Genomic DNA, 286849 nt, shown 5'->3' with positions numbered 1-286849 from the left:
GGGTCAAAAGTCAACCATTAGGGAGATATCGCGGTACAAAGATGGCGGAAAAATAATGTTTTTATTTTTTATCTTGAAAACGAAAAGAGATAGACTAATGAAATTTTATGGAAGCATTACTGTTATGAAAACACACTTTCAGGTAATTTTTTACTTTTTAAAATGAGTGGAAGGGGTTGAAATAAACTACCCCTATCATTCTTGTTAACGAAATTTAAAGAAAAATCTTATCAAAAACATGCAAAAAAAATAATTTGGATAGTTTAGTTTGTTTAGAAACTTTTTTATCTCTTGTATATTTTTGACAAAACTCACCGATTTGAAATTAAAAATAAAATGTAAAGCATTACATGTCAGGACAAAAACATTTTTAGATTAAGAATCTAGTGATAATAACGATAATAATAATCATCTAGATAATAACGTATTGCAGTAGAGTAATGTCAAATAAAATAATATTAGGAACATCCTAAAAAGTAACAGCGGCCGACTAGATTTTTTCCTAAAAAAATTACAGCAGCCCACTAGATTCTTTATCAGAAAATGTTTTTTGTCCTGACATGTAATGCTTTACATTTTATTTTTTAATTTCAAATCGGTGAGTTTTATCAAAAAAATACAAGAGATAAAAAAGTTTCTAAACAATATTTCTAATAATATATAAATTTATTACTCTTTTCGTTTTCACGATAAAAAATAAAAACATTATTTTTCCGCCATCTTTGTACCGCGATATCTCCCTAATGGTTGACTTTTGACCCAACGTTTATCAAGCAAACTACCCTTTATTTTGAACAAGGAATCACCCCCTGAAGTTTTTCGCATTTGTTTTGAAACACCCTGTATATATTTTAAGTACACAATGAAAAAATACTTTGTATTATACTTAAGGTAAACGCTGATATATTTTATTATAAATTTTATCATATACCTACCATATTATACATCACAAATTGTATGTCGTTTTATACAGGGTGTTCCTTAATGACATGCTAATATTTAAGGGGGTGATTCTTGGACCTATTCTAAGAGAAAATCTTCATATGAATGTGTGTCCTAAACTTTCTAATTTCTAGATTCTCTCTACTTTCTAAATTTTTTTTTCATAATTCTTTTTTTTTATTGTCATCTTTGTGAAACTTGATACATGTCTTATATGGATCAAAATACCTTTTTTGGTGTACAAAGAATTTTATTTGTTTCAACCAGTGTCGTCCATACGGGTTTTACATTGAACATTTTTAGAGAAAAAGTTGTACACCACTGAGTTATTTTAAAATAGAAATTATTTTCAAAATCTCCATTTGTTTCTAAACATTTTTTATCTCCTGATTTTTTTCGTCCGATGCATAGTTTTTGCTTAAAAAAAATTAAAGTCAGTTTACTTCAGTTTCATCACCAAAATAAGCATTTTGATGCATGGAAGACGTGTATCAAATATAACATCAGAAATATTTTGAAAAAAAAATGAAAATTTTACCACCCTGTATCTGAAAAGTTAAGATGTTTAGGACATATATTCATATGATTTTTTTTTAGAATAAGTCCAATAACCTCCTTAAATATTAGCATGTCATTAAGGAACACCCTGTACATCCTATAATAATATATCCTACAAAAGATATCTCAAAAAAATATAAAAAAATGTGATATGACTTGCTCTGTATTACACAAGCCAGACCTAACCTACCTTTCTGTGATGTATTTTTATCATTTTTAAATAGATTAATTATGTTATAATATTTTAGAATGGCCTGAAAGGTTCCGTTATTTTAAACTTTTTTAAAGAAATTTTAAATGAAATTTAAGGTCAAACCTACCTAAATAATTTGTTGGTAGAAGAATTTATTGTTATAAATGTGGAAATATAAAAATATATTTTAAATGTCTTAAATTTAACTTCTTTAAATTCTTCGGAATTATTAGTAAAACTTATATTTTCTTGCGATGTTAGAGAAATTTCTAAATGTTGTTATTATCAGTGTGTCTACCGACTAGAATGAATTACTTAATAAAAAAATGGAAACTGAAGTTTTTGTTTCATTCGCCATTTTGTCCAGAACCCATACAGCACATCAAATCACATTTACGATGTGTTTACATTATTAGATGTAGACACAGGGTGACACAATTCCCCCGATGTAAATGTGCTACGTTTACACATTGTAGTTCAACAAGTATGCACAAGGGTTAAACGTCCGCCTCACAATGTAGCCACAGTATAGCATTTACGTATACACAAAGTAAGGGATACACAGTGTGCCGTAGGATAAACAGTGCTTGTGTATTACGTTTAAACTCTGTTTACACATTGCAGTTGTGACTACCGCGTGTATACGTATGTATTTTGCTTCGTATATACATCTTGTGCTAGATAAAACTACTTCTTATGAACGAATTTAGGAAATAATACAAGTTTTGATGCCTAACTTTTCGCTCTCTTTAAGAAATATTTATTCAATGATACCAATTATATCTTTTTAGAACGAAAATTAGGCAGGCAAAACTTTGTATTTTCCAAAAGTATCTCGATCGTAAGTTCAAGAGAAGTAGCCTTAAAATTGTTCCATTTTTGTTTTGTTGGCAGTGTTGTCATTTTTCTTCCATAAAATGGATTAAGTGATTAAACAATAAAATTCTTATATTTCTTTATATCATGGAACGCAATAGCGCAAATAACACAATAATAATAATTATTTACACTGCAGAAACCAGAAGTAAGAAAACACTGTAAAAGAACAGAATTTGTGTCAAAATGTATTAAAAATATAAGTACCTAGTATAACAACATACTAAAATGGTAAACACTGGTATATCGCCACGATTTGGTGGACCTCGTTTAGTTTGGTTTGTTTTGTTTTCTCCTCTTTTCCCTCCAAACAGTTGGTTTGTTAGCATGCTCATTCATCGAGCACTCTGTTGGACTTTGTTGTATTTTATTTCCAGATTAACAATCTCACCCTTAAATTTTATATGAAACTGAATATTGAATATTAAACATATCTGTATGTTGATCCATCCATAACTTACCGAATATCAATCAGTGTATTCTTTGAAGTGTTTAAATCTTTCTTTCTCTGGTCCATTTAAGATTTTTATTATTTCCAAATTAAAAAAAAATTATATTGCAGAGCTCACCTTTTTATCATTATACGCGAATATTTGGAGTTTTCATTCACTGGAGTCAAAATTTGGTAAATTGGGTATCGAGTAACGGAAGAGTCGCTGCTATAATATTAATAATACACTTAGAAAGGTGTAACAAGGTAATTAAAAACTTTTACTTACCTTAAAATCTCTTTTAAACTACACATAAACAGAACATTTATATAGAGCTTCCGAATGATAAAACAATAATGGCTGCTAAAACATACCACTCGTAGAAAGGAGAAAGGAGAGAGGACACATAAGATACACTTGGTCGGTGTATCTACGCTGAGGCTATCCGCGCGTGCGCACACCTTCATTTCATGCTAGAATGTAGACACAACAGTACACTATTACAAAGTGTCTATATAGATATTTATATTATGTGTATACGTCACATTTTTACAAGGTGTGTACTATAGGCACAACTATGATACGAAGTATCACACATACATATGATTTATACATTGTATGTCTCATATACCGACGTCAGATTTCATCATTTTAATAATTATTTGTTACGTTACAAAAAACTCTTTAGAATCTTGAGTGTATACGGTATACAACTAGTAAACACTGTATCACATAATTCTATCAATATAAACCTGCGTGTATCTCATATGTATATGTTAGATCTAGATGAACACTTAGGTTCACTTTAACGTGTTTTGTTTCTCATGTGTCTCCCTTGTAGAAACGTAATTTCATTTGGACGTGCTGTATGGGAAATTGAATTATTTTTTTTAATCACCCTTGTGCAATTTAGTATAGCAATCTAGTAAAATTACACTAATAAGCTATTAAAATACAAAACACTAATCCGATGATAGTAATTTTGGTTCTGTCAGTGCTGTTTATCACTATTTTAGAATGCACCGAGCTGTATAGTAACACTTTTCACTAAAGCCATCACTATCCAGGAGCTGGTGGGCGTCGATGTTGATGTGCTGATGGAGCCTCTCTTCATGTCTCAAGGCATATTTCCTGATGACGTTGTCGACATCATACCTCGTAGTTTAGTACCTTGTTTTGGAATATTTGGATAATATTTCGGTTGCTTTTGTTTGGTACAACTAGAGTTGAATACCCCAAAAGCTTATCATACATATATTGACAGAGTTGAATGTCGCCCAAATAACCAGTACATTTTCCTGTACTTTAATTTGTGTTCTTCACATTTTTTCTTCACATACGATTTCCACCTGAGTTTAGCATCAAGTGTCATGCCAAGATATTTAGATATTTTTTTTTCGTAAGAAACTACTTGTTGATTTATATACTATACTGGCTTGTACTCAATTCGTTTATTAGTGAAATCGATATGAACTGATTTTTTTTTAAATTAAACTTCTTTACGCGCGATAGCAGTACTCAAGGTCGCGACACAGAAGCTAGCATTACGCAAAGTGTCGCGCCAAGCGTCACAAAAATGGTAACGATCTTGGAGCATCGTAACTAGCTAGCTCGCGACCAAATTTGGTTTGTAGGTTATGTGAGCGACGCACAGTGGGTAAAATGAATAATCTAGCAATTAAAAATTAATAATCTACAAAAATTCTTGATTTACCATTAGTTTCTAACAACTTATATACGTTATTACCTAAGAAAGCATGTTTTTGATTAAATACCGTATGATCGAAAAAAAAACGGCGTCCAGTTGGCTTTGAAATGACAATCGATAACAGTTCATATAATTTTACATATAAAATGACAGCGATCTTCATTTTATAGCCATCGCTGATGCCGTTTTTATTCGATCAACGGTATTACGTTACGTACAGAGTGATTTAAAATATAATGCCAACATGGAGGGACTCGTATAAAATTAGTATGTATATATTTTTGTGCTGGATTTGTTAGATATCATAAATAAAAATGTCTAATTTATTTAACGAACATTTTTACAAGTGCAATTTAAAGCATATACCGGGTGCGTCTCAAAAGTGGCTCACCCCTATATCTTTTTTATTTTTTCAGAAAAAGAAACGAAATTTGGTGTGTTAGTATATGACATAAATTAGGATTGATTGACGTATTCAATTATTTTTGGTAACTTCCTGTTTCACCGGAAATGACTACAACTTTTGATTTTTAAATGGCACCCTCGGTATATTTCTACTTTATTCGATAGAAAATGACACTCTGAATAGAATGTCTAAGAATATCTATTTCCTCATCAAGACACTGATGAGAGCGCGCAACGAACACTTTTAAAGTGTGATGACAGTTATTTGAGTTATGCCACTTTTTATTTAATTTACCTGTAAAATTCTTATTTTTTTTTGATAATTTCAGTATATAATATGTGTGTTCATCAGGATCTTTTATATTTAGTTTTTTAACAACATACTGAATGACAGCCAAGTTTTTCGTTTTGGCGTCGTTTCGTGGCACCAGGCCAAAAAAAATGCTTTCTTTTGTAAAGACATGCCACCTCAAAAGTCCCGGTATATTAGCTACTGGCAGTTCTTGGCAGTTAAATTTTAATGGAAAACAATGCAGAGGAACTGTTTAATAAGAAAAAAATTAAGTCAATCCGAGTCCGGTCGAATCTCAGTTTTTAGCTACTACAGTGTTGAAAAGAAAATTAAAAGTCGCGCACCAGAATGTCAATAAAATACGAGTTATATTTGACTGGAAAAAATGTCAAAACTACAAATAATTTTATGCTAAAATACATCTTAGATCTTGTACTAAGATGTCCACATACTTGAAATATATATCATCAAACCTTAATATTACTACGGCACTTTTAATAATAACAATTAAAAATAACGGATACACCACAAATTCCATTACAGATTGATGATATGATTCTGTGACTTGTATTGACAAATTTCGGCGGTGACTATGAAACAATTCATACCAATTTTATGGTTATAGCCTTCCCAACAAAGATTCAGTTAAATTAAAGGGTTGATTTTTCTAATTATTATTTCGTAAATATGAAAAATACTCCACTGTGCGACGGTACACGGTCCCACCCTGCATTGTTGATTTGGTTTGACTACATGATGTTGGCTACAGTTGGTTTGATTTGGCTACATTAGGGACAGGCTACATGATGACGACCTCGACCTTTCGAATCGATGCCTCTGAATGGTGGAAATAATCAGAATTTTTTTTAATTTATGGGTCGATTGGAACCAAACTCGGCAAGTGGATAGAGGTACACGAATGGAGTCCTCAGACGGACAGACGGACAGGTAGAAGTAAGAAGAAGTTTCAGTTGGTTAGGTTACCTAACCTAACCAAAACAATTTTGTTCAATCAGCGTTGTAAGGGCAGTTTGTAACTTTTCGGTTAACTTAGTATTGTTCTCTGCGGTGGCTAGAATTCCAGTATAATCTGCAAATGTAGTAGTAACAGCATTTTCATTGACTGTAGGCAGATCGCTGGTGTATAATAGGCAAAGGACCGCACAGAGGGGTATCTGACACAGAGAGTTGATCGAATTTTTTTATGTAGACCTTATATAAATTATTGCTATTTTCAATTAAAGAGGAAATAATATGAACAAAATAAAGGATAATTTGTCGATTCTAAAAAAAGAAAGAAAAATCACTGTTCCAGTGTTTCCACGGTCAATGCCACTAATGCCAGTAGTAATATCGCAACTAATACTACTTATGCTACGACTGATCCGCGAGCAATGCTCATACCACTAAAGTCGCTACTAATGCCAAATTGTGCTATACTGCTAATGGCACTAATGCGATCGCTTTGTACACAACAATGCCATCGCGGTTTACACCTCGCATTAGTATATCACTGATTGGCAAATTAGAGGAAACCAAGAATGTTTTTCTCATTTTATCAGCAAAGTCGCAAAAAGTCGCAGTATTTTATTTTACTGTATGAAAGCCCAATGTTTACTTAGTAAAACGTATATAGACAATATGCTGAATTCTATGCGCAACTAAATCTCCGTATAATAAAAATGTCACAAATTTAATCAAATTTTCTGAACGCCTAACTTTTAGTTGCAAAAAAAAATCGTTAGTATAGGGAATATCAAAATAAATAATACGTTTTTGTAGAATACATACCTGCAGCTTGCTGAGCCATTTTCAATCAAAACAATAATATAAACGTAAAAAGAACACAAGAACAACAACAATTTATAATTTTAAACATAAAATTTAGCCATTTATCTCTTATCTGTGAGAAGTAACGACTTTGACGTTTCGTTGAAATAAATAAATGCAACTAAACACACCCATAGCAACCCCATTCATGGCAGACATGATTTAACTTATCATTTATCTTTTTTGGGGAAATCTTAAACACATTTGCTTTTTCGAATTTCGATCACCTTTTTCATGCTACTACTACCCACCGTGCTGCGATACAATTTTAATGGATTAAATCCTCTACAATATTCTGGTAGCGATCGCAACACTTTTTTCATTAATTGTGTACAAAACAACATAACTTCCAATGAAATAATTTATCACGTTTTTGCCAAATTATTTTCATTTAAAATATATGCCTTTTTCATGCTAATACCCCACCGTGGACCGGTCCCAATACACTTCCTTGCGGTACGTCTGCTTGAATTTTTCAGATATTTAATGAAACTATGAAAAAAATGTGAAAATGAGCTTAAAATACTATGAAAAGATTTTTATTATCTTTAGGTATAAAATTTATAAAAAAACAAAGATAAAAGTAAAGAATAAAAGTAAAAAGTCACTGGAAATAAGTTTGTTTTCGTGGCTTCTAAACCCTGTGACATTTTACGAAAAAGTAATAATAAACGTCTATTTTGATGGCCAAATACGCAAGTTTTCAACTAAAAAAATCTTGAAATGCATTATCAATACCTACCATATTATATGACTTCTGTTGTTTTCTCTTGTCTGACTATGTAAAAAATAATCAAAGAATTCTCGGTAAGCATTAAAAAATATGTTATTCCCACTAATGAAAAGCAAACACAATTAGGCTCACTTAATGTTAATATCAATGGTACCTGTTATTAATAACTAATTGAATAATAATATATTAATATCTATATTTGCTTTTCTTTTACAAGATGAGTAGGAATTTATATGCAATCTTGGATTGCCAGATTGTTCAGGTATTATCAAATTCAAAATCGTAAGAAATCTGATTATAAATAAATAATGCAAAATTAATTTTACTTACTTAAATAATCTTCATTATAATTTACAAATTTGATTACGTTGAATGGCTTCATATTAAAATTTAATATCTCTCGTCAAATTTTCAGGCAGCCGCTGCATCGATTGGCTCGGATCTGAATTTAGCAATAATTATTATACTTTATATTTAAATGTGTCAAAATCCAATATAAAACTTATATGAAAAAATGTTTAAAGTTGATATTGATGGTCAAAAGACGAAACGTCAGATGAAAACACTATTTTGTAGGCGGAAAAATGTGGCAATGAAAATGTGCTTTTAGTTTTTGGAGTACCTTGTATCAAATAACGTCAGAAAAAGATAAAATCCAAATCTCTTATTTTCGGTTCTTCTCGAATATCTCCGGAACTACTCGGAATTTAAATGTTCTTAACTAAGATTTTTTTTTCCTAGTTTCGATATTTGAGATCGTGAAAATTAAGAATTGTTCATTGAAATCAGTGTCATTTACATATATAATGTAAAATTATGTGGTGAATGTCAAAGGTTATTAAGATATTCCCACTTAAACACTGAATGTGTGTTCTGCGGTGGACATTTCATGAGAAAAAAAAATAAAGGAGCAAACGGGAGCCTAAAGCTGCAATGATGGCGAATTTCCTAGATTTCTAGATGGTGAATTCCTATGAATCACCTAGATCCAATATGGCGCCTTTAAGAAAATAAAGTTGATGTTGAAGGTCAGGATTATGTCAGTCGCCTAGGATTGTGGGCTTCGTCCAGAACAGCTGCGGAGGTAGCCAACAGCAACCCGCCACAATACTCTTAGCCGTGGAACACCCTAGGGCGACTCTGGCTCTAGGCCCCCGTTTGCTCTGTTGTTGCTTTTTACTTTTATTGCCTTGACGGATGATAATGTCAAAAATTACATGAGAAAATGGATGTATTACAAATTACAAAACAAAATCTAAAACTTGGTTACTACTATATGTATTTTCTAAGGATAATTGTAATAAATTAAGTATATAGGAAAGTAACCAAATATAAAATAATATCCCTAATATGAATGCTTGTAAAAGACCGTGCTTTTTAATAGCTTCCCATCATTGAATCCATTCATATTTTAACGCTATGAGAACAGTTTTTAAGGTACACAGAAAGTAAGTATTTCTATATTAGTATACAGAGAAGACCAGGCTACTAGTAACATAGCAAGTTGCCGGACGAATTTACGTTTACCCAATTTGCGTTCGTACTCGAGATTCATTGCCGGCTAGTCGGCTAGTCAGGCAGTACGCAGTTGCAGTTGTGCTTGGACGGGTCGGTCGTGACAGTCTAGGAATACGACGCGAGGAGTGCCGAGTATTTATTATTTTCATTTTAAGTGTTTACCTTCACTTAAGGTAACATTTAAAATAAAAATACTTAAATCTTTATTATTTGAGTGTGTTTACAAGCCAAAACTAAAAATAAATAAATTCTCTAAACCCCAAAAAAACTAAAGAGATAAAAAAAAGTTATAACAAGTGTTGAAAAAGACCACCTTCTTGTGCTAGACAGAAGCATAGGCGGTCATAAAATCCCCGTCTGACATTGGCTGACATATTAGGGCTAATAGTTTGGAAAGCCTCTCGTATTTTTACTTGAAGCTCATTCAGATTATTATCCCTATTATGACCATACACTTTGGGTTTTACATAACCCCACAAAAAGAAATCATTGGGCGAAAGATCTGGTGATCTAGCGGGCCACAAAATAGTTCCATATCCACTAATTAAACGGTTAAATACTTGCTTTAACTCCTGTTCTTCATTAATCAACACATCAGGCTTCTTGTGTTTTTGTGGGGACACGCACCCATGTGTTTCAAAATTAGCATACAGATATGTTTCAAAACAATGTAGGGGTCAGGGGTGATTCCTTGTTCAAAATAAAGGGTTTATGCTTATAAACGTTGTCAAAGTCAACCATTGAGATATCGCGGTAAAGATGGCGGAAAAACACGTTTTTATTTTTTTATCTTGAAAACGAAAGAGAGAGATAGACTTACGGAAAATATTACGACTTATTACAGTTGCAAACACACTTTTCTGGTAATTTTTTTTTCACTTTTTAAATGAGCGGAAGGGTTGAAATAAACTACCCCTATCATTCTTGTTAATGAAATTTAAAAAAATCTATCAAACACATGCAAAATAAAATTTTGATAGCTTAGTTTATTTAGAAATTTTTTATCTCTTGTGTTTTTTTTGATAAAACTCACCGATTTGAAATTAAATGTAAAAGCATTACATGTCAGGACAAAAACATTTTAGATAAAGAATCTAGTGGGCAGCTGTAATTTTTTAGGAAAAAATCTAGTCGGCCGCTGTCACTTTTTTTAGGATGTTTCTAATATTGTTTTATTTGACATTACCCTGGGTAATACGTTATTATCTGATTAGATTATTATTATTATTATTATCACTAGATTCTTAATCTAAAAATATTTTTAGTCCTGACATGTAATGCTTTACATTTTATTTTTTAATTTCAAATCGGTGAGTTTTATAAAAAAATACAAGAGATAAAAGTTTCTAAACAAACTAAACTATCCAAATTAATTTTTTGCATGTGTTTTATAAGATTTTTTCTTTAAATTTCGTTAACAATAAATGATAGGAGTAGTTTATTTCAACCCCTTCCACTGATTTTAAAAGTGAAAAAATTACCAGAAAGTGTGTGTTTTCATAACAGTAATGTTAAAATTTCATTAGTCTATCTCTTTCGGTTTTCATAACCCCACAAAAAAGAACATTATTTTTCCGCCATCTTTGTACCGCGATATTCCCAAAATGGTTGACATTTTGACCCAACGTTTACGAAGCAAACTTGCTTTAACCCTTTATTTTAAAACATGGAATCACCCCCTGTGTTTTTGTTTTCGCATTGTGTTTCAAAATTATTAATGTATAAAATTCGGGTCAGAACGTCCTACGACGTTGTCCGATGCCTAACTTCCACCCTGTGCGATTTTCCCATTGATCTTCGGTCAGATTTTTCTCGATCATCGACCTTCTTATTCATTCCATCCATGTTCTTGGGACGTCCTCTCTTTCGTTTACCAGGTGGTATCCAAGGAATGACTTGTTTTGGAATTCTTTCATTGTGCATTCTCTGAAGGTGGCCGTACCATATTAATTGTTTTTGTTCTATATCGTTTACTATTGTTCCCTCTATTCCCATCTGTTGTCTAATGTCTTCATTTCTGATCTGATCCCTCCGTGAAATTCTCATTGCTCTTCTAATCGCGCCCATTTCTGTTGTCTCTAATTTCCTTTTATTCCTTTCAGTGAGTCGCCATGTTTCACATCCATAGAGTAATATGCTTTTAACTAGTGTCTCGTATATATTATATTTCCTGTTTTTTGTAATTTCAGTGCTCCATAGAATGCCATTTATGCATCTGATAACTCTTCGTGCATGTATTACTTTGTTGTTTATTTCTCTATCGTCCGTTCCGTCTCCTGTAAATATCGATCCCAGGTACCTCTAATCTTCACATGCCCTAATTTCCATATTATTGTCCAAAATAAGATTTCCTGTATTAGCTCCAATTGGAAGGTATTTTGTTTTTTCTGTATTTACTGTGAGATCCCATTTAGCATATTCTTCAATTATTTTCTGCACCATATATTCCATGTCATCTTTGTCGTTTGCAATTATGGCCTGGTCGGTCTGCAAATTGCAAGGTGTATAGGCATATGTCATTTAGTTCTATACCCATTCCGTTACATTTTCTTTTCCATAGATATAAGGCCTTGGTAATATAAATTTTAAATAGTGTTGGGGATATACAGCAACACTGTCGGAGCCCTTTAGTGATAGAAATTTCCTCTGAGAGACCGTTGACCGTTTTTATTTGTGATTTTCCTCCATGGTAAAGATTTTGTACAGCTTTTATCAGAGCTGCGTTAATTCTTGGTTCGTGCAATACTTCCCATAATTTTATTATTGGTACTGTATCATATGCTTTTTGTAGATCGATGAATGTTATATGAACTTCCTGGTTCATTGCAGATTTCTTCTCGATGATCTGTTTCAATGCAAAGGTATTATCTGTACATGATCTTCCGCTTCTGAAACCATTCTGCTCTTCTTCTTCGTAGCTGGATTATTCCTCTTCAATTAAGTTCCTCAGTATCCTTCCATAGAGGCGACTCATAGTGCTGGTGACCGAAATTCCCCTGTAGTTATTGGGATCCTTCCTTGAGCCTTTTTTATATATAGAGGAGATATATGCTTTTTTTCCACTGTTCAGGTACTGGATGACCATTTAAGCACTGGTTAACTATGTTTGTTAACATTCTAAACAGTTTTTTGCTTCCAGATTTTATGAGTTCCGCATATACTCCCTCTGGGCCACATGCTCTTCCATTCTTTAAAGACATTATAGCGGTCTTTAAAGCGGTCTTTATAGCGGTCTTCAAAATTATTAATAACTCTTGATATAGTAGGTAAAGATAGAATTGCCCTGTTTACAAAAGTTTGTGGACAAATTGTTTGTATATCCCGATATGACCTATTTTGGAAATACCATTTTACAATTTGAATTTTCTCACGAACTTCGTAAACATCCATTATTTTACTTAAAAAATAAATTTTACATGAGAACTGTCGCGAGAATCTATGTATTCGTTTTGGCTATTAAAACACGAATAAATACAAATTATGAAACATTCTTATCACATATCTACCTATTTTTATTTTATCGTATTTTTTCGCCTACTTTTTATCCGGGCGACGGGTATACGCTAATTCGTCCGGTTCTGCCTATGTTACTACTACGGTGGTCCGGTCTGTATACGTGATAGCAAATAATATTGTATATTATATTATGACAATGCATTGATTACATGTTTGATTTGGTTTGGTGTTTAATAATATAATCTCATATATAATCTGACGTGTTGATTAGTTTGAAGTGTTTAATTTTATAGCGGTCCATATTTGGGCACCTCTTCCATATGAATGGTCCTTGGGAAAAACTTGATAAGTGCCAGTTTCTTAATTTTAGGATTTTAAAACATTATAGTAGGTCTTAACAGGTCCTTATAAAACGTATAAACTCTGCAGCGTAATAAGTTATTAAATCCTATGATATATGCCTAGTAAAAATATAGAATATACGGAAAGAACCTGATAACCACCAACCGTCCAGTGTTCTCCTGTAAAATTAGTAAAATGGCGTTTATCGTGTTTTCCCCTGGAAATATATCCTTTATGTTCAATTTGTTTTTGAGAAAAGTCTATACTTAATTTAATAATTTAGTAATTCTAATACTTAAATTAATATACGTAACAGAAAACAGTTATGTGCCACTGTATGACTGATAATAACTAAGAATTTTTTTTGATTTACAATACCATTTTTTATGTAGACAAAAACTAGTGTATTGGTATTCATTCATTACATATCATCTTCAATTCTATCATTCATCGTAAATTATGCCCATAAGCAAAAATATCTATTAACTCAATAATAAGTACTAAAAATATCACCAAAAATCGTTGTTATCACACTAATTAAAACATATATTAGCAAAGTCGGCAATATTTAAACTACTGGCAACATAGCATTTTCTATCAAAAAAATATATAAACATATAAAGCAAAAAAGAAATACTCAGTATTCAATCTTGGTTGATTTGCAAAACGTTGAAAATGAAATTCGCCATCATTTTTACCCTATTGCTAGCTCTCTTCGGTAAGTTTAAATTTAATCATATATCTAAAATAGAACAATTTACGTATCTGATATCTATACGGGGTGTCATTGAAATGGTGTAAGAGAAATCGGGGGGTGATAGTACTCCTAAAAATAGTAAAAAAAGTTCCTATAAGTATAGGGCGGAAAATGCATATTAAGGGAGTTAGGGGCACTGAAAGGGTGAATTTAAAGAACGGTTGTTTTTTAAATTGTAGGCTTAAAGAACGAGATAAAATTTCGAAAAAAAATCCCCTGCCATATATTTTGACCCTAAATCAAATGTTGAGATTATTTTGCAACGTGAGTTTACCTTACAAAGTGTTTCCAGCCAGACATCGCCAGCGATGAGAAATTGAAGAGTTTCAGCTTCGATGGGTTGCTAACTGGTTAATCAACATAAACTTATGAAAGTTATGGCGGTTCAAAAGTAACCAAGTAGTTATTAAATAATTAATTGAAAAATCAAAATTTCATGATTTTTAAAATATCTTATTGCTTTAAAAAACGAAATAATCCAGTTACCAAAATTCCTGATTAAAATAATGAATTCCTTAATTCATTCATAGTGAATGTTCAAAGTGACCGCCATTCATTTCAATGTAGACTTCTGATCTTCTTCTCCACGATCTGCGTACCCTGTGCAATATCCTTGTTGCTGTCCAAATTTGATTGGAACAGTCAATAATGCGTTGCCGTAGTTGCTCTTCAGTATTAATCGGCACTGAGAAAACCAATTTTTTTTAAAACCAAAAAAGATTATTTCGTTTTTAAATCAATAAGATGTTTTAAAAATCATGAAATTTTGATCTTTCAATTAATTATTTAATAACTACTTGGGTACTTTTGAACCGCCATAACATTCATAAGTTTATGTTGATTAAGCAGTTAGCAACCCGTCATAGCAAACCCTTTGCCTTCAATTTTCTCGAAAACCATCGCTCTGGGCGGTGTGCAACAAGAGTACCTTTTTTGTAGGAAAAAGTATGTAGTTTTCAAAAAATAAACCCACGTTGCAAAAAAAGTAACCTCAAAAAAGTTATTCACGAAACAACCCCCTACCCTTGCACAAACTACCCTTTCCGCTTTTCCAAATAATTTTTCAGTATCACCATTTGATTTAGGGTCAAAATATATGGCAGGGGATTTTTTTTCGAAATTTTATCTCGTTCTTATCGTACTTATAGGAACTTTTTTTACCCTTTTTAGGAGTACCACTCTCCGATTTTTTTTACACCATTTCAATGACACCCTGTATACAGAGTGAATAAGTGCAAATATTTTCAGGGCTGGTAGATCTGGATAAAAGAAACATATTTTCTTTGTGTCGTTTTTCGAATAAGTCCAAAATAACCGAGTTATTTTACTTTGAAAATTAAAAAAAAATGATTTTTTGCTTCATTTTGGGAACCACTGGATCTTTTCTGAAAATTTAATGTACTACTAAATTTAATATACTACCTATGTTGCTATATTATCAAGAAATTATGTATTCTTTAACTAGAAAAAATGCAAAAATAATTCAAAAAATTCCAAATTTTCAAAAAAAAAATTTTTTGAAAAAAAAAAAACAAATTTTTGTCTTCGCGAAAAAAGCCTCATATAATCGTGTTTCTGGGGTCGAAATATACTACCCCTCAAAATATTTTCTTATTAAAAAACTTATTTAAGACTCCCCTATAATATACAGAGTAGTACCGCACACAAAACAGCACATTCGTAAACGTAATGCCAGTAAGTAAGTCAGTAACTATGTATAATCTCTCTCTCTATACAGGGTGTGTCTTAAATAAGTGCAAATATTTTCAGGGCTAATAGATCTCGATAAAAGAAACATATTTTCTCTTTACCGTGTTTCAAATAAGTCCAAAATAACCGAGTTATTTCACTTTGAAAATTTAAAACAAATTTGGTTTTTTTCTTAAATTTTGAGAACTACTGGATATTTTCTGGGTTTACTTTCTTGTAAATTTAATCTACCACCTATGTAGCCATATTATCAAGAAATTATGTTTTTTACCTTAAAACTCTAAATATTTCCAATTTTTTTTTCGCGAAAAAACCTGATAGACGTGTTTCTGGGGAAATATACTACCCCTAAAAATATTTGCACTTATTTAAGACTCGCCCTGTATATGGAGTGATTTCTAAGCAGTCTAAAAAAAATTAAGGGATGATTCCTCGTATCTATGTTTTAAGAAAAAAAGTTTGTATGAACATGGGTCTAAAGTACTTTTTTGTTAAGCTACAGGGTGTTAAAATTAAAAAAAAATCTTGCAATATGTCGGAAACTATTTTAGATATTTTTTTCATTTTTGGAATGTGGTGTCCAGGTGTAAAAGCAGTTTTTCCATTAACTACTGGCGTCCGTACGCTACACCTTTACTATTTAATAAAAATGGATGGTACGCCATTGTTTTGTGAGATATTTATTTCTTGATTATCCATCCTTTTTAGACAAATTTGATCTCTTTAGTTTTTCTAGTACATCGAACGGTTTTCGAGAAAAAAATTAAATCAACTAAACTCCCTCCTTGATATTCCTGTGTGCTAGTACTCTGGCAATTTTGGGATATGCAATGTAGTTGATTTAATTTTTCTCGAAAACTATTCGACATACAAGAAAAACTTAAGACTTAAGTGATCTACATTGTTAAAAAAGTATCGGCAAATAAAACAAAATTCGAATATTTTCAAACAAGAAATTCGATATTGTGTAGATTGAACATCCTGTAGATCAGAAAGAAAGTACTTTAAACCCCATGTTCGTTCGTCTTAAAAACATATGAGAAATAACATCATAATTTTTTAGACCACTTGGGAAACACCCTGTATATTCAACTAAAATTAACCTAGTGTGTGTGGCTGCAACGACGTCCGGTCATCCTGCTGTTAAAACAAAACCATTGGTTTTTATATATAAAAAGCAGCTGTTATAGTACCTATTATTACGGGAGGTCGTTGCAGCCACCCTGTATCGATTACATTACACTTTTTATCTGGTAAACGTGTATTTGTCCAAAGCGAGATTGAGATACATATATACGTATACTGTGACTTTGGTTCACTCTGTATAAGCAAATAACTTGGTGCAATCTATATGTAAAATGAGTTTTATTTAAAAAAATTTCATGGTATTTGTTTTTAGATTTTTTTTAGTTATTTTTAAAAATAAATGATACGCTCCTGAGGATGGTACGCTATCTTATCGTACTCCTCTTTCTATGTTATTATTTCAAAAATGTATATAAATATTTATAACTTAAATCCAGGAAATTAAAATAAATAGAATAGTTTTATTTTTAGTTTTTGAAAATAATATTATTCCAGTCCAAGTAGCTTGAAAATAAAAAAATATTTATTCAACATTTCGCGGAATGTATTAATTTTATATAAACAATAGAGTTTCTCTTATGAATGTCCAATTAATTCAGATGTATATATTCAAAGTAAATAAACTGTTACAATTACATAGGGTAAATCCATAGAGGTTAAGGTAAATCCATTGCTTACTATTTTTTAATATTATAACGTGGTATATTTAGGTTGATATTTTCAATCTTCAATTGTCAATCTTCAATTCAATCTTCCATCTTCAATCTTCAAGATCATTCAATTTTCTTTATTCCAAACTTTATCAAGTTTTTGTTATACTCTTGTTAAGTTGAAGCCAAATTATATGACGCAAAAATAAAATACTTGATAATTAATTTAAACTTTATTCAGGTTTCTTCAGTTTGGCCATTTCACAAAAATACAAATTTCCAAATAATCCATTCACAAATCATTTAGCCTAGCATTACTGTAAATAACCCTGTATATAAGGTTATTATTTTGTTTAAAATAACATTTTTGACTTATTGGCCTAATTTTGGTAAATTATTAATGTAACGTAAAATAAACATCCTGACACTAAAATAAATGTCTAGGATAATTGCAAAATAAACATCTATTAGAGATGTTAAACATATTTTTCAAAATACAATGCAATGCAATCCTATTTAGAGTTTTCTGCATTACTTCAGAATAAAATGTCTAAATATAAGTAATCTCTAAATATAAGTAAAATCGTTTTACATGGGAATATTTTCACTGAAGAAAATATTTATACAGGGTGGCCCATCGAAAACGTTCCGCAAGACATAACGGCCAGGATATTTTTTTTTTGAAAAAATCCATAAACACATCAATTTTGTTTGTGAGGGGGACAACTTTTGCCCCAAAAATGATTGCAAAATCTTCAACCCTCTAAGCGGGGGTGTCATCCCCCAACTTTTTTCAAATGGAAAGGGGGGTCAAGTAGCGCCGCAATGAAAAGAGCTTTCTATTCTCTATATTTCCTCGCTTCGTTTTTGAAAATCGGTCTAGTCATTGAGAAAATATGAAGGATTGAAATTTGAAAAGTTTATTTAAACATTTATCAGAGTAAATGATAAGGATAAATTCCTTCGACCAATTTGCTGTTTTTTCTTATAATTTCTAGATGTTTACGCATTTTTTCACTTGCCACAAGGTTGAACGATCAGGTGCGGTCTCAATATCGTTAAACTGACCTAAAATAGAATTTCCAAAAATACCACCCCGCGACGATCAAAATCGTCTTCGTTGAGTTCTTGTACCAACTGAATTTTGTACTGGTGTTTTTTTCATATAGTTTGGACACTTGTACGATTCACGCCGGTCGCGCTCTCATTGGCTAATTTTCTTGTACTCAGCGTACTATCCATGGCAACCTGGCCCAATACGAATACCTCCATAGCTTCATTTACTACAGGATTTTCCCTCTACCTCTTTTTATTCATAACGGACCCAGTTTCGCGAAATTTTGCTACTAAATCGCGAACAATTTTGCCACAAAGGTGTTTGTCAGGAAGGCGTTCATTGAATATCTGCGCAAACCGATTGCCACATTCATTATTTTTCAAAATAAAGTTCGATTATATCCGCTTTTTCTGCAAGTGAGTACACCATAATTGTTAAAAAGTTTAACGATATTGAGAAGAACTTCAACGCACAAGTCACAGAACGGCAAGTGAAAAAATACGTAAACATCTAGAAATAATAAGAAAAAACAGTAAATTGGTCGAAGGAATTTATCCTTATCATTTACTCTGATAAATGTTTATATAAACTTTTCAAATTTCAATCCTTCATATTTTCTCAATGACTCGACCGATTTTCAAAAACGAAGCGGGGAAATATAGAGAATAGAAAGCTCTTTTGATTGCGGTGCCACTTGACCCCCCTTCCCATTTGAAAAAAGTTGGAGGATGACACCCCCGCTTAGAGGGTTAAAGATTTTGCAATCATTTCTGGGGCAAAAGTTGTCCGCCTCACAAACAAAATTGGCGTGTTTTTGGATTTTCCGAAAAAAAATACCCTGGCCGTTATGCCTTGCGGAACATTTTCGATGGGCTACCCTGTATATAAATATATACGATGCATCGTAATCTTTAAACGCAAATATCTTGAAAACCGTTCACTGTTTCGAACTAAACGAAGAGCATTTTTTTACATAAAAAAGTCCTACCTTTAATTTTCCTTTATTGAAATTACTGTATCTATAAGGATAAAAAAGTACCAACAGTAGTACTCTCTACCCTAATGGAAAATACCGCACCGTTTCAGGGCTGTTACGGAATTTTACACTATCGCAATTCGCTTTGGCATTAAAATGCGTGTACGAGTACCAAATGTCAAGAAAAACGGTTTACCAATGTTCTTAAAAATAAAGAAAATATATTATCTTTATTTAACCTTTCGAGGGCTGCAATTTTTTCGGGAAGCATTTTAGGGCATATGTTCATAGGAACTTTTTGTTTTATTTTTATCTGTAGAATCATCCACCGAAGTTAGATACACTGTTTTTTTGACACACTGTATATTATAAGTAAATGTGTTTTTTTTGGATTTAGAATTCTAAGAAAAAAATTACTAAGTTAGATTTTAAAAGATCTAAGTTAAATTTTAAATAAAACATCCAATAATTCACTATTTCTTTTAAAACAACAATCAATGAACCGACTACATTAAAAAAATTAAATAATTATGTGTGATTAAAATTTTAGCTACCGTTTTTGCTCAGCACCAGCCGCTAGGAGCCAACAAATGCACTAGAGGTCCAGCTTATTGGTGCCAAGACAGAGCAACTGCTACTTCTTGTAATGTAAGTAAAAAAAGAGCTATTGTTTTCAAATTAATATAACCAATGCGTATTTTATTTTCAGGCCCTTGAGCATTGCGAGTCTAAAGTTTGGAACAAACAAGGTTAAGGAAAAATTCAGTTGCTTTGTAATAGCCATGTGAAAATAAAGATGTTTACAAAATATACTGTCGTTTTAGATTTATGTAGATTAAGGTTATTATGGTGTTAGTTTATTATTTGTTACAATAATAAGATATGTCTATAAAATAATAGTCATAAACAGGGTGAGTCTTAAATAAGTGCAAATATTTTCAGGGCTGGTAGATATCGATAAAAGAAACATATTTTCTCTTTGCCGTTTTTCAAGTAAGTCCAAAATAAACGAGTTATTTTATTTTGAAAATTTCCATAAAAATGATTTTTTGTTTGAGTTTGTTCTTCCTTATAAATTTAATCTATTACCTATCTTGTCATATTATCAAGAAATTATGGTTTTTAATTAAAAACTAAAAAAAATTTAAAAAAAATTTCAAAAAATTCTAAATTTTCAATTTTTTTTCGAGAAAAAAACCCTCATAATCGAGATTCTGGGGTCGAAAAATACTACCCTAAAAATATTTGCACTTATTTAAGACTCACCCTGTATAGTAGCTTACGGAACATTTCTCTGTGCTGCAACAATAAGGAAAAAACCTGCTAAGTCATAATATATTTACAATCAGGATTATAAGCTATATAAGTATTTTTCCAAAACATATTAATACTTCATATTACGTTTTATGATTACCTTACTAAGAAGAAAAATCGAATTCAAATGGTCAAACGAAATTAAAAAGAAACATTGTTATTTTTCTTTAAAGAGCCAAAATATATATTTAACTCTAAAATATTTTATACCTCCACAGTCCTAATCAAAGGTTCTAATTTTGATCTCATTTGAAGATGAAATGCACCTGAACAGAAGTGAAACTAGTAGCTGAAGCTACAGAATATAAATATATAATATCTTCCTCTAGGAGATACGTGACCTTGTCGTTGGTGGAGAAGCTCTCAGTCAGTTGCTAAGAGGAATTCCTTCTGGTACTTTGGAGCATCTCATTGTCTTCGAAAAATTCTTCCAAGAATCGGCTGATTGGTTGGTAGAAACAGCACCTAAGGTCAAGAATTGGCAAAGGCCGGAACTGGTTGCAGTGAAGGGAGAAAACATCTCAAAAGGAGTGACCATCACGGTCTTTCTGCCGAGGAGAAAGGGAAAAGACATCACCTACCTCCTGAGCCTTGTCCAGGCTCAGAACTCCAATCAACTCGAGGGAGGAGGGTCGTGGTCAGATCCTCACAATATAGGAATTGACTTTATATCCAATGATAAAATTATAGATTGGGGACAACACCGGTATCAGATCTAAAGAGAGACCAAGTTAAAGAGGTGGAGAAAATGGAGACAGATCCTCCAGCCTCCACCTCATAGGTACCTCAGCCTGAGACAAGCTCCGCAACTATGAAGGCCACAGAGGGCCAAACCCCAACCGTAGAAAGGGTGTATACCATCGAAGGAGGAGCTTCTGTTGTCAGAGGAGGATGGAAAATACGGGAAATACCCTGTCTCCCCTACACCATATATGATGGGTTGACTGTATGGTGAGTTCCTCAAGGAAGGGGGACAAAATAGATCTTTATGGTCGCAGTGATTAACCCCACTTCCCACTCATTCTACATTCTTCTACAGAATAAGATATTATTCTGTTCTAGTAGCTAACGCTACAATTATAAAAGCAGTAACAAAGCATTTATACTAATTCTAATTCTTTAACTATTTCATTAAACTGGCATTACCTATTGCATTAAAAATAGCATGTATAGCTTTACTGCATCAATATAAATTCAATTTTGCATTTGCTAAAGTAACTATTTTTTTTATAGATTTCTTGTCAATCGATCTGAGAACTGCAAAACTTTTTAATAATTTATTTCTTTTTGAATTAATTACAAAGTGTATCATCGTCCAACTGCGTCTTAAAATGTATGACCATAAAAATATTTATAAAGCAATTAAATTAAATAAGCCTGAAGAAACGCTCATTGTTACAAAACATTTATGTACAGTCAATGTGTCATTAGAAACAAATAAATGAATAGTAACAACGCGTTTTATCCTCAGAGTAAAAAAAATATTGGAACAAACATAATAAAGGGCCCCACAGACTGCGTTTTTGCTGGGCGGTTTTGTTAGACGTCGAACTGGATTTTACGCATAAGCAGTTTTGTTAAAAGTCTTATTGAAACACATTGTATTATTTACATGAAGTCAATATATTTATGTGCAGCAGCGGCGGCATTAGCCACAAAATCTAAAAATATTAAAAAGGAACGAAGAAAGTGATCAAAGAAATAGCTTCTGGAAAGAAAAGAGTTTCTTGATATAGACACATTAAAGGAACTTGTGCTTGAACCTGAAGATTGGTTAAATTATTTGAGAATGGAATTCTTCTTCTCGTCCGTTAAGAATTGACTTCTTCTTCTATGTCACCGTATGGTGACATCAATGACTAAGGAATACAAGGAGGCGTAATGCCCATATACGGGCTGGAGCAGAATTTCTGCTGTTGAACCCCATCATTTTGGAGTCTACGAATGAGACACCAGCTCGTCAACAGCAATAATTTGGCGATTTTTAATAGTCTGTTGCGTGCATTGAACTTTGTATAACAAACACATACGTACAAACCCTACCAAGCCTTGAGCTCCATCTACAGTAACGTAGATGAAGCAAGCATTTAACTTTGTATAAACTTTTTTTTCAAATGGTGATGTATTTAGCTTTCAAGTGTAAAAGCCGCCACAATGATAAGAAAGAGCCAGGAGTTACGTTTTCATAGGTAAATAAATAGTCCACTCCACCTTTTTAGCGTTTTCTTGATTTGATAATTTTTTTCTTATATTATATGCACTTAATATGAGCTATACGTCGATACTAGTTTTGTACCTTTTGTTAATATTTTAATACGTTTTTTTCGTAATTAAGTAGTATAATACCACCGCCTACACCATAGGCGTAGTCAAAACATTTATCAAAAATATAAATATCTCTTCAAGCATCTAAGTTAAGAAAAATATGTGACCACTGCACTGTTTGGAGCCATGGTAACAATTTGGTCTCGGGTGTTATTTCGTCGGTGTATAACCAAAACACACTAAGTCCAAAAACGAATATATTTTTTATAATAATATCCCATACAGCACATCAAATCACATTTACGATGTGTTTACATTATTAGACGTAGACACAGGGTGACACAATTCCCCCGATGTAAATATGCTACCTTTACACATTGTAGTTCAACACGTATGCACAAAGGTTAAACGTCTGCCTCACAATGTAGCCACAGTATACCATTTACGTATACACAAAGTAAGGGATACACAGTGTGCCGTAGGATACACAGTGCTTGTGTATTACGTTTAAACTCTGTTTACACATTGCAGTTGTGACTACCGCGTGTATACGTATATATTTTGCTTCGTATATACATCTTGTGCTAGATAAAACTACTTCTTATGAACGAATTTAGGAAATAATACAAGTTTTGATGCCTAACGTTTCGTTCTTTTTAAGAAATATTTATTCAATGACACCAATTATATCTTTTTAGAACGAAAATTAGGAAGGCAAAACTTTGTATTTTCCAAAAGTATCTCGATCGTAAGTTCAAGAGAAGTAGCCTTAAAATTGTTCCATTTTTGTTTTGTATTAAATGTACCACTTTTCTTCCATAAAATGGATTAAGTGGTTAAAAAATAAAATTCTTATATTTCTTTATATCATGAAACGCAATATCGCAAATAACACAATAATAATAATTATTTACACTGCAGAAACCAGAAGTAAGAAAACACTGTAAAAGAACAGAATTTGTATAAAATGTATTAAAAATATAAGTACCTAGTATAACAACATAATAAAATAGTAAACACTAAAATAGCAAACAATTATATTGCAGAGCTAACCTCTTTATCATTATACGAGAATATTTGGAGTTTTCATTCATTGGAGTCAAAATTTGGTAAATTGGGTATCGAGTAAGGGAAGAGTCGCTGCTATAATATTAATAATAAGAGTATTATTAATATTATAGCAGCGACTCTTCCCTTACTAGGAAGGTATAACAAGGTAATTAAAAACTTGTGCTTACCTTAAAATCTCATTTAAACTACACACAAACAGAACATTTATATAGAGCTTCCGAATGATAAACAATAATGGCTGCTAACACATACCACTCCTAGAAAGGAGAAAGGAGAGAGGACACATAAGATACACTTGGTCGGTGTATCTACGCTGAGGCTATCCGCGCGTGCGCACACCTTTATTTCATGCTAGAATGTAGACACAACAGTAAACTATTACAAAGTGTCTATATATTATGTGTATACGTCACATTTTTACAAGGTGTGTACTATAGGCACAACTATGATACGAAGTATCACACATACATATGACTTATACATTGTATATCTTATATACCGACGTCAGATTTCATCATTTTAATAATTATTTGTTACGTTACAAAAAACTCTTTAGAATTTTGAGTGCATACGGTATACAACTAGTAAACACTGTATCACACAATTCTATCAATATAAACCTGCGTGTATCTCATATGTATATATTAGAACTAGATGAACACTTAGGTTCACTTTAACATATTTTGTTCCTCATGTGTCTCCTTTGTAAAAACGTAATTTTATTTGGACGTGCTGTATGGGATATAACTTATATAGAGCCATTATGGGACTTATGAATATGAAAGTAATTTAAAAATTAAACAAATAATTCTTATAAGGTATAGTAGATTTTTCCTGGATATAGATCTATATTCTGGAAGAAATCTAGTCAAATGATATAAATAAATCAAAATTAAAATAATTGCACTTAGTGTGTTTTGCTTGTAAACCGACGATTTGTATTCTATTTTTTTTATCTATATATTTCTATTTGTATTATTGATTATGTATTCTTTAGTTATTGTATCGTTGTTTTCCATCCCTCTTGAGCGGCTAGAGAAGACTCTTGCAAGTATAATAAAATTGATAGACACTATACAGAGTATTCCGTTTAAATTAAACAAGTTTAAGCCGTTTGAAGCTAGTAATTATTTAAAATAAAGTTTTAGACACTCTTATAAGGTGATATTATTTTTATTATTGCAATTCAAAATTTAGTAAATAGAAAAACTTCAGTGCAATATTTGGCTTTAAAAACGTAAATACCTCTAGTCTATAGAGAAATGAAGCATTAAAATTGTTACAGCATTTTCACAAAATCGCAAATATTATTGTTTTTTAAACAATTTTACCTTTATTTTAATCGTAGAAACTAAAAATATAATAATATACAAGGTGTTCCATTTAAAAAAAATGCAACTTTGATATTTTTTATTTATTTGGGACACTATGTACCTTTTAAAAATAATTTTAATTTGTGGCTTTAGTAGTCCTCGAACTATACACAGAACCATCTCTCAGAATTTTCAAAAATCTAATCATTTGGCTTATAGAAATAGAGTATCATAGAGTTAGCAACTGTTAAAACTTGCATTACTATTATTAGATTGGAAATTCTATTTTTTTGTGATTGTTAAACAAAATAATAGTGCGATATAAATGTTAAATATAATATAATAATAACAATATTATGCCAACCACGTATTTCTATACTAAATCATTCATCTGTATTTTTATATCTCCCAAGCCTACCCAAGGATTTCCCAAGAACATAACAGTTTTTGTTTAATGCAAGCCGTATCAATGATTTCATTTTTGTTATTTATTTTGTTTATACATAAAGAACAACAGAGTTCAAATAAGATATTCAGTAAACAATAGACATTGACGACTCGTAACATTTAAATATTGATTTCTGAACAAATTAAATACGTTTTTTAACAGAAAATGTGACTTAAACCACGCTACTGAGGTTGTTATCAATAAGTATTTTATAACCATTTTATAATTACGTTCTTGTAAATGAATTCACTGGACTTTTTGAAAAGAATATTAAGTATTTTTAACATTTGGACATTGGACTTAAAAGATTTTAATAAGAATGTGTGTCATTAAAATCAGACAAAACTAGTAAAAATGCCTTAATTAAGCTATTAATAGTAACGAAAAGTTAAAAAAAGATGATGTTATTATAATAATTATAATATAAACAGTGTTAATAAAATAGTACATAAAAAAGGTTAATGATATACAACAATGCCTGAAGCGAATGGGTGTTTTGATGTTCAAGTAAACATTTGGAGAAAATTTCTTAAAAAACAAATATCTACATTATTTGTTAATTTGGCCTCAAGTGATTTGGCAACACCTGTAATTTTTAATTTTTCTGTAAACAAAAAAACTAAAATAAAATACATAAGAATTTATTTTCGCAATAAAAGCTTCTTGGTGTTCCTAATGACGACAAATTTAAAAGACGTATAAGCAAGAATAAACTAAACCGTACCGCTTGGCACAAAAGTTAAAAAAATTACCAGATTTTTCAGACTGAGCAGCTGGTGGCTGGTGATTATTGCGAATATTTAGTTTCATCTCTTTCCCATGTAGTAGATGGGAGATGTAGAATGATGAAAGTATAAACGAGTTATACAGTCTCTTATACAGTTATACAGTTTGACAAAAGCCAGTATCTGAGACGGCTTCGCAGAGGTTAATTCTCCATCTCCGATATCGGTCGTACCAAAGTTTATAGCACGAAGGGTTGCCATCTCTGCGCACAGTGATGAGGTGTTCTGGTGTGATTTTTCTCAAAGAATCTGCATTTGCCGTTGCTTCTTAGCTTTCTAGCGTCCCCCCTGAGGTGTTCGTTGAGGAGACAGTGTTAAAAAACCCATAACAATCAGAGGATTCTTCTTACTAATAATTAAGAGAAAGTGAGCAAAGAAACTAACTCTAGAATAAAATTAACAGATTTAGAACTTAAAACCGTATATAAACTTTTGAGTATTAAATAAAATTGAGTTTTTCTGCACCTAGTAAAATCCCTTTTGCAATCCAAGGATGATGATGTTGGATCCATCCAGTAGAGCAAGTCTTAGCAGAGTAGAAGTATGGAGATACATCCGACTGCTCCACGAAGGACTTGCTGCAGAGGAAGCAAAAGCGAAAACACTCGTTGGAAAAGGGGAGAGTAAAGAAACCAAGAAACAGTGCATCTCCACCAAAGGGTAAAAGAGGGAGCGAGAACCTCTCACCTCTGCTCCGGCAAGGAGAGAAAAAGCCAGGATGGAAAGCCGTCCAATACCGAGAGGCAAGCAAGGACGTATCACCAGCTTTGCCGCTATCGCTGGACTAGTAAAAATGACGGCGCTGCCAAAGGATTACCCCGAGGTTGCACTGGCCACCAACCAGCAAACGGCTCCAGAAGATGTGATACTGGACGAAGTATAGTAGCGAACGGATTGCAACGCAATAGTCTAAAAATGTTGGTCAGCTTTTTAGTTGAGGTGAAATAATATCTTAAAAGGGGTGACCATCACGGTCTTTCTGCTGATAAGCAGATATCGAGTTGGCGGGTCATCAACTCGAGGGAAGAGGGTCATGGTCAGATCCTTACAATAGGACTTGACCTCAAATCCAAGGAGGCAATAGGGAAAGAAGGATATATCGTCTATTATAGATTCGGGACAAAACTGGTATCAGGTCTAAAGAGAGACCAAGTTAAAGAGGTGAAGAAAATGGAGACAGATCCTCCAGCCTCGCGGGTACCTCAGCCGGAAACAAGGTGCTTGACTGTGAAAGGCGCAGAGGGCCAAACCCCAACCGTGGAAGGGTGTAAATCCTCGGAGGAAGAACATCTGTTGTCAGAGAAGAATGGAAATCCTGTGATTTCTCCTCCTCCCACTCATTCTACATTCTACACTGCTGGATGTAGGCTTCCCTCGTTTGCTTCCATAATTCCCTATCTTGAGCAATTTGTATCCAGTTACTGTGGATACATCTTAAGTCGTCATGGCATGTGGTTGGACGCTTTCTGCTCCTGAATGCATCATGTCTTGGTCTCCATTCTAACATCTGTGGCTGTTGTTCTGTCTCGTACTTAGATATTCGGTATTTTGTCTCTGAGAGATAGCCCTAACGACGATCTTTTCCATTGTGTTATTCTAATTTTGTTTGCTGTGTTCTTGGTTAATTAACACATTGATTGAAGATTGAACAGGCTTTTTTTCAAATAAATCGGAAATGCCCCGTTGAAAATGTATTTCAAGGCGGTCCAAGTCAGTCCTATTCGACTGTTAAGCTCGCAAGTTTGGTTATCGCGGCTATACGAGTTTCATGACCCAAGTATTTGTAAGCAGTTGGTTCTTCAATTTGATATTGGTTAATATATATTTCACTGCCGAGGTCTGTCATTACTTGGCTTTTTAAGCCGTTGATTTTTACTTGCCCTGCTGACCACATATAATGATTTTCTCCATAAATGTCATTAAAACATTTAATTTTTAATTTAACTCAATTTATAAAAATACAGACGATGATCACGGTCTGTGATAGATTGTTGTACGTTTATGGAGAACATCGATAAGATCTTTCGGAAAATATGGATGCTGACATAAAAGCACGGACCAGTTTTATCATAAAATTATTATTCTTAGTAATTCTATTATATTGGTCCACCTAAATTATTTTTGCATTAGGGTATTGACACTTCATATGAAAATTACTAGAACCTTGGATATTTCAAATAAGACACCAGGGATATTATTATATTTTTAATCTACGACAATGTCATTATGACACATTTAACATTGTCATTTGGATGTCATTATGGCTTTCATAATAGCACTAATGCTATTATGAATTCATTATAACACGCAAATTTTAAAATAAGAAACAAGCAAAAAAAGATACCTAAATACGTTTATTTATTGTAAACATTAATTATAATATCAGTACCATTGGTTAAATTAATTCCAGACGATGACAGGTGAGTTGAATTTTTAGAAAGTAAATTTATTTCCTGAGTGCTTGAACTTGTTGAAGACTCATCATCTGCCACTGTGTTAGAGCGCCAACCACCATGTCTTTTAACAGTTAACAAATCCACTCCTGAATCTGCAAGCAACGACGCAGACGATCTACGGAAACAATGTCCAGTGTATTGTTGTGGATTTGGAAGACTTAGGAACAATGCTATTTTATACGGAATTTTTCCTAAAGTATTATGGTCCCACTTATCCCATATTTATTCCTTCAACATTCCCTTTCGTTATAAACAAATCTCGTGATATCTTTGTTTTCGTAAATGGAATAATGACATGAATGCATTGTCCTTCATCTTTAACATTTTGCAGCTGCAGATTTGTCAACTCGATACGCCAGCAGGCTCCCGCAAGTCCCACTATCAATGAAACTTTTGTCAAGAAATAAGTTTTATCATCGGCTTCCAATAAAAAACGAGCTATGTCTTCTTTTCTTAAAATTCTCGATTTTTTTGACCGAAATTCTTCCGATTTTCTTTTTAGAAATGCAATTAAATGGTCATAATATCTGTATTTTTCTTCACTGATATAACTGACCGTAGCATGGAATAATATACCCAAAGCGATGAAGCCTTCCTATGTTTTGAAAGATGTTCAAAATATGCCAGGAGAACCTTTTCGTTATTACTATTCTTGATTCCTTTCCCTTTACACCAATTTTCAAGTTTTACATAGGTTTGCTCGTACGTTTGTCTTGATTTTTCGGGAAGTAGGGAATCGACAACGTTTTGCGCAATGCCTTCAATATCAGAAGAGACACTTTCAGAATCAGAATCACCCATATTAATATTATTTTTTGCTTTTTGCTAAAACTGAACGTTTAACACAAAATTGAACATCAATAATTGAGTTGTCAAAGTCAAAATGGAAACAATCAACAAGCACGGTTACCAGGGCGTCAACTAAAATGGGCACCTGATAATTTTGAATTTTAATTTTTATGAGGATATCTCTGATATTTTAAATTAAATCAAATCTCTTTGGATCGTCCCTCGTGTCGCGTCGTAGGTTAAATTTTGAATGATACACGTTCGATACGAACTTTTTAATGAAACTTGTATAACTAAGCCACTCGGCTAATGCCTCGTGGCTTAACGTTACACCCGTTTCATTATGATGTTCGTATCGAACTTGTATCATTAATAACTATAAAATGTTTTTATTTCTGGAAATTGTTTATTATACTTTACTGTATGTATGCTTAAATTTAAATGACACTTTATATATACATACGATGTCTCATACTATATATGTATAAACACTACCGGGATCTTACAAACCAGACGAGATACAAATATGATTAAATTAGAATCAAAATACATATTGCTGTAACAATAATATGTTTCGAAATTATTATTTAGGCAGATATTTGGGGAAAACCGGTCAGTTTATTACTAACAAATAACAACGTTTTTAACGGAGCTTTGCTAATCTTTTTACGTAGTTTCTTTACAGTTTTCTTATGTTTTTTTCAAAACGTAAATAAAAATACACTGGTAAAATCTATTTTTTACATTATTGTACACGCCTATCCCTGTTTTGCACTAGTGGCGAACGTGCCCAACAAAAAAGGTGTAAAATCTGTGAACGAATATGATAAAAATTTAACATAAAAGTGCAAACCACAGTAATTATCAGCAGTATAAACTGGTAATGTTTTTCATCATAAAATGCCGAAAATAAATACGCATTACCACACAGATAGTCAATACAAGGTGATCTGATCCACTTTTTTAAAAAAATTTGGAACAAATCACAAAAATTAGCGAATAAAAAAATTCCTCGAGAAATTCATATAAACGTTTTATTCAAAAAATATGTTTTTTAAAATTATTTTTCATTTTTAAAAAAACAAAAGCCCTAGGCCCCCCTGGGCTTTTTAGATATAGAATGAGTATAATTAATGAGTTTAGATATAGAATGAGTAAGAGGGGGGGTTAATCACTGCGACCTTAAATATCTAGTGTGTCCCCCTTCTTTGCGTCATCATACAGTCTATAACCCATCATACCCCTATTGTAGAGGGAAAAGGGTATTTCCCATCCTCTTCTGACAACAGTTTTTCCTCCGAGGGTACACACCCTTCCAAGGCTGGAGTTTGGCCGTCCGTGCCAGTACAGTCGAGGAGCTTGCCTCCGGCTGAGGTACCCGTGAGGTGTAGGCTGGAGGATCTGTCTCCATTTTCTCCACCTCTTTAACTTGGTCTCTCCTGAGACCTGATACCGGTGTTGTCCCGTATCTATAATAGAGGATATGTCCCTCTTTGTCTATTGCCTCCCTGGATTTGAGGTCAATTCCTATTGTGAGGACCTGACCATGACCCTCCTCCCTCGAGTTGATGACTCGCCAACTTGATGTCCTTATATTGAAGTTCTGGCCCTGGATAAGGCTCAGCAGGTAGGTGGTGTCTTTCCCCTTGTTCCTCGGCAGAAAGACCGTGATGGCCGCCCCTTTAAGGATGTTTTCTCCCTTTACTGCAACCAGTTCCAGCCCTTGCCAATTTTTAAGCTTATGTAGGTGCGATTTCCACCAACCAATTCGCCGATTCTTGAGATACACAATATATGAGGATCATGCCCACCCGAAAGTGTATCCCCGCAAAACGCAGCTGACCCACATTTTGTAGATCATTGTGTTGCGATCCGATCGCCACTACTTCGTCCAGAATAACCTCTTCTAGAGACGTTTGCTCGTCGGTAGTCAGAGCAACCTCTGGGAAATCCTTTGGCAACACCACCATTTTCACTTGTCCAGCAATAGCTGCAAAGCTGGTGATACGTCCCTGCTTGCTTCCCGGTGTTAAACGGCTTTCCATCCTGGCTTTGGTCTCTCGCTGTCGGAGAAGAGGTGAGAGGTTCTCGCTCCTTCTCTTGCCCTTTAATGGAGATGAGTCAGGTTGTTTCTTGGTTTCTTTACTCTCCCCTTTTCGGAGGAGTGTTTTTGCTTTTGCTTCCTCTGGAGCAAGTCCTTCGTAGAGCAGTCGGAGGTATCTTCTGCTCCGCTAAGACCTACTCTCAGAGGTAATAGGAAATCGGTATATTGGTGGAACAATGCGATTGCCGAACTGAGAAGAAACTGCATTCGTTTGAGACGATTAATTAAGAGGCAAAATAAAAGACTGGGGACTCATGTGGCCGTCACTAACCTGGGTGAAGAGTATAAAGGGGCAAAAAAGAAACTCAAGGAGGAGATTGCAAGATCTAAAAAGCAAAAATGGAAAGAACTGTGCGACGAACTGAACGCGGATGTGTGGGGAAGGGCATACAGAATAGTCACCAGGAAGTTTATGAATAGGGCTAGAGTTCCTATCCCGGCAGATGAAGTCAGAGAACAAGTGAGGGCTCCTTTCCCATCGAGACCAGACATTGAATGGGGTAACTTGAATATACCTACTGAGGAAGTGCCGGTTTTTACTACGGATGAAATTTTAAGCGCCGCGCGTAACATAAAGAATGGTAAAGCGGTAGGTTTGGACGGAATACCTGGAGAAGTGTTGAAAGCAGCAGCTTTGAAGGATCCGGAGTCCATTACTAACGTTATGAATTGGTGCTTAGTCCGGGGCCATTTTTCGAGATTGTGGAAGGTTGGAAAGCTGGTTTTGAAAAGCCCAAAATGGAGAGTTCATCTGCGATAAACTACAGACCAATATGCCTACTTAATGCCAGCGGGAAACTCTTTGAATCCTTAATAAAAGCTAGACTGGAGACTGAACTGGAGGAAAACGATAGACTGTTCGATAGGCAATTTGGATTCAGAAAGGGCAAATCCACAATAAACGCTCTTAACATAATTGTGGACAAGGTCGACCTGATAAGGCCACGCAGCTGGAAGAGTAGGGGATACGTAGCCCTTCTCACGTTGGATGTGAAAAACGCATTTAACTCTGCTCCCTGGCGGGGTATTATAGACCAATTGAAGTCAATGGGCATCAGCAGGTACCTAATTAGGGTTATCCAGTCCTACTTATCATGCAGGAAAATAGAGGCGGAGGACGGCTAAACCTATAAAATGAGTTGCGGGGTTCCTCAGGGATCAGTACTTGGCCCGACGCTGTGGAACGTCTTCTATGACCAGGTGCTGAGGTTGGACATAGGAACTGGGTGCGAGATTCTTGCTTACGCAGATGATCTGGCAGTCTTGATCACAGTCTCAACGCCCAATATGTTGAAAATAAGAGTGGAGACTGCGGCGCTGATAATCGGCAACAGGCTGGATAGCATGGGTATCAGCTTAGCAAAACAGAAGACGGAGTTGCTTGCTTTGGTGGGACAGCGGAAATTAGAAGGCTGGAGCGCTGATATCGATGGGAGTGACTATTATGCCCTGCAAAGCTGTAAAGTACATGGGAGTGTGGCTGGACAGCGGTCTGCGTATGACCACCCACGTCCGCAGAATAGTGGAAAAGGCCACACGTGCAACTAACACCCTGTCGCGGGTAATGCCCAATGTTGGCGGACCTAGGGCTATGAAGAGGAGGACGATGGCATCGGCCGTGACTTCCATGATATTGTATGCCGCTCCAATTTGGCGAAGAGCTATACAATATCAACACTATCAAAATATGCTGCAATCTATGATTAGGAAATTGGCCTTACGTATTACGAGCGCCTACCGCACTGCGCCGACAACGGCAGTACTGACATTGGCTGGTGTCATGCCCATTGTACACCAGGTAGAGGAAAGATGCGACACCTACAGGCTGGGCAAGGAACATAGGTTGCAAGTAAGAGAAAACATCTTGATGAAATGGCAGGAGGATTGGCAGAGATATGATGGCTGGGCAAAGCAATTTATTGAAAATGTGGCGGAGTGGCACAAGAATGGATGGGTGGAGGTAGACCACTTTCTTACTCAAGCTATCACAGGTCATGGGTGTTTTGGCACATACCTGAAAAGGATGGGCAAAAGAGATAGCGATCGCTGTGTGTACTGCCAGGAGCAGGATACTCCTGCGTACACTCTATTCGAGTGTGGAAGATGGAGGAAATTTAGGGACGTGGCAGAGGCAAGGTGTGGCACCAAGGTCACGCTAGATAACGTCGGGGCACTTATGGGTGAAGACCAAGAGAAGAGCATAGCGGTTGCGGAAATGCTTAGGGTTATTATGAAAACCAAATTTCAGGAAGAGTTGGCGCAACGATTAATACATAGGATGCATACATAAGACAACCCTCTGTCTTGAAGTAATGCCCCGGGCGGTTCCGAGACTGAGACTGAGGTTTGACAAAGATGGGTTTTTAGTGGGTAGGCCCTCTGGATAGAGTAGAGAGGGAGATCCCCACACTCCGGCCCTAAAGGCGTTTCCCATCTATAAAAAAAAAAAAAAGACCTACTCTCAGAGGATCGTCTAGCCCGCCTGGTTGACCCAGGCCGGGTAGACAAAACGGTAGCTTGTGGCGCTTATTGGGTTTAGAGGTAGACTCCCGACCCTTGCTTGAGAAGGTGGTAGCTTGTGTGCCACTTGTGGAGTGATCTCAAGCAAGTGTCAGCCGCCCTTGTTGTTTACCTTTGGATTGGTCTCTTGGAACTTTCATTTGTAATGTTCCCAGTGTCGTTAGCGGGCTTCCCCACAGCTTCACCCGGTGGTGTTTTTATTGCTAAATCTCATAGTGTTCCCACGAGTCGCTAGGGATAGACGGTCCACTTCTACAGAGCCCCGCATGTAGAAGTAAGGGGTAAATACAATGGGGTGCCCCCTGATGCCCCAAGGTTGTGGTCGGTAATGGCTAGATCTTTATCTAACCACGCATCCCTTTGACCTGGTCCCGCCATCGTAGGATATAGGTTTTTGGTGAGGTTGTCTCCTCTTGATCCAGGCGGTTAAGCAAAGGCCCCCCATACCCTCTACCCGCGAGACATGACCACAGTCAGTAGAGGGTGCCTGGTATAACGGACAGGGCTAGCCCCGTCCGGCATCGTTATATGTCTTGGTGCAATTTCCTGGCCACGACACATCTTTAGATGTAATAACTACGTGAATTTGTCATCGATAACGCCTCCTCTTGTTTGTAAATAATTAAAAGTTTATTAAGTGTCCCACACGTTACCCGATTCTCCCCTATATTATCACTGCCATGATATTTTCTAAAGATATAGTTAAAATCTCACACAGCAGAACAGCACATAACATTATGTAGAACAATATATCACTGTGTATATTCCTGATTGGTGACTGGTTGTCACTTATTGCAAATAATCAAAACAAACAGTAATATTTACATAAAAATAAAATTCCCCCCAGTCTAGCGCTAAAACCACTCGACAACACTGCGCTGATATGTTCGCATACATACCTATAAAAGTGCGGCAGTGGATTCATTTGAAAACAAATTATTCAATCTGTTGTATAGTCACGATCGCCTGTGAACAGTGATTTATAAATTCCGGTAGACGAAACGGTAGCTTGTGGCGCTTAATGGGTTTAGAGGTAGACTCCTGACCCTTGCTGGAGAAGGTGGTAGCTTGCGTGCCACTTGTGGAGTGATCTCAAGCAAGTGTCAGCCGCCCTTGTAGTTTACCTTTGGATTGGTCCCTTGGAACTTTCATTTGTAATGTTCCCAGTGTCGCTAGCGGGCTTCCCCACAGCTGCACCGGTGGTGTTTTTAATGCTAAATCTCATAGTGTTCCCACGACTCGCTAGGGATAGACGGTCCACTTCTACAGAGCCCCGCATGTAGAAGTAAGGGGTAAATACAATGGGGTGCCCCCTGATGCCCCAAGGTTGAGGTCAGTAATGGCTAGTCCTCTATCTAGCCACGCATCCCTTTGACCAGGTCCCGCCATCGTAGGATTTAGGTTTTTGGTGAGGTTGTCTCCTCTTGGTCCAGGCGGTTAAGCCAAGGCCCCCCCACACCCTCTACCCGCGAGACATGACCACAGTCAGTAGAGGGTGCCTGGTATGACGGACAGGGTTAGCCCCGTCCGGCATCGTTATATGTCTTGGTACAATTTCCTGGCCACGACACATCTTTAGATATAATAACTATGTGAATTTGTCATCGATAACGCCTCCTCTTGTTTGTAAATAATTAAAAGCTTCTTAAGTGTCCCACGCGTTATCCGATTCTCCCCTATATTATCATTGCCATGATATTTTCTAAAGATATAGTTAAAATCTCAAACAGCAGAACAGCACATAACATTATGTAGAACAATATATCACTGTGTATATTCCTGATTGGTGACTGGTTGTCACTTATTTCAAATAATCAAAACAAACAGTAATATTTACAAAAAAATAAAATTCCCCCCAGTCTAGCGCTAAAACCACTCGACAACACTGCGCTGATATGTTCGCATACATATAAAAGTGCGGCAGTGGATTCAATTGAAAACAAATTATTCAATCTGTTGTATAGTCACGACCGCCTGTGAACAGTGATTTATAAATTCCGGTAGACGAAACGGTAGCTTGTGGCGCTTAATGGGTTTAGAGGTAGACTCCTGACCCTTGCTGGAGAAGGTGGTAGCTTGTGTGCCACTTGTGGAGTGATCTCAAGCAAGTGTCAGCCGCCCTTGTAGTTTACCTTTGGATTGGTCTCTTGGAACTTTTATTTGTAATGTTCCCAGTGTCGCTAGGGGGCTTCCCCACAGCTGCACCGGTGGTGTTTTTAATGCTAAATCTCATAGTGTTCCCACGAGTCGCTAGGGATAGACGGTCCACTTCTATAGAGCCCCGCATGTAGAAGTAAGGGGTAAATACAATGGGGTGCCCCCTGATGCCCCAAGGTTGAGGTCAGTAATGGCTAGTCCTCTATCTAGGCACGCATCCCTTTGACCTGGTCCCGCCATCGTAGAATTTAGGTTTTTGGTGAGGTTGTCTCCTCTTGGTCCAGGCGGTTAAGCCAAGGCCCCCTCACACCCTCTACCCGCGTGACATGACCACAGTCAGTAGAGGGTGCCTGGCAGTAGCGGCTCGTGACCATTAGAACTGATGAGGCGACGCAAACGCGGACGAAAACAAAAAGACGAGGGGGGTCTAAGCTGCAACAAGTTTATTTTTGTTTGTTCCTCAGATATACGTTTGAAGGTTGAACCTACTAAAAATGTCATAACAACTTTTTTTTTGTTTTTATGTGTTTATTTTCTTTTTGTTTTTTTAAGTAGCTAAGCAATAATAAGCTAGAGATTTTTTTGCTCCTCAGGTATAATAAGTTTGTAAGCATAACTTATTAAAAAAGTCATCATCGGAACTGTTTCTTTATTTTTTTTTTCTTCAGAGTATAAATAATATAACTTAAAACATATATTAGGTATTAGCTAATTAATCTAATGATCGTAATATAACAGCTCTAATTTAAGGTTTTCGTTCGGTTAGTAAGACGGAATTTGTCACATCAAGCTCTACGACGCGCGACGCGACGATATAAAACGACGATATAAAAAAAAACAAACAAGTAAAAAATAGTTAAAGAATGTAATTGTGTAAAAATTATTCCTTGTAGGTTAAGTTTATTCGTCTGTCTTTAAGAATAGCAAATTTATCAATTATGTCATCATAAAACTTCCCTTCGTTCTCACTAAGGGTAACCAACAGCTCCTTTTCAATTGAAAATAAAGACAAAGCAGAAATTCTATCTTGTAACATTTTATTTCTTAAGTAAGATTTTATCCGTTTTAGACAAGAAAAATCCAGCTCGGCTTGAACACTTGTAATCGGGATTGTTAATTTGTCTTTTTATCATTTGTTATAACACTTATCTGGGGAGTAGGTCTGTTTCCCTGTAAGACCTCTCGCTTTTCATCCTCCTGTCTTCTAGAAAACGGGGTTTCTAGAAGGGACATCACAATGTCATGTACATCATTCATTTTAAAGTCTGATTATTACAAAATAAGTTACTAAACTCTGAATTACGGCTAGATCACACTACTAGCAAGTAGTGTTTATCTAGCCGTAATTGTGAGTAGCACTCACAAAAGCATAAAACAAACCGACCGAACAGACGTGACGTTTAGTAATTCCCCGAAATATCTAAAGTTAATTATTTTGACCAGTATTGCGTGGATGCCAATTTATTCTATACTCTCTTCAATATACGATATTATTTCCATAATTATTGATGGGGTATTTCGTGAAGATCAATTAATAGATTAATTTTAATTGCAAAGAGCATTTAATATCGCAATATCCAGCCATATCAAGCACGAACTATTTTTGAACTTAACAATCAAGTTTGTAAAGAATGGATTTTTTTCATGAATCTGGCAACAGCGTTGCACTTAAGCGATTTGGCTGTCGCCTCTGCAGCAGCTAATTTCACGCTTTCCCTCCGCTTCCCCGACCCACTGATTTCAATGTGTGACATTTTAGTTCATTGAAAAAAAAAGGTCGGCAGAGGCGGCAAAAATTACGCCTCAGGAACGCAGTACGAAAAGATGCATTGTAGTCCAGTTAAAACAGAAAAGATATGGCGCGGGCGATTGGTTTAGACCGGTCGAAAAGTAAAAAACTTGGTATATTTTAATAAAATTATTCAATATTAATATTGCTATAATATAAATATACGATTAGCTGGAAATAAATTTGTGTACTACTAAAGGCTAGAATTTCGAGGTGAGGCGGCGCCTCAGTTGCCTCACCTGACGGGCCGCCACTGGTGCCTGGTATGACGGACAGGGCTAGCCCCGTCCGGCATCGTTATATGTCTTGGTCAAGTCTTGGTGCAATTTCCTGGCCACGACACATCTTTAGATGTAATAACTACGTGAATTTGTCATCGATAACGCCTCCTCTTGTTTGTAAATAATTAAAAGCTTCTTAAGTGTCCCACACGTTACCCGATTCTCCCCTATATTATCATTGGCATGATATTTTCTAAAGACATAGTTAAAATCTCAAACAGCAGAACAGCACATAACATTAAACTTTTTCAGAACAATGTATCACTGTGTATATTCCTGACTGGTGACTGGTTGTCACTTATTTCAAATAATCAAAATAAACAGTAATGTTTACATAAAAATAAAATTCCCCCCAGTCTAGCGCTAAAACCACTCGACAACACTGCGCTGATATGTTCGCATACATATAAAAGTGCGGCAGTGGATTCATTTGAAAACAAATTATTCTGTTGTATAGTCACGATCGCCTGTGAACAGTGATTTATAAATTCCACTATGAAATTCACCATTGTGTTTATGTTTATCTTCGCCATAATTGGTAAGCAGGAAACCTTTGATTCCTATAACCTTTTTATCTGAATTATTTATAAAATATTTAGGTTTGATGATACGAACAACGACTTTGAAAATATACTATATTTAAACTTAAATAAAGCAATGGCATATATTAATTTAAATTGGAATTATTTAGTTATAGCAAAGTTTTCGTTTGAAAAATGATTACCTACCTACGTGGTAATTTTTAATATTTTTTGTGAGTTAATTATTCTACATATAATAATACATTTTTATACAATTCCAGATGTTATATTAATACGAAAACAATGTGCTAGTAATCCTTATTTGAAATTATAATAATATTAATTGGTTTTTAATTTTTTACTTAATAACTACGTTATTATTAATTATACCATAACGATTAAGATGTTTTCAGAATGAAACCGTACATTTTGTTCTAGTATTAACATGGTTTTGTCTGTTATAAATCAATTTAAATAAACAATAAAGATTTAAAGCTTTTAGAATGTACAAGAATTAGATTTTTGAACCATTAAACTCTCAGCTGTAAAAAATATAATTTTATTTTATAGAAATAAGTATGGCAACAATACTAAAATGTAATGCCTACAATATATTGGTAACATTTTGTTTTGTTTTTGAAAATTTTACAAAAATGAAATAATAATGAATTAAAAATTTATAATTAATGAAAAAGAAAGAAATTGAATCAAAAATAATTAATGACAATTAGAGAATTGAAATTAAAACTCAGAGATAATAAAGTTAAAAAAAAATACAAAATATTCTTTTTATTAGTCCAATTTAAATTATCTACAATTAGCATACACTTTCAAATCTCTCTTAGAATTATCGTTGGCAGAAAATTAATATATTAAAAAAAATATTCACTGAACAATTGAATTTAAATTAGAATTTAATAAAAAGAACAATTGCAAAATAATCACTTATGCAATGACATCTAAAATTAACTAAAGCCTTTAGAACAATCAGAAAGTCTTAAATCATTAATAAAGAAAAATATTAGAGAAAATCCAAAAACCACAATTAAAATACTATAAGCATGAATAGTTTAGAATTTCCTAACTTGAGAATTTATTTGAGAAAATCTTTAGATAGAAAACTTACTAAAACAATTAAAAAGACCACTGGATAATATAAGATCTACACGGAGTAAATTCGACCGTCTAATTTAAAAGTCAGTACCGAACTAATTTTGAAGATGAAAATACTGATGCTGGTACTATCTCGGAAAGGCGTTACTACATCTTCGGCACGCCCCTGTTTGAGGAACCTTCGAACACCCATCCAAATGCATATTTCGCACCTTTTTAATTGGCCGAAGGGCTCCTTCCCCGAAAGATCCCTAGACTTCTTTCACCCTTGTTTCTGGTTCAGCATGTCCTATTTATTAATTAAATGTAATTTTTAAACCCTTCCGTGTAAATCTTACTCTTTTACCCATTTGCTGAATAACATTCATAATCTACCTTAACTAATACAAATGATACCGAATCATAAAATTACCTTAAAAAAACCGCCTAGAAATGAAATCTTTATTTCTTCATTCATTTGTCTATTTCTATTTAACTCTAGGAACGGAAAAAAAGATAATCCTATTTCTATCATTTTCAGACATTCATCTCGTGAACATTTGGATTCTGATTTTAAAACATATATTTAATACTTTTAATTTTCAATTTAAAACCTCTAGCGAGGGGATGATTTAATTTTACTTATCTCGTTAAGCATGCCTACGTGCTTTTTCTGCGTTTTTTATTTTGAGATATCCCTAGGGTACACAACTGGTACCACTCTGTCAAATAGAGTTTTGATAATAAGGGATGAATGTCTGTTCTACTTTACCCTCGTTTATGTGACTTTAAATTATTTAGAAGATTGTATTATTTGCTTAGTTAGTTTCTCAGGATATATGCGTACTTTTAGAGAGTTTATGTGTCTTGAATATCATTAGAATATTTGCTTAGGCCTTTTAAAATTCGTTTGCCTATGTCAACTGATAACTTCGTAAACTGAAATGGTTCCATCTTAGAATAACAAACCAAAAGATAAAATTTTACCAAGCTTGATATTATTCTATTACACTCCTATTTGTAGGGGGTACCACCCTTGTACCACCTACATGTGTTTTAACCTTAGATTAACAATAAATTTTAACTGTCTTGAAGGGTAATAACTTTTCGTCCATATCTGTATAAAACTGCTGAGTGAAAAAAATACATCTCCGTGACTTTTTAAGTAAAAAATGTCTCTTGGTAAAAATCGCGGCGAGGAACCGTTCTCAAGATATTTCGAATGGAAATAGTCAATACATGTCATTATTGACAAAAAATAAACACGCGTTGAGTAGATAAAACTGAAATAATAAATTTGGGAAATTTTTATTTTTTAAATTAATCATAAATTTTTCTGTGAAAAAATGATGATCAAATAGGTTCTGGCGAACTTTTGACACAAAAAGATTTCAAATTTATGATTTCAGTCTCAGTCTAACAACTATTTAGTCAACATTTAATGTACCTATTCTCTGGTCAACATGTTTAATTTATGTCAATGATGACAGGTATTGATAATTTTGATTCCAAATATCTCGGAACCATGACTCGTAACTCGTGAAATTACAATTATGAAATAATAATGAATTAAAAAATAGAACCCTATATGAACCACGGGCATTAGTAGAGTAGATATACGATAATGTTCGGCTTTCCAGGCACTCAGTAAAAAAAACATAAAAAGCTTAAAGCATCTACCAAAAAAAAGGCACATCTTATTCAAATCGGAATTACGGTTCTTAAAATATCTGATAAAATGTGTTTATTTTTTTAAAGTTTGATGCCCTCTGACGGACAAACGGGGCACTTTTGTATACAGGTAAATTGTGTCCAATGAACTTATTTTGATCCTAAAAATACGTAGCAGTTCTATGTCCACGGAATATTGGGACACTCTGTATATAAATTATTGTTATTAGAAATAACTAATAACGAAAAAGTTAATAAGGGTGATGTTATTACTTACTTATTTACTTACTGCCATTAAGATGATTACGGAAGGCGTTTTCTTTCATGAGCTTTTTTGTGACTGAAAAGCCCGATACGTGATGTTATCTCTCTTCCGCACTCCGGACATTCAAAAATCTCATTACTTTGTTGTCTCTTTACTTTTTGGTTGTCGTTGTTGACTGAGTTTACAATTCTTCTCCATTGCGTTCCATTGTGCACTGCTTCTTCCCACTGATTCTGCAGTTTATCCCCTTTAAGTTTTCATGGAAAATATCCTTGTATCTTTTGAGTTGTCCACCCGGTTTCCTCTTACCCTCTACAAGCTCACCGTAAAGAAGAGATTTCGGTAGGCGGTTTTCTTGCATCCTGCATACGTGGCCAGCCCTTTTTAAGCGGGATTTAGTAATAATGACTGAAAGGCACCCAGGTTTCACTTCCATATAACATGGTGGGGATTATTATTGCTCGGTACACTGCAAGTTTCGTTTTTGTGCTCAAGTCATGATTGTAGAAAACCCTGTCTTTTAATTTCCAGAATGCTCTTGAGGCGCTGCTAATTCTGTGCTGAATTTCAGAGTCGATATTGGCTTTTTCCGAAGTCAAACTGCCGAGGTAATTGAATTCCGCTATGATGATATTATTATAGTAACTATAACACGCACATTTAATGATATGATCTAGAAAAGTTATACAGGGTATTTCAAAACAAATGCGAAAAACTTTAGGGGGTGATTCCTTGTTCAAAATAAAGGGTAGTTTGCTTTATAAACGTTGGGTCAAAAGTCAACCATTAGGGAGATATCGCGGTACAAATATGGCGGAAAAATAATGTTTTTATTTTTTATCTTGAAAACGAAAAGAGATAGACTAATGAAATTTTATGGAAGCATTACTGTTATGAAAACACACTTTCAGGTAATTTTTTTACTTTTTTAAAATGAGTGGAAGGGGTTGAAATAAACTACCCCTATCATTCGTGTTAACGAAATTTAAAGAAAAATCTTGTCAAATACATGCAAAAAAATTAATTTGGATAGCTTAGTTTTTTTAGAAACTTTTTTATCTCTTGTGTTCTTTTGATAAAACTCACCGATTTGAAATTAAAAAATAAAATATGAAGCATTACATGTCAGGACAAAGAACATTTTTAGATTAAGAATCTAGTGATAATAACGATAATAATAATCATGTAGATAATATCGTATTGCAGTAGAGTAATGTCAAATAAAATAATATTAGGAACATCCTAAAAAGTAACAGCGGCCGACTAGATTTTTTCCTAAAAAAAATTACAGCAGCCCACTAGATTCTTTATCAGAAAATGTTTTTTGTCCTGACATGTAATGCTTTACATTTTATTTTTTAATTTCAAATCGGTGAGTTTTATCAAAAAAATACAAGAGATAAAAAAGTTTCTAAACAAACTAAGCTATCCAAATTAATTTTTTTGCGTGTATTTGATAAGATTTTTCTTTAAATTTCGTTAACACGAATGATAGGGGTAGTTTATTTCAACCCCTTCCACTCATTTTAAAAAAGTGAAAAAATTACCAGAAAGTGTGTTTTCATAACAGTAATGCTTCCATAAAATGTTATTAGTCTATCTCTTTTCGTTTTCAAGATAAAAAATAAAAACATTATTTTTCCGCCATCTTTATACCGCAATATCTCCCTAATGGTTGACTTTTGACCCAACGTTTATGAAGCAAACTACCCTTTATTTTGAACAAGGAATCACCCCCTGAAGTTTTTCGCATTTGTTTTGAAACACCCTGTATATGTATCAAAGACATTAATTAGTAAGACGACATATGCGCGGTGGCGTTTTTTTACAAGAGACAAAAAAATGAAGTAAATACTAGGAGTATCATTTTACGAAAAAAGAATCTGTCGGCGGTTGATTTGGAAAGTATAGCAAGTTAATACCAAAATTTATGTAAGGGTGGGGGTAGTTTTCACCCTTTCCGTACTTTTTCTTGATTTTTGTGAAAGTCAAATGTTAAAGCACTTAGCAAAGCATAGACACTCAGCATCTCATTCGAATCGGAATTGGGGTTCTTAAAAAATCTGAAAAAATGTGTTTATTTTTTAAAGTTTGATGCCCTCTGACGGACTAAGAAACACTTTTGTATAAAGGTAAATTGTGTCCAGTGAACTTATTTTCCAAAAATTTCAAAAATACGTAGTAGTTCTATGTCCATGGAATATTGGGACACCCTGTATAACTTTTTGTCTCTATTTTTGAATTCAAAATGTTTTTGAAATATGTAATTAAATTTTACTGTCACAAATTTACCATCAAAAATAAAGACAGCTTAATGTACTCACCGTATCAAAGTAGTTCCTCGTGAGGCTCTATATATCAAAGTTACTGAATATAATATAAATAATATTGATTAATTAAATAATAAATATGTAATTAATCATTTCAAAATTGACCTGAAAATGTGTCTCATCATTATCGACTTCAAGTAATTTTAATGAAAAAATTTGTATCTACTTAAGAAACCAGACAAAAATATTTATTATCAATTTTTTATTTACTTAAAAATAATGAATCACATAAATATTAAGATAATTGATAATACATACTTATATCTATTTACGAATAAGAAAAACCTTTTGAAAATATTTGGCGCCAATGTTATGACGCAGTAAAAGTATATCTTTAATTACATATAGGTATTATATAAAGACCCATCTACACCTAACATTTTACCTGTCAGTTTCAACTGTTCACTCAAAACGTATTGAGCAAAATACCATAAGATCGAAAAGAAACGACGTCAGCGATGGCTATGAAATGAAGATCGCTTTTTTCGTTATTTCATATGTAAAACTATATGGGGACTATCATCGATTGTCATTTCCACACCAACTAGACGCCGTTTTTTTTCGATCATACGGTATTATGAGTAGATGAAAAACGGACTGTTTTACTTAAACTACAGCTTGATCTTATTTTAGACGCAAGGCTGCCTAGAAAACTGACTGAACCACTCGGTTTTACAAGAAAACTGTCATTTTGCCTACGTTTTAGATAAAAAAAAATAGGCTGTAGTTAAACTGCCGTTAAACGGTAGCTTACTAAAATGCCGTTAATAGGTATGACGTCGTTGATGTGACGCACTTCACGGCTTTATGAAATATAGGAATTTTATAAGGACTAACCAACGCTATCCACTCCACCAAATAACCAACTTAACCAACGCAACTAACCTAGACACTGACAAAAAATATAAAAAACAAATATAAATTAGGAAAAATCAACCAACCCCACCAAATAACCAACTAACCAATGAATTAACACCCTCCAAATAACCACGATAACCAACCCGCTAAATAACTAAACCAATCCAACCAAAAAGAGTGAAACCAATGCAATAAGATCACGCTATATGCAAAAAAAAAATATAAAAAAGCTTTGGTCGGCGTGAGATTTGAACCACGGACCATTCTCTTACGAAGCGATAGCCTCAGCCACTGACCCACAGGTGCTCTTGCAAAATGCTTAAGGCTAGGCATTACTTTCCGCCGACATGAACGACGTCACAATATCTATTAACGGCATTTTAGTAGGCTACCGTTTAACGGCTGTTTAAGTACATCGAAAAAAATATACGACTAATATTTTTATACTTTTAAAATATATTCTATTACAAAAGTATAAAGTATTTTTAGTTATGTCAGAATATTATACGTTGGTGATGCTAGTTATTTATTTAAGGTTAAAATTTACATTACAATAAAGAAAAAATATTATACTTGTGGTTTTATTACTATTATATTTTCAAATATGTAATTCTATTTATTAAATTATACCGCGGTTTTCAGTTAAATAATATACAGGAACGAAGCTATTAACGCTTAATATTTCATACTAGTACTTTAAAATAACATTTATTATGTGTACATAATGCTTATTAAGTGTCAAATGATGTCATTATTTAATTTTAAAGTATTAGCACGAAATGTTTTTACATGGTATTTTTTTCAATAAACATATCTTGAAAATTGAAATTTTTTATTATGGAAATAATATGATTTTTTACAAATATAATTTGAATTAATTGTCAGATAATGTAACTTTACATTTAACAAAATTTACAGGTTGATAAAAGATCTAAATAAAACGTTAGGAATACCATTACATTCTACCTTTACTTATAGACAGAGAGCTCTGGCTACATAAAAAACCTTATCATCGTTACATGGCTAATTTTTCTTGTGAAGTATCCCTTTCTGTAGCCATTAAGAAAATAGTCATGTCTGCCAACGCGATCGCGGGGCTTAAAACGGAGACGGCCAATCGAAAGGGTGAAATTTGGACCCTAAAAATATTATAAGGTACACGAGTTATAATTGCCAAAAAAAAAAAAATATATATATATACATATACATTCGGGTCAGAACGTCCTGCGACGTTGTTCGATGCCTAACTTCCACCTTGTGCGATTTTCCCATTGATCTTCGGTTAGATTTTTCTCGCTCATTGATCTTCTGATTCCTTCCATCCATGTTTTATTGGGACGTCCTCTCTTTCGTTTACCAGGTGGTATCCAATGACATACTTGTTTTGGAATTCTCTCGTTTTGCATTCTCTGAACGTGGCCGTACCATATTAATTGTTTTTGTTCTATATCACCCATTATTGTTCCTTCTATTCCAATCTGTAGTCTAATGTCTTCATTTCTGATTCTATCCTTTCATGAAATTCTCATTGCTCTTCTAATGGCGTCCATTTCTGCTGTCTCTAATTTCCTTTTATTCCTTTCAGTGAGTCGCCATCTTTCACATCAATAGAGAAATATGCTTTTAACTAGTGTCTCGTATATATTAAATTTCCTGTCCTTTGTAATTTCAGTGCTCCATAGAATCCCATTTATGCATCTGATAACTCTTGTGCCTGTCTTACTCTGTTGTTTATTTCTCTATCGTCCGTTCCATCTCCTGTAAATATAGAACCCAGGTACCTGTATTCTCCACATACATTAATTTCCATATTATTGTTTAAAATAAGATTTTCTGTATTTGCTCCTATTGGAAGGTATTTCGTTTTTTCGGTATTTACTGTGAGACCCCATTTAGAATATTCTTCAATTATTTTTCGCACCATATATTCCATGTCATCTTTGTCATTTGCAATTATGGCCTGGTCGTCTGCAAATTGCAAGGTGTATAAGCATATGTCATTTAATTCTATACCCATTCCGTGACATTTTTTTTCCATAAATGTAAGGCCTTAGCAATGTAGATTTTAAATAATGTTGGGGATATACAGTAACCCTGTCGGAGTCCTTTAGTGATAGCAATTTCCTCTGAGAGACCGTTTGCCGTTTTTATTTGTGATTTTCCTCCATGGTAAAGATTTTGTACAGCTTTTATATTTCCAAATTGCCAAATAGCTTTTATTTATTATTAAGAAACCTGGAAAGATGTTGGCAGACATTTTCTCGTGGCTAAAATGCCTGCAGACAACCCGAAGGGGGCATAAAATTTTGACAAAAAAATCTTGGCCTACATGCATGCCGTTTGGTGGAATGTCATAATTTATTAATTTAAAAAGCCGTATGCCAAAGGGGCAGACAAAAAAATCTTTACTCAATCAGCGGCGGACAGTTATCAAAATCTCGATATTACTCTACAGGATGAGTCTTGAATTCAACATATTTTTTGCGAAAAAAAAACTTCATAGACGTGTTCCTGGGGTCGAAATATATGACCCCTAAAAGTATTTGCACTTATTTAAGACTCACTCTGTATATTATTTTTATTTAACTTCTGGGTGCTGTAACTTCTTCCGATAGCATTTAAGGACATATGTTCATAGGAACTTTTTGTTTTATTTTCATCTTTAGAATCACCCCACGCCGCGTTGTCAATTGAAACATAATACATGTAAATCTACAAAAATTTTACGGTGCAGATATCGACTCAGAGGAAGACTCGTTTGCGAAATCGGGGATCTGCAGTACGATACAAATAGTGAGACAGAATAATAAATGTATGATATCTGTTATTGAAATAATAAAAAAATATAATTATAGTAAATGGATAATATGTTTCTCAATAATACATAAAATCTATTTTCGCAAATATAACTCTCGTGTACCTTATAATATTTTTTGTTTCAAAATGTCACCCTTTCGATTGGCCGCCCCCGTTTTAATCCATTTTATCCCGGAATCGCGGTGGCAGACATGACTATTTCATAATGGCTACACAAAAGGATATTTCACAAGAAAAATTAGCCATGTAAATGTTTTTATGTAGCCCGCTCTTAAGGCGCATTCTCACGACACGCGTACTTGACAAACATTTGTAATAGGTATACAGGGTATACACGGTGCGTCGACTATTATAACCTACTCTGGGTAAATAACTAACTTCTGAACAGAAATTGTAGCAGCTAAAGGTGCGTTTACACGAGTCATGTCAACTGATCAAGTCGAAAGTAAGAAGTTTTACTTCAGACATGCACACATAGTGCATGCACACACAATTTTTTTACAGAACATAAATTATACAGCTGAGTTGGAGAGATTTCATATGAGCACATATACCTTAAGATCGAAAATAAAAATGGCCTCAGAGATGACTTGGAAATGAGAATTACTGTCATTTTATATTTAAAATTATAGGGAAATGTCATCTATCGTCATTTCAAAGCCAACTGGACGCCGTTTTTCGATCATACGGTAGTGTTAGCGTATAGTTATCATTATCACTATCAAGAACTTCAAGCGACTAATAACTAAAATGTTATCTACCTGTATGAAGTTTCAACTTTCAGTTAATCGCACAGTATTCAAATCACTTTTTATTTTAGGTCATAGTTAATTTTTGGGTTCATATATAATTTTGATTAAAACAATCTTTATTTTTCTTATAGCTGCAGTATTTGCCCTCCCAGAACAACGCCTAGTTGGAGCTGAAAAATGTACCTGGGGTCCATCATACTGGTGCCAGAGCAAAGAAATTGCCGAATCTTGTAAAGTAAGTACATAATCATAATATATTGCGGTTGAAAAAAAAATACAAATTGAAGATTTGGGGAGTTAACATTATCTCCTAGACAAAAAATACACCAAGAAGATCTAACATATAAGAAATAAATGTCGGTGGATTGAAGAGGAAACCAAGATGTAAATGTAAAAGAGGGAACCAAGATGTAAAAAAGTGCTGTAAAAAAAACTTTCTTTCCATTCACTTTTAGTAAATAGACCACATCTTGTGGTCTATAAACTAATAGATGCTTATAGATAGCTAGATACCCAAAGCTAAGCATTTTCGGACTTTAATTGGATAAAATGCTTTTTGTATAAAGTCTGTCTAACGAGAGAAATGATGATTTCGATAGACAAAACCATCTAAAACTTCAAAAAAATGTCCGAAAATACTATAGGACCTAATTTTCTCGTTGGACAGAGTATATTAAAAATCAAATAGTATTTAAGTACATATACAGGGTGTCCCAGAAATAAGTGCAAGTATTTTAAGAGGTGGTAGATATCGATAAAAGAAACATATTTTCTCTTTATCGTTTTTCAAATAAGTCCAAAATAAAGGAGTTATTTTATTTTGAAAATTTCCAAAAAAAAATATATTTTGCTAAAATTTTGAAAACCCCTGGATTTTTTTCTTGTAAATTTAATTTACTACCTATGTTACCATATTATCAAGAAATTATGTTTTTTAACTAAAAACTAAAAAAAATCCAAAAAACTTTTCAAAAAATTCTGAATTTTCGCGAAAAAAACCTCATAGGCGTGTTTATGAAGTTGAACTATACTACCAGACCTACCAGTTAAAATATTTGTATTTATTTCTGGGACACCCTGTATAAAATGTAATATTTTTTATTATTCTACTACAATTTTTTTTATTACAGGCAACGCAACACTGTGAAGAAAAAGTCTGGAGCAAAGGCAATTAGATTACCGATTATACTATTTTTTTATTAATATGTTAAACTTATAAATAAAAAAAAACTTTATAAATAAATAAAAAATATTATTACAGGAAACAAGGTATTTTATTTGTAGTAATGTGACAGCGATGTGGTAATTTCCAAGCCAACTCTGACGCTTTTAATTTTTCGATTGTAATTTGTATGTAATAAAAAGTTCACCATTTTTTTATTAAGCTATTGAAAAATGGAGAGAAAATAAATTCAGAATTCAATTTTATTTTCTATATTGCAATTTTGAAAAGAACTTTCAAAAAATACCATATCTTGGACACATAGATTGTAAAACTTGGAAAATAAGTTCGTCATAATAATGCTTTTATTTATTCACTATTCTAATAAACAATATGCATTCCTTCGGAAACTCTCTATTTAATTATTTGGTAATGCTAAAACACTCTATTTGAAAGTCGATTAGAGAAAACAGTATGATTCATTGGCAAGCGATGTAAATATTTGTGATCAGGTAAAATTGTGATGTAAGAGGAGGCTTAGCTCGGCAGGCGGCAGGTCAGGCAGTTGTTGATAGGCCGGCCGGCTGTGTGGTGTTGTGTTTTGTCACAGAGCTGACATTTGGAAGTAGCGAGTCTTTTGACTATGGAAGTAGAAAACCTCTTGTGACGTCGTTCCTTCGAGGATGGTCTTGAGCGTTTGAGGTCTCTCTTGCTTCTCGATTAACACCGCTGGGGCGTTGTGTGAGGACCCCAATTAGCCCCATCGATTGGGATGCGAATCTGTTTAGCGGCAGATTTGCGTCCGGGGGAAGCCCCTATACTATTTCAGGTGACACTAGCTAGTTGTTGAAGATTATTAACCAATAGATCCGAATAATATTTGAATTAGATGGAAGATATGGAATGGGATATATTGAATAGAATGTCAGTGATATCAGTGGCTAGGGGGCGGAGTACCCCCGGGTGAGTCTTACTATTTAACTATCAATTTTATCCAGATCAGTAAATGTTTGTTTTGTTATCTTCATGTACAATGAGAGAGTGCTTGCCAATGACCAACTAAATGGATATTGGAGGTGAATTTGCATTGTGAGACCCGGTTGAGTAAGCCCCAAAAATAACGATTTTACAAGATATAATTTAAAAGAACTATGAATTGCAGAAAAAAAAACAAATTTAATTAATATCATAATTCTTAATGCAGAATTCTTTTACTGACTGACAATGAATTGTAAAAACTATATTTTTTATATTTAGATAACAGTTACCAGTATGTGAAAGAAAAATTATTAATATTGAATTTATTCTTGTTAGTTATAATTTGTTATACAGGGTGTCCCAGAGATAAGCGCAAATATTTTAAGGGGTGGTAGATCTGGTCAAAAGAAACATTTTTTCTCTTTACCGTTTTTCAAATAAGTCCAAAATAACCGAGTTATTTTACTTTGAAAATTTTCAAAAAAAATGATTTTTTGTTAAAATTTTGAGAACCACTGGACCTTTTCTGGATTTTCTTTCATGTAAATTTAAGCTACTACCTATATTGCCATGTTATCAAGAAATTATGTTTTTTAACTCAAAACTAAAAAAAAATCCAAAATTTTTTTCAAAAAATTCCAAATTTTCAAAATTTTTTTTTCGAAAAAAATACCTTATGATGAGATACCAGTTAAAATACTTGCACTTATTTCTGGGACACCCTGTATAATTCCAGTAAGGATTTTTTCCAAAAAGTTACATTTTTTTCAAAATCCTAGTATATTTTTGAAAATTCTACACAAAGACTTAAAATCAAATTCAGAACAACATTTCTATTTGATATTTTGTTATTAGAAAACTTTGTTTTCAACATAATTAATTATATCTACCATACGATCGAAAAAAAAACGGCGTCAGAGATGACTTGGAAATTAAGAACATTTTCTGTGTTTATATGGGAAATGTCACTGGATACCCCCCGTTTTTTTCGATTGTTTGGTATTTTCCTCATACACTTTTTGGCTACTCTGTATCTAGAACGTAGATCCTTATGCACATTTAAAAATTGAATACAAACTATATGTTGAGTGGTTGAAAAATAAAATGTTTCAATTTTTTGGATAGACATTTAATTAAAAGTACCATACGATCGAAAAAAAACGGCGTCAAAAACGGCTGGGGAAAGACAATCAATAATTTTAGCAAGGTCAAGCCCTATAGGCACGTAAAATGTACTTGTACTTTACTATAATAATTTTTACTTACTAATAAGTAAAAATGATTATTTTAAATAGTGTAGTTTAAAATTAAAGAAATTTTCTTTCAAAATAGATGTTGTGTACCTGGAAAGGTTGTATCCTTTTTTAATCTGTCTTTAACTATAGTGTTAGTTTTTGACAACTTTTATGTCAATTTTTAGTAAAAAACGAGATTGACCTCCACAAAATTATCATCACATTATCATCGATTGTCATTCCCCAGAACAGTCTTTGACGCCGTTTTTTTTTCAGTCATACGGTATATTGTTCTTGATATAAAGTAAATTAGAAAAAGATTAAAACGAAAAAAGAAAGCGTGAAAGCGTAAGGCATGAAATTCTTTATAACTAACATTAACTGATGTTTTGTGGCTATGTATTTCTTTTGATAAAATTGTAACATGGAACATCGATTTTGTTCACAGAAATATTTTTCCAACTTGATAGAGAATATTTTCTTCCCCATGGAATATAAACGAAAATAGTGTCTTTAATACATATTGTTCATACTATAATACCAGATGTACCTATATGCAGTATACATATTAGAAGAATATTAGTATGCTTATACAGGGTGGCGCACTTCATTCGCGCCTCGGTTGATTATACGAAAACGAAAAGATGTAGAAACAAAATATTTTATGGGTTTATGCGGGGAGGCAATGTTCACAATTTAAAATTATTTTGAAATATACAGGGTGTTTTAAAATTAAGATCCATACCAAAGTTATATTTTTTCTTATGGAACACCTGGTATTTTATTTCATTTTTGGATTCTTGGGCCCCAAAAAAGGAATTTATTATAAGGGTTAAATATGTTTAAAATTCGGTTTTTGAGATATTTAAAGATATTTAAATTTGCATGCTACAATAGAATATAGATTATTAATACCCTGTACATTACTTTTCAGAATTAATTCTTGTGCTGAGATTAAAGGTAAAGAAATAAACTTGAAAATGGCCAGATAGGTATAATAATATAGTTAATAAAGTTTGAAAGTAATATAGTTTTAAAGAGCATTTGAATCTGCTTCGATTTATTATAAAAAATACAGGGTGTTGTATCTGAAATAACGAAGTTTTTATGTAAAATAAATCCTTAAATTAAATCAGCAATTTTTGATACCCCTGTATAAATTTAACGGATCAATAACTTCATCATATCTTTAAATATTTCAAAAACCAAAAATTTTAAACATATTGAAGCCTTATAATAAATGCCTTTTTCTGGGCCCACGAATCCAAAAATGAAATAAAATACCGGGTGTGTTCCATAAGAAAAAAATATAACTTTGGTATGGATCTTAGTCCTGAAACACCCTGTATATTTCAAAATAATTTTAAATTGTGCATATTGCCTCCCCACATATACCCATAAAATATTTTGTTTCTACATCTTAGAAGCACTGTTTGATCGTGTTGAAGTTATCGTGTAGAAGTACCGTTTGATCGAAATAAATGGGGTATATGAAATGAAGATCGCTGTCATTTTATAGGTAAAGTCATGGTACAGTTATATGGAAAATGTCATCGATCGTCATTTCCTAGCCAACTCGACGCCGTTTGTTTTTATCATACGGTATCACCACGGTATCACTATATTAAGGTGTTTTATTATAAACTGGTAAATCTGATTTGCATCGTTCTTTGCAAAAAACAATGATTTACAAAAATAGCCAGTTCAATGAACTTAATTCAACAACATAATTTAATGGTCCTGAAAATGTACCTATTTCAAAAAAACGACTATTTAGCCCATTCCTAATCGAAGTTAGTGTCTAATAGTGTATTTTGGGTTGCCAAACCTATATAAACATATGCAGAAGTTAAATATTTGATATAATTTCTGTTTGCTATATCTATACCTATACATATATTTGTTATCATCTGTGGTTATCATTTTCAAATAACTGTGAAGAACAATCTTTTTCATTTTTTTACTTGGTTCATGCCTATTTAAAAATTCAAAATTTATATGGCGCCATCTCTTAAGCGTATGTATAATCTCTGCCTCAATCATTACAAAAATGTACTTTTCTGAAATATTTTGTACTATTCTATTAAAGTTTTGTACTATATAATAATATGAATTTTAGATTAGCCTATTTAGCCTAGTAATAATAGCAGGTAATAGTGGTAATATACCGGGTGGTGCATCGTCGTTGGAAGCATAGGAAATCCCATACAAATTTTGAACTGTTCAACTATTATTAACCACCGTGTTATTTCTGAGATATCTTTTTTTAGATTTTTAAAACCCTGAAGATCAGACAGGAAGCACTTTAGACCCTATGCTCTTTTATATACCCTTGCCCTATATTTATATGAGCTTTTTTTTTCTTAAAAATGCATAAGCATCATACCCTGTATTTTTTTAGACTATATGTAGAAAACACCCTGTTTATACATAGTGCTCGAAGCTTTCATCGAACAAATTTTGTATCGAAGAGGTAATAAGTTCTTGTTTACTCTTGTGTTGTTTTGGGGGTTGGAAATTGTTAAAAATCTACAAAAACATAATTAGTAGGGCACAGAATTTTGTTAAATGTGTTTTTTATTGATTTCAAGGCAAAATTAGTGAAATAAAAGTAATCTTATAGAAGTTATACATTCTGGTTTTGGGGCTTGGAAATTGATAAAAAAAACTACAAATACATAATTTGTACAGCACAGAATCATGTTAAATAAGGTTTTTTATTGATTTCAAAGCAAAATTAGTGAAATAAAAGCAAAAAATCTTGGCCATTACCATTGGCCATTACATTGACTAAGAAAATGTCTTGTAGAAGTTATAAATAGGGATGTTACTGCCTTGTTTTATAATTTATAGATGTAATAAGTCTCTATTTACCTAATTATTACATTATTTCGGAAAATATCGAACCACAAAGTTGTATTAATTGAAGATTCTGAAGGCTACCGAACCTCCACCATATTTTTGAATTTTATTTTAATTTATATAGGTTTAATAGGTCTGAAACTGACTTGAATAACTATATTTAATGATAATCTATAATTTCTTAACTATTTTAAAGCTTCAAAATCTTTTTTAATGCAAAAATCTGTTTTTTATGATATTAACAATTAGGGACATTGGGATAATTAAAATGCGATGACTTTGTGAATTTTGCTTTATTCGTTTATTGGTTGGTGTCATTTTATTCGGAAAACACATAGCTACATTACCCTGGTACTAGTTTTGTCTCCAATATAGTGTTATATTGCCAAATTTTCATTTAAACTTGAATTTTAGATCATAAAATTACATAATTTTTCATCGGTAAACAGAAGAAAAGCGCCAGTTGGCGCTCCCTCTAGCGTCAGAAATCAGAGACCGAGCGTCAAAACTCAATTTTATTGGTCGTTTCGGTCGATTTTCGTCATTTCTAGACATTTTCTAGGCTGACCGTTGACGGCGTAGCATTTTTGTCGGTTGCTGCTCCAGAATTTTTAAGGAAAAGTGCCTTTTTCTTGTATATTGTGCTCGGGAATCATGTGTAGTGCATAGCTGAACTCCTGGAGAGGGTAAGATCGACCATTTTCCTACGAATTTCCCGATATTTTTCGAAAAATACCACCATCTAAAGATGGCCGGTTTTTGCGCAAGATCAACAAAAAAAGTTTCGTTTCTTTCTGTTTGCTTTTTTATACTTTCTGTTGCTAAAAATATAGTTCTTTTTGGTAATACCTTCTTTTTTATAGTTTTCTGTATTAAAATAAATCGTTTTCAGACTTAAATAGTTTGATGAATATAGTATTTTAGAAATAAAAACCTTATATAAGCGAATAAATTATAGTCAATCAATTTTCTCAAGTATATTCCTAATAGTAGTGCATTTGATATGGTTTTTTCTTAAAGATATTATATAATAGAAGAATACTTATGTAATAAATCTTTTATAAAATAATCTAAATAGAGTTTAGGAACCTGTAAAACACACACAAACAAAATTACATCTGCCTGTATTTATACTAAATAACATAGAAACTTAATATAAGGTAATAATTAGTACTTAATATTGTAGGTATAATTGATTGTTATTGATAGTTTTTCTGAAGCTAGCAAATTTTCTTTGCTATTTTTTTGCTTAGGTTTTTATGTTTCTAGATGTTCTTGTTTTGTACAGGGTCTGGCAATAATGCGTCGGGCATCTATAAGCTTCTAGAATAAAAAAAACTTGGGAATTTCAAAAAGAAGTCCATACCTAAAATATGTAGGAGGATGAATTTCAGGAAAATATTTTAATTTCTATAGAGTGGCTCAAAAAAATGTAAGTGGATCAGGATGCTTTTTTTAAATGGAACACCCTGTATATTATTGCATTTTTGGCTTCTTTCCAGATCACTTTATACATATATTATAATCCTAAGATATGAATAAATATATTTCGATAATTTCAGAGATAAATAAAAAATATATATTTTTCAAACTTTTTTAAAAAAAATTATTTCAAATACAAGAACTGTCCTGAAATCAAAACTATATTAGGTATTTACTTTGGATAGTCTATAGTACTTACTTTCCTATAAATATTGTCGTCTTAAATCATACTGGATATTCAAACTTTCTAAAATATAAAATAATTTTTGAATGTTTGGAACCCTGTATATTATTTTTTTATTAGACGGAGAATTAAAAAATGATTTTTTTTTGTATTTAAAGTATTTAATTTTTTTTAATTATTTCGCAGATACACGCAGTATTATTTCATATGGCTTTTCAACGGTAAAAGACGAGACAAAAATCACTGGGTGGCTTCGATACAAATTTACTAAATTTACTGTGGAAAATGCCATATTAAATATAAAACCGCGAATATCTGCAAAACCGTTTAGAAAGAGAAAAAAAAACTCTATAAGTAGGGAAAGCAAACATATTTTTTCCCATTAAAGAAAATTTTTTATTTTAACGCAATAATATCTGCTAACTCCTAGTGATCTGAAATAGCCACCGAAATGCTGCTATCTCCGTAATTTTCCTTACGATCACGCTAAAGCAAACACACAGATTCTTAGTCGTATGTTTTTTTAGTACAGTACGTCGATCCAGGGTCGCACTAGGACAAAGGGGCCTGGGTGGCAATGTTAGGAGGGGCTAGTATGTTTTTTTTGGCGTATTTTTTCGCCTTACGTTTTGGTCAATTTTTCCCTATTATATGCAGGATGAGTCTTAAATAAGTGCAAATATTTTTAGGGTAGTATATTTCGACCCAAGAAACACGATTATGAGTTTTTTTGCGCGATTTTTTTTTGAAAATTTGGAATTTAAAAAGAAACATTTGGGATTTTTTTTTTAATTTTTAGTTTAAAAACATACTTTGTTTGTAATATGGTAACATAGGTAGTAGATTAAATTTACAAGAAAAAAAATACAATGATTCTCAAAATTATAGCAAAAAATTGGAAATTTTAAAAGTGAAATAACTCGGTTGTTTTGGATTTATTTGAAAAAACGGTAAAGAGAAAATATTATGTTTCTTTTATCGAGATTTACCAGCCCTGCACATATTTGCACTTATTTAAGACTCACCCTGTATAGAAATCAGGGAAATACCCTAATGCAAGGTAAACCAATGCAATGCAAATCCCATAATGCAATGCAAAAGCAAATATTGTTAAGAGAATAATAATTATTCTTAATTCTCTTTAATTATTAATAAACTATAAGGGGCCCTCCCCCCTAATAGTTATCTATATAATATGGCCAGATCGACCCTGCGTCGATCCCTTCTGTAAATACGGGGTATCCGTAAAGGGTAACGGGAAAAACGAAATTCTCTATATACGAGCAATTCATCGGCGTGCTATAAATAGTTTAAATAACATTACTTACTTGTACAAGAATTTCCATAATACCTAATCAGTTTTATTTTTTTCAACGTATTTTCACGTAAATGATACATAATTTTTATAAAAATTAAAAAAATAAGGAGAAAAGTAATAAAAATTTAATAAAATCACGCACTGTCTTCAAAGCTCGGTCTACTACCGTTGTATAAAAATTAGGATAAGCATGGAAGGATTCTACCATATCTTCTAAGAATTATAAGTTTAATTTTTAAATTATTTTCATATTCATTAAGTCTAAAATTCTGCTACTTCAGTTCTTTAAAAATGCAAAAAATTTTAAAATTTTCAATAAAAATTTATTCGTTTTTGGACTTGAATGTTTTGCTTCTAGACCGACGATATTATAAATATATGGTTATGAATATCATATTTTTTAAATTTAATTGATTATTTATAAATCTGTTTGGGTAATATTCATTTCCACTTTTTCAAACAATAAAGGTTGCACAAAATTTCAAACAATAAAGGTTGCTATCTCCAGAAGTATATTTTTATTTCTTATTTCTGCAAGACGAATATCTGCTATCTCCCTATTGTGTCGGAAAAAAATGACGTAACACGAAATATTGAGTTTTATTGTTCCCCAGCCAATAAAATTCTTATCTCTTTATCATATTAACGCATCAAAATACTTCCCATATGTATAGATATTTTTTTGTACCGTTTTTTTGCTCTCCTGTAAAATTAGGAATAATGGAGTTAGCAGTTTATCACGTTTCACCGACGATATAGGGTTTTCCATTTAAAAAAAAATCATCCCGATCCATTCACACTTTTTTGGGCAACCGTATAGATGTTAAAATATTTTCCTGGAATACATCCTAGTACATACTTTAGGTCTGAATTTAAACAAATTTCCCAAGTTTTTTATTCTAGGAGCTACAAATGCCCGACGCACTATTGCCTGTATACGGACCCTGTATAGTATAGAATTAGATGATCTATTTGAAACTCTGTATATAGAAAATTATTAACATATGAACTATGTAACTAAAAGATATTTTGTCTTATTTCAGATTATGCCAGAAATTATCCACGGATATCCAAGGACCACGCTGCCAGTGCAGAAGGAGATGACGAATATCAACACAGCAACAGATCTTCAAGTAGCAAAGAAACCAGGCTGCCTTTGGATGGAATGAACCAAGGATCGGTATGGGTCTGGACACGTCATATAGCTCAGGTCGTACCTGAGCTCGGGCGCTGTATCCAGACGTGCTGCACTCCGGGAGTGAATGTGCGCCTTTACACATTTTGCCCGGTACAGTCGCGGGTAGAGCCCAGCTGGACTCGAGAGATGGTAAGTACGACCATTTTCCTCATTGGCGTAACTACAGGGGTGCCGCCCCCCCCCCTGCTACTGCTGGGCACCCCCCTGAGAAATCCTGAATTATGACTCTTGGCTACGTATTAATTTTTATTTGCTTGTGATGCAGTAAAAATTACGTTTTCTAGTTTTATTTAGTTAACATTATTTTGTTGTGTTTAAAAAATATGTTAATTTATATTTTTTAGAAAATTTGTAGGTATTTAAGTAATCTACGGGAACAGGGTTTGATAACCAAGATGAAATTTATTGATAGAGAAATTCATGTAAACGTTTTATTCAAAAAATGTGTTTTTTAAAATAATTTTTCATTTTTAACTGGGCTCAACACCAGGCCCCGCCCCCCAGGCCCACTCCAGGATAAATTTCTAGTTACGCTAATGATTTTCCTATGAATTTCCTGATATTTTTCGACAAATTGGAACCTCTTAAAGCGGTTGGCATGAAAGCAATTCTATTGGCTGAATGTAACGTCATTTCTTTTCCGATTGGTCGAAATATTATCGGGCAGTGTATAAAATTTTTGCTTTTTTTTTAATTTCTGCTTGCTATAAAAAGATTTAATTTGTTGTGGATTCACAGTTTTCTAAATTTGATGTTTTTATGGTTGTACAGGATATCTATGTATTAAAATAAATAATTTTTAGACTTAGATACTTAGATACCTTGATGTATATAGTATTTTAGAAATAAAAGCATTATATAAGTGAATATATAATAATCACTCAATTTTCTGAAGAATATTTCTAATAGTAGTGCATTTGATATGGTTTTTCTTAAATATCTACATATATAAAATGCTAATGTTTATCTGTGTGTCGTCTCTACTGAAGTAACGACTTGCTCTAGAAAGTTGCTTTTTTACTAAAAGATAGTTAATTGGTTCTTCTAAAAACTGTAGTCGCCGGATTTTTTGTTTTTCATTTAATTAAAAAAAAAATTAAAAATATTTTTTTTTCTTATGTCGTGGCGGATGCGCCAGGCTTCAACTAGTATTATATATAATAGGGGAATAACTTATGTATTACATCTTTTATAAAATAATCTAAATAAAGTTTACAAAGCTGTAAAACACAGAATTGCATCTGCCTGTAGCTGCTTTAATTAGTGAAATATTTAATGAAGAATAACTAGTGAAATTTATATTGATAATCAGCTGATTTTTTTCTTGAAACTAATCTGAACCTTAAAAATTAAAATACTGCGTGGTTTCTTGTTTTTTAAGATTGCGAAATTGTGAAATATTTCTCTATAGTCTATGTTATTAATTGTGCATTGATTATTTTTTTCTAAATATATTTGCATTCATTTTATAAAAGCACTTGTTAGATTAGATGTTTTTTTACAAAAGATGCATTTAACCAAATAACATTTAGAAAATTAATAAAAGTAGTTTATTGTTATTGATAGTTTTTTTGAAGCTATAGTAAATTTTGCTTTTCACCCACTACTAATCTGTATATATTTTTATTTTCTTTTTTTAATATTTGCGAAGAAATTTTTAAGAGACATTATCATCTGTTTTTTTTTTAATAATGATACTTTTATTGTAATATTTTATTTATACTCTGTTGCACTCTGTCTCTATGATTTTTATCTGTTTTATCTATCTATATTTATTTTTTAAATACTTTTTTTACTAATAAATAGCTATTGAAATTTCTTGGTAACAATTTTTTTTAATAACTATAGATATATAAGGTGAACCAAAATTACAATATTATTCACCCACTCTTTCAAAAACAACTAAGATTTTTAAATATTTAATGATATTTTACTATTTCTTCGTCCATTACTAATTTCTAATTTCTGCAGAAATATATATATTTTTTTGTTTTCTTTTTTGGACATTTGGTATAGAAATTTTTAAGAAAAACTATTAGCTGTTACTTTCCAGGTTACTTTATCGTAATTTTATTTTTATTATACTATTTTTCAATGATATCTACATAATATATTTTTTAAATAATTTTTTTATTAAATAGCATAGTTATTTAAATTTCTTGGTAACAATTTTTATTAGCATTAATAGGATCATAGGTATATAGGGTGAACCAAAATCACAATAGATATTATTCACTCCCTTTTTCAAAAACAGATCACACAAAGATTTTGAAATATTTTACGCGTGTTTTATTAATTTTTCGTATTCTCTACTAATCTCTACAGAAATATGTGTATATTTATTTTTTTTATAATATTTGTATCGAGATTTGTATACCTAATATACATTTTTAAGACAAAATATTAGCTGATTTCAATGATATATAATTTCATTGGATTTTTTTAAAATAGTGCTACTTTATTGTAATTAATTAAGTATTATTAATAATTTTTTATACTTTGTTCTTTTTGGCTTACTTATATCTATATTTATTTTTGAAATTATTTTTAATTAAATAATTTTTTTTAATTTCTTGGTTAAAAAACTCATAGGTGTATAGGGTCTCAACCAAAATTACAATATTATTTACCCACTTTTTCAAAAACAGCTCACACTATGAAAAGTTAATTTTTTTATAGTCAAATCACATTTTCATTACTTAGATAGATAATATAATATATATACACTATACACTCTTTAACGCTCTGTATAACTGAGGTGTTTTATTGAAGCGCGAATATTTATTTTACATTTTTATTTTTACATATATTTTTTTATTTTAACTTTCAAAAACTCCCATCGTTGATTATTATTCAAGATTATATATTATTAAAAGCCAGAGGGTTGTTTGGGGTCTTTTTGTATTTTTTTTTCTTTTTTCAGATCGCAATCGAATGGGGACACACAATTGTAATTACCAAACTACACTTACTTTACCCATGCAGACGGCTCATGGAATGCTATCACGTGAAAATCCATCAACGCTCCCAGCTAGTAAGCGTGCGGTTTAATGTCTCTACTATCAGGCTCTAAAGACATGACCGCTGAGTTCGTGTTAGATTAATCCGTCGTTTTACTTAGTCTGGGTTCAATATCATAAGTGTCACTCTTTTTCTCTATCGCTCTATAAGAAATGTTTATAGACTTTTATCCATGAAAACAGAGATTTTTATCTCTACATTTGAAAGTATAATTATTAAATTAAATAAATGTCACTTTAACAGAATGCCAGTACTTTTTAGTGCTAGTATTTCAATATATTAAACACGAGTACTTTTTAGTGCTCGTATTTTTCTAAAATCGATAGACACAAAAAAGCAGCGTTGCGGGGTGGTTGCGATGCAATCTGTAGGCTGTGGGGACTGTCGCGAGGGGCCAGTCTCGGAGGCCTGGGACTGTTTCGCCCTGGATTCGTTCTCATATTATTACAGCCCCGGTAACAGGCCGGGGTTCCCAGGTGCTCGTTGCGTTGTAGTTTGCCAGTGGGTATGTTATTCGACCGCTCCATTACCGGGCGTAAGCTTATATCATGCTATGCAGGCTATCCCATGGGGCCGGGTTGTTGTCCTAAACGTAAAGGGTGTTTGGGGAGTGGGGCTCAGCTCAATTAGAGGACTAGGAGGCGTGTAAAGGGGTGCAGTGGGTTGGGATCATCTGGCACTCTTGGACCGGAAAGGGCAGGTAAACGCTGGTCCTTGAGTGTGGGGAATGTGGCTGAAGACGTTACGTTAAATTGTCCGATCGGAACGTCATAAAGCTATGTGGTTATTCTCAGCCTCCGATGTCGTACTAGCGCCTTGCTAGTTAACCACCATAATATAAAGCTTTTACTAGTAAAAGTCTTTATATTTTTACTTCTCCTCTCGAAACTGAAAAACGCAGGCATATAAACTTGTTTTCCGGGTTGCCTCGTTACTCGAAAAATAAAAACCGTTGTCGAATGGTTTTTCTCGACGACACAGTCAAATTCTTAATCTGATTCTTTTTGAGCTGGGTCGCCCTGTAGCCCGGTGATTTTTGGTCTGGCCAGGGTTCCAAGGAACAAATGTCCTCAGGAATGGAGGACCAAGCTGGTATCGGAGGGTCGAGGCTTGGCCAAGATTCCGTAAAGGTTCGAATTGACTGGAACAACACCCGCCGTGCCTTTGGGTCTCTCCGGTGTTTTGGTCTGTCCATTTCAACGGTTTAAGAAGGTTCTATTTCTTGGAGTTATGACCGATTAAAACCTATTTTTTCTAACACTTTAACGGCATATGGGCCAGAAAATCGGATCTTCAATAAACCACTCATTTTGCTAAGTATTATTGTAACAAAAATTCGTGTTATTTATTTTTATCAAGTCTCGGTAGTGCTGAATGGGGAGTGCTAAGGTAATGGAGGTACACATCTTTTCTTATTTTACTGTTTAGTGCTAATCTGGTCTCTAACGTTGAATCGAGAGTGTTAAGGCAATGGAGATTCCAAGTCTCTCATTGTTCTAGTGTTTTCTTTTTAGCGATGTTTAGGATTAGATTGGCATAAAAAATTCTGAAGAATATAATTTTTACTTTCTGTAATATTAAACTAAATTTAATCACTCTATTCTAGTCTCTGTAATGTTGAATCGAGAGTGCTAAGGCAGTGGATATTCCAAGTCTTTCACTGTTCTAGTGTTTTCTTTTTAGCGTTCTTTGGGATTAGATTCTCTCTCATAAAAATTGAGTTCACAGCCTTTCTTATTTTAGCGTTTCCTGTTTACTGTTATTTGAGACAATATTCTTTCTAAAAATTTAAAATATGCTATCCTAATCTCTGTAATGTTGGATCGAGGGTGCTACGACAATAGAGGTTCACAGCCTTTCTTGTTTTAGGTCTTTTTTTTAGCGTTATTTGGGGTTAGGATATTTCTTAAAATTCGAACTAATATAATTTAAAACAATAATCACCCTAGTCTAGTCTCAGTGATGTCGGATTGAGGGCGCTACGACAATAGAGGTTTACAGCCTTTCTTGTTTTTGGTCTTCTTTCTGGCGTTAATGGAATTATAATTAAAAAACATAATTTTTGTTTAAAATAATCTTTTTTACATGGCCTCTTGTGAATGGATGATACTATTACGATTCGAAGAGTAACAGCCTTCTTGTTTTAGTATTCCCGTTCACGTATAAATTAAGTAAATTCACTCTGATTTAAACTGTTTTATTCTCTATATTTTTATATAATTTCAAATCAAACTTATAATAATTTTTATTAAATTTACTGGTCTTTGAGATGAATGAATTGATAATGCTAAAATAGTGCCTGTTCCAGTCTGGCGTTATTTTAGGGTTTTCTTTTCACTGTTGTAAGAGATTGGAATAAGGGACCATGTCTATTTTTAAATTTTGCTCTGCCCCATCAAATTTTTCTCTGCTCTATCACTGTATCTAAAGTATTTTGCATAACTCTCTATCTTATCTAAACTAATTTTCCTAATAATCTCATGTCAAAACGATAGAGCTCATTTCAAAATATAAAATTTACCCTGCGATGGACAGCCAGCACTGAGGGGGAGGGACATACTTCTTGACGTCTAATCGGAATGGTGGGATGGGCCGTAGTCCAGCATATTCAGCCTAGTGTCAGTGATAGTGAGGTAAGCCTGAACACACACCTGTCCAGTTCTTTTCCATAAATCTAATTCAGAAATATTTCTACCTTTTCAGAACTATGATCGTGTACGCAGCGCGTGTTATTTGTGAATTTAATCGGTCTGTGTTAGATGTCCTGCTACTATAAAGTATTTCCAGGTTCTGTGTCGATCCTGATGACGCGTTAAATGGGATTCTCCAGGGACCGTCCGTAGTCCCTGAGGGACCAGGAGCATCCTTCTGCTCCCGCGGTGTGACGACACTGCTTTTTACGCCGTGTGGCAGGAATCGCCAGTGAAAGAACATGGAATGGAGGTGAGTTGAATTTATTTGGACTTTCTGAACTTGGGTATCTTTACTGATCTTCTTTTTATCGTTGTTTCAGCATGCAGATGAAGAGGAAATGTAGAAGAACCATTTCTGAAGCATAATTACAACGGTCGCGTCGGTTCGTGGTTCTGGGGCTGTTCTAAGGCTTTTCACAGCATTTTAAGGTCACACTTTTTATTTGCGTTCATACTTTCTTTGATTCGAATCATATATAATCCTTTGTATTTCTTGTCGTTTGTAAAAATCACAAGAAATAATATCTTTAATTTTTTTCGAGGTGTCTATTTCTCAAAATAATTTAAACCCAATTTGATTTTTACTGTTATGTTTAATTTATTATTAAAAAACATTTAGTAATAACACAAGTTTAATGAAATGTGTGCCAGGAAATGGGATCTTCAATTAACCATTTTTTTTTCAAGTATTTTTATAATAAAAATTATTATTTTTATATTTTTATCTAGTCTCGGTAGTGTTGAATGCTAAGGTAATTGAGGTTCACAGCCTTTCTTATTTTGGTGTTTTCTGTTTAGTGTTATTTAGGATTATATTCTTTCTAAAAATCCTAAGGGATATAATTTTTATTTTCTGTAATTTTAAACTAAATGTAATCACTCTATTCTAGTCTCTGTAATGTTGAATCGAGAGTGCTAAGGCAATGGAGATTCCAAGTCTGCCATTGTTTTAGTGTTCTCTTTTTAGCGTTATTTGGGATTAGTTTTTTTTTCTAAAAATTCTAGAGGACATAATTTTTATTTTCTGTAATTTTAAACTAAATTTCAAACAATAACCACTCTATTCCAGTCTCTGTAATAGTTTTCTGTAAGGCATTATCATAGGATTAGATCTTATTTTTTCTATCATCATTTTACTATCTATACTAATATATCAAATCCTTAAGTGACTTACATACTGATTAATCACGATCCTGCTCAAATCACTCAACGTAAGAAGCTCAATTTTGGCATACAGGTTGATTCTAGGGTGTAGAGGTTCGATAAGAAGGGATTTTTCGAAATTCCAGTTCCAAGAGGGTGAAACCACCCCTCAAATATTACAATATTTTTTATTTAAAAAACGGTCAAGTTTCCGAAAAAACGCTTAAACACGTATATTTTATTTTGTTTTTCTACATATTTTAAGATTTTTTAAAAATGTATACAGAGTCTTTCGAAAAATCTGGTCATTGATTAATCACGATCCTGCTTAAAGCGCTTGACGTAAAAGGCTGATTTTTGAAAAACAGATTGACTTTAGGGTGTAGAGGTTCGATAAGAAGGGATTTTTCGAAACTCGAATTCTAAGGGGTGAAATATTAGAATATTTTTTATTTAAAAACCGGTGAGTTTTTCGGAAAAACTCTTAAACACGTATATTTTATTTTGTTGTTTTACATATTTTAAGATTTTTTATAAATTTATACAGGGTGTTTCATAAAATATGACCACTGAGTAATCACGATTCTGCTTAAACTGCTTGACGTTTAAAGCTGATTTTTGGCAAACGGATTGACTGTGGGGTGTAGAGGTTCGATAAGGAGGGGTTTCTCGAATCTCAAATTCCAAGAGGGTGAAAACGCCCCTCAAATATTACAATCGAATTTGTGTAATTAAAAAAATATTTGTTATTTAAAAAACGGTTAGTCTTTCGGGAAAACGCTTGGACAAGCATCATTTATTTGTTTTTTTACATATTTTGAAATTTTTTAAAAAATCATACAGGGTGTTCCAAAAAGTTAGGTAATTTCTTAACCATTAGCTTATTTTTGGCAAACGGATTTTTCGAAAGCCAAATTCCAACGAGATGAAACTACCCCTCAAATATTACCAAGTTATATAATAATATCGCCATATTGTTTTTTTCTCATTCTGACATAAATGTGAGAAAATTCTATCCAGTTTGTAGGTTAATGGAAATTCTTGCTTTGCTTTATCATTACCATTACAAATGATTAATTCGACGCGAACGAAGTCGCTGGTACACGCTAGTTAATTATATAATTTAAAAAAATGTATGAGGTATCATGTTTCTTAATAAACTTTTACGTTTATACTAAAACCATTCAAAATATTTTTAATTTTTTTCATGTTTAATATAATAAAACTTAAATTTGATAACTTTAAAATAATGCATTTTGTACATCATTAATTGTATTTTCGGGTAAACTAAATTCTCGTTGAAAATAAAATTAACTCATATTTTCCTCATTTATTATTAAATCTCTAGAGTTCTCTATACAGATTTATCTCGCTAAAGACACCTTAAATCTTTCTTGTCACCTATAGTAGTAAATCTATAATTTTTGTGGCCTTCAGATGAACGATGTGCAAGGTCTCAGTCGTAGTACCTTCTTCACTAACTGTTGTCTTAAGGTACTCTTGTCCTTAAGGCTGTTTCTGAGGAGGCACGACGATTGGTGCAGGTCTGGAACGAAGATTTTCTGAAAAAGGACAGTAGGATGGAGAGCATGGAACGAGATAAAATCAGGTATGTTATAAGATTTATTTCTTTTTTTATTATTTTCAACTAACGTATTTTTTCTGTTGTTTCAGGTTAGTAAGCGTATATTTTTTGTACAAGGGATGCACATCGTGGGGAGTGCTCTGCAAAAAATGTAAGTTTATAAAAAAAAAATCCTGGTTATTTTTCCTGGTTTATTTGGTTGTTCGTTTATTTTCCTTGAGATGGCGTGAGCGCGGTCCTGCAGGAGCTAAAGTCACCTGTGGGGCCCCTCACAGAAGCGAAGCAGTGTGTGGAGTCGACCTCTACCGGGGCTAAAGTCCCCTGTATGAGCGTCCTCACAGAAGCAAGTTGGGTTGACTTCCGCAGGGGCTAACGTCCTCTGTGGAGGCTCCTCACAGAAGCAAAGAACATGCTTTCCTCTCGAAAGCAGCCGAGGTCCATTGGGGTTGTTATGTCTATCGGTCTTTTTATTGGGTTGTTAAGTCTATCAGTCTTTTTATTGGGTTGTTATGTCTGTCGGTTATTCAAAAGAATGTATTTGATAACTTCTAAATTTTTTTAATTCGCTTTTATTTAATTATTACTATTTTAGAGTAAACGCATGTCAATATCAAGCACTTCGATAGCTAAATGTTTAATACAAATAGTCTAAATTTATTTTTATATTTTCAATTTAAGTTCAGATATAATTCTAGGCCCCAGAAAAAAGGAATCAAGTTTTATAAGTTGTGTAGTGAGATTTTTATGATGTCACTATTAGTATTAATATTTTCTGTAATTTTAAACTAAATTTAAATAATCATCCTATTCTAGTCTCTGTAATGTTGAATCGAGGGTGCTAAAATAATAAGGATTCCAAGTCTTTTATTGTTTTAGTGTTTTCTTTTTAACGTTATTTGGGATTAGATTCTTTGTGATTTATACTGTTTCAAAAAAAAACTTTTATTAACTATTATTAATATCATTCTTCATATTATCTTAGTCAAATTGAAATCTAGACAATGTCTAACAGATTTTTTTTATTTTCTTAAATTAAACGTGTAGGTTTAGGTAATTCATAACTTCCTAATTTTTTAACTCACTTTCTTTTATTTATTACTACTTTAGAGTAAACGCATGTCAATATCTAAGCATTTCCATACAAATAGTTTAAATGTTTTAAACTTAATTTTGTATTTTCAATTTAAGTTCAGGTATGATTCTAGGGCCTAGAAAAAAGGAATCGAGTTTTTTAGTAGCGCAGTAGAAATTTTTGGGACTTTTTGAGGTCATCATTAGTTCAAGTTTAAATTTTTGAGGTCCAAAACTTAACAGGGTCATATATAAGTCTGGTTTATTTTCTTACAAGAGTATAGGTCTTGGCGCTCTACAAAGACTGATAGAGCCTCATCTATGAGCTTCCAGTTTGAGTCGACATCTTCAGATGATTTTTGCAGGGTGTTTGTGTCTTATAGCCTTGTTTATATATTCTTACTTATAGGTTCGCGCTGGTTGAAGATATACTTTGTTTGAAGCTGTATACAACAGGTCAGAGTCATTTCGGAGCCAAATTGAGGTCTACACAATCAAGATTCTCTAGTACTATCAGTCTTTGTATGACTCTCCAAGCATCCACAGCAGGGTCATTTTGAGTAGATATCTTTAGTTATCTGAATGTCTTACAGGTTCACATTGGGTCATGTTCAGTGTTTCAATTTTTTCAGCTCCAAGCTCTTCAGGGACTAACGTTCTCTCTATGAGCTGCACTGTAGGTATTGTGGATTGGTTGTTGTATATCCTTTTTTTCAGGGCGCTATATGTAGAATTTTTGGGAGGGTAGTGTTGAGTGTTGTGAAGAAAATATATAGTGATATATACTATACAGGTAAGACAGGGAGACGCGATATCCCCAAAGCTGTTTACAGCAACACTAGAAGAAATCTTCCGTCAACTGGACTGGAGCAATAAAGGATTAAAAATAGATGGGGAATATCTTAACAATCTAAGATTCGCTGATGACATAGTCCTAATTGCCAATAGTCCTGAAGAGCTACAAGCCGAAATTAACGAACTAAATACAGCCAGCAGTAAAGTAGGTCTCAAAATTAATGTATCTTCTACAAGCAAAAACTAAAGTAATGTACAACGAACTAGTAGACAGAAAAGACATTCTAATGAATAGCACAACACTAGAAATAGTAGAAGAGTAATTATATTTGAGACAACTTATACAGAGTTCGGGATCTCTACCACCGGAAATCAATAGAAGATGTAGCATTTTCACGACTTGCGACCACATGTTTACTAAACACAACGTTGGATTAGTTACAAAAAATAGTTATCTCCCTACCTTGGGTATTAAAATAAATGTAAACGTTTTTATAACGTTGTGCCGACGTTGGACTAGTACTACAGCAAAGTAGAATCTTCTGCGACGTCGAATAAACGTTGTCTTGTAACCTTTTTTGCTTAAGTGATCTTTTTTTTAGATAAAATCAATTGCATCGAAACTGAAGTGTACAAATAAAATATATTGGATGTCTAAGTAAGAAATTATTTTATGAAAAAAAACGTATAAATATGTGGCAAATTTGTGAATTACTTTGGTAAACCATAATATTTATTATTATAAGACAAAATTCTAGTTTATAATTATACAGGGTGTTTCAAAAAACATGTACCATCTCTCGTGGGGAGATTCCTCACGTAAAAATAAGATTAATTTTTCATATTAACATAGATTCTGCTTTGTTTCGTAATTACAGGGTGTTAAAGTCTTAATATTTTTTCGATTTATTATAATTTTCTTCCAAGTATTTTTAGCGTTTCGAATGAAATTTCGATGGTAGTTACTATATATTATATACTTTAGATTAAGTTACTATAAACGTGACATATTTTGAAGCTCAAAAAGTGTCGACATTCACCAGGGACCTGCATACGGGTTATAACTAGAATATTTTTCTAAAAAAAGCATGTACGCCACTGACTTTTTTTTTCTCTTGTTAGCGAAATAGTGCAACCAATTTAATGCCGATTAAAAGTTGTCTCTTGATATTTTGTCGATTTCGGCTTCATTGATGAGATAAACACAATTTTATTAATTTGCCTGGATCCAAGTCTTATAGCAACCTTTAAAAAAAATAATACCATAAACTTGCGAGAGTTTTCAATAAATATTCATTGAGTCCTCATAAAAAATATGAAAAAAAGTTCCTATAAACATGGGTATGGAAATACCTATGTTTTGGGGGTCGCGGAAATACCCATGTTTGGGGTCGCACCACTTTGGCACTTTGTGCCATTGTATCGGTTTGTAATCGCGGTGCGATCCCTTTAGACACACATTTATTAATATTAATATCATTCTGTAAAACTTAATGGGGTCTAATAAAGAAATTTGAATTTCAATTTGAAATGCATAGTTGAGTTACAGGATGTTAAAACTTTTTAAAATTAGGTTTTTTGTAATCATCTTAAATACCATTATTTTTTTATTTGAAATTGCTCTGAGTTGGACTAATAGTAATAATATTTAAGAATAAATTAAGTAAAATATATAATTTATTAATTTTATTTTTATTTCAATTTTATTAATTGTGATTTATAAAATTGTCTTCATCTCATCAAAGAGGTCGAATTCGACAAAATATTGGGAGTTAACTTTTAATTGGCATTAAATACACAATTTTGATATCAAAAGAAAAAAAGTCAGCGGAGCACATGTTTTTTTTTAAATATTCCAGTGATAACCTATATAATGTCCCTGATGAATTTATCGACACTTTTTCACGACCTTAAAATATGTAGCACTTATAGTAACATTTACTCTCAAAATTTCATTCGAATCACTAAAAGTACCTATACTTGGAAGAAAATTATAATAAATTGAAAGATTATTAAGATATTAACACTCTGTAGCTACGAAACAAAGGACAATCGGACCTATAATCTATAATGATATGAAAAAATAAATCTTATTTTCACATGAGGAATCTCCCCACCAGAGATGGCACATGTTTTTTTGAAACACCCTGTATTTTTTATAGTCATTATATCAATATTAATACTTTTTTCTTTTTTGTATCAAACTTCTAGGGAATATTTATCGGAAATCTGAATCCAATTATATCATCCTTCACCATAAAGTCAAGAAAATTTTGGAAAATGGAAAAAAGAAATAAATATAGGAGTAGAAGATAAAATGTTAAGATATTAGTATCAGCTGCCAAATTATTTTGGTTTTTGAAATAGCTACTCGCTACGGTGAGAACAACAATTATTACTTTATATTATTTTTTAACCGCTATTTACACACTCCTTAAATTATTAATGAGTATTCTTACCTATATTTTTTTAAATAGTTGCTGCTTTCATGGTTTGAATCCCATCTTCATGTTAATAAGAGCTAAAAGCACTATAAACATGCTCAAATAATTATACAAAGATATTTATTTATAACATCCGTTTTAAATCATTTTACATTATTTTTATTTAAATATTGAGACGCAATCTTTAAGCTAATAAATAATAAAATAATCAATCCACCACCAATATTAAAAAATGTACGTGTCATAAATAGTACGTATATCTGATCTGATGAAATAATCCATTTAAAATTTAAACGGCGCGGCATCCCCCAGATTTTGTACATTTTTAAAAGTACAAAATTTTTTAGAACATCCCTAATACCACAGCACTTATCAATTGACGTCACTGATGTCAGTCAAGTGTCAACTCAAGTTCAAGGTCCTCATTCTGTGCTTGTCAGTGAAGTCGATCGGACTGTTCTGATCGAAATTTCGACTTCACAACAATTTTATACTAAATTTTATTAGTATTCTACTATGTACAATTAAACACAATGAATATATACGAATTTCAAGCCGAAAAGTGATTTAGTTTTTTAACGTCAACGTGTGGCAAAGTTCACATTCTCATTTTATAGGTTAACTCCGTTTACTTTTATTTTTTTTTAATTTTTGAAAGTGAAATGAGGTTTGAAGTGAATAAGGCCTTAGTGCCTATGAAGGCACATTACTTTTTATTTAATGCAGGTTAGTGACATATTTTATTTTTGTTAGCTTTAGATATTTACACAATTTTTGGTGACCTATATCGCATTTTGTAATCAATCCCCAATTTTAATGTTAAAATGAATTAACAGGTATGTTATACTTGCAAATATTAGTTAATTAGTCAACAATAACTTATTAGGGTCACAAGTATATGTGTATGACCTACAATGTGATGTAAAATATTTAGAAGATCACATAAGATCTTAGTAAACCTTTATCTTGCTAAATCTTACCTAATATTGTACAAAGATTCAGTTTTGGATAATCTAATTTTATAATTCTAGAAATTCTATATTTTATTGGGATCATTAGAGATAAATAAGCATTTAGGTAATTACTGGGCTTATTTTAAACATTCCTTTACCTTAAATTTATTTACCTATAACATTTTTAAAATAAAACAATAACCCAAGTAGATTTAGCATAACAATTAAAGACAATAACTTGAACAATTTTTGTGAATTAAGATTATATCTCAAAATGATTAAATTTTTCTCATTATTAATTTGGCCTTCTAAACAATTACTTAACAATTTCGCAATCTAGACATCCATTCTTGCACTGAGCTGAGATGAATTAAATTATATTTGTCTTTTTAGCGTTTATAGTAGCACGCGTTTCTTTATATCTACTTATTTGATGAATGAAAGAGGCTTTTGTATTTTTTTATTGATGACAGGCACATATTTATCAGTTAACTACTATAAAACGTGTATTTATCTAGAATAGGCTATCTAAAACAAGTGTTAAAATGTTAATTTACATTTCTCTACAAGTACAAGAGCCGGAAATTTAAAATAGTTTTATAAAAAATGCGTGTTCCAAATTATTACTCAAAAATGTATTATATTACTATCAACTTTATATGTTTTAGATTACAATTATTGCTAAATAAGCATGTGTATGCCTATAAGTCTGACTTTAAAATTGCTTCAATCAATAATTATTGAATTGCACAATAGTGACTTGTACCTATGTTGTTATTTTAAGTTACTGTCCAATTAACTTATCTAGGTGACAAGTAATTTAAAATCATTTGGATTTGAATCATTTAACAGAATTTAGTTTTCTAATAAAAAATGTACCATGTACACACAGATGCAATATTTATTTTTTATTTTTATTTTTTTCAATGTTATATTTTTTTACTTTTAGCCCTATTTTCATGATTTTTTTTTTAGCAAACTGTATACAGTGTGGTCCGAATTGTATTCCAGAAACTTCGGGAGCATATTATAAATGTATGTCCTAAAATGCTTAGTTTCGGAGATACAGGGTGTAGAAGTTTCATTTTTATTTCGATTTTTGCCAAATAATTTCTGAAGTAACGTCAATATTTGGATGAAAATTGGTGTCTGTTAGTTTTTTGACATGAGAAATTTGATTTTGATGTCATTATGACTCCTATTTGTAGAGGGCGCCACCTACATGTGTTTTAACTGTTTTGAAGATTAATAACTTTTTGTCCGTACCTGTATAGAACTGCTGAGTAAAAAAATATACATTTTCGTATTTTTTACGTAAAAAATGTCTCTTGGTAAAAATCGTCACGAGCAACCCTTCTCGAGATATTTAGAATGGGAATAGTCAATACATGTCATTATTGACAGAAAATAAACATGTTGAGTAGATAATTATTTGATTAAAAAGATAAATTTGGAAAATTTTAATTTTTTTAAATTAATCATAAAATGATGATTGATGATTTACTTAGTAGTTTTATACAGGTACTGACGAAAAGTTATTATTCTTCAAACCAGTTAAAAGTATGTAGGTAGCGCCCTCTACAAGTAGGAGTCATATTGACATCAAAATCGAATTTCTCATATCAAAAAACTCCCAGACACCAAATTTCATCCAAATATTGACGTTACTTCAGAAATTATTTGGGAAAAATCGAAATAAAAATGAAACTTCTACACCCTGTATCTCCCAAACTAAGCATTTTAGAACATACATTTATAGGAACTTTTTTACTTAATTTTATCTGCAGAATATGCTGCCGAAGTTTCCGGAATACAGTTCGGACCATACTGTATATAAATTTATCAACCTTACTTCATAAAATCAGTTTTTTACATATTTGGTTTATTATACAGGGTTAATTAAAGGGTTGTTTTTTTACCCTAACTTTAAAACATCCTTTGCAATAATTTCGTGAGTAACTTTTCCTAAAACATTATTTTTCGATCAGAACCATGTCTCCCGAGCATTTTGTTTTTTGACTCATGTCAACCCATGCCTTCGTTAATTTTTAAGAGCAAAATGAATTTGCCATCAACAATTTGCAATTTTTTCAACTATCATTATTTTCTGATGATATTTTTTAATATCACGAGTAGAGTTGTGCTTTGACCGAGATTTTGACAGATTTTGACCGGCAAGATTTTGACCAGGTCAGGTCAAAATCTTTTAATTGGCGGAAACCGAATAACAGGTACTGACTTGCCTAAAGCACTCGCGACGCGAAAGAATAATTGTTAGTTGCTGTTTTAATGTTGACTCAATGAGTTCAATGATGACTGTGATGAAGATGAGATTCTGTTGTCTAGATTAGCCTGTGCTACCACCACTCATTAGTATTTTTTTATTGCTATTATGCATTTTTTTTCGCTACCTCAGAATGGCTTTATATTTGTTTAAAAATTATTAGTCTTGTTCGGTTCCTGTCTTTTTTGTATCATTTAATGTAATGCAAATGCAAACAAATCGTACGATAAGTTACCGCGTGTGGACCACGCTTTACATTTAAATTAATATAAAATTTTATATAAAACTTTTAAATTTAATTATCATTTAATGTAATGTTTCGTTTTGTTGTATTCCTTAGTTTTTATTTACTGTTTTTTAATCACTAATATACGTATAAATGTAATTTCTCCTACTATTATTTTTTTAGAATCACGAAAGAATTTGACTGGTGCTTTGTCAATTGACCAGTCAATTGACTGGACAATTGACCACAAAAGATTTTGACGGTCAAAATCCCAACTCTAATCACGAGATGGCTTTGGTGACTACTGTCGTACTGTCATATCGACACTGATTAGTACTCTATTTTAAATTTTAAAAAATGTTAAAAAGTAACGATACAGGCTTGGTTTTAATAAATATTACTAACACTAACAGAACTAAGGATATTAAAAATATAACTGTAATAACTTAGAATACAAACAAACAAAAAACTTGTAAAAATACTCTAATACTTTGTATTGCCTCCCCTGGCTGCTATACACGTCGGTTCATATTGTTAATGAGGCTGTAAATATATTGTGTTATGTTTTCCCATTCTTCTTGGAAGACCAAGCGAATATGCATACTTTCGGTCATCTTCAACAAGATAAATTTAAAACTGTTGCACAATCTTCGACACTAAGAACAATGTTCAATCGTACACAATAAGCCACCTCATTATAAAGAATAACATCAAAAAGTAAAGATAATTGAAAAAATTGCAAAATGTTTGTGGCAAGTTCATAAAAATTGCTCTTAAAAATTAACCAAGGCATGTGTTGACGTAAGCCCAAAATCAAAATATTCAGGAGACATGGTTCTGACCGAAAAAATGTTGGGTGTTTTAAAAAAACAGGGTGTTTTAAAGATAGGGTAAAAAACAACTCTTATATTAACCCTGTATAAGTCAAATATTAAAGTTTGTATTAAACTGAGTTTACGAATTAAAGTTGAATATATGTATACCGGGTGTTGCATCGTCGGACGGGACATAGGAAATCCCATGTAAATTTTAATGGGGTCAATTATTGACTTCCCTAATTATTTTAGAGAATAATTCTATTTAGATTTATTGAAGAGCATAAAACCCACATTCAAAAGAATAACTTTAGATATTTTTGATTAGCCCGTTTACGAGTTATCGCCGATTTCTTTTTAAATATTTCTCCTTTCTTATGGCCCTGTATTTACTTATGAGTACCAGTCAAGGTAAAAGATAACTGTCAAATGAAGTTGTCATTTCAGAGGTTTACCTCGTTTACCTATTTAGTGCTTCATTATTATTGAAAACTCATTCCTACATCGGAAATCTTAAAGATGTATTTATAAATACAAATTAATATGAATTAAAGTAAAATAAAGTAATCAATTACAAGGTTAATTATAGTATTATTACAATATTCAATAAATTATTAATTTAGGTACTATTAAATTGTTAGAACTTTAGGACTTAAGAAGATGTTCAAATATTCCTCCATCGACTGCTAGACAATAACCCAGGCGATCATAAAATTCTCTTCTTACATTCGCTAGTTGGTCAACTGAAATTCTATTGCATTCGGCAGAAATAGCATTTTTTAACTCGTCTAGATTAGGGTATTTTTTATCCTTGTATACCCTGTTTTTTAAATGGCCCCAGAGAAAAAAATCATTTGGCGAAATATCACGAGACCTTGCTGGCCAATTTACTGTATGATTTAGGCCAATAACGTTTCCGTTAAAACTATTGTCTAAATATTCCCGAACAGCCAGGGTACTATGTGCCGGGCAGCCATCCATTTGGCACCAAACTTCCTAATTTTCCCTAGCGGCATCATGTAAAGCAGGTAAAATATGATTTTCGAGTAGTTTCAAGTAATATTCTGCATTTAAATTTCGCGTAAGAAATAATGGCCCGATAATGTTGTGTCCGAATATCCCTGCCCAAACATTTACTTTCTGTGGATATTGCATCCTTGTTTCGACAAACGTGTGTTGGTTTTCTTTGTTCCAATATCGATAATTTTGAACATTGGGTTCATTATTTAAGGTAAACGTGCATTCGTCAGTGAAACATATGTTTTTAAAAATTCCCTATCCGTGTTTGCTCTTTCCATCATATCAAAACAAAACGCCTGCCGCCGTATTTCGTCCCCATCTCGTAGCCCTTGGTGCTTTTCATATTTGAAGGAATAGTATTTATGTCGTTTCAAAATTCGAAACGCTGTAGTGTGATCTGTTCCTATTTCATCCTCAAGTTTCCTTGTGCTGATCTTTCCATCGTTCTCTTCCCCGCACAATAAAACTTCCAAGTCGGTATCATTCCTTGCATCTTCTCTTTGTTTCTGCCTTGCTTCACATCTGCAGTTATTTATTAGGGTCCTTTGGTCTCAAATCTCTGGATATTCCTTGCGATTGTAGATTTTCCAGGTATCGGTCTATTCGGATACAGAGCAGCAAACATGTCCGACACCTTTTGATAACTATTTCCTTGATAATACCATTTAATCATCAATACTTTTTCTTCGGTAGTGTAATTCATGGCTAATATTTTCGATGTAGGTATGAGTTTTTAATAATAATAATAATAAAGCACTACATAGATAAATTTCTGAAATGACAACTTCATTTGACAGTTATCTTTTACCTTGATTGGTGCTCATAAGTAAATACAGGGCCATAAGAAAGGAGAAATATTTAAAAAAAAATCGGCGATAACTCGTAAACGGGCTAATCAAAAATATCTAAAGTTATTCTTTTGAATGTGGGTTTTAGTGGTCTTCAATAAACCTAAATAGAATTATTCTCTAAAATAATTAGGGAAACCAATAATTGACCCCATTAAAATTTTCATGGGATTTTCTATGTCCCGCTCGACGATGCAACACCCGGTATAGAGTTTGCTAAAAAATCAAGGAAATAGGGCTAAAAATGCAACATTTTAAAAAACAGACCGAAAATTTTACGTTGCGTCTTTTTGCATCTGAGCGTAGAATAATAACATTTAATTCATACATTGTACCTTATACTTGTCTAAGTCATTTTAGGATGTATTTATTTCTAAATAGAATGCATCGGTATATTATAATGCAAATGAGAAAGTTTCGTAAACATTTAGCTTTAATTTTTTTAGTTTATAGATTTTGCTTTGAAAATTGAATAATTGAATATTTTGATATCTCTGTTGCATAATATGATAAAACAACAAACTTGAAAATACATTCCAACCAAATAGTTCCAATTGAAAATATGATAAACTTATTTCTGGAACGATACCAGGAGCGATCCAAATGTTTACCATCAATGTCCTGTTTGGTGGCAATTAGGGGTTTCCGGAACCTGGAATTTCACGGTTTTGTTTATACTTTCGGTACTGACAAATTTTTGTTCAATGATGGTGCAGTTCGTCAATCAGCAAGCAAAGGATGGTTTTCAAAAGTAAAATCCATAAAAAAATGAGTTTTAAACGAGTGGGACACCATATATCATTCATAACAGTGACGGTGATCTGTTATTTGAATTCAAAAGCAAATCGATCGTTTCTTCCAGCAGATTTTAGATATTGTCTGTCGAAATCGTCTCTTGCATCGTTAGACAGACTAGTCGTACGAGTATAAGTTTTTAGATGATCATTAGTTCTGCTCAACTCATTAATAAAATTTTCTTTCATTTCTTGAGACTTTTTTTGCTTACTTGTATATTTCAATATTTTTATAACTTTTACCATTGAATAGACATAAAAATTTTAGGATTTTTTGATTTTCCAATTTTTTCCATTTTTTTGAACCATATTTAACGGCATTACAATGTACGTAGTAAATAATATTGAAGATACCAAATGTGTAAAATACGCTTTTTTAATTTTACTTGATCAAAATTGGAAATTTTATGAAGGTACTAAAAAAATAAAACCCTTGCAACAGAATTCTTTCTTCCAAACGTCTTATTAAACCTGAATTTCTTATCTTAGAATTTATTAAAGTCTTATTTTTTATGGGATATGTAAATATCTACGTCATATATGTTTATGTTTAATAATTACTTAAATAATTGCAAAACTAGACTCTCCATTTCGTCATTTTTTTCTTCATTTAATTCATAGAATGATGCTGTAATTTCTTCTAAGATTGCAGCTACCTATCACACCAACTTTGTAAACTTTTCTACTGAGTGGTCGTTGGGACCAAGAAATCCAATGCAAATTTTGAACAGTTCAAATATTTACTCCCTTGTTGATTCTACAGCGTGTGTCGTAGACAGATTTTTTAAAGGTCTACCTGTGATAAATACACCTGTCACCTGTCAAATTTGAACAACTTTGAACAAGCCGATTTTAACTAATTTAAGTTTTTTTTAATTGCTTTTATTTTTAAACTAAAACTGATCAGTTAATAATGCAAAACTAGATAAATGTCAGCATACCCATAGACAAACAAATAAAAAGAGACTGACAAATCCCATGGTAAAGAGTGGGACCGCGTTCCCGTAGCGCAACTCAGAATAAGAATTTTGAAACCAATTAGCAGAACCATGGCAGCAGGGGCGTAGATAGGTGTATGCTATGGGGGTGGTACTATGATTAAGTCGCAAAAAAAATCACCGTCGGAATTTTTTTGTCCAATTAAAACGACGGCGATTTTTTTGTCTTCAAAAAGATATAAAAACATAACACAAAAATTAAAATATAGATTTGTAAATAACATACACAAAAATGAAACAACGACGTTTATTAGTTAATTTTCTATAAACTATAAATAAAAAAATCTAAACTATCAAAAAAACTCTAAAAACCCAGGCAGTACCCCCCCCCCTTATCTACGCCCTTGCATGGCAGGACGTACGTCTTTATTGCTTCTTTCTTTATTATGTGTGCTTTATATGAAAAAGAAAGAGATAGGTATAAAACGTATCGTAAGACATTATCGCACAGTCTGGCTAGCGGAAATTTTAAATTAGCCATTATTAGTAGTATTCTCTCATTCTGAAACTGAAAATTTTCACTTAAACTGATTATACATAGTCCCTATACCACGTAAAGGGAACGTGGTGTAGGGAATAAATCAGTTTAAGTGAAAATTTGCAGTTTCTTTCAGAACGAAAAAATACTACTATTATAAGGGAAATTATAAAAAAGCAAAAATTGTACTGTTTTATAAACATATTTATTTATACATAAAAATAAATAAACTTTTTATAATATAATAACAAAAAATAACAGTGTTTATTCCACCCACCTACCAATTTTAAATCCTGAGAACTGACTGTAGCAGGCAACAATCGGCCAATTTTTTTAAAGGGCATTAAAAATCTCATTTTCGATAAAACTGTCTAATTGCAATAACAAAGTGAATATCCAAGCAAAGAAGACTTTACGAGAATCATGATCCTGAACCATTTTCAAGTCCAGTTTTAGTCCTAAAAGAAAAATAAAATAGGTATATTAATAAAGTTTCTGGTTACTATAAACCAGCTATAAACTACCTACCCAAAAAATGGTGTAATTTGACTTTAACTAATTTGGTGTAACTATATAGTCTATCCATAGATAACAGAAACCAGTTTAGATTTGGTTTGGTTGTAATGCTCGGCTTGCCGCCAAAACTTATAATTGTTTTGGAGCGCATACGTTGTAGGGCGCTGCTATAGCGGTTGCGAAGAACAACCGCCAAGCAAGAACAGAAATGATTTTTTCTTGTCAAAGTCAGAATCTTCAAAAATTATAAAATGTTTTAAAATTTAAACCGCTCTCATTGAAAAAATACCTAAAAGTGTTTAAAGCGTCCATTTTCAAAGTAATTATTGCTATCTTGTTAGTTTAATTTAAATTTTATTTACTCAAACCCGCGATAACTGTGAAAAAATGGCATTAAAAACCTAAAAAGCTGTGTGAACTGTGAACTGCAAAAACCATCGTGGATCGTGGCATAACATCGGTTTCATAGGTATTTCATACATGTCCTTATATAAAATAGAGTTTCTTATATGCAACACACTGTATTCTATTTAAAAAATTTAAAAAAATAATAAATTTGAATAAACAATATTTGGCGACATAATTCCGGAAAAGCCGAACCGCTCCGAAATTATCAAAAGCTTTGGAGAGCCACCGTTGTAAGGATAGCTCCAAATAGTATTTACTTTGTACTGATGGGCACTTTCCAATCTAAATTTGTTTCTTTTATTTATGAGAAAATAACCTATAATAACACTTAATTGGAGATTAGTACACGTTCTTAAGAGTGACTGTTGGTACCAGCAAATTCATGTGATTTTCAATAAAATCGTCTGTTCCTTCACTTTTCCTCTGATTCGGACTCCAGAGACTCTAAAGCGTTGTTACCTTAGATCCCTACATTACATTTATACACGTTTAAAAAAAGTTAACATGTCGATAAATTAAATACTTGAAACTTATTTTTTTATAGGAACTGGTCCAATTGTTCCTTACCTCTCAGTCTATGCCAGACAATTGGGCTTCTCAAGTGTGATAGTAGGACTAATTTATACCATATTGCCAGTATTTGGCATGATTGCCAAACCAACGTTTGGAGCTATAGCCGATAGGTTCCACTGCCAAAAGAAGATATTCTTGATAGGCAAGTATTGTCCTTATTTATGTAATTTAAGAACAGATATAATTAAATTCTTATTAAAACACTCAAATGATGCAAATACAGGGTGTTTCAAATAACTGGTGCCGTCTCTCGTGGGAAGATTCCTCACGTATACCGTGCGTCTCAAAAGTGGCTCACCCCTATAACTTTTTTATTTTTTCAGATAAAAAACGAGATTTGGTATGTTAGTATATGACATAAATTGGGATTAATTGACGTATTCAATTGTTTTCGGTCACTTCCTGTTTTACCGGAAATGACTACAACTTTTGATTTTTAAATGGCACCCCTGGTATTTTTTTACTTTATTCGATAGAAAATAACACTCAGAATAGAATGACATATCATATATCAACTTTTGACATTTTTGTATATGGTTTATTTGAAATTACAACTTGCGGTTCGTAACGAAAATTTGACTTGAAATACCAAGTGTGTGGTATCAAATTATTCGTAAAAATTGCTTTTTCGAATAATGCTAATGAGCCACCCTCGTTCCATTTGAAAAAATTGAAATATGATTAAAAATACGATTTTGGCATTTTTAACCGGCCAGGATAAGACACTAAAAACATTTATCAAATCTATTTTTCCAAGGCTCCTTGGTTAATAATTAGTGTTTTAAACATAACCATGGCACTCTAGATTGACATTTAAAATACGATTTTTTATTAAGCGGGAATGTCAAAAGTTGACATATAATACGTCATTGTATTCAGAATATCATTTTCTATCGAATAAAGCAAAAATATACCGGGGGTGCCATTTAAAAATCAAAAGTAGTAGTCATTTCCGGTGAAACAGGAAGTGACCAAAAACAATTGAATACGTCAATAAATCCCAATGCATGTCATGTACTAACATACCAAATCTGTTTTTTTTATCTGAAAAAATAAAAAAGTTATAGGGGTGAGCCACTTTTGAGACGCACCCGGTATGAGATGTGTTTTTAATATCAACATAGGCCCGATTCTGCTTTGTTCTGTAGCTACAGGGGTGTAAAATCTTTTTTTCGATTTATTATAATCTGCTTCCAAGCACCTGTAGCGATTTGAATGAAATTTTGGGGGTGAAAGTTACTTTAATTATGAAATAAGTTAATGCTAAAAACATGCATATGGGCTATCACTGAAATAATTTTCTAAAAAATATGTACGCCACTGACTTATTTCTCTTGTTAGCAAAATTGTGAAAGCCGTTTAATGACGATTAAAAGTATTATGTTGATATTTTTAAAAGTATTATGATGATTTTTTTATTTTGATTGCCTTATGAGTTAAATGCAATTATTGTATTAATGCTAATTAATAAAATTAAAATAAAAAAGTATAAACTATTTATTTAATCTAATTTATTATTTACTTTTATACAGCAAATACCAAAAAAATGTATAATTATAAAAGACGAAGAATATTTAACATCCTGTATCTTTAAAATTATGCATTTCTGCACCCATGTTTCAATCAATAAGTACTTATTTAACTCTTTGGCCAGTTAATGGCATTAAAAAAAAATATTAAACGTTGCTATTAGACTTCGATTAAGGCAGATTAATAAAAGTTCGTTTATCTCATCAAGAAGATCGAAATCGACCAAATATAAAGAAACAACTTTTAATAGGCATTAAATGGCCTACACAGCTGTGCTTACCAGAGAAAAACGTCTTGAAAAACGTCGATGGCGTACAGGTTATTTTTTAGAAAATTATTCCAGTAATAGCCAATATACGGGGTGGTCCGAACTGTATTCCGGAAACTTCGGCAGCATATTCTTCAGCTAAAAATAAGCGAAAAAGTTCGTATAATAATTGTATGTTCGAAAATGCTTAGTTTCGGAGATACAGGGTGTAGAAGTTTTAGTTTTATTTCAATTTTTTCCAAATAATTTCTGGAATAACGTAAATTTTTATCCAATATTTGGATGAAAATTGGTGTATGGGTTTTTTTTGACATGAGAAATTTGATTTTGATATTAATATGACACCTATTTGTAGGGGGCGCCACTACATGTGTTTTAACTGTTTTGAAAAGTAATAACTTTCCGCCCATACCTGTATAAAACTACTGAGTGAAAAAATATACATTTCCGTGATTTTTTGCTTAAAAAATGTCTCCTGGTAAAAATGGCTACGAGCAACTGTTCTCGAGATATTTAGAATGGAAATAGTCAATACATGTCATTATTGACAAAAAATAAACATGTTGAGTAGATATAGTCTGTCCAACGAGAAGATCCTTGACAGTGATAGATGTGTCTGTCATTTTAATTTCAAAGTAGTTTATTTTATTTTTACAAAGAAATAAGTTGGTACAACGTTGGTACGCATAGCAGGAAATTAATATATGTATTTAAAATTTGACTGACAAGTAACTTCAAAATATTGCGAAAAAAACTGTATAAACCTGAAAAAATGTAATCGAATTATTTTATTTAATAAAAAACGGTATGTGTTAATACAAAACAAACAGAAACAAGACACCACATACCAAAAAATATAAAAAAGAACTATTTCTTACTTTCAAGGTTTATGAAATTTCCCGCATTTATGATTATATTTATCAATATAATTTATGTACAAATACAAATTTGTAATATTCCGCAGGAATAAATAAAACAACATAAATAAAACAAACTATTTTATTAATAATAAATAACACTTACCAAATTTTATACTTCACAGGTTGATTAATTAACTTTAATCTTAATTTTTTTAAACCAGTACCTTTTGACATTATTTTTCTGCAGTACTAAAATCCATTATTTACCTATCGTGTGATGTCGATATTTTACAGCTACTCCAGTTTTTAGTATGGGTTTTGTGTGTATGGTCCTTCTACCATATTCGAGATGCATTTATCTACGACGAGATGGTATACGAACTTTATTGATAGTAACTTTATTGGTGTATCTGTTTCAGACTTTCTGCCTGGGCAGCGAGTATTAACCATAAACTCAAATAAACTGTGCTCTGGGTTCTACAGTTAATTTTCACTCGATTTTTCTTCCACTTGACTTCAAAAGACACAAAACACACGTAATAACACGAATCAAAATGCATCATCTTCTAAAACGCAGGGTATTTGACACAAGTTGTCACAAAATTATAACCTATATTTGGCAAGACTTCGACAAACGTCAAAAATCTAAAGGCGAGTTCATACGCATCGGCGTCCGTTTGTCGTTCATCGTTCCGTCAAACCAATAAAATTGAAATACGATCTGTCATTTTTGAAATAAACCAATAAAACTGGTTAAAAACAACAAGTGACGACGCATGACGAATTTATATTTAAACCTATCCATAGTTAACTTAAAAATTATTAGAAACTTTTTTTAGTAAAATAAATAGATTAGTATGGGACGTCATCTGTCATTTCTTCTGTCATCATCTGTCGAAATCTTACCTGAGAAAAAAAACAGAGTATAGTTATTTGACTGAAATGATAAATTTGGAAACTTTTTATTATTTTTTTTGAATTAATTATAAATTTTTCTTGATGATGATAAAACAGTTTCTGTTGAACTTTTGGCACAAAAACATTTCAAATTTGTAATTTCAACCTATTAACTATTTAGTCAACATGTTTAATTTATGTCAATGATGACAGGTATTTATAATTTCGATTCCAAATATCTCGAGAACCATTACTTGTAGCGATTTTCACCAAGAGACCTTTTTTACGTAAAAAACGTCGTAAATGTATATTTTTTTATCCAGTAGTTTTATACATGTACGTACGAAAAGTTATTACTTTTCAAACCAGTTAAAAAATATGTAGGTGGCGCCCTCTACAAGTAGGAGTTATATGGACATCAAAATCAAATTTCTCACGTTAAAAACCTACCAGCCACTGATTTTCATCAAAATATTGACGTTACTTCAGAAATTATTTGGAAAAAATCGAAATAAAAATGCAATTTCTGCACCCTGTATCTCAGAAACTAAGCATTTTAGGACATACATTTATATGAACTTTTTTAATTATTTTTATCTGCAGAATATGCTGCTGAACTTTCCGGAATACAGTTCGGACCACCCTGTATAGAGTGGTGTAGTCCCTGGTGAATCTATCGACACTTTTTTAGCAAGCATATTAAAATTTACCACATTAAAGTAGCTTTCGGCCTCAAAATATCATTCGAATCGCTACAGGCGCTTTAAAGGAAATTATAATAAAAAGAAAATTGACCCCCTGTATCTACAAAACAATGTATGATCGGACCTATATGGATATCAAAAATAAATATTATTTTCCACGAAAGATGGCACATGTGGTTTGAAACACCCTGTATATTACTATTATTATTTTTCAGCACAGTTAGTGACTGCAGCAGCTTTTTTGTCGATTTTTCATTCACCTAAAGTGCCTCAAGATGTATTGGTGAACTTGTCATGCGACAATAATACTACTACCATTCAAAATGTAGCCGGCATTAATATTGATAGCACATTAGTGGCCAAAATTAGCGATAAAAACGTTTTAGCAACATGTGAGGTACATTGACATTAAATTTATCATTTAAACTTCTTTTTAATTTAGCCTTCCTTTTCTTTTAGTTGAATTGTCCACTAACAAGCACAGATAGAGCGACAGTATGCAAAGATTGGAACTTGTCAGAATACTGCAGCAGTTGGGACCAGAGATCCTTCCTTATATCAGTTCCCATGTCGAAGATCTTACTGTTCACTACCGGAAATGATCAAACGTCCCTTGAAACTGTACAGTTTCTGACCAGTAAAGTGATTGTGGACGATAGAGCTGTAATACCTGTTTGTAGCACCACTAGGGTGGACAGTGTGTGTAGTTTAAAATGCAACGAAAATGATATTAATGTATTGCTTAGTGGAAATGAGGTAAGCAGGCTGTGATATTGACAGTTTAAATATTTCTAATCTAGATACCCATAAGATTTGTTTGCCCCTCATCATTCACACATATGTACACTGGATTATAAGACTATACAGAGTGATTCACGGCCATGGCACGTTAGAAAATTTATATTTTTGCATAAAGGCACTTGCTCCATGCTCCATTGGTCTAAATTATTTTCATCGTGACCAGTGTTGCCGCTTCATACTAAAAGTGATACCATCTTAGTTATTTTAAATAGAACACTCGATATATTATTTTTTGAAACTTCTTCCATATTTCAAAATTTTTGAAATATACTGACCTGTACCAATCTCTATAGTTTTCGAGATAAAAAATAAACCATGTGTAAAACTGACAAAAACCTGATCTTGAATAAGCATTGGGTTAAATAATAAATTCGGCATATTGAAAACTAAATTTGGTTTATAGGTTAAGGAAAGTCGATATATACCATCTGTCTAAATCAACTGGTTGGATATCAAACAGGGTACCTCTTCTTGACCACTCGCATTTTCAAATATCGCTCGCATATCCGAGAAAGCCATATAACAATACATGTAAATGCGCATAAGCAAAATGTCAACGATGTCAAAAATAGCACCGCAGAGAGGTCACAAAAAAATAATTATTTCCGATTGTTATAAAGTTCTTAAAATTATTGTTATTTTAAATTCAAGCCTATGTATATTAGTTAAAAAATCCAAACCCAAATAAAACTGCTTTTCAACGATATATTATGTTCCTATACCTAAACCTTCTGGGTTGTTCAGTAAAGCCATCTAAAAGATAATAATAATTCTATTATAATTGTTTCGTTTAAAAAATATTGTTACCATCACAAATATTCTAACTTTATAAATATCAATTAGACTTTTCGTGCTAAATTTATAAAAATTGTCATGATAACAAAATTGTTGAAATGAAACTATAATAATAGAATAATTATAAATTTTTAAATAGTTCTGCTTAAGAAACCGGAAGGTTTAGGTACAGAAACATGATATATCATTGAAAAGCATTTTTATTAGTATTTTGGTTTTTAAAATTGGGTGTTTAAAATAAGAAAAATGCTACGACTTTTCGAATGATGCGGCAACACTGTGATGCTGAAAATATTTTAGAAATATGGAGCAGGTGTCTATGTAAAAATCCATTTTTCCACCAATCACCGGTTCTCCATAAACGTCTAACGTGCCATCGCCGTGAATCACCCTATATAATTTTACGGCCAGTGGCAACAACGTAATTAATTATAAATAGGTCTAAATAGATTTTATAGGGTGTGCCATTTAAAGAAATACAACTTTGATATGTTATATTTATTTCGGCCCCTCTGTACCTTTTAAAAATAATCAGTAGAGGGTTAGAGTTGGGCAGACTATATTCTGATTTAATTCACAGCGACTAAAGTCTGTCCAACGAGACAGTGAAGATCAGTCATCCGCAAATGACAGAAAATTTACTTTATTTGTCCTCACTGTTATTGGAGAGATTTTAGTTTCAATTATGTATTAATTGATGGAAGTAACTATTAATTTATTACTAATTTTGAAGTGTTTTTACCACTGTATTCCAGTAAATAAGAACACGAAAAGATCCAAGTCTCGGCATAATTCGGCGAGCTTGGCTTTTTAGGCGGAGTAGTTTTAGGGGAAAAATTGTACCACCGACCGTCTGTAACGACGTCTTTGCCCCTTGATGGTCTAGGGCACAGAAGAAGAAATAACAGAAGCCAATCTCTCGTCCGTTTCCATATAAAATCAGTTTCAACCGCTGGTGACCAATCTATGCGGAAACGAAATTGCCATGAGCGCGCGTGCTATACTTTGATTTAATAAAATTATTGCTAAAAAACGAAATGCAACATAGTTTTGAATTCTACGGACTAATTTTTAGTCTATAAATTCTTCAGTTAAATTTAAAGTACTACCACCAAGCCAAAGTTTACAGAATAAAATATACCAAGCTAAAATGTTTTACTCCTTAGCCAAGCAATCAATAATATTTTCTTATCTACCGGATCGAGTAACATAAACAGTCAGCGGTGCAAATCTAAAAAAAGTTCTGAATAATATTTACCAAAGATCCAAATACCGAGTGAAATGATTCTAGGGTGTTTGGATATTCGGTAGTCGAATATAATAAAAAATACGGTTGGCCGATTGACTGAACTGTTATTTTGTAAATATTTATGCATATTTTGTTTATTATTTTGTGGATAAAAAATGTTTGTATGAGTAATCTCGTTATTTAATTTCACTTCATTGCAAGTTCTGTTTTGAAACGTTTAAGCTGATTTAAGTTCGAAAATGCAACCTACATATTTTTAAATCCGGTGTTTAACCATAGTAAATTTTTGTTATTTTTAATATAAAATTCAATTGAAATGATTAAAAAGTACTCCCTCAATTCAAAAATAAATGCAACGAAGTTACAATTAAGGAATAAATAATAAATCAAATTTAATACATATTTCACTGGTTTGAAATAACGCGTAGAAAATTGTGACGTCACCAATCTGTATTTGACTGAATAGTTGACAGAGGGCGCGAGCCTCTGAAGAATAATATTATGGCGTGTCTAGTTCTCTGCTACCGTATTTACACCATATATCTTAAAATCACGTTAGATTTTTCTATTTTTATTAAGATCGTTAAAAAATACGTTTTTATGGGGGATTATTCTTTCTTACCCCAATATTAAATTTACTTTTATATTTTTTGCTACTAGAAATTAAAACTTAAATTTTTATAATTAACAGGTAACTGCCATTTTTATCGAAGCACTAAACACTACCAAAATTGTTCGAGGCCTTCGAGGGTTCGAGGTTAGATTTGTATTTTGTGGATTTTGCGTTTGGCGTTAAATACTTTGAGTTTTCAATTTTGTTTTATTGTACCATCAATATTATTTTTGTAATGAAGTGTGTTAAAGTTTGCTTTGTGAAGGGCTGTCTAAATAACTCTGAAGGCTCTCCAGAAAAAGTTTTACTGTTAACTAAAGTTTAAACAGTTAACTAAGTTAATTGTTTCTTTGGATGGAAGCCGTCGAAGAGCGTGGTTTGAAGCGGCAAGACAACAAAATATGTCAGCAAAAATACGAGATCTTGCTGTGAAGATAATTTTAACGTAAGTTCCTTAAGTTTTATTTTACAATTACTTTTATATCTACTTTAAAATACATTTAGAAAAATGGTTTTTATTTACCTTTGTACCTGGTGGGAAACCGTGACACTTTTAATAGGTGACGTCAGAGATTGCAAAAGTGTAAATTTGAAATTCTTAATATTGATTATTTTTTTTAAAAAATTGGGATGAAATTGAAGTAAAATAAAAAAAATACGGGTGTCATAAAATTGTATGAAGATTAATTATTTGCAATAAAAAAATTATGGTTAAATTCCGGATTGTTTAGTGGCAGTCTTGATAGCCCGGATTATTCTAGAATTGTATGATATAGCATTTCGTTGTCAAAACAATGTTAATCAAAAAAAATTATTGAAATTATTAATTTATAGATCTCTGTCGCTCTGAACTTCCTGTTTATCGATTTTAAGCTTAGATTTTAAGGTATATGTAAAATAATTTTATTAAAATGATAAGAATATGTACATTATTTTTTAATGTAAACCTTTAAAGCTTAAAATGCTTTTCTCGGCGGTCTAATCATCCCCGTCGCTGCTCCACTGGCGAATTTCGGTGAAAACTCGGAGGAACGGGCGACTCAAGGTCCTGGCGGCCTCGCCTTAGCAACGATGAGAGATATCCTTCTAGTTATTTTTTCCTGTAGTCTAGGGGCTGTGGTACATGACCTATGAAATTCTGTATGACAATGCTTGTGATATATGACACCTGCACAAAAATCTGGACAAATAAGCAATTATTAGTGAAAATACCGTGCTGGCAACTGTTACTTTTGGGTCGGCATTTACATGTGTGGAAGTAAATTGCATGGGGAGCATGGGAAGTAAATTCACGCACAGCGTGCGACGCGCGACGGTGTGCTGTTGCGGCGTTGCCGATACGCCTTTCCCTATCAAGTAAAGTAAAATCAAGATCGCAAACCGCTTATTTTTAAAAGACTTTTTTTTTCAAGAGATAACTAGATAAAATCATTAGACATGTTTCTGAGCATCTGAAATGGAATTATAAGGATATCGTTAAGGTGTCATTTTTTTTATAACGAGAAAACGTTAGGAATCGCGATAATTTAAAAACTTAACTTTTTAACACATAACAGGCCATAACTCAAGAATCACTTTAGATATTGATATTTTTTTTTTATTTTCAAGATCGGATATTTTACAATATTTTTACATAAGAAAAATTCGATGAGGTTGTTTTTTCCATTCAAAAATTGTAAACAATCCATCCATTTACTTTTATAGCATAGCAATTTTCAGCAATCGTGTAATTTTTTTATTGATAAAGAATTTCACATACTGTCTACAAAGAAAATACAGCAGAAATATTAACAAAGTTCTTGAAAAAACTACAATTTATTATTTCTAATAGATTTCGAGATATCGATTTTTGAATTCAGAGTTCTAATTGCGCGACCACTATCGAACACCCACTCAATTCCACTTATTTTTACCAAATATGCAAGTGTTTCTAGCTTGCAGTTAAAAAAATTCAAGCTGTAGGGAAAATTACAACGATTCATTAGTAAATGGACAAATTAAGTATCACGAGACGTAATTAAATCGTGAAGCTGAACGCATGACGTACACCTTTCCCTAGAACTTTAAGTACTGACAGAGGTATTGATTGGGTCGACCGGTCAACTGCGACATATCTGCAGAAGTGTCTAGCCCTAGCAGTCAACTTTTAAGCTTGACCAATCAGGTTGGTTAGCGTGGTTATTGAAGTTATGAAGTGTGTTAATTCATTTGTGTTTGTCAAAAAATCTAACGTGATTGGTCGGGCCTAATAGTTGCCTGCTAGGGCTAGACACAAGTCAAATCTGCCATATCCCCTTCCACGTCTCTTAGCGATGTGCACAGTTTCTTGGTTTATTTCATATGTTTTGCAACGTGTTTACTGTCCTCTCTTTGTTCAGTACATTATAAACGCATTGTACTCTTCTTACATACGGAAATCTCGACCCAAGACTAACTTTTGCCAGCCCTTAGTATAAATAAGTTTATAAAAATATGAAAATTTTTGGGCCAAGGAATGGTTTGCCCGGTTTTTTTATTATCATAAAATATGACAATAAAATTCAAACAAGTTCCAAAATGTGATAGCTGTTGATTCTATCTTTTAAATGAACTTTGAATCATCAAAAAATATAAAATTTTAGCCGAGTTATTGAACAATTTGTCCTATCAACCAATGATACGCTTATGAAATCTCCAGAGCGTTAAGACTTGGAGAGAAAATTTAGGGATCTTCGAGACGGAATATCTCGAAAACTACTAATTCTACATAAAAAATGATAAGGACCATTTTTGTAGATAATTACCTAAGGTTCATTTTTTTTTCAAGAAATTTTTTGTAAATTGTATATTTGCGAGCACAGTGTTTTTCCCCTAATAATACTCCCCAAAAGGTACACAATCCGTCTAAAACGCTTCAACCTTTATTTACTAGACTATTGATTCACTTAAAACTTATACACATATTATATAAATAGATAAAGGACTCCGATGTGTATGGAATGTATCAATTTTGGGTCTTCCTCATTTTGATGATAATTTGTTGGTTAGGACAAGCTGTAACAGTTAGTATTGGCGACGCAATCTGCTTCGAGCTATTAGGTGTGACGTTCAAGATTAACAAATTATACATAATTTTTAAGAACGAATATATTTTTACAGGTGATAAACCCAACAGATATGGATACCAACGAATGTACGGCGCCTTAGGATGGGGTATTCTTTCATCTATTGCCGGTATTATTGTGGATATAATGAGCAAAGACAAGGCTGAGACTGATTATACCGTTTGTTTTTATATGGCAGCTGGATTTTTAGTTTTAGACTTTTTCACGTCCATGTTCTTGAAGGTAAATTGTCTCTTGAATAGCTCAATTTACATCCACACTTATATATTTTTAATTCTAGTATCAACAAACGAAAATGTCAACGAGCATTCTTAAAGATGTCGGAAAATTATTGGTAGACGTTAGAATCGTCGTGTTCCTGTTATGGTGCATTTGCGTAGGCATGTGTACCGGTCTCATGTGGAACTTCCTTTTGTGGTTAGTGGAAGACCAAGCTAACGCCTTAGGTATCGGCAATGTCAAGACAATCCAAGGCGTGATCATGGGAGTGCAGTGCTTAGGGGGAGAGCTTCCATTTTTCTTCTTATCTGGAAAGATTCTTAAAAAGATTGGCCACATCAATGCCATGTCAGTAGTATTGGTCGCATTAGGGATTCGATTTATTTTGTACTCTGTTATTGAAAATCCGTGGTATTTTATACCGGTGGAGTTCAGTAACGGAATCACCTTTGGTCTGTTTTACGCTTGTATGGCGTCGTATGCTAGTATTGTGGCGCCACCTGGAACTGAAGCTACTATGCAAGTAAGTTTGATTTAATTTTATTTTAGGTTATTTTTTTATTTGAAGGATATTGCCGGTTGCTACTTTTTTAAATAATAACCCTGTTAGCATTGAACTACAAAAACTATGTTTTTGAGGTACTTATATAAATACATCAAAATTAATATATTTCTCTGATGGAATAGACCATTCCAGAAAACGTGACTTTGACAGATCCGCCATTTTCACTAGGAGGCATACAAACCGTATACAAACCATTCATTTGCATTCATTTTTTTTGTGTTTTTAATATTTTATAGCGTTTTAGATATATTTTCTTTAATTTCTAATTTTCTTTATTCCTCAATTTTCATTATCCTAGAATCAGTAGTAGCCAGTAAGCGAGGGTTTTTGGGTCCGAATTCTGAACACCTGCACCTATTGGCGTGAAATTTTAACGTGAATAGAGATATATGTAAGAAACAAAAGTTACATAGTAGCGGTGTGTGCTTTCACCCTGGGGGTAAGTGCCACCCCTTCTGGGAGGTGAAAAATAAATCACCCATTTTAATTGCAAAAATCAATAAAGGGATGAATTCTAAGCAAAACATGTTCTATAACTTCAGAAAATGAATATTTTCCTAGTTATTTAGGATTGAAAATGTTGTTTTTTCATCTAAAAACTGCATATTTTTCTGCCATTTTTTATAAATAACTCGAAAACCTTGTGTTTTATCGCAAAACTCGTATAAAGCAAAAATTAAGCTTTTGAAATAACTAAACGATTCATTTTTTGTTGATTACCGTAGGTGTAATAATAGCCGAGTTATCACTATGTAAAGTTGATTTCTTATTTTTCGAAAACTAAATTGCAATTTTTTACCGTACAATAATGGCGAAAGAACACAATTTTCGAAGAAAATGAATATGACCATTTTGAAAGTGCTTGAAAAGACCTTTTAAATGCCTTTTTTAAAAAGTTCATAGCTCAAAAACTCGCGGAGTTGTGATAAAAATAAAATGGTCGCCTCATTTTTTGTTACACAACATAAAATAATATGATTATGGCAAAACAAATATTTATTTACCCGTTATTGGCATTTTTAGTAACATTGGATTATGAGAATACACTCAATTATCGTATATATTAGTGAAGAAATCTAAAATTTTTATTGTTAAATGAACGTAACACGTTACAAACCATAAATAACATAACTACAAAAAACACTGTGACACGTTTAGCAAAACATTTCAATTAATGTTAAGTATTTATAATAATTGAAAATACATAATATGTAATTATAAATAATCCTCAGTGAAGTCAGAGTCGTCAGAATTTCCAACTGAAATTAGCAGAGATTGTACTGTCTCCTCCAAGAGGAGATTGTCAAGATCCCACGTTTTTTGCTCCTCTTATCTATTGTGGGCTCATTCAAGGGCAAAACAATTTATTTTATTAAATTAAAAAGTCGGCTGCTGGAATTTGTAAAAGTTGTAGCCCAACTTTTATGGCCCCAACTCTTCTCGCTGTGTTATCAGCCATTTTGAAATAGACTATAAAATTGATCACCGGTGGCGGACATCGGTGTCGTGTCTGACATAGCTCTAACCACAAAACACATACACAAGGAGAAGTGCGAGCGCCTTGCTAAATATTGGAAAGTGAAATTGACGTTTAAATTTGACACTGTTGACAAGTCTACTGCTACTAGCGCCCCCCAATATCGCTTGTAGGAACTACGGACTAAATTGTCACGCATGGCGGGAAGTTTAAAAAAATAAAAATTTTTAATTCTTCATTTATTTTTAATTATGACATAGATAAAAACACAAAAAATACACCATTTTTTAAAAATATGTTTAATATCAATATCAAATATACAACAGAAATGAATTTCACCAAAATAAATTAATAAAATTAATAGAATAATGTTACAAGTAGATCAAGAGACAAAATTAATTATAACAAAACTGAAAAAAATGGCGTCATAGATGGCTTAGAAATGAAGATATATCTATCATAATTTTGAAAGTAAAATTATATAGGAAATGTCATCGATCATCATTTTTAAGCCAACTGGACGATTATTTCAAACATACAAGCTGAGTTCGTTCATAGTGCTCTTAGAAATCTAGATAAACAAAGAATAATAAATTAAAAGTATTCCAGGGGAAAAGAGAGGAAAAACTTGTATCGTCTCTGATATCTGTCAGAGTATTGTTGAAAGTGTCATCTTTTTGCTCGAAGTTTTCAGGTCGATTAAAAAGATGACATATACAACAATACTTTGCCGTAACTTTCACAAATATCAGAGAGAGAGTACAGGTATTGCCTCTCTTTTCCTCTGGGATGCTTTATATCTGTTGTTCTTTGTTTATCTATATTTCTCAGAGCATAATACCGAACACGACTACAGTATATAATAATTTCAATATCCTAAGTGGAAAGAAAAAAGATCACCTTTCTGTTTTGTACTATGGTCCCTTTCTTCCGATGGCTCATCTCGTTGATATTTAGGAAGGTATCATCGGTCCTGGGATGAAGAAATATAAAATTCAATTTGATTTGATGATCCTTTTCTGTCACCTAAATCAGGAGAATGACAATGAGCATGTTAAGATGAAAAAAAACTTATTTATCAACACTCACCTACACGTTAGTCCAAAGAGTTTTATCAAAAACCTATATTTGCCTAAATAATTTATGTGTTAAATTTATCAAAGCAAACTGCAGCGTGTAAACAAAAGAAATAAAATGGCGACAAGTCAGCGTCAACGACCCGACAAGGAGAAAAGTGGTGTTCGAATAACAAATTATGGGTCACCAAAAATTGTTTTTGTCTTCTTTCAACGCACACTTTAAAAAGAAAAAGAGATGAACTGTTATACTGAAAGAATATGAAGGTTTTATCTGTCACTCTTGTCAATAATTTATCGGTAAGGAAGATTCCTAGAAAATCGCTTGTAGTCAAGTTTTCAACCATTGCCAGTTCTCCCATAAGAAGTGTCATCCACCTGGCTCTAACAATCGTATTCACAGTCGACCGCCAGCCTCCCGCTGGCGGTAGCTTTCCCGAAATTCTTCGTTTATATTTCATAGTCGAGAGCTTTCCGAGTAACGCGTGCGCACATCCGTCATATAAAGTAACCGCTCTCTCGCCGGCGGGAGGTTGGATTTTTTTCCGTTTCATAGTCGATCTCCGGGTGAAGAACACTTGCGCAGTTTAAACCCCATCCGGTGATTTTCGGCCGGCGACTGGAGCATGTCCTTGCATGCCCTTACTTAAGGTCTATAAAAATTTATAAACGTAATAAAAACGAATCCATAAAACTTTCAAATAAAACCGAACAGACCTATGTAAATTATTAACTTAATATCCTTTTTATTATGACCCAAAAATATACCTAGCCAAAAAAATATGTATATAAAAAATTGTAAATCTTTTTACTATAAGTGAAGGATTACGAAGATATTATTCATTACTTTAAAACGAATTATAACAAAATAATGGACACATCAATAAAATATTTAAATTACCCAATATCAATAAAATATTTAAATTATTAATGTTTAAATATTTAGAGAATGTTAAAGTTTGTATAACCGATTTTGTGTAGAACAAGGAAGAAAACATGTTCCCTGTTGTTAAAACCCTCCACCCGAAGTGAAATTTTGTTGGCGACGCGCCGTCATTTTCGCCAGCCAGCGGTGCGCTGGCGGCCGACTATGAAATAGCTTTTTTTCTCTCCCGATATTGAAGCGCTCGCCGGAGAAATCTTCGGCGAGCTTCTTTTCGGCGGGCGGCTGGCGCTCGACTATGAATACGGCCGTAAGACTTCTACCTGAGCCGAGACATATTTAGACGTCGAAACATGAAATAACACTATTCGGTTTGGATTAGTGGATTAGTACGCCAACCTACGCTAGTACTCTAGTACTATAGTGGGCGTTTGAATGTTTAATGCACATAATGATGAAATATCTTGTCCATAAGCGTATTTCAAACAGAAATTGTATTTTTTAACAGGGTATGGTAGGAGCCGTATTTGAAGGAGTAGGTGTATCTCTAGGGAGTTTCTTGGCAGGTCAATCGTTAGCACGCATAAGTGGACAATTGACGTTCCGGTACTTTGGCATTGGAACCTTGGCTGTTTGTGTGATTCACTTGATCGCCCAACGGCTTATACTACAAACGAAAGGTAAAGCAAACGTTGTAAGTACGGATCACAAGGTCAAATCCGAGTCATCGAGTGTTCTTGCACCTGTTGAGAAGGATTAAAATGTTGGTTGCAGTATTATTATTCTAATATTTGGTTGATTTGTTTTTTATTAATGTTATTTGCTTTTTATGTTGTGTGGTTATAACAAATTGCACAGAAAAAAAAAAAGAACAAATGTTTAGTAGTATGTAGACACATATGATAAGAAATAATTGTTATGGTAATTTTCTTTGTTACAATATTAAAGTTTTATTTGGGTAAATAAATGCTGTTATATTTTGATCAATAACTCATTCATCAGTAACAAATTTTATCATGAATATTACAAAAAGACACTGTTTAGGTTGTAATCATTAGTGTACACCTTTTGGGGGTGCATCACACCGCCACATTTAACAGGACTCTTTTTGGACAACAGAGCCTCATTATACACGGTGCCCAATATTCCGTGGACATAGAACTACTGCGTATTTTTTAATCAAAATTAGTTCATTTGACACAATTTACCTCTATACAAAAGTGATTTGTTTGTCCGTTAGAGAGCATCAAACTTTAAAAAAAAACACATTTTTAAGATCTTTTAAGAACCGATATTCCGATTTGAATGAAATTTGGGGTGCCTATATTTTGCTAAACGCTTGAACATTTGACGCTCACAGAAAAAAACAAGAAAAAGTACGGGAAGGGTGAAAACTACCTCCATAAATTTTAGTAGATATATTTTCCATCTGCACTGACGATCGATTTTTTTGTTAAGTGGTCTTTCTAGTAATTACTACATTTTTTGTCTCTTCCAGAAAACTCCACCGCGCATCCTTTTTGAGGAAAAAAAATATTTTTCCAAATCTGACTTCAAAAAATGTCTCTTGTTACATCAAGCTATGTAGGCGCATAAAATCTATGATGCGCTAATAATGTATTTAGCGAAAACATAATTTTATGTTAGTATCACAAATGATATTTCATAATAAGCTTCATAAATTTTAAATTAATTAACGTTCGGTTTTTTTATTGGTGCCGTCTAACGGACAAACGAAGTACCGTATGATCGAATAAAAACGGCGTCAGCGATGGCTATGAAATGAAGATTGTTGTAAAACTAGCGTGCGCGTCGAATTAATCATTTGTAATGGTGATGATAAAGCAAAGCAAGAATTTCCATTAACATACAAACTGGATAAAATTTTCTCACATTTATGTCCCGCATGAGAAAAAACAATATGGCGATATTATTATATAACTTGGTAATATTTGAGGGGTAGTTTTATCTCGTTGGAATTTGACTTTCGAAAAATCCGTTTGCCAAAAATAAGCTTTTTACGTCAAGCAGTTTAAGCAGAATCGTGGTTAATCAATTACTCAACTTTTTGGAACACCCTGTATGATTTTTTAAAAAATTTCAAAATATGTAAAAAACAAAATAAATTATGCATGTCTAAGCGTTTTCCCGAAAGACTAACCGTTTTTGAAATAACAAATAATGTAATATTTGAGGGGCGTCTTCACCCTCTTGGAATTTGAGATTCGAGAAACCCTTCTTTATCGAACCTCTACACCTCACAGTCAATCCGTTTGCCAAAAATCAGCTTTAAACGTCAAGCAGTTTAAGCAGAATCGTGATTACTCAATGGTCATATTTTATGAAACACCCTGTACAATTTTTTTAAAAACCTTAAAATATGTAAAACAACAAAATAAAATATACGTGTTTAAGAGTTTTTCCGAAAAACTTACCGGTTTTTAAATAAAAAATATTCTAATATTTGAGGGGTGGTTTCACCCCCTTAGAATTCGAGTTTCGAAAAAAAGAACCCCCTCTTATCGAACCTCTACACGCTAAAGTCAATCCGTTTTCCTAAAATCATCTTTTTACGTGAAGCTCTTTAAGCGGGATCGTGATTAATCAATGACCAGATTTTTCGAAACACCCTGTATACATTTTTAAAAAATCTTAAAATATGTAAAAACCAAAATAAAATATACGTGATTAAGCGTTTTTTCGGAAACTTGCCGGTTTTAAATAAAAAATGTTGTAATATTTGAGGGGTGGTTTCACCCCCTTGGAACTAGAATTTCGAAAAATCTGTTCTTATCGAACCTCTACACCCTAGAATCAACCTGTATGCCAAAATTGAGCTTCTTACGTTGAGTGGTTTGAGCAGGATCGTGATTAATCAGTGAGTTAGTCACTTAAGGATTTTATATACTAAGGGCTGGCAAAGGTTAGTCTTGGATCGAGATTTCCGTATGTAAGAAGAGTACAATGCGTTTATAATGCACTGAACAAAGAAAGGACAGTAAACACATTGCCAAACGTATGAAATAAACCGAGAAACTGTGCACATCGCCAAGAGACGTGGAAGGGGATATAGCAGATTTGTCGCAGTTGACCGGTCGACCCAATCAATACCTCTGTCAGTACTTAAAGTTCTAGGGAAAGGTGTACGTCATGCGTTCAGCTTCACGATTTAATTACGTCTCGTGATACTTAATTTGTTTATTTATTAACGAGTCGTTGTAATTTTCCCTATAGCTTGAATTTTTTAAGTGCAAGCTAGAAACACTTGCATTTTTGGTAAAAATAAGTGGAATTGACTGGGTGTTCGATAGTGGTCACGCTGTTAGAACTCTGAATTCAAAAATCTATATCTCGAAATCTATTAGATATAATAGATTGTAGTTTTTTCAAGAACTTTGTTAATATTTCTGCTGTATTTTCTTTGTAGACAGTATGTGAAAATCTTTATCAATAAAAAAATTACACGATTGCTGAAAATTGCTATGCTCTAAAAGTAAATGGATGGATTGTTTACAATTTTTGAATGGAAAAAACAACCTTATCGAATTTTTCTTATGTAAACATATTGTAAAATATCCGATCTTGAAAATAAAAAAAAGTTTCAATATCTAAAGTGGTTCTTGAGTTATGGCCTGTTATGTGTTAAGAAGTTGAGTTTTTAAATGATCGCGATTACTGACGTTTTCTCGTTATAAAAAAAATGACACCCTAACGATATCCTTATAATTCCATTTCAGATGCTCAGAAACATGTCTAATGATTTTATTTAGTTATCTCTTGAAAAAAAGTCTTTTAAAAATAAGCGGTTTGCGATCGTGATTTTACTTTACTTCATAGGGAAAGGTGTATCGGCAACGCCGCAACAGCAAACCGTCGCGCGTCGCGTCGGTCGGTCGCATTTCTCTCACTCCGGCTTAATGAGATCCCTATGCGATTTACTTCCACACATGTAAATGCCGACCCAAAAGTAACAGTTGCCAGCACGGTATTAGTATAGATTATATGGGAAATGTCATCGATCGTCATTTCATAGCCATCGTTGACGCCGTTTTTATTCGATCATACGGTACTTTCGTATAGAGGTAAGTTGTGACCAATTAACTTATTTTGATTCAAAACTAATTGTTTTTATCTTTAAGTCAAATGATAGAGCGCTTAGCAAAACATAGGCACTCCAAATCTTATTCAAATCGGAGTATCGGTTCTTAAAAAATGTATTTATTTTTTTGTCCTGTTTGCCTAAGTTTGATGCAACGAACATGTTTGGACAAACGAAGCATTTTTTGTGTTGAGGTAAATTGTGTCCAAGAAACTTATTTTGATTCCAAAAATACGCAGTAGTTAGTTCTATGTTCACGGAATATTGGGACACCCTGTATATTTAAAAAATTAATTTATTTTAGCTCTTATTAGTTAACATCTTGTATAATTTTACTTCCATATCGTATAAAAGCATAATAACAATAAGTGTTATTGTGTGACATTTATAATTAACACATAAAAAAGGTCATTTATTTGGACAATCTAATTTCATGCCATTCAGATAACAAGATAATACAAAATGCAAATTAAAATATAACTGTTTGTTTCATGTGATTGTTTAAGTTGTTTAAAAATATCAAATAAAATGTTGTTTTACAACACATTGAAATCAAATGTAATGTTTTCATTTTTAAGACGAGCATTAAAATATCAAATAGTAAGTAAATGTGATTTTAGATTTACAGTAATAAAAATATACTTGTTTGTGGTTTCACTTCAATTTGCATATTAATGAAGACTGGGAATTTAATAAATCAAGAATACTACATAGAACAGATATTTTTTCTCATTCATTTACTAATGTATATCTGGTTGTCTGATATGATCAGATTTCTCAAGAATATGATAATTTAAATCGATTTTAACATGAAAATTTATAATTATTAAAGCATATACAGGGTGTCTCAGATTTTAATCGAGAAAATTTAATAGACGATAGAACTTGCAAAAATAAAACAAAAAATTCATATCAACTTATAAGATTTAAAGTTTCCTTTTCGAGATACAGGGTATCATTAAAATACCAATTATAATATTAATTACCAGTTAGAATTTATTTTTTTTCGCAAAAAGTAAGCAAGATAGACAAAAAAGTTAGGAGACAAAAAAATAATATTTTTAATTACTAAATCCAAAAATAATATTAAATTTCTAAAAAAGCACTGGCATGCCTATTTTTCCTTTAAAATAATTTAACAGTGATGCCCCACCGCCGCCCCTGGCCATTAAACTTAAATCTAATTACATTAAATTAAGTCCCATAGTAAGTATTATAAACGGGTCAAGTTACGAGTATATCAAAATCGATGAAATAGTTTTTTAAATATCTTAATTTTTTTTCTTTTTAAGTAACTTTAACACCCTGTATCTCGAAAAGGAAGCTTTAAATCTTACAAGTTGATATGAACTTTTTGTTTTATTTTTGCAAGTTCTATCGTCTATTAAATTTTCCCGATTAAAATCTGAGACACCCTGTATACTCAATAATTTGCACTGAGCGATACATAAAATTCTAATCTAATTATGAGATAGGCAAGGCTAAAATAAAAAAAAAGAACATCAAATATAGGTAAAGAAATTTCTATTTTGTATGCTAAATATAAGGGGTAAAAAAGTAAAAACATGAAATAAAAATTCTATGCATATTTTACACGCTTAGAAAATAAACTTTTACGTTCATTATTAACAAGCAATTTTTTTGAATTTAAATCCGTTTTTACTATATCTTTCAGAAATCCCTGAGTGATCCTACTACTGTAGGAGACTTGTAACACTTATAGACAAATAATAATTGTTTTAAATTCACACTATTAAAATATATACTTGATTGTAGGTCCACTTCTATTGGAATATGATTGAAAATCAAGAAATTAATAAAACTGAGGTATATAAAGCTGTTTTTCTTATTCTATTACTGATGGTACGAGGTACGAGTGTGTATATAATATCAACTCTAGAATTAGCTATGAAAATCTAAAATTATTATACCATCTTTACTTAATATTTTTTTTCTGGTACGAGTGTATAAAATCCTAGTCATATTATAAAATTGACAAAAAAATAGGTGGACAAGTGAACTTTACTAAGTTAATACAGATTCGTTGGTAAAATAAGTTTAGACTTTTAAGTCGCATTGTCTTACCATACTTTTTTTATTTTAAATCCGTTTTTGCTTTGAATTAAATATACTAAAAGACACAGCACTCTGGAATAATACCATTGGAAGTTTTGTCCGTGAAATAGATAAAGCTACATTGCAAATATCGTATTCAAAAAACTAAATATAGCGTTAAATTCATGAAATACATACACGGTCGGCAACACCTGACATTGGGTGCCGATTTTCGTGTGTGTGCGATAGGGTTGCCAACTTTCAAAATAAAAAATAGAGGAGAGGGTAAAAAAGAAGCACAGGCGAAATATTTTTTGAAACCTCGCCGAAATGTCTAGTATTTACCAACAAGTTTTGTCGACGGTATGCGATTGATTGTCTTTCTTACTTTCTTATAAATGTTATACTCAAAACTTGTTAAAATAAAACAAACCAATTTCAACAAAACTTTTTTTTCAAAACATAAGCTAACAGTAAATAAACATAAAATAGTTAAACATGTTTATCACTTCCACAAATTTCTTGTTCATAAATATTTCTTCATTTTCTTCTCTCTGGAATCGAGTCGGAGTAGCGAAAAACACAGATTAACAATTTTTTAAAGCATTGTGGCGATAGACGACTATTTTTTAGATTTTGAGTTTGGTATGTAAAAAAGAGGACTTTTTCAATGCGTAAGAGAAAAGAGGACAGTGAGATCAAAAAGAGGACTGTCCTCTGGAATAGAGGACGGTTGGCAACCCTAGTGTACGAAGATTTTATGTTTACAATAAGATGTGCTGAACAATGAGAGAACATGTATGAAATAAAAAAAGACCCGAGAAAAAAGTGCCGGATTAAGTGGATATTATCTAATAAACACTTTGGATTTTTCTCTCTCCAACCTACAAGATCGCCATAGGGATTCCACTCCTAGACACATACATACCGACCACTCCTAGGCCCGTATTTATAGTTGCGTCTCGAGACGCCAAGACGGTCTTGGGCTCTTGAGAGCGGAATCCACAGAATACACGAGCAAACGTCATTTTGGAGATTGCGATTTTCATTTTGGATAGTTTATGTGATCTGTGGATAGTTTCTTTTTAACCTAACTTTTTTAGTAAACAAAATAAATCCCTTGTAAATCCGTTTTGTCTGATTAAACAGTTTTGAATATGCTAGATGAGTTTGAGGATATTTTGGACCATGTGGAAGAAGAAAATCGTCTTCGAGTTGCAAAACGATATATAAGGGATGCAGGAAATCCAATAGAAATGTTTAGCGAGGGGGAATTTAAATACCAATATAGGTTTAGCAAGGCTACAATTACAGAAACTATTTTACCTCTTGTAATTGAAGACTTGCAAAAACCTACCAATCGTGGTTTACCTATTCCCCCCGTTATTCAATTATTAATTTGTTTACGATTTTATGCGACTTCTAATTTTCAGATAGTAAGTGGAGATTTGCATGGTGTTAGCCAACCTACAATAAGCCAGATTATCAAGAGGGTATCCATTTTAATAGCAGAACATTTGAGTGAATTTACGTGATACAACCATAAATGGTTGAACAGCATTATTATTCCAATGATACTGGCTTCGGCTTGTGCAGATGATAACAAATGGGATACATATATTAAGAATATAGAAAGAGCTATAAATACATCTGTGAATAAATTCACTGGCGAAAAAAACACCTGAATTATTATATGGATATATTCTGAGGATTGAAGATTTATTTGAAAATGGACAAGTGAGGTTATAGACAGTAGAGAATGAAAAGTACTCGATTATCTGAAAAATTGAGAGAAGAGGTCAAAGAACATAATAGAAATGGAACAAAGGAAGTATAAAAAAATTTTATCGGCTAGCAGACTAGCAAAAAAAGAAGAGAGAAGAATGTCATCTAGATGACAAGAAATAAGGAAGCAGTAAAAACGCAATAATCATAGAATGTGTATTGTGAAATATTATTTGAAATAAAACTATAAAACATGGAGTATCGACTTTATATAGAGTGGTCAACTCAATAAGAATGCAGAATTTACACCAAGCAATAAAATCTTGAAAATTATAGGTTATACAGTGTATACATCCAATATTGTATATTATGTATTATGTGATATGATATTTATGTAAATATTCATGATGAAAATAAAGACATTTTTTTTAGTTTTAATGTATTGGTGGGAAAATTCTGTGTGACCAGTTAAAACAAGCACTTAGCTGTCTGGTCATAGTGAGCGTAAAACTACTAAGAAATCATATATTATTTAAGTATAGAAAAACAGTATTTTTAAGATAACTAATATAAGGAATTACTTACAATTATGTTACATGTAAATATATAAATACTAACTTAACACTAATAGAAAAGTAAATCAAATTATTATATAATATATTACATAATTACTAGATATACATATATTAATACAATAAATATATTAATTTGCAAAATGTTGAATAAGATTTCTTCAAAAATCTAACCCTCTTCCTTTTTATTTATAATTGGAATGTGTAAATTAGCATCTTCAAAATTATCTAAATTTTCCCTTGAACCAATATTATGAAGAACAACTGTTGCACAAATAATAGCAACAGTTGTTTTGTAAACCTCGGAGACATGGAAGACGTTTTTTCTAAGTCCCAAATAGCCTTTCAACATTTTGCGTTCTTCTATGGGCAGAGTTATACCTGGTTTCTTGTTGATTACCTAGCTGTAGAACAGGAGTCAATAGAGATGGCCTACATCTATATGCATTGTCTCCAAGAAGTAAACCAGGAATATCACTCCTTTCCATTAGCATTCTTAAATTACTTGGATCGAATATAACACTATCATGACTTGACCCTGGATATCCAACTATAATATCCATAATTTCCCTTTTGGGACCTGAACATTTAGACTAAAAAAACTTTTGCAATTTTGAAATACTTCCACATTATTGCATTATTCTTGACTATCTGGCTTATTGTAGGTTGGCTAACACCACACAAGTCTCCATTTACCATCTGAAAATTACAAGTCGCATAAAACTGTAAACAAATTAGTAATTGAATAACGGGAAGAATGAGTAAACCACGATTGGTAGGTTTTTGCAAGTCTTCGATTTATAAGAAGTAAAATAGTTTCTGTAATTGTAGCCTTGTTAAACCTATATCGGCATAAATCCCCCTCGCTAAACATTTCTTTTGGATTTCCTGCATCCCGTATATATCTTTTTGGAACTCGAAGAAGATTTTCTTCTTCCACGTGGTCCAAAAATATCCTCAAACTCTTCTAACATATTCAAAACTGTTTAATCAGACAAAACGCAAAACGGATTTACAAGGGATTTACTTTGTTTACAAAAAAAGTGCGGTTAAGAAACTATCTACAGATCACATAAACTATCCAAAATGACAATCTCCAAAATGAAAATCGCAATCTCCAAAATGACGTTTGCTCGTGTATTCTGTGGATTCCGCTCTCGAGAGCCCAAGACCGTCTTGGCGTCTCGAGATGCAACTATAAATACGGGCCCTAGACACTAAATACCGACTAACACTCTTTGTTGCTGATAGGGTATCAGTCTGTCCAACGAAACCATATATCACAGTAACAGTTGTGTATCACAGTTGTCTCTCTGTCTATCAACCGGTCATTTATGTTTATTTCTGTCGCATGCATTAAAATGCACACCGCGCAGATGAAGTGACCAGGCCTAGTATACTGGGTGCGTCTCAAAAGTAGTTCACCCCCCTATAACTTTTTTATTTTTTCATATAAAAAACGAAATTTGGTATGTTAGTATATGACATAAATTAGGATTGATTGACGTATTCAATTGTTTTCGGTCACTTCCTGTTTCACCGGAAATGACTACAACTTTTGATTTTTAAATGGCGCCCTCGGAATTTTTTTACTTTATTCGATAGAAAATAACACTCTGAATAGAATGACATATCATATGTCAACTTTTGACATTTTCGCATACGGTTTATTTGAAATTATAACTTGCGGTTCGGAACGAAAATTTGACTTGAAATACCAAGTGTGTGGTATCAAATTATTAGTAAAAAAATGTTTTTTTCCAAATATGCTAACGAGCCACCCTCGTTCCATTTGAAAAAATTGAGATATGATTAAAAATACGATTTGAGCATTTTCTAACTGGCCAGGACAAGGCACTAAAAACATTTGACGATCAAATCTATTTTTTCAAGGCTCCTTGATTAAGAATTAGTGTTTTTAACATAGCCATGGCACTCTAGATTGAATTTTAAAATACGATTTTTTATTAAGCGAGAATGTTAAAAGTTGACATATGATATGTCATTCTATTCAGAATGCCATTTTCTATCGAATAAAGTAAAAAAATACCTAGGGTGCCATTTAAAAATCAAAAGTTGTAGTCATTTTCGGTGAAACAGGAAGTGACCAGAAACAATTGTATACCTCAGTCAATCCTAATTTATGTCATATACTGACATACCAAATCTCGTTTTTTTATCTGAAAAAATAAAAAAGTTATAGGTGAACCACGATGGTGTCAACGATGGCTATGAAATGAAGATCGCAGCCAACTGGACGCCGTTTTTTTTTTTGATCATACGGTATAATTAAACCAGAACGTCAGCCTAAAGGATCCTCGCCGAATCGACTCGGACCTGTCGACTGGACTAAGAGCTATCGGCACATGTAGTTTGGATTTGGTTTGGTTATAGAAATAAATGTAAACATGCATAATGTAAGCATAATAGTATACATAGAAGTAAATGCTATTTCTATGTATACTATATAAAACCAAAACTTACCGATCTCTTAGTCGAGTCGACCGGTCCGAGTCGATTCAGTGCGGGTCCAAGTTCCTAATCTAGGTCTGTCGGTTATTTGGTCTGGCAAACAACTTTGTTTAATCTTTGTTCTTGTTACAATCAATATGTAGAACATTAGTACATACTTCTATATAAAATAAAAATTAATGATGGAGTCGTAAAAAAGAATTGATTAAGAAAATTACGCTATTCAGGTGACTTGAGAACTATTATAATTATCAAATACATAACTAACTCGAAAGAATATTGCAACTCTATAAACTTTATTCATTGATAACAAATACATATTATAGAAGTAGCTACTCCTTAGTAGAGGTGGGCAAAGATTGGATTCGTTCATTTGAAAGAGTGTTAAAAACGAATCGTGAGATTCGATTCATTGCTTGCAATCAGGTTCATTCAACTGGATTGTGGCAAGCACGGATCCATAAGATTTGAACGATGAGCCGTAAAAAAGAATCGTGATAATTGAATCGGATCACAATGCGATCGTGCGTTCAAAGAGTCGGGAGAATCGATTCATTGGTTACAATACGGTTCGTTCAATTGAATCGTGGCCCGCACGGATCCATAAGATTTGAACGATTAGCTGTAAAAAAGAATCGTGAGAATTGAATCGGATCACAATGCGATCGTTCGTTGCTACGGCGCCGGCGGTGTTATAGGCATAAATTAATGCTGGCACCAATATTTAAACTTGAACAAAAGCCCTAAAAAATATCATGGGCGTAAAATACAAACGATAAGAAAGTTGTTTACTAGAAAAAACTAATTTATACTGTGCTTAGTACGGGAGTATCTGTAAGGTATTTAAATTTCACGTAAATATTTTTGTTAAAATAATATTACCAACTATTAAACGTCGGGGTAAAAGACGAAATCGTGTTTTTATGCTCCAAATAAATATAGTTGGCCTCTGCTCAATGTGATAAAAAGCGGCGTCAGCGATGGTTATAAAATGAAGATCGCTGTCATTTTTTTTGTAAAATTATATGCGGAATTACGCCAGTGTCATAAAGTGTTGAAAAACAAATGAAAGAACTGTATATTTCTTTTTCTGGTCCCTTACGTAATTGTCCTACTAAATTATCGCCGGTAATGCCAGTTACGATTCTTGTTTTTATGAAACGTAAATTGTGCATGTGGTTCGTTCAAATGAACGAATCGTAGGAGTTGATTCAATATGAGAAATTGAATCGTGTGATTCGATTCACTAAAAAGAATCGTAATGCCCATCACTACTCCATAGGTGTGCTAATAATTTATTGTTTCTTATTTCAGATACCACCCTGCCTATAGTGGCCAGAAAAGACTCATTCCAGAAGATACGACTCGAAGATCATCAAAAACTGACATCTGTAGAAGATGCGTTAATCAAAAAGTAACGATTTTTTATATCTAACCGACTTTTTTCGTTATTTATTCTTATCAGCGATTTTATAGCGTACTTGACGTTACCATGGGCTGTGTGATAAACATCTAATCCTTTTAATTGTTTTTAGGTGGGCACATACCATTCTAATCTAAATCGTTTCCGTTTACTTTATTGTGGCAAAGTCTCTCTGTTTATTACGGGATTTATAATTATTGTAGTTGGCTAAATAATGTGTTTAACACAAGGAATCTCATTCGTAAACTTTTTACTATGAATGGCGTAGTAAAGGTTTTTAAATAAAAGAAAAAAATAATCAAATATTTATTACTACATATTTATATTATCGTTATCACCGGAGAAATTTCTTCACTTTATTCTTCATTTTAAACCTAAAAAAATAAAGAAGATTATAGAAATTAATATAAATATCAAGTATACCATGACAGTGAGTTCTGTCGTCCAGGATTTAACGTTTCACAACATTTTTTTTCATTTACTATTTTTTTTTGTAATAAAGTACTTTCAAACTTAGGCTGTGTTCCGTTGCAAAACTATGCGAACCAGACCGGTAAACTATGGTAAAGAGCGGTTCCTGAAAAACATCGGTTTGATACAGAAAGGTTTGGTAAAATACTGGAAACGTCAAATGTTGACGTTTCCTAAATTTCAATACCTCTATTATAAAATTTATATTTTATGCATTTTTAATGTACCTATTCTCTGCTTTTACGTTTGCTTCTTCTTTTCAATGGAGTTTAATACTGAAAAGTGCTTTATTAATAAACTGTTCCACTCGTTAGACAGCTCAAGTGAAGATTTGCAGGTCCAATATTAAAACAGATCAATAATAAATAAACAAATCTACAAAAGATTCACGATTACTTGTCTTGTTTTTCATGTTTTCTTTAAATGTTCCTGACTTTAAGAAACAATGGCTGCATGATAAGTTTAAATGGTCCTAAAAACTAATTATGTTTAGTTATTGAAATTTATTTACCTTTACTGCCTACCGCCATTGTTTTTAGATGTAAATACAAAATATTATTACAAATTTTAGAAATTAAATGAGAATTTCACTCGAACTTCCAATATTTGCTTGATTTCTGTCACATAAATGACATTGATTGACAAACAAAACCAAAAAAAAACATCCTTCTCGCGCTGGTTAGTTTGGTGACAGTTATAACCGAATTTTTCAGGAACCGTGTTCCGTAATAAGAAAACTTTCAGGAAACCGATAGAAACGGAACATAAAACGATAACCAAGGTAAGCAACGGAATACACCCTTAACGTTTAAAATAAATCCATGGTTAACTGTCATTGCCGAACAGTATTACGGGCAACCTACAGGGGTAAAATTCAAATCAATATGCAATAACCTCTTTTTAATTTAAATTATATAAAAATTTATTTTTTAAGAGGTTTTTTGAACAAATTTGATTTAATATTTTGAACACATCTTTATATTGAAATGTTAATTTAGAAATGGAAATTTTAAGTTGTTCTTTATGTAAAAATTGAGTAGAATTTTTGTGAAACAAAAAATAATAGTTTAATAAGCCTTTGGTCAAGAAATAGGCATATATTGAGCGATCAAGAAGTTTTATGATCTAGCGGATTTTTATATGACATAAAATTTTCTAATGTAATTTGTCATGAAATGTGTCATATGTCACCATGCAAAGCACTTATTTCTGATTATAAAGTTTTTTTTGTCACATTGTACTATCAATGAATATAATTTCCACAAACATCTACATTCTGAATAATACACTGGATAGCTTAGTTTTTGTAACAGGACTTTCAATACAGACCAGATTTAATATAAAAATCTTAAGATATAGAATACATATTAAGTTAATATCAGATTTTAACAGATTAATATATTAATGTGTTCTCGATTTTTTTAAATTCCCTTGTACTTAAATTAGATATTTTATTGGGATTATAGATATAAGACGGGTTTTAGTAACTATATAGTCGGCTTTTAGTCTGTTATCATGTGTGTGTGACTAATGTGCACATTTTGAAATAAGGATAATTATTGACTTTGGGTACATGGCGAAAAATAATCAAATGTGTTATTTAATTAATAAAAAAAGAAAATATTTCAAAACTCATAGTCTTAAAACTAAAATCCAACTATAACTTCCAAGTTATACAGAGCGAGTCTTAAATTAGTATAAATATTTTTAGGGGTGGCATATTTCGACCCCAAGGTCTATGAGGTTTTTTTTCGCAAAAAAGACGTTGAAAATCATGCATTTTCTTTTAAAATTTCCTGTATATTTTAGAAATATTTTTAGAACTGTTCACCGCAAATTTTTCTACATTGCAAAATAAAAACACTAAATCACCACAATACACCAAAACACTTTTACTTTTACACTGGACGCGCGTTTCGCTAACCATGTTAGCATCATCAGTTTTATAATCATCTGCTGATGATGCTAACATGGTTAGCGAAACGCGCGTCCAGTGTAAAAGTAAAAGTGTTTTGGTGTATTGTGGTGATTTAGTGTTTTTATTTTGCTGTGTAACACCAAAGGTTCCAACCCTCAACTCTAATTTTTCTACATTATAATTTCTTGATAATAATTTATTCTCCGATATTACCATAGTTAAACTTCATTCAGAACCTCGCAATTAGTGGTTTCAATTACAATTTATACTCTTTAGTTTACGATCATTCACAGTGTCTAAAAAACACAATTAAAATTAATAGAATATCCTAGCAACAACTTGTAATCAGTTGTATCCATAGAGAAAGGCTATAGCTTATAAAACAATAAACTTTTGATTTCCAACCACATTTTTCTTTGATGATAATCAAAGGCCAAATTGACATTTCTCGCAAATTTTGAATTATAATTAGTGGAAAAGTTAAGTTTGATAACTTTTTCTACCAATTGAAAATGTCTACCACTAATTTTGACGTTCTAAACGCTTACATTGAAATTAAAGGCACAAATTCTACGCTAATTGAAACCACTAATTGCAAGGTTCTGAATGAAGCTTTACGGTACTAAAAGGAATGGAAATGGAGAAAAATCTGGTGACTCTCAAAGTTTTTTAAAAAAATTTTTTTTTAAATTTTTTTTCAATTTTCAAACTTTAACTCGGTTATTTTGGACTTATTTGAAAAACGGTAAAGAATATGTTTCTTTGATCTACATCTACCAGCCCTGAAAATATTTGCACTTATTTTAAAACTTACACTGTATAAGCTTCTCAATATTTTCGTTTTCTTTTTTGTTCCTATTTATTAGATATTATTGATTAGTATTACTTACGTAGAGTTTTACTCTCTTATTTGAGCTAAAACAGGGTGTTAGTTAATATTTTTTATTAATTTAATATTAGTAGATATATTAGCCTTAGCCCAGTAACTTTAGATTAAATTCAATATAGCAGTGAAAAAAAAATTCCTGGGTTAAAATTTTTGGAGCAGATTCTTTCTGTCTAATGATTAGACTGAAGAATAACAGTTTTACTCTTGATGTTCTTTATGGAAATTAACAAGTGTTAAAATAACGAAAGCGATAGTTCCATTTCCATTATAGCCTCGTTTTTGTCTACAGGGTGGTCGAAATTGGTCTGTTTTAACAAAGAAACCCTATTTCCTGACTAGATAGAGCAAAACCGACATAGATGTCATAGGCTCGATTTCTGAGACACGTTTAATGGCGTAAACTGCTTGTTGATATTTTCACTGCCAACAGAGATACCTTTGTGATTTGTTTACCATTTTGAAAATTGCCCATAACTTTTTTATTTCGCGGAATAATAAAATTCGGTAAAAGCGATCTTAAGGCACTTTTTTAAGCACAATCCAGTGGCGTAGTCAGTTTTTTTCTATGCTTGCCCTTTTTTTCAGAAATAATAAAAAATATAATTTTTTAAATGGAAATCATAGTAGACTATGAACTTAAAAAAATGCTTGCGTTTAAGCCTTTTTTTATTGAAGCGGGGCTTGATTTTGTATTGACCTATTTGCCTAATTATTTTTTATCACAATTTAATGTTCTATATTATTATTTATCTGCATAATTAAAGACTTTGGAAAAGGTAAATCAACATTCTATATTAGTATTAGTAATTACAATTGAAATCGATACAATAAACAAAGAACAAAACTAAAAAGGGGATTTTTAAGTGACCAATATAATTTTCTAAAAAAATCATCAAAGATGTTCAAACTGAACACCTCCTTGTTGAATACACAATAAACATCTTTTGCGCACAGAGTTATAACGATTTATTAGGTGAGCTGGTGTAATAAGTCCAAAAGCTTGCCTAGTAGCCTCCTCCAATACTTCTCTCGTCCCAATGGTTCTTCCCTTATATATAAGGACCTTTAATTTCCCCCATAAAAAAGTCGAAAGGTGTTAAATCACAAGACCTAGCAGGCTAGATATGGGGCCCCTTGTTCCAATCCAAATCTCTTTAAATTCTCCATTTAATAGTCAAGTTGTAACCCTGGCGTTTTAATTGTAATTGGTAATACTAATATAGAATCAAAGCCTTTTCAAAAGTATTTAATTATGCATAGAAATAATAATATAGAATATTAAACAGTAATAAAATATAATTAGGTAACTAGGTCAACACAAAATCAAGGCCTGCTTCGATACAAAGATAAAAAACTAATATTTCTCTCATTCTTAGAAATAAATACACATAACTTTATATCGTTGGAAAGGATTAAACGCCAGCATTTTTTTAAGTTCATAGCCAGCTATGATTTCCATTTAAAAAAATATATTTTTTATTATTTCTGACGAAAAGAGCAAGTACAGAAAAAAAACTGTGTACGCCACTGGATTGTCCTTAAAAAAGTGTCTTAAGAACGTTTTTACGGAATTTTATTATTCAGCGAAATACAAAAGTTATGGGCAATTTTCCAAATGGTAAAAAATTCAAAAAGATTATGTATCTCAGTTGGCAGTGAAGATATCAACAGGCGAGGCGGTTTACGCCATTAAATGTGTCTCAGAAATCGAGCCCATGACATATATGTCGGTTTTGCTCTATCTAGTCAGGAAATAGGTTTTCTCTGTTAAAACAGACCAATTTCGACCACCCTGTACAGGGTGTCCAGCGGCGAAGCTTTCATTAATGCGGGTGATGCGTCGCATCCCTTCAAGATATTGTAATACATTTTTATTTAAAAAAGTCATTGAGATCTCTTATAATAAATTAAAATTATCTGTAAATTTATTCAAATAGATTTTTGGAAAAAATCAACCTTATTTTCATATTTTTGTATTTTTCTCTAAAACGGTATGGAAATTTGGAAAAGTGTAAAAGGGATTAATCATTTTAGAACAAGCAAAAACTTAATAAAAAGTTTTTCCTCTTGTAAAACAATCCAGGGACATACCGTAGACATAAAAAATTCATGACAAAGACTGATTTCTTCATCTATTTGTCAAATAGATCCAAACTGCGTTAAAACTTTGAATACGTCAATTTTTTGTTGAACAAAGTCTAAAATTATTGGGCTAATTGTTTGTATGAATACTTACTCTTGAGTCACTTGTAGAACACGACACTTATCCATTGTGAACTAAAATTAATCAAACACTCAGAACTTACCTGAGTAAAGAATTAATTTATGTTATCTCGTCGTTGTTCTAATCCAATTATAGCATAAACAATCTTATCTCACCTCTAAAATTATTTTTGTTTAGATTTATGTATTGTTAAAAAGCCAGACATGGACGATAAATATGTATTATTAGTTTAATTTAATGTAAGTTTAAAAAAAGACATTTACTTTGTACGGGTCTATATGAAGACCATGCTTTATTTATTTTGTAGTGATTGTGATAATTCGAAAAATTCAAACCAAAAATAAATATTTTTACATTTTAAATGAAACATCTGCGATCGATTATTGGTGGTTTAAAGTGGTTGAGTAAAATAAATAGATTGTCAAATTGAAATGTAGTTTTTTTATAAGCTTTGATTAAATAAATATCTGTAAATATTGTTTGCATCATTAAAAATAAAAAAGTGATCAGTTTTTGAATGCACCCGTGTGATAAGCTCTCTAGGCAACAAAAATAATGTTCCTTATCTTTATAACAGCTTTTAAAAGTATATTATTTTATTATACAGATACGGTCATCGAAATTGTGTGGTCTGGATTTTAACATGTAAGACAGTAATGTGCTCAGCTTAATGAAAAATCAAATGTATTAAAAAGAGATAAAAGTTGGGTTGATACATTTCTTCAATGCGGTATTGCCGGATTTTGCATCAAAATTTCAAACCGCGTGTACGAAAAATGTTGCATCTAGAGCTGGAAATTTATTTTTCATAATTAGTTATTCATTTTACTACAGTTGTAATTGATTATATTTAGCTTAGATATATTTTTTTCATTTCAGTAGTATACATGAAAGTTTTTAAATAGTTTATTTTTTTCTACACACATTTTCCTACACGCGTAAAAACCGGCAACACTGTACACAGACTGGACCACCGTAGTAGTAACATAGGCAGAACCGGACGAATTAGCGTATACCCGTCCGCCGGATAAAAAGCAGGCGAAAAAATGCGATAAAATAAAAATAGGTAGATATGTGATAAGAATGTTACAGAATTTGTATTTATTCGTGTTTTAATAGCCAAAACGAATACATAGATTCTCGCTACAGCTCTCGTGTAAAATTTATTTTTTAAGTAAAATAATGGATGTTTACGAACTTTGTGAGAAAATTCAAATTGTAAAATGGTATTTCCAACATAGGGCTTATCGGGATATACAAACAATTTTTCCACAAACTTTTGTAAACAGGTCAATTCCATCTTTACCTACTATATCAAGAGTTATTAATAATTTTGAAACACATGGGTGCGTGTCCCCACAAAAACACAAAAAGCCTGATGTGTTGACTAATGAAGAACAGAAGTTAAAGCAAGTGTTTGGGGTGGTTTTGTAGGGGAGCATTGATTGGTCCATTTTTTACAAAGGGTAATCTAACTGTTGCAAAGTATTTGGACTTGTTACAGCAGCAGATTGTCGCTAGAATTCGTGAGTTATTGGGAGAAAGATTCCACAATGTCTGGTTTCAACAAGATGGTTGCCCTGCCCACAATACCCGTATTGTTCAAGAATATTTGAACAATACTTTTCCCAACCGTTTAATTAGTGGATATGGAACTATTTTGTGGCCCGCTAGATCACCAGATCTTTCTCCCAATGATTTCTTTTTGTAGGGTTATGTAAAATCCAAAGTGTATGGTCATAATTGGGCTAATAATCTGGATGAGCTTCAAGTAAAAAAATGAGCGGCTTTCCAAACTATTAGCCCTAATATGTTAGCCAATGTCAGACGGGGATTTTACGACCGCCTAGGCTTCTGTCTAGCACAAGAAGGTGGTTTTTTTGAACACTTGTTATAACTTTTTTTTATTTAGAGGAATATTTTAGTTTTTTTCGGGTTTAGAGAATTTATTTATTTTTAATTTTGGCTTGTAAACACACTCAAATAATAAATATTTTTATTTTAAATGTTACCTTAAGTGAAGGTAAACACTTAAAATGAAAATAATAAATACTCGGCACTTCTCGCGTCGCATTCCTAGTGTCACGACCGACCCGTGCAAGCACAACTGCTACTGCGTACTGCCTGACCAGCCGACTAGCCGGCAGTGAATCTCTAGTACGAACGCAAATCGGGTAAACGTAAATTCGTCCGGCAACTTGCTATGTTACTAGTAGCCTGGTCTTTTCTGTATACCGCTTTTTATTTTGTCTCTCTATCAACCGGTCATTTATATTTATCTCTGTCGCATGCATTAAAATACAGACCACGTTAATGAAGTGACAAGACCTAGTTATTACCATTATTATCAACCTAGCGGTTTTTATTTCAGTTTCGCGGGAAAAAATGTTTCTAAGCGGCTAGTGGTTTACATTTTTGAATAAAATATAAGTAAAATTGACACAAAAATAATTATTTAAATTCTAAATTCTTTTTTCAAAATTTGCCCAAATTTAATACCTACCTAGGCCTAGAACATTCGAAGTCATGTTAAGTCCTTCTCTAGTGATGAAAACTTTAACAAAAGGTTCAAAAATAGGCGAAAAAGCACAATTTCATGTTCAATATCGCCGCTAGCGGTTTTTAATATACGAATCTAGCGGGTTGCCATCTTCGAGTTCAGGATGGTATATACTAGCTAATACAGTGACTAAAGAATATTCGGACTAATAATAAGCTAATAATACCCGAGACCAAATTGTTACCATACTATCAAACAGTGCCGTGACACATTTTTCTTAACTTAGCTGCTTGAAGAGATATTTATATTTTTAATAAATGTTTTGACTACGCCTATGGTGTATGCTGTGGTATCATACTAATTAATTATGAAAAAAAGTATTAAAATGTTAACAGAAGGTACAAAATTAGTATCGACGTATAGCACGTATTAAGTACCTACATATAATATCAGAAAAATAATAATTATCGAATTCAATAAGAAAACGCTAAAAAGGTGGAGTGGACTGTTTATATTTACCTATGAAACGTAACTCCTGGCTCTAATCGCTGCGGCTTATATACACTTGAAAGCTGAAAAACTAATCACCATTGTAATAAAGTTTATACAAAGTTCACGACACACAAACTATTAAAAATCGCTAAAATTGTCGCTGACGAAAACTCATGCATTACAACCAAAAAAATGGCGTCTAACTTCACAAATTCTACTGCAGCCCGTATATGGACGTTATATTATGTCCTTGTATTCTTTTTTGATTTTTTTATTCTTTATATTATGCCCTTTTATTCTTTTTTGATTTTGATGATTTTTTAAGTAATCTGTAGTTAAATTATTTGGCTTTTTGTCTAATAGTGTCTCTTTCTAAATTAAAAATGAAATTTCCCATCCCTCAATTATACGAGGGAAAACTAAATGTTGATAATTTGGTGAAAGTTTGAAACACCCTGTAGAATATATTAATAAAGCAAGGAATTTAAAAATCATTTTATCTATCTTTTCTCAATAGTTTGTTTTTTTGGTTCGTCTCGGGTAGCTTTATTAAAGATATCGCTTTTGAAGACAGTAACGATTTACAGCAAATTAGCACTAGGTCCTCATCAACACACCTATGAAATAGAGTTTATTGTTTCTCTAATGTCACTGTCATTGTCATATTAATGACATACTTATTTTTAATCGACTATACAGGGTGCTACAAATTCGAGGTACGAGCATTGGTATGTCGGAAACCGTAATAGATACGAAGATGGTTAAATTGGGGCAAAGTTGCATCTTGGGCTGTTTACCAAGATGCCATCAAAAAAGTTTTAAAAATTTCAAGGGTTGCTGAGTTTTTTAGAAAAAACTTTTTTTTTGAAAACTAATTTTATTTTTTCCTGTCGTTATTTTTTAGAAAATCAAAAAACTAATTGCACATTCTCATAGCCACTTTATTAGGGCTATCTGATAGTATTTTTAGATTTTCAAATTAGCTGATAATTTGTGAGATACAAGGACCTGCATTTTTTATTTCAGATTTTCAAAGAACTCAGTCTCCTGAGTACAATGATATGCCACACTTTATACTTTTTTTTGTTTTGGGTACCTTAACAGCAACAAAACTATTTAATTATAATTTTAAAAAAAATCAAGTCCACTCTGTTTTTTAAATTATATAATCTGATTATATTCATCGCAACAATATTGATCAAAATTGAGCCAATTGAAAGATTCAAATAAATAATATCCAGATGAGCAATTTAAAGATATTATTTTTAACTTTTCTTATTGTGAATTTGAAATTGCATAATATTAATTGTAGTTATTATGAATAAATTCACTTCTACAAACTAGTTTCTAATGCTTTACATAGTCTACATGTTCGAAAGGGTTACCAGCCTCCCTATTGCACAAATTTATTTTTCGTTCAATTTTATTGAATAGATTTTCTTATACTTTCGAATGCATTTTGTACCCTTTATTGTAACTGCCGAGATGTGTTAATTTTACTTTTTTGTTAACATTTGGACCTGTCGAATTACTTGACGTCATCAGACGGTACCTTGCTGGCCATTATACTGCTCTACCATTTCAAATCCATCTTCCGGGGAAATGAGTTGATTGTTTATATTACATTTTATTTATATTATGTTTATATTACATTTTATTTATTATTTTATTGCATTTGATTTTTCGTATCCAACCTACGTCACTGTTTAGTTTGAAAGCTTATCAATATTGTAACGATGAATATATTAAATATTAAAAAAAAAACAGAGCCGGACTTGAAATTAGTTTAAATAAATTGTGTCCTAATTTCCAAAACAAAAAAAAATAAGTGTGTCATATCATTGTACTCGGGAGAGCGAATTCTTTCAATTAATTTGTTTATTACTCGCGGCAAGAGCTTTATGGTTGAAATATGGCAACCTCGGCCCGCTCGTCGAGACGACGCGACGGGACAAGTCGGCAGCTTAGCTTAGTACTCATTTGGAATGTAGGCAATGTTGCCATTCTGTTCCCCAACAAGTAACCGTCCAGTTAACAATCTGTATACAGATTATCGCCTATCCCTGCAATGTGTTGGAGTTGAAGCCGAGTTAGAGACAACTAAATAACCGGTCCATGTCATATACATATCAAATACTTTTACTTTATTAATATATGGTCCATGTATATTTCACATAAGTTCATCTGTTAGGGAGATACTGGCGCAACAGCGCAACTCCAAAATTCCGAATATCGATTAGCCATTTCACCGGCTTGGCTTCACAGAATGCAGTTTGGAGTCAGTATGGTTACTTTATAAATATATGTTAAAAATGTACAGTTCATATACCTCGTTATGTTCTAACTAGCAAAACCCGTGCGCAAAACTCTGCTCGCTAGCGTAGCTGAAGCAGCCGGCGTGTTATTACTCATCTAAAAAGTGTTATTAGCATGAATAATAAATTATAATACACGTTAGACCTGCTGAATATATCAAAAGATTTACCTTTTTATTATTTTTAGAATTTTCACAAATTTCACTTACTAATACAACTAGGTAATAATTATTATATCAAATTTTTTCGTGTACTCGCTATTGAAGCTCGTGTAATTGTATAACTCGGTTGTTTACGGGATTCTCCTATAGTGGCGGACCCGTCAGAGAATACACTAAACCTAGTTAGGACAACACTAACTGTAACCTAATGAACACTTTTTTTTTGTAAAAAAAAAACAGAATACAAACCCACAACGTTTACTAATCATGCTAAGAAATGAAATAATACAACTGTTTTTCTAAACTTGAATGTATTTATTAGAGAATAAACAGTTTTGTATTGTATGTCTACCAAAGTTATTTACAATATGCATTTAAAATGGTTCAATTTTATTTCATGTTTGTCATTTGTGTATGTTAAGCATTCTACAGGCCTGAATATTTGGATAACTAGCTATAGAATATCAAGCAGAATTGTGAAGAAGACTCAACAATGAGACTCATTAGTCTCATGCAGAAATATTTATTTAAAATTATTTCTTAATGTCTGTTCCCATGTAAACTGCTGTTCAATTTACAATTTTGTTTCATATTCAGATAATTATTATAGTCACTCACCAAAATATTCAATTCTATATGAAGCCAAAATATATAAAAAATGCCATTTGTTTCATTGGTAAATATAATTTGTGACAACATAAATTACTGCTAAATTATACATTAATGATATTAGTGTGTTACAGTAGTATCATTACTTAATTTTCATAATGGTTTCACTCATATATAAATGAAACAAGTTTAGATTGGAAAGTGCCCACAAGGACAATGTAAACACTATTTGGCGTTATTCTTGCAACGGTCGCGACCCAAAGCTTTTGATAATTTCGAATCAGTTCAGCTTTTTCCGAAATTATGTCGCCACCATTATTTATTCAAATTTATTATGATTTTCTTTTAATTTTATAAATAAAATACAGTGTGTTGCACACAAGAAACTCTCTTTTATATAAGGACATGTATGTGAAACACTGGAAACCGACGTTATGCCGCGATCCACGATGGTTTTTGCAGTTCACAACACAGTTTTTTAGTTTATGCCACTTTTTTACAATTATCACCAGTTTGAGTAAATAAAAATTTAAAAAGTAAAGATTTCAGTTGTCTCCTTTTTGCTGCCAGGGCTAATCAGGACGGGGCCTACTTTGTTTACGCGGAATCCGAACCGCGGTCCTCGGCCATATCATGGTCAATGGCCTACCGACTTTGCAAGTGTCTAAATCGACTCTTACTCACGAGATATCCGATCTCATCCGGCCTCGAACCGGCGTGAATGACCAGTGTGTGTCAATAGATTTTACACTTTTGCCTTTTTGGACAACAGCACGATACAGAACCGGTCACCCGTCCATCCACTAGTATCGTCTTACGTCGCTTAACTTCGGTGTTCTAATGGGAACCGGTGTTTCGACGTAGCTAAGCCGTTGCCCTTGAGTAAATAAAATTTAAATTAAACTCACTAGATGGCAATAATTACTTTCAGAATGGACGCTTTAAACACTGCGGTATTTTTTCAATGAGGGCGGTTTAAATTTTAAAAGATTTTATAATTTTTGAAGATTATGACTTTGACAAGAGAAAATTATTTCTGTTATTGCTTGGCGGTTGTTCTTAGCAACTGCTATAGCAGCGCCAGATCGCGTACAACGGTCGCGACCTAAAAAAATTATATATTTTGACGGACTGTCCAATCTAAATTTATTTCCTTTATCTATGGGTTTCACTATTATGTCTCATGTGACAGTTTTCTGAAACCTGGTTCACAATATGACATACCTACCTACCTCACATAATTGGGGTGGCTGCAATAATCAGTCAGCCCAGGTAGCTCTAACAACGTTGCCATATAGTATGTACTGTTATATGTAGACACCTGATTACTAGTAGGTACAATTGGTCTATTTAAAAATATTATTTTCGTAAAAAAGTTGAGCTGCCTGGTTATTGCAGCCACCCTTTTAATTGTCTTCACCACTAATAGAAAAATAACCTCCACATTCAGGATAATACCGGTTATCCTGTATATGGAACATGTAGAGCCAGTCTATACATATATTAACTTATTTTAATAAAAGTCTCTATCTGTTATTTTAAGTATGTATTCATTCATTGCTATTTTCCTATATTAAATGTATTTTCTAGATACCTACTTGTTTAAAGTTTCTTAAAGTTTTTTTATGGAATTTTGATCAAATAGAAATTATGGAGTATTTACTTCTATTATTTTGACTCTATGAAACAGTGTTCAGAATAGAAACTATTTTTATTTGATTACTATTTCTATAAAGGGTGTGCAATTAAGTTTAGATCAAATGGGATTTTTTTATTTTTGCGTTTATTAAAAGAATGTATACAGAATTTACGAAATAAAAAACAAATCCCATTATTAAATATGCTGAAGACTTGGCAGCATACTATGAATATGAAACATCTTTCTGCAGCATACTTCATCCTTCAATATGCAAAAAGTAAGGTTAGGTAACAAAATTATCACTTTTCCCATTTATTGCAAACTTTCTTGCACATCCTATATATATTTATTATTCTTTTGTATTTTAAATTTGAAACCTAACATTAAAAAAATTAACCATAAAGTATAAAAATGTTATATATTTAATACGTATCAAAATAACCTTTTATTAAATAACCAGAACCTAAAATATATTACTGTAAATAGAATTACTATTAAATATAGTCAATGACTTCCAAACTTTGTTTAAAAACATATGAAAAATTTAAGAGTGCTACTGAAACAAGATAGTTTACCAATGAAAGAAAGTTACACATTACTTATAACATAAAATTTTAATATGACAAACACTGACCTATCACACTCGTTCTGTAATCCTAAAGGTATCCGATTGACCAAATTCAGAGGCCATAAATACTCGGCACTTCTCGCGTCGTATTCCTAGTGTCACGACCGACCCGTCCAAGCACAACTGCAACTGCGTACTGCCTGACCAGCCGACTAGCCGGCAGTGAATCTCTAGTACGAACGCAAATCGGGTAAACGTAAATTCGTCCGGCAACTTGCTATGTTACTAGTAGCCTGGTCTTCTCTGTATACCGCTTTTTATTTTGTCTCTCTGTCAACCGGTCATTTATATTTATCTCTGTCGCATGCATTAAAATTCAGACCACGTTAATGAAGTGACAAGACCTAGTTATTACCATTATTACCAACCTAGCGGTTTTTATTTCAGTTTCGCGGGAAAAAAATGTTTCTAAGCGGCTAGTGGTTTACATTTTTGAATAAAATATAAGTAAAATTGACACAAAAATAATTATTTAAATTCTAAATTCTTTTTTCAAAATTGGCTCAATTTTTTTTTCTTATAGTACCTACCTAGGCCTAGAACATTCGAAGTCATGTTAAGTCCTTCTCTGGTGATGAAAGCTTTAACAAAAGGTTCAAAAATAGGCGAAAAAGCACAATTTCATGTTCAATATCGCCGCTAGCGGTTTTTAATATACGAATCTAGCGGGTTGCCATCTTCGAGAGTTCAGGATGGTATACTAGCTAATACAGTGACTAAAGAATACTCGGACTAATAATAAGCTAATAATACCCGAGACCAAATTGTTTCCATATTATCAAACAGTGCCGTGACACATATTTTTCTTAACTTAGCTGCTTGAAAAGATATTTATATTTTTGATAAATGTTTTGACTACACCTATGGTGTATGCTGTGGTATCATACTAATTAATTACGAAAAAAAGTATTAAAATGTTAACAAAAGGTACGAAATTAGTATCGACGTATAGCACGTATCAAGTACATATAATATCAGAAAAATAATTATCGAATTCAGTAAGAAAACGCTAAAAAGGCGGAGTGGACTGTTTATATTTACCTATGAAACGTAACTCCTGGCTCTTTCTTATCGCTGCGGCTTATACACTTGAAAGCTGAAAAGCTGAAAGACTAGATTTATCACCATTGTAATAAAGTTTCTACAAAGTTCACGACACACAAACTATTAAAAATCGCTAAAATTGTCGCTGATGACTCATGCGTTACAACCAAAAAAATGGCGTCTAACATCACAAATTCTACTGCAGCCCGTATATGGACGTTATATGTCCTTGTATTCTTTTTTGATTGTTTTTATTCTTTATATTATGTCCTTTTATTCTTTTTTGATTTTGATGATTTTTTAAGTAATCTGTAGTTAAATTATTTGGCTTTTTAGTGTCTCTTTCTAAATTAAAAATGAAATTTCCCATCCCTCAGTTATACGAGGGAAAACTAAATGTTGATAATTTGGTGAAAGTTTGAAATACCCTGTAGAATATATTAATAAAGCAAGGAATTTAAAAATCATTCTATCTATCTTTTCTCGATAGTTTGTTTTTTTGGTTCGTCTCAGGTAGCTTTATTAAAGATATCGCTTTTGAAGACACTGAAGACAGTAACGATTTACAGCAAATTAGCATTATGTCCTCATCAACACACCTATGAAATAGAGTTTATTGTTTCTCTAATGTCACTGTCATTGTCATATTAATGACATACTTATTTTTAATCGACTATATATTGCTTAAATTTTTTATGAACGTCTTCTAAAATTATAATTTATGTACCATTAAAAATCATATACATATCAAATATGCAGGTTGTTAATTTGTTTATTACTCGCGGCAAGAGCTTTATGGTTGAAATATGGCAACCTCGGCCCGCTCGTCGAGACGACGCGACGCGACGAGACGAGTCGGCAGCTTAGCTTAATACTCATTTGGAATGTAGGCAATGTTGCCATTCTGTTCCCCAATAAGTAACCGTCCAGTTAACAATCTGTATACAGATTATCGCCTATCCCTGCAATGTGTTGGAGTTGAAGCCGAGTTAGAGACAACTAAATAACCGGTCCATGTCATATACATATCAAATACTTTTACTTTATAAATATATGGACCATGTATATTTCACATAAGTTCGTCTGTTAGGGAAATACTGGCGCAACAGCGTAACTCCAAAATTCCGAATATCGATTAGCCATTTCACCGGCTTGGCTTCACAGAATGCAGTTTGGAGTCAGTATGGTTACTTTATAAATATATGTTAAAAATGTACAGTTCATATACCTCGGTATGTTCTAACTAGCAAAACCGGTGCGTAAAACTATGCTCGCTAGCGTAGCTGAAGCAGCCGGCGTGTTATTACTCATCTAAAAAGTGTTATTAGCATGAATAATAAATTATAATACACGTTAGACCTGCTGAATATATCAAAAGATTTACCTTTTTATTGTTTTTAGAATTTTCACAAATTTCACTTACTAATACAACTAGGTAATAATTATTATAACAAATTTTTCGTGTACTCGCTATTGAAGCTCGTGTAATTGTATAACTCGGTTGTTTACGGGATTCTCCTATAGTGGCGGCACCATCAGAGAATACACTAAGCCTAGTTACTTTTTTTGTAAAAAAAAAACAGAATACAAACCCACAATGTTTACTAATCATGCTAAGAAATGAAATAATACAACTGTTTTTCTAAACTTGAATGTATTTATTAGAGAATAAACAGTTTTGTATTGTATGTCTACCAAAGTTATTTACAATATGCATTTAAAATGGTTCAATTTTATTTCATGTTTGTCATTTGTTATGTTAAAGCATTCTACAGGCCTGAATATTTGGATAACTAGCTATAGAATATCAAGCAGAATTGTGAACAAGACTCAACAATGAGACTCGTTAGTCTCATGCAGAAATATTTATTTAAAATTATTTCTTAATTATTTACCATGTAAACTGCTGTTCAATTTACAATTTTGTTTCATATTCAGATAATTATTATAGTCACTCACCAAAATATTCAATTCTATATGAAGCCAAGATATATAAAAAATGCCATTTGTTTCATTGGTAAATATAATTTGTGACAACATAAATTACTGCTAAATTATACATTAATGATATTAGTGTGTTACAGTAGTATCATTACTTAATTTTCATAATGGTTTCACTCATATATAAATGAAACAAGTTTAGATTGGAAAGTGCCCATAAGGACAATGTAAACACTATTTGGCGCTATTCTTGCAACGGTCGCGACCCAAAGCTTTTGATAATTTCGGATCAGTTCAGCTTTTTCCGAAATTATGTCGCCACATTATTTATTCAAATTTATTATTATTTTCTTTTAATTTTATAAATAAAATACAGTGTGTTGCACACAAGAAACTCTCTTTTATATAAGGACATGTATGTGAAACACTGGAAACCGACGTTATGCCGCGATCCACGATGGTTTTTGCAGTTCACAACACAGTTTTTTAGTTTATACCACTTTTTTACAATTATCACCAGTTTGAGTAAATAAAAAATTAAAAAGTAAAGATTTCAGTTGTCTCCTTTTTGCTGCCAGGGGCGCTATTCTGTACAATCGTCGGTATCGGCAAGTTACCGACAGCTATCGGTACGTACGGCCAATGAGCGTCGTGTTGATTGTTGTTGTCATAGTTACCGATCGGCTCTATGACGAGATATCTCGATCTCATCCGGCCTCGAACCGGCGTGAATGACCAGTGTGTGTCAATAGATTTTACACTTTTGCCTTTTTTGGACAACAGCAATTTGTACCGACGACTCTCTTTATATCTCTACTATGAGGTTGACACTGGAAACCGACGTTATACCGCGATCACGTACAAATTTTGCAGTTCACAACACAGTTTTTAAATTTATGCCACTTTTTACATGGCTTCACCATTTGACTATATAAAAATTTAAAAAGCTGTCGTAATTTACAGATACCTCCTTTTTGCTGCCAATAATCTGGACGGGGCTACTTTGTTTACGCGGAATCCGAACCGCGGTCCTCAGCCATATCATGGTCAATGGCCTACCGACTTTGCAAGTGTCTAAATCGACTCTTACTCACGAGATATCCGATCTCATCCGGCCTCGAACCGGCGTGAATGACCAGTGTGTGTCAATAGATTTTACACTTTTGCCTTTTTTGGACAACAGCACGATACAGAGTTTCGAACCGGTCACCCGTCCATCCACTAGTATCGTCTTACGTCGCTTAACTTCGGTGTTCTAATGGGAACCGGTGTTTCGACGTAGCTAAGCCGTTGCCCTTGAGTAAATAAAATTTAAATTAAACTCACTAGATGGCAATAATTACTTTCAGAATGGACGCTTTAAACACTGCGGTATTTTTTCAATGAGGGCGGTTTAAATTTTAAAAGATTTTATAATTTTTGAAGATTATGACTTTGACAAGAGAAAATTATTTCTGTTATTGCTTGGCGGTTGTTCTTAGCAACTGCTATAGCAGCGCCAGATCGCGTACAACGGTCGCGACCTAAAAAAATTATATATTTTGACGGACTGTCCAATCTAAATTTATTTCCTTTATCTATGGGTTTCACTATTATGTCTCATGTGACAGTTTTCTGAAACCTGGTTCACAATATGACATACCTACCTACCTCACAATAATTGGGGTGGCTGCAATAATCAGCCAGCCCAGGTAGCTCTAACAACGTTGCCATATAGTATGTACTGTTATATGTAGACACCTGATTACTAGTAGGTACAATTGGTCTATTTAAAAATATTATTTTCGTAAAAAAGTTGAGCTGCCTGGTTATTGCAGCCACCCTTTTAATTGTCTTCACCACTAATAGAAAAATAACCTCCACATTCAGAATAATACCGGTTATCCTGTATATGGAACATGTAGAGCCAGTCTATACATATATTAACTGATTTTAATAAAAGTCTCTATCTGTTATTTTAAGTATGTATTCATTCATTGCTATTTTCCTATATTAAATGTATTTTCTAGATACCTACTTGTTTAAAGTTTCTTAAAGTTTTTTTATGGAATTTTGATCAAATAGAAATTATGGAGTATTTACTTCTATCATTTTGACTCTATGAAACAGTGTTCAGAATAGAAACTATTTTTATTTGATTACTTTTTATATCAAGGATGCGCACTTAAGTTTATATCAAACGGGATTTTTTTTTATTATTGAGTTTATTAAAAAAATGTATATGGAATTTACCAAATAAAAACCAAATCCCATTATTAAATATGCTGAAGACTTGGCAGCATACTATGCGCACGCAATCCTTACTGCTTGGCGCTTGGCGTTAACTGAGTACTCTGACATGCGACGGACAAAAAACCGTTTTTTTAAATCTGAGGAGCGATCTTTCTGCAGCATACTTCATCCTTCAATATGCAAAAAGTAAGGTTAGATAACAAAATTATCATCCCATTTGTTTCCAAACATTTTGCACATCCTGTATATATTTATTAATCTTTTGTATTATAAATTTGAAACCTAACATTAAAAAAAAATTAATCATAAAGTATAAAAATTGGATATATTTAATATGTTATCAAAATAACCTTTTATTAAATAACCAGAACCTAAAATGTATTACTGTCAACAGAATTACTATTATAGTCAATATGACTTCAAAACTTTGTCTAAAGACATATGAAAAATTTAAGAGTGCTACTGAAACAAGATAGTTTACCAATGAAAGAAAGTTACACATTACTTATAACATAAAATTTTAATATGACAAACACTGACCTATCACACTCGTTCTGTAATCCTAAAGGTATCCGATTGACCAAATTCAGAGGCCAAATATTAATCATCAACATCTAAATTCTCTAATTCTTCATCTAGACCTTCTAAGTCTTCTTCTAAGAAAAGATTCTCATTGATTGGTACAGCAGTACTGGTAGAACTTTCTGCCTCTTGTGGTGCTGTACTACTCGAAGGCTCCTCCTGTTTAAATCTATCCTCTGTGGCAATAGTACCACTATCATCAACCTGAAAATTGTTTATTATTTTTATTAAATAATTATTATTTCAGGGTACTTACTTCAGAAGCATCAAAGTCGAGATTAATCTCCCTATATTCTATATTATCATCCTCCTCATTTTTATATAATGTTGAGTCGAATGCTTCATCTCCGTCTTCCAAATCATTTTGAGCAGCCATTTCTGGATTGAAACTAAACATTTCCCTTCCTACGAGTAATTACAGATTAATCATTGCATATTGATTGAAAATGGACATAATGTTATACCTGATAATCCAACTTGTCTTCCTGCTTTGAAATCACTTCTCTTCTTGTCCTCATCCTTCTTTGCAGCATCTTTCTTTTCTTGAATCTTCCTCTTTTTCCAAGCTAAAAATGTTTCTAAAGTAATCTGTAAAAAATATATTTATTTAAAATTCTATATGCATATTGAAAGATATTTAAGTACTCTAGTTTGTTTCGGGCCTAAAGCTGCACGTTCTTTTTCAATCAATTCCTCTAATGTTATTTCATCTTTCTTATCATCCCTTTTTCTATCCTTCTTTAAAACAAAGCCTGGTGGTAGGGCATGCCGATATATGCAACTTTCTCCAACAGGACATTGCCAAAACCAACCATATTTTGATTTTTCCACAGCTTCCAAAAAGTGTTTACAAATCTGCAATAATTATTAAATTTTCTGTTTTTAACTGTTTATATTTACTTACAATATCGGTTGTAGGCATTTTCCCACTTTTTCCATGTTTTTTCTCTATAACTTCTTTCAATTTCTCTTCGTCCCAATTTTCCATAGTGTCTTCTTCATCTTTGTCTCGCATATCGACATACAAAGACCGTTTTTCCGCTTTACGTTCTAGAGTTAAATCATGAGAGAATTTACATTTGTCCCCTTTGCCACATTGACCTTGTTTAAAAAATGCACATACTATAGACTTTGGATCGGCACCCTTCCCTGCTTTTTGCGTTTGAACAGGTTTAAACAAAGCGGCCAATTCTTTCTGTTCTTTTAGTTTTTGTTCCTTTTCTGACTTTTTCGTGCCCTCTTTCAGTGGATGAAGACCGCCTGATTTAACTTGCTTCTCGACTTGCTGAATAAACTTTTGTTGTTTTGACCCTTTCTTATTTTTTAAACCAAAGGTTTTATCCTTAAATAAATAAGAGAAAATTGGAAAAAATCATTTTTTTCATGAAATAACACAAAAACTGGAAATCAATGCATGAACTAACCTCGATAACTTTCTCTTTCTTCTTCTGTTCGGTTTTTTTACCGGGAACAGGAGCTTTCTTCGGTGGCATAATGATAAAATAAAGCTTTCGAACAAATTAGCAAATTACTATTTCAGAAATAGGCAGATAAAATAATTAGTTATCCACATGCAAAATAACAGCGGTTTCCACTTTCCTCATAACCTTGTTGTTGGTCACTTGTCACTTGTCATATGCTTTTAAGTTGTCATTTGTCATTATGACAATCAAACAGCTGACTATCACTGCTGCCATCCCATTTTTATTTTAATAAAATTTCTATACAAAAACTATTTAAAATATTTTTTATTAGCTTATTTTGTTATCCTTAAAACAAATATTTTTAAAATAGCATATACAATAAGCAGTTCAACAAATATTTTGTTTTAAAAATGCTTCGATATGTATAAAATTTGTTTAAAAACCAAAAAGAAAGAAGTGCAATATGAATATTGGAAATATATTGGCAACAATGAAAAAACAAAAAACAGAATCAAAATGGCCGTTGACAGTTCGTATATCATTTATTTTAATCAGAACAGAGCAAGTTGGTTTTAATCATTTTAATATATTTTAATAATTATAAGAATTAGCTTTATTAATTATTGCATTCAATATATACGTGATATAATGGTCCTAATATAGATATTTGGCTAATAATATTCAATGATGATAGTTCAAGAACCCGTTCAGGTAGCTCTTTTGTTTTAAAACACTAGTAATCAAGGTAATTAATAAAAATGTTTTTAGGCTGCTGTTTGGCATTGTTTAAACCACTACGACTATTCGGACGCTATATTTTTAGCAGAACGTTTATATGCCGAAGGTAATTATGACTAATTTTACTAGGCCACAATAAGTAAACAAAAAACATACCTGTTTTTTTTTAAACATACCTGTTTTTTTTTAGTTAAATCAGATGAGACCTTGTTTCTTTTGGCTACAGCTTACTATAGAAAAGGCCAAAAAGATCGTTGTTATCATTTATTAGAGGAGAGTTATGGAAATTCTACAAAATGCCAATTTCTGTTTGGAACCTGTGCCTATGAACTGAAAAAATATGCGGAAGCAGAGGCAGCATTGCTGGAAAGTGATAATTTTACTCAGAGATCTTTAGAGGATGTCGTTGGGGATTTTGGTGACCAGGCCGCTTTTGTTCTTCTTTTACTTGGAAAAATAGCAGCTAAAACTGAGAGAAAATCTAGAGCTATTGAAACATGGAAGAAAGCTCTTAAAGTAAATCCGTTCTTGTTCTCGGCTTTTGAAAACCTGTGTGGCATTGGTGAAAAGCCTATTGCAAGTAATATTTTTCAAATTAGTAATATAGAAAACATGTCAACATGTCATGGTCATTGTGTTAGTAATGTGGAAAGTGTAATAATATCTAATGAACCCCATGAAAAATGTGGAAAATTAGAAACATCATTAGAAACACCTCACCATGTAGCAAATTTTAATCCAAGGTAAGTAATATCTAATATTAAAATCTGAATAAATATTCTTTCTTTCCATGTAGCATCAAATATAGTCAAAAAGATTTCTGTACTCCTGAGGAAAGTCCATTAGCTAGTCCTCTGTGTATGTCAGGTATTAAACCAATCACTCGTTGCAGGAATTTTAGAATAGGGGTTGATCTTACAGTTCCAGAGGTAATCAATCATTAATATAACAATAACGATACTAAACTAAGGTTTTCAGAGCCCAACTTTTGGACATATTGTTGACTGTAACTTTGGAGAATACAATAGCACTCCTAATATTACGAACTTTTCAAATCAACAACCTATAGTTAAGAAACTCCTTGCCCAAAGGCAGGTTAGTTAGATTTTAGTTTATATATCTAAATATAAGACATGCGCATGCCCCATCTCCCGTGGGATCAGTAGAAGTTGTGACCAGATAGACTTGCTAGTGATTTTGCCAAAGTGGTACCATTCTATTTGTTTATTTATCCTAAACCTGTTTTTTTTGTGGGTGATTAATAAAGCAGCATTTAAGCTGGCCAGCAATGGGAAGAATGGTCCTGTTATTTTTGACTAATTAGTTTTTTTTCAACTAATTGTTTTTTTTTCGAGAACTATGTTAATATAAAACAATATTATCTATATCATAATTTATTGCAGATGGAGGTTGATCAATTAAATAGTAGACATAAAGAAGCACTGTTGCAGAATTGTAAACCAGTGCTTAGTCAATCTTCAAATGTGCCAGTATCTCCTTCACTTCCATTAGCTCAGCAACCTAGTCAAAATGTTAGGCGGAGTTCTAGATTATTTCGGTAATATTTGTCCTTTTTTTAACTAACCTGTAGAGCTGATTGATACTAACAGATAAGTAATTGATTGCAGGGTGCAAAAAATATAAATAAAAACATACCATAGTTATTTATTTATTATATTAGTTTGAATTAGAGATGAGCAAAACTGTATAATAAATATTAAAATCGCAGCGACTGTAACTTGCGATTGCGATTTTAATATTTAAATATTAGATATACAGACCGAACCACCGTAGTAGTAACATAGGCAGAACCGGACGAATTTGCGTATACCCGTCCGCCGGATAAGAAGCAGGCGAAAAAATGTAATAAAATAAAAATAGGTAGATATGTGATAAGAATGTTTCAGAATTTGTATTTATTCGTGTTTTAATAGCCAAAACGAATTCATAGATTTTCGCGACAGTTCTCGTGTAAAATTTATTTTTTAAGTAAAATAATGGATGTTTACGAAGTTCGTGAGAAAATTCAAATTGTAAAATGGTATTTCCAAAATAGGTCTTATCGGAATATACAAACAATTTTTCCACAAACTTTTGTAAACAGGCCAATTCCATCTTTACCTACTGTATCAAGAGTTATTAATGATTTTGAAACACATGGGTGCGTGTTCCCACAAAAACACAAAAGCCTGATGTGTTGATTAATGAAGAACAGGAGTTAAAGCAAGTGTTCATTTGTGCTACCGCGGATCAAAATCCCACGTTTTCAAGTAATCAAATTGCTGAGGTGGTTGCCCTGCCCACAATGTCCGTATTGTTCAAAAATATTTGAACAATACTTTTCCCAACCGTTTAATTAGTGGATATGGAACTATTTTGTGGCCCGCTAGATCACCAGATCTTTCTCCCAATGACTTATTTTTGTGGGGTTATGTAAAATCCAAAGTGTATGGTCATAATAGGGCTAATAATCTGGATGAGCTTCAAGTAAAAACACGAGAGGCTTTCCAAACTATTAGCCCTAATATGTTGTGACCAATGTCAGACGGGGATTTTACGACCGCCTAGGCTTCTGTCTAGCACAAGAAGATGGTCTTTTTGAACACTTGTTATAATTTTTTCTTATTTAGAGTAATATTTTATTTTTTTTGGGTTTAAAGAATTTATTTATTTTTAGTTTTGGCTGGTAAACACACTCAAATAATAAATATTTAAGTATTTTCATTTTAAATGTTACCTTCAGTGAAGGTAAACACTTAAAATGGAATGTATGGACTAGGAAAACTCCTCGCGTCGTATTCCTAGTCCGTCACGACCGACCCGTCCAAGCACAACTGCAACTGCGTACAGCCTGACCAATACTGCCCTGAATCTCGAGTACGAACGCAAAACGGGTAAACGTAAATTCGTCCGGCAAGTTGCTATGTTACTAGTAGCCTGGTCTTCTCTGTATAATTGTCTGTGTATGTATCTACCGGGTGCGTCTCACAAGTGGATCACCCCTATAACTTTTTTATTTCTTCAGATAAAAAGACGTGATTTGGTATGTTAGTATATGACATAAATTAGGATTGATTGACGGATTTAATTGTTTTTGGTCACTTCCTGTTTCACCGGAAATGACTACAACTTTTGATTTTTAAATGGCACCCTCGATATATTTTTACTTTATTCAATAGTAAATGACATTCGGAATAGAATGACATGTCATATGTGAACTTTTGACATTTTCGCATATGGAAAATGACATTTTAAATAGAATGGCATATTTATCATATGTCAAATTTTGACATTTTCGCTTAAAAACAAATCGTATTTTAAATCTCAATCTAGAGTGTCGTAGCTGTGTTACAAAACACTAATTTTTAATCAAGGAACATTGGAAAAATTGGATTTGACCGTCTAATGTTTTTTGTGTCCTGGCCAGTTAAAAGATGCCCAAATCGTATTTTTAATCATATCTCAATTTTTTCAAATGGAACAAGGGTCGCTCATTAGCATATTTCGAAGAAGCATTTTTTACGAATAATTTGGTACCACACACATGGTATTTCGAGTCAAATGGTCGTTATGAATCGCATGTTACAATGTCAAATAAACCATAGCGAAACTCTCAAAAGTTGACATATGATGTCATTCTGTTCAGAGTGAATTCTATGGAATAAAGTAAAAAATAACGAAGCTGTCGTTTAAAAATCAAAAGTTGTAGTGTACTCATTTCCGGTGAAACAGGAAGTGATCAAAAACAATTGAATCCGTCAATCAATCCTAATTTATGTCATATACTAACATACCAAAAGTCGTTTTATTATCTGAAAAAAATAAAAAACTTATAGGGGTGAGCCACTTTTGAGACGCACCCGGTATAGCTGAACAATTCAAAAGAGTTAATAATAATCAGTAGTTTAGTTTTTAAGTTTTTTTTAACATCTGCAACACATTATAGGTGTTAAAATTTTATACAGGGTGTTTCAAAACAAATGCGAAAAACTTCAGGGGGTGATTCCTTGTTCAAAATAAAGGGTAGTTTGCTTCATAAACGTTGGGTCAAAAGTCAACCATTAGGGAGATATTGCGGTACAAAGATGACGGAAAAATAATGTTTTTATTTTTTATCTTGAAAACGAAAAGAGATAGACTAATAAAATTTTATGGAAGCATTACTGTTATGAAAACACACTTTCTGGTAATTTTTTTACTTTTTTAAAATGAGCGGAAGGGGTTGAAATAAACTACCCCTATCATTCTTGTTAACAAAATTTAAAGAAACATCTTATCAATCACATGCAAAAAAATTAATTTGGATAGTTTAGTTTGTTTAGAAACTTTTTTATCTCTGGTATTTTTTTGATAAAACTCACCGATTTGAAATTAAAAAATAAAATGTAAAGCATTACATGTCAGGACAAAAAAAATTTTCTGATAAAGAATCTAGTGGGCTGCTGTAATTTTTTTAGGAAAAAATCTAGTCGGCCGCTGTTACTTTTTAGGATGTTCCTAATATTATTTTATTTGACATTACTCTACTGCAATACGTTATTATCTAGATGATTATTATTATCGTTATCACTAGATTCTTAATCTAAAAATGTTTTTTGTCCTGACATGTAATGCTTTACATTTTATTTTTAATTTCCAATCGGTGAGTTTTATCAAAAAACACAAGAGGTAAAAAGTTTCTAAACAAACTAAACTATCCAAATTAAAGCATTTGCATGTGTTTGATAAAATTTTCTTTAAATTTCGTTATATATATATATAGGGGTATATATATTTATATATATATATATATATATAGTAAAAAAAATACCTGAAAGTGTGTTTTCATAACAGTAATGCTTCCATAAAATTTCATTAGTCTATCTCTTTTCGTTTTCAAGATAAAACATAAAAACATTATTTTTCCGCCATTTTTGTACCGCGATATCTCCCTAATGGTTGACTTTTGACCCAACGTTTATAAAGCAAACTACCCTTTATTTTAAACAAGGAATCACCCCCTAAAGTTTTTCGCATTTGTTTTGAAACACCCTGTATATGCTGCAACTGTTGCAAGTTGAAACAACACATACCTACTCTTTTTACAGATCTCAATTATCTAATTCTTTACCCATTTCTAAAAATCTAAGAGAATTTTTTTAAGATAGCTCATCCCTCACTCCTTCGTAAAAAAATGCTTTTTCTAAATAGGCCATGGAGCCACCCTTGTTCCATTTGAATACTTGAAAAAATTGAGATATGATTAAAAATACGATTTCGGCATCTTTTAACTCGCCAGGGCACAAAAATCATTAGACGGCCAAATCCAATTCTTCCAATGTTCCTTGATTAAAAATTAGTGTTTTGTAACACAGCTACAACACTCTAGATTGAGATTTAACTGGCCAGGAGAAGATACGAAAAACAAGACGATCAAATCTATTTTTCAAGGCATCTTGATTGAAAATTAGTGTTTTTAACACAGCCATGACATTCTAGATTGATATTTAAAATACGATTTTTTAAGCGAAAATGCCAAATGTTGCCATATGATATGCCCATAGATAAAAGAAAATAATCTTCTATTAAGATAGATATGAAACTTATTAGTAAAATTTTGGTCAAAGCGCCCCTCCGTGTTTTTAGTAGAGACTACATTTAACCCAGCGCCTTCGCCTTTTCTGCTGTAAATATTTTTTATGTTTATATTTGATTTCAAAGGATTTAGTTTTAAAGTTACACTGATATATTAGTATATCAGATATATATATATATATATATATATATATATATATATATATATATATATATATATATATATATATATATATATATATATATATATACAGTTTATTAAATTAAAGTTTACAGTTACAGTTTATTAAATATAAATTTTGACTACAAGGTAGAAAGTAAATCACAATATTTGATAAAAATTATAAGTATACCATTTTTACAGTTAATAAATAATAAAACTATTTCTGACTATGATATTTAAAATTTAGATCGATGGAATATTAAAAAACATACCAGTAATTGCAGACGCAGGCCCAAATTCAATAAAAATCAAAATTTTTCCTGCGAAAATCGGGCTTTTTTCACAGAAAAGGTATTTTTTGATTTATCAACAATCATTGTCAAGTTGACAATATACAGGGTGTTTTCTAATTAGTCTAAAAAATTGTGGTGTGATTCCTCATGTGGTCTTAAAACAATTTTTATATAACCATTAGGTCTAAAGTACTTCCCCTTTCTAACTTTATTTGTAACTAGTTTTCTCAAATTAAATCCATTGCTGCACTCTGTATTTACTCGAATTGTACCAATTAAACAGTGGCCTCTTATAATTTTACAGATTTCAATCATTTTTCAGTTCCCATTCAGTTAAGGAGAACAATAAGTCACCCACTAGTGCAAAATTTGCTACACCTAAATCGCCGTCTCGAAAAACCAAACAAAGATTAGCAAATATCAATAAAAATTTAAGTAGTAATGAGATAATAACCAAAAATAAGGTAAATATTCCTTAATTTTCATTTCAGAAAATTAGTATTATTATATAAAGTGTTTAACGTACTTTGTAGGATATTGAACAAGAAAAAACTGAAACGATTACCTCCCAAAGCAAAAATGAAAAAAGTACAACACAAAACAGTAATAATAGTTATTTGCAGCATGCCCTCAATCTTCAGAGACAGAGTGCCGAAGGTCTTATGGCTTTACTCAGAGATATTGGACAAGCATATGCTGATTTGAGTAGTTACGATTGTCAATCGGCAATACAGGTAAGAATTACCCAAGTAGCATTTTTGGACACATTTTAGGTAATGTTTCTAATAATCGGTGTCTTGACACAAAATGGAAACGGTATGCCACAAATAGGAAACATTTTCAAAACCTATATATTTTATATGGCTTTATTACATGTGTTTCCAATGTGGTGACACTAGCCGTTTCCCCTGAAATGTTTCGATACGGAATCAAAACTTTTAGAGGTAATGTTGCGAAACATTTTCTGCAATTTGTGTCCAAGATGTTCCCATTTTCAGCAGCCACTGTTTCTGAATGTGAAGAAATCGAATACCATACTAAAATAGTCTGTGGGTGGATTTCAAAATGAAAAGAACCATCAAGAATGTCGACCTCCGCCAAAATTTTTTGTCTTAAAATCTTTGTTTTTGAGTTTTCTCGCGCAAGAAATGTCTGGCAAAAGCAAATTCATCGTTTAGTTTAATATTTTATTTTATGGGGGAATTTTAATTCATTATTTTATAAAATTGACATGGAGTCGGACACAAATCATCTACATTATGTCATATTTGTGTCTAAAAAGAGAGAAACTTGTGTTTCGAAAACGAATCGACAATAAACGGAAACTTTGTTTCCAAAATGTTTCGATTTAGCGCTATCTGTGTAAAAATTTCGAATTAACAACGCCAAACTTCTAGTCAAAATAATTAAAACATTTTATTTTACTTATTATAAAAACATAAAAACCTGTATTCCATTGTGGAAAAAAGGGAAAAGAAAGTTTGCTTGTAATTTTTTTTTATCTTCTGTTGGGTATGGGTATTGGCTGTTATTACATTTATTCCTAAAACAAATCATCTGTGTAATGCATATAATAAATTATTATAAAATCGCATAAGAAAAATATCTGTATTTATACTCACCATATGTCCTTTCTGCTTTTTTAATTATAGTATTATAAAAACTTGAAGAATGCTTAAATTTTACTTAGAAGGAAATCCAAACAATAAAGTAAGGTTATGTTCTCATATTTACCAGAATATTAAATAAATTATGGAAACTTTTCAGGCACAAAACGGGTACGAAATCTTTGTAAATATGAGCCACATCCGTTTCTTAAAAGTTTCGAAAAATTTGTGACACTAAGATCTTTATTGTTATAGCTTATGTAGCAAAACCATATTTCAATAAAATGTTTTGAAACAAAAAGTGATTTATGTTACGAAACATATGTATGAAAAATGTGTCGAATTAATTCCAAAAATTTTTATTTTGGCTTGACACAAACACCATCATTGTTTCGAGACTGTTTTGAAATGTTTCTCAGCAGAGATTTTGTTTCGATTTTGTGTCTGAAAGTGCTACTTGAGTTGTCTTTCTCATAAACTGTAGATCGCCAATTTAGAATGACCAACTAGTAATAAGAAGAATTAAACATAACTTTTATTTAAATATCTCTATAGGACTGTAACTCTCTTTTACAGAATTTCCTAAATATTCCGTTAAATCAGCTGAACACTACGTGGGTGTACTGCCAACTGGGCAAGGCCTACTTCGAAATACCGGACTACGAATCGAGCGCCAAATACTTTCAGAAAGTGCACGACCAGGATCCGTACCACCTGGACTATATGGACACTTACTCTACCGCCTTGTGGCACTTGCAGAAAGAGGTAGCCCTAAGCGCGCTCGCGCGCGACCTCGTCAGCACGGACAAGGAGCATCCGGTCACTTGGTGCGTGAACGGTAACTGCTTCTCGTTACACAAGGAGCACGATACTGCTATCAAATTCTTCCAAAGGGGTGTACAGGTAAGGGTTGTTTTTTCTATTATTTTATTGAGAAGTGTTGAAATGTTACCAATATGTTTTTGGTAAATTGAGAGTTATGGCAACGATAGGCGGTATTAAGGAAGGCGTTGTTTGACAATTTTGACGGTAAAAGTGTCATAATAATGTGTGGTTTTTGAAATAACCGTCTTTAAACTAAATTTACTGCTTAACAAGATTCCTCTTGTAAATTTTGGTAGACTGAATTTTGAAGAAGACACTATTATACAGTACATCCTGTTAAAAAAATTTAAATTCTTTGAATTTAGAAATTTGAGACGGCTTTGACTCTCTACTGTACTGTTATTACAGTCAATCTGGCATCTAAAAAGCTCTAGACTCCCATTAAATTACCCCCGCTGTCATGCATACTTTGCCAGTTGTAAATGGTCCACTGGAAAAGCTTAAATTCGAAAATTCGTATCCCCCACCCCACCGTTTTTGAGAAACTGAAAAAAATTTTCGATTGAATTTTCTGACTGAACCTTAGGTCCCACAGAAAATTTTATGAAATAAAAAATGAAGAGAATTCAATTATCTACATTTTCATGTCTAAGTAACAAACCTCTAAAACCTACGGGGACAAAGTTAAAGGGCCCTAGTCAGTCAAACGCAGTTTTTTGCTTTTTCCCGGGTGAAACATTTTTTTTTACCGTATCAAAGTTTTTAAAAGTAAAAAGCATAAACAACCTATCAAATTGATGTGTAACTTTTTTTTACATTTTACTTTTACGAGATATATTGCATTTATTCCCACAATGTGTATGCAACTTTCATCAAAATCTGTACTTACAGGTGGATCAAGATTTTCCGTACGCCTATACACTTCTGGGACACGAATATATTAGTACTGAGGAATTAGACAAAGCCATGGGATGTTTTAGAAACGCCGTCAGACTGAATCCAATGCACTACAACGCCTGGTTCGGCATGGGCACCATATATTCGAAACAGGAAAAGTACCACTTGGCCGAAATGAATTACGCCAGGGCGCTTTCCATTAATCCTCAGTCCTGTGTTATTTTGTGCCATATTGGAATCGTGCAACACGCTCTTAAACAGGTGAGTGCAATCAATGTATCGTTATTTGTTAGGTTACCTCGAGTTTGTTTTTGGCATTGAAGAAAAAGACTAAGGAAGGAGTATAAAACTATAAACAACTTTTTTCAAAATCTTAATAAATATGGGCGCTCCTCGACATTTCTAATAATAAATGTCAAATTTGACAGGTAAACCAAGTCTTTGGGCGTATTCCGTTGCTTACCTTGGTTATGGTTTTATGTTCCGTTTCTATCGGTTTCCTGAAAGTTTTCTTATTACGGAACACGGTTCCTGAAAAAATCGGTTATAACTCTCACCAAACTAACCAGCGCGAGAGGGCTGGTTTTTCTGGTTTTGTTTGTCAATCAATGTCATTTATGTGACAGAAATCAAGCAAATATTGGAAGTTCGTGTGAAATTCTCATTTAATTTCTAAAATTTGGAAGCAATGGAGGTAGGCAGTAAAGGTAAATAAATTTCATTAACTAAATAGAATGACTTTTTAGGACAATTTAAACTTACCATGCAGCCATTGTTTCTTAAAGTCAGGAACATTTTAAAGAAAACATAAAAAACAAGACAACAAGTAATCGTGAATGTTTTGTAAGCTATAAAAATATAAATATTGATAAGATTTGTTTATTTATTATTGATCTGTTTTAATATTGGACCTGCAAATCTTCACTTGAGCTGTCGAACGAGTTTAACAGTTTATTAATAAAGTACTTTTCAATATTAAACTCCATTGAAAAGAAGGTGCAACCGTAAAAGCAGAGAATAGGTACATTAAAAATGCATAAAAGATAAATTTTATAATAGAGGTATTGAAATTTAGAAAACGTCAACATTTGACGTTTCCAGTATTTTACCAAATCGTTCCGTATCAAACCGATGTTTTTCAGGAACCGCTCTTTACCGTAGTTTACCGGTCTGGTTCGCCTGGTTTTGCAACGGAATACAGCCTTTGTCGCAACCAAGCGCGGTTTTAGGGGAGGGGTAATGAGGGTAAGACCCCACTAGACCGATCAAACTTCAAAAAAATAATTTAGTAAATTTTACATTACTTAAACGTCAATAAAAAATTTTTAATGTACGCAATTACACTTCCCGTAATATTTCGTACATTATAAAAATTATATAGATCATACTATGAAACCCACAAGTAAGCAACGCGGATGTCAAAGTTAGTCGGAAAGTGATGGGAACTATTACCTATTCCTTTAGAGGAACTAGAATTCCCACCTTCAGGGTTAGGTACATTTTCTATTATAATGTGTTGAACAATTTTCCTAGAAAATATTAGTTTAAATTGATTACTTTGTTTTTTAGTCCTTTTGTATTAGAGTAGTTTTTAAATTAAATAATTGAAAAAGTTTTTATCGAAAAAACACATTCCCTTAAGAAGTATTTAAAATAAGTTTAAAACAAGTAATGGTGTTTTAAAAGCACAAAAAATCGACTTTTTTTTTTCACTTTATACTATGAAAAAAAGGTTGCTAGACACCAAGGACTGTATATATTCTAAAGGATTCTTCGATCGCGTCAAATCGCCGCTGTCGTAGTCGCCGTGGAATGCTACGTCACGCAGGGACCAGCGCTCCACAGTGCGGCGGATGGTTATTCTATCGGGACAAAATCTCAAGAGCAATGTTTGGGACTTAAAATCTAAGAACGTAGCAAATGGTCTAATATATAGCAACTATATGGTTAAATTTATTTATTTATTAACAACTTAATTTATTAATAAATAAATACAAGATAATAAAACTATGATATTATTCGTACATGACACACAAAAACCGTATTGTAAACTATTGCCAAATACATAAAATTATGATATCAGGTGAAATACTTACAAAAAAACTTTAGCAGTTATTTTTAATTACTTTGTAATCTTGTGATACCCTCTATATTTTATTTTAAAAAATTATATTTTATTTTAAAAATAATAATTAAGATAGATATTTTAATTTTAACACTCGGTAATTGTAAATTCATATATAGTAAGTATGTAAGACAATTTTTTAAACTCAGTGCCTTTTGATGGAGTTGTTTTGTTTTTATACTATCCGATTGAAATGAAACTTTTTGGGCATTCACCTGTTAAGCTTGAACTCCCTGTGACTGTGACTACCTGTGTTGGTAACTCAAAAGATTTACATCATTCAATATATCGATATTTGAAAAAAGTGAAAGTTTGATATCTGCAGAACAAAAGCAAGAAGGATTTTAACAAGTAATATACGTATAGTAGAAAAGTACATACCTTTGGCAATCTTCAACATAATTTGGCTTTGGAATAAAATGTATAAGCACTTTTGTTTTCGTATGATCTCTGCCTTGCTGAGCAGAAAACGACCAAATTTGGTTGATAAAAATGTATCGAAATACAAATAATATTTATGCATTTTTATATCAATTGGAATGTATACTATTTATTCTTACAGTACACATTTTTTGGCTTATTTCTAACCAAACGTTTTTGTCCCGCTAAATTTATCTTCCAACGCACTGTGCGCTCATCCGTCAAATGCAAAAATAACTGTCACTGTCTAAAATCTTTAGTGCCAACTTCAACTCGGTCCCCATATGACGTAAAAAAACTGACAGTGCAGGAAGACAGGAATCGAACTATCCTTATCTCTATAGTATCCTTGGGTAGACACCTCAAAAAACTTCTTTCCAAGTATGAATTCTTAATTTTAATAGGAAGGTCCGCCGCCTTTTCAGTTTTCTATTTTTTCCTTATTAATTGAAAGAAAAATCCATATCTCGGTATCTACTGTTTGGAAAAAATATCTCGTCTTGTATATGTGTATTAAATTGAATTCTCTAAAAAAAAAGGTCTCTTACAATTTTTTTGTAAACCTCACCGTTCGAAAGTTATTAAAGGTTGAAGTTTGATTATTTTAAGGCAGTTTTCTTTTTCCTTTTGAATTTTATAACTCGTTCCGAGCAGTTTTAGTCCATTTCACTAGTTCGAAAAAGTAGCAAAATAAGCGTTCGGTATTTAACGTTTTATATAAAACTGGCTAGGTATTTTTACACAAATGACGAAGGAAATTAAAGATAAAGGATTATACTATATCCGTATTGTAGCACATTTTTAGACAACTTTTTTATTTTTAAGAGTTTGATGGTCAAAATATTCTATTTAGAGTTTGATGGTCAAAAACAAAATATTCCTTATGTTTGGACTAAGTTTTCTCGAAAATAAAGACATAATTTAAAATTCCGTTACAATACGGAAATAGATTGAAATTTTGTGATTACAGTGATATATAATTTATACGGTTTTGTAACAAATTGCTCGCTATTTTGTGGCAAATGCTGAAGCTCTGCAAACCTTAATCAAGTATTAATCAAAGCAGGTGTGTTTGGAATTTTGAATGTGGCTTAACACGACAGGATCGGGCTAAGCCTTATTAATATATATTTCTTTCGGTCAAACATCCGCTTTACCCGACCCCAGAGAGCGACCTGAACAGTACAGCTTAATAGACTCTTAACAAAAAATCATTGTGATACGCGCTGATAACAGACCTGATTAGAGACCTTTTTTGTAGAGAATTCAGCTTCCTACATATATATGAGAAATATTTTTTTATACAAAATACAGGGTGAGTCCTGTAAGTCGGTCATGCTTTCGAGGAATGATAGGGGACATCGAAATATTAATTTTGATATGGCACACTATGGACCGGAAATGCTTCTTACGCAAGATACAGGGTGTTAAAGTTTTTGAAAAATTAAAGATATTCTTTAATACTTTTTTAATAGTTGAAGGTATCGTTATAAAAATTTATTATATGAGTCTGCCTAACAGAGACACTATAAATTTAAAAAGAAGAGGTTTTAGTTTCAACCAGTGGCGTAGTTGTAATACGCATCGGGTAATATTTTCAAAAAAAATAGTACGCCACTGATAAAAATAAAAATTTCGGAGTTTTTTTTATTTACTCGGTTTATTTCCAAGAAAAAATGTCTCTTGCAACTTTCTTCTATCTAACACCATTTTGTCACAATTTAAAAAAAAATATTTTTTTAATGAGAACCTTAAATATGCGAATTATTATAACTACCTTAAAACTACGAATTTTATTATTAACAATAAAAAAAATTCTAGTTTAAATTTATAATTTTTAAAAAATGTATTTAGAGCTAATAGTAAAAAGTACTAAAGTTACCCAAGATGAAGGGAGCTAACGATGCACATGTGTTTCTGCCCTCTAGTTATAATAATTCGCTGTATTTAAGATTATCATTAAAAATTTATTTATTTTTAAATTGTGACAAAATGGTGTTAGATAGGAGAAAGTTGCAAGAGACATTTTTTCTTGGAAATAAACCGAGTAAATAAAAAAACTCCGAAATTATTATTTTTATCAGTGGCGTACTATTTTTTTTTTGAAAAAATTACCCGATGCGTATCACAGCTACGCCACTGGTTGAAACTAAAACCTCTTCTTTTTACATTTAAAGTATCTCTGTAGCACTATGTAGATTCTTATAATGAAATTTTATAACGATACCTTTAACTGTTAAAAAACTATTAAAGAATATCTTTAATTTTTCAAAAACTTTAACACCCTGTATCTTGCGTAAGAGGCATTTCCGACCCATAGTGTGCTATATCAAAATTAATATTTCGACGTCCCCTATCATACCTCGAAAGCATGACCGACTTACAGGATTCACCCTGTATTTTGTCCAAATAGTAGATCCCGAGATATGAATTTTTCTTTCTAAAATTAAGAAAAAAAAAGAAAAATGAAAGGCAGAGGACCTTCCTATTAAATTAAGAGCTCATACTTGGAGAGAATTTTTTTGACAACCAACCTTTTTTTCGGAGTATAAAGTGAAAATAAAAATAGTCGATTTTTTTGACTCACCCTAATGACTAGTGTATTTCATTATAAATGCTTTGTATTATTTTAGACTGAAAAGGCGCTTGCCACATTTAACAAAGCAATCGCTAGTAACCCCAAATCTCCACTGTGCAAGTTCCATAGAGCGTCGGTCTATTTCGCCTTGGGCAGGCACGTCGAAGCTCTCAAAGAATTAGAAGAACTCAAAGAAATCATACCCAAAGAATCTTCAGTTTATTACCTCATAGGTATACACCCAGCTTGATTTGTCTTTAGTAACAGTACTAATTTAATATTATTCGTTCATTTAGGGAAAGTGCATAAAAAATTAGGCAACACCGATTTAGCGTTGCAACACTTCAGCTGGGCCACAGACTTAGATCCGAAAGGAGCCAGTAACCAGATTAAGGAGGCGTTCGATCCCGCCATCGGTCGAAATACCGTGGATCCGGAGGAAAGTCCTTTATCGCCAGCTCTGGACGAGTATCCATCGGAAAGTAATTCGGGTAAGCCATCATATTAGTGTGTTCACTAGTCTGTTCAATGGAAGAATATTTGACATTAGTGCCAGTATCTGATATTTTAGTTTAAAAGTACTTAGTCTTTTCTGTCGTTATTTTACGTATACCGTGCTGGCAACTGTTACTTTTGGGTCGGTATTTACATCTGTGGAAGTAAATCGCATAGGGATCTTATTAAGTCGGAGTGAGAGAAATGCGACGGTGTGCTGTTGCGGCGTTGCCGGTACGCCTTTCCCTATCAAGTAAAGTAAAATCACGATCGCACACCGCTTATTTTTAAACTTTTTTTCGAAAAACGAAACGATATCGTTAGAGTATCCATTTTTTTATAACGAAAAAACGGCTGTAATCGCGATAATTTAAAAACTAAACTTTTTAACACATAACACACTATAACTTAAGACCCACTTTAGATATTGAAACTTTTTTTTTATTTTGAAGATCGGATCTTTTACCACATGCTTAAATAAGAAAAATTCGACAAGGTTGTTTTTTTCAAAAATTTTAAACAACCCATCCATTTACTTTTAATTCATAGCAATTTTCAGCAATCGTGTAACTTTTTTATTTATACAGATTTTCACATACAGGGTGGCCCATCGAAAACGTTCCGCAAGGCATAACGGCCAGGGTATTTGTTTTTTCAAAAAATCCAAAAACACGTCAGTTTTGTTTGCAAGGGGAACAACTTTTGCCCCAAAAATGATTGCAAAATCTTCAACCCTCTAAGCGGGGGTGTCATCCCCCAACTTTTTTCAAATGGGAAGGGGAGTCAAGTGGCGCCGCAATAAAAAGAGTTTTCTATTCTCTATATTTCCCCGCTTTGTTTTTGAATTTCGGTCGAGTCATTGAGAAAATCTGAAGGATTGAAATTTGAAAAGTTTATTTAAACATTCGTCAGAGTAAATGATAAGGATAAATTCCTTCAACCAATTTGCTGTTTTTTCTTATTATTTCTAGATGTTTACGCATTTTTTCACTTGCCACAAGGTTGAACGATCAGGTGCGGTGGTTGCTAGATAGTTGTTCTGTGACTTGTGCATTGAAGTTCTTTTCAATATCGTTAAACTGACCCACAATAGGATTTCCAAAAATACCAGCCCACACGTTCAATTTCTGAGGGTTTTGTGTGTGCACCTTGTGAAAAACCCTGGGGTTGTCCTCAGCCCAATACGGACAGTTGTGCCAATTAACTACACCGTTCAAAAAGACCACTCATCCTAAAAACACACATTAAATAGGAAATTATTATCATTCGCCACTCGTTCACTCATAGTTTCACAAAATTGCAAGCGACGATCAAAATCGTCTTCGTTACGTTCTTGTACCAACTGAATTTTGTACGGGTGGAACTTGTGTTTTTTTAATATCCTTTGGACACTTGTACGATTCACGTCGGTCTCATTGGCTAATTTTCTTGTACTCACAGCGTAGTATCCATGGCAACTTCACCCTATACGAATACCTCCATAGCTTCATTTACTACAGGATTTTTCCTCAGCCTCTTTTTATTTTATTTTATTTTTATTATATTATAAACTAGTTTCGCGAAACTTTGCTACTAACTCGCGAACAATTTTGCCATAAAGATGTTTGTCAGGATGGCGTTCATTGAATATCTGCGCAACCCGATTGCCACATTCATTATTTTTAACATAAAGTTCAATTATTTCTAATTTTTCTGCAAGTGATTACACCATAATTGTTAAAAAGTTTAACGATATTGAGAAGAATTCAACGCACAAGTCACAGAACAGCTATCTAGCAACTACCGCACCTGATCGTTCAACCTTGTGGCAAGTGAAAAAATACGTAAACATCTAGAAATAATAAGAAAAAACAGCAAATTGGTCGAAGGAATTTATCCTTATCATTTACTCTGATAAATGTTTAAAAAAACTTTTCAAATTTCAATCCTTCAGATTTTCTCAATAACTCGACCGATTTTCAAAAACGAAGCGGGAAAGTATAGAGAATAGAAAGCCCTTTTCATTGCGGTACCACTTGACCCCCCCTTCCTATTTGATAAAAATTGGGGAATGACACCCCCGCTTACGGGATTGAAGATTTTGTCATCATTTTTGGGGCAAAAGTTGTCCCCCTCACAAACAAAATTGACGTGTTTTTGAATTTTCTGAAAAAAAATTACCCAGGCCGTTATGCCTTGTGGAACGTTTTCGATGGGCCACCCTGTATTGTCAGCGAAGAAAATATAGCAGAAATATTAAGAAAGTTTTTGAAAATACTACAATCAATTTATTTCTAATAGATTTCGAGATATCGATTTTTGAATTCAGAGTTCTAATAGCGCGACCACTGTCCCAATGAACACCAACTCAATTCCACTTATTATTACCAAAAATGCAAGTGTTTCTAGCTTGCACTTCAAATTTTCAAGATATAGGGAAAATTACAACGACTCGTTAATATATAAACAAATAAAGTATCACGAGACGCAATTAAATCGTGAAGCTGAACGCATGATTTACACCTTTCCCTAGAACTTTAAGTCTGACAGAGGTACTGATTGGATCGGCCGCTCGAATGCGACAAATCTGCTATATCTTCTTCCACGTCTCTTAGCAATATGTACACAGTTTCTAGGTTTATTTCATGCGTTTGGCAACGTGTTTACTGTTCTCTCTTTGTTCTTATTTATTATTACCATTAACGCATTGCACTCTTCTTACATACGGAAATCTCGACCCAAGACTAACCTTTGCCAGCCCTTACTATGCGGTATTATGTATATGTTACAGTAAAAGTTGGAAATCAATGATCGTTAACGATTACTAGTAAAAGCTCACCATTCACTGATTTGCTAAGATTACGCCAGTAAAAGTTCATCAGCTTTTTTTGAAACCAACTTTTACTAGTGAATGCTAGCATTCCCTGGACGATAGCAGTGATTTTGAAAGATTCAGTTAGCGCGGTTGCCACATGTTGTAAAATATAAGGACAAATAAGGATAAGTTGAATAATAGGTAATATAAAGATATCATTAAATTGGGCTAAACGTTGCCGACGTTGACAGACATCTGGCGTAAATTCGCTTTGTTTTTAGTGGTTATATATAATTGTTGTGCTATCGTTGTAAAAAGTGCTGTGCGGTATTTATATGGAAGAAATTTTGTGTTAAAAATTAAGGTAAACTAGGCACTCGCAAGGAATGTAATAGTGCTTGTTTTTCATTTTTGCAATATAATGAAGTCACGGCAAAAGTTAAGCATGCAAGAGAAAAAGATATTAAGGAACTTAGTGACTATAAACTTATTAAACGTTTTGATATGCTTGAAGTAGCGGGTTTGAAAAAACGAATAAATCCCGTTGAAGAAAATTCGGGCATACTGTATTTTATCCACAATGAAGAACTTTATTTAAAAAAAACTTGTACCAATAAGTAATCTTGTGTTTATGAATGTTTTTTTATATTATTTTGTAGACTTTAAAATGTTTACTATGTTTTCCCTTTTAATATTTAGAAGGTTAGGTCGTTATTTTTTATATTTTTTAATATACTAAAGAAATAAATGGTAATTTTAAGATATGTGGATCAGTTTGAATATTGAGGTGATCCATTATTTTTTAAATTTTTTTTTGTTCTAACTTCCACCAACATTCTTCCTCACCACACTTACCCTGTACAATAGAATAACTAATAGTAACTTTTACTGGCAACCTTTTGTAAATGTTACTTTCACTAGTGAATGTTAGAAATTACTAGGAGAATCTGAATTGATTGAATGTTAAAAATCACTGAATTTCCAACTTTCAGTGTAACATATACAAAAATATACATATAAAATTTAGTTCTTAAAAGAACTGTTTGTGCTGAAAGGAACAATTTTTAAAAAAGACTATGAAAATTGCTAAAAAACGAAAATTACGTAAAATAATAATTAAACAAAGTAATAATTAATAAGTACCTAATAATGATTACGCACAATTTTTTCGTGCCTTTTCAGTTTAACCAATGTTTATTTTATTATAACGCTAACAAGAAATAAATGGCAGGAGATGACATTATAACCAAAAAACTCTCAGCGAATATTCGCAAAAATTAAGTCAGTGTGAATAACCCCCAGGTTTTAAACTATGTGAATTCGCAAAATACTAAAATAACTTTCTGTCAATTTTGCCTCTGTATTTTTTGAAATTGACCAATAACAACAATATTCGCAATTCGTATTTCGCGTGTATATGAACCTACCTTATGGAAATATGTTGATATAAATACGAAATTAAAATTACATTTACATTAGCTATTTGTTTTAGGTCAACAAGGTGATAACATGAATTTTGAAGCCCTACCTGACGATAGCGAAGAAAGCGTATTCGAATAAAACCACGGTTTGTATTTTTATTTATTCCAATTGGCTTGTTAACGGTTAGACACACCCAGAAGTACATTTTATCCATTATCAATTCTGTAGCTGTTAAAGGCTTATTTAAATTATTGGGTTCCACTCTATACAGACATCATTACATGTAATATATACATACACGTGTATATATGACATAATAGAAAAAAAATTGTATTCCCTTGTGGTTGGTGGCGTTTCCGTACGGATCCAAATGATATTGTTATTGAAAATAAATATTTCCATCGTAAATGTAATTTTTCCAGCTATATAAGTGTGCACTAAAATAATCTGGTTTTAGGTATGTAGCCAGAAGTGTTCGTAGGTTATTATTTAGGTATATTATATAAACGAAAAATAAAATTTGATGAGTGCTTTGTGTCGTAATTTAAGATATAGTACAATATTCTGAGGAGAATCGGAATCGTTCATTTATTTTTTTAATATATAGCATGGAATAGACTGTTTTTTGTGTACATTTGTTTTTTGTGTAATATATATTTTTGTTATTTATGAAAGCATCTCTTCAATGCCATATTATTAATTATAACAAACAAAATGTTCATTGTGTAAATAAAAAAGGATTTATGAAAAACGAAATATTTTTGTATTTATTGTATTTCCAAGCCTTAATTAGGATAGGGTGTACTGGTTTTATTTCTAACTCGCTAATCTCAAATTAAACCTTTTGTGTTGTAAAATGCTCAAGATGTCATAGTTGTTTTCGCGCCACTTTTCATCCGTAAATTTCTTACTCCAGCCCGTCAACAGAGAAAATTATAACAAATTTAACTTTTCGTACGATAACGGACATTTTGACACTTTTTTTACAAATTTAATCTAACCTTAAAAGGTGCCCGGTGGTATAGCAGTACAGGCTCTCGTCTACCAATCTCAAGGTAGTGGGTTCGATCATAGATAAAAGAAAATATTCTACTATTAAGATAGATATGAAACTTAATAGTAAAATTTTGGGTCAAAGCGCCCCTCCGTGTTTTTAGGGAGACTACGTTTAACCCAGCGCCTTCGCCTTTTCTGCTGTAAATGTTTTTTTATGTTTATATTTGAATTCAAAGGATTTATTTTTAAAGTTACACTGATATATTAGTATATCAGAGTAACTTTAATAAAACATAAGAATATATATATTTTACAATTTATTTCTTTATTTATTTTACAGAGTTTCATGTAAATGATCGTAAGTCGACTGGCTGTCTAATGAATAGACCCAGATTTATCCAGAACGAAAAAAAAAACAAACAACGAATACATACCATATATTTTTTTTTATCTAAGACACATACCTTATCGTCTTTTGGAAACACGTACATTTTTGCAGTTTTGTTAGTTTCTTTGTAAGATGCAACACAACAAGAAAACACCATTTTTACAGTTAATAAATAATAAAACTATTTCTGACTATGATATTTAAAATTTAGATAGATAGAAAATTAGAAAACAAACGAGTATTTGCAAACGCAGGCCCAAATTCAAAAAAAATAAAAAAAATTCCTGCGAAAATCAGGCTTTTTTCACTGAAAAGGTATTTTTTGATTTATCAGCAGTCATTGTCAAGTTGACAATATACAGGGTGTTTTCAAATTAGTCTAAAAAAATTATGATGTGATTCCTCATGTGTTCTTAAAACAATTTTTATATAACCATTGGGTCTAAAGTACTTCCTTTCTGATCTACAGGGTGTTAAAAATTAAAAAAAATCGATTTTTTTGCTTAACATAAATGGTACACTACTGCTTTTTTAAAGAAAATATATTTTTTTCTTGACTGGCCATCCTTTTTCAACAAAATTGATCTTTTGCGTTTTTCATGTTCATCAAACGGTTGTCGAGAAAAAAATAAATATACTTATTAAGAAGCCTTAATTCATTTCCTAACGATTTTTTATTTTTCAGATTAATTAGGAAACACCCTGTATATGCATATCACAGGCAACCAAATAAACTAGTAACCTCTAAAAATTATTTTCCTACCACTAGCGACATACCGTGTTTTTAGTGTGTACTAAATTATTTTATCAAAATTTCACCATATAAGTTTCCAGGCAATGGGTTCGATTCCCACACCCGGCATAGCATCAGCCGACATTTTTATTAAAATAAAAATAGTTTGGGTACCTAGGTCGACTCAGTCTTAAATGAGTACTTGGGATTCACAATCCTGAGGTAATAATAGGCGGTTGAAGCGTAGTGCTAGCCACATTACCTTCCTTGTATACCGAACGGTTCTAGTATGGCAAGCTGTACTTTGCTACTCCCAAGGCGTTAAACGCTATATACGGGAGCTATTATTATTATTATTAATCTAACCTTAATAGAAATATAACGAAAACAGCGAAATCGTTATAGAAATGAAAATATAAAATGACACCATTGTATTTCGATAAATGGAGGCATGAAAATGCAATAAATTTTACAACTGTCATTTTCTAGCCAATCGAAGTCTTTAAATTCAACCAATAAAATTAATATCGTATCGTCGGATAACGGATGCAGAAAATCAAACTTAAGTCGGTGTTATTGGGATTTTCCGATGGTGGCAGCCACACAATAGATCTATACGAAAAATACGTCAGACAGAGACTGAGTGATGTGAACACACTGGCGTTGTTGCGGAAGATCTCTAATTTTGCCTTTTCTTCATTGAAAATTGAAACTATTCTGTACACCTGTTCATTGAAAATTATGTTGGTGCCTTCGCTAGGACAATGACTAAAAATTGCCTCCAGTATAAATAAATCCTGATTAGTGTGTCAGTTGGACGTCTCTTAAGCGTAGTTTATACGGGCAAGTAAATTATCGCAAGTATATGTCTGAGAGCACTTCTACCAAACTTGCATAATGTAAACAGTATCCGAAAGCACTCTCCCAGCAAGTCACAAAACTGGCGGGGAAGTGGTTGCGACGAAAGACGCTTGCAAGTATAAACAGGTTGGGAGAGTGCTCTGGCAGAGACAAAAATTGTCCTAAAATCTTGTTGAAAGTTTTTGGTGCAAGGGATTTTCGAAGGCGTGTTAAATAACGATATTAAAAATGGAGTATGTGGTCTAAAGAAGATACCATCACTTTCATTAATTTATTTGAAGGATCTCCGGATTGTGGCAAAAAATCGAAAATTTACAGAGATAGAGCGAAAAAGCAAAAAGCAATCAAATTTATAGCTGACAAATTCAACACAACTGAGGCTGAGATTCAGCGGAAGCTACATAATATTCGTACCCAAGCAAACCAGGAGTGGAATAAAATTATAAAAAGAAAAAGTAAAATCGACTTCTGACATTCGCAGAAAATTGTTTAAACGCTTTGAGTCTTCATTTCTTATTTTTTTTAATAACATCGCGTAAGCTCCAAGACTAAGCCTTCTGGCAATCCATTCTTTAACCCATATTCTTTTTCTAGATTTTCTTGACTGTTTGCGTAAAATTGCAACAAGAAGAACAGTGGCTGCAGCTCTCTTTTTACGGCGCGACTTTTTTCTACTAAACAATATACTTGTGCAATATACACTATACCGTGTATACGTGCATGCAATTTCTTGCTCAAAGCATATGCCTAGATAGTACTTGCTTTAAAATTTGCTTAAATGTAGACACTATCGCAAGTTACTCTAGCAAGTTCTATCGCAATTTTCTATTCCGTGTAAACTACGCTTTAAGCAATTTCTTGCAACAAGTACTTTCTGGGCATATGCTTTGAGCAAGAAATTGCATGCACGTATACACGGTATGGTGTATATTGCACAAGTATATTTTTAGTAGAAAAAAATGTCGTGCCGTAAAAAGAGAGCTGCAGCCACTGCTCTTCTTGTTGCAATTTTACGCAAACAGTCAAGAAAATCTAGAAAAAGAATATGGGTTAAAGAATGGATTGCCAGAAGGCTTAGTCTTGGAGCTTACGCGATGTTATTAAAAAAAATAAGAAATGAAGACTCAAAGCGTTTAAACAATTTTCTGCGAATGTCAGAAGTCGATTTTACTTTTTCTTTTTATAATTTTATTCCACTCCTGGTTTGCTTGGGTACGAATATTATGTAGCTTCCGCTGAATCTCAGCCTCAGTTGTGTTGAATTTGTCAGCCTCGAACAATGTTGAGCTATAAATTTGATTGCTTTTTGCTTTTTCGCTCTATCATCAGGCTGTAAATTTTCATTTTACCTGGCCAAAATCACTTTCAAATAAGGGTATCAAAGTGATATTATCTTTTTGCCACATACTCCATTTTAATATCGTTGACACGCCTCTCGAAGCTCACTTCGCACCAAAAAACTTTCAACAAGACAAATTGAATTTAACTTGCTGGAGCACTCCCAACCTGTTTACTGACACTGCAAGCTGCCCGTCGCAACCCAGTTTCCCCGCCGGTTGTGATTTTGCTGAGGAGGGGCAGAGATACTATTTTTATGCCTATTTGGTAGAAGTGCTCCTCAACATATATTTGCGATATTTTACTTGCCCGTAATAAATACCGCTTTTAAAGCGAGTCGACACGGTCCAAGTGTCTTGGACCAAGTATACTTGTAAAAATGTCTATACCTATGTGGCGGATTCATTTCTCAAAAAATCCTTTATGGGTATTTCGCCACTGCACTGCAAGAAAAGAAATTCATCAAGTATTCTTGGATGAATAGCGATCTACGTCCCACTAGTCTACTCAGGCAGCACCCAATGTTGCCGTTTGTTGTCCCTTAATTTCATGATTTTCAATTGTTGCTAAACTAAAGACGTTTATAGACCATGGGTTACAAATATAAAACCCTCCCCTCCTCGTGGGAATTTGTGTGTGGGAATTTTTTATTTGTTTTGCCATATAATTTAAGAGGTTTTAGTTAAGAGGTTTTTAGCCTCATATCAATTACAGCATAGTCCGGAAAACCGCAGAAAAACGGTAAAATTTTTCACTTAGTTTGTGATGGTGTGTTTATAGGGGAAATAGCTAAAAAAGTAAATCATCAGGTTCCAAATTCTTAATTTTATTTATTTATACATGAAAAAAACACAGAATTTTAAATTATAGATGCATGCATATGAAAATAAACGAATCAGAAAATTCCAAAGTTCCATCTGTAATCAATAGCTGTTTTGTCAATAGCTTTCTTTTTAATCTTCATCATCCTCATGTAGTATATCAGTAAAGTTAAAGAGGCCTGGTTCATCTCCATCTTCAAACTCATCTGGATGATAGCTTTTCAAAACATCAGTTAGTTCGGGTGACAACAGATCCCCTTTGATCCAATCAATCTTCAGTTGTCCATTTTCCAATTTCCAGCCATGTCCCACTGGACTTAGTGTTATGGGCTTAGCGACATGGGCATTATTCCATATGTAGCACTGGTAGTTTACAAGACGGATGTGGTTTTCAAGAGAAGCTTTAATTTATATTTTACCGACAACTTTCCACGCTGAACAACAGAACTGGTGGTGTCACATCCTGATAATGCATGCATATTCAACATAGCATGACTCTTTGCTGCACCTAAATCCCCAGAAATACTGGTGACATTAATGACCCTTCGTTTGTTTGCACACAACCCCTGCCCTGTATCAAACAGTAAAACATTTTCAATTTCGTTGGCGTACCTTAACAGCAACATAAAATCTGTGTGTGTGTGTGTCTGGTGACCTAATTCTGATAGGCAATTTATCTTGAAAAGACTGAGAAGCATGGAAGCAATGTAAAATAATTTTAGTATCCGTTTCCTCTTGCGAAGAACATAGCTCTTCTTGTACAGTACAATTTACAGTTAAACCGTCTTCGCTAGTAAACAACGTGCACTGATCATTGTGTGATAACTAAACGTTTTTACCATGAAAATAGTGGGCATATTTGTCTTGTTTCCATTCATTATATAAAAGGTTGACCAGTTGTTCTTTGTTTTTGCCGTTACTGAAATTTTTTTTCCAATCGCGAGGTATTTTGGTCTTGGACCCTTTTATTAGGAATGTTTCCCCACAACCTCTTCTTAGGCTTTCAATGTTTTTAATAGGTATATCTAAGTAAGTATCTGTCAAAATATATCCTTATGTTATTTTGGAAAGCAACTTAATATTATCTCGGCAAGCTCACCAAAGGTTTCCGGAATGTTATTAAGATCTTGAAAGTGGGCCATGCCATCAATTATATAAACGCTGACTATTTACTGAATTTTTGTTTTTTTGTCTTGATTAAAAAATTAGTTTATTAAAAAAAGGTTTAAAGGTTATTTTTTTTTATTTTTCCTCAGTTCTCTACGTTTTTCCGGGCTATGCTGTAATTGGCATTAGGCAAACAGCTAAAACCTTAAACTACATGGCAATACCAAGCAAAAAATATTTAGCTCACAAATTCCCACGGTGGGGGGATGGGGGTATATACAGTGGCGAATACAGAGGGGGGCCCATGGGCCCCCCCCCTAAAGTCTCTCAATTGGGTTAAATATTAGGCATTTGGGTTAAAAATGGCGCCCTAAAAGGCATATTTTGCATTATTTTTTATTTGGCCCCCCCTAAAATAAATTTCTGTATCCGACCCTGGGTATATACGAGCCTTCACTCTATTATTTTTACGGTTTATTTCAAAGTTGAATTTGGTTTATTTTGCATTTATTGCATTTGGTTTATTTTGTTAGAACGATTTGCGTCTAGCCGGACCGTCTGAAGAATCTGGGAGACTCCAACCGCAACTTAGAATGGGTATCCTCCAACGGTCTAAGACACTCGAAAAAGTTCCTCAGAACCTACGACCGAGAAAAATCAAAGGTTTTCCTTGATTTAAGTAAAAACAATCTTCGGATTGTCACGGGGTTTCTAACAGGACACTGTTTCCTCAACGAACACCTCAGTAGGCTGAAGCTGAGAAACACCGGCGAATGCAGATTCTGTGGGGAATTTGGGGAAACACCAGAACACCTCATCACTGAGTGCGCCGAGACGACGACCATTCGTGCCATGAACTTTGGTACGGCTGATGTCAAGGATTGAGAGCTGGCCTCTGTGGAGCCGTCTCAGATACTGGCTTTTGTTAAAGCCTTGAGACTGTAGGATGAGTTACAACTCGTTATAACTCAAGAAAGGGGAAAACACATAGATCTGTAAAGTCGCGGTGACTAACTCCCCTCCTAAACATTCTACATTCTAGCCGGACCGTGCAACTTTACAACCCGCAGTTCCGCATGCGTATTTATCTTCCGTGGAACGGCAGAACTAAATAATGCTTAGCAATAGCCTGGTTACGAAAGCAGCCCGTGGTTCCGGGGGTGAGGCGGCCGCTTCGGGATCAAGGGGTCCGAGGTTCGTGTCCCACAAATATAGAAACTTTTTTATATTTTTACAGCTGTTTTATTTTTTTATTTTTTTTTTGCAGCTGTCTGTAATAACAATCAAAATACGCCGTATGTATGTTTTGATTGCCTTGGTTTCTGGGGCATTTTTTAGATTGCACGCAAAATACTCGACCGAGTATCGTTTCTGCGCATGCGGAACTGACGTAAATCATTCGAAAAAATAAACCAAATAACAATCCAACTTTAAAATAAACCGTAAAAATAAACGTCTTTAGTTTAGCTAACAATTGAAAATAATGAAATAAGGGACTAGTGGAACATAGTAACTATTCTTTATTACGCTAGCCACTTGGATGCCGCTATATGTATAACTGTACTTATAATAATGCTACACACTCGTATTATACGCTGCTTGTATGGTATATGGTATTGACTGTTATCTAAGTTGAGTTGGAAGGCTTTTTAACGTCAAAGTTGCACTAAAATAAGTAGGCTGGCTTCCAAATTCCTTAGATGCACCACTTTCATAAAACAATTGAGACCATACATACAACGTAAAAGTGAAACGCGCGCTACATCTAGATAAATAGTATATTTATATGGCAGCATCCAGTTGACTTGGTGCAAGTACACTTTGACCATGTCAACAACCAGCCTTTAATATAAGATCTGTTATAGCTAAATGAAATACAAAGTAGGAGATGAGAAATTAAACATCAATTAATGCCAATTTACTTTATTATTTTAATCTATAGTGTAACAGTTAACCAATATAATTAGAAATAATAAATGACATCCTGGATATAACAGCTATAATTATAGTAAATAGGAAAATAGTATACAATAAAATAATTGCAAATATAAAATATTAAGTAGCATATCTCTAAAATCGAGGGAGAAAATACGAATTTTCATTTTTTGTTTCGGGACATAACCAAAAAACGTCTAGAAACCATCATAAAATCAAAAACGATTATAGGGGTGATATGTTTGAGACCTCTCCGTGACACAAATGCTACTTAGTTGTAGCACAAAAACGACGGGCTCAAAAACACCACTCTACGTAGATCTCTACCAGTCTTCTGAGAATGACTTGTTAGAAAAAAACTTAAAACAATTGAGACTTACCGCTACCATTAAAATAACATTATTACAATTTTTTTCGGTGTAAAGGTAATAAAAACACCAAGCATTTCATTTCTAAATATCTGTTTTTCACGCCCGTATACTAAAAAGTATATCTGTATAAAGTTCCTTACAGTTTTTAAGGAAGATTCGTGGGTATGTACAAAAAAACGTCCGACAAAGACGTGAACGATGGACGTGAATACACTTGCGGGGAGATCTCTAATTTCTGCCTCGTTTCCGATGTAAATGTAAACGATTCTTTACAAATTTACACCTGTACAAAAATATATTGGTGCGTCCCTCTTGGACGCTGACCATATAGCGTCTAGCATAAATAAATCCTAATCAGTGTCCGAGTTGGATGTTTCCCTAGAGTGACTTGGTCCAAGTACACTTTGACCGTGTCAGCCAGGGGGCAATTTTTAGAATTGATCGTTTACATGCGAACGCGCAACTTTACGAGTTTTTCGATAATCGAGGCTTATTGTTCGTCAAGTGGGTTAATATTAAAAAAATAAAACGTGGAATTAATGTTACAGAAAAGCAAAAAGCACATCCTATCACTCCCGGGAACCTATGTATTCGGAAAAATCTACAATGATAATACGTAATTATGCAATAACTACCCGTATTGCAAAACCATACTGTTCTCTAATTCTGTTGAGTTTTTCAAAATTATTTGGAAATTCAACCCATTGATCAAATATCTCTGGATGGTTTAGAGCGTTGATAAATTCATCAATTGAAGAAGAAACCGAGGCTTGGCACATATCGATGTATTTATTTAAAGCAACATCCGGCTGGTAACAAATGTTACCCGGCTTTGCACATCCAAATCAGTCTCTCTTCTTTGTGGTCGCATGTATGGCTCAAGTAACTGAATTAAAAAACGGCACAAGTCTTTTGGATAACCGAAATATTTTAATAAACTGCCTTTCGCTCAGTTTTATGAACGCATTTCCCCGGATTGCGCAAAACATTACGGCTGTATTGCAGTTCTGCATTTTCTAGGTTTCGAATGGCCAAAACGATCATTAAGTCATCCATTACTATTATTGTTACACCTAAACCCAACTACAAACTTGGAACTATCAAATCTAATATGCGCACTTAAAAAATATCCTAACGATGCTATCGATCCGCTCGCAAGACAACGCAGGGAAATTTGCTAATACGCAAAAATGCGAACACTTAAAAATTGGATTTTAGTGTTGATCGAAAAGTTGCGAATAATTTGCACGGAAACGAATGGCCAAAAGCCTCCCCCCCAGGCTTCAGTATAGGATCTGCTAAAGCTCAATGAAATACAAGGTAGATGAGAAATTAAAAACAACCAATTAATGCCAATTTACTTTATTATTTTAATCTATAGTGTAACAGTTAACCAATATAATTAGAAATAATAAACTTATATCGATCGTTCCATGACATCCTGGATATAACAGCTATAATTATAGTAAATAGGAAAATAGTATACAATAAAATAATTGCAAATATAAAAATATTAAGTAGCACATCTCTAAAATCGAGGGAGAAAATACGAATTTTCTTTTTTGTTTTGGGACATAACCAAAAAACGTCTAGAAACCATCATAAAATCAAAAACGATTATAGGAGTGATGTGTTTGAGACCTCTCCGTGACACAAACGCTACTTAGTTATGGCACAAAAACGACGGGCTCAAAAACACCACTCTACGTAGATCTCTACCAGTCTTCTGAGAATGACTCGTTAGAAAAAAAACTTAAAACAATTGAGACTTACCGCTACCATTAAAATAACATTACAATTTCTTTCGGTGTAAAGGTAATAAAAACACCAACTATTTCATTTCTAAATGTCTGTTTTTCACGCCCGTATACTAAACAGTATATCTGTATAAAGTTCCTTACACTGTTTAAGGAAGATTCGTGGGTATGTACAAAAAAACGTCCGACAAAGACGTGAACGATGGACGTGAATACACTTGCGCTGTCGCGGGAGATCTCTAATTTCTGCCTCGTTTCCGATGTAAATGTAAACGATTCTTTACAAATTTACACCTGTACAAAAATATATCGGTGCGTCCCTCTTGGACAGTGACCGTATTGGAAATAGCGTCTAGCATAAATAAATCCTAATCAGTGTCCGAGTTGGATGTCTCCCTAGTGTAGGAAATCTGCCATTGCGCACCTTGTATTCTATCTCTTCTTGGCTATAGCGCGCTCAGTCTTCTATTGCTGTCTCTTTTCTTCTTCCAGCATGGCGTCCAGTTCGTCTGTCAGGTTGGCCAACATGTTTCCGATATCATTTAGTACGTCCACTGGCTGTTCGGCCCTAAAACAAATTTTAGTTTCAAATTTTTGAAATTGAATTCCTGGATTTTATAGAACAGTCAGGTGCAGAGAAAACGCAACGTAACATTTTTTCGTCAAGTTTAAAGTGTTATTTTTTTACTTTTAACCCTATTTTCATGAATTTTTAGTAAACTGTATATAAATTTATCAACTTTAATTCATAAACCCAGTTTTTATAAACTTTAGTATTTGGTTTATTATACAGGATTAATGACTAAAACATTATTTTTCGATCAGAACCATGTCTACTGAGCATTTTGTTTTTTGATTCATGTCAACAATGTTGCCTTGGTAAATTTTTAAGAGCGAAATGAACTTGCCATCAACAATGTGCAATTTGTTCAATTATTATTACTTTATAATGTTATTTTTTAATATCTCGAGGTGGGTTTTGGTAACTATTGTCGTAATGTCATATCGACACTGATTAGAACTCTATATTAAATTTAAAAAACGTTAAAAAGTAACGATACAGGCTTAGAGGAACTGAACATCCGACGATCTTTAAGGCTATCGGATGGCTGTAATGTTCTACAAGCAGAGGTTTACGCCATAAAGGAAGCGGCTAGTTGCACACGAGAGAAAATTGCTGATAGACCAATAGGGAATATAGTGATATATTCTGACAGCTTGACCGCTTTAGGAAGCATCACCAGTGAGCTGTGTTGGGTGCCAGGCTACAGCAATGTGGTGGGCAATCAGGAAGCAAACAGACTCGCCAAAGACGAGGCCAGGGGAGATGCCATGGCAGATGACTCACCACTTGCGACGATCAACACACTGAAGGAAGCTATAGGAACTGCCATCAAAGCCAAGCACCAAAGACGTGGCAACACCGTGAGGGCTGCGCTACAGCTCGAAGACTATGGCCTGGCCAGTGATAGATAGCAAAAAGACAAAACAACTACTAGAGCACAAAAAGGACCTAGTACACATAATAGTAGGTGTCGTCACTGGAAACTGTCCCACGGGGGTAAACCTCGTGAGATGGAAAGTTTCCGACGACGACTACTGCAGAGAATGCGGAAAGGATAAGAAGAATAGAGCTTAGAGCACCTGCTGTGCCACTGTCCGGCACTGGAATTCCGACGCTTTAAAACTTTCGGGCAAGGTTTTTTGGAGGGACTAGAGGAAGCAGCAGAAGCCAACATCAGCGACATCGGGAACTTTGCAAAGAGCTGGAAGTGCTTTAACCGCAAAGAAAGAATGAGAGGAAGATTTGGTACAACAATACAGGGGTACCGCAATGGGCCCAAGGCCTCCGAGTGAGGGATAAAACATGATCCCAAACCCCAGAAACCTAACCTAACCTAACGATACAGGCTTGGTTTTAATGGGTATTATTAACACTAACAGAAAACAGAACTAAGGCTATTAACAAAAATAACTAATAAATAAGTATACAAACAAACAAAAAACTTGTAAAAATACTCTAATACTTTGTATTGCCTCCCCGGCTGCTATAACTGCTAATCTGTAGACGTCGGTTCATATTGTTAATGAGGCTGCAAATATATTGTGTTATGTTTTCTCATTCTTCTACCAAAGCCACCTCGTCATTATGAAGAATAATATAGTCGGCCTTGTGGTCGAAATGATTGCGCCGCTTTCTAGTAGACGCAAGGTCGCCGGTTCGAATCCGGCCCCGGACATGCATGTTAAATGTGTGTGTGAGTCTGTATTTGTCTGATTTTAAACGCTAATTAAAAATTAAGAATAAGCTGGCTGAATGTCGTAATAGACAAGTGGCCAAAAATAGAAAAAAAAGAATAATATAAAAAAATAACGATAATTAAAAAAAATGCCAAATGTTTGTGGCAAATTCATTTTGCTCTTAAAAATTAACTAAGGCATGTGTTGACATGAGTCAAAAAAGAAAACATTCAGGAGACACGGTTGTGACCGAAAAATAATGTTTTAGAAAAATTTGTACACGAAATCATTGTACAAGGTGTTTGAAATATAGGGTAAAAAACAACTCTTCGATTAATGCTGTATAATAAGTTTATAATAAACTGAGTTTACGAATTAAAATTGATATATTTATATACAGTTTGCTAAAAATATCAAGGAAATAAGACTAAAATAAAAAAAAATATATAACATTTTAAACTTGACCAAAAATTTTTCCGTTTTTGCATCTCAGTGTAGGATGAAAAATTATAGTTGAAGGTACGTATGTACCAAAAATGCGAGCAAGTGCGAGGAAGAGCAAGCGATCATTCTACGTTAATCACCTAGTGAGTGAACAAGTCTTTGTTTGTTCTGTTTTGAGATTTACCCTTTAACAGGATGCCCTTTTAACAGGATAGTTTTGAACTAGCTACTTTTGATAGCGACTCTGAAATTCAGCACAGGATTAGTAGCAATTAGCCTCAAGAGCATTCTGGAAACTAAAAGACAGGGTTTTCTACAATCATGACTTGAGCACAAGAACGAAACTTGCAGTGTACCGAGCAATTATAATCCCCACCATGTTATATGGGAGTGAAACTTGGGTGTCGTACCGCCGACACATGAACGCATTAAACAAGTTGCAACAGAGACACTTCACACAACTCTTAAGAATCCGGTGGTTTCATCATGTCTCAAACGTATCGGTCCTCGAAAAAGCTAACTGCGAGAGTATTGGATTCATGGTTCTGAATCCCGCTTAAGATGGGCTGGTCACGTATGCAGAATGCAAGAAACCGCATACCAAAATATCTGCTTTACGGTGAGCTTGTGAATGCTAAGAGGAGGCCGGGTGGACAACTGAAAAGATACAAGGACATTTTCCACAAAAACTTAAGGGGATTAACATGCAGAATGAGTGGGAAAAAGCAGCTCACAATAGAATTCAATGGAGAAGAATTGTAAACTCAGTTAACAGCGACAACCAAAAAGTAAAGAGGCATCCAAGCAATAAGATTTTTGAATGTCCAGAGTGCGGTAGGCAGATAACATCACGTATCGGGCTTTTCAGTCACAGAAAAGCTCATGAAAGTTTCTTTGAGTGACCATATTCTGATGCGTGTCGAATATTCGTCAGCGAGTAATGGCAGTATGTATGTATAGTTTTGGTGGGTCCTTCAATCTGACAAAAACCTTGTAAAAACTTAGATATTTTTATTTTGATGCTGTAAAATATTTCGAAATATTTTGAGAGGCACTGCACCGCCAAAATATTGACGCTCCTGTTTTTTTTTAAATGCGACCACTCTAGATAGCTGCATTTCGAGTATGGACGTTGACTCGTTTAGTGCTATGACCAATAGACTAGTGCACTCCGCTAAACATACTATTGTGTCTTTTGCTGGCGTTTTATTCCGAGAATGTTATTGCTTTTCTATATTTAATCTGAGGGTAAATTACACTATTTAACCTATTTACCTGTTGCGTGAACTGGTGTTTGGCGTTCTGCTCGTGTTGGGCGTCGGGGACGGATGCGGTGGAAGTCCGGGTCTGGGCTTCGGCGATGAGAACTCTGCTTGGCGGCCGGCCGTACCCGCTCTGGTGCGGATCGTACCGGCGTTCTCGTTAGCAAAAGGTAGAGAATCGGATTCTGTACTCGAACTCGACTGAAACCGAAAATAACATTTAGCTCAATTTGATAAGTATAAAAGAATAAATAAAAAAAACACTAAAAATTAGAAGTAAACTATTGCGCTACCGTGCTAGTTAAGGTTCATTCTCACTATACCTTCCATATCAGCTACCTTCCTAATAAATCTTTATCTATTTCCCTTCCGTTTACATAAAATATTATAACATGTAAATTAATAGGACCAATGCACACTAGCCGTTCCGTTTCCCTTCCGTTCCATATCCTTTCCTTCCATACATTTTTTGGCGGATGGACTGAAACGTATCGGAAACAGCGTTGTCAAGTTCTTACATTTGTACCAGCGCTGTTAACATTTTGCTGATATTTATTTATTCTTTCACCTCTTAATTAAATCTATTTCCTTTTTCAAAAGATAAAAATTTTTGAAATAAAACTTTCATAATGATATAAATTGTACAATAAAAAGTATGGAACTGATACGAAACGGAAGCTTACGTATAGTGTCAATACAAAAAAATACGGAACGGATATGGAATGGATATGGAATGGACACGGAAGGTATAGTGAGAATCAACCTTTATACTTAAATTGCATATAAGCAGGTGTACGACTGTAATTATTTAAGTACCCATTCACAACGTACACATATTATGATTAATTTACTCTACATAATCTGAATTAGAATGGCTATTTTGCCATTGAAACAGAAATCAACAAAAATGTTTAACGTTTAGGGGTTATATCCCAAGGTTATTACATTAAACAGATTATGACAGTAGTTGGCGCGATTACGTCAGCTAGCGGGACATTTAAAATACCTATTAACAAAAGGTTCAATAATAATAACAATTACACTAGTTAAATTGTTCTATAAAATCTTTATCTATTTTTCTCTAATTTTGCTGACATTAACATTTTTAAGCACTACTTTTATTTGAAAAAAATAGTTTTATCATTTTATCATGTTACCAACCCAGTCCAAATAATTTATTATACAAATACATCACTCAGCAAAAACAATACTGAACATTATTGACTGTTACAGGTAGGAATGATATCTATTTCTAAGGAAAATGTGATAAATAATTTAAAAAAATATCTCTTTCCATCAATTATTAAACCTAATACGTTAAGTACACTAAAACTAAACAAAATATAGTATATCCACTAAAACTGCCTTATAATGCACTTAATACACGGAAAACAATATAAAATTATTTGTAAACAAACTGCTGAGTACCACACGATGACGCGCAATATGGCGGCTAATGTCAAGTTACGAGAAAACCTGTTTAATTTAATAACCTTGGTTATATCCCTCCCATCGTCAGTAATAGTCAAGATAAAACAAAAAGAATACAGAGAAAAACTATTTAAAATGTCTAAATCTAACCATGTCGGAAACATTTTAGTTGTTTACTATAGACATCTATTAAAACCTAGATAAATTACTGGATTAATTCCAGCACTGTGTTTCTCGTTGATTTTCTATGTCAGTGGCATAATGCAAAGCCTTTCTTTTAGAAAATATGTTTCTAGACCAACTGAAGTTTATACTAAGGTCCGTCTGTTAAACTCCGTCTGTAAAAAGAAAGCGAGTATCATATACAGTAAAGTTGTGTTGATTTCTTGGAATATGTATTTATGTATTAACTATATGTATTAGTATATTATTCCCTAATTCATACACAATTCGGTTTAAACTACTTTAGGAATAATCTTAAATTTAAGTGTAAAACTACTTAGTAGTAGTATATTCAGAAGTTTTTATATTTATAAAATGTTTCCAAACATCAGAGGTTACCATTTCTCTAATGCTTGAAAAAATATAAATATAAAGTGTCATGAATATATCAAGATGTTTTACACTAAAATTTAAGATTTTTCAAAAGTGGAGTTAATCGATAATTGTGCAGTGAACGGCTCATATATTTAACAGATAAAGTGTTTACTTGTCTATGATATAGACTAGCTGAATAGTTTATAATTTTTACTGGCTATTTTGATGGAAAACCATATAAACGAAAAAGTGGTTTTAGTCCTTCTTTAAACAATCGCTATATAAAAATACAGTGCTATAAATTATGTGTTAGTGAACCGTATAATTAATTCTTAGAATATAAAATGTCAACATAACTTAATTGTACGCGACTTACACTTTGTGTTTACGGACGGTGTTCTTTCTAGACTAGAAACTTATTTTCAATAATGAATACTCTCCTTCGTATCGTATCTATTTTGATAATTCTCCAGTTAACAACTTTCTTTCTCTCAAATAAATATATCGCATAAATTACTATTATTTTAACTTAGATTTCTTCACCACTGAAGGTAGAGGCGATTTGTTCATTGAAAAAATTAAGTATATTTTGGTCTGGATAAAACAGATAGTTACCTTAAAACTAGCGTCAGACCCGTTCCGATGTTGCAACGCCAGCGTCTTGATCAACTCCTGCTCCTCCGCTCCCCAACTCTGCGACGAATTCAGTTTCCCAGGCGGCGTCCCAGGCGCCGGCGGAGGAGGCAAAGGCAAATCACCCCCGCTATCCAACGATATACTCAAACTATCCGAACTAGGATACGCGGGCAACGGCAACGGACTCGACGTCTGGACGTGGTGGATCTCCACCGTTGTCGTCTCCTCCGACCCGCACTCGCTATCCCTCCTCTTGGGCGGATTCGGCGGTATCTTCTTCCCCATCATCGGACTGCCGTACTGCGCGTAGGCGTTCGGCACCGGCTTGTACTGCGGCCCGGCCGAGTACTTCTCGGGGTTGAACTGGGGCTTCTCGAAGTCGGGGAAGGTTTCCCGCGCTTTGGCCGTGATTTTCGCGATAGGTCTAGGCCGGATGATGCCGCGGGGTCGGGGGAGGGTACCGCCGCCCTCGTAGAGCAAGGCGGTCTCGTTGGTGGGCGTTAAGTCGCCGTCGTCGTAGGATCTGACGCGCCAACCGACCGGTTGCTGGTAGTAGAAGGTCTGGGTGTTGTCGGCGGAGAAGGTGTGGTGCGTCCTTTCGTTGGGGTCTTCGAGGGACTCGAGGGATTTGCCCCGGCCGGTACGGATCTGAAAACGATTGGCAAATGTTAGAATATTATTCATGTAAAATTATTCTACTCTATCGTTATACAGTGACACACAATATCCGCATCAAATTGCATTTTCATCGAATATTTAAAATATAGCAAGTACTTTTTTGTTTTTATGACTTATTTCATGTTACCCAACTATATCAATGTGATTGAAATGGTTTTAAAGTTAATGTTCTCTTTTTTAATTATAATTGTAGATTTTTTTTTATAAAATCACTAAGTTAAGACGTTAGAAAAATTACAGTTGAAGTTATATACCGTCAATGGCGATTTCATGTTCTGATGGAATGCGCACAATAATTATTATACCATATGATCACAAAATAAACGGTGTCAAAGACGGCTGGGGTATGAAAATGGATGATAATTTTGACGAGGTCGAGCCCTATACACCATTACTTGGCCCCGACTCTTTTTAATTTTTTAATGGCGCTTACTGCCAGTCGGCCTTAAGAAGATCGTAATTTATTTATGTATTGAGTAAAAATGATTTTTAAATGATTAGTTTTAAATTCAGGAAAAATATTTTATTTTGAAATAGGTTTATGTGTCTGGAAACATTCTATCCTATTTTAGTCCTTCTATAACTAGTGGTACTTTTTGTGTTAGTTTTATGTCAACTTTTGGCAAATGTCTAGAGATTGACCTCTCCTAAATTATCATCGATTGTAATTCTCCAGCCGTCTTTGACGCCGAATTTTTTTCGATTATACGGTACTTGATTTAGATTTATTATAACAGGCACCTATTTCTACGAGACAGCCTAAAATATTCATATATCTACAGGTTTTTTGTGACCTTTTTCTTGACCTATCGCGATCTGCATGATATCAGTTGGTTATTATTTTTGTCATCGATCTACCGAGTGGGTTTCCTAGACTTCACTTATTAATCGGATGGTTAAATATTTATTGTTGTTTAGTGTCTCTAAATGAAACCTAGCCATTAAAAATCTTACATGTATGGGATTACACCTTTAGGATTTAATGTACAATTTCAGTCCTTTAAAGTTTAAAAGAGACAGAACAAAAAAGTAGAATTTTCTTGAAAAAGTGAAATTCAGAAAAGATTATTTTATAAAGGTAATTCTTGATAATTGTTATTTTTTAAATAGTTATAACATAGAATTCCAAACCTGTTTTAAAAACCAGACTATCGTAGTTTTTTGGATGTTTGAAAATTCGATATGACTTATTACTAAATAAAATTTTTTGATGTAAACAAGATTCAATTTTTCTCCATTATCACAAAATGTGAATCATGTACAATGAAGTTGTGATAACTTTTTGCTGTTTTATTCTACTCCTCTTTTTTGGAAGTATATTTATTGCAATTCATAGTTCACAATATCCTTATACCAGGGCTGGCATTTCTGATCTTGGGTGCCGATTTTCGTGTGTACGAAGAGTACAGTCAACAAGCTTAGCATAATAAGATGTACTGAATAGACAGCAGGCAAGTATTTTCCCAAGCGCATGGAATCTAGCGTCAGATTAAATTTTGTTATATACTTTCTTATTTTTGCTCTCTCCGACTTACTAAATTGCCATAGCGATTCACTCATATACATGTAAACGCCGACCCAAGGTTTCGCTTGCCAGCAGGGTATGCCTTGAATTATTAGAGAATGATGTTTGTGAGATTATGCTTTAGTATAATTTAGTATTTTTTGTTGTTTCTGTTGCTTCATTTCTTATTAAAGGCTAGCCAATGAAAAAACTTATTCAAGGCTGCTTTTTTTCACATTTCGTTAACGAGTACCTTTAACATGGTTAGCGTAATATCATTATCAATGATACAGACTATATATCAGCAACTCTAGGGGGTAGTCACAAAATATGTCTTGATCATAATGTGTGTCACATTATAAAGAAAATTTCATATCTCATACAGCAAAATAGTAGGGTTAGCTCTGACTGGCATTTTGTATTTTACTTGTTTTATTTACCATAATTAATTCGGTATATACTAAAAAGGAAATAGATTTACTGTCTTATTGATAAAAAGTACGATTTAATGCGGAGTATGTGTGACACTGTAATTTATGTATTTTTATAGGAATCGCTACTATTGTCTTTATTTAAGTAGCGACCTACATTCTCGAATAATTTATAGTGCCACAGTACTTGGCAAATTACGTGTTTATTCACAAAGCAAAGATATATTACCGACATTAACTATTTGCGAATCCTATTCTATTTGCAACTTTTGCCCTAAATATATATAAAAAGTAAATGATATATGTATATTATTAAATCACTAATCAAAATTAATTTGGATTTATTATTAAGATTAACTTCAATTATAAATAAACGTACAGACCTTTTAACGGCAATAAAATAAACAACTTGCTTAGAGGATCTAATTTTCATCAAATATGTTGTGAATAATTAATACTAAAAGCAAAATTATAACCTTTAATCTCCCTCTAATTGGGAAACCAACTAAAAAGGGATTTAATGTACAATTTCAGTGGTACCAAGTTTAAATGGATTCAGTGAGCAAAAAAGTAGAATTTTCTTCTTTGAAATTATTAAATTCTTTAATTTTAGAAAAATATATCTAGATAATAATTAATTTTTAGCCTAGAAGTCCAGACATATTTTTAATAATATAATACCAGGCCGTCGTAGTTATGATATGTTTTAATATTCAATATAATTAATATATCGTCCTGTTGCTGTCAAAAGTCACTAACTAACATTTTTCCGAACAACCAAATTCAATCATTAACTATGTTTTGAATCGGAGAATCGATGGCAAAAGTCATTAACTACGATTTCTGGCTATTTATGTTTTATTTTAATACCGAATAGTTACTAACTATAACATCTTTATGCAATGCAATTCTTCTTTAGATGCATTTTTCTCGGAAGTAATAAAAAGTAAGTTAGTGACTTTTGGCAGCAATGGGACGATATTAGAAATATTTATTCAAAAAGTAAAATTGCTTAAGTTAAATAGCAGCAAAAAAGTAAAACAAAAACCTTATGAACTAATGAAATGTTACTGAAATATTTATATGGTGTTACAGCACCATTGGCACACAGAACTAAAAATAAAAAAAAAAGAAATGTAAGTATAATGGTGGCTAATAAATTATCAACGTATATAGATAGAATATTCTCTTGTAAAATATTACTGTGTGTGTTCCCTGTAAAATTTGTTTGATCAAAGAATTGCATACACTACACAAATAATCACGAAGAGAAGGAGTTTTGATTTTATTTAAATTTACTGTCTATTTTTCATATAATTTTATCAAAGATGTAAAAGTATCTTTGTGGCATTATAGCATTATATTATATCTAACATTATTGTTTGCTGTTGTTCAATTATTAACATCTATAGTCTCTCCAAGCCGAGACTACTTGACAATGACAGTTGTTGTCGGTTATTTTATTTAAAAAGCACATTATATTTTAGGTCGCTTGGTGGTTGTGGTCTCTGTCGTAATATTAATATTAATTAATACTAATTATAGTAAAGAATGTTATTTTGTCATCTATTTGAAATACGATTTAGGTTGGAACAGTGAGGTACAATAGGAAATTACAAAAACTGTATTAGGATATCATTTGAGTAAGAAAAAAACAACTATGTACCGAAATGTGCGTCCAATAATTATTTAATTTGGGTATATTATAGTAAATTGCTGTTATTTGCTTTTATCATTTGTTACTTTTCTAATGACAAGTCAAAATAGACAAACAAGAATAAGACTCTACTTTTGATTTTGAATTCGACTGAAAATACAGAATTTTATTTTCAATATGAGCATAAGGTACAATTATATTTTGCATATACAGGGTTGTTCACCACATACGACACGGAGTATTGTAGCTAAACGATTAGATTTTCACAAATTGTAAGTTCGGGGTTCGTTGAAGGTCAATTAGAGCTACAATTTAAAAATATTTTTACAAGATACAGAGTGTCCCAAATAAGTAAAAAATATTATAGTTATATTTTTTTAAATGGAACACCCTCTATATTATTCTATTTTTGGATTCTACGATTGAAATAAAGGTAAATTTGATTAAGGTTTATCACACTTAAACCTTACCGTTTTTGAAATATTTTCAATTTTATGAAATTGCAGTAAAAATTTAAGGCTTTATTTCTCCAAGGGTATCAAAGTTTTTAATACTAAATATTTACTGAAGATTATTTATTGATCAGATATTGTGTTGCAATAATAAAAATTTTACTACCTTATACAGAGTGTCCAAAAATTTATATTAAATAATTACTAGCTTTAAACGGCAATAACTTGTTTAATTTAAATGGAACACCTTATATATTTTACGTAAATCAGATGCACAATGTTATTGTCTATCAAATTTTATTATACCATTTTTTACCCATCTCTTCAAGTTTTCGTAGAAAATGCATTTTTTTATAATTTAGGCCTCATTTATCACTATACCCATGGAATATTGACATTTCAGATTTTTTTATAGCACCATAATATGTACAAAATGTACAGGTGGTAAATATTGCAAGCCCATTGGCATACAAAATAAACTATTTAAATATTTATAAAAGAGTATACCAATTAAATATACCATCATTATTTCCTAACAAAAACACCAAAAATTAGTTAATTACATACTTATAAATTGTTTTAATTAAAACATTATTCTAAATGAATGTGGATTTGGCTCAGAAATCAATATAATAATAAGTCATAAAAATGAACGTGTGTTTTTATAAATAAACATTCGTTAATAAATGAAGTAAAATCTATAAGGTGTTGCTTTTTACCACACTGTCTAATACACACACAAAATTCAATTTTTTAGTATTTGGAGCAATTATTACTACAACGTAAACAGTCAAATAATGTAGTTTGAATACTGGGATCATATTAATCGGTCCTCTTTAACAAAAAATATTTAAACAGTTTTTTTATTTTTTAATTAAATAAGCGAACTAGATATATCGACAATATTAGTATCTGTACCCTTTGAAAATTTGTTATATCTTTAAAAATAAGCTAAAATGTCAATATTCCATGGGTATAGCGATAAATGAGGTCTAAATTATAAGAAAATGCATTTTCTATGAAAACTTGAAGAGGTGGGTAAAAAATGGAACAATACAATTTGATAGACAATTACATTGTGCATCTGATTCGCGTAAAATATATAGGGTGTTCTATTTAAATTAAACAAGTTATTGCCGTTTAAAGCTAGTAATTATTTAATATAAATTTTTGGACACTCTGTATAAGGTAGTAAAATTTTTATTATTGCAACACAATATCTGATCAATAAATAATCTTCAGTAAATATTTAGTATTAAAAACTTTGATACCCTTGGAGAAATAAAGCCTTAAATTTTTACTGCAATTTCATAAAATTGAAAATATTTCAAAAACGGTAAGGTTTAAGTGTGATAAACCTTAATCAAATTTACCTTTATTTCAATCGTAGAATCTAAAAATAGAATAATATACAGGGTGTTCTATTTAAAAAAATACAACTATAATATTTTTTACTTATTTGGGACACTCTGTATCTTGTAAAAATATTTTTAAATTGTAGCTCTAATAGTCCTTCAACGAACCCAAAACTTACAATTTGTAATAATCTAATCGTTTAGTTACAATACTCCGTGTCGTATGTGGTGAACAACCCTGTATTTATTCACAATTCCTTGTACTAATGTTTATTATTATATTATTAATATTAATCATTAATATTTATGATAGTATAGCACAAATGATTCATAACATATTCATCCTCTAAAGCTTAGATGTCTAGGCTAAACGTTGCTGTACCCCAAGATTCTTAGTATGTAGTACCATATAATACAATATAAAATATTAAGCTGTGGTAACAAACATAACGAAATAAAACTAGTATTTATAAAGTTAAACGACGAAGTTAAATGACCTGCTGTAGACAGCAATCACTCGGATGCAAAAAACGCAAAGGAAATTTTTTTCGTCAAATTTAATGTTATATTTTTCACATTTTTAGTCCTATTTTCATGATTTTAGTTGGTAGTAGGGTTTTTGCAAACTATATAATTATATTAACTTTAATTTGTAAACTCAGTTTTTTTTATAAATTTTAGTATTTGGCTTATATAAGGCTAATCGAAAGGTTGTTTTTTACCCTAACTATAAAATACCCTGAGCAATAATTTCGCTAACAAATTTCGCTAAAGCATTATTTTTCGGTCAGAACCTCCTGAGCATTTTGTTTTTTGGATCATGTCAATAAATGCCTTGGTTAATTTTTAAGAGCGAAATGTACTTACCACCTACAATTTGCAATTGTTTCAATTATCAATTCTTTTTGATGATATTTTTCAATATGACAAGGTGGCTTTGGTGATTATTGTGAACTATATACTACAACGAATTGCCCAGCATGTTCGACAGATCTGAACCATATGGAGCACATTTGAGAAATACTTGACAGGAGGTTTAGAAGTCGGGAAGCGACACTAGCTTCATTAAATGAACTTCGCTTGGTCCTTAAAGAGGAATGGGAAAACATAACGCAATGTGATATATGCAGCTTCATTAGCAGTATAAACGGACATCTACAGCTGTACAGGGTGAGTCAACGATAGAGTAAAGTCCATTATCTCATTTGTTTCAAGGTTTACAAAAAAATGTTTAATATAAAAGTTATAGGGATGGTTATACACATTTTAAAATTATTATAGTGTATACAAGGTGCTTCAAAAAAGTGTGGCGGCTATAACTTATGTTTTTTTAAATGCAACAACCTATTTTTTATTTTATTTTTAGATTCTGCGTAAAATTCCATAATTGTTTTATATATAATGTTATATACTTAAAATTAATAGTTTTTGTAATATTTCAATTTATTTAAACAAATGTTAAATTGCAGTGTGGTAAAAAATTGTCAGTGGTGTCATTGTTTCTGAAGTTGGAGTATCTATTAGTTAAAATTAATTAACTTTACTCAAATAAACTAAATCGCAGTAGTGAATTTCTTGGTGTATTTCTATATTATGAAAGATGACACTTGGGATTTTTCGTCAGCGCGAATAGCCACAGATTAGGGTAATACTGGATTACCTAATTGCTGAAGACTGCTGATATAGGAATTTTCTTCGACATACAGTAAAGTTTTTTCTCGTAGTAATTCTGGTTTATAAATCATTTGGTAAAGCCAATATTACTACTGCTGCGAAACCGTCCCATTACACGCTGAAGATGTTTTCTAGATAATATATATCTATTCTTATAGTAGTTAGCAAAATACTATATAATATCGTCCTATTGCTGCCAAAAGTCACTAACTAACATTTTTCCGAACAACCAAATTCAATCACTAACTATGTTTTGAAGTGGAGAATCGATTGCAAAAGTCATTAATTACGATTTCTGGCTATTTATGTTTTATTTTAATACCGAATAGTTACTAACTATAACATCTTTATGCAATGCAATTCATTTTTAGACGCATTTTTCTCGTAAGTAATAAAAAGTAAGTTAGTGACTTTTGGCAGCAATGGGACGATATATAGTACTGAACCAAAAAATGTGGTTTTCTGGGCTTGTCCGTGTATATCAGTAACATTGACTAGTTCATTTCAAGAAAATCTGTAACTATTATCTCTACCATTTATACTCATTACAACAAATTTAACTGAAATTCAAATTTTGTTCTTAACTTGCTTAACAGACATGAAATTGTAATAATTAGTACTTTTTATCATGGCGACTATGATGTTATAGCACAATTGTATTAAAAATATGGGTAAAGATAGAAAAAATTGGAATAAATCGCAAACTAATAAAAATAGGTATATAACATACTTAATAAAAGTTGAAGAGTTTTGTAAAATCTATCAGAAAAAATAATAATATATAGGGTGTACCATTTAAAAAAATTGAAATTTCTTGATTTTAAGTAGTTGAAATTCATAAATATATTTTGAACACCCTGTAACATCTAACTAAAATATCTTTACATAGGTCTTTTCCTGTATCTCTATAAAATTCTCCTACCAAATGTTAGTTGTCTAACTTCAGAATCAATGCCATCAATGACAATTTTTTATCACACTGCAATCTAACATTTGTTTAAACAAATTGAAATATAACAAAAACTATTAACTTTAGGTATATAACATTATTATAAAAAAGTTATGAAATTTTACGCAGAATGTAAAAATAAAATAAAAATGGGGTGTTGCATTTAAAAAAATATATGTTATATTCGCCACACTTTTTTGAAGCACCCGGTATACTGTATAATAATTTTAAAATGTGTATCTGAACCATCTCTACAACTGTTACATTTAATATTTTTTTGTAAACCTCGAAACAAATGAGATAATGGACTTTACTTTATCGTTGACTCACCCTGTACAGGCAGTTATAGCAGCCAATGGAGGCAATACAAAGTATTAGGGTATTTGTTACAATTTTTTTCTGTTTGTATACTTGATGATTACATATGTTTTCTTTAATATCAGGACTGTATTGTTGCTCTTTAACATTTTTTTAACCTAGTGTATAGTATCCAATGATATATTACAATGGTCACCAAAGCCACCTCGTCGTATTGAAAAATAACATCAAAAAGTAATGATGATTGAAAAAAGTGCGAGTCGGACTCGTGCACGAAGGGTTCCGTACCTTTCATTATCTATACAACATTAGACACTATATTATTATAAACTTTTTTGCGATTTAGTTGAAAATTTGAATGCGCGTATAAGTAATTAAAAAAATGAAGAAACACATTACTAAAAATTGTATTAATCAATAATAAATATGTAAAAAGTAAAAATAAATATGTAAAAATTTAAAAAAAACATTAAAAAAAGTCGCCTTGACTAGGATTCGAACCTGCCTTACTACGGCTCCAACGTCATAGCAGCGTAAAGCCCAAACGCTTTACCCACGCGGCCACCGAGGACTTGAAAGATTCTATGTAAAATTCTTACTTAAAAGATAATGTTTAGTGAAAGTACTTTTTTATTTATAAATATTTATTTAATTCTGTTTTTAGTATTTGTTCTTATAGCGGCAACATAGATACATTATCTGTAAATATTTCCACTGTCTGGCTATAACGGTTCATAAGATAGACCTTTGTGACGGACGGACGGACAGCGAAGTCTAAAGGAGGGCGCGCACTGCATCGGATCGGACCGACCAGCAAAAGCGACTGCGACCATCGTACATATAGACAGCGCCGGCGTCCACTAAAACATTTCGGCCTGTAGAGGCCAGATTCCTACCTCTACCTATCTACGATAGTGGAGTCACCGCCTTCGCCGTTTCTCGCCGGACTGGTACCGATTCAGTGCGCGTACACCTTTAGTAATAGCCTTGTATATGGATTTTTAAATTAGCTCAACCTAAGACGTTTATGGATGTAAAGCACCAGATGGCGGGGTCTTTTACTACAGAAAAATATTTTTTGTTACTCTGAATTTTGAAGAGACCAATAAAAACAGAGAAAATAAAAATCGATAATTTTCGGACAATTGGTTGCTAATCGACCAGATACTTTTTATCTATTAGATATGCTATAAAAGCTGGTAATTATACAATTTGACCAGGGCTGCGGACCATTGTAAATACCCGACAAATTCCGCAAGGCCGACGAGGCCGATGCTTTTCACTGATAAGAAAAAAAAATGTTTGTTTAGATAATTTTCGAGATATTTTTTTTTCTGAATGCACATTTTTAAAGTATTTTATATTCTTTGTCCGCTTGATCTATTATACTGGTCGCACCTATCGAAGTTCTGTTTCTTCTAGTTTTAAAAAATGTTTTCTTATTTCTTTGTAGTAGTTGTAGTGTAAAATTAGATTAATTTTATTAAGTTTAATTATAATGTTTAGTGTAGAATACCACAAATAGTTTAGTAGTGTTTTTATAGTTTATTATTTTGTAGTTAAGTAGTAGGTGAAGGGAAAATTTGGTTATTTTTTTCTTTTTGTTTGATTAATTAGTAAGTTTGATAATTTTTTCAGTGTAGAATACAAGAAGTAGTTGTGTAGTGTTTTTATAAGAGATTATATTAGTTTATTTTGTAGATGAGTAGTAGGTGAAGGTATTTGGGTATTTATTATTTTTGTTTTTCTTCTAATTGTAGTAATTCTATTAATTATTGTGATAGATACACTATATCTTCCTTCAACTTCGTTGAAAAGTGCATTATCATATAATTTTGGTTTTCTGGTAGTAGAATATACGAAAAAAAACCTGATCAAATTTATTTTAAATTAAATTAATCGAGTCTTATTAATCAAATTAATCTAGTCAAATAATAATAATAGTTAGTTTCTAAATACTACACAGGGTGAGTTTCCTACGATGTTCTCTATGGGTATCTCGGAAACTACTGGAGACTGAAGATAGAGAGGCGGTTAAATGGAGAAAGAATTGCAGTGTTGTGGGGTCATAAATATGGCGCCTTTCGGATTTTTCGAAGAAGTTCAAGGCTTACTAGATATTTCGAAAAAAACAAATTTCGGCTATTTTAAAACTTTTGTCTCTAATTCCATTATAATCTACCGTATGATCGAATAAAAACGGCGTCAACGATGTCTATGAAATGAAGATCACTGTCATTTTATATGTAAAATTATATGGGAAATATCATCGATCGTTATTTCATAGCCATCGCTGACGCCGTTTTTATTCGATCATATGGTATTTTAGACAAAAAGTTTTCACATAAATGTTGTAGATAATCACATACCTAATGAGTTTCTGTTTTCTGTTTTTTTTTTTCTAAAGCCTGTCAAGTTATAGCCAATTCTTTTCTTTCTTGGCTAATTTCCATACCAATAATACCATACCAATTAGTTGGCATCAAGAATGTAAAAAGTTTTATGTTTTCAAAAAAAATATCGTAAAATTCGTAAAGGACTCAATTTAGAATAAAATAATCTAAGAATGAAATGATTCTTTTATACCTGCATTAAATCAAATTAAAATAGGTATGTGAACTTTTTTTAAATATTAATTAATAGCCATTAGCATTATTATAAATTATTATATAAATAATGTACCAACATATTGAAATAATAATTTCTTTGTTAATACGGTTTAGAATTCTTAAAATAACAGGCAAAAATAATCCACAATTTACAATAAAATAAAAGTTTTGTTTAAATTTCTTAATCAGCTGATCACTATTAAAGTTCGCAGAAACCGGGGGCTATATTATTACAGTACTCTGAGGAAAATAACGAAAATAATCGATATTTTTGACTCCGCCCCGAAAGGTTCACGATTTGTTCTCCAGATGGCAGCACATTTTGTCTAGTCGGTTGAACAACTTTAAGAATATATACAAGGGTAATAGGGGGTTCCCATTTTTACCCTTTGGGTACGGAACCCTAAAAATTACAAATTCTTGGTGGCAAGTTCATTTCGCTCTTAAAAATTAACCAAGGCATGTGTTGTCACGAGACATAAAAAACAGAGACAAAATGCTCAAGAGAGATGATACTGACAGAAAAACAATGTTTTAAGATTGCTCACAAAATTATTGCACAGAGTTTTAAAGTTAAGGCAAAAACAACCATTCGATAAATCGTGTATAATACAGCCCAATACATCCTGTATAATAAAGCCCAATACTAAAGTTTATAAAGAACTGAATTTATGATTCAGTTTCAATTTTTAATTGTGCATCTGAGTGTAATCTTTGAAATATATAATATAAAAAAGTTGCACTGCAAAGTTAAAATAATTTAAAATATAAACAAACACTACGGTGAGTTTTATAAAATCATATTTGCACTTGACAAATACTATCTGTATCTATAAACGTATGAAAACTAAAAACTAGTCATAAGCTTTGTTAATTGGGAGCCAGATCTAGAAAAGTAGCTATCAATATTGACATACTATACATCTAAAATCAGTTTTAGGATAAGTTAGTTTCAATTATTAACAGGTAACATTCGATATTATACATCTAAAGTATCATGCAAATGAGTTTGAAATACCTTGATGGGCACAATATCTGTGCAATACATTGAATAGGTATAGGATGGGTTGGTAGTGGGGCCCATCGACGTCGTCATGTGCCTCGTCTGGTCGATCTCCCAGGGCTGGTGGAACGAGCGGAACGTACTGTGCACCTGAGGGGGCGCTCCGGGCGAGGGGAGGTCCATGGGTACGTGTACCAACACGTCCTTACATACATAAACATGCAGCGTAAGCAATAGGTCAGGTTGGTTCGGCAGTTTTGTCAACATCTTTCTTATTTTACACTTTCGAGTAATGTTAATGATTTTTTTTCTACGGCCCAAGTGTTTTATTTATTTGTCATTTAAAGTAGGTACTTTTATATGATAAAGGGTTTTATAATGATCAGAGGTTTGTTGGGATCTTCATTTCAATTGGTCAAAGTTTTGTTTTGTCTGTTTTAGATTCGCTAAATTAATGTCTGTATAATCTACGAAATAATATATGACAGTAACAGTTATTTTAGTATTTTCTGTCATTCTTGAAAGTCGATATATTTTCTGGTGGGTGTGAATACGATTAAGTTTCTTTATAGTTTTCTAGTATAGCAACACTTCTATATATTTCTTTATGGTGTCTCGTAACGATAATACACGAAAACACATGAATTTAACAGTAAAGAAGTTCATGTGAAATACTAAAGTTTTTTTAATGTCTCTTTAGAAACTATAGCTTGCTCTATGTGAGATAGGATGATTTCGCCAGATGACACCCAAAAAATGGCAGAAAAAAAAACACGTTTGACTTGAAATGACAGCCAACAACTGTCATTGTCACAATTCTATCGCTAGACAGACTGTACAGGGTGGGTCAAATTCGACGCTTTTAAATGGAAACACCCTTTTCTATAGGAGATAGACGAAAACTAATATCGGTGTCTGGAGGTCAATTTTCATCAAAAACATGATGGTGAAAACCGCACATCAATATCTGTTACCGTTTCGGAATTACGGGGTGTTTTTCAAAAATGTGCATTTTTAACAAATCGCTGTAACTTTTTGGCTATGGAAAATTTCGTATTTCTATGAAAACATTTCCAAAACACCTTTTTACGTAGAATTTAATGGTTTAAGTATAATTTTTTTAAAATTAATAATTTAAGAGTTATCAACAGAAAAATTGATTTTTTATTTGGGACACCCTCTATATTTTTAATTAACTGAAAAGAATTTAAAATTACCTTTCCAAAAATATAGCACACTTGATATTTTGTTATAATCACCTTCGAAATACAGAATTTTTAAAAGTTCGCCACTTTTAACTAGTAGGCTTTGGACCCCTTATTGATGATATGCCCTTAATGGAACTGGAAAACATATTTTTCCAGCAAGACGACGCACCGCCTAAGAACCCTGAAGTTGTCAGCAAATTTTTGCAGCCAATTTCAAGAATAATTGAATAGCTAACCAAGATCCCAGCCGTTGGCCGTCTGACTATATTTGCGGAAGAATAAAGGTTCCTTATTCTTCCATATAATCTACACAAGAATTAGAAATACTTAGGAGTTATGAGAGGGTATCTTTGACCCCCACTGAGTTAATGAATTCCGCGAGAAATGTTTAAAAACTGCCCCGTCTGTCCATAACAGAAGACGGTCGATATGTCGAACACCTGTAGCAAAATCTCATGTCTTGGTTTGCTATATTTTTATTGTTATTAGATATAGTTTAAATGTGTTGATGTTGGTTAAATATATTTTAAATTGTTATAAAACTCTGTATCTCTCATAGCAAATATTATTTTCCTTTTAATTGATGCTCACAGCTAGACTTTTTTTGCATTACAGCCGGTGCCGTTCAAAGCCTACTTATTTAAAGCGGGCGAATTTTTATATACTCTATATCTCGAAGAGGAATCGAGCAAAATATCAAGTGTGTTATATTTTTGGAAAGGTAATTTTAAATTCTCTTCAATAAATTAAAAATATACAGGGTGTCCCATATAAAAAATCAAATTTTCTGTTGATAATTCTTAAATTATTAATTAAAAAAAAATTATACTTAAACCGTTAAATTCTGCGTAAAAAAATGCTTTGGAAATGTTTTCATAAAAATACAAAATTTTCCATAGCAAAAAAGTTACCGCGATTTGTTAAAAATGCATATTTTTGAAAAACACCCCGTAACTCCGAAACAGTAACAGATATCGATATGCGGTTTTTACCATCATATTTTTGACAAAAATTAAGTTCCAAACATCGATATTAGTTTTTGTCTATCTCCTATAGAAAACGGTGTTTCCATTTAAAAGCGTCGAATTTGACCCACCCAGTACAAGGTGTCCCATTTTGGTTGAAATCAGACGATATCTCCGCTATTAGTGAAGATAGAAGAGTGTGGTTTGCACAAACCTGTTCCACTTTTTTCTCCAACGGAAAATGCTGTAAACCAAATTTTCATAGCCCTCTTCGTTTCTGAGCCACAGGGTCTTTTTAAAAATTTAGCAATTTGGGACACACCTCGTATCTCTGTTATCGTGAAAGGTATCGAGAAGGTGAAAACTCTTTATTGTAGAACTTATAACGCAGAGTAGAGTGGCGTAATCTATTAATCTACGAAAAGAATATTTTTGAAAATATGAACTAAAGTTATGTTTTCTTAAATGGAACACCCCGTATATTTATAAATTATATGATCGGGCTTGCTATAAGCTTCTTAAAACTATATATGACTCAATATTTAGTTTCACTATTTACTACAATATTTAAAAGTTTTCATTAAAACATCATTATTAGTAGTAGTAGGCCATGATTGATAATAAAAGAAACTCAAGAATTATTAAAAATATACTGCCATCTATCTCTTGGTATAATTTTTGAGCCACTAATAAATTCTTTATTTATCAGGGAAACTAACTCTCTTACACTTAACTCTCTACCTCTATTTGTAAATCTTGGAAGCTATCGTACCGGAACTTTTAGATACTCCTTTAGCTAATTTACATGAAATATACTTATATACGACTTTGAAAATATTCGAGTTTTGTTAAATGGCTATTTCCCAAATCTATGAATTGAGACCAATATGGACCCATACGATGCCACCCTGATCTCTGGATTTGTCCGTTCTCGATTTCTGTATTTAGGGATTTTTGAAATATGAAATACATCGTGGCAACTACAACAATGCCTAAGACCTGGAAAATGCTATCAGGCAAGCTTTAAGATATTTGCAAACCCATCCCGTTATAAAAAATTGGAGCGGGGAGACACGTATAGCCGCCCATACTAAAATATGTTAATAATAAATTATCTCAAAAACTGCGACGTTGACTGATTTTGATGTTATTACAAATTTTGTTGCAAATATTATTCCTAATCTTAAATTGAAAACCGCGTTTCGCTAGCTACTGTAATTTTGGAGTTACGATTTTTTAAAAATTTTAACCCCCACCCATACCCCCATACCAACTCCCCACCCCCACCAAAAACTAATGGCCAGATTCTAGGGTGCCACAGTATTTTTGTGCCAAATTTGATTAAAATCGGTTTAGCGGTTTTTGAGTTATCGTGTTACAGACGGACAGACAGACAGACACCATGAAAATATTTTGTATTTAGGTCAGTTATGACCCAAATAACTAATTTTGAGTGAAATTAAAAGAACTTTTTAGCCGACCATACCAATAGGTATGGGTAGGCTATTAAGATCGGCAAAAAAGTTTTTTTTAATTTCACTCAAAATGAGTTATTTGGGTTATAAATGACCTAAATACAAAATATTTTCATGGTGTCTGTCTGTCTGTCCGTCTGTGTCCGTCTCTCTACCTCTATTTTCTTTTTATTTTTCTATTTTAAGTTCTTCTAAAACAAGAAGAACTCAAAAACCGCTGAACCGATTTTAACAAAATTTGGCACAAAAATACTGTGGCACCCGAGAATCTGGCCATTAGTTTTTGGTGCGGCTGGGGGGGTTGGTAAGGGGTATGGGAGGGGGTTAAAAATTTAAAAAAATCGTAACTCCAATATTACAGTAGCTAGCGAAACGCGGTTTTCAAATTAAGATTAGGAATAATATTTGCAACAAAATTTGTAATAACATCAAAATCAGTCAAAGTCGCAGTTTTTGAGATGTTAACATATTTTAGTATGTGCGGCTATACGTGCCTCACTGTTCGGTTTTTATATGATTCAAAATAAAAAATATATAAATTTTAAAATTAGTAATTTTTTAATGGCCATAATGCGTTCTTTCAAAATCATCGAACAACTAAATCATTTCCATTGATCCAGTGACGTACCGTGACTTTGAATTTTGAGACCAAAAACTGACAAATAATTTGTCAAAAAAATCATTTTACAGCTATATGTTTTATTTTGCATAAAAATGTTAACTAATAAGTTAGAATAATTATATTTCTTCCCTAACTAAGTGGTTTTATCGCTAAATTTATCTAAAGCTAAGTACAACACAAATCTTAAATACGTGGACTATTATAACAACAAATACATCGTAAAAGACTATTTTTGTAGCATTCTGAACGAGGATTCAAGTTAAACTTTTTAGAAAATAATTTAAAGGAAAAATGAACCTGCTCAGATGCTTGTTCCGAGTAAAATCCTAGAGCTCTATGATTTGCTTTTATAAACTCTGGCTCATGATGCAGAATTGCATGAATCTTTGGAGTTATCTTAATACCTAAGTTGAGTATTTCCAATCTAAATTGTTCGATGTCATGTTCAAAATGTTTGTTTAGTGCTTGACCAAAACAACTCGAAACTACTTGATTGAATGCAGAAAACACTGCAATATATTTATTTCCTAAAAAAAAGATATTTAGGTTTTTGCTTGTCAAAACTTTGAATAGGATTCTTTACCGGGCGATATCGTCTTCAAAATATCCACTTTCTTTAAAAGTTGTCTGGCGTTATTTCCGTTACATTTTCCATAATGATCTAGTTTCAATCCCGCTTTTTTTATCCATTCTGTTACAATATTGGTATTCTCCAATTCAAGACAATCAAAAGTTTTGAACCACACCTAACAAAGGTGAAGCTCAGGAGGGGGGATATACTTTAAGACAGGTGTTTCTTCGTCGCCAATGATTAAAGGTATGTTTATACATTTTTCTAAAAAATAATTGCCCTTTTTTATATGGTTCATCGAACAACAGTTTAAAAAATACAAAAAAAATATTTCAAACAAAAACGCTTACTAAAATCTTTGGCTTTTGTTATATTTCCTCCAGATTGTTGCCATAAATTTGTATTTTATTTATTTCCGTTTCCTTTACATTTACATCACACCATGGGCAAGTATGAGTGGATGAATTTGACTGAAGACCAAGGAGAATCATAATAGGCTTAAAGTCAGCGGCAAAAGGATAGGAACAAATTCCACATATGGACTGCAGATCTAACGTCTCAAAGAGGCTTTTAATGTTAGCATAAGATTCAGACAACTTTGGTTCTAAGCCAATTATGAATAGTTTATTAATTCCAGCACTTTTACATTTCTTGAAATATTCGGGATCATTTTGAGGGAGCACATTCAGACAAACTTTAAGTGATCCACCACCACTATCAATGCCAATTTTTAGATGAAAATCTTCAGGTAATTCTCTAATTTCCAAAATATATGATAGAAGACCAGATAAATCTGAGCAGTAGACAAAAATTAATATTAACTGAGTTAACATTTTTCCTTTAAATTATTTTCTAAAATGTTTAACTTGAATTCTAGTTCAGAATGCTACCAAAATAGTCTTTTACGATGTACCTATTTGTTGTTATAATAGTCCACGTATTTAAGATTGGTGTTGTACTTAGCTTTAGTTAAATTTAGCGATAAAACCACTTAGGTAGGGAAGAATTATAATTATTCTAACTTATTAGTTAACATTTTTATGCAAAATAAAACATATAGCTGTAATATCATTTTTTTGACAAATTATTGCTTCAGTTTTTGGTCTCAAAATTCAAAGTCACGGTACGTCACTGGATTTATGGAAATGATTTAGTTGTTCGATGATTTTGAAAGAACGCCATTATGGCCATTAAAAAAATACTAATTTTACAATTTATATATTTTTTATTTTGAATCATATACAAACCGAACAGTGGCCTACCAGGCGCCAGTTTTTTTTTGCCGATCTTAATAGCCTAACATACCTGTTGGTATGGTATGTATTCTTGGCGTATGTATGACTATTTTAGTAAATACCACGACGCCATTGCGTATTTTACATAAAGTTCTACAAGAATCAGTTTCACCTTCTCGATACCTTTCGCAATAACAGAGATACGGGGGGTGTCCCAAATTGCAAAATTTTCAAAAAGACCCTGTAGCTCAGAAACGAAGAGAGCTATGAAAATTTTGTTTACAGCATCTTCCGTTTGACAGAAATGTGGAACAGGTTTGTGCAAACCGCATCATTATTAAAAAACATTTATCATAATACCATACGATCGAAAAAAAAATGCGTCAAAGACGGCTGAGAAATGATAATCAATGACAATTTTAGCGAGGTCCAGCCTACTGAAGCCTACTAATGGCGCTTACTGCAAGTTGGCTTAAGAAGGTGCTAATTTATTTTTATAATGAGTAAACATTATTTTTAAATGGTGTACCTAGTTTAAAATTCGAGGAGAAATATTTTTTAGAAAATAGATTTGTGGTGTCTGGAAACGTTCTATGCTTTTTAAATCTTTCTATAATTTAGAGATTGGCCTGGCCAAAATTGTCATCAATTTTATTTCGTTGTTACATTCACAAACATGGGGTCGCAGAAAAAATATAAAATCAAAAATATAAATTAATCTGTTGATGTTTATAGTACACTGAATGATTCGAATGACAAAACCGATAGATACAGCAATAAATTAATGTATGCATTAAGAGATGGTTAATGGTTAGTAGAAGCGTACAATAAAATAAATCGAAGCTACAATAAAAGATGTTGGCATCACTGAATGCGTGACAGATAGAAACGAGGAGTGTGAACAGCTTGCTGGCCATCTATTTGGACAGGGTGCAACGTAAATGCATGAAACTGACGTTTCACATCTCGTTTCCGTTTTGAACAGTAAAAATTAGTGGAAATGGTACGCCATTATGCAGCCCAATTATTTTTAGTCGTTACGATAACATTACAGATGTGGTTAAATTAATAAAATAATCGGTAAAATAATCGATGATAATGATACGGTTACTTTGAACATGTTTGCTAGGGAGTGTGTTAGAAAATAAAAAAAAAAAATAAAAAAACTAATGTAGGTAGTGTGATTTGTGTAGCAAATTAACCGAAACAACTAGAGGTTCGGATGCTGGATGTGAAACATCTATTCTAACGGCAAAGTCGATGTTTCTAATCATCTAAACGATCTAAGACTCGTGAACAGAATGAAAACATGCTCAAAGTAAAAGAAAGATTTTTAAGCCTTAGTTCATAGACCTGAAATATATCATAATTCGATACAATTTAGTGTTGCCAGATATGTACAGTATATGAAACTATCTCATCTAAAATCGTTAGATTCCTCTAGGATTTTTACACTCGAATTTAAAAATAATTATCAACATATAGGATAATAAGTCTAAATTGTAGAAAGTTACTCTGTAGAAACTACTGATGTAGTTTCCATAACATTTAATATAGAATTTTTGTCTTACGATGATGCCTCTTGTTTAAACACATTTTCAATATAATACGACTCTGAAATATTTGAAACTCACTGAAAAATCTTTAGATTTAAATTCCCTGTAAAATTTGACGAATTTTTATGTCAAACACGCTATATCTAAAATTTACTTAAACTTCAAAGTTAAGGACAATGCACACTATCCGTTCCGTTTCCCTTTCGTTCCATATCCTTTCCTTCCATACATTTTTTTGGTGGACGGACTGAAGCGTATCGGTCAAGTTCTTATATTTGTACCAGCTCTGTGAAAATTTTTCTGATATTTATTTATTCTTTCGACTCTTAATTAAATCAATTATCATTTTCAAAAGATACAAATTTTTAAAATAAAACTTTCGTAATGATATAAATTGTCCAATAAAAAGTATAGAACTGATACGGAACGGAAGCTTACGTATAGCGTCAATACAATAAAAATACGGAACGAATATGGAATGGAAACGGAAGGTATAGTGAGAATCAACCTTTAATCTCTTCAAAAATGTCCAGTGGGTATTTCGCCAATTACATTGTAAGAAAATCTACAAAATAAAATAGTTATTTTTAAAAATAATCAAGAACAAATAGGTTAATAATTAATTAGGATTATTTAAAAAGGGTCGATTTTCGCAAATCTAAGATTTGTCAGCATTCATGGGATACAGGGCATAGAGTAGATTTGAACAACGCAAAAATTATTATGAAAAAAGTGATAGCCTCTAAACGAAAAATAAGGCATTTTTAATACAGTTTGATATAAATAACAGCGCTTTCAGATGGAGCGGAGCGTTCGCGCGGACCGTCCGTGCTGTTTTTGTGCTGCTTGTTTTTTCAAGATAGCCGTCAGACGAAATCATCCGGACGGAGCATACGCGACCCATGTAAAATTGTTCATTTAAACCAAAGTTTAAACTCATGGCACTCGCTGACGCTCCGCTCCATCTGAAAGCGATGTAAACGTATTGTTCAGGCATCTGTAGACGTTAGTAATATATGGCTGCCGCTTTAAAGCGGCCCATACATTATCAAACAAATTGCGCAACACAGGCTGTTGCGCAACGAGTTGCCAATGTATGTTAACGTTTGATGCGTTGCGCAATTGTTTGATAAGTCTCAAGAATGTTTGAATTCTTTTGTGCAACAGGACTCTGCGCAACGCGGTTTGTAGTGTATGTGTGTGTTGAGCTTCGTTGTGCAATATTTTAGTTCTTTCATCCAAATTCTATGATTTCTTTTTCGTTTTTTGGTATCATCGACATCATTTAGGGTATATATTATAATAATTGACGTAATGGCAATTGAGGACATGATTGTTTCTCGAACAATGCACAATTTTTAATAAAAAGTTTGATCAAAATTTTACCAAGTGCATGGGTAATGCATTTGTGCAACAATGTATGGGCCGCTGAATCAGTTGTGCAACGCAACGTTGCGCATCGCTTTGTTGCGCAATTTGCTTGATAATGTATGGGCCGCGTAAGAACATGTAATATTATAAGATATTAAGGTACAATAAGAGACCAAAAGGTATAAAGGGCGTGAAATGAATTGAAAAATTACCATCCCAATTATTAAAAATATAATTATATAATATTATCTAAACAAACCTGGCAACACATTTTTAGGATTATACTATTCTACGTTTCAGTAGTTCTTCACTTCAAAAAAATTTCATTGCCCTAGATTATACTATAATAATTTTGAGATATAGTAAGTGATAACTATATAGAGCAGTTTTATAGACGCTATAGGTTTATTATACCATAGCACATGAATCAACTTTAAAAATGAATATGGTAGACTATGGTTCAGTATTGAAACTAAAAGAATTTCGGACTTCCGTTGTCTTCATTTATTTTTTGATTAACACAACGTTTCGGTGAGATGGATTACTGACCATTATCAGGTATAAACTAAACTAGTTGGAAATTGGTATAAGTATTATACTTCAAAATAAGCACCAATATCATGAAAAAATTCAGAATGGACACTACTGAAACATAAAGACTTTTCATAAGGCTTAAAAACTTGAACGAATGAAAAAATGGAACCGAGAAAATAAAACATAGTGAGGGGGACATCTAACAAATTTTAAAACTATAAAGCCGCACTCACTTGTGTCGAATAGATCCTGTTGGATTCCGAGTTGATCCTTTTGCCCGCCTTGATATCTTTGATCCGCTTGATCGCCAGCATGATCTTCTTTTGGTGGCCCAATTTAACTATGCCGAACTCTTCCAAGTCTTCCCAGGTCAGTTGAGCGACATCATCGATTGTCTGGTACCCTTGCTCGATGAAAGCGGAGAGGTATTCGTCCAAACGGAGAAGATTTAACCATTCTTCTAATGAGCCCTATAGTACAAAGAAAGTATTATTTCTATACAGTATCATCTGCTGATAATGCTCATGATTAATGGTTAACACATCAGTTTTAATTATCTGCTGATGATGCTAATATGTCTAGCAAAACGCGCGTCCAGTGTTAAAGTGTTTTGGGATACTGGGGCGAACTTGTGTTTTATTTTGTTTAAGTATTTAATAAATGTTGAAATAAAAATCCACCGCAAAATATGGATTTTGAAGGTTCTTGGAAGGATTATATATTATAGAAGTTGATAGAGGTTGTTTTTGACACATTTTCGTGTGTTAAATTCAGGTTAACTATTAATTATACAGGGTCGTTGTTCTCAAAGATATGAAAAAGGTTTTATCGGTATAATAATAAATAACGCTTTATTGTGCAAAAGGCCAAAATAGCTTCATTGACAAAGCATTTACAAAACAAACAATATACAAATAATAAAAATATACAAATAATAAAAAATAATTATACAATTCAAAAAAATTAAGTCATTTAAATTACAAGTATAACATAATGGACAATTGCAGAACACAACAAGGCGTATCAATAAAATTTTACAATAGGAAAATTGTAAATGGATATAATTTTAAGAGCTACAAAATATTTAATACTCGACCTTTGACCAGTTATGAGATGATCAAAATTTTAAAATTCAAAATTGTTCATGATTAAACATCAACAAAAAAGTCGTTTACCGCATATAGGGCTCTCTCCAGCAAGTATATGATTTCAGAACTTTGCGAAATGCGGAAAAGAATGAAAGCGACTTGATATTCAAAGGCAGATGATTGTACATTTTTTTGGCATTGTACAGTATTGAGCCTTTAACTAGTTCTGAGCTCGGGGTTGGCAGATAAAGATCGTGCTCCGCATTCCTAAGTGGATAGTTGTGAGATGGCCTTTCGGGAATAGCAGATATGTGCTTGCGGATTAAGGAAACGGATTCAAAAATGAATAAAGAAGAAAGAGTCAGTATTTTGAAATTTTTAAAGAAATTCTGGCAGTGAGTTCTACTGTTCAGGCCCAATAAATATCGAACTGCTCTCTTTTGAAGTTTGAAAATACGACCAAATTTTATTGCACAGCAAGTACCCCAGAATAGAAGAGCATAACGAAGATGTGACTCAAAAAGGGAATAATAAGCTATTCTAGAGGTTGATAAGTTAAGTTCCTTAGAAACTGATCTTAGCGCGAAACAGGCAGCGCTTAGTTTCTTGAGGGACACCATATTCTATAGGCTTACAAGAAGACATAGACGTAACAATCCTCACAAGCTGTCTTCTGTTGCCAAGATGACTTAAGCCATTCGAGCGGCACTCCCCTGAATCCATAGTATTGCAATTTGTTAATTAAGATATTTTGATTTACACAGTCGAAAGCCTTAGAGAAATCATATTATCATTATATTCTAAACATTGTTACATTGTTTTAGAGTTTTTTTACAATCTTATTCTTATTGATCTTCCTTTAAAAAGAAAACTGCAGGTATCCAAACCCTCAGTACCAAGATTGTATGTGTTGCCTAAAATTCATAAGCCAGATAAATCTATGAGCCCAATTGTTTCATCTGTAGGTTCTGTAGAATTTATAATTTGGCAAAATGGTTATCAAGGTAGTTCATAACGCACTCATAAATTCTAATCTAAATCTATCCAAGATATTCAGCAAAAACAATAGATTTGAAAAAATCAACTCACAGGAATAAACTCCGGCAAGTTGTCAGGTAAATTCAACTGGGCAATTTCGGCTTTTAACTTCTTCCGATGATTTGGTTTCTTAATTCCAATAGCTGTGAGATCTTCTGGAGTCATTCTGCCGATGGTCGGTAAGTCATAACCCGCCGACACAAACAATGGGTAGTATTCTTCGAATTGCAAGTCTACCAGCCACGAGTGAATGATATCTTGGTCCTAAAAATAAGAATTAGATTGAAAAAAAAAACTTAAATAATTTAAGTTGTATCATTAATAAAACAATATACATTCGGTGTAATAGTTCCTGCTCAACTGGTACACCTCATTTATAAACAAAAACTAAAATTGTTCTCCGAAAAAACACAGTGGAAGTTGTATATCATTTTAATTCAAAATGTGTATTTTATCGAAATTATATACTCTCCCGAGACATACTATAATTGATAACGCTGTCGAGATTTTTCTTATTAAAATTGTTTGTTCATTAAATTTTCATTTAGTTTAGTGGTGAAATATTATCTATGTAGTAGTAAAATTATTTAAATAATTTACAAACATAATAAATCGGTTGAGAGGTATTATTCAAAAGAAACCCTATCTTGTGGAACAAAGTTTAAAGAGAATTTGATATACAGAGTGGGTCAAATTTGACGATTTTATAGGAAAACACCCTTTCTATAGGAGATAGACGAAAACTAGTATCGGTGTCTGGAGCTCAATTTTTATCAAAAACATGATGGTGAATCATGATTCTGTTACCGTTTCGTAGTTACCGGGCGTTTTTCAAAAATGTACATTTTTAACAAATCGTTGTAACTTCTTTGCTATGGAAAATTTTGTACTTTTATGAAAACATTTCCAAAGCATCTTTTTACGTAGAATGTAATGGTTTAAGTATAATTTTTTTAAATTAATAATTTAAGAGTTATCAACACAAAAATTGTTTATTTGGGACACCCTGTATATTTTTAATTAAATGAAAAGAACTTAAAATTATGACACAGACGCAAGACGCCTCAGAACGCTGAAGTTATCAGCAAATTTTTGCAGCCAATTTCGAGAATAATTGAATAGCTAACCAAGATCCCAGCCGTTTGCCATCGAGGCCGCCGGACTTAGTGCCTATGGATTTTTATCTTTGCGGAAAAATAAAGGTTCTTATTTTTAAATTGCCCGTATAATCTAGACAAAAATTAGAAGTACTTAGCGGTTATGTCAGGGTATCATTCTTTCACTCCCACTGAGTTAATGAATTCCGCGAGAAATGTCCAAAAACGGTCCTGTCTGTCCATAACAGAAGACTGGCAGTGAGTTCTACTGTTCAGGCCCAATAAATATCGAACTGCTCTCTTTTGAAGTTTGAAAATACGACCAAATTTTATTGCACAGCAAGTACCCCAGAATGGAAGAGCATAACGACGATGTGACTCAAAAAGGGAATAATAAGCTATTCTAGAGGTTGATAAGTTAAGTTCCTTAGAAACTGATCTTAGCGCAAAACAGGCAGCGCTTAGTTTCTTTGATAAAGCTTCGATGTGCAAGTCCCATTTTAACGAGTTGACATGTCTAATACCTGTAGCAAAATCACATGTCTTGGTTTGCTATTAATTTTTATTGTTATTGATATAGTTTAAATATGTTGATGTTGTTAAATATAGTTTAAATTGTTATAAAATTCTGTATCTCTCATTGCAAATATTATTTTCGATTTAATTGCTGCTCACAGCTAAATTTTTTTTGCATTACAGTCGGCGCCGCGCCGTTCAAAGCCTACTTATTCAAAGTGGGCGAATTTTTAAAAAATCTATATATCGAAGAGGAATCGAACAAAATATGCTATATTTTTGCAAAGCATGCTATATTTTTGGAAAAGTTATTTTAAATTCTTTTCAATGAATTAAAATTATACAGGGTGTCCCATATAAAAAAAATATATTTTCTGTAGATAATTCTTAAATTATTAATTTAAAAAAATTATACTTAAACCATTAAATTCTACGTAAAAAGGTACTTTGAAAATGTTTTCATAAAAATTCAAAATTTTCCATAGCAAAGAAGTTATAACGATTTGTTAAAAATGTACATTTTTGAAAAACGCCCGGTAACTACGAAACGGTAACAGATATCGATGTGCGGTTTTCACCATCATGTTTTTGATAAAAATTGAGCTCCAGACACCGATATTACTTTTCGTCTATCTCCTATAGAAAAGGGTGTTTCCCTTTAAAAGCGTCCAATTTGACCCACCCTGTACCTAGATATACATTTATTATACGCTATAAAAAAAACCGCTTAAAGTTAGGCAGAAAATTGTATCAAATTGGTACTCCACTTAATAAATATTTTTAAGTATGTTTTCTGCCCTGAAAAACCCAAATTTTTAGGTTATTAGTAAAACAGAGTTTTTAGTATATTTTTTTATAAATAACTAGGTGATAGATCCATAACATCAAAATATCTATTTTATATATAATCCATATCTAGTAAATATTTGATTGTAATACGTACTGGTACTCCTTGATGGATCATTCTTTCTATCCTGCCTTGATCGGATCCGATCGAACACGAACTCAAAGAACACCTGGGGCTATTCGAAGAACCTATGGTACTTCTCCCTGCCGTGCTCAGAGGATGGTACGACGCCCTGCCGCTGTCGAGGGAAGCGGTACTATGTCTGGACCCAGAACCCGCGCTCCCACTGGAAGAACCTGGACTATCTCGACCTGGGGACTATAAGGAAGGATAAGTTACATCATGTAAATAATCCAAGAGTTTTGTGTGTAATTCTTACTAATAAATATACCACGAGCCTTATGTCTTAGTTAGTAGACTTACTCTAGTTAATGTTTGATCGAGCTCGAAACAACAATGTAGCAATTTATTTTTGAGTAATTTTGTAAAAAAGAGTGTCTAGATGTATATGTATTGTCAATATTTTTATAAAGGAAATTCTTTGTGATTCCAATGTTCAATGATGTTAGTTTGTAAAGTCTTATTGTACAAACGATGTTATTTTGTTAATTGACTCGTTCGTAAGTTTGTTTTTTTATACAATTGCAAAATTTTAATGCCTTTTTTATACATTTTAGAAACTATCCAGATGATGGGAATAAATTTCTCGAAAGCTTGACAAAATAAAAAGCAGTTTTATTAGCCCATGTGGCGATTATTGACTGCATCCTCACTAAAATTGAGTTTTTTTTTCTTTGCTTGGTCAATTTTAAATGTTGTTATTTTTGTTTATCATCAAGATGCATATTTTCTTGATACTTTGTTTTTCAATCATCTCGATAGCCTATTTTGTTAAAGATATTCGCTTTCAAGAAAACAGTAACGATTTACAGCAATTTTAACATTAAAACGCATGCCTTTGCTTTTGGTTGTAATCAATATACCTATGAAATAGTCTTTATTTATTTTGTAATGTTAACTGTCATTGAAAAGCCATATTATTATTGTTTATTGGCAGTTCTCTGGCAGCGTTTACTTGGAGGCTTTAAGTTCAGAAGTTACGCGGGGATATTGTTGTTTTAATTGAACATGGTAGAGATCTACTTCTGCACTTAAAACCATTTCTGCTAGAGCAACTAGCAACCTATGCTAGCAACAGACAGTAATAATATGCCATTTCCAATGATAGTGACATTAAAAAAGCATTAACCACTATTTCATAGGTGTGTTCATGAGGACCAAAATCAAAGGTATGCTTTTAATTCTGAAATTGCTATAAATCGATAATGTCTTCTTCAAAAACGAGTATCTCCAATAAAAATAACGTAACTAAGATAAATCAAAAACGAACCATCGAAAAAAGATGCACCTTGATGATAAAATGGTTTTTAAATTCCTTACTTTGTTAAACCATTTCACAGGGTGTTTCAAAACTTTTGCTCAAATAACATTTTGTTTTTCCTCTTATAATAGACACATAAGGAATTTATTAATTTTTTAATTTAAAAAGAGCCAAATAATGTAGCTATATATTGCTTAAAAATCATATCAAAATAGGCTTAGAGTAGGTGCAACGACGTCCCGTAATCCTGATGTTAAAACAGTAATTGGTTTTTATATACAGGGTGTTTCAAAAAAGATGTGCCATCTCTCGTGGGGAGATCCCTCACGTAAAAATAAGATTTATTTTTCATATCAACAATGTCCCATTCTGCTTTGTTTCTTAGCTACAGGGTGTCGAAGTCTTAATAATCTTTCGATTTATTATAATTGTCTTCCAAGATCTTTTAGTGATTCGAATGAAATTTTGATGGTAAAAGTTACTATAAATGCGACATATTTTAAACGACCAGGGACGTGCATATGGGTTATCACTGGAACATTTTTCTAAAAAAACATGTACGTCACTGACTTTTTCTGTTGTTAGCGAAATATGGACTTTGATCCAAGTTAATAACAATCTCAAATTTAATATCATTAACATGCAAAAGTTTTAAATAAGTACTCGTTGATTCCTCATCAAAAATTATGAAAAAAAGTTCCTATAAACATGGGTATGGAAATACATAGTTTTAGATTCACAGGATGTTAAAACTTTTTAAAATTAGTTTTTTTGTAATTATCTTAAATACCATTATTTTTTTATTTGAAATTGCTGAATGTTGGACTAATAGTAATAATAACTACTAGTAATAATATTTAATAATAAATTAGGTAAAATATATAATTTTTTAATTTTGATTAATAAAATTGCGTTTATCTGATCAAGGAGGCCGAATTCGACAAAATATCAAGAGATAATTTTTAAGTGGCATTAAATAGCCTACATAATTTTAATATCAAAAGAAAAAAGTCAGTGGCGCACATGTTTTTTTTTTGAAAAATATTCCAGGGATAACCCATATGCACGTCTCTGATGAATTTATTGACACTTTTTTAGTATTAAAATATGTTGCATTTATAGTAACTTTCATCCTCAAAATTTCATTCGAATCACTAAAAGATCTTGGAAGAAAATTATAATAAATCGAAAGATTATTAAGATTAAGACTTTGACACCCTGTAGCTAAGAAACAAAGCAGAATGGGACGTATGTTGATATGAAAAATAAATCTTATTTTTACGCGACGAATGTCCCCACGACAGATGGCACATATTTTTTGAAACACCCTGTATAAAACCAGCTGGTTATGTTTTAACAGCAGGATTACGAGACGTCGTTGCAGCCATCCTTATTAGAACAAAATAGATTGAACTTTAAAAAACATGAAATTTTAAGGTGTGTCCATTTTTTGTGCCGACCAATGGAGAATCTCAAACAAGTAGGTAACATCTGTATTTACAGTAAAGTAAATATTTATATCAAATCGGTACCTGTGTCATGTCAATACCCTGGTCCTCTTGTAAACTGAGCTGGTGATGGTAGTACACGGCCGCCTTGTGGGTGAGCACCGCTCCGGGGGGCGGCTGACCAGGAAACGTGAACGTGGGGGCGGGAATATGGGTCCTGGGGATTTGCCCGTGCTGCCGCTGACTGTACTGCCGTAGTCTGAGTGGTCATCTGAAAGAAAAAACACTATTAGGATTTTTGCATAATTTAATTCACACCACGGTGCGAAAATTGTTGAAACGTAATATATGTAAGAGCAGAAACGAATTTTTGCGATGGAAGTGTGGTTTTTGTTCATGGTCGTTTGAAATAGATGAAGTAAGGATGTTAAAAAATAGCTAAAACATTGGGGGAGAAATGGATCATAATGTATTAATCACGATTAATTAAATTAAAATAAAAATAAAAATAATAAATTATATACCTATTTTACTTGATTCATTAAATATTATTACTATTAGTCCAACCTACAGCAATTTCAAATAAAAAAATAATGGTGTTTAAGATAATTACAAAAAAACTAATTATAAAAATTTTTAAAATCCTGTAACTCTAAAATTAGGCATGTTCATACCCATGTTTACGGAACTTTTTTTCATATTTTTTGATGAGGAATCAATGAGTATTTATTTAAAAGTTTCGCAAGTTAATGAAATTAAAATTTTTCAAAGGTTGCTATTAGACTTGGATCAAGGCAAATTCATAAAATTGTGTTTATCCCATCAAGGAAGCCGAAATCGACAAAATATCAAGAGACACTTTTTAATCGGCATTAAACTGCTTACACTATTTCGCTAACAAGAGAATATCAGTGGCGTACATACTTTTTTTAAAAAGTGATAACCCATATGCACGTCCCTGGTAAATATGTCGACACTTTTTTAGCTTTAAAATATGTCGCATTTATAGTAACTTTTACCCTCAGAATTTCATTCGAGACGTTAAAAGTACTTGGAAGAAAATTATAAGAAATCAAAAAAATATTAAAACTTTAACACCGTGTAGCTACGAAACAAAGCAGAATCGGACCTATGTTGATATGAAAAATAAATCTTATTTTTACGTGAGGAATCTCCCCACAAGAGATGGCACATGTTTTTTGAAACACCCAGTATAGCCAGCTGTAAGGTGTCCAGTTGGCTGGGAAATGACGATCGATGACATTTTCCATATAAATTTACATATAAAATGAGAGCGATATTCATTTCATAGCCATCAAACGCCGTTTTTTTTTAATCGTACGGTATAATTGTGTACTGAAATTTATTTCAATCTCTTCAATGTTTTAAAAATAACCAACAAGTTTAGAACGTTAATTCATGTAGACTAAAGAAATGCATCTAGAATGTGCATGGCAAAAATCTTTTGAAAGTATATAATTTTAATTTAACGCCCAGTGAGGTGAAGTCGATCGTAAATCCAAGCTTTATAACAACTTTGGTGTCATTGAACAATTTATACACATAGTCTTTTACAAAAGATCTAAGCAGTTCAGTGTTCAGTGTGACGAGAGCCGCTAGCTTAAACGATTCAATTTTGCATCTACATCTCTAAAGTTTGTTCAATCCCAATATGCACCAAATGCAAACAATTATATGAGGTATATGAGGGTTGCAGGTGAATAGTAATTATTGTAGTATTACTGTGTATTACGTCCAATGCCTAGGGTTCCCAACCGTCCCGGTTTGGCCGGGATTAACCAGGAATCAGAAAGTTTGTCCCGGCGAAAGTTTTGCCTTGGCCGGGACCTGGGCACTAATAAAGGGCACACTACACACATAATATATTTTAATTTCTAATATTTACTGTTTTGTTTCAATTATTTAAAAGCTTAAAAATAATTGTCCCGGAATCGCCGATGCTCAAGTTGGGAACCCTACCAATGCCTCATGTACTTGTCTGGTGTATACTGGCTTTGAATAAACTGTATCTACATACATTTTCGTATTAAAAAATAAATAATATAAGCACCAAGTAATTATAGTCATTCAGTAATTCTGGTTCTCGTCCTTAACCCCGTCCTTGAGAACCCGTCAATCAAACTTGGGCTAAACGGCGTACCCACCCATGAAAACCAAAAAAAAACATACCATCGACCCGTTTTAAATTCGACAGAAGCAGACGGTAGTTATTAGGAATGTCCCTGTCAAGGAAGAAATATCGATATTTCAATTTACGATATTTTACCACATAAGCTAATTTTGTAATGCATTTACACATTCACTTAATACATCAAATATCTTGACAACATGTCAATAATATATCTAGTAGATTAAATCTAATGGAAGGAAAAAAACAGTTGTTTTTTCAAAATTTAATTAATCATTTTTTTTTAATTTTCAATATACAATAATTCGGCTATTTTGGACTTATTTGAAAAATGACAAAGAGAAAATATATTTCCTTTTTCGAGATCTACCAGCCATTAAAATATTTGCATATATTTTAGACTCTATATCATCATCATCATTTAGCTTATTTCGTCCACTGCTGAACAAAAGCATCCCTTAACTCTAGCCATTTCTTTCTATTTTGTGCCACTTGAATCCAGCTTTAGTTCATGAATGCCGCCCACGACAAACCTATTCTTCGTAAAATTTCGTGTCTGATTATCCCTTCTAATACCGATCTCATGTCCTAAGTATTAAAAAAAAACACAATACCTGACAAACCCAGGACAAACAAATCTGGTCACCCTGTATAGTAAATACATATTATGTACCTATTATCTCTGCTATTATTTACTGGAATAAAAAGATTAAGGAATGAGTATAATGCTAACCATGCATGGTAGACGGAGATGGGGGCCTAGGGTAGGTATCCCTGGCAGTTCTGTTTGACGATTCATTTGACACATTTGAATGTGATTTGAAATGTTGTGGATTTGTCAGACTTTGCTCAGCCTATTTTATGTTACTTATTATTTATTCTACAACTGGTAGTTGTTTAGAGGTAGTAAATCTTTTAGTAAAAAGATTTTTTTTGTGGCAGAACTTAAATGCTACTATTGCGATTTATCGAAAAAGACTGTAAAATAGTTGGTTGTGTAGCGTGCGGTAGATCTCGGTCAAAAATTGAGGGAAATAATGGAATAACTTTTCACTAGTACGTGACTATATAATATACATACGTGTAGTAAACCGACCATTTATGAAATTCACTTAAAATTAACTAATTACATATTTTTTCATGCATTATTTTTGCTTTTATTTACTACTTGTCAAAGATCGTCAAAGAATTTAGATACGTCATTTTGACTTACCTGCTTCAGTAGCATATCGGATGTTTGAGTTAATTTAATAAATAATTATTATAACTTAACTATTTTTATTAGAATTTTATATTTTTATAGGAATTTTAATAACGACCAACATTTATTGACAACGTAAAATAATACAACAACGTTTGAATAAAATTAGAACGGCATCGGCACTGATAAACCAGTATTTAAGTCTATACAGAGTGGTCCGAACTGTATTCCGGAAACTTTGGCAGCATATTCCGCAGATAAAAATAAGTAAAAAAGTTCGTATAAACGTATGTCCTAAAATGCTTAGTTTCGGAGATATAGGGTATAGAAATTTCATTTTTATTTCGATTTTTTTCTAAATAATTTCTGAAGTAACGCCATCAAGTAACGTAACGTCGTTCTAAATAATTTCTGAACTTTGATGTCAATATGACTCCTATTTGTAGGGGGCACCACCTACATGTGTTTTAACTGATTTGAAAGGTAATAACTTTACGTCCGTACCTGTATAAAACTACTTAGTGAAGAAATATACATTTCCGTGATTTTTTACGTATAAAATGACTCTTGGTAAAAATCGCTACGAGCAACAGTACTCAAGATATATAGAATGGAAATAGTCAATACATGTCATTATTGACAACAAAATAAACATGTTGAGTTGGTAGTTATTTGACGGAATTATAAATTTGGGGGAAAAAAAAGTCGTAAATGTATATTTTTTCACTCAGTAGTTTTATACAGGTACTGACGAAAAGTTATTACTCTTCAAACCAGTAAAAAAATATGTAGGTGGCGCCCTCTACAAGTAGGAGTCATATTGACATCAAAATCAAAATTTTCATGCCAAAAAACTCCCAGACACCGATTTTCATCCAAATATTGACGTTACTTCAGAAATTATTTGGAAAAAATCGAAATAAAAATGAAACTTCTACACCCTGTATCTCCGAAACTAAGCATTTTAGGACATACATTTGTACGAACTTTTTGACTTATTTTTATCTGCAGAATATGCTGCCGAAGTTTCCGGAATACAGTTCGAGCCTCCCTGTATATCTGATAAACCAGACCTAAGTTTTTTGATATGCTCCTTCGTTAATCTTTTTATTCACAGATTATTAAGAATATTCCGTAGTGTCAAATATGAAAATGCGTATAAAAGAAAACTTTATACTCCTGTATCGACATTTCAATATATCGATCTTTTTTGAATGTCCCTAGTAGCCGCGTCCTTTAGACCCATTTGTACGAGTGGCCTGCTACTGCTGTAAACGAAATTCCTCGAAACTCGTCGTTTCCATCTGAGGAAAGTCGCTTGGCCGTGCGACTTTGTAAAGGCGGCTTTATACCGCTGGCCGCGGTAAAATGCTTCTTTTGTATACGCGCGACCGTAAAAGCGCTATTACAAAGTAAAGAATGTTTAAAAGAAATCGTTTTAAATACCTTTACGCTCATAATTATTTTATATAGAAGAGCATGCGATTAAAATGTAGAAGAAAAAAGACGCCTATAAGAAAATAAGTTTGCATTTTTCATTTTCCAGTTCTAAATACAGTTCCATATAAGTATGTTTTCTTGTTTTGAAAACTATTTATATGTTTTATATTGTAATTTTAACGCTTATAAAGGTCTGAATTAATATTCCTAGCGACGTCGCGCACTGGTTTGTTTCCCTATAAAGCGATATATTACTTTTCATTGATATACCTACAGGTTGAGCCACGTACGTCCAAAAAACGAACCAGTGTGCGGTGAGACGTGGACGCCAGACGTCGCCGTCGCTAGGAAATCGCCCCCTTCAGGACTTTTAATATATCACAAATAGCGCGCGCGATCGGTGTCAAAAAACTTCAACAAGAACAAACGAATGTAAAATATCTTCTTGGACTGATGTTTGATCTTGAATTTTTACACAACGTTTCCACTTGTATGTATTATACAGAGTGAGTCTTAAATAAATGCAAATATTTTTAAAGGTTGTATATTTCGTCCCCTGAAACACGATTATGAGTTTTTTTTTCGAACAAAAAAAATCAAAAATTTTGAATTTTCTGAAAAAAATTTTGGAGTTTTTTTTTAGTTTTTAGTTAAAAAATATAATTTCTTGATAATATGGCAACACATGATACAATAAACGAAAGTTAAGCTCCTTGGCGGTCGCAAACCTGTTCTCCGCGCGCATGACGTCACCCGGGTAGTCATTTTCTGTTAAGCTCCGCCCACTATATGCGTAATATCTTCCGTTTATTGTATCATGATGGCAACATAGGTAGTAGATTAAATTTATAAGAAAGAAAATCTAGAAAAGATCTAGTGGTTCTCAAAATGTTGGCAAAATTTTTTTTTGGAAATTTTCAAAGTAAAATAACTCTGTTATTTTGGATTTATTTGAAAAACAGTAAAGAGAAAATGTATTTCTTTTATCGAGATCTACCAGCCCTGAAAATATTTGCACTTATTTAAGACTCACCCTGTATATATGTGACCAAGAAAAATCAAGATTTCTTTGATTTAAGTAAGAACAATCTTCGGATTGTCACGGGGTTTCTAACACGACACCCTCCTCAACGAACACCTCAGTAGATTCTGCAGTTTCTGTTGGGAAAATGGGAATTTCATATGAACTAGTAGATATAATATTTGAAATTGGAAAAAAAGATCTAAAATATACAGGGTGCAGCATTAAGAAAAGGTAAGTTATAATTTCTTGTTCTTAACTTTTTGAATCTTACATTTTCTACATTAAAAGTATTTTGCTACCTCCAACAAGTAAGCCTGCAGGTATGGCACTAAATATTAGTGATGGGAAAAAACGATTAATTTCAATAATCGAGTACTCGGGTTTCAAGCGATTTCAATAATTGAGCGATCGCTCGAGCGAAATATCGCTCGTTTTTAAAAATACGGTTTTTCGCTCGTCGCTTGTTGTACTCGTAACATATTCTTTCGGTGCTGAATGGCAAGTACCAAGCGACCAGCGACGAGTAGGTTGTCACTCAGATACGCAACGGATAACGTCGTATAAATTTGCTACCTGCAATGTATGTAAAAAATTCGCTCGGCTTTTTATCGAGTATGTCACATTAAAATCGAAAATCAATTTATTTCATTCTAGGATCGCTTGCTTTCGTCGCTTTCGTCACTTGCATCGCTCGTTCATAATCGAGCGATGTCGGTTATTTCAATAATCGAGTATTCTAGCGAATTTTCGCTCGAGTTATCCCATCACTATTAAATATCTCTGAAAACCTTGTACAGTTGATGCATGTCAAACCAGAAACAAACAAACTGCCTTCGAAGACACCAAAATCAAATCCATCATCCTTTAAAATTTCCCAGGAAGAGAACACGACTCATGAAATAACATCTATAGAGCCATATTAAAACTGCAGGTATCAGTGTGAGAGCTACGAACGTGATATCTCGCAGGACGCCGATGATGATGAGAAGAAGAAAACGCGCGTCGCAAGATTAAGCGCAGTACCGAACAAAGACAATAACGTTCGTGTACGCTTTGTACGGAACGACAAGACGCAATCGAAGAGTCTCGCTAGCGCCGACGATTTATCTCTTTGCCGACGACCGTTCGACAATTAAAACGGCTTCGTTGCGTCCTCGGCGACCTAGACCATCGTCGTTTTCGACCATTAAACGGCGCCAGCGGTGTGAACGCGGCCTTAGGACGTCGACGGGTGAACGTACTCCGCGCGGATCGCGGCTTCGCTGGTTCGCTACGAGATCTAGGGCTGTTGCACAATGACGAATAATACTGTTTGTTGTACAACAATCGGATTGTAGGATATACTAGACACCTGCAATATTCGACTGCCAGGTACACTTCAATACAAACAAAACAACAACTTAATATTTTCCAACATTAGACTACAGTTAGTAGGTTGGAACCTTTGGTGTTACACAAGGAGTTTCCTACACAAGGAGTGTCCCACAAAATCTACATTTCCTTTCCTTCTTTTTTCCAGCTTGTTCTCGGTCTTCTTCTTCATTTTCTTTTCCCTTGGGATATCCATTTCAGCAGATGTTTTGGAAAAACTGTGTTCTGATATCCTTTGTACATGTCCGTACCATATCAACTATTTGCTTCTTATATCATTAACTATCGTAAATTTAACTCCCATTATTTCCCGTATTCGTTTATTCTTGACGTTTGTTCGTTGATTTTCCAGCGGCTCTCGTCCAAAAATCTATTTATGTTGTTACCATAATTTTTTACTTGCTCAGCGAATGCCAAATGACTGCGAAGAAGACTATTCTGCTACAGTCGACTGCTGTGAAGACTGCCAGATATAGCCAGGTCAACTTTCGTTTTAGCTGAAATCAGTCCATTAGAAAAAAAATTTGTCTTTAAAAGCTACTGTGAACCATAGGAAAACACTAAATTTTCCTGCGGAAATGCACGTAATTTCAAATTTCCTTGCCTAGGGAATAACTGAAATTTGCTATAAAAAATACCTTTTTGCGTTTTGTTTTTTAATACACACACGGAAAAGTCTAGGGATAATTTTCATTTTAGCCATCGTCAGTAATACCTTTGATTTTTGCATCTCTGATAGAAGGTAATAAAATTAAAAATAAACAAATAGTTTACCGGACGTTTGGAAATAAACATGCCGGAAATTTACCGAATTTTTCAAACTTACCTTGATTTTTATTGGACTCCAAAAAATACTACACATTTTTTTTTTATTCTAAACTGTGAATTAAAAAAAAAAAAAGATAAAAACCAATTTTACTTAATAAAGGATATAGCCTCCTCTACTGTTCATTTACAGCCCTACATCGTCTCTCCATGCTCCTGATCCGGGTTTGTCGATCTCTCCCTTGAGGTACAGCCTGCCACGCACCATTCACGGCCCAGACCAGATCCCACGAGTTTCACGGGAGCGTACCCATTCTCAAAATTCTTTCTTTGGACCCGCGTCCCCATACACGTGCTCGATGGGGTTGAGGTAGGGAAATTATGCCAGCCAGGGTTATGATATTTAATTGATGAGCATTGATAAACTCACTTACCACTCTGGCTGTATGATGCCGTGCGTTGTCATACATGAAGATAGGTTTCTCCCAAAATCATTGTTGTATATGGTAACACGACGGGCTCAAGATTAGAAGTCACGATGTGATTCCTGTTAGAAACCTTTCAAGAAAGAGCAAGATCGAGTTTTTCAGCCTAACTGGACTCCTCCCCAGACCATAGCACATTTCCCACACCGCCCAGTAAAGAAGGGTTGCGCTTACCTGAACAGCAGTCAACCAGATAAGATTTCCTGGTTCTCTTCGTACACCTAAGCCTTTTCTCTTCCCAGACCGGATGAATTCCAAAGGCAGCGACTCATCCGTGAGAGAGAACGCATTGTTATTGTTGTTCATTACGAACCACTAAAGACGCGGTGCCAGTCACTGAATATGGGCACCTATAGATTTCCTCTCGTTAAGGTTTGGAAATATACAGGGGCCGTCTGCTTCTTAAAGTTGACCTCTCTTAATCTATTACGAACAGTGTCCAGAATTAACGTTACATTATGTGTTTCCTGGAGAATTAAACTAAGCTCTGGTGCTGTAAGAGTCGGTCAGCGTCGAGCATTTATTTGTAAAAAATGATCTTACTGAGGGGTAGTAGTAATGCGATGTATACCTGTTGTGCCTTTCAGCAAGCATCACTACTTTTCACGGTAGCATTTTGCGCTTAAACATATGATATTACACTTTTCCGTTGCATTTAATGCAAAGGCTATAACAATCGATTTGGCGCATTCCAAAACTTCGAAACATACCCAGTGGCCCATAGCATTTCGTCTCTGTTCAGGTCTCTACTATGCTCCATAATGTCGTTTATTACTAAACAGAGTTATTTGTTATGAATTCTGGCGTTAAGTTATCATACCAAACATACGCCAAGTACAAGGAGTTATTTATTCGAACAATTGCGATGCTAGGAATTGCTTAATTCACCACAATACACCAAAACACTTTACTTTTGCACTGATTGATTAACGCCGTATTTGCTGTTGATAAGGCATCACATTTTCCGAATGAATTCTGGCCAGTTATCCCTTAAAACATAGTGCAGGTTCAAGAGATTCGAACAATTGATACTAGGTGCTTTTTATACATTTTGACAAGAAATGCACAAACACTTCTGCAAATATCCCAAATTTAGAAATAACTAGTGTGACTACTTGGTTTCAATCGAAGTAGAAAGAATCGGCCTACAAATATGTGGTTGTTTATTCAAAACATTTATTTTTAACTTTAATAAAATGATATCCCTAGATTTTTCCGGTGTGTGTATTTTTCTGAACATATAAACACAAAAATTTCCCTGCGGAAATAAGCTGGTTTCATTTTCTAAGGAAATTTATTAGACTTTAGAATAGCTGAAATCAGTTATATAAAAAACAAATATATTTTTGCCTTTTAGAAGCATTCACGAATTGGGGAAAATAAAAACTTTCTGATTAAATTATCGGGTTTTGTAAAATATAAGTAGCCACGAATATAGCAATATTTAGCATTTTTTGGCAGAAAGTCCTGTGCTTATAGAACAGTTTAAAAGAAAAATATCCTTGGATGAAGCACTTTTGAACCAAAAAAAAAATCAATTAAAAGTGTCTAAAATGCTAACCAATCTAATAATAAATCTAATAATATTTTTGCAAAATCACAGTTAATTATTAAAATATAAAAACCACAGATTAACACCATCCACAAAGAAAAGCTAACCAAAGCAACCCAAATGCTAACCAATCTAATATTTTGCAAAATCACAGTTAATTATTAAAATATAAAAGAAAACTACATGATCCAATGCTTTTTTGTTTTGAATCAGCCCTATTTACGTAAAGCTTTAATAAAAAAAACAAGAATAAGTGCAACATTCCGAGGTACTTATAGTTTACAAGAACCTATATTATCTATTCTACAAGAATTGTTATTCCTTCGAAAGATGTTTTACCCCACCCAGCACCCCTATTCGCTCCCGGGTCCCTTAAGCTTCTAAACTAAAAAAAATGTATGAAAAACAAAGTGCACAAAATGACATTGACACATTTCTGCAGGAATTTTTTTTGTATTTCTTTGCTCGTAAAGGCTCGTATAAAACAAATATAAGTTCATTTTTCATGTAACTGATTTCGGCTATTCTAAAGTTAAAGCATTTTTTTATGTAAAATAAAAATAAAAATTTCCGCAGGCACTTTTTTGTGTTTTTATGTTTAGAAAAATGTCTAAAATTCACCCCGAAGATTAGTTTTGATTTTTGATGTAACAGATTTCGGCTATACTAAAGTCCGAAAAATGAAAATGACGCATTTCCGCAGGAAAATTTTTGTATATTTGTACTCCTGACGCCTTCTAAAAAAGTCATTTTTTATATAACAGATTTCAGCTAAACGAAAGTTGAGCCGTAGTAAGTCATTGGAACAATCTCTAAAAAACAACCCAACTAGCATGATTGCCAACTGTACATTGTCATTTATTTTACGTATTCAAGCTCTATTGTATACTAATTATTGTAATAGTACAATTTTCTCAGCGAAAGCTGTACAATTTAAAATCGTCCGATGCAGCGTTCTACAGTCGACATTGCCATGTTTGCTTCGAGAGCGATGTGTGTTTATTTTTCTATTTTGTAAGAAAAAAAGGATAGTTTGCAGACCACGTGAAAAAAACGCACGTGTACAAACGGTATCTATGTTTTAACGGTAACTGGAATTGTGGTAATATACAGATTTTTTCCAAGTGGATGAATTCTGCTAATATTTACGTTAGATACCTATACGTACGTACTTGCATTAGCAGTACATATGTATAGGATGTGTAGGAAGAAAATCAGAAAATGAATCATAAGTTTTATCTTTTTATATTTTTTCAGGTTTTAATATTGTAACTATAAAGTAAAAAACTTAAGAGTCCATTCCACTAGTCCGAAAAAGTAGCAAAATAAGCGTTCGGCATTTAACGTTTTATGTCAAACTGGCTAGGTATTTTTACACAAATGACGAAGGAAATTAAAGATAAAGGATTATACCATATCCGTATTGTAGAACATTTTTAGACAACTTCTTTATCTTTAAGATTTTGATGATGGTCAAACGTCAATAAAATATTCCTTATGTTTGGACGAAATTTTCTCGAAAATAAAGACATAATTTAAAATTCCGTTGCAATACAGAAATAGATTGAAGTTTTGTGATTACAGTGATATATAATTTATATGGTTTTGTAACAAATTGCTCGCTATTTTATGGCAAATGCTGAAGTTCTGCAAACCTTAATCAAGCCTTAATCAAAGCACGTGTGTTTGGAATTTTGAATGTGGCTTAAGACGACAGGATCGGGCTAAGCCTTAGGCAGATTTCTGAAATATAACATATATTTCCTTCAGCCACACACCCGCTTTACCCGACCCCTAAGAGCGACCCGAACAGTACAGCGTAATAGACCCTTAAGATTCTTTTTGTGATTTTCTTTGCCATATTGCCTTGTCACTAATTGATAGTAGAGTTAGAGGCTTATTAAAGAGCTAAAATCAAGCATCATTGGGGAGTTTTTAACATCTGTTTATCACTGAAACTAAATCGTTCATAATAGAGATACTTAAAATAGATAATAATTACTTAGTGCTATATTAGTACTTTTTTTGTTATTTTAACCAGATACCAACATTTGATTTTGGTGTTACAACATTTTTATTAAACATCTAAAAAAAGGCTTTACGTCAATATTTCTTGTAGAATACTAGTTGTCTCATACTGTTTAAGGTTAATGAAAACAATATGTCACATTTGACAGGATACTTTCAATAGACAAATGTATTTTGACGTAAAATTAATGAACTACGGTTGACGTTCTGTTTTCTATCTATTGAATACCAACTGATATATTACTTTTTTCAAGTACCTGGGCCAGACTTTAACGGCAGGGTGCACACTTCTTTTTGCTCACGCAAAAATAGACAGAGATTTTTAGGGTTTCTCATAAACTGATAAGTCTTTAACTGAGAAGTGAATAGTGTTTGTTGAACACTTGATTTCTTATCGGATCGATTATACTACATTGTATATTTAATTCCATTAGAAGAATCAAAATACAGAGTGGAATGATAGATAATCGATCAATCATATTGAGATTCAAGGAGCATATGGCTCAATTAAGATGTGACAAGGGTGATGAATAGTGCGTTGCTCAATGTATTTCAAAAAAATACATAAACTGAATTATATAAATCGCTGCTTAGATGTGATGTATTAGTACACCAAAATCAATAAATTGTAGGCAGAGTATGAAAAGAGATAATGGTCCTATTCTTTTCTTTCTAGTTTTCTGTTGTAGATTGTAGTAAGTTGTATTATGAGGGAGAAAGTTAATTACCAAGACCTTACAGACTTATTGTTCCCCCCTTTCTTGAGTTATAACTAATCATACAATCTCAGGTCTAGGTCTTTTTTAAAAAAAGACAGTACTGAGACGGTTTTACAGAGGTTAGTTCTCCATCTCCGATATCAGTCGTACCAACGAATGTTGTCGTTGGCACGAATGTTGTCGTTCCGGTGTACTCATTGATGAGGTGTTCTGTTGTTTCCACATTTTCCCCACAGAATCTGCATTTGCCGTTGTTTCTTAGCTTCAATCTACTGAGCTGTTCATTGGCGAGACAGGTAGGTGACGAGAACCTTTTGGTAAATTGCGATTGATTTGAAATTGCAAATTTTAATTAAGAACCACTGAAAAATTAATATGTGAAGGTACCTATATAACTAAGTATTGTTAAATTAATTTCTATTTATTTACACCAATCAATTTTTAAAGTAGGTATACAAATCATGGTTTCCGTGAGTTATCATAAAAATATAGCAATAAAACACAATAAAGAATAAAAGAATAGAACAATAACAAATAGAGAGGTATACATTCAAAATCTTACTTAAAAAGATAAAGAATCATTGAGTCTCCTGTAATTTAAAAACTTAATTTGTTCATTTCAAACATTTCGATATTTTTAATTTATAAGACAAAGACAAAAAACTTAAAAACGACTTAATAACATTTTTAATGTCTTGACACATCTGACACATTGCTGGGCCTCATTATATCATAATTACGTGGGAATATTGTAATAATAGATGCATCAAATGAGACTTAGCAAACTGTTCATAGAAAAACGCTGAACATCTGGACTCGGCCTACAAATTTGTCACATAAGGAAAATTTAATACATCCTTGAAATATTTGCATGGTTCGGAATTTAAATAATGTGAAGTGCTAATCTAATTACCATATTTTTCTATGGACATATGTAGGTATTGTATGTTTATATATGACGCCTCCGTAATAAATTCCTTTCAGATATTTTGAGAATAATTTCCAACGGTAATTTATTTTATTCATCTAATCATCAAGGAGTTTCTAAAAGAACATAAATGTCTTTTTTTTTGGCTAAAATGAATACTTGACTAGTTTTCAAACTAGCCAGCTATTTTGCAAACAAACAGCACAACCACCACCACAAACTGACACCTAACCAACAAAATAACAGCAAACAAGTATCAATTTTAGCCGTAACATACGTATTTCCATTGTCAAAAATCTAATGAGATAAATGGTCCTTTACTTATCTGTAGTTAAAAAGAATTCGAACTGGGCGTTGCTTTGTGTTGTGACAATTTCAAATGTTAATAACATTGTCGAAAAATGTTAATACGTATAGGAGGGCGTAATGTTCAGTAGTCTCTCAATGTAGAGCCACTCAACACAACACAAGACACTACTGCGGCTGAGCCATTTTAGAATTAGAATGAGTGGGAAGGGGGTTAATCACTGCGACCTTGCAGATCTATTGTGTCCCCTTTCTTGAGTTTCTTGTTTGATAATGGCTTTGACAAAAGTCAGGTTTTACAGAGGGTAGTTCTCCATCTCCAATATCAGTCCGACCAAAGTTCATGGCACGAATGGTTGTCGTCTCGGTGCACTCAGTCGGATGAGGTGTTCTGGTGTTTCCCCATTTTCCCCATAGAATCTGCATTCTTCTTAGTTTCAATCTACTGAGATGTTCATTGAAGAGACAGGGTCCTGTTAAAAACTCCGTGACAATTCGAAGATTGTTCTTACTTAAATCCAGGCAGATTTTTCTTGAACGTAAGCCCTCAGAAACTTCTTCGAGTGTCTTAGACCGTTGCAAGATTCCCATTCCAGGTTGCGAATGGAGTCTTCCAAGTTCTTGAGTTCTGCTTTTAGTTGGTTACCACTTAAGAAGCAAAACGGTTCTGGTCCAGTTAGTGGAGTGTTCGCTTCTTTTCTAGCTAGATCATTTGCTTTTTCATTGCCTAACCCTTGGTGAGCAGGCACCCAGAGTAGGAGGACTTTATTTTCTTTGCCTAATTTCTTCAGCTTCTCTATGCATTCTTTGACCAATTTCGAATTGATTGATACTGAGTTGATCGCTTTTAACGCTGCTTGACTATCATCTTTCGATAGCGTACAGCTGAGCCATAATAGGGCCCTTATATAGCCAATGCAATTCGTTCTGCAAGGTTCTATTACTATTTTCTTGTTTAAGAACCTATATGAAGAAAGATTGCATCTTTTCTGTCTACAAATAAATCACTTTTATATACACCTATTATCCAAGCATATCTGTATAAGCCATATAGTCGTTTTAAATTTACTATTGTTGACATTCAGCTGTCTAATTTGACTAGTCGACGACTGTTATAGGCCTCTTCAAACACCATCGTCGTCGACGACGGTCGGCTTCAACGTGTGCGGTTAATCATTTTTCTTATTTGTTTAGCAGTCAATTTAAATGATTTACAGTTAGGCGGTTCGCGAGACCTCGACTCCGTCACGAAAAGTACCGATTTCACTATTCGTTTTTTCGGACTTAATTGATGATAATTGATTGTCGGCAGTGGTTCGAGAGACCGCTCTTAACCTCAGTTTCGAAGTTGTTGTTAATGGGCCGAGGAGCTATTCAGAAGTCCCTAATTAAACAATGTCAAGTTTCATATTATTGGTTATTTAATACGTCTGCTTAATGACGTAGTTTTTTCGCTTTCGAACTGTGTTGTGGCTTTTACTTGGATGGAAGTTCGTCTTAAAATGATTTATTTGAGTAATTGTATTTGAAAATGATAATCCGTATTGAAATGGATGTAGGTCTTTTACAGCTTTCTTAAAAAGAGCCTACGTATTTCATCAATGAAAAAAAATTACTTTATTGATTATTTGGACAATTATAAACAGGAAAATAGAAACATTATTAAAACACTACCAAACCATATTTTATTTAGAAAACATTAAACGAAATTTAAAATTAACTTTTTTATTTTTTAAGATAAAAAACGAGATTCGGTATGTTAGTATATGACATAAATTAAGACTGATTGACGTATTTAATTGTTTTCGGTCACTTCCTGCTTTACCGGAAATGACTACAACTTTTAATTTTTAAATGACTCGGTATTTTTTTACTCCATTTGAAAATTATATTCTGAATAGAATGACATATCATATGTCAACTTTTGACATTTTCTTTAAAAATATAGCATTTTAAATTTCAATATAGAGTGCTATGGCCATTAAATGTAACGATAGTTTGACTCGAAATACCAAGTGTGTGGTACCAAATTATTCGTAATTTTTTTTTTAAATATGCTAATAAGCTATCCTCGTTATTTGAAAAAATTGAGTTATGATTAAAATTACGATTTGGATATATTTTAATCGGCCAGGAAAAAACATGAAAAACATTAGACGATCAAATCTATTTTTCCAAGGCTCCTTGATAGAAAATTAATTGTTTTAACATAGCCATGGCTCGCTAGAGTAAAATTGAACATTCTATTCAGAATAATCATTTTCTACCAAATAAAGTAAAAGCATACCGAGGGTGTCATTTAAAAATCAAAAGTTGTAGTCATTTCCGGTGAAACAGGAAGTGACCGAAAAAAATTGAATACATCAATTAATCCTAATATATGTCATATACTAACATACCAAATCTCGTTAATTTATCTGAAAAAATAAAAAAAATTATATGGGTGAGACACTTTTGAGAAACCCCCGGTATATAACTTACAATTCCATACATATGAGGCATTTCAGAAAAAATGGAATGAAAAATAGAAAGAGAATACAATGTTTGTCTAATTTTCCAAGACTATTATCTATTTTGACCAGATATTATTGTGTGAATTATTTGATTTTAGAATATATTTTACATAAAGGATATTTAAGCTACTCAACTAAAAACGACGCTAGATAAAGTTTTTGAATGCAGACTAAAACTGCACTAAATGTAACTGAAGACGAATGGAGCATCACCGACGCTTGGTATCAGGAATGGACGTCGAAACAAAACAGTAACATGCCCCATCACCATCCCACCACCAGGTTTTGACTTACTCAGGAAAACCTGGTGCACGCTAAATAGAATTAGAACGCAGCATGGCAGATGCGCCTATACTTTAAAGTCCAAGCCCCACCTGCGAGTGCGGCAAAACTCAAACCATCAAACATATCGTGGAGGAATGCCTTGAAACGGCTTATAACGGCAGACCAAAAGATTTCCTATTGGCAACTGCAGAATCAATAGATGATATAAATTTGTTAAATGTTCGTTTGTAATTTTTTTCTTTCTTTTTGTCATATACGTACTTTGTATCTTAATATGCCATACGCTAAATAAATAAATAAATGCAGACTTTGATCATAGCATAGAAAACACCTTTTGATCATAGCGACATGCAAAAAAACTTGTATCTGAATTGATGCTAGGATTATTTAGGTGACATTTAAAAAAAATATAACTGCCACAGGCTGTGTGGTAAATGACGACCGTAAACCTAATTGATCAGATAGGAGAGGAATAAAATTATGATTCTTCTAGTACCCCTACCAGAGATTTTATAATAACAGAATCTGATTTATCTGTGACTCCGAGGTATGGCCCGCAGGGAATAAAATATGTATGGTATACCAAGTGATAGACCATTGCGTTTTTAATAGCTGCATAGCATGGTGTGGTTGTAATAAAGACTAAGAACAATAAAACGGGCAGTGATCTACAGAAACGATCGTAAAACTGGGTCTGGGTTAGAACACATGCGAGAATTTGTTCTGTCTGAGAAATCTAAAATTCTATAGAAGAATAAAAACATAATTACTTAAAGGTACATAGTCTTTAGAAAAAACTTGAAGTCACTGGAAAATTTATAGATCATTTTTTTACAAAATAGCATGGAGACATAGAAAGTAACAGTAGCATAGCTCCAAATTGGCCTACCTCAAGATGGTAACTTGCCACCACTGTTAAACATACGTTATACCAATGATATACCAAACCAAACCAAATTTATAATGGGACACACATATAAAGAGACTAAAAAAAGAAAACGCCAAAACAATTATCACACTGCTAAAATAAAAAAAATATTGTACCAAATATTATAACAAAAATTTAAGAAACCAATATACAATGCGTTAGTTTCATCTAAGAATATAATATTTAATTAATACGTGGATACGATAGAAAAAAGCATTAACATGCTACAAAGACAACAAAATAAAATACTACAAATTATATTTAATCTACATAGACTAAGACCAACAGAGGAAGTATACCAAAAAACAAAAGAACTGAACATAAGATAAATAATTAATAAAATGTTATAATCAAAAAAATAAAAAAAAATAATAAAAACAACTATATTTGACAACTAATAAACAAATACACACTTACGAAACTAGAACAAAAAATCAGAGATCAGAGCAGCCAAGGAATTAAGAAAACTTCACAAAAACTAATAACAGAAACTAAAACAAAAACAATATGTATACACAAAGAAATAACACAATTTAATCATAAAAAAATTATGAAGAAAATCAAAAACATGACATAAACTAGCGAATATTAGTAGACGACATCGACCAACTTATAAAAAAAACCAATACCTTGGATAATACCATCTGCCCAGGGAGAGTCTTAAATGACTTCAAACTGTTGCAGACGATGAAGGACGTAAACGACAATTTCGACGAAGGAAAATCTAATTAAAAGTATTCAGATGTACGTATTATACAGTTTTATATAGTTTTGTTAATACATAAATTATTGAAAGCGAAATTATTTAACTAAACGAAACAACTAATCTAAACGACTCAATGCTACATCCACATCTTTATGCACTGGAGTTTGAACCCCAACGTTTATCTTTAATTTAAATTTAAATATAAATTTAATTTTTACACTATTTATCTTTAATTCATAGATATAACAATTACACTTGCTAAATCAAGTAATAAGAGTAAGTGATAAGAAAAGTAATAAGAAACTGAAATATCTAGTTGCATTCCCCCAACAACCTCCGTATCTAATCTTTCCTATCTTCTGGGAATTCCGCAACACCAACCGAGCTCAAGTCGCCGAGTGATGGATTTTTCTATTAAAAAAATCCTCTTGTCCGCGAGCTTAAGCTATATGTACCGGGAAAGGAGACTGGTTCTCGCCATATTTGGACCGTTTTTTTCTTGGAGTTCGAGAATTGGCCAGAGGAATGTTGTGCGGAAGAAGAGCGTCGAAAGGCGCATTGTAAGATGTTTATTCTGTACTGCGAAATCGCCTATTTTTTATTCTGATTCGGTCGGATTCTTTTGTTCGGAGAGGTGAAAACAAAATGTTTTTAGTTTATATTTCATATCGTGTGTTGAAGCTCTGATCTAGACGTGGGGAATTCCATGTAGATTTTAAATATTGTGAAAAAGTAACCATTTTTTAGAGGAAAAGTTGCATGAAGCTTATTACAGAATTCATTTAAATGATTCAAATTAAGTATTCATTTTGAATAGATTCTACAAATTAATGTTTTTTAGATATGTAAAATTAAGCTAAAACATGCTACAAAGAATAAAATACCAAAAATAATATTTAATCTAGGTAGACTAACGCCAACAGAGGAAGTATTTTTGGTATCTAACAGAAGAACTGAACATAAGACAATTAACAAAAAATCATAATTATAAATCCATAAAAATAATAAAATATAAAATCCTTAAGCGACTGGCATACTGATTAATCGATCCTGCTCAAACCACTCAACGTAAGAAGCTCAATTTTGGCATACAGGTTGATTCTAGGGTGTAGAGGTTCGATAAGAAGGGATTTTTGGAAATTCCAGTTCCAAGAGGGTGAAACCACCCCTCAAATATTACAATATTTTTTATTTAAAAAACGGTCAAGTTTCCGAAAAAACGCTTAAACACGAATATTTTATTTTGTTCTTTAACGTATTTTAAGATTTTTTAAAAATGTATACAGGGTGTTTTGAAAAATCTGGTCATTGATTAATCACGATCCTGCTTAAAGCGCTTGACGTAAAAAGCTTTTTTGGAAAACAGATTGACTTTAGGGTGTAGAGGTTCGATAAGAAGGGATTTTTCGAAACTCGACTTCTAAGGGTGTGAAACTATCCCTCAAATATTAAAATATTATTTATTTAGAAACCGGTGAGTTTTTCGGAAAAACTCTTAAACACGTATATTTTATTTTGTTGTTTTACATATTTTAAAATTTTTTATAAATTTATACAGGTTGTTTCATAAAATATGACCAATGAGTAATAACGATTCTGCTTAAACTGCTTGACATTTTAAGGTTTCTCGAATCTCAAATTCCAAGAGGGTGAAAACGCCCCTCAAATATTACAATATTTGTTATTTAAAAAACGGTTAGTCTTTCGGGAAAATGCTTGGACAAGCATACTTTATTTGGTTTTTTACATATTTTGAAATTTTTTAAAAAATCATACAGGGTGTTCCAAAAAGTTGGGTAATTTCTTAACCACGATTCTGCTTAAACTGCTTGACGTACAAAGCTTATTTTTGGCAAACGGATTTTTGGAAAGTCAAATTCCAACGAGATGAAACTACCCCTCAAATATTACCTAGTTATATAATAATATCGACATTTTTCTCATGCTGACATAAATATGAGAAAATTTTATCCAGTTTGTATGTTAATGGAAATTCTTGCTTTGCTTTATCATCACCATTACAAATGATTAATTCGACGCGAACGAAGTCGCTGGTACACGCTAGTTAAATTATAAAAATTTTATGAATATCTTCCACTTCTATGAAAAGTAAATATTTCAGGTCTATGACTTCAGCAAATATATTATAAGACTATACTGCTAGTAAGGAACAGAAATTGAAGCCAATTTTTTGAGATGGAAGTATATAAAATCCAAAATCTACATAAGTCGGTCCTCTTCGTTCAACAGTTTTGAACTACGCAAGCGTGCGAAGTGCTTAGCGATTAGTTGATTTATTTCATAGTAACCAATAGAAGTAGTTTTCTAAGTTCGTATCTACCACGTAAATCAGTTTAGCGTCTGACTATTCGCGCCTTAACTTTTAAATTTAAATTTAGTCTCTGACATATTTAAATAAAAACAAGAAACGGATAGAGATGATGTATATCTAAAATAACAGGTTGAAATAATGCCACTACCAATAAAAAATAATATATTATACGTTATTAATATTTAGAGTTTAAAATTGTGCGCGCGCAGGTGACAGCGTTCAGCGATGAAGTAGACGAATCAGATCGTTTTATTCGGCGCGTGCGCACGAAAATCCTGTTGGACCAAAAGGATAGACTTATGCAAGATTGATATTCGTATTTCTATTCTTTGGCTTCGCTTTCCAGTCATTGTGTAAATGCGGTACTAGCAATATATTCTTATAATATATTTGGATTTCGAGAATAAAGGCTGAGTATCTCATTAAGTACTGAAAAGAAAAATCTAAAAATAAAAAGGCATTTTTTGTAAAATGCTACTACGTTAGAATCCAAACGGATATCAGCTTGTCTGAAATTTTGATCGTATTTAAAATTCACGGTGTGTGCGAATTATGTGGGTTAGTGTTTTACCAAAACGGAAAAGGCAGATTCTTGAATATTGTACCAATTTTTGTAAGAAAAAATACTGTAGACGGTCATTGGTTCCCGGCCTATTAGTACTTTTCGTCATAAAGATAGCCAAGGGCGATGCAAACAAAGAACCTGTCCCCCGTACGGCCCAGACTCGACACCTAGCGACCTTGCGCCAAGAGCGATAAGAGCTGGTCAGTCGCCTGCTCGCAGCCCTGAACTCGCGATGCGACCGAGAGATAAATAAATCGTATGCGCAACATCTGATGCTGCAGATTCGTTGCGATGGCAGAGAAAAGGCGTTTCGACTTCTTGAGAAACGAGACAGAATAAAATACAATGGCACAAATCGATCGCTCATGGCAAATATCCACAAATTGTGCCGTTTACTTTTGACAGTCCTGTTAATCTTGATTTCTCCTGTTTCTTGTATGTATTGAATATCGTATATTTTTATAACAATACATTTTCATTTATTTGTTACGCTACTTATTAACTACATAGTTTACACAGTTTTTAAAAAAATCCATATCAAGATTTCTGTTAGATACTTTATAGTCAATCCTCTCATTTTTGTAAAATAAAGAGCGAATATTACCTAATGCACATATTTTAAATATATTTATAGGGCAATAGTGAGGGGCGAAACTGGTATTTAAAAGCAATATTTGATTGATATTCCTTTAAAAATAAAACTGCATGTATTAAAAAAAAGTGTATGCCTAAAAGTCATAAGCCGGATAAATCTATGCGCCCAATTGTTTCAGCTCTGGCTCTCCGACTTAAAATTTGGCAAAATGGTTATAAAGGGAGTTCGAAAATTTACCTAACCAGAACATCTTTTTCAGATTACAGTTGGTGTCACAATAGCAAAATAAAAACACTAGATCACCACAATGCATCAAAACTTGTGCCTGCTCACCAAGGGATAGAAGGCAATGAAAAAATAAATGATCTAGCTAGCAAATGAACAAATACTACACTAACTGGACCAGGACCGTTCTGCTTTCCAAGCGGGAACCAACTGAAAGCGGATCTGAAGAATCTGGAAGACTCCATCCGTAACCTGGAATAGGTGTCCTCCAACGGTCTAAGACACTCGAAAAAGTTCCTCAGAACTTAAGACCGAGAAAAATCAAAGATTTTCCTTGATTTAAGTAAAAACAATCTTCAGATTGTCACGGGGTTTCTAACAGGACACTACTGTCTCCTCAACGAACACCTCAGTAGGCTGAAGCTGATAAACAACGGCGAATGCAGATTCTGTGGGGAAAATGGGGAAACAGCAGAACACCTTATCACTGAGTGCGCCGAGACGACGGCCGTTCGTGCCATGAATTTTGGTAAGGATGATGTCAAGGATGGAGAGCTGGCCTCTGTGGCGCCGTCTCAGATACAGGCTTTTGTTAAACTGTATGACTGTATAATGAGTTATAGCTCGTTATAATTCAAGACAGGGGAACACACAATAGATCTGTAAGGTCGCGGTGATTAACTAAAACATTCTACATACACCAAAACACATTTACCTTTACACTTGACACGCGTTTTGCTAACCATGTTAGCATCATCAGCAGATGATTAAAACTAGGTTAATAACTTAGTTTTAATCATCTGCTGATGATGCTAACATGGTTAGCGAAACGCGCGTCCAGTTTAAAAGTAAACATGTTTGTAAAAAGCGTATTGTGATGATTTAGTGTTTTATTTTGCCTCTCTTTCTCAGTTAAAAACAATATAGAGTTCATTAACAAAAGTAAAAATATATCATTACATGATGGTGAAATTTTTGTCTCCTTTGATGTATCTTCGTTGTTTCCAAGTGTCCCAATTCGACATACTTTAGGCTACTTCAAGAAATTACTGAACGCGATTGGTCTCCACAACAAAACTGTAATTCAATATATAAACTTACAACTTATAACAACTTTTTTGAACAGCGGGAATGTACGGTAATGGGTAATCCATTGTCTACATTTTTGGCTAATTTATTCATGAGCAGGTTAGGTTAGGTTAGTTGAAGTAGAGGCTAAAATAAGTTAGAGTATTTTCCAAGAGTATGGTTTAGGTATGTAGATGATTTTTTACCGTCTTTGACACACATTTTGACACCATAGATAATTTTATTTCTAAATTAAATAATCGTCTGCCTTCCATTAAATTTACCTATGGGAACAACGATAGATGACCATTTCTACATGTATTAGTTATTAGAAATATTAATAATTGCCTGGAATTTGATTTCTATAGAAAAAATACCACTACACGCAGATATATTCCTAATGAGTCATATCATAGTGTTGAACATAAGATGGCTACTTTAAATTTCTATGTTCATTGATTACTTACCAACGAAAGATATGAAATACAAAGAAATAACATTAGGAATGTAGCTGTGTGTAATGCATATTCTACTTCATTAATTATTGACAAAATAATTAAAAAACGTAAGTATTGGGGATATATGGACAGAAGGACATAGTGAAGGAGAAGTAAAAAACGAAGATATTTAAAATAAGGAGTTTCAGAGAGACCTTAAGAAGACGGAATGGAATATATGTGTATCGGCGGCGAATAGAACAACAACAGCAAGAGATAACACTGCCAAAAATATAAATATCTTGGCATGCACATTTTACCAACGATGGTACCCTTGATGAAGAAATTAAGTACAGAAACAACCAGAAAAAATAAGCAATTAGACAACTCAACAGTATTCTATGAGATAAGGCAGTATATCAAAACAAAACAAAACAAACACAAAATTTATAACAGCATAGTTAAAACCATAATTAGTTATGGTAGTGAAGTATGGCCTTAGAAAGAAAGAAAAAACCTTAAGTCACTCGAAGCTACAGAAATGGACTTTTGGAGGCGCGCGGCCGGGAAATCGAAACTGGATAGAGTAAGAAATAAGAGAATTCAGAACACCATGGGGGTTAAACACAGAATAACAGAAGATATCAAAATTAACCAACCCAGGTGGTACGAGCACGTACAAAGAATGGAAGAGAGCAGAATCTCAAAGAAAGTACTCAATTGGACACAACAAGGTAAAAGAAAGAGAGGGAGACCTAGACGGAGTTGGAGAGAAGGAATAGACGAGTACATCAGAATAAGAAGATAGACGAAAACCTATGGGCAGACAGAGAAAAATGGAGACTGGAAATCAGAAGACGGCGAAGAACGTTATGAACTGATTTGTGTATATAATTTCAGAGAGACAGAGGAGGCTAGGAATGGAGCTGGTGAAGAAAGCACTCAAAGCCATTTTCATGGCTGTGTTCTGGATTACGTCTACTTAATAAGTAATTATTAAATAATAATTTTTAACTATTACACTTTAAAAATGAGGTTAAAACTTCTGGTAGATTATCAAATTGTTGGGGAAACTTAATCATTAATAACTTATCTAAATAATCAAAAGCAACTTAAAAAATATCGTCCAGAAAAAAAACTTAAGCATGTGCGGAGTAAACAATCGGGAGCAAATGAAGTTTAAATCTTGAACAAGGAAAAAGATCGACGTTTTCTTTTAGCCCTTATATCCGAACAAGATACCCTGTCACGGGCACGGGACGGATGATGGATTATCTGTTATAAAAATCTACCCTTAGGAGCATCTTAAACGGAGATTAATGACCTCCTGCTCGATAGGATTAGTTTTCGACTTTTGCAGCAGAAAAAAAGATACTTTCGCCCAAAAGAACTGACCGAAAAGAATGTCTAATGATCTAGGAACTCTTTATATTTTACCCCGAACTTGTAATAAAAAAGTATAGTGTTTTGAGGGCTTTCCATGTCTTTTTTAATTCCAAGTAAATTCTTTAGAACGAAAAATTTATTACACAAGCTTCCAATTATGTACTTAAAACAATTTTGTAGAATGTAGATTGGTATGAGGGGGGGGGGGGTTAATCACAGCGACCTTACAGATCTATTGTGTACTCCTTTCTTAGAGTTAAACTGAAAAGCCCGTATCTGAGACGGTTTTACAGAGGTTAGTTCTCCATCTCTAATATCAGTAGTACCAAAGTTCATGGCACGAATGGTTGTCGTCTCGGCGCAGTCAGTGATGAGGTGTGTGGTGTTTCCTCATTTTCCCCACAGGATCTGTATTCACCGTTGTTTTTTGGCTTCAATCTATTGAGGTGTTCGTTGAGGAGACTGTGTCCTGTTAAAAGCCCCATGACTAGATCGTTTATTTCTTTTATTGCCTTCTATCCCTTGGTAGGCTGGTACCCAGAGTAGGGGGACTTTATTATCTTTGCCTAATTTGTTCAGCTTCTCTATGAATTCTTTAATCAACTTCGTACTTCGTATTGATGATTACAAAGAACGTGTCTTTTGATCCAAAAAGATCGATATGTCACATATCGTGAAACTGAAGCATTATTGGGCCTTTCAAAAACCTTAATCAAAAAAATTAGATGAAGAATTAACTGTAAAAAATAGTTTGCTGACAGTACATTTGTTGACGTAAGAACATAAAGCAATTATAGTTAATTGGTGTCAAAAAACTCTACACCGGTTTAACGCAAGAAACTCAAAAAATATATACAGTATTGTCATACTAATATGTATTATATTAGTATTGTCATGCTAAAAATATGTACAGTATAGTGCATTGTGATGAATCAGATAGATGGTGGCGATATTTGTCTTAAAAACGGGCAATATAGCAACAATTCCTCTGCAAGATCAAGGAACTGTTACTGCTGATTGGTACATATCTCTTTGTTTGTCGGAACTAATTGCTGAGTTTCAAAAAACCAACCCTCAATATGACGAACGATCCTCCTGCTCGAAAAACAATTGAGTTTGTTAAAGCAAGAAAACATCGAATTGTTGGACCATCATCCATACAGTCTCGATCTAAGTCCTAACGACTTTTAACAATTTAATGAAGTATTTTTAGATTTAGATTTGTCTAGGCCTAATGAAGTACTCACCTCTTGGTACTCCAGACTGTTCGCTGGGCGCCAGATATCCCCCGCTTCCATCCTCCGAGCTTCCATAGCCGGCACTACCGAAGGAACTTCCAGAATGGCGGAACTCGTGGGGCACTGCCGGCGGGGCCACCTTCTTGACGGTTGCGGCTGGTTTCGGGGGCCGCGACATGCCGCCCACTGAAAAAAAAAGAGAAAAAATAAATTTCAGTCAATTTAAAAATTTCAAAAGTCATTTATTTTTCAATAAAGGTGACCTTATACGTAAATATCACGTAAAGGATTACAGAGACGTAAGTTTTCCACTAATCATACGAATAGTATTAAGATTAAGTGATAATATAAATACATTGTAAAGAAATCTACAATCTATATTGGATTGATTGAATAGCTTTAGCGCATAATATTATATAGTTCAGTAAATAAGGAAACGAAAAGACCCAAGACTTTTTAAGCGGATTGTGTACCAAATATCTGCCAAAATATACAATTTACTAATTTTTTCTTGGAATAAAAAATGAAGCTTAGGTAATTACCTATAAAAATAGTCTTTATCATTTTTTTACGTAGAATTAGTACCTTGAATTTTCTCTCCAAGTCTTAACGCTCCGGAGATAGATTTCATAAGAGCATCATTGATTCATAGGACAAATTGTATAATAACTCGGCTAAAATTTAATATTTTTTGATGATTTAAAGTTCAAGGTAGAATCAACAGCTATCACAATTTGGAATTTGTTTGAATTTTGTCATATTTTATGACAATAAAAAAACCGGGCAAACATTCGTTGGGCAAAAAAAATTTTTTATTCATATTTTCACTAATAATAGCTTATTTGTCAAGTTTTTTTTATACAATTGTTCTTAGAGTCTCTTTAAGCAACTCAGAAAGTTTGAAGTGTTTGTTTAATCAGATTTTAACAAAAAAAAACAACTATTCGTGAGTTTGGTTTGGTTTGGTTTGGAATTTCCGGAAAGCATCATAAACAAAAGAAAATTGCATAATAAGTTTATAAGTAACAATATCAATGAAGGAGTTGGAAATCAATTTTTTCAAAAATAGGTGTGTTGGTGTGTTGGAAAGCAACTCTTCAGAGTATATTGTTCTTGTCCATTTTACATACATACATATAAAGGATTCTACAGCTCTGGCTGCCTTCCTTCCATCAACCGGGTCCTCCATTCGTCTCGATCATCCCATGTTCCCTCTCGTAGTCCTCTCCGATGCATAGACTCGTCCACTTCATCTCGCCATGATCTTCTTGGCCGCCCTCGCTTTCTTCTTCCAATCGGGCTCCACTCTGTCACTCTGTTAATCCATCTATTTTCCGCCCTTCTAACATGACCGTACCATACCAATCTTTTCGTTTCTATGTACTTTAAGACGTCGGTCTTTCTCCCCATTCTTCTTCTTATTTCCTCATTCGTGACTCGGTCTCTTCTGGTTAGTCCACAGCATCTTCTCCAATACATCATTTCGGTGGCCAGAATTTTTCTTTGGTTGTTTTTGTTTATGACCCATACTTCTGCTGCATATGTCATGATACTCTGAATAATTGTTTCATATATCAATGTTTTAGTCTTTTTCCTGATATTTCTATCCCAGATAACGGAGTGCAGTTGTTGTATACAGGATCTTGTCTGTCCAAGTCTGACATTTATATCTTCTTCCGTAGTTGCGTTTTTCGATAGTGTAAATCCCAGGTATTTAAAGTTATTGGTTCCCTTTATTTCCAGGTGGTCTTCTATTTGTAAATCAGCTGTATCTTCCTCTGTTGTCATGTACATGGTTTTCTTGTCCATTTTCCCGGATATAATGGAGTACCTTCAGTATTTGGCCTGAAATATCAGCATCTAAGGGACATCCTACGTCCCTTGATAGTCCAGGGGTTGTGGAACATGATTTATAGAATTGTGGATGACAATGCTTGTGATATCTAGCACCCGCGCAAAAAAATACTTTTGCAATGTATCCCGTACGATAAACCCGGCCCTGAATTAGGTTCAAAAAACGTCGTCACATTATCCAAGGTTCTTAGCCATTAACCTTCAAATAAATATTAATAAAAAGAGCGTCGACATTTACTTGATATTACATTTCAAAACATTCCAGTTACTAGTTATTCTGATCCATATCAATTTGTAGCTCTATTGAAGAGCACAAGTGAGAACTAGTTTTTTTTTCGCACTTTTCGAAGTTAAAGTTTAAAAGATCCGATAACCGTCTTATTTTAGCGCTTCCAATTAAACCGATCGGACGGTAATATTCATTAAAATAACTTTCAAATGCACTTAGCCGCTCTCCATAAAGAATACGCACTAACCGGTCTCTTGTCTCTTTTAACGGTGCTCTTACTCTCTCGCACTCTATCGCGAAATGCGAAAAGAAAAAACGGACGTCATCAATTAAAGCGGCAAGTTTTATTACTTAAATCCCTCAAGTACCATTCGAAGAAGAAGAAGAAGAAAAACGGAGAGAACGCGACAAAGAAGAAGAAACGCCATTAAATTTAAAAAATCCATTTACACAATTATGCAAATGTGCGTTTGGGGGATCGGTAGCCGAAACACGCCACTGCTTTTTTCCAATAATTACTTTGGCGAAGCGGGCTTAATTGAGAGAGAAACCCGATTCGGCAAATATTGACCAAGGCTTCGTGTGTGGACGGCTTTAGTAAATATTGCGGGTCGAGTTTTGGGAGTTTTGAAGGACGGTATAAGTGTAATAAGAGATATTTTATTTGTAGATATTTTATTTGTCATTACTTTTATGACGTTTGAAAAAAATATATATGAATTAGTTTTATTTACTCTTTCGAGGGAAGGAACTTTCTGTCTTGTTTTTACCTGTACAATCAACCACCGAAGTTAGATACACTATTTTTTTGACACCCTGTATAGAACCATCGACATTTTTAGAACAGTGTTAAATTGTCGATGGTTCCATACAGGGTGTCAAAAAAAATAGTGTATCTAACTTCGGTGGTTGATTATACAGGTAAAAACAAGACAGAAAGTTCCTTCCCTCGAAAGAGTAAATAAAATTTATTCATATATATTTTTTTCAAACGTCACAAAAGTGATGACAATATAAAAAAGTCATTTCAACGCCTAGGCATAAAAGTAAAGCACTTTTACGCCTAAGCATGAATGTACGAAAATATATTATTAAACAATCAACAAAAACATCAAACAAATTCAACGAGCGTAACCATAGTTTCTCGATATACAGGGTGGTCCGAACTGTATTCCGGAAACTTCGGCAGCATATTCTGCAGATAAAAATATGTAAAAATGTTCGTATAAATGTATGTCCTAAAATGCTTATAGTAGTTCTGGAGATACAGAGTGTAGAATTTTCATTTTTATCGATTTTTGCCAAATAATTACTGAAATATCGTCAATATTTAGATGAAAATTGGTGTCTAGGAGTTTTTTGACATGAGAAATTTGATTTTGATGTCAACATGACTCCTATTTGTAGGGGGCGCCACCTATATGTGTTTTAACTATTTTGAAGAGTAATAACTTTCTCTCCGTACTTGTATAAAACTACTGAGTAAAAAAATGTACATTTCCGTGACTTTCTACGTAAAAAATGTTTCTTGGTAAAAATCGCTACGAGCAACCGTTCACAAGATATTTTCAATGGAAATAGTCAATACAGTCATTATTGACTAAAAATAAACATGTTGAGTAGATAGTTATTTGACTGAAATGAGAAATTTGGGAACTTTTTATTTTCTTAAACTAATCATAAGTTTTTCTTCGAAAAAATGATAATAAAACAGTTTCTGGTGAACTTTTGGCACAAAAATATTTCAAATTTAATATATTCTTTGTACAGATACGTCTACAAATGGTCTACAAAAACCGTTGACGTTCTGTTAAAATGACATTATATCCCCCCCCAAGTTATACTTCAAAATTCAACATTACTACCTGATAACAATTACTTAATAAGGTTAAACCAAAAAGCCCCAAACTTTCTGTATGATTACTTTTAATTTGTTTTTAATTTTTACATATGTTGTTTATGTTATGTTCTTTAAAATGAAAGAAGCGATTGCCATACATTACTAACATCTACAACTGCATGAGGAATACATTTATTTTTATTACATTGTATAACACAATATTAATTATTATTGTACACCTTCAATATCTTCACATATCAATTTAAACAACCATACATTTAAAGAGCCAGCCGGTAAAAATAAATAGATACCTACACACTGAAATATCTTTAGTTTTATGTCCTGGCATTTATGCCATTATTTAATTACTTTCTTTGTTCCCTAAAATAACTACCTACATTATCTTAGGAATAGTTTCATTGCCAGACTCTATCCCCCGTCTTTCTTTTGAAATACTCCTCTCCCCAGTGGAAACACTAACCGCATCCTCTCCACGCCAGACCGCTGCGTCGCGTCGTTCGTTCGCTCCCTCGTTCGTTCCTGCAAATTATGGCGTGGCCGACATCCTCTGTCAGGAACGACGTTCTCCTCTATTCTTTACTGCCGCTTTAATTGCGGGGGGACGCTCTTAAAGTAACTCGAGCAATTAGGCGAATATTATGGAAGCCGAACAGTGAGGCCGTTATTTCGAGAGAACGTACGGGTTTCTGTTTGTTCGGCTTCCTTCTGCTCGGTGCAAATCGACCGAGAAAAATAATTATGCAGTTCGGATGCCGTACGAGGCTGCTGCGTCTCCGAAATGACATGCTGGCGGTTCGGTAAATATTCCCCGTGCGTTGTGCTTCCGAGCAATCGTTAATGAGCAAGGTTCAAGACGTATTTCGGTTTGTTTTTTGTTTCAGAAGATTGTTATGAGAGAAAATTGTTATTTCCAACTTTCATATAATAACACGAGCTTCCGGGCACTTCATTTTGTGTTGCCTTGATCATACATGGTCTGTATTATCTTACTTCATTGTTTCACTTCTCTGTTATGGTCTTTTGTGTTCATTAAAGTCATTTAAAGTAGGTACGTTTTGTCGTTCCAATATACGACTCACTGCATTCACAAGGTACCTGGTAGATGCACTCTTATGTTTCTTAATTCCTCTTGGGTATAGCATTTCCGAAGTCAATTGGAAGTAGTGAGACTCTTAATTCCTTAGTCCCAACGACGCGACGGCGACGCCGCCAAAGACACCGATTAAGAGTCCTAATCTATTCCAACTGACTTCAGATAAACTATACCATGCTGAAATTTTTGTGGTCCATCTATTATCCATTCTTCTTACCAGATGTCCTGCCCATTGACATTTGAAAAATTTGACTCTGTGGATGACATCTATTACCTGGGTCTTTTGGCGTATCCACTCTATATATTCTTTTACGGTCTCTCTTGGTTATTCGCAGCATCCTTCGTTCCATTGAACGTTGTGCGATCTGCAGTTTTCTTATGATGTCCGTTTTAAGTATCCAAGTTTCGCATGTATATGTCATGACTGGTAGTACACATTGGTCTTCTTTGGATAGAGTGGCATTCTAGACTTGAATATAATTGAGTTTCTTCCATACTAACTTAATTCTTCTGTGGATTTCTGGTAGTAGAGATCCCGAGCTGTGTATTAGTTGTCCCAAATATACCGTGCTGGCAACTGTTACTTTTGGGTCGGCATTTACATGTGTGGAAGTAAATCGCATAGGGATCTTATTAAGTCGGATTGAGAGAAATGCGACCGACCGACGCGACGCGCGACGGTGTGCTGTTGCGGCGTTGCCGATGCGCCTTTCCCTATCAAGTAAAGTAAAATCACGATCGCAAACCGCTTATTTTTAAAAGACTTTTTTTTTCAAGAGATAACTAGATAAAATCATTAGACATGTTTCTGAGCATCTGAAATGGAATTATAAGGATATCGTTAAGGTGTCATTTTTTTATAACGAGAAAACGTCAGTAATCGCGATAATTTAAAAACTCAACTTTTTAACACATAACAGGCCATAACTCAGGAACCACTTTAGATATTGAAACTTTTTTTATTTTCAAGATCGGATATTTTACAATATCTTTACATAAGAAAAATTCGATAAGGTTGTTTTTTCCATTCAAAAATTGTAAACAATCCATCCATTTACTTTTAGAGCATAGCAATTTTCAGCAATCGTGTAATATTTTTATTGATAAAGATTTTCACATACTGTCTAGAAAGAAAATACAGCAGAAATATTATTTTTTCCTAATAGATTAGACAATCTATTATTTCTAATAGATTTCGAGATATCGATTTTTGAATTCAGAGTTCTAATAGCGCGACCACTATCGAACACCCACTCAATTCCACTTATTTTTACCAAAAATGCAGGTGTTTCTAGCTTGCACTTAAAAAAATTCAAGCTATAGGGAAAATTACAACGACTCGTTAATAAATAAACAACTTAAGTATCACGAGACGTAATTAAATCGTGAAGCTGAACGCATGACGTACATCTTTCCCTAGAACTTTAAGTACTGACAGAGGTATTGATTGGGTCGACCGGTCAACTGCGACAAATCTGCTATATCCCCTTACACGTCTCTTAGCGATGTGCATAGTTTCTCGGTTTATTTCATACGTTTGGCAACGTGTTTACTGTCCTCTCCGTGTTCAGTACATTATAAACGCATTGTACTCTTCTTACATACGGAAATCTCGACCCAAGACTAACCTTTGCCCCAGCCCTTAGTATATATTCTTCTACTATTTCTAGTGTTGTGTTATTTATCATAATGTTTTTTCTTTGCACTAGTTCGTTGTATATACATTACTTTAGTTTTTTGGTGTTGACTATGATAATTGCCGACTGTATTTCCTAGTACAAGTTCATTAATTTGTGCTTGTAGTTCTTCCAGACTATTCTTAAATTCTTACATTACGATTAAATTTAAAATACAGATATATCAAAAATTTAATTAAGCTTCTAAATTAGGAAATAGGAAATACAAACTCAAGCACTCTATGATAAATCGAATCAAAACAAAAAAAACGGTAAAACTGGCTTTACGCTACGAGTCGATCGGGAAAAAAATGGCGCCATTTGAACAGGAAATAAATCAAGCGACCTGTCGTAGAGGTGTGCGTAGGATTTTACTACCAATACCGGTACGAAATAGAAATAAAAAGCGCCAACGACGACGAGAACGGTTAAATAACAATAATAATTAATTTATTATTCACTTTCTAGGCCCGTTGGCTTCGAGGATGAAAAAATTTTGGCGCCCGCCCGATCGAGACCGCGCGTGTGGGCGTCCCGCGTAAAAGTACCCATAAACAACCAGATTTGGTTCTTTAATTCCGAACGAAGTGCTTAATTAACCTGCGCCGCAATTAACTTGGGGTTTGGTTGGGTCGCTGATTTTATAATAAGCCCGTAGTTATCTAAATAACGGGGATTAAACGAATATACAATGACACGTTTCATACGTTAATCGAATATTGTTTTTACATTGGCGTCACGTTACACCCATTTTTATAATATCATAAGTGGAAAAAGGTTGAAAGGCAGACACCAAATATTTCAGTTTATATTTTCGAGAATTTTACTTTTAGTGAAATAAAAATTGGAGAGGTTCAATTCCAAATCAGAAAGCAGGGTGCAATGATTTAAATCAACGGATTTTAAAAACTTATGATAAATCGAAAAATAACTGTAAAAGTTATAAAAACTTTTCCTATAAAGCTATAGAAAAGTATTCCTATAAATATACCCTACACACACCGGAAAAATCTAGGGATATCATTTTATTAAAGTTAAAAATAAATGTTTTGAATAAACAACCACATATTTGTAGACCGATTCTTTCTACTTCGATTGAAACGAAGTAGTCACACTAGTTATTTCTAAATTTGGGATATTTGCAGAAGTGTTTGTGCATTTTTTGTCAAATGTATAAAAAGCAGCTAGCATCAATTGTTCGAATTTAACCTGTACTGGCTATGTTTTTATGATAACTGGCCAGAACTCATTCAAATAACTCTGTTTAGTATTAAACGACATTATGGAGCATAGACATCTTAACAGAGACGAAATGCTAAGGGCCATGTGTATGCTCGAAGCTGGAATGCGCCAAATCGACGTAGCTAGAGCATTAAATACAACGCAAAGTGTAATATCGCGATTAAGTGCACGCTATGCTACCGTGAAAGTGGTGATGTTGCTGAAAGGCACACAGGGCGACATCGCATTACTACACCTCAGCAAGATCATTTTTTACAATTAAATGCTCGACGCCGACCGACTCTTACAGCACCAGAGCTTAGTTTAATTCTCCAGGAAACACATAATGTAACAGTTAGTCCTGACACTGTTTGCAATAGATTAAGAGAGGTCAACTCAAGAAGCAGACGCCCCTGGAGAGCTCAACCCTTAACGAGAGGAAATCGAGAGGTACGATATTTGTGGGCTCAAGATCATGTTCAGTGGTTGAATGAACAATGGGCCAATGTTCTCTTCACGGATGAGTCACGCTTTGGAATTCATCCGGATTCGAGAAAGCGGGAGAGAACTGGGAAATCTTATTCGGTTAGATCATGTTCAGGAAGTGCACCCTTATCAAGGTGGAACAGTTATGGTCTGGGGAGGAGTCCAGTTAGGCCGAAAAACCGATCTCGTTTTTCTTGAAAGGTTTCTAACAGGAATCACATATCGTGATTTAATTCTTGAGCCTGTCGTGTTACCATATGCCAATGATTTTAGGAGAAACTTCATGCATGACAATGTACGGCCTCATGCAGCCAGAGTGGTAAGTGAATTTATCAATGCTCATCAATTAAACATCTTACCCTGGCCGGCACAATCTCCTGACTTCAACTACATCGAGCACGTATGGGACGCGGTCCAAAGAAGAATGTTGAGAATGGGTATGCCTCGTGAAACTCGTAGGGATCTGGTTCGGGCCGTGAATGCAGCGTGGCAGGCTGTACCTCAAGAAGAGATCGACAACCTGATCAGGAGCATGGAGAGACGATGTAGGGCTGTAATGAACAGTAGAGGAGGCCATACCCTTTATTAAGTAAAAATGGTTTTATCTTTTTTTTAATTCACAGTTTAGAATAAAAAAAAATGTGTATTTTTTTTGAGTTCAATAAAAATCAAGGTAAATTTGAAAAATTCGGTAAATTTCGCATTTTTATTTCCAATACGTCCTGTAAACTATTTGTTTATTTTAATTTTATTATATCAGAAATGCAAATAATAAAATTACTGACGATGGCTGGATAAAATTGTAATATCCCTAGACTTTTCCGGTGTGTGTATATCTATTCATCAAATACAAAGTTACCCTTGCTGTTGTAACGTTTAAATACTTTAGTAAATCGGAAAACTATTGTAAAATGTATAACATATAACACATATACCTACATATATATGTTTTTTATTATAGGAACTACAGATGTCGGACGCACTATTGCCGGACCTTGTAGGTACATTACATGCAAAAGAAATACAGGGTCCGGCAATAGTGCGTCGGGTATCTGTAGCTCCTAGAATAAAATACTATTTTATTCTAGGAGCTACAGATGCCCGAAATACTAAAAGGAATTTTGTTTTAAGTACAAGCCTAAAGTATGTACTAGGATGTATTTCAGGAAAATATTTGAAGTTCTCTAGGGTGGCTCAAAGAAGCGTGAGTGAATCGGGATGATTTTTTTTAAATGGAACGCCCTGTATATTATTGCATTTTTGGCTTCCTTTAAGATCACTTTACATAATCCTAAGACATGAGTTCGTGTTTCGATAATTTCTGAGATATTATTAAATAAATAAAAATATTATATATTTTTCAGCCCTTTCCTAAAAAAAGTAGATAAAATATTTTCCTGGAATACATCCTGGTACATACTTTAGGTTTGCACTTAAACAAAATTCTCAAGTTTTTTATTCCAGGAGCTACAGATGCCCGACACACTATTGCCGAACCCTGTATACATGTCGAATCTACTGAAGCTGGCCATTCTTCAGACGTGCAATTTTTTATTCGCAACGCCCATTCGGTAATCTTTGCACGCTATCCGAATGATACAAAATTATACCCATTATCACCTCGGAACAGTATTTACAAGTGATAAAAAAGAGAGAGACGTATCGCGGATAAGAACAGGTCTCGGACATATATCGCGCCATATGTTCGTATCGACAAATTTGGTACAAAAAACTTTCTTAGCAGTTATTTATCTTGCGATTCAAGGTAGATTGTAGGCCGTAACAAGGATCGGTGTTGCCCACCAGACGCCTTTTGATAGTTGAAGTATTTTTTCTTATTTATCGGCCTTCTCACAGAAACATATTGTTATGACACAATGCTGTATGTATGTTGTTGGCGCTATAAAATATATTTTCTTTCTTTTCGACTATAAATAAAAGTATTAGGAAAAAAATAGAGGCTTAGATTATTGAATTTGCATTTTTCATTGATATAAAAACGGAGAATGTTATGTGGGAGTATATAAATAAAAACAAGTAAATAAAAGAACACCCACCATGAATTCATGTAAAATGGGAACTAATGTCAAGTTTTAATATTCAGAGTATTGTAATTAGAAATACGGCGACTAGATTTAGAGAAAAAAATTGGCGCCGGGAGGCACGTATAGCCGCCCATACTAAATGTTAATATCTCGAAAACTGCGACTTTGACTGATTTTGATGTTATTACAAATTTTGTTGCAAATATTATTGCTAATCTTAATTTGAAAACCGCGTTTCGCTAGCTAACCTAATTTTGGAGTTACGATTTTTTAAAATTTTTAACCCCCTCTCATACCCCCTTACCAACCGCCCACCCCCACCAAAAACTAATGGCCAGATTCTCGGGAGCCACAGTATTTTTGTGCCAAATTTGGTTAAAATCGGTTCAGCGGTTTCTCAAGTAACTCATTTTGAGTGAAATTAAAAAAAACTTTTTTTTTGCCGATCCTAATAGCCTATCATACCCATTGGTATGGTCGGCTAAAAATATTCAATATTAAATTTACAAAAACCAAAAACTTTAACAACACCACAGTTGTGTATTTACCAGTTAGAGCCTGGGAGTTTTTTGCTTTGTTTAGTAAGCTTGCAAAGTAAGACAACCATTCTGTGCGATGGAACGTATGAAGTGCACGATTTGTGGAATTTTGACCTTTTACAAATTATTATTTTGGACAATAGCGTGCAGTAGCGCCAATTCGCCAGTTATATTGAATCTGAATCATATTAGTAGTAGAAAATAAAATCCTAATATTCTGGGTGCCAATCTGGGTAAAAGCAAACGATCTAATTAGAAAAGGAGCAAACACTCCACTAACTGGACCAGAACCTTTCTGCTTTCCAAGTGGAAACCAACTTAAAGCAGAACTCAAGAACCTGGAAGACTCCATCCGTAACCTAGTATGGGAAACCTCCAACCAACGGTCCAATACACTCGAAGAAATTTCTCAGGACTTACGACCGAGAAAAATCAAAGATTTTCCTTGATTTATGATGACTTCAGTTTGTCACTTCGGGTTTATTACAGGACACTGTCTCCTCAATAAACACCTCAGTAGATTGAAGCTTAGAAACAACGGTGAATGCAGACTCTGTGGGGGAAAATGAGGAAACACCAGAACACCTCATTGCCGAGTGGACCGAGACAACCATTCACGCTATAAACTTTGGTATGACTGATATCGGAGATGGAGACCTATTCTCTGTAAAACCGTCTAATATACTGGCTTTTGTCAAAGCTCTGAGACTATATGATGAGTTATTAATAATAATAGCTTCTATTTAATCCTAAATGATTTTAGTATAAATAGAGCAGATATATTGATTAATACTCTTTTTCTGTTGGTATGAAGATCCTCAAAAAAAGAGGATTATATTAAATCGGTGACTCGGTTTGCTTACATATTGCTTGTATATATTGGGACAAAATAAATCAATGTACATATCGTTAGTTCTTTATGTTAAGTTTATGTTTAAGTTATATTTTTTATTTATATCGTTAGTCTATCTTTTACACATACTAAAGTTGCTAACTATTTATATGATTATATATGAATAAAAAGAATGATATGTACCTATATACCGGAATACCAAGACCAAGACCAAAACTCACTTGGTCTTGGAGGGTCCAGTCGTGGCTTTGGTTTTGTTCTTGCGGCTTTCTAAGATTTCTAAGACTCTTGCAAGTACTAGATGCACTTTCTACATAGAAAATCTTTAAATAAATAATATTTTTAATAATTTAATGGAAATGGAAGGAAAAAAAAGAAAGAAGTTTTTATTTTAGACGTATTTTGTGACGAAAAAAAAATATTTTTAAAGTATATCATATTGAATCAGTATTTTTCTTTAAAATTTTATGAAATAGTCGGGAAAACATACTATAAGTCCACTATATCTGTATATGCTAGAGACTGAACTGAATAAGAGATAAAAATTATAATTAACATTTTTCAATGACATTCAAAACATCGAGTGTAATGTGGGAGTATCTATATGAAAACAAGTCATTGATATTAGACCTGAATGAATTACTATATAAAAATATAGTTGTTAATGAACATAATGAATAACTAATTTATATAACATTGTTGTGTGTAAATATGTGGGATCAGCTAGTATTGAATAAATTTAATAACTTAACTTGTTGTGTGGCTGTTATGAAAATAATTAAAATCGTTTAATACTAGCTAACCTGCCAGAAGTTTTTCTGTCCAAATTTCTATAGGTTTGTTTCCAAAAATTTATGATATTCTATTTAGATGTACGATGTACAGGGTGTCCCATTTTGGTTGAAATCATACGGTATCTCCGTTATTCCTGAAGATAGAAGGGTGCGGTTTTTACAAACCTGTGCCACTTTTTTGTCAAATGGAAGATGCTGTAAACAAATTTTTTTTAACCCTTTTCGTTTCTGAGCTACAGGGTCTTTTCGAAAATTTTGCAATTTGGGACCGCCCCCGTATCTCCGTTATTATGGATGATATCGAAAAGGTGAAAACTGATTCTTGTAGAACTTTTTACGTAGAATACAGTGGCGTAGTCTGTTTTTCTACAAAAAAAAATATTTTTGAAAATATGAACTAAAGTTATATTTTTTCAAATGGAACACCCTGTATATTTATAAATAATATGATCCGCTTTGATATGAGCTTCTCAAATATATATATATCACTCTATATTTATTTTCACTATTTACTACAATATTTAAAATATATCATTTTCTTACTAGTAGGCCGTGATAAATAACAAAATCAAAATGGTATTTACTAAAATCGACATGCACATATTAAAATTTTATTTGGAATTGATATATTTTACTTTTGAACTCTGAACCTCTAAATATATTTTTCTCTTTTTTATAACGGAATTTATTATAACGGGACGGGTTTGCAAATATTTAAAAGTTTGCATTATTGAAGCATTTTTCAGGTGTTCAACAGCGTATTAGTTGCCATGATATATTTCATATTTCAAAAATCCCCAAAATCAGAGATCGAGAAGAGACAAATCCGGGAATCAGGGAGGCCATCATATGGGTACATTGGTTCCAATTCATTGATTTGAGAAATAATAATTTAAAAAAAATTCTAATATTTTCGTTGTAAGTTAAGTTGTGAGGGGGAGACCCATCTTGCTGAAAGTATATTTCACGTAAATTAGCCGAAGGAATATTTAAGTTCCCATACGATAGCTTCCAAGATTTACAAATAGCGGTAGAGATTTAAGTTTCCCTAATATACAAAGAATTAATTAGTGGCTCTCAAAATAAAACAAGAGACAGATAGCAGTATTATTCTTAATAATTCTTTAGTTTCTTTTATTATCAATCATGGCCTACTAAAAAAATGACCTTTTAATATGTTTTTTTTAAATATTGCCTTAAATAATGAAAACAAATATAAAGTGTTTTATATTTTTGCGTAGCTTATAACAAGCCAGATCATAGAATTCATAAATATACAGGGTGTTCTATTTAATAAAACATAACTTTAGTTCATATTTTTAAAAATATTATTTTCGTAGAATAACACACTACACCACTGTATTCTACGTAAAAAGTTCTACAATAAACAGTTTTCACCCTCTTAATATCTTCAACAATAACAGAGATACGGGGGGTGTCCCAAATTGCAAAATTTTCAAAAAGACCCTGTAGCTCAGAAATGAAGAGGGCAATGAAAATTTTGTTTACGGCATCTTCAATTTGACAAAAAAGTGGCACAGGTATGTGCAAACCGCACCCCAACTAAAATGGGACACGTTTGAATGTTCGTCAAATTAAAATAATAGGACTAAAATTTAAAAAAAATGTGTTCTGCCTTCGATGATCATAAGTTATATTTATTTATAAATAATAGTAAGTTTAGTAAATAATAGTAAGTATAGTAACTAACATAACGTACCACTTCCTGTTACATCGATGCTATCTGGTTCGTTTGTTTGTTTTAGTTTGCTCAAGTGTTTTATATGTATATTTAGCAATAGGGCCGCGAAAAGTCCCCGGATCTGTTAAATATCTCACACACTTACAAAATAAACATTAGATAACAACGTATTTTAAATATTCTGATACTTTCATGACGTATGAGAAGGTTGCAATACCAGTCAATAATGTTGTGACAATAAAATATAATTTCCTTGAAAACATATGGGATTTTTTAAAATTTCTTTTATCTTCTGTTTCAACACCAAGATATATCTGTTTTTTTCAGTAATAAACCATAAGTAAAGCACTTTTGACCCCCCTGTAACTTTGTTGTAGATATACCATGTAGTTTATCAATTATGGTGGCAAAGTTCTTTAATTTCAACAATGACTTTGATGAACTCACCGATCATCAAAATTCTAAGGTACTTTTGGAATACTCACAAACTTCAGATTTAGAATTTTAGTTGTCATTTAGCCTACAAAGGAAGATACAATGAAGTATCCCCACAATTTCACTCTTCATTAAACGAAAAATAATGATTATTAAATGTCAAACGTTTAGCCGCTAAAGGTAACTGACTATCCAGTTGAGACGAAGTTTGGTTTGGTTTGGCATGAATGAATTTTAGATGTTTCATTTTGATTACTTTCAATGTTTTCATTTTGAAACTGAATGTTTTACATCAAATTTCCAGTCAATTATTATAGTTATTTTAGTTTCAATTATTCTTTGACCTTATGAAATATATTCTAAGTAAATTTTATTCTTGGTTTGAGGTTGGTCTTTTTCATAATGAGTAATAATCTTCTCTACTTGTTCCATCTGTCAGAATTAATAATATTAACATGTAAAAACAGTTAAAAATACAAAAATTAAATAATAATGACTTACCCTGAACGTAGATTTGTTACCTTTTGTTAAAACTTTTAAAAATTAGGATAATTAGGATAAGTTTTAACAAAAAGTAACAAATCTACGTTCAGGGTAAGTCATTATTGTCTTATTTTTGTATTTTTAACTGTTTTTACATGTAAATATTATTAATTCTGACAGATGGAAGAAGTATTAAAAGATTATTACTCATTATGAAAAAGATCGTTAAAGAAGTTAATGGTCGAAACGTCATGAAATTATTTTTTTATAAATAAATAATAATTAATCGATTAAATCTGTAAAATATTTATTTACACCTGACCTCAAACCAAGAATAAAATTTACTTAAAAAAATTATTATAGTTATTGAGTAAGAGTCATATAAATATCAAAATCAAATTTCTCATTTCAAAAAACTTCCAGACACCAATTTACATCCAAATATCGAATTTTTTCGAAAAAATCGAAATAAAAATGAAACTTTTACACCATGTTATCTCCGAAACTAAGCATTTTAGGACATACATTTATATGAACTTTTTTATTTATTTTTATCTGCAGAATACGCTGCCGAAGTTTCCGGAATACAATTCGGACCACCCTGTATATTTGACGGGGTAGACATTACTCTTTTTTTACTAATCTAAATAGTTTGGAAAACTGTTAAATTAAAATCTCTTTAACATCCTGTACATAACATGCCCATGTTCTCTTACTAAATTACAAAATATTTAATTTTTTTGTTCATAAAATGAACTCAAAATGCATGACCTCAAACCAAGAATAAAATTTACTTAAAAAAATTATTATAGTCATTGAGTAAGAGTCATATAAATATCAAAATCAAATTTCTCATTTCAAAAAACTTCCAGACACCAATTTACATCCAAATGTCGAATTTTTTCGAAAAAATCGAAATAAAAATGAAACTTTTACACCCTGTTATCTCCGAAACTAAGCATTTTAGGACATACATTTATATGAACTTTTTTATTTATTTTTATCTGCAGAATACGCTGCCGAAGTTTCCGGAATACAATTCGGACCACCCTGTATATTTAACGGGGTAGACATTACTCTTTTTTTTACTAATCTAAATAGTTTGGAAAACTGTTAAATTAAAATCTCTTTAACATCCTGTATATGACATGCATGTTCTCTTACTAAATTACAAAATATTTAATTTTTTTGTTCATAAAATGAAGCGTAATAGTTAACGATAAAAACAACTTGACCGAACAGATTGGATTACGCCGACGTTTTCATTAAGTTTTCTTTTCAGATTTCTGCGAGATAAGTGTGGACCGTGAGAACACGGCCCGTACCCCTAATAAGTACTCCGATACTTAAACCTCTTAAATACTCTCGAATCTGAAATCTAAAACGGTAAAATACTTAGATAAAGTCAACAGTGGTGCACAATTTAACGTTACCAGATCCGGGGATACAAACACAAAAAAACTAAAATTTAAATCTTCATGTTACGAAATAGTATTTCGAATTTCTACTTCAATTAAATTTTCATCAATGCCACCTAATGATTTTTGTTTAGTATATTATACTGTTGAAAAAACCACATGTAATATAATTTTGTTATATTATGTTGACTGTGTCACTTTCAGGGGTGGATGGGGAAGTGGAAACCGGCCCGGGAAAAACAGACAACCAGCCCAAATCCACAAAAGCAAAATGATCATAACGAAGAAACATATCTTATTTATTAATACAAGGTGTCCCAGAAATAAGTGCAAGTATTTTAACTGGTAGTATAGTTCAACACCCCAGAAACACGCCTATGAGGTTTTATTCGCAAAAAAGAATTTTTTGAAAAATGTTTTGGATTTTTTTTTAGTTTTTAGTAACAACAGAATTTCTTGATAATATGGCAACATAGGTTTTACAAGAAAGAAAATCCAGAAAAGATCCAGTGGTTCTCAAAATTTGAGCAAAAAAATTTTTTTTTGGAAATATTCAAAGTAAAATAACTCCGTTATTTTGGACTTATCGAGATCTACCACTCCTTAAAATACTTGCACTTATTTCTGGGACAACCGACAACCTGTATAGTTCTTATCACGAAACTTTTCCTCTATACTTTTGTACAATTGGCATCTTGTATGATAATGCCATGACGCAAACGAAAAAAACCTAGGCAATACCTATAGTCTGCACTTAAATGAAATACCAAAATTTGCTATTATTGGACATATCCATGCTAAATATACTATTGCTGAATCTGTATATATAAATTTTTTAAAAATATTTAAATTTTAGCGTATAGCTAAATAGAAAACTACATCATCCACATTAATATTTTCTAAACAAACTAACATCAGCCTTGTAACATTTTTAAATCAAATATACGATAAATAATATCATCTGACTAAAAGCAATATCAAAAAGTAGAACAATCGGATTTTTACCTTCTTATCTCTATTAAATCCCGATCTCGTCGCACTAAATCAAAGTATTACGAGTTAACAAGCGATATTGTGTCACTTACGACGCTTAAATAACTACTAAACTGGAACAAATGTGTTAAAGCTAACCAGCTGCGTTGCGAAAAAAATTACGCTAACCAGATTCTCCAAAAATCTAACAGCAAATCATATGGAACAGAAACTTGTTACTGTGTAATGAAATTATATGAAACATCTTTATTTATGTGTGGTGGTAACGTTATGGGAAAAAGTCTATAGAATCGAGGTTGCCAAGTCTTTATTTGTTATTGCGAGATTTTCCTGGAAATAACAAGATCCGCTCTGTAGATATAAGTATATTATGACGATTAATATGTAGTTTTTTTTGTCACAATTGGAAGCATAAATAAAATATAATATCACCTGTTATTTCTCCATTTTTTATTTATTCTTCATGTCAGGTGTATAATATGATGAATTGGTTAAACAATAGGTAAAACCTAAACATCAAACTTAACCACACTTTAGCTTCATTTAGCAATTAGTGGATTCAATTACAATGTTTTCTTAACTACACAATGTTTAAAAAAACAATTAAAATTAATAGAATATCCTAGCAACAGTTTGCGTTAGTCAGTTGTATCCATAGAGAAAGCCTAATATTTACCTTATAAAACAATCAACTTTTGATTTCTAACCCCAATTTCGCTTGACGGAAGATAATCAAAGGTCAAAATGACATTTGTCGCAAATTTTGAAGTATAATTAGTGGAAAAGTCAAGTTTGATAACGTTTTCTACTAATTGAAAATGTGTACCACTAATTTTAATGTTCTGAAAGCTTACATTGAAATTAAAGGAAGCAACTTCTACGCTAACTGAAACCACTAATTTATTCCACTAATTGCGAAGTTCGAATGAAGCTTTTTTATTAGAAAAATAGAAATGGATCATAATTGTAACGATACGCGAAAGAAAGAAACGAAAACTTTCTTAACAATTGACTAGTGACATATGACGTAAAAAGTAGTAATAATAGTGGAGTAAAATCAGTGAGAAAAGTCGCTTCCTTCTCGAAAAAAAATTTTTGAAGGTATAATCACATAAAATCAACAAATAAAGTTAATGTTTGAAGTTTAATCCATTTTCCAAAAGAAAATACACTCACTATGGAACTTTAATTACTTCAGCTAAAACCGCCTATGTGTTGTCAATCGATTAAAAAAAAGAGTATATGAATAAGTATATGAATTAGTTTAGGAGTTATCGCGTAGGAAAGGTAAAAAAACATGGTTATAAATTTTTGACAGGTTTTTGACATTTTCCGAGATAAAAAATTTCTGACCCCCCCAAAAACGTCGTAATTAGTCATTTCACATGCACAAAGCCCTAACTGATAATCCTGTATAGATATGATGTAGTTATACCTCCAAAAAATATTATGACACATTTTCATATCGTTTTTACTCGACTATAATGGATACATTTTTAACACCTCCATAAAGATAGGTATATAAAGGCAGCCAAAATGTTTTCAACACTTTTGTATTTCTAAAGTTGTTCAAACGTTTCTCTACTGAGTTATACTCGTATAACGGTTACGAAAACGGTTTGATTACCTGTTACAGAAAATAAAAGTATACAGAGTGTTTCAAAAACGTGTTTCCTCACGTAAAATTAAGTTTTATTTTTCATATCAACATAGGTCCGATTCTGCTTTGTTTCGTAGATACAGGGTATTAAAGTCTTAATATTTTTTCGATGTGTTATAATTTTCTTGCAAGTACTTTTAGCGTTTCGAATCAAATTTTGAGAGTAAAAGCTATAATGGTTAATTGTTTTCGAATTTCTCGAAAAAATTTTCGAATTTCAACATTGCGCCAAACTTTACATTAAATAAACGTACAATGATCCATTAATTATATCCTTATTAAGTCTAGCAACATTTTATGATGTAATTTTTGCAAAACATAATCAACGGAAACAACATAGCTGTCTTGTCGACCAGTTTCTACGACTATAAATTATTGTAGTAGAGGTGCTATTTCGTACCCGATTCTGACTCATTCCATTCATTAGATCGTTATCCTTCTGGTGGGATAAGCCGTGTTGACGACAGGCTATCAAAAGTTTTATGATTATTTACGCAACTGTACGAATGCTTTAGATGCAACATGTACCAATTATAATTCGCGAATATGGTAATGCAGTAAAGTTTATGTATGTATGGATCGGGCTTAAAGAATTAAGGAAGGTGTAGAAACTAACCTTTCGCGGGTTCTTAACGATCTAAATTTTTTAAATTAGCCTTATGTAACACTTGTTGGATATTTTACTCTTTGTACGAGGGCTCTCTTTTATATTTTGCACATAGAAACGTAGCAGGCGCTTGTCAACCTATGGGGGGTTCAAAAGTGAACTGGATCCTAGAAGGCAATTTGGAGAAAATGCGAGTTAAATTTTTTAATGTTACTTAATTAAAATAAAACAAGCTAGAAAAGAAAACTTGATAAAATGCTTTATTATATTTTAAATTGTATAATTGCAAACTAAAGTAACGGATGTGGTCATTTTTAAGAATGTTTGTTTATACTTTTTTGGACTTGAACCATTTTATCTCTGAAAATATTTGGAATTTTAGATATAAATTGGTTCATCGGTACATTCTTCTTCGTCATTAAGGGATTTGACTTCACATTGTCTACTAATAGTGTTTTCTTCTATTTTTATAAAAATTATGGTATATAGGCAGGATAAAGGGAGGATCTTTTATTTGTTCTGTATGAAATGAAACATGTCTATATCAAATGATAAGATTTTTCTTCCTCGTGTAATTTTATTCAGATCATCAACATGTCAGATATCTAAGTATTTGTAAGAAAACAGCCTAACTTATTGATGTAGTAATAGTGAAAATAATGATAAATCAATCAGACCTTTCAGATCGTTGATAATCTGATTCACTTGGTGCAAACAGTTCAGACTTTGTTTCGTTGTCATCCATTTTATCAAAAAATATTTTTTTTAGCTCTAAACTTTAGCACGTGTGTTAAAATCGCTCACAGCGTTAAATTTTATGGACTTGATCCAGTTTGCTTCTGAAAGCAATCAACACAATATTCAGAAACCAAACAAAAACAGGCTATAGCTGCTTAATGCGTGATGTATGACTTGACTCATTTCTCTACTGCAAAAAACAATATTTTATAAACGTATAAAAACGATTATCTTAAAATAGTAGGAAATTGGACTTGAACCATTTTAATTCTGACCACTCTATATATCAAATGTCAAAATTAACTTTCATCTAGTTTACGCCAAAGTTTTAGACCGCTTTGTTTTGAAGCTGTACCCAAAGTGAATTTTTGAAATTGATGAGTCAGTCGAAAAATGGAATTAAGTCGAGAACATTTTTACGCAATAATTTTTTCCAATTTTTGAAAATAGTAATCTCGATAAGAATGCATTGCCTAGTTGGTTTCTGTTTACGGCAATGAAGCACCACATCAGTCGCCAATTTCCAGTTGGTATGGAGAATTTAAACGTGGACGGATTAGTCTTAGCGACAATCCAAAAACAGGTCCACCAGGCAGTCACCCAGGAAAACGTTGATGCTGTAGGTAAGCTGGATGAAGAAGATCGATACTGACTACAGTGTCACATATTGTGAAATTATTGAAGCATCATTGGGCATTTCAAAGATCTTATATATCACCTACATTATATATCCTATATTTATATACTTAGTAATAAAAACATTTACGTTACTCCTTTAGACCTCTTAAACAGCTTAAATGGGGCATTTATAAGGGTAGCGAAAACCTGTGCTTGGTAGAGTTATACAGGGTGTTTCAAAAACCATGTGCCATCTCTCGTGGGGAGATTCCTCACGTAAAAATAAGTTAAAAATAATTTATTTTTCATATCAACATAGGTCCGATTCTGCTTTGTTTCGTAGCTACAGAGTGTTAAAGTCTCAATAATCTTTCGATTTATTATAATTTTCTTCCAAGTACTTTTAGTGATTGGAATGAAATTTTGAGGGTAAAAGTTACTATATGTGCTACATATTTTAATGCTAAAAAAGTATCGATAAATTTATCAGGGACGTGCATATGGCACGGTGATATGAACGTCCCTGATGACTAACCCCAACTAACCCTCAAATTTCATTCGAATCGCTAAAAGCACTTGGGGGAAAATTATAATAAATAAAAAAAAATTATACCTACTGTGAGGAAGTGCATGATGTAGAGAAAACAACGATAACTAATAATAATAGACGTCCACATATATTCTTCAGTTCTATTTAATTTTTTCTATAATTTTCCGTTTTTTGTTAATTACCATGATACAAAAACTTAAATCCCCTTTCGGATACCCTAAAGTTAAACGGACCCAGACCGGAGACCGCTGCCTTAAACAGTTGCAATCTGTCCAACCCACTTACACCCAACTACCACAGATCTCATATTTTCCCGATCGCCTTTATGACGTTAACGATCATACTTTACTGCTCGTGTCGAAATGGTTAACCAACACGCTTCAGGCTATTGTTTATTATTCCCAAATAAGCGCGAACGGAGAAAAAAGAAGACAATCTTATTTAACACCTCGCGCAACACGTAATTTGCGATTTTAATCTTGGACAATGCGAAGAACGAGACGTGGAACGTTGTCGAGTATCTCTCATCTGTTTCCAGCGTCACGGTACTAAAAGCACCATTAAGGAGGCGTGAACAAAAGATCGGAACAAACGAGGGTATTTACCTATTTTTACGGATTCGGAAGTGTGTTCCCATGATTAATTTTATTTCTTTTTCTCTCGAGCTTTATCTGATTCTTTTTGGCATATGGTTACGTCTTCATTAAGTCATCGCATCGTAGAGAATTTATACGGAGGTGATCTAACGAATCTTAGAAAATAGACTTCCTTTCCTTAAGATCAGACTATAAATTTTGTTATTATATAGTCTGATCAGGATAAGTCCTCCTACTCGGGGTGGCAGCTCACCAAGGGATACAAGCTGTCCCCTCATATCTTTTGGGATTGTTGGAATTTCCATAGTAGGGTTTCGCCCATAAGTAGATATACCTTTTATGCCGTTGATTTGTAATACGTCTTCGACCGCTCCTAGGTCTACACCCAGTGTATTAGTCTGGAAATTCCATATTCGAGAAACATCACTTTGCCAAACAACAACTCTATCAGCGACAAGTCTTTGAGAATGGTCTTCTTCAAGCAATCAATCATAATTGTTTATAGTTACTCATTTAATAACGTGATACCTAGTAGAGGTGGGCAAAGATTGAACTAGTCGTTCATTTGAACAAGTATTAAAAATGAATCGTGTGATTCGATTCACTGCTTAGAATATGGTTCGTTCAATTGAATCGTGGCCAGCACGGTAGCATGGATCCATAAGATTTGAACGATGAGCCGTAAAAAAGAATCCTGAGAATTGAATCGGATCAAAATGCGATCGTTCGTTCAAAAGTCGTGAGAATTGATTCATTGCTTACAATACGGTTCGTTCAATTGAATCGTAGCCAGCACGGCAGCACGGACCCATAAGATTTGAACGATGGGCCGTAAAAAAGAATCGTGAGTATTGAATCGGATTACAATGCGATCGTTCGTTCAAAAGTCGTGAGAATTGATTCATTGCTTACAATACGGTTCGTTCAATTGAATCGTGGCCAGCACGGCAGCACGGATCCATAATATTTGAACGATGAGCCGTAAAAAGAATCGTGAGTATTGAATCGGATCACAATGCGATCGTTCGTTCAAAAGTCGTGAGAATTGATTCATTGCTTACAATACGGTTCGTTCAATTGAATCGTGGCCAGCACGGCAGCACGTATCCATAAGATTTGAACGATGAGCCGTAAAAAAGAATCGTGAGTATTGAATCGGATCACAATGTGATCATTCGTTCAAAAGTCGCGAGAATTTATTCATTGCTTACAATACGGTTCGTTCAATTGAATCGTGGCCAGCACGGCGGCACGGATTCATAAGATTTGAACGATGGGCCGTAAAAAAGAATCGTGAGAATTGAATCGGATGACAATGCGATCGTTCGGTTCTACGGCGCGGCGGTGATATAGGCATAGAGTCAGGCACCAATATTTAGACTTGAACGAAAGCCCTAAACAAACATCATGGGCATAAAATGCAAACGATAAGAATGTTATTTACAAGAAAAAAAAATATTTAAACTGCGCTTAGTACGGGAGTATCTGTAAGATATTTAATTTTGACGTTAATATATTTGTTAAAATAATATTACCGACTATAAACCACTAAATGTCGGTCTAAAAGACGAAATCGTGTTTTTATGCAACTCCAAATAAATATTGTTGGCCTCTGCTTAATGTGATAAAAAAACGGCGTCAGCGATTGTTATAAAATGAAAATTGCTGTCATTTTATATGCAAAATTATATTGCAATATAATTTTGCAATATAAATTATATTGCAATATAAACAATGTCATCGATGTTCATTTCCAAGCCAACTGGATACCATTTTTTTCGATCATGCGGTATTATATACTATTTATTATATGATTATTAAATCGGAATTAAAATATGGCTCTAAAAATATTAAATTGGTATTAAGAAGCCTTTAATAAATAATATATATGAATTGGATTGATAATTTAATATTATTTTTAAAATAATCAATCCAATTACGCTAGTGTCATAAAGTATTGAAAAACAATTGAAAGAAAAGTATATTTCTTTTTCTGGTCCCTTATTTCGATAATTCCGGCCAAATTATCGCCGGTAGTGCCAGTTACGATTTTTGTTTTTATGAAACGTAAATCATTGTGCATGTGTTTCGTTCAAATGAACGAATCGTAGGAGTCGATTCAATATGAGAAATTGAATCGTGTGATTCGACTCACTAAAAAGAATCGTAATGCCCATCACTAATACCTAGTACTCGACCTTAAATCCCAAGGCCATAATTTTGAAATTTTCTCTTATACTTACTATTATATTTTTTATTTTCATTGAAAAAAAATGTAAGTAGGTAGAATGAAACCCACAACACTAAATATGTTTTAATACACCCTTTCTGAATTAGTTTCTTAAGCACAATTTGTATGCTCCGTGCAAAAATCTGTAGGCGGATTTTATAACACTGTATATTTAGCTGGATAATATCTCAAGTATATAAAATTTAAATCGACCTACGTGGGAAATATATGTGACAAGTCGGAAAATTATTATTTTCAAGGCTGAGTAGGTAGAATAGTGGAGATATTTTGCCGAAGAGAATATCAGAAAAATCAAGCTTCCTTTTCTTGTTCTACTTTTCTTCTTGTTTTATACAAGGTGGTCTAAATCCCACGATTAAGCTGTACAAACAGGTTCCCATTCAAACACAGATTTTTATCCATCAAAATGCAAACTAAAATTGTTTGGTAGATGTATGTAATGCGTATAAAAACTACATAGAAATTGGTGTGCGTAGGTGTCTAGCCTAGTAACCTTTTACTTAGCAAATGTTTTAAATTGCATTGGTTTCTTTACTGGAAAAAATATCCGAAGAGACTAGAGTTGCATATAAAGAAATAGAGTTTATGCGTTAGTTTAAGGATCATGAAGATGATTGTTATTTGAAGGCCAACTTCACCATCTAATGTAAAAAGACATAATCGAAATGAAGAAAAAGAAAATATCGGTTCATCAACAGCAAGCTACAAGAAAAAAAGTAATGATTAGGTGGTATTGATAAAACTTTATTATTGAACGAGCTATATGTAATAATACCCAGAAAATCTGCGAAAATAGATGTTTGAAACACCTTAAATACTGAAAAATGTACATTTTTAATTGTGCATCTAAAGATAATCCCTTAGTTCTTTATTATAGGATTTACATATGTTCGACATATTATTACAGGAATCTGTATATGCCTATAACTTAAAACTGTACAAATATAAATTCAACATTAAAATAAGTTTTTAGACACAAACCATGGTTCTTCAAAAGTTGTTCGCAGTTCTCAGTTAAGTTCATCACGATAATGTTTTAAATTTGACATATATCAGTGACTTTATAAAAGAGAAATAAAAAAAACAAAACTTAATTAACCCATACTAATTACAAACAAAATATATACTTAATTAAATTACTACATAACTATCCTGATAGAAAAATATATCTATGATATTTTTTTATATTGATGAAATATCTAAACCTGAATATTTATGCATATAGTTTAATTTCGTCATATAATAATATTTAGCAAACAGAGCGGGAAGTAAAAGAAATCCCCCAGTATTTTCATCCCGACTTCTTTAGACAGTTACAGTATATGGACTTTCTACAGTTTCTCTGCATTTTTTTCTGTGTCTAACGAAATTTTAATAATGTTTTCTTCATTTGTCCCTAGAGGAAAAAGAAGTGTATCTTTAAGGCACCATATTATTTTTTGTTATATTTTTAGCAACGTTGTGTTTGAGTAAAAACATAAATTATAAATTGAAGACATGAGTGGATAAAGGTGTCATGTCGCTTTTTTAAAGTTTCGAGTAAATCGACAAAACACGTCTAAAAATTATCGATGGTGTATGTGACACCTTTAGGATATTCTTTATGGAATTTATATTTGATATTTAGAGTCTATTGGAGGACAGATTTGTCAAAGGGATATTGAAATACTGAATAAAACTGATTTAAAAAAAATGCGACATGACACCTTTATCAACTCATGTTTTCAATTATTATATATTAATAACTTAAATTAACATAAAGATTACTTAAGAAAGAATGAAAGGACGACTTTAACAAATCTAAGATTTGTCAGCATTCATGGGACACAGGGCACAGAATAGATTTTAACAATGCAAAAATTATAATGAAAGAAGCGATAGCCTCTAAAAGAAAAATAACAGAGGCTTTTTAATAAAATCTAATAAAAATAAATGTATTGCTCATGCATCTGTAGATATTAGTAATTAGTAATGTATGGCAATCGCTTCTTTGATTTTAAAGAACACAGCATAAATAATCATAACATGCGTAAAAATTAAAAACAAATTAAAAATAATCATACGGAATGTTTGAAGCGCTTTGGTTATGCCTTATTAAGTAATTGTTATCAGGTAGTAATTATTGTTAATTACTATATTGTTTATATATTATATATATATTGTACTTATCTGGGCTCTTTAATTCTAATTTGGTACCTTTCTATTTAAATCAGTAATTAATAGAAGTATATTTTTATTAAAAAACGCTATAAAAGAATATTCTATTGGAAATGTTAAGTGTTTGTACCTTTATGTTATACAGGGTCTCCGCACAATATCAAATGCAAAATATAGCGATTTCATAAATCAAAAAACGAAAAACACAAAATTCTTTAAAGTAGATAAATGTTATAAACTTGCTGAACCCTAACAACGTCATGTTTCAAAATCTAAAAAATTCCATTATTTCTGAAGATATTTCGGAAATATTTTTCAATTCGTTCTAATTTTTTATTTCTAATTATTATATCTCAATTTGAAACGATATGATGGTACAAATTGCACATTCATTTCACCAAGTTGATGTTATTAGATTTTAACTTTGACGCTTTGTTTCTCATCACATCAACTTTATTTTGTTTAATACGAACTTGTACATTGTCTCTTATGGGACAATTCTTTATTAGATATTTCTGAACTACATCTGCTACATCACTGTATTTGATAAGTCAAAAGCTTTTAAAAATTGAAATAAGAATTAAGTTAAAATTGGCATCTCGGAAAAAATCGTCACATTAGGCATTTAATAATATCAACGTGTAGGGTAAGAAAAGTAGCAAAGGGAATGTGAAATATGTATTACTATATCCTTTCAAAACCAAACTTAAATCAGGAAAATTCTACTTTCATTCTGGTTTACGAGGTCATTGAATTAATCCCTATTCTTATATGAGACACCGTGTATATTCATATAAAAACTGCATTATATTACATTAAATGTTATTTGTTGTTAAGGTATAATCTATTAAAGCATTAAAACTGTCACATTGTTATTATACGAGGACAAAACTTACGATTGAGCAGATTCTTCCAGCTGCCGCTCAGCACCCTCATGTACCGGCTGATGGACAGCGGCTGTCCCACCTCCTCCACTCCCTTCTGCTCCAGGTGTCCCTCCGAGTGGCTCCTGGTCAGTACCGTTTTGAAGTCGCGCCCGCGGTTCAGCGAGTTCGTGTGCGACACCCTCCGACATTTCTTGCTCTTCAAGTTCTTCATTTCGATCGATTCGACCACCCCGTCGCACGGGTCCACGAAACTCAGATAGGTGGAGGAAAGTAAGGGGTTGTTCTTTTTGGGACACCGCACCGTTCCGTTGCCCAGGACGGACTTCTTATTTGGGGGTAGAGGCGGTGGGCGGAAGCAGATAGTAGCCATCACTTGTGATTATATCAGTAGAAACACGGTTCGAGATATTAGTTCAAACAAACCGAAAACATTGTATATTCTAGCTCAATCTTCGAGAAACACTGTTCAAGATAATAGTTCAAACAAAGTAGACGCATTGTATAGTTCAGTTTTGTAGTTTTACTTCAAATGTAAGATTCCTGTCAGCAGCAGATGAGAAAAACTAAAAATAATTTTATATTAGGAAACAGCACTGTATTTTCTGATAAAATCTGGAGTTGATCTTTCTGTTGTTGAGGCTTTGTCGTAGTTTGGTGTCGATTAAGTCCAGAGTTTAAAGATTTAAATCAACGGACATTTATTTCAATTATTCATTTAAATAAAAAAATCAGCTTGTTTAACTGTAAAACTTTTCCTATAAAGCTATATAAAATTATTCCTATAACAAATATACTCTATATCTATTCATCAAACAAAAAGTTGCTGTTGTAAAGCTTCATTCAGAACCTCGCAATTACTGGAATAAATTAGTGGTTTCAAGTTGCGTAGAAGTTTGTTCCTTTAATTTCAATGTAAGCAGTCAGAACGTCAAAATTAGAGGTAGACATTTTCAATTAGTAGAAAAAGTTATCAAACTTTTAACTTTTCCACTATTTATACTTCAAAATTTGCGATAAATGTCATTTTGGCCTTTGATTATCTTCCTCCAAGAGAAATTGTGGTTAGAAATGAAAATTTAAAGAAGGCGACCATTCTTCTCAAAGAGACCTGGTATAAATTAAAAAGAAGTATAAAAAGACTCAAAATCTCGGTCTCAAAGTATACAGGGTGGGCCAATGGAAACTTCCCACCCCAAAGAACAGACTCTATAACTTATATTTTTATTCCCGAGAATAAAACACAGCATACTTTTTGACAATGATTATAGTCAACGTATAATTTGTAATAATTTTTTTGTTTGAGACATTCTTGATCAATTTCAAATTACCAATATCTCTAAAATGACCTTAATGAAAATACGTTTGGTAACGTAATGTTTGTCGGCTCTGTCATATCTTAATAATTGAGTCATTTGATCTTTGAACTTGTTCCGATTTATTCGTTTCTGTCTTACTAGCTAATATAGATCAAACAATAGTTTCTTCAAATAATACTTATATTGACTCTGAAATTATTATTTATCTAATTATTTAAAAGAAAATTCTTAAACAATTATTTACAAAATGTAGACATGCAGTTCTTGGCACTTTGAAATATATTGTTAATCGTTTTTATTTTGTCATAATTGATTACATTTCATATTTTCATGCTTCTGTTTTAAATAAAAAATCACGAATTTTATATTTATTATATACAGGTAATTACCATATTGTTCTTTTACACAAACAAATAAAGAATGCATCTTAAGAGTATTTTTTAACTCTGATATCATCCAAAGATGCAACAATTCTATTTTCATTAATTTGTGGAATGAATTCGAAGAACAAACGTCTTAGTCATCGTTAATTTAAACTAAGATGCTTCTCTATTACCATAGATTTACGTAATACATTGTGGCAACATACGGCATGTAGGCAATGCTTACTAATTTGTCGTAGGCCACAGAATATTCAGAAATAAATAATAGTAACAGTAATTAGCAATTAAAAAACATAACAATTATCTGAGTTTACCATAAATTAATGGAGACCATCATTAAGATATACCTAGAATAAAAGTTATTTAAGTTTTTCAAACAATAAATTAAATCTAAAACTAATAGTTATTTTTTATACAAGACGATAAAATGTACCTATTTTATCGTCGACCAAAAGATTAATTCACGAGCGATGAAATCGCGAGTGAATTAATTTCGGGAGACGGTAATGCAATTTTATCGTCGTGTATAAAACAATATTTTTTCCATACCGAGTTAGGTTTTAAAAAATATTCAGAAATTATTATTTCAAGGAATTTATTACGAGTAGAAAAAATATTGTGCTGGGTTGGCATTGGTTTCTATGTAATTTGACAAATAAATAAAGCTGTCTCTTTAGTTGTCAGCTTTGAGTCAATATTTTTTAATTATCTTTCGTGTCGATTGCTGATTGAATTGGAGCCAGAAAGGGCTCAAAACGAAATAAGTAAATTACTAACAGATATTCAGGCTGAGGCGACAAACGCCATATCCAAACTACTTCCATTTAAATCCCGAATAACTTATGAAAAGGAATACAAAAATTTTCAAAAATGGAAGCAATTAAAAAATGTGCGAGAAGAAATAAAGTTTCTAACCTATCCTCGCTGTTGTGTGAGGTTCAAGTTAACGTCTCCTTTCTGCTGCAATGGCTAAACTGGACGGGACCTACTTTGTTTACGCGGAATCCGAACCGCGGTCCTCGGCCATATCATGGTCAATGGCCTACCGACTTAGGAAGTGTCTAAATTAACTCTTACTCACGAGATATCCGATCTCATCCGGCGTGAATGAGCAGTGTGTATCAATAGATTTTACACTTTTCCCTTGGACAACAGCACGATGCAAAGTTTCGAACCGGTCACCCGTCCATCCACTAGCATCGCCTTCCGTCGCTTAACTTTGGTGTTCTAATGGGAACCGGTGTTTCGACGTAGCTGGGCAGTTGCCCATCCTCGCTGTTAAAGTATCATTTAATCTACCCTTGCGGTTAAAGTACTATTTTATCTACTATTTTTGATGCAGGTAATTTTAACAGTTGCTATGGAAAAAAATGTCTTTATTTTATTTAGTGTTTTTATGATCTTAAACAGCCAACTAGGAAGAAAGTCATATAATAAAAAAAACTCTTTTAATATATGTATGTATATTTTGATTCATTTTCTAAAATAATATACAGGGTGTCCCAGAAATAAGTGCAAATATTTTAACTGGTAGTATAGTTCAACCCCAGAAACACGCCTATGAGGTTTTTTTCACGAAAAAAAAAAAATTGAAAATTCGAAATTTTTTGAAAAATTTTTTGGAATTTTTTTTAGTTTTTAGTTAAAAAACATAATTTCTTGATAATATGGCAACATAGGTATTAGATTAAATTTACAAGAAAGAAAATCCAGAAAAGATCTATTGGTTCTCAAAATTTTAGCAAAAAATCATTTTTTTTTTAAATTTTCAAAGAAAAATAACTCCGTTATTTTGGACTTATTTGAAAAACGATAAAGAGAAAATATGTTTCTTTTATCGAGATCTACCACCCCTTAAAATATTTGCACTTATTTCTGGGACACCCTGTATAATTTTTATATCGTTCAAAATTTTTTTATCATAAATAAAATAACTACCTTTTGATTTTAAATCTTTAAAGATGCGGAATAAAGCTTCATATGGAGATGATGCGGTTGATGTAACCCTTGTATATGAATTTTTAAAGTAGCTCAACCTAAGACGTTTATGGATGTAAAGCACCAGATGGCGGAGCGTATTTCTACTATACTGGTCGCACGTATCGAAGTTCTGTTTCTTCTAGTTTTAAAAAATGTTCTTACTTCTTTGTAGTTGTAGTGGTTGTAGTGTAAAATTAGATTAATTTTATTAAGTTTAATTATAATGTTTAGTTTAGAATACCAGAAATAGTTTAGTAGTGTTTTTATAGTTTATTATTTTGTAGTTAAGTAGTAGGTGAAGGGATAATTTGGTTATTTTTTCTTTTTGTTTGAATAATTAGTAAGTTTGATAATTTTTACAGTGTAGAATACAAGAAGTAGTTTGTGTAGTGTTTTTATAAGAGATTATATTCGTTTATTTTGTAGATGAGTAGTAGGTGAAGGTATTCGGGTATTTTTTCTTTTTGTTTTTCTTCTAATTGTAGTAAGTATATTAAGTATTGTAATAGATACACTATATCTTCCTTCAACTTCGTTGAAAAGTGCGTTATCATATAATTTTGGTTTTCTGGTAGTAGAATAACGAAAAAAAATCTGATCAAATTTATTTTAAATTAAATTAATCGAGTCTTATTAATCAAATTAATCTAGTCAAATAATAACAATAGTTAGTTTCTAAATACTATACAGGGTGAGTTTCCTACGATGTTCTCTATAGAGATAGATAGAGAGTCGGTTAATGGGGAAAGAATTGCAGTTTTGTGGGGTCATAAATATGCGCCTTTCAGATTTTTCGGAGAAGTTCAAGGCTTACTAGATGTTTCGAAAAAAACAAATTTTGCCTATTTTAAAACTTGTCTCTAATTCCATTATAATCTACCGTATGATCGAATAAAAACTGCGTCCACGATGGCTATGAAATGAAGATCGCTGTCATTTTATATGTAAAATTATATGGGAAATATCATCGATCGTCATTTCATAGCCATCGCTGACGCCGTTTTTATTCGATCATACGATATTTTAGACAAAAAGTTTTCAGATAAAATTTGTAGATAATCACATACCTAATGAGTTTGTGTTTTATGTTTTTTTTTCTAAAGCCTGCCATTTTGGACATATGACACAAACATTATGTTTTTTTTTAAATGGAAACCATAGTTGGCCATGACTTCATAAAAAGCGAAATTTTTTAAGCTTTTCAGCGATATAGGATAATATGTTTTTTTCAAAAAATTACAAGTTATAGCCAATTCTTTTCTTCCTTGGCTAATTTCCATACCAATAATACCATGCCAATTAGTTGGCATCAAAAATGTAAAAAGTTTTATGTTTTCAAAAAGAAAAATATCGTATAATTCATAAAGCACTCAATTTAGAATAAAATAATCTAAGAATGAAATGATGCTTTTATAAACCTGCATTAAATAATTAAAATAGGTATGTAACTTTTTATTAAATATTAATTAACAGCAATTAGCATTATCATAAATTATAAATAATATACCAACATATCGAAATAATAATTTCTTTGTTAATACGGTTTAGAATTCTTAAAATAACAGGCAAAAATAATACACAATTTACAATAAAATAAAAGTTTCGTTTGGATTTCTTAATCAGCTGATCACTATTAAAGTTCGCAGAAACCCGAGGCTATAACTGAGGAAAATAACGAAAATAATCGATATGTTTGACTCCGCCCCGAAAGGTTCACGATTTGTCCTCCAGTTGGCAGCACATTTTGTCTAGTCGGTTAAGCAACTTTAAGAATATATAAACAAGGATGTAACATTGAAAACAAAATGACGTATATGTGCAGGAGTGTGATTTTAAAAGTTGTTCGAAAAAGAGCAGATATGTTTGGGCGAAACTAGAAAATATCTACTCCTTTTCTTCAGAAACTTCTACCATTTTTCTTACTCTGAAGTTATGACCGCGGTCTTACAAGCACCGAGAGGAAGGCGGGGGAGTTGGTTTGTTACTGCCGTAAATCCGTCTCCGGAATAAATTTAAAAGACGTAAAGCGATCCGGGACTCCTTCCGGGCCGTTTAAAAAGTTCTTTTCAAAGAAAAATGTCGCGCTTAAAAGCGGCCGGCTGACTGACGGAGCCTCCGTAGCAAAGAAGTCGACGAACTTTAGGAAATCTTTCTCCGCATTTTATTCTTTTCAGGCAGTTAATGTTTCAGAAAATGGTTTCTGACTCTTGCGCTGCTGCAAAAGTAAAGTTTGTTTTGCAGGTAATCTTGATGTGAAAAGGTGCATTTTGAGTAGGAAGATGAAATTTAAGTAAAGGTCTTTGAAAGAATTAAAATTAAAATTCTAGTTCTTTAAATTGTCATTTTTATTTCAAGTTTTTTTTAGACTCTAAATCAATGTGGGACTAACACTTCGTGTGCACTATATGTGTGCACTTCGTGTGCACTATATGCGCATATTTGAAGTGAAACTTCTTACGAACTAGCTATTAAACTGATTTAAAGGACATGTTTGAAAAAGTGACATATAACGCTGTTTTAATATAAATATTATTTTCAATTTATTTCTGTATTCTGTACATTTTCTGTTTCCTCAATAGCCTGCCAGTTTTGTGGATTACAACCCAAAATACACACTTTCATGAAAATACCTAATAATGTTAACGCTTAAATTTATTTAAGAAGAGAAAACATTTTGAATCGAACCATCAATTCGTATTTATCTTTTTATAGTTTTTTACAGTAATTTTGTTAAATTATATGAATATTCTCGTTGATTATTGGTTTGAATAAATATGACACTGTCCTCCAATAAAAATGGAGTTGCTTAACTTTAATAATTCTAATTCTAAGCTAGAAAATTTGCTAGATGCTTTACCCAGACTGTTATTCAGAAGCTACAAACCTATCGAGGAAAATATGCATGAAAATTTACTTTCTAGCACACAACTAGATAATATTTGTAATGTAAACGCCACGAATGTTTGGGAGTGATTCATCGCTTGATGAAGTTAGAATCGACACGCGCGCTATCATTTTACATTAAAAACGTAAATTTTTACCGCAGACGTAGGTTTTTAAAGGCCCGGTCTAATCATCTCCCTGCGCTCCTCCTACTTATTCTAAAATGTTAGCGTGATTGACAAAGACGATACTATATCGCGTTTCTTTGATTGATTCGTTTTTGTGCGTCAGTCCATTCGTGTGCTTGCAGTGCGACCAATGAGGCATTCCATTTTATATTTATAACCAAATATTTGTTTTGACAAGACTTTGACAGTTAAAACAACAAGTTACAACAGATTATATATTGATTATTACATGACTTGAAACACCACGGCACTGGAATTAAGTTTTATATGACCTTGAACAGATTAGTTCACATGGTAGCGACCGATGAATCACCCCCAAACATTCGTGGCGTTTACTATACATAGGTACAGTATCAAGTTTATAATAGTGATTTTCTTAACCGCATATGGCACAGATCGTGACCCAGAGAGAATTAAATTCTTTTATAGAGGGGCAGATCTACCCCGAATGGGGTAGTTGTGCCAACACTGCCGTTACCACTTTTCCTGACGCTAGCTCGTGTGTCACGGCCTTGAATTTTTACTTCCAACGCGCGTAAAGAGATTTCACTTCAAAAATTATATTGTTTTGTTTCCGTTTAACTTCAAATTATTATTTTTGGATTAGGCACATATCCGTAGAGAACCACTAAAATATTTGTGCCCTAGGATTGTAAACTCAATAACTTTTCATATAAAACTAATATTTTCGTTTTTTTTTTAAACATCGTTTATAAATTTTAGTTTGACGATTCTGGGGTATGTAAACGCTTTAAAGATGCATAATTTGTCGTGACATGATTCTCATATTCTCATGTAATTTGGTATTACTTGCCTAGTAAAATAAAATTAATTGTAATAATATACTTATAATTTTATTTTTTAATAAACCGGAAATAAAGAAACCGCTCAAAATTAAATCATGTTTATAATAATTAGCCCTTTTCAAATATCTGAATGTATTAAAGTTAGTAAACTCGAGATATTTTTCCGGATAAACTTTCCATCTTACAAAATGACGAAGATGCTAAATCAACATGTTCCGCGGACTACTATCCACGTAAATATCGACTAGACGTTATGAAGATATACACGACGTATATACGAATGTCTCTGTTTTTATTACTCTAAAGCAACGACTGACTCTAAGTCGCTGGCTTACGACCGGAGTAAACAGTAGAAGTTATTTTTCCGAGAACGTTAATAAACAAACTGGAGGCCCTTTGGAAAAATAAGAGAAACGGGCGCGGGAGAAATATAAACATAAGGAATTAGCCAAGAAAGTATAGTAGCCAAGGTTTACGGCCGCTGCTCTATTTACGTGTTTACATTTTGAGGTAAACGTGTATTTTATATTTCGAGTTATGTCTTTCGTGAGCGTAAAGTTGGCCCATTTGAAATTCACTGGCTTTTGAATAAACACTTTTTGAATATTTCAAAATCTAATTTCAAAGTCATACAATACATGTTTGTAGCTAATGAAAATATGAATACCGGGTGGCCCATCGTCGTTAGAAACATAGGAAATCCCATGCAAAGTTTGAACTGTCCAAATACTGGATTTCCTTATAATTTTACAGCTAAATCGTAAATAGGTTTTTAAGAGTTTGCTTATACTGAATACAGATACCAAATTACAACAATTTTGGACAAGCCGATTTTAAGTAATTTAAGAAAAACTGCATCTATTGTTAAATTAAAACTAGTAGTGGGAACTATCGAATGAATACTATCGAAACATTCGATAGTTGCAATTCATTCGAATAATTCGATAGTTAGTAAGAAAACATTCGTTGAAAACTATTCGAATAAAAATTATCGAATAGATCCGTCATCTGCCTTGAAATATTGTATTCTAGTAATTCGGCAGCAAAAACCATTCATTTATAAAATTCATTCATTTATAAAATTCATTCATTTATAAAATTCATTCATTTATAAAATTCATTCATTTATAAAATTCATTCATTTATGAAATTCATTTATTCGTCAGGATCGATTATAATAAAATATTAACTGAATTTTAGTTGTCGCCCGGCAACGTAGGTTTATTTCCGAGAAAGCGGTCGGTGGCAATGCTATGAAAGAAGCCGGCATCTTTGATTTTTTGCGGAGTTATATATAGATAAGGACACATTATTTTTTTTATTGAGGTGCTAGTATTTACACAGAAAATACATTATGAAGGGCGCTGTTGCCATATTTTTGTATTAGTTGATATTAGCAAAGAATATTATTGTTTGGCTTTAGTTAGTTAGGGATAGTATGTCTATATATTCTGCATTTTTTTATTAATATTCTGTTGTTACACTGCAATAATACTTGTTATTTTGGATGTAGGAAAATTATTTTAATGTTTTTAAGCAAAGACTGGTTTAATAAATAATAATAACAGTAATAATTTGTTATACCTATTAACAACAAAATTTAAAATCATTTAATATAAATATTTTTTTTAAGTAGTAGCAAAATATAAACAACAAATTAGATGTCAAAATTATTTATATTAGATCCTATTTAAAATAATATAGTCTCTAATTTTTTGGCAACGTTGGTTTATTAAATAATAATAATTACAGAACTAATTTGTTATATTAACAACAAATTTTAAAATCATGAAATATAAACATTTATTAATTTTCTAAGCAAGCGGTGTAATGGAAGGAAAATATAAATAAATAAAAAATTAGAAATCAAAATTATTTATATTAGGTGCTTTATATTACTATTTAAAAATTATATTTACTTTTACTGGCATTTACTTTAAAAAATAAATGAAATATTTCTTCGCAAAAAACTACATGTAAGAGAATTAGCATAAACAAAATACAAACATCGTTAACTTTTTTTTTAAATTGGCACGTGTAAAACTTTCATTTTAATTTTCTCACCCCATAGTTTGAGTTCGATAACCATTTACTTAACCACATTACTTTAATATGATTATTAAGTTCAACTAATTCATATTATTAAAACATCTAAAATACAAATATGTACTTTTAAAATTAATTTAAGTTCATCTCATCTCTCTTAAAAATTGCTACTTCTCAAAATTTCCCATTAAAAAATAGACCATATACCATATAAAATTAAATAATTGAAAGATCGGACTACGGAAAACCACACAACTTTTCGGAAAAATTTTGACCACCTGCACATGCACACAATCGTCAATAAATAAAATTAAAAAATAACTACTATTTTAGTATTTTAACTATTTTAGTAAACGCAAAAATAGCACAGTATTTATACGGTGAAGTTATAAAAATTTGGAAGAACTAATAATGCACTGACGCATACAAAAATCAAACGAATACTAAATTTCATTTTCAAAAGCATTCGATAGTCGTGGCTCAACGATAACCATTTAGTCGCACGGCGAGGTTGTCACATATGCTTTAGTTTACAAATGAATGAATGATTTTATTCGAATAAAACCATTCGATAGTTGAAATCATTCATTCATTAACCATTCGATAGTCTAATTCATTCGATAGTTCCCATCGCTAATTAAAACCGAACAGGTAACAATGCAAAACCAGTCAAATGTCAACATACTCTTATTACTTACTCTTTTTTACCTTTAATTTTAACAAATCTTAAGGCACATTACTCGGCATCATTCTACTTGGCAAGTACGCAAATATTTGCGTACTTGGCAAGTATCCCCACCATCCCCACTTTGTAAACAACATTGGCAAGTGTTGCGCTCAAACGACGTGTTCATTTCAACAAGTACACCAGCACAAACATTGTTTAAATCCTTGGCAAATAATCAGTATAGTCGCATCCATGGATACCGGTCGTCCCGAAATTGTTGTTGCTAATGATTCTTTTTTCTTTTTAAGTTCTTTTACTGTGCACTGCAATACGATTTCTATGTTCTTTATGTTTGGCCATCCATATGAAGGGCTCCTTTTCGTATAAATCCATAAATTCCAAAACAACATCATTTGAAGACTACAGGGGAAAAACCAGCTTTGCCTATTTTAATTAGGGCCGAGAAAATGCAGTTTAGTGTTTTTAAAGAAATGTTATTTTCGGTTGAATAATTAGAAAAAAATATAATACTATTAATTCTGAATTATTAATATTGTTAATTATCGCCATATTCTGAAGTACCGAAATAAAAATATCAAAATGCAAAACAAAACAAGGGAAAAACCAGGTCCAATTAAAGGTTGTATGTATAAAACCTAAACTAAACTATTATTTTTTTGTTCTAGGAAGAAAATTAATATTTAAGTAGGGTTTTATTAGCATACATAAATTTACTACATGTAATACTAATTGCAAGATGCATGCTTGTCGCCCATGCGTATGGACATCTCTGGTTAGTGCCATTTACGCGTGGACTACTCTGGTTTTTCCCTTGTACAGCAAAATAACCAAGCTGTAATATCTCTGGGACTAAGCGTATTATTGCTTTCTTTTTTCTCGAATGACGCTCACATTTGCCTATAAAGTTGTATCGCTATCTTCATTTCTAAGAAAATGTGACATATCTGGTTTTTCCCATGTAGTCTTCATTTGTCCACTCCATTTATTGTTGAAGGAACGATTTAGGTATGTCGTCAATATTGAAGTCATTAATGTAAATTTTATATTATATAATATATTATTGCTTTAACGTTTTAAATTATCCGCAATTAACACGAAAAATACTACGTTCCGGAAATAAACGGGACATACGCTATAACAGTACAATTATTTGAGTAGTACAGAGTCATTTGAGCGCCTCGGCAAGTATAGCCAAGGCTGGCCAAGTCTGGTCGAGGACTTAACAAGTGTACGAATAATTGTGATCCTTTGACTGGGGCTGTTTACCGACTGAGAGTGGAAACGCGACGAGTGACAAATAATTGCACAAGGAAACAGTTCTCACGACATTGATATGGCGAGTATATTCCAATAACAAATGTTTGTTAAGTACACGAGTCGTGAGAATGCGCCTTTACAAATTTAATAAAACTTTGGTAAAAAAATATTACAATGCATCATCAGTTCTAATTAGTTTCTGAAGATGCTAAATATTGCGTTTTAACATGGTTTACGCGTGTTGCAGATTTCTTTAATTGTAACACTAAAGATTCCATTCTAAAATTGTTTTCATACACATTATTATACACCTGTTTGTAAACAAAGACACGATATTAGATACCTTTATAAAGAAATTTCTCAATGGTTCATTACCTAAATGCCTACGTCTCATTGCTGGCCATATATCATATTAAACAAAAAGAAACCAGTGGCAGGGTAAGCCAATAACTCTCTGCGATCGCAAGAACTGGTACTTATAAATTGCAATCGCGATTTCAGCTCTAAAATATTCATAAGTTGTTGCCGTCGCGAATTCCCTCGGAATTTATATAATCTGGGACGCTAAAGTGTTCTGCTATTTTGTATAAGCAAATCCGCAAAATCTTTTAAATCTGTATCAAAGGTTTAATGTTGAAACTAAAAGAATTTAGAACTTCCATTGTCTTTATTTATTTCTTGATTAACACAACATTTCTCGGTCGGAAGGATCACTGAGCGTTATCAAGTGTAAACTAATCTAATTCTTAAAACTACTGAGCTTTTATACTATAGCCAGGCGTGAAGAAGTTGGGTGCAGTCAACCCTGAGGTTGTCCACTTAGAACAACTGCATTGGTACGTTTTATAAGTGGTTGCAATATCGTAGATATTTCTGTATTAGGATATTATCTAAGATCCATGTTGTTATTGCGTCTTCAAATGAGATTCCCTGTTGGCCACTTTATATTGTGCTGATTTGACCAAATATGGTCCGCAATACCTAACTTCATTGCTTCACCTTTTTGTACATGGTTTCTGTGCTCGCTAACTTGTACATGTTGTGCATCTCTTGTTTGAATGATTCCGGTCTTGTTTTCGTTAGGACATTTCTTAGAGTCCATCTAGATTTGAAAATAGTTTTAATTCTATACTTTTTGGCTATTCGCCTGATCTTTTTTGACGTTCCTGTTACATATTGACTAGTCAAGACATTCAAGTAAAACATTCTAAGTAGACAACCACACGACTGACTGCACCCATCTTCTTTACGGGTGAATGCCCTGGCTGTAGTATAAATGCTCAGTAGTTTTAGAATTCATGGCAGCGCTCTCCATTATAATGGACAGCAAACTGCAGGAAAGGGGAATGGGCTTTAGATACAGATACGCCGGCGCCGTCGGTATGCTCAACATAAAAAGACTCAGGGAAAACACACGTACATAATTCATTACAGAACTTCAATACGCTGATCACTGCGCTCGCAATGTTGAACCTACCTGGGTATACGAGGCTTATACCTGGGCATACGAGGCTCTGAGCCTTAAGCTGAACATCGATAAAACTAAATTCATGTGCACTCCCCCGGAAGATCACAACAATGCTATAAAAATCGGAGAAGAACTATTGGAATATATAGCGGAATTCAATTACCTCGACAGGTTGATTTCGGAAAAGGCATATCATAGACTCTCAAAATTTAGCACAGGATTTGCAGCGCCTCAAGAACATTCTAGAAATTAAAACACAAGGTTTTCTGCAATCATGACTTGAACACAAAAACGAAACTTGCAGTGTACAAACAGTGTACCAAACCACCATGTTATCTGGAAACGAAACCTGGGTGCCGCATGCCGTACTGGCGACATCTGAACGCAATAAACAGGTTGCAACAGAGACACCTTAGACAACTCTTAATAATCAAAAGTTCCACCATGTCTCAAATGTATCGGTCCTTGAAAAAGCTAGTTGCGAGAGCGTTGAAGTCATGATTACTAAATCCTGCTTAAGATGGGCTGGTCATGTATGCAGGATGCAAGAAAACCGCCTACCAAAATATCTTCTTTATGGTGAGCTTGTAGACGGTAAAAGGAATCCGGGTGGACAATTCAACAGGTACAAGGATATTTTCCATGAAAACTTGCAGAATCAGTGGAAGAAGCAGCGCTCAATATAGAACGCAATGGAGAAGAATTGTAAAATCAGTTAACAGCGAGAATCAAAAAGTAAAGAGGCAACAAAGCAATGAGATTTTTGAATGTCCGGAGTGCGGAAAAGAGATAACATCACGTATCGGGCTTTTCAGTCATAGAAAAGCTCACGTAACACCTTGCGTAACCATCTCCTGATGCGTGTCAAATACTCGTCAGCGAGTAATAGCAGTAGTAGTAGTATTAGTTTTAAGAATTAGATTAGTTTATACTTGATGACGGTCAGTGATCCTTCTGACAGAGAGAGAGAGAGAGAAACGTTGTGTTAATCAAAAAATAAATTAAGACAATGGATTCTTTTAGTTTCAATACTGAACATTTACGACATTCAAAGTAAAGGTTTAAGGGTTATTTACTTGTCACACTCTAGTCTATAGTAGAATTAACGTTATTGATATGAAAATAAAGTAACTTCTCTTTACGTAAGTGAATTGTTTTGAATCAGATAAGGACTTAGACTTGCTCTATAGTCTTCTCTAGCGTCCCGCACTATATTTCCAGCAAGCACGAATCACGTTAAATAGATTTTAATAGAGTCTTTCATCTTTGCCGAGGCAACCCGCTCTTTCTCTCCGGGGCTCTTAATTGAATTATCTATCTAGTTGAAATGTCCTTTCCGGACCGAATGGTTTTCTTGGGAGAGACCTTATATTTCGGAAGCCCGTATAAAGTAGCTCGGTTATCGTAATTAAAAGAAGCAAGTTATCAATTAAAAATGGATGTAGGTCTCAATTTAGGAAGGAATTTATCAACTTATTTTTTTCGACTTATTGAACTTAAGTAGAATATTTGAGATATTAATATGTTTTCGACTTATTTCTATGATATTATTTTACACTTACCTACAATTAAATTTTATCAAAAATAGTAGATAAAATAGTACCGTATGATCGAAAAAAAAAAACGGCGTCCAGTTGGCTGGGAAATGACGATCGATGATGCCTCAGCCTGAACATCTTGTTGGTAATTTACTTATTTCGTTTTGAGCCATTTCTGGCTCCAATTCAATCAGCAATCGACACGAACGAGAATTAAAAAATATTGACTCAAAACTGACAACTAAATAGACAGCTTTATTTACTTGTCAAATTACGTAGAAACCAACGCCAACCCAGCACAACATTTTTTCTACTCGTAATAAATTCCTTGAAATAATAATTTCTGAATATTTTTTAAAACGTAACTCGCGATGGAAAAAAATATTGTTTTATACACGACATTAAATTTGCATTGTCGTCTCCCGAAATTAATTCACTCGCGATTTCATCGCTCGTGAATTAATCTTTTCGGTCGACGATAAAATACCATTTTATCGCCTTGTTTCAAAATTAACTATTAATAGACATGGCAAAAATTGAAAAATTTAAAGAGAATCAACCCGCAAAATCTCTTAGACAAACAATACTATTAAGATTTCATATACATATCTGGAGATAGGAAGAGAACATTGGATTACCCTACAGGATGTTTTGTAAAAGTTGCTCACCCTTATAGCTTTTTTATTTTTTCAGATAAAAACAAGATTTAAGCTTCATTCAGAACCTCGTAATTAGTGGTTTCAATTACACTTTATACTTTTTAGTTTACGATCCACAATGTCTAAAAAAACATAATTAAAATTAATAGAATATCCTAGCAACAGCTTGCAGTAATCAGTTGTATCCATAGAGAAAGCCTAATATTTAGCTTATAAAACAATACACCAGCGGCGTGCGGTCCATGGAAGCGGGGGAAGCACCGCTTCCCTAAACTTTTTAAAGATAAAAAAACAAATAGTTAAAAGTTAATAATACAGTTATTTTATAACAAAAGATTAATTTAATTTGTTAAAATTATTTATTTGAAACCTTACATAAACGTAGTAAATTTAATTAGCCTTTTACTGCATGGATGCGCGCCTGGAAATCGCCGCCGGTCGCCTATCCCTCCTTCATGTAGGTGTTATTGACCTCGAATGCAAACGACAAATTTAAGCCGAAAAATCGCGCACAGTTGCTAGCCACGGCAGCGATCGTTCGGCCGCCTTCCGCGGCTTTTAATTCATCGGGACGGGTTCGCTTGCGATTTTATAGGTAATATTGTATTTTTTTCGGATTTAACTTAGTGTTTACTGTTTCGTTTGTAATGGAGGGTCAAGAAGGACAATTTTCTGCTTCTGCTAGTGTGGACAATAATTTAGACTGTGGTTGTGTTGTATGTGTGTTATTAAAAAAGGGATTTTCTAGTAATGTCTCGAAATAGGGTTTTTTACCGATTCGCTTCCCCGCTTATAATTGTCACCGCACGCCGCTGCAATACACTTTTGGTTTCTAACCACATTTTCTCTTGACGGATGATAATCAACGGCAAAAATGACATTCCTCGCAAATTTTGAAGTATAATTAGTGGAAAAGTCAAGTTTGTTAATTTTTTCCACTAATTGAAAATTCATACCACTAATGTTGACGTTCTGAATGCTTACATTCAAATCAGAGGAACAAACTTCTACGCTAATTGAAACCACTAATTTATTCTACTAATTGCGAGGTTCTGAATGAAGCTTTAGTATGTTAGTATATGACATAAATCAGGATTGATTGACGTGTTCAATTAGTTTTGGTCACTTCCTGTTTCACCAGATATGCAAATACGTTTAAATTTTTTAGCACCTTTATTTTAAACGTAGTACCTTTATTTTAAACGTATTTGCGGATATGACTACAATTTTTTATTTTTAAATTGTACTCTCGGTATTTTTTTACTTTATTTGATGGAAAACGACATTCTGAATAGAATGATATATCGTAAAAAACAGTATTTTACTCATTATATCATTTCATTTCATCAAATAAAGTAAAAAATTTCCGAGGGTACCATTTAAAAACCAAAATTCATTCCGGTGAAACAGGAAGTGACCGAAACTAATTGAATACGCCAATCGATCCTAATCAAAGATCCTGATTTATGTATACTAACATACCAAATCTCGTTTTTTTTATCTGAAAAAATAAAAAAAGTATAAGGGTGAGCCACTTTTGAAAAACACCCGATATATTTGAGACATTTATAATACTTGTTTTTGTCTAAGACAAAGTCAAAATTACTACTTTGAAAAATATTGCTTACTTTTAAACACCGGTATCTCAAAAAATAAACAAACAAAACTAGGAGATAGAAAAGACATTGTAATAAATAACATAACAGGGGAAATACTAGAAAAATATATATATTTGGAACAACTAATACACAGCTCGGGATCTCTACTACCAGAAATCAACAGAAGAAGTATGTTAGCATGGAGTACTTATGGAAGAAAGTCAATCATATTCAAATCAGAATGCCACTTTATCTAAAGAAGATAAAATTCGACCAATGTGTACTACCATGTCATGACCTATGCATGCAAAACTTGGACACTTAAAACGGACATTATAAGGAAACTGCAGGTCGCACAAAGCCCAATAGAACGAAATATGCTGGGAGTAACCCAGAAAGACCATAAAATAATAGAGTGGATACGAGAAAAGACCCAAGTAATAGACGTCATCCACATGACAATGGGTAGGACGCTTAGCAAGAAGGACACTTAACAGATGAACCACAAATATTACAGCATCCAGTAACCAAGAGGAATTAAGAGATCTAGAAGAAGACCAAACGTGGGAAGAATGAAATGAATGAAGACCAAAGATGGGACCTTGATATTAGGAAATTAGCAAGGATAACTTGGGCCCCCATAGCCAACAATAGACAACAGTGGGCCAACAAAGAGAGTATCTAAATATGTGAGGGAGGCTACACCATAATTGGAAATGGTTGAATAAGCTGAAGATGATGAGGATGACGGTCTCAAAAATAACTGTAATATTTAAGATTTTGTTTGGTTTGGTCAAAAAAGTCAAAACTTCAACTTGATTCTACTCCTACGTCTTTTAAATCTTTCTGATAGTACTTTTTGTCCAAGAGACTATATTCCCTATCGATACTTTGCAAATTGTTCCCCTGTATACAAAAGTTTGGCAAGAACAGTAGAGCTATTTAAAATTTTCAAAAAAGAAAATTACGTTATTTCTATTGTTGAATTTATTCTGCATTTTGTTTTCCTTCTCTTCTTTGTTGGTACCAACAAAAATTGACTCTCTGAATTGGCTTTTGTATTGCGCTTTCTTTTAGAGAAAATAAAAAGTTAAATGAAGTGGGTGTTGAAATATACGAAACCACTCTCCGTACTCCTACATAAAAACGTACAATTGCGTGCGTGAAGCTTTAACAAGACTATTTATTTCAAAAACAGCGTTTTTAAATTCGTATGTGAAAAAGTAATATTTATTTTGCCTCAAGGCGGATTGCTGTACCACCTAAAATATGTTACGCTTTTTCAAAAATATTAACAATTGTTTTATATACAGGATGAGTCTTAATAAGAGGGTCAATTTAAAAATATTGATTACCAACTGATTACAAAGTGTCTTGTTTTAGTGATTATCTCCCAGAAGATCGATGTAACAATCCTTCTAGGTATCTACAACAAAATTATCTCTCAAATTGTATCGAATATAAACGTATGCTAACTAGATGTATTACTTCGAGGGTGAAACATAATGGCTTCGTATTTTATCGGTATTGTTCTTTATAATGCAAATAGGTTTTTGACACTCCGTAACAATATAATGCAAATAGGTTTTTGACAGTCCGTAACAATAAGGCAATTAGCCGAAGACGTGGAAAGAATCGTAATTTTGGGATAAAGGTGGGACCACACGTGAACGCTTTTATGAAAGCCCCGAATTTGAATAAAGAGGCGATATCTAAACACTTTAATTTCTTCTTTAGGGATACGTATTGCTTTAGTATTCATAGGGACAAAGGTGTGTCTTTTTCAGGTAACACCAGACAAAAGTAATACCAAAACCTATTATGTGTGAAAGGTAAAAGAGAATTACTTGTGGAATAACATTTGCTTTCTTAATATGTTCATATTTATACAATGAAGAATAGGACCTTCGATCATAATAAAATAGAGTTCAAGTAAATTTAAATACTTCAAAAATAATAAATATCTAAAAAATACCACATCAATTCATTTAAAAATAAATAGCCCTGATATCTACTAGTTACCCTAAAAAGCAGATTAAGGTATTAGAAATATGCATATATACAGGGTGAGTCTTAAATCAATACAAATATTTTTAGGGGTGGTATATTTCGACCCCAGAATCACGTCTAGATATGTTTTTTTTTTCGCGAAAAAAAATTGAAAATTTCGATTTTTTTTATTTTTTTGGAAAATTAAAAAAATTATAAAATAATGAATCTAATTAACTTTTATTTTTTTAAATAGGTACCTTTAGAACACACACGGCGTCCAGATGACTTTGAAATGACGATCGAAGCCATCGAAAATCCAAGCCATCTATGACGCCGTTTTTTTTTCGGATCGTATTGTACTACTTCAGCTTTCCATTCTACTGACTTAATCAATTTTCAGATTTTTTAAAATGTCATTATATCTCAATAATTTAATTACGTAGTAAATATATAGTAATTATGTAGTCTCAGTCAAGTTATAAACGATTACCATTTTAGTTTTGTTTATCATGACATATTATTGACATAAAAATATATTAAACACATTTTTTGATGTCAATAGAATAGTTTTTGATAGAATAAAAAAACTTTTTAGAAATTTTAATTTTCTTTTGATGCAATTTGGTCTTTTTTGGATGTTATTTATTCTACCAAAAAAACTTTCAGTATAATCTATGAGATCATTACAAATCACCTAGGTCAACCTTCTACAGTATCTACTAACAGGTAAATTGATATTATTTCATAAATGGACGATAAAGCACATTTTTTTATCCATCTAAGATACATTTAAGACAAGGACAATAAAATAAGTCATACAGTTATGTTGCAATTTTTAATTTTACCAGATGTTCTTCGAGGCTATATGTTTATAATAATATCGAAACTATAGTCATTTTTCTAAATATTCTTTTTAACTTTACATTCCGTTTTTAAAAGCCTAAAATAAGTAACTAATACTCATACCATTAAGTTGCATAAAGCACCAAAGTGTATCATTATATCATATTTTTATTCTTCGCTACAATACTCTGGGAGCATTAACATTAAAACAAAATAAAAATGTTTTATGTAAAAATTCAGTAGGTTGTGAAGCTACAGTGAGAAATTTATTAGTGATCATGAAATATAAATATTTCTTATTGACAAAGACTGTACATTTTGAAAGCTCAAATTCGTTGAACAGAGAAAAAAAACAAAATAAAAAGAAATATCAATTTAAAATAACACAGGATCGAAAAAAAAGACGTTACAATGGTTTTTGAAGTGACACACGATGATAGTTTCAGTTGAACCGATCTCTATAATTTTTTATGTTAACTGTTGCTGTAAGGGTCGGCTCATCAGAAATTATTATCATCGATTGTTGTTTCAAAGTCCAGTATACACCGTTTTTTTTTCAACTACGCGGCATGTAAATCCACTATCATAAGAACACTTTAAACACTTTTTAAAAGATGCCTTTATTTAATCTTAAAACATGAACACCCCAAGTAAAACTAGAATGCTTTAAAATATTCATAATATTCCGTTTTTTATTTAGATTTACGTGTACAAATACAATATGATCGGAAAAAAACGGCGTCAGCGATAACTATGAAATGAGGATCGCTGTCATTTCCAAACCAACTGAACGTCGCGTCGTCTTTTTTCGATCATACGGTACATGAGTTAAACATGTTAATTTATAATTATTGCAATATACCATATGATCGAGAGAAAAAAAAAACGGCGTCCAAATAGCTTTGAAATGTCGATGATTGATGATGACATTGACCATATAATTTTCAACATATTAAAAGACAGCTACCTTCTTTTCCAAACAATCCCTGATACCGTATTTTTTACCTCTTGAAATAACAAGTGTTGCGTATTTTTTGTTGGTGAGGTAAATTTCTGTTAAATCACATATTTTAAGTATTTTGATTTAGTTATTCCAAAAAAATGCAGCGATGACACCAACACAAAGAAATATATACATTCAACTGAACTCCTATCGAGTAGTAATTCAAAATTATCAAAATAATTTCTAATTTCTCTTCTCTCTCTATCATACGATACCGTGCAAATTATTCCGAATTTCAAAAATCAAGCTGGCTCAAATGAAAGCTAACCACCAACCTACGACAACGCTCAACAGAAAAATCCACCCCCGACAATCGAACTACCTTAACACTGACCGAAAAGGACCATCTGGCCTGAAGAGATCACCCGATTACACATCGCCCGGGTCTTGTAGTACCTACGCCGGTACCGATACTCGCAGTACTACCGCGCTTCGAGACAGATACGAGCGAACTGCAAGCGCCCGCGGTCGCCGCAGTAACCCACTTGGACCTGGTGCTGTCGCTTGCTGCTGCTGCAACTGGTCGCCAAAGGTGCCCACGCCAAAAGTGCCGCCCACCTGCTTACGGGCATCTGGGATCTGTGGGTGAGCTTTTTCCGATGCTCTTTGGTTGATGATACGCGACGGAAAAACTGAGGAAGTGAGAAAAATCGGGGACGCTGAAGAGTGTATGATTGAATAGTGTTGTGACCTTAACCTCGAAAAGAGCGAGGTAGGCGCCAGTAGTCTGATGGATAGTGTCGTAACAAAAGAGATCGTATAAGAAATATGCGAGTTTGAATTAAAAGGATTTATTTATTTTATGTTGGGTCTTTAATCGTTCTCCAATGGACAGAAGATTCTATTGTGGCTCAAAGAGCAGAAAGAAAGCTTGGACAAAAGCAAGAGTTGATCAATTGAGATCGACAGAAAAAAAATGAAAAGATGTCACCCAAGTCAACTTGAAGCAATCCAGCTAGGCTACATAAGATTTGCCAGGCCAGGACTCACAAGATAAAGTCTCTAAAGGAAAACATTATTCTAATAGAATCACAACAAGTAGCGGACAAAAGAGCCTGCTATTTACTTCATTTGTATTCTCTCAACTTCAACAACTTAATTTATTTCATAAATGTACTACGATTTACGAGAGTACGAATTTACGAAAACAGAGATTTCTTTCTCCATACTTCTATCTTATAAACCCCTACTTCAAACATATACCGTGCTTCTATTTTAACTGTGTATGGTATATATATAACTGTATCACACCCTTGCTTCACGATTGCATGTTAATTTATTCTAAACAGAATTTTGACATCGTGTCATCGTTCTTTGATGCACACTGTACAGCGAACAACACAATTAAAAAGGTTATACTAAAAGGATATTGTTCTTAGTGAATATCATGCAATTTGTGACCATATAAACTATTGTTAGTCTGTTCAAATTCAAATTCTTTATTCTTGTTAAATTATTGTTAAGGTTTACAATCGTCATGTTATCAAGCATAGAACATTACAGTTAAAATGTACACATTAACAAGTTCTCCACAAAGCTCAAATACATTAATGCTGTGTCAAATACATTAAAAAGCTGTGAGACTGTATGATAAGTTATAACTCGTTATAACTCACGAGGAACACACAATAGATTACAATAGATCTGTAAGGTCGCGGTGATTAACCCCCCTCCTAACTATTTCAAACATTGTTGATCGCTCCGTAGTAACCAAATTAGATGATAGGCACTAATAGGATTTAGATTTATAAAAATAATTATTTAAATAAACGCCACTTCAAGATATAGCCATGATATAACAAAAAAAATAATGTAATATTGACCAATAAAAATTCAGTGCAAAAACAAAAGAGATCTTGTTTCAGATAAGGCCATACCTGTTGTTTTCAGAATGTCAATCAGCTTTCCATCTTTGACGATGCTCTCCGCCGTATTTCTTAACGAAAATTGGAGCCAAGGTCATCGATATACGATGCTGCACCGCACCAGTACCGACCCCCTTCGATAAACCCGATATCTTTTCCCAATCGCGGTTATGTAACTCGATCGGAATCGGACAAACCCGATTCAATTCGACACTAATCGGCCTTTTTGTCTGATAATTGCTGGAAAAATCGCCTCTTTCATCCCAGTTGTTATGGCGATGGCGGCGGCAACAGAAGCCGCGCGCCGGCCATCAACCTTTCGAGAAAACGAGAAGAAGAAGCAAGAGCAAGCAGGCCGTAGCGCTGGCTAAAGCTGGTTGCTTGGCGCAGCGGGAGCTGGGAGTGTACGCTTAAACCCTTTTAATGTTCGAACTTTTGTAAATAAAAATGAATATTTAACTGGTAGCCTCTGATTTACTGCGCAATACATACCGGGGAGAAAAAATCGTGACAAGCGGATTTTCGATAGCCACAATGAGCGTGTGTCATGTTTTTCAATCGATTTTTAAGTGAATGCGCCGGTGTGATCTGGATTAGTACTTACCGCCTCGGTTTTATTTTTATTGCAACATAATTTTAAATCAGGAATAAGGGGCCTTCCATAAATTACGTGTGGAGTTTCTGACCCACACGTAAGAGAGAGAGAGAGAGAGAGAGATGTGAGATGTCGTGAGATTTATCTCGGTTCCCTCCCAAGAAGTGAGATCTTGTGAGAAGTGTGTCTCAAAGTGACTTTGAGACAGAGATAATAAAGACTAGTGTTTGAGATTGTTTAGATCGTAATCTAAAAGCACAGTGATAACATTAAATAATTCTTAAATGGGAATTGCTAAAATTAATAGGGACTAGTGCACGATCCAAAGTGTGATTGTTGGTACCAACAAATCCAGGTGATTTTCAGTAAAATCTATACTAATATATAAAATCCTTAAGTGACTGACTCACTGATTAATCACGATCCTGCTCAAACCACTCAACGTAAGAAGCTCAGTTTTGGCATACAGGTTGAGTCTAGGGTGTAAAGGTTCGATAAGGGATTTTTCGAAATTCCAGTTCCAAGGGGGTGAAACCACCCCTCAAATATTACAATATTTTTTATTTAAAAAACGGCCAAGTTTCCGAAAAGACGCTTAAACACTTATATTTTATTTTGTTTTTTTACATATTTTAAGATTTTTTTAAAATGTATACAGGGTGTTTCAAAAAATCTGGTCATTGATTAATCACGATCCTGCTTAAAGCGCTTGACGTAAAAGCCGATTTTTGGAAAACGGATTGACTTTAGTGTGGTATAGAGGTTCGATAAGAAGGGGTTTTCCAAATCTCAAATTCCAAGAGGGTGAAAACGCCAGTGAAATGCGGTGAAAACGATTTTTATCTTTCATATTTAGTAACTGCCAAAATATAATAACATCGCCATATTGTTTTTTCTCATGCTGACCTAAATGTGAGAAAATTTTATACAGTTTGTATGTTAATGGAAATTCTTGCTTTGCTTTATCATCACCATTACAAATTATTAATTCGATGCGAACGAAGTCGCAAGTACAGGCTAGTAATCTATATAATTGCTGGAAATCATTAACAACATTAGATTTGCCGATGACACAGTTCTTATAGCCGGCTATGATATTGGACTCCAGAGGTTAGTGGAGCGACTTGAAGGCACCTCTAAGTTGGAATTGAAAATAGTTGAAAATTGATCGTCATCCCTAACGGGATGAAGATCAATTCCTCTAAAACCAAAGTCATGGTATTTGGATCACCAAATGTACCAATTCCCATTAGAATAGAGGGCAATACCTTAGAACAGGTCTACAATTTCAAATATTTGAGGTCCTGGATAGTTAACACCTTGAACAACGAGGTGGAAATAAAAACCCGAATAGAACAAGCCAGAAATGCATTTTTAAAAATGAAGAACGTTTTCCAGAACCCCAGATTGGAGCTTGAGTTGAGAACTAGGCTCGGTAGGTGTTATGTTTGGTCAATCTCATTAAACACGGAGCAGAAACATGGACACTGAAAGTTCAAGAGATGAATCGCCTCGAATCGTTTAAAACATGGATATATCGAAGAATGTTTAAAATTCCATGGACAGCCCATGTCACAAATACCGAAGTTTACAACAGAATACGCAGAGAAAGATAATTGCTTAATAAAATAAAAACAAGAGAGAAAAATTTAAAAAATTGTAAATACCACGTCTGACAACTAATAGTTAAGGGTAAAATTGAAGGAAAAAGAGGTCCCGGCAGGAAGAAACTATCTTGGTTGAGAAACATCAGAAACTGGACTCAGCTAACTTTTGAAGAACTCATAAGGAAAGCCGAGAATCGTGAAGATTTTGCCAAAGAGACGGCGCGTAAAGAAGAAGAAGATCTGCTCCTTCACCTCATTGCTCTGATTTACCCTCTCCAAACCGTTGTCCCTTGCGCACAGAAGTTCACTAGCTACACGGAGAAAATGAGTCTCGAAAATACAGAGTGAGTCTTAAATAAGTGCAAATATTTTCAAGTCTGGTAGATCTCGATAAAAGAAACATATTTTCTCTTTACCATTTCTCAGAAAGTCCAAAATAACCGAGTTATTTAAGTTTAAAAATTAAAAAAAAATGTTTTTTTTTGAAAAATTTTGAGAGCCACCGGATTTTTTCTGTATTTACATCCCTTTTAGTGCCGTAACCTTAGGCCGTAACCATGGAGTAAAGCCGTAACTATGGTAATATCAGATATTAAGAAATTATACCGTGGGAAAATTTGAGGTGAACAGGCAACATTTTAGTAAAATTTACTAACAGAAAGTAATAAATACATTTTATATTGTAAATATTCCAAAACGTTTAGTAAAATTTACTAAAATATTGTAATTTTTACTATATTATTCAAACCCGGACTATTATCTTTTTTTTCAATTGGACAATATTAATAAATTATTATCTTATGATAACGCGTACGTTCTAAATAAAACTGGTGGTACCAAATCATACGCCTACCCCGCAAATAGCAATAACGTAATAACAATAATAATAATTTAGATTTAAGAATGCCCCGTTTTCAATTCAATTTAATTTATATCACACCGCCCGTCAAAACAGACAACATTATTAACCGATTAGCTATCTACCATGCAAAATCAATCTCACAATCGAGGGAACGTAGCCAGATCGAAGTTGTTTCTAATTCGATTAAAAAGTAATCGCCTCGAATCGATCAATATAAACCAGAGAATTTAAAAGATGTAGATTGCAAGTTTTCATTTGAAATCACTGACGAAAGTAGTACAGTTTCAGCACACTGAAGGGAATTCAAAAGGCTATCATCATATGTCTTTAAATTTTATTTATTATTATATAATATTATTTGTCTTTTCTCTGTACATTTTTAAAATTCATAGATCTTGGTTGGCTATATACTTCAAGTGTGTATCTTAGAATCACAGAACATGTACCTTATTTCTAGTTATTATTTAACAAGAAATAGCTATCTCATCCGATAGATGCAGCCTTAAAAGTCCATTTCACTAGTGCGAAAAAGTAATAAAATAAGCGTTCGGCATTTAACGTTTTATGTAAAACTGGCTAGGTATTTTTACATAAATGTAGAAGGAAATTAAAGATAAAGGATTATACTATATCTGTATTGCAGCACATTTTTAGACAACTTCTTTATTTTTAAGATTTTGATGGCCAAACAACAACAAAATATTTCTTATGTTTGGACTAAATTTTCCCGAAAATAAAGACATAATTTAAAATTTCGTTACGATACGGAAATGGATTGAAGTTTTGTGATTACAGTGATATATAATTTATACGGTTTTGTAACAAATTGCTCGCTATTTTGTGGCAAATGCTGAAGCTCTGCAAACCTTAATCAAGCCTTAATCAAAGCACGTGTGTTTGGAATTTTGGGTGTGGCTTAACACGACAGGATCGGGTTTGGCAAGAAACTAAGGCAAATGCAGATTCTGTGGGAGAGTGGGGAAACACCAGAACATATCGTCAATGAGTGCGCCGAGACGACAACCATTGGCGCGATAAACTTTGGTATGACTGATATCGGAGATGGAGAACTAAACTCTGTAAAACCGTCTCAGATACTGGCTTTTGTCAAAGCCCTAACACTGTATGATGAGTTATGATGAATTGAATAAAGGAGGTCACAGTGGATACAAGTGTACTTGGATCAAGTACACGTGGACGCTGCTTCGATCTTATCAACCGATTTAAATTAAGATTTACAGCGTCCAAGTGTACCTAATCCAACTATACTAGTATCGTGTCAACCGGACTTTAAATCAGTTGATATAATCCAAGCAGCATCCAAGTTAGACGCGTGCAGCATCCAAGTGTATTGATTCAAGTACTTGACACAAGCACATTTGTACCATGCCAACTCGGCTTAAAGGGAAAGGTAAAATCCGTCTGTCCAATAAGTTAAGACCTTATGAGATGACAATATAAGATCACAGATACAAAAAAGATAAAATTGTAGGTTAGAACCACGCTTCAACAAAAAAAATAATTCTTGATTCTTAACTATAGATGATGAAAGATTGTAATTTGTCTTGGGAACAGACAAAAAGAAAAGATTGAAAATAAAAAATAATAAAAATATTTGAAATGTATAAAGGTTAGATTTAAATAAATCTAATTTTTTATTAGAAGATATTTAAAAAGATACCAAAAAAATCACCAAAATTGCAACCAAATGGCTCCAAAAGCGGCTCCCTTTATTGCAATTAAAAGCTGATATATAGCTTTTAATAACCTTTGCACCTAAAACTTGCACATTAATCTAACAAAGCTTATAATGAAAAAAAATCCCAAAATATATTGGTTACTAAACTAGTTCAAGTTATTTGACTAAAATTTGTTAGCATTAGGGAATATTTTTGTTCAAATATAGTAGACTTTTATTGGAGAAAATAAATCAGGGGATGTTTTTTAAAGATTTTATTTGTGCTATTTACAGATTTCAGAAAAATATACCGGGTGCGTCTCAAAAGTGGCTCACCCCCCTATAACTTTTTTATTTAAACGATATTTGGTTTGTTAGTATATGACATAAATTAGGATTGATTGACGTATTCAGTTGTTTTCGGTCACTTCCTGTTTCACCGGAAATTACTACAACTTTTAATTTTTAAATAGCACCCTCGATATTTTTTACATTATTCGATAGAAAATAACACTCTGAATAGAATGACATATCATAATATGTCAACTTTTGACATTTTCGCATATGGATTATTTGAAATTATAACTTTGCGGTTCGTAATGCAAATTTGACTCGAAATGCCAAGTGTATGGTATCAAATTATTCATAAAAAAATGCTTTTTCCAAATATGTTAATGAGCCACCCTCCTTCCATTTGAAAAAATTGAAATATGATTAAAAATACGATTTAAGCATTTTATAGCTGGCCAGGACAAGACACTAAATACATAAGACGATGAAATCTATTTTCCAAGCCTCTTTGATTCATGGCACTCTAGATTGAATTTTAAATTACGATTTTTTATTAAGCATTCTGATATACATACCACCAGTTATTATTCCAGATCATTTACATTATGTAAAGATTATTCTTCTGTATAATGTTTTTCTGTGAATTTTTCCGATATCTTAATAGTTATTCTGCTATTCGGGACGGAGATGATTCCAACAAATCAAGGATCATTAAAATCGGTCCAGCCGTTCTTCAGTTATAAGTGTTATAACTAATCCGACTTTATTTAGTTTTCAACTGGCAGAGCTTCTAAAATAATTCTAATTAATAATGCTGTTATATCCTTCTCGCCATTTCGTCTATTATTTTTAACATCTATGATTTTGAACGCATATTATCAAATCGGTATTTTATAGTCGAAAGATCGTGATTATTTACATTTTAGACGTCAGATGAGTAATTGTGAAGAGAGAAAAAGGCCGATGCACTTTACATTAGCGATGAGATTAAAGTAAATATTTTTTTAGGGGAGAGACGTTTTAAAACGTCAGATCATCGAGTGTAGTACGTATACGTACGTAGTTAGTGCAATGCTGCAGAGACGTGTCGATGCCAATGAACCGCTCGGAAAGATAGCTGGAAGCTGGCGATCGTAAAATCCGAGAAAATAATCGACATAAACGCTAAAAGTATTATAATAAAAGTGGAGCTAGAGCTATAGTAAATAAGTAGATGTAGGGGAATAGAGTTAATAGAGTTGGGGTTGGAACATTTAGTGTTAAAACAGGAAAAAATTAAATACTAATTCATCCTAATATGCCAAAGCTCTGATTAACATCATGAAATGACATTTTTTTATTATTTAGATTACTGTCTTAGTGTCGATATTCCAAGGAATTTTTCAAGAAATGAACTCATTAAGAAGATATTTTAAATGAATGCCATTTCTGAATCTTTCTCCATAAAGTTAAATTCCTAAACGCAAAAACATAGTAGTCTCTAATTTAGAGCATATACCGGGTGGCAGGGTTGGGTACGTAGAATTTTATATTTTCTACCGTATTTTCTACACGTAGAAAATTAATTTTCTACACCAATCAATTTTCTACATTTTTTACATGTCCAGACGTAGAAAATTAGTTTTGTATTTTGTAAGCGTTTTTTGAGTTTGATATTTATTTCAAATACCTCAATCACAATGATTAGTAAAAGAAAGAAACTAATAACAATATCTCTAATTATTGTTATTTATTATACAGTTATTGGTTCTAACTGTATTCGGGAAACTTCAGCAGCATATTCTGCAGATAAACATAAGTAAAAAAAGTCGTATAAATGTATGCCCTAAAATGCTTAGTTTCGGAGATACAGGGTGTAGAAGTTTTTTTATTTCGATTTTTTCCAAATTATTTCTGAAGTAACTTCAATATTTGAATGGAAATTGGTGTCTGGTAGTTTTTTGACATGAGAAATTTGATTTTGATATCAATATGACTCCTACTGGTAGAGGGCGCCACCTACATATTTTTTAACTGGTTTGAAGAGTAATAACTTTTCGTCCGTACCTGTATAAAACTTAAGAGTAAAAAAATATACATTTACGACGTCTTTTACGTGAAAAAAGTCTCTTGGTAAAAATCGCTACGAGTAATGGTTTTCGAGATATTTGGAATAGAAATTATCAATACCTGTCATCATTGACATAAATTAAACATGTTGACTAAATAGTTATTAGACTGAAATCATAAATTTGAAATATTTTTGTACCAAAAGTTCAACAGAAACTGTTTTATCATCATTTTTTGCAGAAAAAATTATGATTAATTTAAAAAAAATCCCAAATTTATTATTTCAGTGAAATAACTATCTACTTAACGTTTATTTTTCGTCAATAATGACATGTATTGTCTATTTCCATTCTAAATATCTTAAGAACGGTTGCTTGTAGCGATTTTTACAAAGAGATATTTTTTCCGTAGAAAGACACAGATGAAGTACCTATATTTTTTCGCTCGGTTGTTTTATACAGGTACGGGCAAAAAGGTATTACGCTTCAAAACAGTTAAAACACATGTAGGTGGCGCCCTCTACTAGTGGGAGTCATATTGACACCAAAATCAAATTTCTCATGTCAAAAAAAATGAAATTTCTACACCCTGTATCTCTGAAAGTAAGCATTTTAGGACATACATTTATAGGAACTTTTTTACTTATTTTTATGTGCAGAATATGCTTCCGAAGTTTCCGGAATACAGTTCGGACCACTCTGAATAACAAATGGATAAAGTATAGTATGTCAAAAAAACTTAACTGTTTCTTTTATGTCAAAAAACTTAACTTCTATATTAATTTAAATTGATAGGTACAACGGGAAGATGCGTGACAGTGGCCATTGTGTCATTATAATTCACAAGCATATCGTATTTTCTGTCATTTTCTGGATGTCATATGTCAAAATCTTCCTTGATTTGTTACACTCTATAGTCGAAGATTACAGACATTTTAAAAGTTTTTAATAGTACGATGAAAGTTTACAAAATAATTCTATGTAATTCAGAAAACTTCCGTAAGACTAAAACAGAACAACAAAAAAAAATAACATTTAACATAATGAAGGTAAGAACTACAAACTACAATGATTATTATTATATGTATAGTTTATGAACAACGAAAACTTTCAAAGAAAAAAAATCTTTTCTCTACGGTCTTCAGATTAAAACAGAGAAAACCAGAGAAAAACATATTCTAATAGTTTTCAGATCTATTATTACTGTCTCTCATCTTCAGGGAGTTAGTACCGTCACAGATTAGCGAGATAACGCGTGCACATATATTACAGTTTTAACACTTATAGAATTTAAAGAAACGAAGAAACCTCTAAAGTGAAAAAAAACGGCTTTAAATATACAAAAATAATTTTGTAGCTGTTCTCAGATTTTATGCATTTTTTAATATTTACATAATACTTTTACTTAATATTCTACATATTCTACATTTTCTACGCACTTTTCTACATACACGTAAAAAAATAATTTTCTACGCGTCGTTACACAACCCTGGCGGGTGGTGCATCGTCGTTGGAAACATAGGATATCCCATGTAAATTTTGGATTGTACAAATATTGGCTCTCCTATTAATTTTACAGCAAAGTTGCAAATAGGTTTTTGGATAATTTAAGAAAAACTGCATCTACTTTTAAATTGAAAGTGTACTGGTAACAATGCAAAACCAGGTAAATGCCAAAGTACCTTAAGTTGTCATCCTATAATTTTGTCAATGTCAAATTGTATATAGTATAAAAATACATTTCGGAAACACTAAGCGTAGGTACTACTAAGGGCAGGCAAAGGTTAGTCTTGGGTCGAGATTTCCGTATGTAAGAAGAGTACAATGCGTTTATAATGTACTGAACAAAGAGAGGACAGTAAACACGTTGCCAAACGTATGAAATAAACCGAGAAACTGTGCACGTCGCTAAGAGACGTGGAAGGGAATATAGCAGATTTGTCGCAGTTGACCGGTCGACCCAATCAATACCTCTGTCAGTACTTAAAGTTCTAGGGAAAGGTGTACGTCATGCGTTGAGCTTCACGATTTAATTACGTCTCGTGATACTTGATTTGTTTATTTATTAACGAGTCGTTGTAATTTTCCCTATAGCTTGAATTTTTTTAAGTGCAAGCTTGAAACGCTTGCATTTTTGGTAAAAATATGTAGAATTGAGTGGGTGTTCGATAGTGGTCGCGCTATTAGAACTCTGAATTCAAAAATCGATATCTCGAAATCTATTAGAAATAATAAATTGTAGTTTTTTCAAGAACTTTGTTAATATTTCTGCTGTATTTTCTTTGTAGACAGTATGTGAAAATCTTTATCAATAAAAAAATTACACGATTGCTGAAAATTGCTATGCTCTAAAAGTAAATAGATGGATTGTTTACAATTTTTGAATGGAAAAAACAACCTTATCGAATTTTTCTTATGTAAACATTATGTTTGTTCCAACCGGACGAGCGAACCGTCCTAGAACGGTAATTTCCTATCAGTCAATTTATTTGTTAATCTTGACAAACGATCAAACTTTTCAAACAATAAGTGGGTGACTAGAAATTACCGTCCCAGAATCGGTTCTCGGTCCGGTTGGAACAAACCTATTGTAAAATATCCGATCTTGAAAATAATAAAAAGTTTCAATATCTAAAGTGGTTCTTGAGTTATGGCCTGTTATGTATTAAAAAGTTGAGTTTTTAAATTATGGCGATTACTGACGTTTTCTCGTTATAAAAAAAATGACACCTTAACGATATTCTTATAATTCCATTTCAGATGCTCAGAAACATGTCTAATGATTTTATCGAGTTATCTCTTGAAAAAAAGTATTTTTTTAAATAAGCGGTTTGCGATCGTGATATTACTTTACTTGATAGGGAAAGACGTATCGGCAACGCCGCAACAGCACACCGTCGCGCGTCGCATCTGTCGGTCGCATTTCTCTCACTCTGACTTAATAAGATCTCTGTGCGCTTTACTTCCACACATGTAAATGCCGACCCAAAAGTAACAGTTGCCAGCAGGGTATAACGTAGTAGTACAGCATAACAAATTACATTTGATAATGATTTAATAATAGGTTGACAATTTAAGGTATGTTGACATTGACTGGTTTTGCATTGTTACCTATTAAGTTTTAATTTAAAAATAGATCCAGTATTTCATAAATTACTTAAAATTCAGCATACGCAGCCTTTTAAAAAACCTTAGCCTTTAAAAAACTTAGCTGTAAAATAATTATGGGAGCCAATATTTGGAAAGTTCAAAATTTGCATGGAATATCCTATGTTTCCAACAAAGATGCACCACCCGGTATAAAACTTTTTGTATTAAAATTTTGTGAGAATACCCCAAAATTTTATCGGCATAGATACTTAAAGACCACCCCGTATAAACAGACTGGAAAAATACCCGAGATTCATCCGAGCCTACAATATAAGCCCGCCTGTAAGCCATACAACCGTACAGGTTTTCTGTTGCCTACACGTGTAACCATCCCGTAACAGTTTACGACACGACTGTTAACATGTGGGCTTTAAAACAATGGGACATGTGTGCCTGTGTACGTCTCTCTAAAGAAATTCACTTTGATTTCTCTAAAACATCGAGAGACAAAGAACTTGATTTTCTTCCCTCATTAAAAATAAATCGAATGTCGTAGATATAATCAGTCGTTTAACAGGCACAATTTATATGGGAAATAAATCTGATTATCCATATTATGAAATGAATTAGTGAGGAGTACAAAAAGAGAATGGTTTTCATTAATTGTTTTAAAGCGTTAAGGAGATGTCTCCTATTCTCTCCATATCTTGTATGTATAAGTATCAATAATATCAAGAAATATCAACAGAAAAGGGAAAGAATATACGCTATCTATACCTATATTTAAAATGTACTTTTCCTTTACTTTTTAAACAAAAAGAGAGAAAAAAAAGTTATGGAATGGAATGTTACTAAAAAATTTCAGAGCTATAAAACTAAATATTATGGAAATTAACCTGTATATGCTAGTAGCTTCTGAAATTACTCGTAAACTTTATTAAATATGCATGTATATGAACTGTATCTACTAAGAGGACACAAGAATATGAACTTCCTAGCCTTTATAGACTTTGAGAAGGCTTTCGAGTAAACGTATCTTAAGGCAATAATAAATAAATTAATTAAAGAGAAGCCCTAGCGAAACACGGTATTGACAGGCCTTATATAGAAACTATCGCCAATATATACAAAGAAACCAAAAAGCAACAGTATATCTTTTTATATGTAATGATATATCAAACAACCCCAGAGTTCCCAACTGACAAAGGAGTACGACAGGGAAACGCGATATCCCCAAAGTGGTGGTGGCATTACGATTCTTTTTAGTGAATCGAATCACACGATTCAATTTCTCATATTGAATCAAATCCTACGATTCATTCTTTTAGACGAACCACATGCACAATTTACCTTTCATAAAAACAAGAATTGTACCGGCGATAATTTGGTCGGACAATTACTTAAGGGAACAGAAAAAGAAAAAATACAGTTCTTTCATTTGTTCTTTCAACACGATTATTTTACCCCCCCCCCCCCAATAACATTAAAATAACAATCCAATTCTTATATACAATTTATTAAAGGCTTCTTAATACCAATTTAATATTTTTAGCATATTTCTTTTAGCTTTTTTAGCTTTATTCTTAGCATATTTAATTTAAATTACGATTTAATAATCCTATAATAATAACCCGTATGATTGTATACCGTATGATTGAAAAATGGCGTCCAGTTGATTAGAAATGAAGATCGATGACATTCCCAATATAATTTTAAAATGACAGCAATCTTCATTTCATAGCCATTGCTGACGACGTTTTTTTTTATCATATTGAGCACAGGCCAATAATATTTATTTGAAGTTGCATAAAAACACGATTTCGTCTTTTAGTTCGACATTTAATGGTTTATAGATGGTAAATATTATTTAATTCGATTCAATTCTCACGACTCTTTTTTACAACTCGTTCGTTCAAATATTATGAATCCGTGCGATTCAATTGAACGAACCGTATTCTAAGCAGTGAATCGAATATTACGATTCATTTTTAATACTCGTTCAAATGAGCGACTCGTTCAATCTTTGCCCACCTCTAATTTACAGCAACACTAGAAGGAATCTTCCGTCAACTGGACTGGACCGAAAGGATTAAAAATGGATGGGGAATATCTTGCACATGGGACAACTAATACACAGCTCGGGATCTCTACTACCAAAAACCAACAAAAAAATTAAGTTAGCATAGAGTACTTATAGAAGAAACTCAATCATATTCAAATCTAGAATTCCACTTATCTAAAGAAGAAAACATTCGACCAATGTGTACTACCATTTGTATCAATATCAATTCCATATAATCTATTATCTAACGTTTAAATACGAGTATACCGAAAAGAGAATGCCAAGAAAAAACCGACTTTGTTAAAAAAAGGAATTTTAAATAAGAATGAAATCTTAGTTAAGGCCGACTGCAAGGATGAAGTGGTCCTTCAGAGAGGCTGACCGCGTTTCCATTTTTGTCTCTTCTTAATTGTCGTTCACAAAAGGAAATTCTAGGTTGGGAACTTTGTTGTTTGCGTAACTGTAAGTGTGGTAGATTTTCTTTGTAGTATGTTCAATGTAGGAAGTGCGAAAAGTATATTTAAGCGACATAGTTTAAATATTATTTATTGCTAATAAGAGAAAATAATAGGAAATAGTTGTAAATGCGTGTGAGAATATTATTTGTTATTTTTCCTCTCTTATAAAAACGGTACATGTATTAGAAGAGGAACAGTTTTGTTTGGCGTTTCCAAGCTACAACCAAAAAGTAAAGAGGCAACAAAGTAATGTGATTTTTGAATATCCAGAGTGCGGAAGAGAGATAACATCACGTATCGAGCTTTACAGTCACAGAAAGGGTCATGAAAGAAAACGCCCTGCGTAACCATTTTGTGATGCGTGTCAAATACTCGTCAGCGAGTAGTGGCAGTAAGTGGGCAAGTAAGTAAATATGCTAAACTAAAGCGTTAGGATGTAAACTCTGTTAAGGCCGCCAGAGACTTCGCTCAATTTTGATCGCGATTATAATCGCAATATTTGAACGAAGGATCATCATGCTAAAGAACTTGTCATGACGATTATAATCGTCGGCGTCGTGCCAAAATTCTTGTGTATACAGGGTGTTTCAAAACAAATGCGAAAAACTTCAGGGGGTGATTCCT

At 32.8% G+C, this 286849-nt stretch overlaps 5 protein-coding genes and 2 long non-coding RNA genes across 7 annotated transcripts; 5 read left to right on the top strand and 2 right to left on the bottom strand.

The window, feature by feature from the left end:
• Positions 1 to 13907: 13907 nt before the first annotated feature.
• On the top strand, positions 13908 to 20330 carry LOC115883831. The gene is made up of 3 exons (XR_004050458.1): positions 13908 to 14002; positions 20071 to 20168; positions 20230 to 20330. It is a non-coding gene; the product is annotated as an uncharacterized LOC115883831 (long non-coding RNA).
• Positions 20331 to 39171: 18841 nt separating this feature from the next.
• LOC115883823 lies at positions 39172 to 50383 on the top strand. Its single transcript, XR_004050456.1, has 3 exons — positions 39172 to 39350; positions 49250 to 49353; positions 50249 to 50383. It is a non-coding gene; the product is annotated as an uncharacterized LOC115883823 (long non-coding RNA).
• Positions 50384 to 57598: 7215 nt separating this feature from the next.
• On the top strand, positions 57599 to 62663 carry LOC115883834. Its single transcript, XM_030902240.1, has 3 exons — positions 57599 to 57614; positions 59383 to 59666; positions 62461 to 62663. The coding sequence occupies exons 1-3, from the start codon at positions 57599 to 57601 to the stop codon at positions 62608 to 62610; spliced, it is 450 nt and encodes a 149-aa protein (XP_030758100.1). The 3' UTR covers positions 62611 to 62663.
• A 10026-nt stretch (positions 62664 to 72689) lies between these two features.
• On the top strand, positions 72690 to 110207 carry LOC115883821 (major facilitator superfamily domain-containing protein 6). The gene is made up of 10 exons (XM_030902223.1): positions 72690 to 73015; positions 82174 to 82344; positions 86677 to 86858; positions 86921 to 87217; positions 92874 to 92997; positions 93058 to 93245; positions 93304 to 93765; positions 97752 to 97923; positions 109481 to 109580; positions 109702 to 110207. The coding sequence occupies exons 1-10, from the start codon at positions 72952 to 72954 to the stop codon at positions 109724 to 109726; spliced, it is 1785 nt and encodes a 594-aa protein (XP_030758083.1). The 5' UTR covers positions 72690 to 72951; the 3' UTR covers positions 109727 to 110207.
• Positions 110208 to 128903: 18696 nt separating this feature from the next.
• On the bottom strand, positions 128904 to 130891 carry LOC115883827 (zinc finger CCCH domain-containing protein 15 homolog). Its single transcript, XM_030902232.1, has 6 exons — positions 130659 to 130891; positions 130139 to 130576; positions 129880 to 130089; positions 129699 to 129822; positions 129491 to 129639; positions 128904 to 129438 (listed from the first exon to the last, which is right to left on the bottom strand). Exons 1-6 carry the CDS (start codon positions 130725 to 130727, stop codon positions 129253 to 129255), a joined length of 1176 nt encoding a protein of 391 aa, XP_030758092.1. The 5' UTR covers positions 130728 to 130891; the 3' UTR covers positions 128904 to 129252.
• A 260-nt stretch (positions 130892 to 131151) lies between these two features.
• LOC115883826 (cell division cycle protein 27 homolog) lies at positions 131152 to 151339 on the top strand. Its single transcript, XM_030902231.1, has 13 exons — positions 131152 to 131369; positions 131427 to 131502; positions 131587 to 132139; positions 132193 to 132325; positions 132375 to 132491; positions 132800 to 132954; positions 137749 to 137890; positions 137960 to 138160; positions 139610 to 139936; positions 140750 to 141016; positions 145934 to 146111; positions 146175 to 146369; positions 150660 to 151339. The coding sequence occupies exons 1-13, from the start codon at positions 131343 to 131345 to the stop codon at positions 150725 to 150727; spliced, it is 2439 nt and encodes an 812-aa protein (XP_030758091.1). The 5' UTR covers positions 131152 to 131342; the 3' UTR covers positions 150728 to 151339.
• Positions 151340 to 160697: 9358 nt separating this feature from the next.
• On the bottom strand, positions 160698 to 272134 carry LOC115883832 (caskin-1-like). Its single transcript, XM_030902239.1, is given in 12 exon segments — positions 160698 to 161464; positions 164857 to 165044; positions 167427 to 168095; positions 180093 to 180281; positions 189848 to 190084; positions 191792 to 192004; positions 194297 to 194518; positions 197114 to 197226; positions 197229 to 197300; positions 223285 to 223461; positions 251031 to 251584; positions 271992 to 272134. Coding segments are annotated over 11 exon segments (2544 nt in total). The 5' UTR covers positions 251392 to 251584; positions 271992 to 272134; the 3' UTR covers positions 160698 to 161361.
• Between the last annotated feature and the right edge of the window lie 14715 nt (positions 272135 to 286849).

This window comes from Sitophilus oryzae, unplaced genomic scaffold (assembly GCF_002938485.1).
Source record: "Sitophilus oryzae breed Bouriz unplaced genomic scaffold, Soryzae_2.0 scaffold_1_pilon_pilon, whole genome shotgun sequence".
In the NCBI taxonomy this organism is placed as follows: Eukaryota; Metazoa; Arthropoda; class Insecta; order Coleoptera; family Curculionidae; genus Sitophilus; species Sitophilus oryzae.
The sequence above is the reverse complement of the archived record's forward strand: the minus strand, read 5'-3'. Positions and strand labels throughout refer to the sequence as shown.

What these genes read in the sequence shown, in the direction of transcription:
- LOC115883834 (XM_030902240.1), top strand. An exon ending in CCAGCTGGACTCGAGAGATG is followed by an intron (nt 59,667 to 62,460) that starts GTAAGTACGACC and finishes TTCTTTTTTCAG; the next exon opens with ATCGCAATCGAATGGGGACA.
- LOC115883821 (XM_030902223.1), top strand. Translation starts at nt 72,952, where the DNA reads ATGAGGTTTGAAGTGAATAAGGCCTTAGTGCCTATGAAGGCACATTAC. An exon ending in AAAGAAGATATTCTTGATAG is followed by an intron (nt 82,345 to 86,676) that starts GCAAGTATTGTC and finishes ATTATTTTTCAG; the next exon opens with CACAGTTAGTGACTGCAGCA. An exon ending in GAAGATGCGTTAATCAAAAA is followed by an intron (nt 109,581 to 109,701) that starts GTAACGATTTTT and finishes AATTGTTTTTAG; the next exon opens with GTGGGCACATACCATTCTAA.
- LOC115883827 (XM_030902232.1), bottom strand. Translation starts at nt 130,727, where the DNA reads ATGCCACCGAAGAAAGCTCCTGTTCCCGGTAAAAAAACCGAACAGAAG. An exon ending in AGAAAGAGAAAGTTATCGAG is followed by an intron (nt 130,577 to 130,658) that starts GTTAGTTCATGC and finishes TATTTATTTAAG; the next exon opens with GATAAAACCTTTGGTTTAAA. An exon ending in AAGACAAGTTGGATTATCAG is followed by an intron (nt 129,640 to 129,698) that starts GTATAACATTAT and finishes AATTACTCGTAG; the next exon opens with GAAGGGAAATGTTTAGTTTC.
- LOC115883826 (XM_030902231.1), top strand. Translation starts at nt 131,343, where the DNA reads ATGATGATAGTTCAAGAACCCGTTCAG. An exon ending in TAGTTCAAGAACCCGTTCAG is followed by an intron (nt 131,370 to 131,426) that starts GTAGCTCTTTTG and finishes AAATGTTTTTAG; the next exon opens with GCTGCTGTTTGGCATTGTTT. An exon ending in TTCAGTTTATTACCTCATAG is followed by an intron (nt 146,112 to 146,174) that starts GTATACACCCAG and finishes TCGTTCATTTAG; the next exon opens with GGAAAGTGCATAAAAAATTA.